At 38.4% G+C, this 210,508-nt stretch overlaps 1 protein-coding gene and 1 long non-coding RNA gene across 13 annotated transcripts; one reads left to right on the forward strand and one right to left on the reverse strand.

Moving 5' to 3' along the window:
- Nucleotides 1-14,202: 14,202 nt before the first annotated feature.
- Nucleotides 14,203-46,879, reverse strand: LOC134416699 (uncharacterized). Of its 2 annotated transcripts, none has more exons than XR_010027333.1 (3): nucleotides 46,777-46,879; nucleotides 45,781-46,309; nucleotides 14,203-14,665 (listed from the first exon to the last, which is right to left on the reverse strand). It is a non-coding gene; the product is annotated as an uncharacterized LOC134416699 (long non-coding RNA). The 2 variants fall into 2 exon arrangements; XR_010027334.1 differs by lacking the exon at nucleotides 14,203-14,665 and adding an exon at nucleotides 43,860-45,248.
- A 131-nt stretch (nucleotides 46,880-47,010) lies between these two features.
- Nucleotides 47,011-187,688, forward strand: EYA4 (EYA transcriptional coactivator and phosphatase 4). Of its 11 annotated transcripts, XM_063151218.1 has the most exons (21): nucleotides 48,925-49,105; nucleotides 64,842-64,943; nucleotides 77,278-77,340; nucleotides 121,792-121,841; nucleotides 142,173-142,297; nucleotides 143,428-143,496; nucleotides 148,495-148,587; nucleotides 154,284-154,350; nucleotides 156,265-156,407; nucleotides 156,550-156,693; nucleotides 157,586-157,665; nucleotides 158,051-158,231; nucleotides 163,700-163,836; nucleotides 165,155-165,238; nucleotides 173,215-173,304; nucleotides 179,362-179,420; nucleotides 179,527-179,687; nucleotides 181,744-181,858; nucleotides 183,615-183,736; nucleotides 184,989-185,089; nucleotides 186,725-187,688. In XM_063151218.1, the coding sequence occupies exons 5-21, from the start codon at nucleotides 142,177-142,179 to the stop codon at nucleotides 186,803-186,805; spliced, it is 1,848 nt and encodes a 615-aa protein (XP_063007288.1). In that variant the 5' UTR covers nucleotides 48,925-49,105; nucleotides 64,842-64,943; nucleotides 77,278-77,340; nucleotides 121,792-121,841; nucleotides 142,173-142,176; the 3' UTR covers nucleotides 186,806-187,688. The 11 variants fall into 11 exon arrangements, with proteins under 11 accessions (XP_063007281.1, XP_063007285.1, XP_063007284.1 ...); XM_063151211.1 differs by lacking the exons at nucleotides 48,925-49,105; nucleotides 77,278-77,340 and adding an exon at nucleotides 47,011-47,137; XM_063151215.1 differs by lacking the exons at nucleotides 48,925-49,105; nucleotides 77,278-77,340 and adding an exon at nucleotides 47,275-47,496.
- The last annotated feature ends 22,820 nt before the right edge of the window (nucleotides 187,689-210,508 follow it).

Below are 210,508 nucleotides of genomic sequence, written 5' to 3' on the forward strand. Positions count from 1 at the left end.
ATGCAGCATGTTTTAAAGCTCTGTGGGGGTTACAGCTGCATGCCTGTTAACATATCCTCCAGTTGCTTTCATTTAGTAGCTACAAAATATGGCACTAAAGAAGAGAGGAGAATGGTGAGATGGGTCATTCCTCTTCTCTTCTCTTCTCTTCTCTTCTCTTCTCTTCTCTTCTCTTCTCTTCTCTTCTCTTCTCTTCTCTTCTCTTCTCTTCTCTTCTCTTCTCTTCTCTTCTCTTCTCTTCTCTTCTCTTCTCTTCTCTTCTCTTCTCTTCTCTTCTCTTCTCTTCTCTTCTCTTCTCTTCTCTTCTCTTCTCTTCTCTTCTCTTCTCTTCTCTTCTCTTCTCTTCTCTTCTCTTCTCTTCTCTTCTCTTCTCTTCTCTTCTCTTCTCTTCTCTTCTCTTCTCTTCTCTTCTCTTCTCTTCTCTTCTCTTCTCTTCTCTTCTCTTCTCTTCTCTTCTCTTCTCTTCTCTTCTCTTCTCTTCTCTTCTCTTCTTCTCTTTCCCCTGATTTTCTGGGTTTGCTGTGTACTCACATGGTACTTTCCTGCACACATCTATGGAGTATTGTCAGCGTCTGCTTCTCGCATGAAGCAGTATGGGACTGCAGCTGCAGCATGGAGAGGGAAACATAATTTCTATCCATGACTTTGTTTTTTCTTAACAACTGTTCCAAGATTAATATTTTAAGGTAAGAAAAGTGCTGTTTTTCCATAAAAAGACCCCATCATCATTTTTTATAATGCCTAAATGTATATTTGATCAACAAATCTCTGTCTCTACAACATCTTTCTTAGGAGCTAGACTAAAGAAGCCTAAATATATGCCTTCAACATGTCCAGGGTGAAAGGAATTCAGTGAAACAATCTCAGTGGATTTGTACTGTCATGTACTCAATGTAAAGAAGAAAAGATCAATTTCAAAAACCTAAATTGCTGCTTAAGGTTAGGCACATCCTACATATCCTGCCAGTCAGATACAGTCTGCAATATTAAGCAGGCCTTCATTTAAAAAAATGTCAGTACAGATCATGTCAATCAAGACAAAATTTCAAATATTATTACTATTACTATTATTTATTATTATTACAATTACTATTATTGATTATTGTTATGACAAAATAGCATGAAATCTATGATGTTTGGTGTTCTGAATTAAGTACATCTTTATATAGAAGTCATCTCAGGTAGACAAGAAGACATAGGGGATTTTCTTTAGAAGATCATTGTCAGATCTGATTCTGCTGTTGCCTTGCTACAAGATGAACTGGGTGTGGGCAGAAGCAACTTGTTTCTGAGTTCACCAAGGATGTTTCAGTTTGGAAGAAGCTGTGATGGCTCCTCCTGACCCTGTCTCAAATCCCCTTCCTGTGTTTAGAGAACACACATTTTTAAAATTCACATGTATTAAATGTGATTATAATTCTGCAAAGTTAATTTCAATGAGGCAGTGAAGTTCATAGTATACTCATAGATATACTGTGAACGTGCTCATTGTTTGCTTAATAAAAGCCAGGAAAAAATTACATTAGTTCCAAGTAGTTTTGGTCAGGCCACATGACCATAAATATGATAATGACTGTTTTTTATTTATAAACTATTCACCAGGTTGACTACATGACACACACTGAAGGTGAATTTCAAAAATTAAATCTTCACTTAGGAAATCATTTAAAGGAATGAGAGCTGCCTAACAACTGGCAAAGGCTGCATTATTGTTCACATATGCTATTCACTGTGCTTTAACAAGGATTTATAAGAGTTTGGAGGTTGTCGAAACACCTGCTTATGGGTCAGGAATAGACTGTCCAGTCTGAAGACATGGGAGCCTTTACCAAACAATGCTTGCAGGACAAAGGACAGCATGGAGAAATAAGTCTGTTCTAAAACTTACTTAGATATTAAACTTTAGGGGGGAAAAAAACATTGAAATTATACTCATCTGAATGCTCTTAAAATGGCCCTGTAATGAGCACAGCTTAACCAAGGATGCATACTGGATCATATTGCATTTATTTTGGAACAATTTAGTTGTGATTAAAGGCAATAACAATGATGATGATCACCACCAGATCATCACATGCTATTGTTCTTGTGTCTGTACTATACAAGAGATACATATTGAACTAAACCCTGCTGCAGAGAGAATCAATGCTCTAATTTAGATCTGCATGGCCACCAGGAAAACAGGCTGCACTGCTGTGGGTACAGCCTGTGTTCCTGGAGGAGCTGAAATATATTCCATGCATCCCTGTGCAAACTGAGATTGGAAATGATTTCAAGGTTACATATCAAGCTGATGTCCATGCTATAGTCATTCTATCAGGTTAAACTGCATGGCCTCCAGGACTTCAAAAATGGAGCCCATGGTTTTACTCTCAGCTCTGTGACCACGCTACTGAAATCCAAGAACCAGTAGGAATGACAGTAATTGCAACAGGACAAACAGCTCCCCAGTGATTTTACTGAATGGAGAGTCTATGTAAGTGCAAATGAATTAACATTTCCTGAAGATAAGACTCAAGAAGTCAGAAAAAGATACTCTTCCAAGGGTAAAGATTTGAATAGATAAAAAGAAAGCTAGTGATATGTGATCTGGGTTTTTTTTGACTGAGATCAAGAATGATTTTTAGGGCTGTTGTCTCTCTCTATTGCTCCAAGTATTATTAACCATTTGATACAAAAAAAGCCCAAACAACTAATAAAATATGGTTTCTAGTGTATCTAAATATCCAGTTCTATCCAGCTTTTTTATTACCTTGTGAAGAATCATTAGCTGAAATGGCATCATTGTTTGTAGGAACATTATGAGAAGAGCACCTCAGATTCCCTTTGCATATGAAAGTAGCTTAGCAATTTTTAGATCTGTCAGACAAGATCAGATGGCTGCATTTTACTAATGAAGGGTCTCTGGATGTATAGCTTCACACTCCCAGGTCTGAACAAATAAAAACAAACAAACAAATGTGGGGGTTTTTTTCTCTAAAATTGAGGTAGACTTTTGCATGTGTCATACATGTCAATGAATTCCAAAGGAAGTTTTACCACTTTGTTTTGTGGGAGTAGGGCTGGTGCTCAATTTCCCTATTACTCTGATGGATACCTTGTAAAATATTCCTGTGCTTATGGTAAAAAACATATGATGAAACATATTGCCTTTGCCCCTAACACTTCTTCCACTGAGAAAAGTCAAGTGAAAAATGGACAAAGCACCAATATTCAGATTTTTACTTTAGTAATTTGTTTCTTAGAAAAAATTATGTTAATGTATTCTGAAAGATTGTGTTTTCCACAATAAGACAAAAGAAACATTAAAATGAAATCATGAAAATAGTATTTCTTCCCCAGAATTGTCACAAAAGAGTTCTGTAGGAAAAAAAGTGTTAAGAGAAAGTGTGTTATCTTTATTTCAAAGATTTTAATGAAACAAAAATTTAATCAAAGTGGGTTTTAATAGAGCAAGTAAAAATTGAAATAGGTTTCAAAAGGAAGATATATAATTGAGTAAGAAGTACATTAGATGGGATCGAATGAGATTATGCGTTCTGAAAATGTGCAAATCATTGTAAATTCTTCCCACAAACAGATAAAAGAAAGTAAGTGAATATCAAAGGCTACATAAACACTTAGAAGAACAAGGTACCTATTATCCTGTTTATAAAACATCTAAAGGGTTGTTGTGTTAAGGTTAATCTTTTTTCTCTCCCAGTTTTTCAGCACCTTGAGCTTCAACCAGGAAGTGGAGCTTCTGCTCACAGAGATGTTGTTTTAATGATGTCCAGCTCTCACTGCTGTCTTGCTGCCTCTTGGCACTCCGAGAGCCATGCAGCCACTTTACCACTCCTTCACCTGGATCACTCCTGGACTGGGGAGAGAATCAGAAGAGTAAAAGCTGGATAACCTATTAGATCAGATAAAGACAAATTAATGAAAAAAGCAAAAGCCATGCAAACAAGCAGAGCAAAACAAGGCATTAATTCCCTGCTTCCCGTGGGCAGGCAGGTGTTCAGCCATCTCCAGGAGGAGAGGGCTGCATCACACGTAACAGTGATTTGGGAAGACAAACACCATCATTCCAAATGTCCCTCCTTTCTCCTTCTTGTCCCCGCTTTCTATACTGAGCATTCCATATGGTCTGGAATATCCCTTTGGTCAGTTTAGGTCACCTGTTCCAGCTGTGTCTCCTCCTGGCCTCCTGTGCACCCCCCACCCCCTCGCCAGCATGGCAGTACAAAAAGCAGAAAAGGCCTTGGCTCTGTGTAAGCCCTGCTCAGCAATAAAAAAAATATCTCTTCAACCCTCTTCAATCCAGCACAAATCCAAAACACAGCCTCTTACTCACCACTGGGAAGAAAGTTAATGCTACCCCAGCCAAAACCAGCACAATCCCAAACTAACTTTCGATGCAAAGGTGCCTAAGGATTTGCATAAGTGACTGATTTTCTTCTCCCTATTTCTTCTCTTCTATTTGGCTCACCCATTTGGTGGATCAAACAGGAAAATGTGAGCTGTCACTAGAGCTGGAGGTGTCCAGAGGAACTGACATGGGCGTGTGATCTAGCACTATGAGGTTAAGTAGTCAGATCAAGGTCCTGACCAACCATAAAGTCATCCATTAATGAAACATCCCTTCTACCCAATGGACAGGCTGATCCAAAACCTGTGCAAACCCACCTGGCTTCAACAGGCTTGAGAGCAAATCTTCATGAGCTTCCTGAAACCTTGCATTATAAAGCCTCTCTTGCAGGTGAAACTCTTAAGGGAAATATACTGGGAGATTTGATCAGCAAGAGCTTTAACCAGATTTCCTAGATGCCAAAATGTAGTGAATTGGAATATCAAGGATTACAGGTCTGAAGAGCTTCAACTGACATCCTTGTCTACTCACTTTACACTGTATATTTCCCATAACATGAGCTCTCATTGGAACAAATCACTGCTCTTGTCAACAGCATCCTACAAAGAGCCTCTTATAAAGTGTGAATTGAACAAAACCCATGAATACTCTCAGAAGTAAGATGGCACATGGCAAATATTTCTGATTTCCTTGCTCTAAATGTAAGTTAAAATAATTTACTCTGGTTTGCTTTTAATATGTATTTTTTATTCAAGTCAGAAAAAAAATCTATTTTTAACACTGCATTTCTAGTGCTTTTTTAGCAAGTGGATCTAAAACTTCTTTATTGTTGTTTTTAAATGGAACGGTTTATGTTTAAGAGCACTACATTTGAAAGAGATATTTTTAGACATCTGAAGTGACATGCAATGCAAAAAAATAGCTGTCTGTTTTCAAATGAGCTCCAGGCTGGAGAAAATACTCCATTGCCTGCCTATGAATCAAGCAGTGAAAGAATAAAAAATAAAGTACTTTCTGGCTCAGCTTTGGAAGCCAAATCTTGGATGCATCTCTGTTGAACACAGTACCACAGCAGAAGAAGGAATAGAGTGTCTCTGTGTATTAGGGAGCATTTTTCATCTCATATATCACTGTCATTTTGGTGTTGTAATTCCAGAGAGTCAGCTAATCTTCTTCTACATTCACATCAACACAGATAATTTAAAATAATAATTTGAGGTGTTGGGTTTTTTTATGATTTGCCTTCCCAACTTCTCCTGCCTGTTCTTCCCTTCACAATAGATGGATAAAGCAGATGTGTCAGCAGTGAGCTTTTTTAGCCAAATTCCTTGTTGAGTTCAACCCACGTGTCTGCCTAACCATGAGTAGAGCATTCCTTGCAGTGGCCTTGCATTACAAAAGGATTTAGTGTCACCACTTTCCAAGCTGCATAACAATTTCTTATAAAATATTACAGCAAATAACAAAAGCACTTTCCTGTACACACCTCAGCTCAAAAGCAGCCATTCAGAAGTAAGCAGAATGACTGAAAGAGTTACTTCAATGAAGCATTTTCTGAGATTTTTTTTTAAAACACCAACCAAAGTCCACTTGTCACTGGCCATGCACAAATTACTTCTTGTGAAGATTGCTGGAAGAGGAAAATTAATGTGAGAGTTGCTGGCAAGAATAGTAGAGAAACAACTGCTGGTTACAGAAATCTGCTTAGGACTCTGAAAACAAGAGGTAATCAAATAGAGAGCAAAGAGAAAGGGTCAGTTCTCTGTGGCTGGACAAAGCTGGATTGAAGAGCAGGGAAAAGGGAAGAGTATTCCTGAGTAGTTTAGATCTAAGAGGGAAGATGTATTCTTAGAGGCATGAGAAGTACCAGGTTTGTCAGGCAGACAAAGATGAACCTGGATACTTATAAGCAAAAAGCAAACAGAAGATTATTGTAGCTGGTGAATCAATTATCTCAGTGGGGAAGATTTAGGCAGTGAAGAGCTGGAAGAGATGATGGAGGAATTCAGCAGTTTTGACACTGGGAAATTTTTAACTGCAAAGACTGGAAAGGTAAAACAAAGGAGTCTCAGAGCAGAGGCTCAGTGGAATTATAGCAAGATGGGAAAATATGCACTCTTGTGTTCCCTCTATGTAGAGGTCTCTGGGCTATTTGATGCCTAAACACTTTGCATCTGATTTCCAGAACCCTGGTGAGTTTTACTTTGAAAACTTAACACTTTTCTAAACAGCACAAGTTAAAAACGACAGCAAAAACTTCTAAATGGAGCAGCCAATGTGAATCTTTCAGGTAAGGGGGACAAAATAAATAGGGGTAAAGGGTGTCATCCTTGGAGTTGTGGAGGTTCCCTCAGAGCTGCCCTAAAATGCACAGAGACTTTCAGGGTCAGCTTTCTGCCTGCACTGAGCAGAGCAGATCTGTGGGACTTCAGGGCGTGCAGGGGCTCTGCTGTGCACCCGGGCTCAGCCTGCAGCAGTGTGACCTGAAGTGACACCCTGATGATTAGTGAGCTTCAGATTATTGGACATGCTGTGGGCTGCAGGGGGTAGGCAGAGCTTGGGCAGCACACATCTGTCTATGTGATCACAACGACCAACCTACCTTTATGAGATTCTTTTAAAACAAAGAATGATCTTTGTCAGGCCCTGGGGGGCCCTTACCACCAGCATGAAGAGTACTTATTAACCATAAAAGCATGTTTAAACTGATAATATTCAATATTCCTGCAGGGGAATGAATATCACCAGGCCTGCTTGGGCAAAGGTAACTCTGTGACACAGAACCAAGAGACAGAACCAAACTCCGGCCTGTGGCCCCAGGGACTCCAGACATGACTGCTGACTCCTGGGTTTGCTAGACTGGCTGCATCAGAGGTGGCCTCCCCATGCATTTTAGGGTAAAACTGGGTTCTGAATATTGTCAGTTAATTCTCTGATTTCATGCCCGCACAACTTCTCTAGGGGTACACCTGATTTTGAAATCACTCCTGCACTTTTATTTAGCCTCTACCCAGATAATTACAGCAATGTGGTATCACTATGGCTCCCCTATGTCAAAGGGAAGGAGGTTTGGTCCTCTTAGACTATTTCTTTTTCCTTTTTTTTTTAAATTTTGTTTTGGTTTGGTTTTTTTATTTTTTAATCCCGAGCTTTCAGCAGCATTGAAACAAAGGACTGAAATTCTTTCAAAAGTTACAGGGAAAATTCAGGCCTTCCTTTATCAATTTCTCTTTGTTTTGGGATCTCTCAGAGTAGGGTGGGGTCATTGTGGAAAATATGGAGATGAAATATTGCATTAGGAGAAAAATACAAACATGATAAAATGAATCTAGAAAGAAAATAAGAAGCAGGGAGTCATCAAAATGAATGATTTCCAAAACATTTCTAAGTGTGAACCTCTTTATGCCATACCATTCCAATGTGTGTTGACACAGCCATCAGAGCAGTCTCTTGGGAATTCAATATTTTACAAGGTTAGAAATTCTGTAGAGAAGAGACTTGTGTCTGTCTCACTCTACATTTCCTTTGAAGAGGAATATGAACATACAAGCTTAGATAGACTTGGATTCTCTTTAGAGGGAAGGAAGGTAAAGCAAGACGCAAAAAATTATTTCACCCATCCCACTTAAATTTCTGATTATCAAACCTCCTATACCTTAAGTTCTTGCACACTTAGTGCTACTCAATACAAGAAATCTCTAGAAGGAATTAAGGATAAGAGTCCCAGAAAAGCACATGATTTATCTGTATAAATAGGAATTAGGGAGAAGCCCCAGTAGCCATCCTCCACAAATCTGTGCGCAAAATGGTGAAACTCTTCTCCTAAGCTCAGAATTGGAAGCATTGTGACACCATTTTACAGCACCTGGGAACATTTTCCAATAGCCAGATCTGTATAATACTATTTCATTTAATCTGAACCAAACTCCATTGGTGGGCTGGCAGTTCTGTAGTAGATTTCTTTATGAGTTTGTGTTGACTCTGACATTTTGAATTTTCTTTCTTCACCGAGGTCCTATAAAGGTAGACAGGAGACAACACCTACAAATTCCCAGCATGGAAAGGGAAATTATAGCAAAACTTCCCTAATTGTGTAACACTAGCAGTGAAGGAGTATAAATACACAGATATCTGTGAGTCCTCCTTGAAAAATAAAGAATGTAATATATAACTAGCAGTTTGCTTTCCTCTAAGAGCACAGTACAAGTCAGAATCAGAGCTGGAGGTGACACACAGACATTTCATGCTTATCTGCATAGGTTAAGGGGCTTTTGAAAATACTTGAAGTGTACTCTAGTACACTTTAAAATATTACAGAAAGCTGAGCAGAGGTGGGAAATAAAATACAATTATTAACGATTTAGGCATATATCTGTATACATGCAAGAATGTCTACACAGCTATTAGAAGAAAATGCTGTAACTATCAAATATAAAAGCACCAGTCATAATAAAATCCAAGGTCAGATATTGAAAGGAAACCACAACAAAGGTCAGGGTTAACTGCCGAAATCCTAAACAGATAAGTCACTGACAGCTACAAAAAATTACTTAACTCTAGGACAGCTCATTTAGTTGTCTTTGTGCATGTAGGAGATATCCATTTCAGTCGCTGAAATACTGGCTACTCTTAAAGCCAATTTTTGCATTAGACCTCCTTCAAAATGTGGACAGTGCCTGCTATTGTGTGGTGGTGACACAAAGCGCACAGGAGGATGAAGATGTACTTTTTATTTGTACAATTGCCAAACAAAGTCAATGGCAGTGAAACTGCATAAATTAAATACCAGGAATGGCAAATAGTGAGTGAAATAATCTATTCAAAATTAAAAATTGATTGGACACATACATTCCTGGTGGTTAAAATAAAATAAATCACTTCATGCCTAGCTGTGAATGGAGTTCAGTTTGGCAGTGTCTGAAGGCTGTCATGTCATTAGCCCTTTATAATCCTAACCACACACTTCCTCTCCTAGCTCCATCACAAAAAAACCCAACCTGGTTAAGCATTAATTACCTCCTTCCTTCATTCATAGGTGCTACAAAGAATTCAGTCTCAAAGTAGCACCCACATTGCATTTTCATTGAACTGATGGAGCTGGAAACTGAAATACATAAGTAGGAGATGCCATACTATTGGCACTGCACTGCAATGGCTCAGGAAAAACTAGAAGGCCCCCTAAAGATTTGTGGGATTTATGTAGGAGATTTTATGGCAACACCATATCCCCCAGCACATGGTGCTGCTGGCAGAAGCTCCTTCACTCACCAAGTGCTGGGCTGAGCTTTGCTATGCTGGAGATCTGGTTTTGGCCAGGGTTGTGCAGCTGCAGGGTCCCCCATGAGGGCATGCACAGCAGGATGGGGCAGGGTGGCCCTGGAGGTGCTGGGTTAATGCCTGGCACCATGGGGAGCTCCAGCTGTGGGCCAGAGTGTGGGTCACCTGGACACACCACAGCTCCTCATGGCCGCCACTCAGGAGAGAGATGGGAAACCAGGGAAACTTGCTCCCCAGAAATAATGGAGAAGACAAATGCACTTGCACTTCTGGGTTTCTTTTGCATTTCCTTTCAATGAGACAGGGTTTGAATGAGTCCTCATCATCCCTGCTTGCTCCTAAAATCCTTTCCACATGCCTCCCTTTTCCCTCCAGGGTTAGTCTCACCACTGTGTTCATATGATATAAAAACCTACCTTCACTAGTGCATAATTTTCAGATGTCCAAAAGGCTCTTTCTTTGCACAAATGCCTGCAATTAGGGTTAAAAATAATGAGGATTAATAATTTTATTCCTAAAGCACTCCCCCTGCTGATGGACTCTGAGAGAACCGTACTATATATTGAAGTTTATGATAAAATGAAGGAAAACATAAGAATGGTCACTGAACAAGCCTTGATAACCTGTAAGAGGGATAAAATAAGACAGTGAAAAGGGACTGAATCCCAAGAAAAAAGAGCAAAGACTGTGGTAGGAAGATATGAACATGAAATAATCATATAAAAAAATGCAAATTTTTTTATTATAATAATTTTGCTAATTTTTTTTAAGAGGTAAGACACTATTCTCACATTTGGAGAAAAAGGGATCTTTGAATTCAGTGCAGAGTAACTTCAGCAGCTCAGGACCACTCCAGCACACTCCTCACTGCTGGAGTGTGACATTCCCTGAGGTGGCAGTGTCTGGTGGAGGTTGCTGCAGTGAAGGGCTTAGTGTGTGCTGAGGGAATTCACTGGGAATGAGCTCAGGGAAGATGTCATGGATGCTGCCAGAGCTCAGACTGCTCCCACCTCCTCAAAGCCCTTCCCTCCCTACTCAAATCAAGCAGTTTCTTCTTAGGCAGTCCATGTAAAACAATCCTGTAACACACTAATGGAGGCCTGAGCAAGCCTGCATGTTGACAGCTCTGAAATGCAGAGAAAGGAGCAGAGAGCATGGGAGAGGTGTAGAAGGGGCCCTTACTGACAATCATGATAAATGTTTGTGGCTTTTCTTTCACACTTGGAAGTGTAACAAACACCAGATTAAGCATTTGCAGGTAGGAATTTGGGCAATCCTTATTTAATGATGTTCAATTCTATGTGTAATGCTATTGTGTGGCTTTATTATTACAATCTGTTTCTACCTCTCCCTCTCCTTGCCTACTCCCCCCAGCTTCCAGTGCAGTCAGACATGGAAACTATGGATGACCTGTTCCTACTGACAACCTTCTCTCACATCTTTAGAAACAATTAGGCACTTTTAAAGGGCTGTAAATATAGTTCTTGTAGTATTGCTTAAAAATCTATCCAGCTTTTATTTTCATTGGAACTGTTTTTTAACAATATCTAACAGTCCTTCCTGTTGGTAGCCTTTCCAAAAGAAGGAAGTATCACAATGGTAAGTCACCAGAAGGGGGAAAGAAAAAAAAAATAATCAGAAAGCTTTTCCATGGCATTACCTAGATAATCCAGTCCACATGTAGCTCTGCACATGAGCAAGTGACCCCATGGACTGGAGCAAGTCTCCACACACATGTGTAAATCAAGGCCACATAGTTCTGTTTGCAGGATCTGAGTTCTGCTTCAATTCTGAAACAGAGTAAGATTCACATGGTTGTGATTCACATTGAATTTGAGCCTCAAATTTGAACATGCCAGCTTGTCATCAAGCTAGCTGCCTTTATTTTATTTTTTGGCATTTTCTTTGTCAGTGCGAGCTTCTTGTATTTCAGACATATATATATTTTGTGAGGCAGCTCAGTCTGTTGAGCCAGGATCTTTCATCAAGGGAAGAAAAGTGCATTGCTTGATTCTTAGAGAAAGAAAAAACATAGCTTGCTTTTTGGAATACATCCAAACTGTCTGTGACACCTTAAAATACCATACAAACAGTGCAATTTGTCATAAATTAAACTATAAATGGGCTTAAAACACCCATAGTCTGATTAGCATGTGACCAAGTATAGCAGTCAATAACATATCCTGATACAGTAACATGTCCTGAGTCAATAACATATCCTGATAGAATTTTACAGCTCTAGTGGTCTCTAGGCATTTTTACTGAATCTTCTGTGTTTAAGAAGAATAATGGATTCACTGTTTTGCAGCATAATTCTCATTTTTCTTGCAACGTCCCTCCTAATTTTGCCCTCAAATCTTCTGGAAGCTGTGGTTTGATGCTTTTTCAGCTTTTTTCCTTAGATCCCCTCTCCAGGCAAAAACCCCACCACCACAAAAATAATCCCCAATCCCAAATTTTGACTCTGTCACTAAGACATTAAATGAGCAACCAATCAATTAATATATTCTTCTAAGGAAGTCAAAATAGTTCAGATATTTCCATAATGATGGATGAACAAATAGAAAGATGGTTACCACTTCCAGTTCTGCATCATGTCCGCAGTTTATCCTCTCATTACAGGCTGAAGGCTGCGGCAGAGATTCCCATTTCAGGCACCATGCACCACTGTCATGACTGTGTGGCTTGGGGACAAGAGTAGGATCACATCTGGACAGTCAGATTAAGATTAGAAACTGAGAAACTTGCTACCATCTCATGTCTCTGAAGGCATGACCAGTAAAAGAAGGTGTATTTCTGCTTTTTTTCTCTATCATAGCCCTGTGGAATTAAGTGTCAGTTAAGGGATGTGAACATAATGTGTGGCCTTGCTATATTCCAGAGTTCCAGTCTGTGCTAGGAAAGCTTGCCCAGTTTCCTCCAGGTGGGGTTCCCTCCCCTAGATCCATATTGAACATCCAAGATTAGCCCCGGGGAAAACTTAATTGAATAGAAGTCATATTTTAGTACTAAACAGACATTTTTCTTTTTACAAGAACTTTAAACTAGAGTGAAGAAAACTGAAAATGTCATCATGAAGCTGCAAACTGCTTTTCTGCAGAACTGCTTTTATTAAATTTGTCCGTTTCTCACAATTACAGTAGAAATAAAGAAAAGACCACAACTATTTTATTTTACTTGAAATCTCATGAGCAGTTTTCATTATCACTAGAACACAGAAAACTAAGACCTTCTTCTTAAGCTACACTAATGGGAACATGGAAAAATTGAAGAGTCAAAAGCAGAATCTCATCTTTGCATCTCCTAGTCAACAAAAAAAATATTTTAATGTGCAGTAAGTGCACATTAAAACAATATGACTTTGCTAACTTAATAGTATCTATGTGAAATGTCCTATGCGGTCAGAATGCTTTGAACTATAAAATATCTTTATGTGTTTAAAGGATAGAACCGTACAAGGTATTTCATGTAGCATTTTATAGCATACCAATATATCTTTTAATTCATGTGCCAGAGAATCAAAGAGATCTTTTGACTGCATACTATGTGATGTTTTCATTAGATACTTATAATGTGGTGGGTATTTAAGAATTTATCTCTCTATAGTATAGTCCATTGCCTAGCTCTTTTTCTCAACAGCTTCCTTATAGCTAGGAGATGGTTTGAAAACTTAGGATTACTTCCAAAAAGCATAAGCAGAAGAGAGTTGTTCTAACTGAAAACAATTTTGCTAAATAAAGAAGAATGCTTCTATAAATATATATTAACTGTAGACTTCCTTAATTTATTTGTTTTCAAATTAGTTCTGCTTTTGTGTACTGGATACTGTAGAATACTGTACAAAATTCAGCCCTTTCATATGACTGTATTGAAATCAACACAATAGGATAATTGTGAAGAGTTTTCAGCAAATTATATGAGCTTAAATTAAATAAAAATAACACTAGGATAAATTAAGCCCCTAATTAGATAATTGAAACTGCTCCTTCCCTTCCCTTCCCTTCCCTTCCCTTCCCTTCCCTTCCCTTCCCTTCCCTTCCCTTCCCTTCCCTTCCCTTCCCTTCCCTTCCCTTCCCTTCCCTTCCCTTCCCTTCCCTTCCCTTCCCTGCCTAGAGGATGATGATGGTGAAATCAAAACTGAGCCAAATACAGACAGAAGCCTGTCAGTTATGGCTGAGTGATTTCACTACTTCCAATTGAAAAATAAAGAATGCAAACTAGAGCAGGATTTGCACAGAGGAAGAGTCAGCAAAATCGGAAACAACTCACAACTTCTAACCACAGCCACCAGGGAGAATACAAACAACAACTTTGTATTCCTTGGTTTGCTCTGTGTTTTGCTTTGGGAGCTTTACAGACACCAGACTTTGATTTTTCCCAACCAGGAGTAGGTATACATGGAGTTTTTTAAGCATATACTTAGGATATTTATGGATACTGCTTCCATTTCAAGTTGAAACAGCACAGATCCTTCTCTGGTATGAAAAGCTTGTTTCAGAGAAGAAATGCCAAGTAACACTGGTGATTTTCAAGTCACATTTGGCATCTCTGCCACAGGTCAAACAGCTGTCAAATTTATTGGTGCTCCAAATCAACAGACAAGGCACACATTTTCACATCTGTTCAAACCACCAAACCAATGGCTTTGTCTTTTGTTTGCTTTCAGACTAAGGCTCAAAATGCAGTTAAGGCTCTGTGCCCCAACTATGTCAGAACCATAAGAGTTAAAAACATATCTGATGGTAAACAGAGGAAAGGCTTACAAAGATGAAAACATGGGGCACCATTTTGGTCAAGCTCTGCTTCAGGAAGAAGAAATCCATGATCTACGGCCTGGCATCTGGCCTAAATTTTTTAATCTGTTACCAGGTTGACAGTTTTGGCATCTCTGTCTTTCATTGTTCCTTGCAAGTTTGCAGTGCCTGGGCTGCAGCCATTCCTGGTAGGCTCTGGAAGCCCTTCCCTACGAGGAGGCCGTTCATCATCATCGTATCTCCGGGCAGTCTGAGGTCTCCAGCTTCATACACAGAGCTGCCCCTGGAGCAAAACAGAGAGTGTGCTGTTAACTATTTAACTGTTACCCAAATGAAACTCATATATTACAGTCCTAGAGTAAAAATAAAACAGAACAACACAGTTTTAATTGCTATTTCTACAATAAAATTGTGGCTTATTTATAAGTTGGGATTTTATTACTTACTGCAATTTATACACACTTTATCTGGAAGTTCATGGTGGGCAACAAAAGACTGCTCACATTTTTTTTTGTGACTTTTCCATGAAAGCATAACTGCATCTTAAAATATGGTAAAGTAGTTTATAAGTAAAATGAAAAAAGCTTACATGGAAGATTACATAAAATACATCTGTCTTTTCAAACCATTGAGATACACAAACAACTTGTTAAAAACTGAAAAAGCCGAAAAAAAGGACAAAAGACCTTTTATTAAGAAGCCGTTTTGAACAGATTTTTTTTCTGCTTTTCAAAAGACAGGATGTTACATTGTTCCTAGGAAGATGATCTCAAATGATCAAGAAAAATACCAAAAATTTCAGTAAGCACTGTCCCTGAGAGAGATTATGCTAAAGCTTACAAAAAAAAAAAAAATTGCAAGTGGAGATGTCATTTTAAATAGAATCCAGGCTCTTATTTTTCCATTGCAAAGAGCTTTCTTTTATGTCAAATGAAATTTTAAGATCACCTATGAATTTGCAACTGAACCCTTTACTGCCAAATCTGATTCCAATTCCTAAAAAATCTGTTTCTGTAATATGGCCAGCAAAGCAGTAACTTCTAAAAGGTAGCCAGACATATTGGCAAAAAAATATATGTGGTTAATCAACTAAAACTATGTAGTAGTTTGGGAACAATCAATCAATTTCCAGAACCTTTAAGGCATGCAGTTGCTGTGAGGATATCCAAGAACAATAGTAATACTAATGGCTAATGTACACAGATGTTTTTGAGATGGTCTTGTCTTTATTTTTTATTTTCAAGATGCTTCTGCACAATTTTAGGCTCTACTGTTAGACAAAACAACAAACCCATCACAAATAAATTCCAGATAATAATACACATGTAGAGGGACAGTAGGTGTCACTTTGCACCAAGGTAAAATAAGCACTACTAAAAAGAGGTTTATGTTCAACCAGTGGTGTTTTCTCAATCTGTGCTACCCACATAATGGATTGGAGACTTAAACAGAGACTTAGGCAAAAATGCAGAGAGCTGCATACAATGATGGGATACTGAAAACTCCCTGAGTTACTCCTTGAGGCATCATAGCTGGCAACTCAAAAGATGCCTCAGCAACTTGAAAACTGTTCTGTCTAAAAGCAGAAAATGTCTCATTTTTAGTAAACAAAGCTAAGCTGCTCACTTCCACCTTCACACTTCAGCCTGCCTGGCATCCAGGAACTCTCTGGTAAATTCCTTGAGGGGCTCATTAAAATACATTGCACAAAGTCACCCCTGAAACACGGCAGTAAGGAACAGTAACCATAAAACATAGTAGCACTTTCTGAAGTTCTTTAGAATAGCTGGGGGAGGGTTCCAACCTCTCTTATGCTCCCTTAATACTGTAATACTGTGGTCTGAGCTCTGACCAAAGAGATGCGTGACCAAGGTTCACTTCCTGGCTATATCTCAGAGGATTTTAACTCCTGTTTACCACTTCCTGACTCTTTATACATCAGGTTGCTGGCTTCCATCCTGAGAGAAGTTTGTGAATGTATATTACATTAAACTCATCTTGGATAAGTTAGCAGACTCAGCAGAGGAACCAAGAGATAGGCAAAAGCAGCATCCATGTGAGGACAGTACCCAACTCACTGTGTGTTCTACTGTAAATTATGGAATTGCCTTTAATCTCCTTAAAAACACTTTTAGAAATCTGTGATCAAAGTAGACATAATAGCCCTGTCACATGAAATGAAAGCCCAGATTTTTGCACTTAAACCACCATAATCCTATTTAGGTCATCTGAGAAGGAATAGTGTTTGGGGCCTACAGTTTTGCTTTCCCTGATGAAACCAGCTGCTTTTCCATTCTAGAATCCTGATGGGCTACTCGCTCCTTTGGCAACAAGTGCTGCAGAGATGGTCTGCCCTTGAACTGGCATCATCTAGTTGTTTTGGGCTTTTTATTGGGATCAGTACTGGATTGTGCCTAGCACGCAGATGAACTCAAAATGACTGAAGTATTTTTGTTAATAAATCCATTAAAAACTATGCAAACACATAGCTTTACTTTTCTGCACAAATTTGACAAGTTGCATCATTGTTAATATGATGCATTTTAAAATTAGTATAAGATATTTCCAAAGCTACTGTGGTAACACAGATCAAGTGGGAGATTGGGTTAAACTTTACCTGAGCATTTTGGAAACATAACTTTTTTGGCATAGAACCCAATTAGACTTTTTTCATGCTTTTTCTCTTGCCATAACTCCATTTGTTTCAGAGGTCACAGTTAAAATTTTAAAGATTTTCAGGTGATTTTGATTCATATTTCCCTGATAAAGTTTAATAAAGCAGATCAGATTACTCTGCCCTATGAGTCAGTTAACTATGCTCCTATTTATTTGAGAAGCAGTTCTTGTTTTCAGGTATGTAAAAACATTTTATAACCTCAAATATTTTTTCTTTTCTCTTAAAGGTTAGCAGCAATTCTCCTGTACATGGAACATTTGTGATCCCAAATCATTAACAGAATCTGTGTCTAGACTAAATACTACATTTTAAAGCAAAGTATTTCAAAAACCAGCTACTCCTCCATTTACATACCCAGGCTTAAATTTTAGGTGTTTGTTTCCACTGTAGCAAATGATGATGTCATTAACACCTAAATCAGGACAGAAAAATGCCTGGTTTTAGGTGTTAGTGACATCATAACTAATTCAGGGAGCACATTGCACCCAGAACTTCTAGGCCTGGCAATAAAAAGAACTGATGTCAAAACACACTTACTTGTCTAAAAGATACTCATGTCTAAGAGAAAAACTAACCAAGATCTTGCTGTGGAGATCTTAAAAACTTTGGAAAAAAAAAGTTAAAAAAAATATTTTGCTGTTCACAAAGAAAATGGTTGAAAATATGTGTAAAACATATGTTTTGGTGTTTTGAAGTGGTTTGCTTCTAACAATAGAACTGCACACTCATCACTGGTCATGGGATAAATGTGGTTTGGGGGATCTGTGTTATGCCAAGACTCAAAGCATTTAATATGAGCTTTGTTTTGGAGCAGTGGCAACAGCAAAAGTGAGCTGACATGCAGACAGTGGTGACTTCAAGCTTCTGAAAGCTACATGATCACTTAAGATCCAGTGCTTCAAAAAGTCCCGTGTGACATGAAAACATTTGACCCATTAGCCAGTTGCAAGGCTTTCCCAGACTCTCATCAGCACATGTACCTTTGCAAGCTCTGCTAGAGCCCAGAGGAGATAAACTCTCTTCCTGCACAAGACTTTTGCAACTCTTGGGGCTGTGCTTCATCTCTTTGCATAAATTGACTGGTTTATGTCTCATACTGGCGTTGCACCACATCTCCTCAGAGGAAAATCTCAAGGGCTGCTGGTGCCCACAAGAGTTAGCTAGCAGAGTGTGCCAGAAAGCCCAAGTACACAATTATTTTCCCAAAGCAATGTACATTTTACGCAGACTTAAATATTGTGTGGCTGTGGATGTAAATCCAAACACTTAAGGATATCTATTCTATCAGTTACTTATTCTATATATTCTCCATTTTGTGCGCCCCTGCATACCTTCACACACTTGCAGAGCCACCCTTGCTATTTGCACATTTTCCCTGTTCAATTTTAATCTGTTGGGCGTCAATTTCTATGTCTAATGGGAGATGATCAACACAGACACAGAGCCCTCAAGAGTGTTTAACATCTCTTAATCCAGACCAATCTTTTCCTCTCTAAGGCTCCCTGCCCCTCAGCCATACACCTTACAACTCTGCAAAATATGGCCACAGCTACAAAAAATGGAATAGACTAAGAAGAAATTTAGAGTCGTCTGAGGAAATGAAACAAAGATATCTAAGAGCCTTTGAGTGGCTCTGCTGCTGTCCTGTGTCACTACTTGAAAGTAATAAAAGGAGCCAATGTAATCTTGTTTTTCGTGAGACTCACACTTTGCTTTTGATTAAATTCAGGTAGAAATGCTAGAATAGACAAGACCAGCAAAAGCAGGTCATCAGCACAGCCTGAACTTGCTTGCCTTATTCAGGGAAGTAGATACCATAATGTTAACACATAGTAAAACCCCATTATTCCCCATACATCAAGTGCTTGCAGGCTTAGGTCTCCCACTGGAGACTCAAGTACTTCAAAACAAGTAAATAGTGAGGAGAGACAGAAAAGGAGAGAAAAAAGTTCTGATGAAGCATGAATGGAAAAAAGAGTGGCAATAACATCAATTGCTGAAGTACCATTTATGTTCATGACATAAGGTCTCACCCATCTGTCATTTCATTTAACAGCAGAAGGTGGGGGCAGCCCCTCCATGTCCAGTCCTGTAGTCTGCATATTTCTTTAACCTTTAAAATCACTTCCGCAATTTCTTTTAAACAGGGATTACCAAACTGGCAACAAACTATAAAAGTAAATGCATTTACAATATGCCCTCTAGATAGCTTTACTGTCACGGAAATAGTTTTGCTGTGACCATGGGCTGTAGGAGCAAAGGCTGGCAAAATTACATGGTTTGCAGTGATAAAATTCAGGTTTCACCAAACATTTTGCTTCTAACCTGCAGCCATCTCAGCTGTGAAGTGCTTATTAAGTTCCTTTCATGACCAAAGGACCTGCAGTTTGTAAATGCTGCAGGTGTGAAGGCATTGTGTGGCACTTTTAGGTTAGTGAAAGAAGATTGTTATTCATGGGTGAAATATTCTATTTATTCAGTGGAAGAGAAGTAATGTGTGTGGGGGTGGAGAGTGCAAAGCTGATGATAGAAAGACATAAATAGAAACAGACTTCCACAGAGCACCTCAGCCATTCCATCTATTGCTGCTTCAAGCTTTTAAGTCTCCCCACAATGGCCAAGCACTGGGATTTTTCCTTTAATGACACTAACTTTGCTGTATCTCCTGCCACTAAACTATTTTTAAAAGTTTACCTAATTTTACTTAATTGTCATGGAGTAACAGTAATAGTGCCAGACCATACTAAACCAGTGGCTTTTATATCTTTTTCTGTATCTTCTATAGAGTTGAGTGTGATTAGACTGTCAGCTGCTCTCATTCACACAGGAATACATCCCCAGAAAGTTGTGACTGAGAGTGGGCTTCATAAATACAGTATAATTTCAGAGTTACCTACTTAGACATTGGTGGAGGACTTCCAATGGAGGGTTTTTTTGCTTTGTTTTTTTTTTTTTTTTTTTTTTTGCTATGTTTTTTTGCCATTTTCTGCTTTCAATGACATCCTGACAGTGTCTCTGATGCATCACCATGAAATTGTTAAGATAGAATATAGGAATGTTAACTGTCAGGCCAGCAATATAAAATTACATTACATGTAAATATACTACCTGTACACTAAAAAGTCGTTTTCGAGAGCTGCACTTAATCCCTCATTTTTAAAATTTTCTTTTCTAATTTGACTACAGACATGTGGGAGTCTGAATTTTTCAGCTCCAAGTGTGCTGCATTTTTAAATCAACTGGGGAGGCAGGAAGCAAATACACATGGGTTGTAATGCTGGCTGACATACTGCATTATTGACAAACCCTACCAAAAAAAAAAAAAAAAAAGCTAGCATATCATGTAGATGATGTAGACAAACATCTAACATAAATTCTAAGACAATTTTTTATTTAAAGAGAAGTTCAGAAAACTGAACTGAAGTGGGTTAACACTGAAACTGCTCCAAACTGAGTAACACACCAGATTCCCTTGCTTACACCTCTTGTACGTTACTGGCAGCTGCGGAGTAGACAGTAATATTTCTCATTACTAATATTAAATGGAGAATATTCTATCCCTGCGAAGCCAGGAGAAACATATGCAACATCTGAATTCACCTACCATTCAAATTAAGGGGGGTGTTGTCTTGGCCGGGGCACCAGCTTATTTTCTGCTAAATCATGAAATCTTTACAATTGTCAGAGCCTCAACACCTCGTTCACAAGACATGGACATGATTAAGCACCGACTCGAGGAGACTAATACCTCCTCTCCAGTTACCAGCACACATCCCCCTGCACTATTCGCAAGACTCCAAGCGTTGAAGGGAGCAAATACTGATCAGCAATATTCCAGCAAATCACCCACAATAGCACTAAAGTTGGAAGACAATAGTTATAGCAACAGGAACAACAATGGCAAATTCATCTGGTTTTTAGCAAAGGGGTTTTTTTTTTAGCATTTAAATATATAACAGTACATTACAAGCCTGAATCAAAAGACAAGTGGAAGAGAATTTTGAACCCGCATTTCTTTCAGGCACACATTACTTCAGGCATTTGAAGAAAGTGTCGAACAGCTTCCCCACCCACTTTCTCAAAGTGGAGGAGAAATTGCTCTCAAATGTTGGTTATAAACTTGTAATCTGAACTCCAGCCACTCGGCAGGGTTGCAGAAGAATTTACGATGTGCTAAATATTTCCTTTGTTCTTCCCAGTGGTAGCCTGCTGTAGCAATTAGAAAGCAACTGACTGCACATGTAAACTGTGGTTCTTTTCTAAAGAATTGTTCGTAATTGTTAGAAGCCTTCCTAAGCAAGACTTGCTCTGCTAATACTGCAATACTTGTATTAATTGTCTGTATGATTTTTTCTCATCTTCTAATCTTAGTCATGTGCTCTAGGTACATTACTACTGGTACAGAGGGCAGACACACTGTTGACCATTGCTATAATTTAGCCATTACCAACTGGGTACCTGAATCCCTCTGTCTTTATTGGGCATCTAGGTAGCTTCCATAGGAACGATGTGTTTTTCATGTAAATGATATAAACCACTACCACAACATTTGTTTCCATTGCTGCATGAGTATAATACAAAATAAAATGTAATTCTTCTTGATTCCAACAAAGAAAGCAGTCTCCTAAGACATTCTGTTGCATGCTGAGAGCACAGAATATCGAAACCCCTGACAGCAAATTTGATGTAAGCTTGCTATGAAAGAAATTGCAAAGAAAAGTGCCTTGGAAAGATTGCAGGTCTTGTAAATAGGAAAGATGGCTTTGGGAGCTATCCCACCCACCAGCATCCATTGCCTTAGACATAACTACAGACAAGGTAATGAGCAAGGCAAAGTAGATCAACTGGTGCAGCTGCCATAGCAGGAGCACAGGACATGCTGAATGTGGAGGCTGCTAGTGAGAAGATGATGAACAAATGCACTAAGCAGTGACACCACTGCTCTCCTGGGAGTGAGAGCTCACGGTGAGGAATATGTTAGCTCTCCTGGGAGCAGCTTTAGCCAGCCTTTTGCAGTTGGTCACCTCCTGCCCAGGGCTCAGTATGCAGGTGCTGGCCAGGAGCCAAGGGCAGCCCCACAACCTTGCTGCCCGTGCTGCTTCTGCAAAAGAGGTTGAGAGCAGCGAGGAAGCCAGAGGGAAAGCTTCCTCTGCGTGCCAGCAGCAGGATCCATGGGATTTGGCCTTGGAATTCCTGTGGAGCCTTAACCACGACATCAAAGTCAACTCCTTGGCATTTGTATGCTATTGCTTAGCCCTCTGGCTTTCCTAATCCTGGGGATGGTGTACCATATTTTCCCTCTGAAGCCTAAGGGAAACACAGTTCCGTAGTCAAAAAACAGCCAACATCCATTGAAAAGACAGCAAAATACCACCTCTGGCAGGTGACCTCCAACATAACCCACGAGACATACAAATTGAAAGCAAACTTTCACATACAGGCCTTGATTCAAGCACACACTCCTCTGTGGTGGTCTTCGCTCTGTTGCACCACCTGGCAATGTCTGGAATCAAGTTACTTATAGTCTATACAATGAGAAGTCAAATGAGTTGGATGGTTCAGAGTTTTGGTAATGAGATACAGAGGTTTCTGTTTTGGGCTTGCTGTGTCAGACTCAGGCTGGACTGGTGTGAAGGAGTGGAAGTCATTGCCATCCAGTTGTTTCTCACCAATACATGTGAAATGGACTTTTGTTTGTGCACCCTTCTTTTGAAGGCTCTGCAGACAAGCCAAGAAGGAAGGCAGACTAAATACTCTCTTTCATCCCTAGATTTGACCCTTACCAGAAAGAGTGAAGATGCTCCACAGCCAGTGCTTTAACACCTCCCCAAGAATTTTGAGACATGTTTTCCAGAACAGATCCAAACTCCTGGCGATGAAGTTGGCAGAACGGATCCCAGCTTGTGCTACTGCCTGCTATACTTCAAATGTAAGCATGAATGAAGAGACTCTCCAGACAGCACTCACAGCCATAGCTGCCACAAGAAGAAGTCATGCTTTTACTCTATGATATTGCACTGGCTGTGGTATTTCAAACACAGCCCTGCCATCAATTCTTTCATTCAAGACAACAACCAGTTTACTCTTTCAACTTCTTATCACTGTTATGAACTCGTATTTCCTTGGATTTTTAGGGCAAATTAATAACCTCTGAGATCAAGTCATCCTCTGTGCCAATGTGAGTGCTGAATATTGTTGTGTTTAGTTGTCACAGGACTAAAGGGTTCATCATCCTGGCACTCCAGTCTCATAAGATGCCTTGAAGTATAATCCATCCCCAGCTGCCAAGTTATAGGGAGAATCCTGATGATCCCATCTTTTTGCAGTTTTAGTAGTGATATGAACAAAAACTCAGTGTTTCCCTCCTTTTGTGTCATCAGCAAAATATTGATGTATGTGTCCTGGATTGCTTTTATTACTCAGCTTTCTCATATATAAAAAATAAAGGTACACCAGGTGAGAGAAAGAAATCAGAACAAGGAACAAAATTCAGTGGGAGTTGAAGAAAAAGGTAACACTTAGAGGCTGTGTTCAAATGACTGCTATCAACACATGGAACAAAGGGGATCTATTTGATATTCTTAGTGCTCATTTATTACGTGTTTCGTGGAGATGTATGCTTCTGTCTCAGCTTTGTATTGCAGGAGCACTGCCACCACACACATTCCCTCACTATTTTTTTCCTTGCTTTGACCTACTGAGAGGAACACTTTTCTGCAGGCTCTGCCAGTGCAAGAGGATATCAGTTGTCTCCTGGACTCTAACTTTCCATCAAACTGCAGTTGTAAATCTAAGCACTAAATTGATTAATTTTTAGCACTATGTGTTAAGGCAGAGCCAACAAGGCCAAAATATGATTAACTCATTAGGTACCACAGGCACATTGCAATAGTCCTTGCTGCAAAAAGCTTTTAACTCAAACAGATAAGACCTGCCACAGATGTAAGGGAAAACGAACAAATTAACTCATCTAAATTCTAGAAAGAACTCCAAATAACACAATAACATTTGATGATAAATCACCAAAAAATGTAAATGAGATCCTACATTTTGGCTCTTTTTTAGCAGAACTGCATAAAGATTTTTGACAGACATTGCGTTACGTATTTCCTCTTATAAATGGATTCTCAATATCATAGCATTTATAGAATTAGTCTCTTACCTAAGGATTTTAAACAACTACCATTTAGTGCAAGCTCCTCATTCTCCAATGCTTGGATAAATACTGATCTCAATTTACATATTGAAGCCTAGAAAGTCAGGAGACTGGATTAGCATTCTTCTAGAGAATTCAAGCCAAGGCAAGATTCCAGGAGCAACATGTGTGGTTTTGCCTACTCAGTAGGTGACATTTGCTCTGCATTCTACTGACCTATTTTGTAGTTATTCAGTGTTAGGGTCATCACTCTCAAGACTTAAAGTGTGTTGTTTTAGGCTCAGAGGTGCAGGAAAACTGGATGGAGACAGAGGAGTACTAAGTCACTGTCTTCCATATGACAGAGCTGTGGACAGTGACAGAGAAAGCACAGGTTAATAGGACAGCAGGGATTAACAGCTTTTACAATGAAAGAAGAATCAGTCCCATTAGTTTTTATGGTGGCTCTGATAAAACATGGTCATAACGTTTATTTTTACCTCACTGATCACTGCATTTAGAACATTAGCAAGAAGCACTGCAAGAATGAAATTAAAGTTATCAAAGTGCTGTTAAATTTCATCCACTTGAACATCAGCTAGAGTCACAGTAACTTGTGCCAACAGCCTCTGATTATTTTTATACTTTGTTTGACAGACACTTCTGGAAATGTCTTCTTGTTTTACGTCGTCAGCAGGGCTCTCAGGCTAAGTTCCTTACGTATCTCTCAATGCTGCTAAGCTGATTGGCATTTACTTGTACCCCCTCACTGTAAGAATCATGGAGTCTGACTTGGCAAGAACCATCTCCCTTTTTTTCTTTATTTTGTTTTGAACAGAACAGCTGCCCTCCAAACTTAAGCCCATCTGGTCTTATTTGAAAAATGAAGGGGCAAAAATTAAAATCAGTTCTCACTAATTAGAGGAAAGTTGTACATAAACAATTGAAAGGTCTTTTCATACTTATGGCCTGACATTTCCACAAAAAGCTTAATTGCTTGCATGGGCCTAAAGGGTTATGTTCTTTTTTTAAGTTGCATATGCTCTCTGCCAAATACTAGCTTGGACATGCTGTGAGTGATTTTTGGATCGCCAGCAGCTCTTGCTATTTTAGGCTCTGTCACAGCTTGAAATTGTAATTAATTTTGAGGATCCTGACAATCATAATTATGACCATCCTGGTGTCTGATAAGGCTCACTTTGCTTTTTTTTTTTTTTTTTTTTGATAGGAAATATTTGGATTTAATATTGGAAAAAAATCCATACTGTAGACTATCAAGCTGCAATAAATTTTTAATTCAAAAATTAAACACCTGCCACATAAAGTAGGGCAGGAAACATGGTTCTTGTACCATGAAACTTGTAAAGTTTTCATTAATGTTCTTGTCATGAATTCAAGATTCTCTGAAACTCTATTCATAACATTATGTAAAGGAAAAGACAATCAAAAGTGACTTGTCATTCCAGTTTTGGATGCTTAAGATGCATAAAAGAGGCAATTACAGGAGGAATAATTTTTATTTTTGTCAAAGTAAACACTAACTTTTGCTGACTCTTTAGGCAACTACTTTCTCTGTCTCTGATTCGGTTGCTTTTTGCTATTCTGGGGTTTCTATTCATCATATCCTCTCTCTTTTCACCATATCCTTCACTTGCTCTCTAATTTTGACTAGGAAATCAAATTTTGGACCCAAGAGATCCCCAAAATATTGTACTTAACTGCTGTTCAAATTGAGAGTTTCCATTCCCCTGAATATCTCCCTGTGGGATAAAAAAACATAAAGTTTTTAAAATTTCTCATCTGTTCCCTGAAACTTAAAAAGCACTGTGTTCTTTTATGACAGGTGAGAATTCATGATGCTTGTGACTCCCAGTATGGCTTACACTTCAACTTCACATCACTGGCAATTTGTAATAGCAAGAATAGCAGGAGTACTTTTCCTTTCTGTATTTTAGAGACATTGAACTAAAAATTCACTGGAATGAAACAAGTAAAGAGTGAAAAGAAAATATTTGTTGGACCTTTGGATTCACTTCTGATTGCCCTGGGAAATAATAATGTCCCTCAGCTGTCCTGTGGCCCTTGAAGAGAGAAAAAGCAGAGTGCATTTGCCTAACTGCTTAAGTAAGGACATGCGTCACGCTGTGGTCACTGTTTTCTGAGATTTATCCTCCCTCTTTAGCAGCTCCCATTAATAGCAGAAGGAATGACACAGAGTTAGAGAAGGGAGGATGTCCCTTCTGAAAGAACTGTTGTGTGCTATTTGGAGTACAACACTCAAGGCCAGCCTGTACCTTGCAGGTTTTGGCTGATTTGGGATACTGCAAAGCCCCAGTATAAGCAGGGAAGCACTCAAGGAACTTTCTATGGTATGGATTCCTAGCCTGAGATGACACTTGGTTAAGGAAGTCAAGACAGGCAGTTCTGTGCAATCCCCTGCCTGTGAAAACAGAGAATTTGGCTGCCTCAGAGTACAGGAAAGAGAGAAAAGCTATGCCTACCTTCTTGTCTGATCCAGGGGCATTTCTTCCATCACTGGCATCAGCACAGCAATACCAATTCCATTCCCCCAGCACAGCAATACCAGCCCTACCTGCTTTCATAGCATCCTTTTGTTTTCCCTTGAAAAAGAGTTAACCTTTAGGACACAAAAAATAGTTCTGCTTTCCTATTTGTATTGTATTCAAACAGTTCTTCCAGGAACCTAAGCCTTAATATCGTGCACATTTGAAAGGATTATTTTAATTTTTTTTTTAATAAACACTGTGAGTTTTCAGCTTCTCTTTCTTCACCATGAATTTTCTGGTGTAAACTAAATAGATACTAATTGCTGGGGAAAAAAAACCCTCAAAAACAAACAGGTAATGGATCTCATTACTTGTTAGGGTTTCTAAAGGAACTTTGTGATTTTGTTTGAACCCTGATTTTTTCAATGCCCAGAACTAGAAAGCCTGGTTAAATATTTACTAAACAGAATTAATGCATTCAAAAAATCTCCCAATTTTATTTGGAATGGGTACGGAAGCTTCAAACTTACCATTTTTATTCAGTGAAAAACTCAGATCTAAACATGCCCAGCTTTCAGGTCTATGCATAGATGTGAGAAATTCATAGGTGATGTCATGGGTCCACTTCAGAGCTACAGTCATGAAGAACCTGTCAGAGAGATTTTTAAATCTTCTCAGTTTTTTGCCCAATCCTATTTGGATGTTTTATTTAAAAATTTCTAAACAGCCAAAAATCTGCTGTTGGATATGCCCAGGAACCTTTTTTACAGGACTGAGCAGGTTGCTATTTTTCTTATTCATGACACTCGATGGGATTTGCAAATTAGTCACAGCCTCACTGAGTTCTCAAATGAGATTTGCTCTGGTAGGCTGTTCTTTAATAGCGTTAAATATTCAAGCCCAGCAAAACTATGACCACCAAAGAGATTAGTAGTGGTTACAATATTTATGCAACTTTAGTTCTATCCTTTATCTGCCTATTGCACACACAAGGCTACTGTTTGCCCTGGAATATGAATTCCCTCCTCTTAACACAACTCCAGGCTTTCAAATGAAGCCATCACTAGTAGTAATACTGGAAACCAAGGTTTCCTTTCTTATCTCAGATGGTCTGCCAACATGTCTGATTGTACTCAAACTTTTCCTTTATTTAGGTGAGTATATTAAAATATTTATTTTTCTCTCCTGGCCTCTAGATGGGCTGTTGTAACATCTTCTTGAGGACGAAAAAGAAAATACTCAACCCAGAGTGGGAAGCACTGAAGCCATTAGGTGACTTCAGACAAGATAAAGAAGGAATGACATGCATGATAGTTATCAGCTCTAAGACTGTACTTATTGAAATGCCTCTTTAGATATTCCACTTTATTCCACATATAATTTTTACAGCATGTACTAGATTATGGAGCAAGATAGGGAAGTTTCACAGAGATACTTTGGCATCAACTTCTAGGTACTTGTCCTCTTCTCTTCCTCTTCACAGCTGTCCACTCAGCGTAAATGTTCCATCAGGACTGTCACTTCACTCTGTTGCACTTTGATTTCAGCCTCAAACTATCGCACTGCACAAAGATTAATGCACATTCTGAAATATCTGAGAAGCTTCTGGCATGCTAAACGTCAGACATTGTGGATCTCTGCATGTGCGTTTTGTCAAGCCTGCAGCAGATTCTGCTGCATGCAGCCTCTGAACGTGACTGTGCAAAGCCTTTGGGGGCACCTGAGCAGTGATAGATGTAAAAAAGAGGCACAGCTACACAAGCACAGCTCTGAGGGCAAATATCCTGTTTCTTGCACTTTCCCATATATTTCCAGATTGGGGAATTCCTGAAATATAAGGAGTACCATCAACTCCTCCTATGAAATCTTCAGAAAGGATTAAACAACTAATCCTTGGTTGTCAGAAAAAGAAAGAAGATACCTTTTCCAGGTACCTCACTCCAGGAGGGGACACCACCAATCCTGCTGCCCTGCAGCCAGGGTATAGCATCTGAGCCCTGGAAAGCCCTGACACCTACCACACATCATGGTCCCTGCTCATTGTGCCACCTGCTGCGCATTCCTCCAGGCCCTCAGGCAGGCGGGCACTGCCGTGGAAAGAATTACAAGGCCAAAGTTGCTTTTTATGCTTTGGCCTGAGGATGCTTGAGATTAGACAGAGCACCACCCTGTGCTGCCAAGGAGCCCTTTGCAGGCTTGCTTTTAGAGTACAATTTCCCTCCAGATGTAAATGTGTAACAGGCAACTTAGCAGGTAACCACTTAATTGTCCTTTAGCTAGTAACTCCCTGTCCTGGTCATTAAAATATTTTATATACTGCTCAGAGTATGTACATTGTAGTAGCAATTATACTGAAATAGATAAAATAAAACAGACTGATAAACTTGATTGTTTGTTTTCCCTTACTTTTCTTTCCAGACCTGCTGTAATTGTTCACTATAACAGAAAGAGCAGCAATAATGCTGGTTAACAGGGTTGTTGTTAAGGCATGGAGTGGATCCTGATCAAAGCTTACAACTAAATTCTCACATACCCTGAAACAAGGCTCCCAGTATTCTTGTAAAAGGAGAAGAACACTCCATTTCATACCTATTTTATGTGTGCTTTATCCCCTGAGAAGCATTGTGTTGGTGACTGATCTTCAGATCTGACATGGAAATCTTCTTTAGAATAGTCTTTGATTGTTCAGAGCTCTGGGGGCCCAGAACTTCACTTTACATTGCAACTCCCACCAATACTTCACTGTGCTTGCACTGCATGTCCAAAATCCTTGTGGTACAAATCCATATGTAAAACCTTCCCTCCTCTATAGAAAGAGTCTGCTTGGTATATTCTACACCAAGTAATTCATTATCATTTCAACCTAAATTATGCCCAGCCTACTCAGAAAGTTGTGGAGAAATGCTAGTTGAGTAACTAACATAAAAGCATTAAAAAGGCACCCTTTTTCTTTTACTAAACAAGTTTAATGAGATAAAAGGGTGCCTTAAATAAAATGAAACAAAACCAAACCCCTCAGTAGTATTAAATATTTTGTTCTCACAGGAATCTAACCATTCACTAAAACATCAAATTATTTTTGTTATTATCATCCACGTTATCACAAATGTGCAAGATTTATAGATTTTAAATCTAGAAGGGAAAATGACGGATGATGACCCCAAAAGAATATACATATCCTAATTATGTAATTACATATAGATGTAATTCATGAGCAAAATAATGCTTTTCACTACAGCATTGAGACTTGTTTAGAAAGACGCAAAGACATGGTGCAGGTTTTATTTCCTCAGGGAATTTGTTCCAAGGACAAATATCCTTTACATATAAAAATACATGGGTTTCAACTTCAGTGCATTTAAATTTTACACATTTGCTCTTCCTAATTCTTTTTCCTACTACATGCAGTAGGTATCTAGTACTTCTCTTTACTCTGAACATCACTAAATATCACTGGACATCAACAACATGAAGCGTACCACCAGTGATCTCCACTTAAACCAACTGGATTTTCTCTTGTGTTCCTGGAAGGAGATCTGTTTCCAACTACTTTAGACTGTGCCAAAGTCCAAGGCTCTTGAAGAAAATGCCTTGCATGAAGTTAAGCACAACAAAAAAGTACTAAGATTTGAAAAGCCACAATTGAATAGGAATTAACATCTTGAATTCATGAATAAGCAAAGATAAAGATTAGAAATGTATTGTAAAAGAGCCTGTGAAATCATGATTTAGCTCCATTATTCATTTATTATTTCCCTAGTAAGGAAATAAATGGCATTTCCCTTACTAACTGAATTTGGTCAAGTACTCTTGAGTATTTGCAAAGAAAATGAGAAACTAATTCCTAACTTCAAGCTGACACCAGAAGGCATCTAGTTTGTTCTGTGAAGAAGGATCAGTTACATGTTTATTTATAGCCTGTGAAACAGGATGACAAAATGTGGGCCCATAACTCGAATGGGCTCCCAACGCTTGCTGTCAGAGTATTGCACAACCTCTCACAGAGAGCATGTGGCTGCCCTGCTTTTCAGGGTAAGAATGCAGCTGCTCCTCTGTGGCTCTCCCAAACAGCAAAGGTGTCCAAGCAAGCCTGGCATAATGTAGCACTTCAACTTCTCTCTTCTGAGAGCTAAAGTTGAAGGTCTAACTGCAGTTATTCTATTCTATAAATACAATATTTGTATTTGTTCAGTTAGCCTTTTAAACTGATCCTCTTTTTCTTTCATTTCCTTTAGTTTCCTTCCAATCCAGACTTTTTTTTTGTTGGGCTGTATAACCGCTTCTACTTTTTAAATCATCTGTATATCATGTAATCAGAGAGCAACATGAGAGAATCCCTCCAGCTTCAAGACCCATGTTCCTTACATCCCTGTCTGGCTTTCAGCTATGATTTGCTTCCTATCTACACTTGGGAAATAGGGTCATGGTGAGGATAAAAGGCTTCTTGAAGATAAAAGGTGCCATAGTAGAGACACACTGCCTAGATGAGACCCGGTACTTAAAGAGGTCTTGATAAAGGTAAATTCCAAACCAGCATCATGAATCTTCCCTTTCACTTGATGTGACAAGGAGTACCTGAAGAATCCACATGTGATTCTTGTTTCTAACATCACCTGTTGCTACCTTGCTCCTGCCTAAGCTTTTGTCATCTCTTTGATCTTGGAACAAGAATCAGGGCTCAAACATTATAAAATTAAGCAGTGGCCTTACTAATGTTACTGTTTTCCAAAGAAAAAAGTTGAGGTGTCACTGCACCTTTATAGGAACACTGTTTTACTAAGCCATGGTTTTTCCAGTTGAATGAAATTAACTACTCATTTTGCAATCCTCACATCAGCAAAAGCCACATATTTTGAATGACCAAAATCATAGAATCATCAAGGTCGAAAGAAACCTTTAAGACCATCCAGTCCAACTGTCAACCCAGCACTGCCACTGTAACCCCTAAACCACTAAGCCACATCAACCAGAGACAGATCCAGACACCTCTAAAGCATCTCCAGCTGGGCAACCTATTCTAGTGCCTTACACTCTAACAGTGAAAATTTCTTTTCTAATATCTAATATGAACCTCCCCTGTCTAAGGCCATTTCCTCTGGTGCTCTAGCAGGAAAAACCAACCCTCACCTCACTGTAAACTCCTTTCAGGGAGTTGTAGAGAGCAATAAGGCCCCCCCGAGCTTCCTCTTCTTGAGAAGAACTAAACAAATCCAGCTCCCTCAGCCCTCCTCTTACACATTTTCTAGATCCTTCATGGGCTATGTTAACCTCTGCTGGATCTATGTTAGCTCATGCTTGGATTGTGCCAGGGGCATGCTTGAGGAGCAAATCATGGTATCCCTAGGACAGCTGCTTTTCCTGCAGCTTCATGAAAACCAGTAATTTCAAAACCACTTGTTCATACTGAAAATTCATGGGGCAGATTAACCTGGATGCAGATTAACCTGGGGAAGGGATGTCAAAGGGTCCTGCTAGTATAAGCTGGCTCTGCTTTGTGATGAATGTGCTGTTATAGGCCTGTACAGTCCACCAGTCAGACTGGACCAGTGTGGCTGCAGTTCATTATTTTACTAAATATTTCTGAGCCTATAAAAGTTGAAGAAGTTTCCTGGCTGGCTCTGGTTTTGGTAGTTGGAGGAAAGTATTCAGAAGTGATGACGGTACTTAATTTTTAAGGGAAGAGGCAAGAAAAAAGCACAGAGATATTTCTTCTTAAATAAGAAGTGGGCAGTATGTGTGATGGGTCCCAGCCAGGTCCTTAATAAAAAGGATGATGTCTGTGTTCCCCAGAGGGCTCATGACGCCACTTTGGAGTTTGCACTCAGCAAGAAGCAGCTCATGTTGCACACCACATGACACTGGGACAGGACTGACAAACATCAGGAAGTCCCCAATGGCTGCGAGTTTGGCAGTGCTGTCTGAACCAGCCCATTGCAGTGCTCATGGCCCTTGTGAGCATACTTGGGCCCAGTTTCAAACAGATAGCACAACCCTGGCTTTTTGATTTGAGGTACTCCACATTTCAAAGAACGTGGAAACTGAAATAATACAGGTTGCTTCTGAAGCCCAAGGTGCACCGGCTAAATCATAGGGAGCTGAAACTTGTACAATGACTGTCTGGTTTAAATAAGACCATTAACATTCCTCACTAGTAATCATATGCATGCATTCATATTAAAATTCTAATAAAAATATTCAAACCACATCTGGGAGCTAGTATTCTAGGTCGGCACCACTATTGTAAATTTTCAGCTAAGCCACTGACTTCTCAAAAAGAGTTTCTACTGGAAACGTTGACAGGCCATTAGCTAAGTACAGTGGTGAGAATGGCACTGACCATGAGACAGTTTAACAAATTTAACAAATAATAAAATACTAGTAAACAGATGAGGCTTTAAGCCTATTCATTAGGCTCACTTTCTGATGAGTTAAAACAGACTGCTTATTTCTTGTCCATAAACACTCCCAGGCAGTGAAAATCTGTCACGGATAGGGCTGGTGTGACAAAGTTTGTTTAGTTCTAGAATACAGTAGTCAGAAATATGCAAGAAACCACATATGGTGACACAGCGCCCTTAAGTCTGTAAAGTTGGAGGGAAATTTTCTGGTTAAAAATTCTGATATGTTATAATAGTGTGTGTTATCCCACTAAAAATTAGATATCTGTGGGACTAGTTTAGAACAATGGGACTGCTAAGAATATAATTGCTAAAAAGTGAAACCATTGCCTGAAACAGTCTCCGGCTGGAGGGTTGTGTGGTGGGAAAATATTTTAACAGGGCTTCCTATTAGTGTGATTGTTTTCAAGATATAACACTCGTACTGGAACACAGTGGAATGTTCACCATGTGTGTCTCTCTAATAGATGGTAAGTACTTCATGGTGATTTTGTTTTTAAAACCCCCTCTTTCTGATTTCTGCTCCATAAAGTCACAGGCTAACACTGCATGTGCTCACATGATGTATTTACGCTAGAGAAGCAAATGTTAGAGAGCAGGATAGGCAGATCTGTTGTAAAAAAGAGGAAGCCTCAGAGCTTAAGATATATACTAAGACAAAAGACTGCATGGTATAGCTCATGGGATCCAAAGCCAAGCCTACCCCTGCCAACAGCTCTTAGCCAAAACTTCTTAGCCTGCAAATCCTGACAATTTGCAATTACTCACGCAGAAAATATTTGCAGTACAGCTCTGCAAGTAGATAAAATGCAGGTAAAATCTGGCAAAAATAGGAGAGGAAAAGAAGTAAACTGGCACAATTTTATTAGTTCCATTCTTGTGTCACTTGTCTATTGGTCATGGTATATAAACTTGTAGCAAACATATTCCATTATTAGGTTTCTTTATACAGCAGTGTGTTCAAACCCCATTTTATATATGGGGTAGATTTTTATATTGATGGTGGATTTCTGTGCAACAAAGCAATATATGCTATGATTTTGTAGTTTTGGTGTTAATGAATGCTAAGATATTTCCACGTTACAATACCATATTTATGCCTAAGGCTTCTTATACCCTTATATTTTTTCCAACCCTGTGAAAACAGTTTTTCCTTGAATAGGAATGGCAGAACTGACAGTTGCCCCAGTGGAGATTTTAGGTTAAGCTGTTACTCACTTTTAGCACTTGTTCTTACAAAATCAGTAGCTTCTGTGGGCTATCTTAATTACCATTCTAAGACTGGTGAAGTGGAGATCCTTTTTGTTAAGGTGGTCTTCCTCAAAGAAATCTCATTTGGGAAGACAAAACTGAGTGGTTTCATCCTCTTTTCTGAGCACTGGTCTTCTAAGTGGTCTGCCTACAATTCTCCAGCCATGGAGGTATATTTAAGATAGACCACTATAATAATGGACTTTGATGTGTCTCTTACTATTGAGATTATAAAAACCTAGACTGCAGAAAGGATTCATGGAGATGTTTTGCTACAGTTCTATCTTTAGTTTCACTTGCCTTCAATTTCACTGTTCATGTAATTTGTGCAGGGATCTATGTTAACTAAAATACAAATGGTATTTGCGCTGTACATATGCCGAAGTATCAATGGCCTGGCACTTTCTCCAGTGTAAATTACAGTGTCTTGGCCTACCTAGCATGTACATCATTCAGTTTTGCTTACTCTAAGTTCATGCTGAGTGAAATTCTGATCCAGCAGCAGTCAATGGTAATTCTGCCTTCAATTTTTGTCAAATGGCCCAGGACTTCCTATCCTGTGTTTCCGGTGGGGTTTTGATTTCTTTTTTCATAGCTCTATGTTACTCTAATTCCTTTTCTTGGATGATTGCTTGGATGATTGGATAAATGATTCCTGCTTTGGTTGTTTAATTTCTAAGTATTATGGATCATATGGCATGGGGAAAAACCCACTCTTTAAAGTATTAAGTTTCTCCCATTAATTCAGGTTTCATCAGTATTAGGAAAAGTTAAAAAATAAGCATTTTGTGAAATGTTCCTCAGTCTCCCTTCTGTGCTAGGACATCCTATTCTCCTTCTGCAAGTATATGCTATAGAAATTGCCAAACATCTTCTCTAGCACTTGTCTTCATAATTTCAGTGCTTTTTACAATGTGAAATCTATCTCCTTTCAAAGCAGTTTTAGACTTGTTTATTAGAAAGAGAGAAAAGCAGTCCATCTGTGGTGAATATTTTCAACTTTAAGGATACATGTTTGAAGTTTGTTTTCAGAGTTCCATCATGGCATAAAGTTTCCTTTAATATAAATGTAGTCCTATGGTGTTAACACATTTCAAGAAGATAAGGATTTTACAATAAAGTGGAGATTTAAAATAAATTCTCTCCTGCACCAGATTCTGCTTTGCTTCTGTAAGACAGTCTGAGGAGATTCACTTAAACCTAGGGGACTGTTTACTGAACAAGAGCTAATATAATTCAAGCTATTGAATTGTCTGGCCTGAGTTTTGGTAGAATATCAGACTGTCTTACTGATCACTGTTTGCTCACCTCATACTCCTCTGTTGCTTTTTAAGTCCCGAGTGCCCTCTTCTCCAAATAGCTGGCAAAAGATGACTGGCCATCTCATCATCGTTGTCAGGGCAGTAGCTCTGCACCTCACTGCAAAAAAGGTATCAAACCTTTTCAGATCTCCTGTTTTTGCCAAAACTTCTACTAAAAATAACCCTCCTGAATCTTGGGGCCTGGTGGTAGTGGCTGCCACCAGGGACAGAATCTCAGGTTCTTATGCAAGGACCTCTGCCATATGAGATGAAAGTGCTCTAATTTCAGGACAACTGAACACTGAGGGCACTGTTTATGCAGAATTTTTACCCAATTGCTTCACAGGTGAAGAAAAACATAGAAAAGTTCTTAGGATAATTCCATTGTTTAATCCCATGCATTTTTTGTTTATACTCATACTCAATCCAATCCAAGGACCACTCTCTTTACACTGTGGAAGTGATTGAGATGTAGTTTAATATCAAAGCCCTTTCAGAGCCACAGTATAATTTCTTCTATACTATTACTTTAGAGAGCCTGCCTCCCTCATTTTTCCTTATTAAACGAATCCTTTGTCTTTAGCATAATGAATCCTAGAATGGTATATGCTGGAAGGGACCGTGAAGACCATTTAGTTCCAACACCAGCCCCTGTGGGTAGGCATGACTCATCCATAAGTGAGGCTGTGCTGGTTGTCTTGGATCACCTCCTTGCCTTGCATTAGCCTTCATGTTTCATCTGTTTTTCTGAGAAATAATGGCAATACATGAAGTGAACAGTGAGTTTATATATGTGAAAACATTACCAGAGGCTGTTAAATAGAAGACTTTGGCTAGTGTATGCTCTTTAGGCTTCCACAGGAAAGTTCTTTGCAGACTTCAAGCTTGTTTACATTTACAAATCTTTACACCCTCAACAGTGACAAGCAACACTTCTGAACTCTCACTTGTTTAAAGATGGCACTACTTTTCTACATTTAAGTGAAAAGTAAGTGAGAAAAATGGGGTTTATTAATATTTTAAAAATTCATCGTGACTTTATTAGTTGTACTTTTTAATATCTCTGATAGAAGGGAAAAAAAGAAGGTTAAGCACAAGAATTTATAAAACTCTTTTCCAGTTAGACTTTTCAGAGCATGGATGGAAATTAAAGTGCTTTTTGTGCTGAAGGGCAAAATAGAGGTGTTGTGATGATAGAAAAAGAAAGAAAGCAAGAAGCTGAACAGCCTTAGTAGTAAAACAACTTTTTTTAAAACAATTTGTTTCATAAAAACAAATTCAAGAATTTTACAGAGACTGAAAAACACCTTGGACATTTGGTGTTCATAAAATTACAAATTTTTATTTTACCAGACAAAAAATTAGTTCAAATGAAGACTTAGAATTGTATGTTTTCAAGAATTTTTTTCCACACCAAGAATTAGTAGTTCCTGGTTTAAAAATGGTTTTTAATCAGTCTGTTGAGGGCAACTCTAATGGGGAAAATGCTCAGCTTCAATAAGAATATTTGAGGATGTACTGAATATATTTATCCTACACATAGAAATCAAATATAGCCTTTCTCAGTGCAGTATAGACTTTAAGAACTAGAATCACTGCTTTACAAGGAATAGCCACTAAACCTGTTGATATCTGAAAGATTTATTTTTTACACATCCGTGGCTTTCTTTTTTCTCTTTTCTTGACTTTTGACACACTTACTACATACACTTAACATTTACCACTAGCCCAAGAAGTAGGGCAATTACTAACTTAAAATTCCCGTGGAGGTGTAAGAAGTCTTGTTGACAGCATTCACCACCTGCCTCTTCTGTAAACAGAGGATTTGTTTACAACCTCATGACATGCAGTACCTGGGTAACCAAAGCTCTGGACCTCTGCAAGGTTTGCAATTTCAGGTTTTATAGTTTCCTGAAAATAATCATTCTTGCCTTATTTCCCTGTTTTCCATAAAATAATGATAGAAATATTTATGCATATTACAAGGGTTACACTTTACATCACTGATGTATAATTGTCAGGGAAATATCTAAGAACTGCTAAATATTCCTTTAATTAAATGCAGCTTCTACATTATGGAAGTACTAATGGAATTATGTTACAATGTGAGTGGAAGATGTCAAAAACTAAAATAAAAAAAAGTCAGAGAAAAAAGACAGAAAATGAAGTGGCTGTACTCAAGAGACTAAATTAGGGTATAAGGAATGGTGCCTTAATCTCAAAGGAAATCCTACTAAATGTGAAGTATTACTAAGCTATTGAATAATCTTGCTAAACTGACATAAAGTTCTAATTAAACTGAAATACAAATATAATTTAGAGAATTAAATGTAATAAGGTCTATAAATCTCTCAAGCATTTGTGTACAAACTGCAGGTGTGATATTTGCAATACAAACATGATACATACTGAGTCACTTCAAAGAGAAGGCGATTACAAGGGGAATAAGCATGGGCCAATGTCAACACCTTGTTATGTCAGCATTATAAATTTCACCAAACTCAGCTGCTACAAGACTGCAATTTCTTCTTCCATGGGCATTTCTTGCAGATAATAATACAGGCTGCAAATACTACAGAACCTCAGCAGAATTCAGAGCAAGTCCCACCAAAGATATCTTTTAGTTTTCTCCTTTAGGCCTGTTTCTCCATCATTAAAATCTGCAAGAATGTAAATTGCCAAGTACTTCCCAGAATTAAAATTATGAAGATCACTTTTTCTTACTCTAATTTTCATCCAAATACTAGTGACAATAGGGGAGAAACCCTCACCACATTTCTACTTAATGAGACTGAGAAAATTATTTTTTCTGATGGGGGAAATCTACCCCTTCTATATGTATGTCTATGTAACTAGTATGTAACTAGCAGGTATGTCAGGGCAATACTGCTTTTCTTCTCCAGATTGTTCTACTTGACAATAATTGCTGAAATAAACCCCTTTTTGTAATAAATCCCTCCTTTAAGAAAGTATTAATTACTTCAGCAGTACTGCTCACTTTTAGAAATCCTGTTTCTCATTATATTTCATTTAGAGCTGTATGCATGATACCAAACAGGACAAATAAAAAGGGTTCTAGATACCTGAGCAAGCTTACTACCTCACTTGCCCTCTCTTAATCCATTCCTCCTGAAAGTCTATTTCTCCTCCTCTTTCATCACAGCAAGACTTTTTGGAACTTTTGAACAGGTGAAAGCAAATCTGATACAAGAACATTCCTGATTTTCTCCCAGCACTCTGACATAGATGCTCTTAGCATTCGTCTTCAGAAGCGAAGGTTCCAGGAAGGAATGAGAGAAAACATCTCTGTCCCATCATCTGGAACCAGGTGGATGAAGTAAGGGCTCCAGCATTGGTTGCCCTCCTTCTTACCAATTCATCAAAGTAAATTCATCTCTGACTTTGCATAACTAACTGCATGTTTACACAACTGAAATAGCATCTCCTCTTGCTGCCAACCATGGTACTGCCATATCTTAACTCTTACACTCTAAGAGCAAAGCCATGATACCATACATCTGAGCATCTTTAACTGTGGTTTATATTACCTAAGATATGAAAGTATTTATTAATTAATTCCCACCCCCAAGTCAGTAATACTAAATTCCATTCATAATACAGTGCAATTAATTTAAAAGGTGTTGCCTGTTTTCAAAAACAAAACTTCAGGAAAATTGATAAATTAAAAAAAAGGATAATATTATTAATAGGATACATGATGAGGAGTACTGCTACAAGGATTTACTATTTGTCTGCTAAGGTTGAGTAAATTGCCTATAAATTATTCAGTCTTCACAAGCTCTGAGCAGTAAAACTGTTATTACACTTTGCACACTATGTACCTCTAATCTGAAGCTCATTTATCAACAACTACTCTTGTGTAAACAATCCATGAAGAAACCTGACTTGTTTTCACTTGTTATTGATGATCTTTCAAAACACAGAAATTGCCTCCTCTTCAATTTCCTACTGAATTCTTAGGTAATCACCTCATCAATAGTTCTCAACAAAAATAATTGTTTCCAGAACAAAACTTTCCCCAGAACTTAGGTCCTTTAAGCAGGTCCCTCTCAAAGCTTCAAAAGTGTGAATAACGAAAATGTGTATTTAAAAAAAAAATCTTAGGATATATATGCTTTTATAAAGTCAGAAGTGAAGAAAAGTTCTCCCAGAACAGGATATGGGGCAGTGAAAATGAAACATAGGTCTTTTAGGGTATGTGTTCCTGTTTTTCTTGTTTCCTTTTTTACCATGAAGTTCGATCTTCAGTCGCATTTACACAGGAGTACAGGTCATTCAAATGCTAATAAAGCACTCACATTCACAGTCAGTCCCAAGTGTAGTCAGCTAATGGAAAAGGTGAGGAAGAGAACTTTGCATGCCTTTTAATGAAGTGGTGTGCTATAGGGCAAGGAGTGCAGATTTACACTAACTGCTTTGTTCTCATCTGAGGTCCACTTCCCTAGTGTCCATTTCCTCCACTCTCTCTTTTTCACTGTAGTAGCAAAGATGTTCTGAAACCAGAGCTGAAGGAGCCACTTGTAGGTCTCAGAACAACTTAAGAGCTGCGGCAAAACCTATCCCATTTGGTTTTAATTGCTTAAAAAATGCTAAGTATTTGTTACTAGGAAAAGAAAAATATAATGGGAAGGGTGAGGAAGGATAAAGGTTTGAGAGAACACATTTACCTCGATGACCCTCTGCCTCCTGTTTTAAGCTACTCAGGACTGCTTTGGAGACTGTTGTTAAAAACATCCTTTTCCTGTCCCAGAACAGCTGTTGCCCAAAAGCAAACTAAAGGTGGGAAAGATGTGCATGTACCATTGCATCAATACTCAATCACCCACAGCCGTCTGTCTGACAAGCTCTTTTACCCCAAAGACTGAGAAGGCAAATAATCTATGCTCGTCCAATTTGGGAAAAAGTGCTGCTCAGGTAACTCTCACAGCTCTGGATTTATCAACATTGTTATGTTAGCTGAAACAAAGTTATTATGGCCTTACCTAGTTTCATATAAGCATCTTCTTATCTTGTTTAGAATTAGGAGCTGGTGGTTTCAGAAAGTGCATTGAACAATCAGCCACTTCTCTGCTGAAAGACTGTCCCCTCATCTGTGCAGTCCAGTACAGTAAAAATGCTCCCACAAAACCTACAGATATACATCAAGGCATGTTCCAGTTAATTCTAGAAGTGAAGTGCTTCTTTACATCAACTTCAACCAGTGGATTACCATGACAGAGGAAATTATATTAGTAACTTCTTTTGTGTGGGTTACATGGGGCTAGCTGGTAGGATCCCCAGGGCAGAGACCGTGCCTACCTCTGCATTTACCAAGTGCAGTAAGGACCTCCCAGCAGAATATATAAATGATGAGTAAATGTTAATAGGTAACCAAATGTAAATATGATAACCACATTAATAACTACTAATATTTTACATAAACAGACTAGACCCATTGGAAGAATGCAGAAACCGTGAACATTACTGATCCATTCAGAGTACACTTATTACTTCACTCCAGGACAAAACAAACTTTCCTCTTGCTGGGTATGTTAGGATTTCACTGCATAAAGAATGATTTAATAAGAAGTGTAACCTCAGGATTAACTAACAGACATGTACAAAACAGACCTACAACTTCTGTTTAAATGCCCTTAAAATAACCGCTTTATTTTTAATTTATATATCTGAGATTCAGGATGAGGCGCTCACAGAAACCGACACCTAAAGAGTCTGGTCAAGAGTATCCCAATGCAAGAAAACATTGCAGTACTTGCTATAAAGGAAGGGTAATTACCCCTAAATGCTATGCCTGGCTTTCTGCCTACTACCATTCTGACAGTGCTGCAAATAAGCTAGCAGTTTAAATCCATAAATGCTTATAGATTATTCTGGAGCTGTAACTTACACGTTCAGAAATGTCTGAAGTCTTTGAACAAAACATTTTAACTGGAGAAAGGAACTTGTACTTTGAAATAAAACAGGTTTTCTGAAAATACTCTTTGACATAATTTTTTTTTTAATCTCTGCTTTTCATTTTATAGTTTTTCCCTGTTTCCTTTCTCTGTTGCCACCACCTGCAAATAAATGAGTGAAATTGCCTGAGCTTCATTTAATCTTACGCTACTAGGAGAGTTGCAATCATGCTTCTGGAAGTAACAGAATTATTTTTAGTGTAATGGCAATATGTGCTGTCATTTGTAGCGTCATTTGGCAACAACATTTTTACTTCTATAAAACATGTTAAAAAATTTTGGCAAATCATTCCTTGCCGACTATACGTTATTATATTATCATGCAATACAGCAACAACACGATGTTACAGTGTAGTAAAAAGATCTTGGTATGAATCTGTATTTGAGTTTATTGCATAACAAGCTCTATCCTGCTGACAAGGACACTGATGAATGTTTCGCTATTGGTTTCACTGGAAACCTCAACATGCCTGAAAGTTGACTAACACACACAAATACTGACTTACCCAGACCATTTCTGATCAGTGACAGTAAAATGAAGTCTCTGGTTTCTGCTACCTATATATGTAAGCAAAAACCATTTTCAATATGCCAAGTTTTACATCCCACAGATTTTGAAACTGCTTTAAATAGATTTTTAGTAATATTATGGTGGCTATCTCAGAATTATTCCATTGAAGAATCTTGTAAATGGATGAAAATAACTACAGAGAAGTTTTAAAAGATGGTGGAAATTCCTAGAAGTAATCAGAAGTGAAGAAAGTACATGTAAAATAAAACTGATTAAGAAAACAAATTCAAGGAATTACACTAAGCAGCAGCATAAACATTTAATGGTACAGCTTAAAATGTTCACATTTTTACAAATCATCCAAGGATTGCTCTTCATTTTATTTGTAATGAAATGAAATCTGAAACAAGTTTCTACAGCCAGAATAAACACGGATGGATGTGGGGCACACCCTCCCACCGTGCCAGAGGCTCTGGAGGTGAGGTAATGCCAGCCCTGACATTTCTTCTGCCTCCCCAACAACCTGACACGATGTTGTCTCTGGAACACGTTTAAGAGTGACTTTGAGGCTACATCTGCACAAGGAAATTTTCTCAAGATTGCTCTTCTGACCTAAGGCCATCTGTCAGAGCAGCGTTTCTGTAAGGCAAAAACCCTCATTATCGGCTCTTTATTCTCCAGCACAGGATGGATGCCTGGCCTAGACAAAGAACCAGAATGGTCCTTGACCCACACCACAATCTGAACTGGACCAGGGCATTTTTAAAGAGAATATTGACTGGTGAGAACAAAACTGTGACAAGAAGTAGGCTAACAGATCCGTGTGCTAGCCCTGATCAGTGCAGACACAGTTTTTCTATCCCACAGTGGTCAGGGAACACATGGATCATCAAACAAAAACGTATGGCCCAACGTTTTCCCTGGGTCAGCTCCGTAGATCACTTAAATGAACCTTCATGAAACTTCCATGAAACATGATGGAAAGGTATATTGCAGGAAGCAGAGTGGTTGTCTCCCAGGAAAGAAAAAAAGATCCTGGTGAAATGGCACAAATTAAGATTATCGAGCACACCTCATTCCACCTGCACAGGCAGCTGAAACAATGCAGATTTTTCTTTGCACTTAGCCAGCTTCCTTTGAAGCAAGCTTTAGAGACAAAACTTGCACTAATTTCAGGGGGGCCTTTGGCTGTGCACGGTGTGCAGAACAGAGCCCTCTCCTGGTAAGCCCTGAAGATAATTGAGGACATCCCTGGCACCGTATTTGGCACTGTCTGCAGCACATATCTCTGTGATGAAGTATTGAACGTAGGCACTCAAAATAAAATATTAGAAAAGCTCAGCTATTTGGAGCCACGGAACCTTATGATTGAGGTCAGATTTGTTTGTATTTAAAAATATATGAAAATCTAAGTAACACTGAAATGATGGCATACCTGAAAACTGAAACCAAAAAATAGGTTATATAACATACTTAAAGGCACAGTTGGCATTTCAAGATCACAATGACTAGCCAGTTATAACCTGTTTTTGAACCCACAGCTGAACCCTGCATGTCGAATTACTGAAAAGGGTGGGTCACCTTCTTTTTAAACCTGAAATCTGATAACCAGGTCAAAAGAACCCCCATTCATTCTTTCTTTTTATGACTATAAAGCCATGAAGAACCAATAAAAACCTTAAGTATATAGATCAACACTCTTTGCCTAATTAACATGCTTTTGGATTTCATACTTGAACCTGAAAATAAGAAACCATATTTCAAAGCCCTGCTTTTGCAAAAGAAAATTTGCAACAGGTACCTCATCTGGATGCAGGACATCGTAGGCACTTAAATCATAATAATGATCCATTGCCAAAATAGTGACTCTCTGTCATTAGCTTTTCTCAGAATAACTTTACCATAATTCCTTTGCTTAAACAGCAACACAACCTTGTTGTCGCTGAGATGCAATACAAAAGAATATTGGTTTAATTTTAAAATTATTTATTAATATTCCAAACCCCATATTGTTTTTAGGAACATATGCAAACATGATTCTCTGGGGCCACACTGCTTATGGCTGTAACCTCACTAGATTTCACAAGGTAAGTAGGGTTGGGTCTGTAGTATTTGCATGGAAGACTTCCAAGGAAATTCCATGTTACTCTGTGAAATGGTATTTGTGCAGTGTGGCATTCTTCTGCTGACGCAGTATTGAACCAGCAGAAAGAATATGATCACAAGTGCTGTCTTTAATTAAGAGGTAAAACCAAGGATACTGAGCACCTGTGGGCATTAAACACCCCATGGCAGTTTTTGCCAGTGTAGGAGTGCCTGGCCAAACACCAGTCTAGATAATTACATCCTGCCTACTTACATTCCCATGTTGCTTTAAATGGATAAGGCATTATTCTTCTATTCTGGTGTAAAAGTGGATCCTGCAGCCCTTCCTTGGGCTCTGTTAGGACTATTTCTAGCATGACCTTCTCTATGGTCATACAGAGTCATTTATGTGAATCAATGTATTTTACTACATTTCAGATTTGCCACCTTCTGAAATCACTTCCACAGAGCTCATGGGAATTTACTTCGGCCTAAACACATTGATTTAACCAAAAATCACCCTTTAATTACTGCCTGTGAGTCATACTTACAATAAAACTTTGCAAAAAATTGTCTGATTATGAGATCAGTTTCTGTAGGACTTCCTTCAGTACAAGCGATGCTCAGTTTTGCTGTGACCCTGCCCACCCTCACCAAAACCAACAGCAAAACAGCGCTTGATGGCATCAAGACCAGGCTCCTTACTGGGAGATTTGCCTTGGGACCATACCATGTCCCAGCACTGCAGGCCTCCCACACCTCCTCAATTTGAAGAAAGTTAAACTGAACAAAGATACAGACAATCTTTTCAAGTCAGCTGTACATTTTAAGAGGGAGTGCAACAAATGGTTAAGAGCTTGCTTTAAAGTGATATGTCCATTAAAACGACCAATGTTACTGCAGGGCTGTTCCCCACAACAGGAATTCACTTCATTGAAGTGGAAGGAAACCAGACTTCACAAAACCTTCATTACCATGTTCGAGTACCTCACAACAGACCACCGAGCTGCCACTCACTAAAGTCCCCTGGAAAGGAAGGAGTTGTTAGAATGTTTTCCCTGCAGAAGGAGCCTTTTAGCAAGATGGGTGCTGGCATTAGTCACAACTCAGTTTATGGCAAGGCTGTCAATCATAATTATTCCTACAAATCTGAGTTTTCTCCCCTTCCAGTTACTCTTTAAACTCTTATTTTCAAAATTAATTTCCTATTTCTGGCTTGTCCTACACTATGTCAATTTGAAGGTTGGCTTTTGGACGCTTTTTTAGTTTAAAAGTTTTTCTAGCTGTATTTGTGTAGGTCAAAAGAGTTTTCCAAGTCTGCTCTCTTTCTGAGTGGTGCGTCTTCCAAGACAGCAAATACAGGGTTTTTATAGACTTGTTTTCCTGAAGATTCAGTCATCTGAAATCCAAAATTCTTTAGGAGAAAGATGACCATGTTGATAGAATTCATTGAATGCAAATTAAGAAATTCATAGGCTTGAGTAAGTTAAATAATTTTAAATAGTATCACCAAATGCAAAGAAAAGGCAGGTAGGAAAGAATTTTCACAAATCCATACCTTTTTCCCTCTCCTTTTTGGTGACTTGCTGACCTCAAAAGCTTCTAACATTCATGACTTCTGAAGCCCAAGACTTTTCTCTCACATCTCTCTCCAAATACAGGGCCTAACTTTTGCCTCCTCTTTTAAAACTTTTACTTAGACCCTTTGGAGAGTGAAGTTAACTTGACAGAAGGAGGGTGATGCATCTGGTTGAACAACAGCCACTCAATCCACTCAGTGAAACTATAGTCAGAAGATAATACAAGGTGAAGGGTAAGAGTATGTAATGTGACTAAGCAATTAGGGATTTTCTTCCGCTTCCCCACACAATGGAGCAAAGAGGACCAAATGCAGCTGCTGAATTTCTTGCAGAGAAGAGTGTTCAGTTTCAGAGCAGGAAAGGACTTTGCCTTCATCCACACTGACCAGCTTGAGAGAAAGGAGACAAATGTATCCTATAAAAGGGTATGCCAACCAGTCCTGTCGTGTGGCATTTGATCATACTTGATCATTGAAACTCAGGATTACTTTATAGTGTTGGCTTCTTCTAGAAAAAACAAAGGGAGAAAATGAAGTGTGGACTTCACTACCTGTACTCCAGCAGATTAACATTCATCAATCCTACCCTTCAGGGCCCCCTCCTTTGCTCCCATCACTACTAACTGCAGATGTCAGGGAGTAGCAAAGGCAAAAGGTCCAGGCCCCGGGCGGGCTGTGAGGCCGGGGACCGCGGGAGGGACACTTTGGAATTGCCTGGTGGCCGGCTCGGCCGGCGGTCCGTGCCCGCCGAGGTGTTCGGAGCCGGGGCAGGGCAGTGCCGGCAGCCGAGCGGGGCAGAGCGGGCGGGCAGCGGGGCGGCCGTGCCGAGAGGGGCCGGCCCGGGGAGCAGCCCCTGCGGCGCTCCCGGCACAAGTGCGGAGCGGCGCCCCGGGGCTGCGCTGGCTGCCGGCCCCTCGCCCCTCACCTCCGCGCTCCGGGACGGCCTTTTGGGGCGGGAGGGCGGGAGGGGGTTACCTTTTCTTAGGGAAGTCCCGTCCCTTGCCAGGGAAACTTTTTACGTTCCTGTGCGTGAGAGGCAACTAGTTGCACTCACTGAAGTGCGAGGAGTGTTTGGCTTCTCCCGTACCAGCCTCTTCCTCCACCCACATCACCCCCCCCCCCCCCCCCGCCCCGAATTTCCCCTCCCGTTTTGCTCCGAGTTGCTCTTTATTTGTGTGTGGAGAAAGGGGTGGGGGGGACGACTTGCAGGGGGGATGTTCTGTTTTGGCCAGAGGAACAGTGCAAAAGGGGAGCCTTGGCTCGGAGAGGGTACGAGAATAAATAAATAAGGAGCGGCCCTAAAATAAAGGTAGCGGCATATCCCGGCAGCGAGAAGGTGAGTGTCTCTGACTTCCCCGTCCTTGCATCTCCCTCCCACCCCGTCTGCTCGGAGGTGGAGGAAACGGGTTCCCTGTCGCATGTGCATGTGTCCGTGGAGGGGGTGTGTGCGTCTCCTTGTATTTAGCGTTTATTCAGCACTGTTTTCATGTCGGTTCGATGACAGCAGCAGCAACAACAACAAAGTTGCTGTAAAACAAATGTGATGGGAGGGAGCAGCGGAGCCGTCCATCGCGGGTTAGAGACGAGCTTTTACCCCGGCCCCACGCGAGTTTAACGGCAAAAAAACCAAACTGGTTTTCCGTGCGGACGGGGCGACTTTTTCCACGCCCGGCCGGCCTTACTGCCTCAGTCCAGGTGATGTTCCCTGCTGTTTAGCCCTCATCGCTCTTCTCTGGGAGGCTGCTGGGGTAAGCCCCAAGACAGGAGCAAGCCGCGACGGCTGCCGTCGCATTGTTCCCCGCTTGCGCCTCCCGCCCACTCCCGGTGCGGCGGAAACGGGGGGCCGTGGCTGCGCCCCGCGATCGGCCGGGGGCTGCGGGCCCGCCCAGACTGGGCACCGGGGTCTGCCACCCCCCGGGCTGGGCACCGGGGTCTGCCACCCCCGGGCTGGGCACCGGGGCTCTGCCGGCCGCCAACTCGCCCTGCCGACAGCCTGCCCTTGCGAGGGCCGGCGGCGGGGCCAGCGGCGGCTTGGCCGGAGGCTGTGAGGAAACAACATCTCTGATGGCGGCGTACCCTCCGGACAGAGCGGCATGAAAACACGTAGGGATGGCAGTCCCTTCCCGAAACCCGCGCTCCTCCAGCGAGAGTCCGGGCAGCGCGGGGGCAAGGCATCCCGGCCGGGACGCCGACGGGGGCACGGGCGGCAGCGGCAGAGGAGCCGCCCGGTTCCTCTCGGTTCCGCCGCCTTCCGCCGCCCGCCCTCCACCCCGCGCTGCCCCGGCCGCGCCCGGGGGTCTCCGCTGCCCCCTGCCCCGGGGCGGAGCGCTGCGAGCGTGCCGCGCTCGGGGTGCCGGCGGACGGGGCAGGCTGCTTCCCACTGCTTCCCTCTGCCTCCGGGCCGGCAGCCGTCGCGGGGGCTCCGGCGGCCACTTTTTCGAGTGTCCGAAGGGAGCGGGGACAGGGCTGCCCGTTGTTTTTGTTCCTCTCCGTTTCCTCTCCCTGGGGGATGTCTCTTGCCCTTCCCCTCCCCCGCCCCGGCTTGTTTTTCTTGTGGTTTAAAGACAAAACGTTGCGTTTTCGGGTCGTCCCACCGCGCCCCCGCCCCCGCCGCGGTCTCCGCTCCGCCGGCGGACGGGGCACGGGGAAGCCCCGGCGTGGGGGTCCCGCCGCCTTTTCCCCCGGCGATGCGGGGACTTGTGTTTTGGTTAGAAAGCGTTTCCACGTGGGTAAGCCTTATGTGTTCATGTGTGTGTGTGTGTGTGTGTGTGTGCGCGCGGGTGTGTGCGCGTACTTGATCCGCGAGGAGGTAACAGGATTCTCCGTGTTCAAAACCAGCGGGCTCTTAGCCATTAATCTCCTTCTCCTGTTGTCATTACAGACACTTCCAAAGTCAGATACCCGCGGAGAGCCGCCGGCTGCGTTTCACACGGCGGTTCTCGCCGAGCCGCGGGGGCTCCGCTCCGTGCCCGGCCGGACACAGGGCTGCCCGGGGAGCAGCCCCGCGGCGCCTTCCGCCGGCAAGGGAGAGCGGGATCCCACGGCATCGCCGCTGCCAATCGGTAGTTGGCATCTAAAGTTTCATTTACATTTATGAAAGTGGCGCTCCGAGCCAAGCAGGCGCGGTGCCGCCGGCTCCGTAGCCGCGGGCAGGGCTGGCAGCCGAGCGCACGGAGGGACGCGCTCGCTTCGCCCGTGGCGGTGGGAAATAGCTGGTGGTCACCAAAACCCTGGGACGCACGCTGAACCAGACAAGGGAACGACCTGGCCGGTTCCAGTTTAAGTATGAAGTCATGCTAGAACAGTAAGGAACGAGCATTTGCAGTTTTCTGAGTTTTGTTTTGCGCGTTTCATTTGCGGAGACTAGAAAGCGTATCTAAGGTAAACTAATCAGCAGTTTAGATTTAGAGGGAGTTATGCGAAGAAGGTCTCTTTTCTGTTTGGCAGATAGATTTTCTGGTCTGACCTCGGAGTTTGATGTTAGAAGCCTGTACTTTGCAATAAAGCTCAGGCCGTATCTTTGTTTCATTTCCCTAACACTCAAAAGAAGTTTCGTAAAATTGCTGCGGGTTTGACTCTTCCCCTAGCATTTCTGAAAATGCTGCCGAATAACAAACGCTTGCATACTTGCAATATATATCATACTTTGAGTAAAGTGGAAATATAGACTGACATTTATCTCTCTTCCTGGTGATTCTTTCTCTGTTTGACAGCTAACATTAGCTGGGCTATGTCTTGTACAGGTCTTTTTGCCTTTTTTTTTTTTTATAAGTGCAGTATTTATGTTACCAAATGTTCTTCAACCAGATTTAATAGAAATGAAAGTGGAGTATGTTGACGAAACTTTTATGTATCTTTGTTCAGATAATTTGTATGCACTTATTAATTGTTACATGTATGTGGTGGTACTGATAATAAATTTAGTTGAAGGTTACTCTTTCTGGATTTGTATTTATTAATGGCTTCACAATACTTTGCAGTATAAATTTATTCTGTGTGGATAATGCCAATGGAAGAAATAAACCCTAAACAAGCAGTGTATTGAGTAGGGCATTGGGGGGTTCTTAGTTGCAGTTCCCAGTTAAAATATTTCAAACAAGGCAACTGTAGAAATACAGCTATAGATAGTATCATGTGGCATATTTTTAGCATCTGATGCAAGTGTTAAAGTTTAACTCTTTAAACTTTATGCAACTCTTTAAACTTTATGCAAATCCTAAAATTAATGTTAAACATTGGCATTTGGTGAGGGGAAGGTACCTGTCTGTTTCCTTGATGAACTGGTGGTATTGGATGATGTTTTGTGCAATTCTCCAGTGTTAAAATTTAAAAAGCATTTTACTCTCTTAAATACGCAACTTACCACAGAAAGAAAAAAGAAATTCCTGGAATTTCTGTTGAACGTTCTAGGACACAACTATTCAATTTTTTCTGTGTTATCTTTTTCCTTCTTGAAAGTAGGGATTTTATGAACTCAGAATAAAGCAGGTCTCCCTTTTTATAAGGAGCGTTTATTCAGCATACTTCTATATTGCAGCTGCTGATCATATTTCATAGAGCTGTTAAAGCACTTAAAACCTAAAATTAGGTACTGTCTGGTAGTAAATATTTCAAATCACTCCTTGAAGAAACGGGCTTAAAAAAGAGACATTTTGAAATATATCGTTGAGAAAAAGTAATCTTGCATTGCTTTTACTCAGTGCAATATCAATCTAAATCACTGATTTCAACACAGTGTACTTTTTCGCTAGGTTTTCTTAATCTCCTGGATTTTTATTGTGATTTTATGCTGGCTTTACTTGATATCATAACCAGCTACTTTGCTCAAGCTATGTTTATGATGGCAACGCTTGAATTAACAGGTGTCGAATTAACTTCTAACATACCTGTGCTTCCAGTGAGTATTCTTGTGATACTAAGAACTGAAATGAGAGTTTCCTCGCTTCCTGGTGTGCATGTTTCTGGCTGTTAGTTGCAGAAGGTGCACACTTGCTTTTTTCCAAATTTTTGGATGAGTTAATTTACAGATTATTTACAGTATTTTCCAGTTGGGGGGTGGGGTTAGGTTTGTTTTTTAGTTGAGCATAGGAATACTTGCTCACTAGCTTTCATTTTTGGTACTGTCAGTGTTTGCAGGAAAAATGCAAGCACAGGGACATCAGACTGACAGACATATGTCAAGTTGATCAAGTATTTTTAAAGCTTTTTGGAAGTTCACCACTAAACCAAGTCTGGTAGCAGCAACACTCAGATGTCTTTGCTTTTTTCTTTGTACATGAGAATCCAGTAGTACTTCTGCTATCTGATATATCTTTAATCTTCCTGACATTTGTATTAAAAAATCCCAGCATTTATGGCATGCAACTGGAAGAAAAGTGTTGATATTCAGTCATTGATTGAGAGGTTTATAAGTACACCTAATAAGTGCTATTTTTCTTTATTGGATTTAAATATTGTGTGAATGTGTGTCCAACTTAACCTTTTTCTGTCATTGAAAAGCGCTAATTGATCTTGCTGACCCTGACATAATAGTATAGTTTGATATTCGAAACCTTTCAGCTTTGGCATGGCCTTTTTATCACCCCTGAGATTTCAGGGCATGGTTCTACTGAAGGTATAAACTGCTTCTCTTTGAAAAATTAAATAAAAATGGTTATTAAAAATAAATTATCATCTTTTAAAGTCAGTAGATGTTTTACCTATCAAAGCCTCAGGCTTTACAATATGTATTAAAAACTTTCTGAGGTACTTGTATGTATTAGGTGACATTTTAGACGTTGCTGTACAGAAATCAGATTTTTATGAAATAATTTTTGGCCAATTCCACATTTCTGTGTTGCAGTGTTATTAAATCTGTCATTAAATCACAAGTGGTTAAAGGAACTTGGACGCATTTTGCAATGCAAAAGCTCAGATAAGAAGAGCGTTCATATGTCAAATAAATAATAAAATCTATTTGAAAAGGCAGTAAAACTCACATTTTTAGTCTACATTGTAGTTTGCAATGCTGCCAGAAGGATTGCTTTTGGGATGCCTGTAATATAGGACCTTAAAGGCAAAAGCTATTTTAAAGAATTTTCTTCTTTTTATCTCCAAGCCTGAAAAATGTGTTGAATAACTGGCTGCCTTTTCGTTTTAACGTTAAACAGTGAAAATTACTTTGATGATTGATTATCCTATATTGAAATGTATCACTGGGCAGTCTCAGTCACAGGATTGTATAGGCTAGTCATTAGGCTTTTGAGCAAATTGTCAAATGCTAATGGCTGTCTGAGGAATACTAAAGTTTAAGCATTTTATTTTCAATTTGTTAAAATTTAACTTATTTCTCCAAGGGAAGATTATAATGAATGGTGATTATCTTAAGAGCTTCTCACTCCATAAGCCAGTCAGACTTTTTTGGTTTTAGGCTGTTAGGCTTGGGTAGTAGACACTAAAGTTTGAGTTAGGCTGCAGTTACCATGGATTTGAAAATAATTAGTTTGGAGGATTTCTATGCGTAAATTAATTTGGAGATCTGTGTCTTTTTCCTAGAACTAACTAAATAAATACTATTACAGTGACTTTTCACTGAGCAGCTGTCTGTAGAACTACAGCAGAAGGCAGTTCTGTTGGATGTAATTTAAATGCTGTCTCTAAAGAACTCAGTCTGCCTGGGCTGACTGAATACTCTCTTTGCACTAGGGTTGTGCCAGGCTATACAAAATTTGACTAATTTGGAGCAGAAAATTACAGAAAAGACCTCCCAAGGCAACCTGCAAAATATTCACACAAAGACTAATTTTTTTTGCATAGATGTTAACTTATTAGTTACGTGATTTAGTTAATATGCACTAGATTTTTTGGCAGCATTAAAATGAAATACTATTGTGATGTGACCCAGTATAAGCTCACATTCTCAGCAGTGAAAAATTACTGCTGCCTTTTTTTTTTTTTTTAATTGGGTAGATCAACAAGTAACTAGTCTACTCTTGACATATATATAATTAAACCACAAAAACCTACATTAAAATACCATGGAAGGTCTGATTTAGACCATAAAAGTAAAAGAAACACAGAGCTGAGTTTGCAATTTTTCAAATAATTCTCCTCTATGACTGTGTGTATATAACTATTGAAATCAATGCTGGTGCATGAGGTAATTGGAAACTTAACTTGATGTTTTGTGCCAGATCCTTAGCTGTTGCAAATTGGAATAGGAATGCTGAAATTACTGGAGTGGTCTCACATTATGCCAGATGAGTATCTAGTCCTCTATTCTTAGTTCAGTCTGCTCTTTTGGTGGGGTATTGCAATATACATTATATGTGTGAGATTACATACACAGAGAAGTGATCCTGAAATACTTAGGAAAATAAAAAAGAGAGTTAAGTGCAAATGCCCAAATTGTATTTTTTTTCTTCCTTTCAAGGCATTTTCATACTCCTATGTTCGAACTTTTTTTTTTGTTTCATTTTATACATGACCACAGAAATGCCTTTTACAGTAACTGTACTTTTGAAAATGATGCGGTTAGAAATATTGCTAATTGTCTGTATTTTTTTTTTTTTTAATTCTATTAAGGCAATATTGTTGCTCAAAGAAATGAGTAATTACGTTTTGCTTGTTCAGGGACATTTCATGAAATCCAAGCCTATTCAATGAAAGGCATGAAGTCCATATTAAATCCCATCTGGATGTTTCTTTTTATTCACTGTAGTATATTCCCAGAACATCACAGAAAATGAAGTTTACCTTATTCCCAAGAGAGAGCAGCTAAACCAGCTTCTGTACACTTCAGTTTGTGCATCCTGACATCATGCTGCATACGAGGTCTTTCTTCCAGCTCTCCTGAGTGTCCCAGCATAGATGTGGTCTCACAAAACCAGGCACAGCTCAGGGAGGTTATGCACATTTCCTTGCCAAGTTCTAGCAATGCAACTCAGACTCAACCTAGCATTTCTGTTCTGGTCCTCTTAGCACAGAGAACTGGTAAGTTGAGAACTAATAGGGCTGAATGATGTAGAAGTTTTTGCAAATGCAGTGATTATATTCTGGGATAGGGTCTTGAAAATAATGTTTGTTACCCCAAGGCAAGATTTAAACTATGTTAGGTTTTCCAAATAGGAAGATGAAAGTAATTTTCCACTCAGCCAACCCATTTTTATGCTTATTCTAATCAGGCATGGTAGATGGATGCAATATAATGATCAAAATAATTTTTTTTCGGTTAACTGCACCTTCAGAGAAGCAATTTTTGTGTTCAATGTATAATTTGAATCGTGTGCTCACTGTGCAGCAGTATGTCTGGGGGTTACCTGCAATATGAGGTGTTTCAGCTGAAATGGCTAGGTGATGTGTTCCCTAGTCATTTCTGGTATCTAGTTAGCTATGTTTCAGCTTGTTTTCCAATTTTCTGACTAAATGATAGTCTGATTTCTCCAAGAGCTAGATGAGCAGTCAAATTTTTGGCATGAAACAAATGAAATAGAAGAGTTTGCTCCCTGGTAGTTGTGAAACTGCCCAGTTTTTTGAAGGAAGTCCAGGATTGGAACAACAGCTTGCCTGATGCTGTCAAATCAGAACTAAGTCTGAAATAGTTTGATTTTAAGGTCTGTAGGAACAGATCCAGCATTTTGCTCTGTTTTTGCATCATTACACAGGGGTATTTGTTCATATAAGCATCAATAGCAGTAACCTCATCTGAAGTCCTACCTCCATCTGCGGAAGTTTCCTGCGGCAGAGGACAGAAAAGCGTGAAGCCCTGGTTTCACATTTGGTGGCAGCACTTCTAAAGCAGCCCCTCAGCCCGCCTCTGCTGGCCACTCGTTTAAGTTGGATCCACTCTCGCTGTGGTTCACAAACAGCTGTGCTGGCAGTGAGGCAAAGGTCGGAATGAGTGGCAGCACCCGAGCTGCTGAGCCTGGCAGCGGTGCTGCAGAAATAGCTGCAGAACCACAGTCTCCGTTACCTAATCTGCCACTTCTATTAACCGAAGTGCAGGGTCAAGTCTGTGGGATAGGTGGAATTTTTCAGAATGAAAACATTGTCTACAAAAATCATCCCTTGATCTTTAATCAAAAGGTTGTGTTGATGCAGGGATTATTGACTAAAATCAAAGTAGCTGCAAATAATTGGCAGATACACGTGCAAGTTAAAACAATAGGGAATGTACTGGGGCCTTTGGAGGGGACAGCTGTGATTTTCTTGAAGGAAGTTCAGACGTGATACCAGACGACAGAACTTTTCCAGATCTTTGCACTGCGTCCAAAAGCTGGGCTTGCAGGGAACGGGCGGAGCATAACTCCTCTAGAAGTGGGACGTCACTGCCAAGGGCTGCAGCGCTCGTGACAGGCTGCATTCTTTTATCACTATTCCTGGGGAAAGAAGTGCAATAATTTCTCAGAAGTGGCCATTACATAGCTGTCACTGTAGACAAGTGCTTAATTTATGGCAACTATTTTTTATTAGTCTCCACTGTCACAAAGTATTAACTTACAGGCTATCACGTTCCAAATGCCTTTTTTTATGTTGTTCGCATATAACACTGAAATATGCATACTGTACCGCATCATGGGTTTATGAACACTCAGGCAAGCCAAACCAGTGATATTATTTTTGATGTGAGTACAAGTTTGATTTCCAAAGATAAGTGTAGTGATGTAATAAAGTTCTGTAAGTCTGTCTTGAGTTGACATGACTTTTTGATTAATAAAGTTGAGGGATACAAAATCAACTTGGCACAAATGAAATGGATTAAACGGCAAACTAAAGCATAGATTTCACAAATAGTTACTTGTTAATGAGTCTTTAAAAAGCGTGTTATTACAAAGGGTTTTTCAGGGGGCAATCATCAAATCAAAACCTATTTATTATTTTACCAGTGACACCAAGATTAGTAAGCTCTACAAGAAGTAATACCCTTGATTAGAACAATTGCTGACATAATAAAAGATATTTTTCTTCTTACAAACTTCCTTATACTTCTGTTGTTAGACTGTAATGCCTAAAGTACTGCTACTACAAAGACTGAGGAATGGGTAAATAGTGACGAGAGCAGATTGATGAGAATAGCTGGCTCATTGAGCAAACTGAAAGCAAGCAAACAGTATGCACTTCACTACATGCCAGCAGTTTATTAAAAAAAAAAAACAAATGGAAGCAATAGAATAGACAATGTAGAAAATTATAATGATAGTATTGCAGCCAAAAAAAGGAGCAGAAACTTAAACTAAGTACTCAGCAGAGTAAGAGGGGTTACATTAGCTGTATAGGTAATATGGGTGCATCTACTAATGTAAAGCTATATGCTTTCTTAGCTTTAGAAAGCTTTATAAAATTGGAGGTTTCAGATTTAAGAACAGAGGAGTAATTAAACATTGGAAGATGTTTCTTCTAGGGAATTAACAAATTTTAGTTGATCAAAGGAGAATGTAACATAGTTTGATCACAGCTAATAAATATGTAAATGAGGAAATGTGGTAAAGGATGCATTGTCAAAGTAGTTGTTTTCATTAAAATTTGAGAATACCTGTTTTTTACAATTACTTTGTGTGTGGTATACTTACTGCTGGCTCATAGTAAGAGAGATTTGCCTGTAGGATTGCAAGCTGTTCTGTGGATGCCACAACATTTCAGTTGCCTGTGGGGACTGCTGATGGGCCAGGAGCCGAAATGAATGGAGGCAGCTCATGTGAGGATCAGCAGCATAAAAATGTAGATTACACAGGACATCTGGTATGGGGTTTTGCATTTTCTTTGTGCTGGACAAAGGTGGTACATAGAAAATGTTATACTTTGTCATTGTGTTCTGATGGTTTCAGTTTGACTTGATGGCTGGGGTGCAGCAGTGTTAGTTTTGGTGAGTAATAATTTTTCTGTTCTGTCAGAAAGCACCCAAGCAGGATGCTGGCACCAGAAAGAGTTCTGTATTCTGGGACAGTTCTGTATTCACACTGTTTTCCACTGTTCATGGAATGAAGAAATAGCAGTTTCTAAAATGCAATATTTAGGAGTTACTGTCAACTTTAGTTAAGAAAAACATTTCATTTCTTCTACCAAACCGGAACCAAAATACCCAAGTTTCTTTTCAGTGAGTTTACTTTGTATTTCTTTCTGACATTTCAAAATGTTCCATTCAAGAAGTTCATGTGAGACACTTGGCAGTAACAGGGATAGCAGCTGCTGAGCAATGACTCTCACACCTAAAAAGGATGGGCATGCTGTAAACTTCCTTCTTCATCAGGATGTTTCTAGTATGCCTAGCAAGTAATTTGAACTTCTACAGTAACTCTGATTGCATCCTCATGCTGCTGAATACACTCTTCAAAGTGTGGTATGATTTTCAAAGCAGGTAGGATGAATAGGTATGATGCTGTCACAGCTTTCATGATACCATGTGGCTGGATTCTTTGCATTAAGTTTTTCAGCCTTGTAAAACGGCAGTTTGGTTTTACCTTGTGGATATGCTAATTTTTAGGTTCTCCTAAATTCTAAAATATTTCTGTTCTAGAAATAACCTTTATTGTTATTTTATGCTTATTTTGTGTCACAGGGTTTTTGAGGGTTTTTTACATGCAAAATGTAGATTAGACATGTGGTTTAGGGAGAGGGAATAAGAAATAATTAATATTTTCAAGTTGACAGTGTGTCTTTAAATATTCTAGCTAACCAAGTATAGACTTTCTCTCTCTGTTTCAACGGCTTGTTTATAAATAATTAAAATGTTTTCTTTGGTTTGTTCACAGCTATTTTCTACAAAAAAAAAGGAGAAGAAAATTATCTGAGAAGTTAAGCAAAATGCTCTGTCTAGTAAAAACCAAAATCCTTCTCCCTAAAAAATTCTAGTTGTTTAAAACATTGAAATGGCCCACTAGCAGGAAAATAAAACAAAAATTTTAATTAGAAAATTTAAAAGGGTATGCTTCTATCTGTGGCATCTTTGCATTACTTGTTTGGGTTTTGTTTCTTTTCCCTGGGAACCATCTTTCTTTTCTCTTTATTTTTAGGGGAACACTGTGGGATTCTAGATTAGATTTGTTTACAAATTGAGGCCAGAAACTGTATCAGCATTTGTTTTATTCATTTCTCTGTGGAAAATTCTGTAATTGATTAATTTGGAATGAGAGAGATGAAGTCTGTGTAGCTGCATGCCTTATCTAAGCAAGAGTGAAGAGGTCTCACAGCTGGGAAGCCCCCAAGCATCAGTGGAGTTGTAGCTCTCATCTCAATTTTAGTAATTTCAGTGTGTTGTATGTTGCAAGGATAAGGGAAGTATTGTTGGGGTTAAAATTCTGTATTCTGAAATTCTCAAAGTTATTCATTACACAGGTATGGGATGGGAGGGGTAGGAAGAGTAGGGGAATCAGTTTTAGTCATATTTGGGTACCTGTAAATTTGGAACCCAGAGCAGCGAAAGACAAATGCTGCACCAACATGTTCTTTTACAAAACTAAAGTAAATGAGATCCAGTGCTTGCAGTTGTTTGCCATTTGCCAGGAAGTCTTTTTGTTTCCCCTTTTTTATTTGTTGTTGTATGATGGTAGAACCAGCAGGCAGATCTGTCACAGACCCTTTCTGTTTCTTACCTGGTTCACATACCTAACTGATGCGGGGATATCATCGTCTGTGTTGCTCTGCTTTTTTTGTTTTGGTGCCAGCTTTTGGTATCAGATGGTTTTTTGTGCTATGCCTTGTTTCTACGTCAGAAGTACCTGATGTAGAGTGGCAATTCCATCTTAATTTTTTAAATAAAATGCCCACAAATGCTACACATGCAATGCCACTCTTCAGCAAAATCAGGTCAAGGAAGCAAATTACACTAAACTGACAATTATACAAATATTCATTGAAGACCATGCAGAGTTTGCAAGACTGTGTTTAACAAATGTATAGTGTCTTGCATGAAAGTCAAAAATTTGGTTTGAATTTTGAGGAGTTTTCAGTGTTGCAGTTTGGTGGCATGAATTGTGTCCGCTTTGATTACTGAATTTAATGTCTGGCATGAATTCACGTGCTCAGAAAGGAAGATGGAAATAACAAGCTATGTTACAGTTAAAATTTATTTTTTTTCAGGAGAAGGAGAAGGTAAAAGGAAACTAGACAAGCTCAGAACTGTAAATGTGTGGTGGATGTTGAAGATCCCACGCCTGTTCTTAACATGCATCCTAACCCAAGATCTGAAAATAAATGTTGTGTTAGCAGGAACAAATACTATTTCATCTCCAGCAGGGATTGTAGCAAGACTCTAAATCTAGTAATGTCTGACATCGCACCTTGAGGCTTATTAATTTCAGAAGCACACTTTCTATATACATTAGAATATATACCATATACCCAGCTTAAACATATGCATGTTCTAATGCACATCCATGCTGGATATGTGCTGGGATGAGGACACTGAATGGATCCTAAAGGGTGTCCTGTGCAGCCCCCTCCAAGTAATCCATACACTGTCACCCAGGTATTTACTGTGAAAATGAGGGCTATTTGTAGAGAAAGCAGCTGGGTGGATACATTTGCTTTTCAGCTCATCCTGGAAATTCCTCCTGTATTCCTTCCCTGTTCACAACAGTGTGGCAAAAATAGGGTATTCATCTGTGTTACATTGCATTAATTGTTCTGTGAAATCCCAGCATCATTAAAATTATCCCAAATAAGGAGAAATCTACCTTCTCTGTTTAAGCAATGCATCTTCAAATGCAAATCAATGTAGGCAGGTGCTCAGCAGAACACAAAACCCAGGGAAGACTATTCCATTCCATCAGGGCTTGCTGAAAATGCCTGGAGCTAAAATTGGTGGTACATGATGTTATAGCTTGCTGTCCTCTCCACCGCATACCAAAGTCTCCAGGTGAGGAAGGTGCTCAATTTTTTGGAAGTCACTAACATAGAAGTGGGAACTGGATGTGCTACAAATGCTTCCACAACACTCTAAAACTTCTCTGAGTGTAAAATTCTCATTCTCAGAAAGCTAAAAGTGGACTGAAATCAAACTGATCCAAAGACAGCCATATTTAACCCTCTACAGAGGAGGCCCAAGGAAGGGAAAAAAGTATTAGAAGAAGAGGAAGGAAAAGACAATATTCTCATTAATTCTCTAGACTATGGAGCAAGATTTGTTTCTGTAATAAAATAGGTGTTTTTCACGAGGCTCATATTGCTATCAGATAGTAGATGTCAGCTAATGGAAGGGCCTCAGCTAAACCTAAAGACACATGCAAAATTCCTGAGCCATTTCTGCTTTCATCAAGAATACTTCTGGAATAAGAAAAGTAAAATTTGAGAATTAAAATAATTTTAAAATTCTGAATATATTTCTGTTGACCTGCCTCTTTTCCTCAGGGAAGAATACGTGTCCCTGAAAAGGTCATACTGTCAGGATGGCTTTGTTTGGCTGACAAAGTTGAAGTTCTAATAAATCAGCATTTGGTTTCCTTTTAATTTGGGAAATTAAAAGTATATATTATCTTTTTCAAGATACTTTATTTTATCAAGTATATTTTATCTTTTTCACATTTATATTTTATCTGTTTCACATGAGACTTTCTGAGATAGACATACAGACAACCAGAGGATGTTTTCTTAGGTAGGAAATTACTGAATATTAGATAGGGCCTGTTTGTTACTGCCCATTCCCTTTCCCTTAAAAGAAACAGGTTTCCTTAAAAGAAACAGGTTCCATGGGAAACAATTAGCATGAAATAATCTAATTTAATGAGATTGCAGTGCATATACACTAGTTTCTTGTACTGATTCTAAAGCAATTTTCCCATTACCTGCCTTGCCTAATCTTTCACAGTCTTTTGAATGTGCTTTATTCTACTCAGATGTTCTGTAGGAGTGGTGCAAACCCAAAGTGAAACTTGTCCGAGGGACTGTGAGAGTTTGGGCTCTGGAGCCCGTCCTCACTTACTGGTTCACATCCTGCATTGATTCAGTGGTAGCTGTCAGCACTAAGTACTATCACAGATTGCTGAAGTTGAGCACTAGAAAATAAGAAATTGCTCCATTTGTAACTGCTGCTCTCTTAACATTTTGACTCCCAACCTGTGGCTGTGACAGAAATTGGTTCTTTTTTGTAGCTGAATGCATTGTGTAAACCACAGCAGCATTCTTCTGCTAGACTCATTACCAACACGTTTTAAAATGTGTAAAACAGTATAGTATATTTGCCTGGGAACATGAAATTTCTGAACTATATTGCCAGAGCATCACATGATACAGCCTCGGAAGAACTAGGGAGCATGACGTGATATAACCTCAGTAGAAGTAGGTATTCTTTAGACAAAACAGAATAAAAAGAATGTGACAATGTGCCCAAGACTATTGTAATGTGAAAAAATGTGGTAGAAATTGAGGACAACGCTCTCCCTGCCCCTGAATTTCATTTCAGAAGACCAATTCCTAGTGGCTGAAGAGAGGACTTTTCTTCCCAAGTTTTTGTGTTGAAGGGAAATGGGGGAGGTTTTTTGTCTGATGGCCAAACTCCTCTTCCATGTGATGGATTTTTCTTGGAGATCCATATCCCCATCTGGCCAACTGGGGGGCCAGAGGCAGCCTCTGAGATACTCTTGGGAAACTTCAAGTGTTTTAAGGCTGGTTTTTACCTGTGGCTCCCCAAGCTTCACATTCTATCTTGAGCTTGTGGAAGTTGCAACCCAGGATCATAGCAGACATCCCATAGAAAATGAAATTGCATTACATTTTCAGTCATTTATAAAGCAGTGTGCAGCAGATCCTCAAGCAGTTTACTTTCTTTAACTTATGTGTGTATCTCTGGAAGGAAACACATGTTTCTCCTCATGGTCAAGTCCTGGAAGTCGCAGTTTAAATTTGATGAAGTGTTTTATTCCCCCAGATAAAAACAAATAAATAAAAAATTAAATTTAAATGCATTTGTTGATGAGGAAAGTCAGGAATCCTCCTAATTAAGACATTTCTTAGAAAGGTAAAATTTTTATCTGGGAGCATAAAACACTTCATCAGTTTTAAAGCCACATCTGCACATCTGCAAGGAGTGGGTAAAGAGGAGAAACAGGCATTTTTCTTCATTCTGGCTTGTCTGTGAGTTTAAGACTTTTAACAACAGTTTTAAAAATATTTAAACCCAGTTAGAAACACTTGTAATATAGTAGGGATAAAAGTGCCCTCCCTCCCTCTGTTTTTAATCTGGTTCTCTTGATGGAATAAACTACAAGGTTGAATTGGTAACTGGATTATTGCCTCATAAAACAGCACGAGGTTACTATTATCCTTTAATTTTATATCTTTATTAGGGAGTAATGTTGGTCTTATTTAAATCACTGACTTCTCTAATGGTTTTTCTCCCCTTTTACAAATTTATAAAACTAAACCCTAAAGGATTTGGTCTAAGTGCAATTGGCATAACTACCATTATAAAAATTTTTCTGTTAGCAGTTGGTTATAATCAGCTGCTTTAACTGGGCTCAGAATGAAGCAGAATTTAGCTGTTGATAGGTAGAATAATACTGATAAAATATTATTTCTGAATTTTATTTCAAAAAGCCCCATTTCCAGTAAGGACTTCTGAATTTTGAGGCAGTGTAAAGATGAACAGCAGTGCCCTGGAAACTTATAATTTAGCACGTTTGTGCAAATGATATATGAAACATATTTTGTATTTCTACAAAGACTTAAAGAAGCTTGTCTTTGTCTTGAAATTCAGTAAAGTAACTTTAAAATTCATGAAAGTTGGTCTTTTTTAGAAGGCGACTAATACAAGTGGCTTATTTAATGATGCATTCCAGTGAATACACCCACCTGAATTTTGGAACACAACACATACTGTGGGTGAATCATTGGCAGTTCTTAGTAGTAAAACTCCTATTGGATTTGTGTCATCATGGTGTATTTAAAATTTTGATACACTGGATTCATTTTTGGAAAAATGTGACATCCATTGGTTGATCTCAGGGTACTTTGATTAAGCAACCATTAATAGGGAAAGAAACATGGGTCTGTCTGTTCTGGTGTAGCTCTGGAGCTGAGTTATAGTTGGGTTTTATACAGAAAGTGAAGAATCTGCCACCTTCAGTGCCTGACTGACAGAATTAGAGCATTTGCTGTTTGAATGCAAGCCAGGTACTGACTTTTCAGTCAGTATACTTAGAAACTGGTCAAATAATTTGCTGCAAATTTTGTATTTTGACCATTTTTTTCTGAGAGCAATCTTACCAGTGCAATAACATGAACACACTACAACCTTTTAATTAAATCAAAGCAGTTTTTAAGATACTAATGGAATATTTTAGTATCAGTCAGAATCATCACTGTGTTTGCAGTTGCCTCCTTTGATTGGGACTGCTGCAGGCAATGCCATGTAGAGCTGCTTTCTCTTAAAATATCCATTGTTCATGGCAGGCTCCTTTCTGAAAATTGCCTATAGTGGGTGTTTTAAAGAAGCCCTTCAATTCCTCTTTTAGCTTCATTGAACAAAGACTGGAGAAGATATTTACAAATACAGGAGTGTTGGCTCCACATTGACCAAAAAGTAATGGGAAGTGATTATAGTTTTGCTGAAGGCATTGTGAGGGAGGACATTGATGTCTTGGATCCCTCTGAAATTGAGAGGATACTAAAACCATTTTGAAAAGCATGAATTATTTTCAACTGTATGATATGGTGAAATACATGCAACATGATTTTCTTGAAATTTGTCTTTTCCTTATGTAACATCATGGCAAAAATTAGTGAAGTGTGAATGAAAATAATTTTGAAACCTAGGCAAGAGGGAAGAAAGAGCGTGTCATTTGGTGTCAGGAAAAATCCAGGTGAAACTTGAAAGCAAGGTAGACTGAGGCTGTGCATTTGTGTGTGTTCTAGAAAATATCTATGCGAAACAAAATTACTTTTGGGGATTAAGTGGAGGTATGGCAAGTAAGTGGCACTTGGGATTAAGAGAGGAGATATTCACAGGGCAGTGCAGGGCAGTGGGTGAGAATATGTGGCTTGTTCCACATAGGTTCCATGGGTCAGGTTCCTTTCAAATACTCTGCAAATGCCAATACAGCTGTCCATGTTTTACCCTTGGTTGTGTTTATTAGTGCTTGCAGGTCGGAATTTAAAACAGAGATCAATAATATGTTTATATTATTGAGCACAGTCCATGGCAATTCCTTGTGGTGCCTTCTTGATAAACAAATCTAGGTGATATTGATAAGCAAATCCAGGATGTTTGGGTTCCTTAATATGTGTGTTTACATATTGTTTTTTTTTTTAATGTAACATGAGTTTTGGTTAATGATGTGATTATTGCATATATTAAATATCTCTGTCACATTTTTTTTTGTTCTAAATGATGCAAATTTGCTTAACTCCAAAATGGATCTTTTCTGAGAATGGAGGTTGTAAAATAATGGTGTGGCTTTATAGTTAGGGCTACCATGATCATTCACAGGCAGAACTGGAAAATAGAATTTTCCTATTGAAGACCTCCATATTTGATGAGAATGATTCACCCTATTAGAGAAGGTATAGACATAGCAGATAATTAGTATAATGTCTCTCATTTAGCACTTTGTAGGGAGCCACTTGTTACAAACCACTTTGTGTATTTAATTTAATCCTAAAGAAATTTAATGAACCTTAGAGAGGGGACTTCATGCTGATAATTGCATAATAACCTGTTTTTATGTCAGACACTTAATGGCTAAGAGGTTATCATTAAATGTGTATTAAGCAGTTCTGTTCTATAACTGTCTTTCTAAGATGTTCTCTCAAGGGTTATCATTTGTTGACTACTTAAACAGCTGCCTGTATTCAACATTTTAGCTTCTTTATTGATTTGTTTTCGGAGCTATTTTTTCTCTTGAAGGAGTCAAAGAAAAATCCCTGTTTCTGTTGGTATATTTTAGATAGTTCCAAGAGTAATACTGAAAGTGTTGAAACACTTTACATGAAAATAATCTTCATGTGGGAACTTTGCTTTAGGTTTTAGTGAAACCATAACCTCAGTTACGGTGTTTGTTAATTGCAGATTTGTTTTAGAAGTGAGGACCATAGATTAACATGTTGTTTTTTAATCTTCTCTTTTAATTTAGACTACTGAGCTGTAAATTGAAAGGAAAATAATTTCTGCTTGTGGAGGAAAAGAAAGGTGAATGACCTCAATGGAAGACTCCCAGGATCTAAGTGAACAGTCAGTAAGTATAAATGTTGCTAAATTGAATGGAATAAATTGAACTCTGTTCAACCAAGTTGTGTGAAAGGATTTTACTTTGGATTTGAAAATTGTAGTAAGATCTGGGGAAATCTTCTGAGTTCCTAGTTTTAAACCTTTTAGTTTGTACATTAAATGGTAAAAGTGGTTTTAATCTTTTTTTCCCTGTTGAAAGAAACAAGATCTTTGTTATGTAAAATTTTGCTGAACTACAATTGTTAGAGGGATATAATTAAGCTGCATTGGAAGAATAAAATGTTAGAAACGTTCACAGTGGTATGCCTTGTTCAAATAATTGCATTAAAATGTATGTCCATAGTGGTCTGTCAGTTTTTCCAAATCAAGGGTTACCAAAAACAGAAGCAAAATATTTCAAATGGTCAGACTGGCAGATGACATACACTAATTTTTTTCAGGATTCTCTTGGATTTCAAGGAGATTGTGAGAATTGGTAGTCTATCTCCCATCCCAAGTCAGAGACAGATTCTTCTTTTCACTGATAACATTTCTGGGAAAAATGGGGTGGACATTTTTTCTCCTTATCTTTCTTATTTTTCCTTGCCTTTAAGGATATCATCTTCAGATCTCCTCACCACCAGACTACAGTTCTGAAGGGACAGCAGGCTCTGAGCAAATTCAAAACTGTCTGGGCTTGCCATCCAATGTATTGGGCTTTACAGCATCTTAATTTTCTGCTGTTTCTTACTACTTAAATAGGGACACATTTTGCCAGTACCATGATCCCTACGATTCTCAGCTTGGACTTAGTGTACTAAAGATGAACAAAGGGATTTAGTATTTCTATTTCTGACATGCTGAAGGAGGCTATCCATGCAATAAACTTGAAAAGTCTGAATATATATATATATATATTTTTAGAGACTTTTATGGGTAACATAAGTGCAAACAAGTGGGAAGAATTGCAGTGTTTCTAAAATGTCAGTAATTTTCTTTAATAAGGAGTACTTTGCTCCTGGCTGGGTAGCTCCTATCTGAGACTTTATCTTGGACTAGAGTTTTATTACTGATTTTAAATGGTACAGGACTGGAAAGTCTTAACAGTGTCTTAAATCCCCATGGTGGCACTACCTGGGACAGCTGCACATATTTATGTATTTAAAGTGTTCCCAAGCAAAACTTTCGAGCCTGTAAAAGCTACATGGCTTCATAATTTAATAAAGTTTTATAAAGTTCATAAAAGATTAGGCAGAAGTTCATCTCTTGTAGTCTGTGAAACACTTTTTCTGTGGAGTATTCATGGTGTGGTTATTAGCAGGAGGTAGATGAGCCAGTTTAGCTTACTGAACAAACATCTTTCCATAGTAGTTAAAATGTTTTTGCAACACTGGATGCCTGATAAATACATATTTTAGAAGCAATTTTATGACCCCATCATAGTATAATCTCTGTAGTATTTCTCATAATTCCTACATGGTTTTATGCTACATGTGAAAATGATCTGCAGATTGCAAATTGAGGTGAAATCTATGCTGTGTTGCCTATGAAGGTGGTGTTTGCTGTCTTTATGCTAGTATCACAGAAAGTAAAGATTCCAGACAAGTTTATTCTTCTTACTCTTCACTAACAGTGTCAGAACTTGAAGGTAATGGGTGGGAGAGCCATTTCATCACTGCCTGTATCCAGGTGGGCGCTGAGACTAAAATGTCACCTAGAGCTTGGGCACTGTCTTGGGAATTGTGTGAGGCCTGTCTGCCTAGAGCAGGCACTAAGCCTTCATTTCCCAACTTCAAAAGCCATTTCACTGTTACATCATGGTTAAACTCCTCTCTTAGCCAATTTTCAAAAAAGAAAATAGCATTTCTGGCTTAGTTCCTTAAAAGCCACAGGGCATGTCTGTGGGCTAGAGATCTCAGGAAGCAGGAGGCTTTGGTGGTTTAAACTCTAAGGTATCAGATGGATCTGCTTGAAGTGCAGCTGTGCTGTTTTGTACTGGTTAATGCATTTTATACTGGTTAGCTCTGGGCAGTTTCTGCCCATCAGGCAGGATTTCTAATTCTTGATGTGTTCAGGGAGCACAAGTACTTCATGCCAGCCTCAAAATTTCTTTTGGGAGTTAAATGCATAATATTTAGATCATGAAAATTCATGGAGCATAAGGACCTAGCCTCTGTTGCATGTGTACTAGATTGTGTGAATAAGCATGAATGTGAGACCTGTGCTCAAACTTGTGCTGATGCCTTGGCTTCAAATAGTTTAGTGCTTGGTTACTTTAAAGACTGCCTTTCTCTGCAGCTGGGATGGGTTAGAAGGTATTTGCTTTTGCATGGTGTGTTTGATGGACAGTTGAGTTTTCTGTAGAGAAAGATTCCTTTATTGGATTAATTTCCCAGGGAATTCTGTTAAAGAATCTTTCATCCTTGGGTAAAGAAGCCAGGCACAGTTCCTTGGTATAGTGAACAAGAATAATTTTCAGGTTTTTATTTAAAGAAAGGAAATTATTCTAACTTTTGAGAGTAGATCATCATCCTGAAGCATGATATACTGTAGTGTAGCTTTTATTCTGACAGTCTTCAGTCTAAGTTTTAGATTACTATTATTATTTTAACTCAAAAAAATACACCAATAAGAAATGATTGGTTGTGTGATTCCTGTCCTGAAATTATATCAGTTAGGTGAAATTTATATGATCATACCTAAGAGCAATTTCACAGCATCCCTGTTGCCACATGAGAAATAAATTAATTCCCTTTTGTCTCAGTACAATGACTGCATGACCACATACTGCTTCAGGAATCTGTGCTACCCTGTTCTCAGAGCCTCTGAAGAGTTGTTTTTGACTGAATTGAGCAGCTGCTGTTTTCTGAGATGCCAGTTTGAGTAGATGTAATATATATATATACACACATATATATATATACATACACATTATGTCAGTAATTTATTTGTTTTTCCTATTTTTGACCAGAAGTCAGTCTACTTGTCTAATTGTTGTGCTGTAGAGCCTCTGTATTGGGAAACCTCTTGTGCCCCCTTTCCTCTGCCTTCCCCTTGTTGGCAGAGGTGGGGGAATCAAGTCTTAATCATGATCATTTAGCAAGAAGAAGAGTCAGAATCAGAATACAATTTATTATACTTTGGCTTTCCTGTCTCTACTCACAAGTGAATAGGTGAATGGCTCTATTTTGAAGACCAGCAGGAAAATGATGCAATCTACTATCTGATGCAGAGGTGAGCTGGGATCCATCAGGTGCAGTGGAGATCCAGTGGATCCTTGCGGCTGGCATGGAGCAGTCTGGGATGGGGCATATCATGCTACTGTACTTTCTAGGGTGGGTATGTGTCCAAAAAAGCTCATAACTCTCTTTTCCTTTCCAGTTCAGATGCAGAATATATTTGTACATCCGTGTGTGGAATTTTCTTTTAATTTATGGGAAGGCTCAATTCTGAGTGAAAAAGAGGAAAATAGTAAGACATGTATAGCATAGATAGAAGAAAATAACCAAATGATCCTTTTCATTTTCTGGTGTGAGGTTTGTCATCAGGTGCAGACTACAACGTACCAAGTGAAAGAATACTTTAAACAACGCCAATAGGTCTTACATGGACAGGTGGAGCTATGTTTAAGTTCTGTTTGTTTTGAAATGGAAGAGAAGGAAATTTTACAGATCTTGTATTCATGAAGAGTCTAGCAATAGAGAGACAAAAGTTTTTCCAGACTGGTCTTGGAGATGATAAATAAAACTATAATTTTTTAGCACCTAAATAGATCTCTGCCGTGCTTTGGTATAGCAGACAGACTTGGGATTTTGAGAACTACCAGTTTACATTCTTTATTTTGTCTCTTTTAGTCATCACTTTCTGTTCAGTTTGTATTAGTAGAAGAAGAACAATTTGGCTGCTAACTTGCTAGTTTAGGGTTTCAAAGGGCCTTATTAGAAACTGGTGTAATTTCATCCCCTGGTCCTTTTATATAACAGCCTGCTTATTTAGATTACTTCGTTTTAACCTAGAATTAAACAATAGATTGCAGTGCTGTAGGACAGGACACTAGCAGATGTGAAGCTAAACCCGAGTGAACAGGTTTTTATTTTTGTGACATTTGGACAATCATCCCCCTTGTGCCCTGGGTAAGTTATTTGTTTTTTATCAGATTGTACAGACTGTTATATCTGTTACTTGCATGTATGGCCCACTTGCAGATGGAGGATCCTTGGCAACCTTTTTTGGACAGGGTTTTTTCCCGTTTTTGTTTTGTTTTAATGTGTGAAGCTGTCAGATGTGATCCCTTTGCAGATCAGTTTTCAGCTGCAGCTACTTCTCTCTTGCATGAGCCCTGTACCTGCACCATTTAATCTTCCCCACATCTGGGGTGGGCAGCCTGCTAGCACTTTGGCTGGAGCTCATTGCAAAGAAATAAAAATTAGTTTTAACTCTTTACTTGAATTTTAAAATGCTTTGTTTCACTGTACTGCATTGCAGCAAAGCATGTTGTGGTTGCTATCTCTGTTATATCAGTATTAGTAGGACTTGGAATATTACAGGCAATTCATCTTCTCAGGTTAGTGATGTAGCTTGAAAGACTTATCTGGAAGTTACCTGGTCTAGCTGCTGGTCATGAAATGATGGCAGTATGCACAAATACTTCAGTTATGAAAGCAAGGAACATTTAAGATAGGGAAGTAAAAAAATTATGAATGTAGTAAGAAAAAAATAGTTTTCTTCATATGTGATTATTTGCTTTTAATTAAAATCAGTCATTGAAGAAAAATGCCATAACTTCAACTCAGCTGTAATAGAAAGTAGTAGAAAACCAGGCTGCTTTTTTGAAGGTTTATTTCAGAGTATTATTGAGAATTGCTTCGGTATTTTACTACCTCCATTCTACAGACACAGTAACTGGCACAGAGAGGCGGTGTGCCATAGAGGATCCAAAATTGTCACCCAGTTTGAATTACAGTAAATAAAGAATAAAATGTAATACCATAATTCCTTGTCTCTCATCTAATAGGTATTTGAGGTAGAAACATAAATGTTGTTCTGTCTCAGCTGTAAGACTTTTTACATATGACATAACAACTTCTATGAACACACACTTTTTTTTTGCTCTTTCCTTTGTGCTGCATCACCTCAGCATTCTGTTATTTCTGTACAAAAATCCACCACTGTTAAATTTGAAGGCACTTTTTTTCAAACTATGTAGTAGTTTTATATATATTTTATTTCTGTCATTTCCCAAATGGGACAGACCAAATGAGACAGCACTCAGAAGCAATTAATGCATTTTGACATGCAGAATAAACTGAGTAGACTTTTGTGTGGTGTGAATTGTGTATCATTGGAGAAATAGTTTGGCATGAAAGATACAAATGTTCACTGTGGACATGCATGTAATAGAAATATTCATTTTTTCTGAGTTGATTAATATTCTAATTTGACAGCACATTGCTTTAACAGCTAAGTAAGCAATCTCTTAAAAATGTATCCAAGAGAATTCTACAGAATAATATCCATGGCTTGTAAACTTGCAAGATGGGATGAGAAGAGGGGTTGGCACAGAAATGCTCCTATCATTGTCACTGTCATGTTTCCTCTGGTTCAGCTCTCTTCCTGTCTCCTGAAAGATGTTACTGTGCCAGTATCAGAGGTTTAAATGGAAAGACACTGTATGGGCTTTATTTAATAACAAGGAAAACCAATAAAAGAAAGTGTTCTGCTGTCACACACTGTCCTTGGACTGCTGACAAGGACTGACACATAGCTACTATATAGTTTGTTATGGATGGTATTTCTGGCTCCAGAGAGGCCCCAGACTAGAATTTTAGGGATAGAACTACTTGGGAAAATGGCCATTGCCATAAGCTACATGAACTTTGCTCAAGGTAGATGCCATCTTCTGCACAGGGTCTCCAGGGTTCCTGGAGCATGAAATTCTCTATTACTGGTGATGTAACAGCCCTGATGTGATATGGATAACAGAGGTGACTTCTATTGTATTGTAACAGATAACTCCACTAGAAAAAATAACAACAAAAATTTGCAGGTGGAAAAAAATTGTCAAGGCCTGAAAACAGGGCCAGCTAGACCTTCTTTGACTCTTCTACAAGGAGCTGTTCACCTAAAAAAAGGTTTGTATCTGTGCAGGCATACATGCATAATTTGGAACATGTGAGTCAGTCTAATAAAAGTATTATCTCTCTCTATAAATGATGCTTTTTTAGAATAAATCAGAATCTGACAGATACATTCCAAGTTCGGCAGACAAATTTTGCTTGTAGGATATGATACTTGTTCAAGCATTTAAAATACCACATTTATAAATACTATACTTCTAATTGATTTTAGTATTTAATTTTAACTTAAAATTACTCACAAAATTTCCAAAAGTGTCCACATTTGACATATTTGTGAATGCAAAATGGAAATACAAGTTTCATTAGCACAGAGATTGTACATCATCTTAGGCTTCTGATTTTGACAGTGTCCAGGTGAAGTTAACATGTTCAGAAATACTTTCTTCTTCAGTAAAAAGGGGTCAGGGTTTTGTAATGAAAGCAAAATATTCAACAAAATGACAGTAAATCAATCTTCTCTAGCTTTTTCATTTTGCAAGGCTAAATGCCCAGTGCCTTCATGCCTATTAAATAACTAAGTCTACATTTTCACATGAGAAGTATAGTTTACACTGAACATACATTAGGTTTCTACTCATTTGATTATTATAAAAAGTCCAGATGCAGCAGTGCGCTGAAGAATGTGTGGGACTATGGGGATGTGATTAAGCCCACTTAAATCAATGGGATTTTTCATGTGCTTTAAGTTAGGCATGTGCTTAAATACTTTTCTGGAAAAGACTTGGAAATACAGTACAAAATAAAGGCAATAATTTCAGAAATATTTTACTAGCAAATACATCTGAATGATTTGTGGCTGCAGCTAATATTTATTCAGCATCATGTAACAGTCATGGTTTCTTTCTTCTCCTTATAGTAGCTTTTATCGGAGCTCTACCTACATATCCAAGTGGTTGACTTGCAAATCAACTTGTATTAAAAAAGAGAAGAATGACAGGGAGAAATATGAAATAATTTTTAAATAATAAAATTATGCTAGGCAAAGAATCTAATTTCCTATTTTATAAAGTATGTCTTAAACATACTGGGCACATGCAGACCATTAAACCACACTCACATCCTTGTCCTCTCTTATATTTGGTTAAATCTTTAGCAATGTGAAGAAGATGTTAAAATCAAAGAAATGTTTTGGCTACAGTGAATGGAAATAGTTTTGCCATAATATAACTTAAGGCAGAATTTTTCCCAGAGGGTCCCATTGGAATAGCAATTTGAAACTCATGTTGTTTATTTATTTATTTATTTATTAGTTAAATAATTTATTTTAAGAATTGTTCATGCTCCTCCATGCTCTTGAAAGCAGCACCTAATGCTCTATGAGAATATTGTCATGGCAGCATCCTTTGCCTTGTGTCAGCCCTTGGACGTGAGCAGGGGTTGTGCTTTAGTCAAAGAGGTCACCAACCCAGCTATGAAGCAGCTTGCATCTGGGAGACCCAGAGGTTTGTGTTGGAGTGCTGCTCTTACAAAGGCAAGCTCTAGGGGAGAAACTAAGAAACCAGGTGTGTTTAAGGGAAGGCTTAGAACAAACCTCTTCTTAAATGTGGCAGCAAATCTGGTTTATCGTATCTCTCCCTTTCTTTTTCGTGTGTGTTAACAGCAGAGGAATGAATGTTAGCTGACCATGATTTTTTGATTATTTTTGGGTTTTTTTGTTTGGTTGTGGTACTGGAAGCAGTGACTAATAGGATTTCTGTCATGAAAAAGAGCATCTTTTGTAGCACAGGTCTTTATTGTTCCTGTTTTTGTGAAGCCTTACTTGGCTTTAAATTTTTAGTCTTTGGTCCTGGGCCACATGAAATTTTTCTTTATTTGATTCAGTCAAAGTCTACAAGAGAAGGAGCTAAAGAAAACATCACTTATTTCTGAAATGAAAAAGAATGTTTATCCTTTTTCAGTTAGCAATGCTGTTAAAAAAATTGTAACGGTTTTCAAGTTTCAGTTTGGCATGAAGTCACCTTCCCTGTGGAACTTCTTATGGCTTGCAGAGAAATGTGCTGGGCCACCACCTGACCTTTTGGGGATTCACACAGTAACAGCCCACAGCCTGGGAGCCTGGTGGTGCTGGACAGGGCAGTGTAGTTACTAAATTCCATCCAATAAAATGTCAAACCATGCTTGTAGTCCAAAGTCCAGTAATCTGTGCTTTAACTGTTTTCAGGGATCCTTTTTACTGACTCTGTGCAAATAGGATTTGTGCATTTACCTGCCCATATAGGATCAAGGGTGAGAAAGAACTTCTCACTAAATGGTGATCTTCACAGTTAGGAAAACCTCTTCTTATTCTTTTTTCCATTCATTCAAAGATTCTTATTCTGTAAAAATTCTTCCAGCAGCCTGTGCCTTGAATGCAGCATGTTGCTTTCCCAGCAGTTCAGGCCTTTGCTTGAGTGGAATGGGCTGTCACTTCCTCTCCTCCTTTTGGATTTGTTTTCTTTCAGTTGTGAAATTAACTTGATAGTATGACAATTTTTGAAACAGTGAAATTAAAATAATTCCATAATGAAATGTGTGAAGTATTTCTATCATCCAGTGGGTTTTACCATCAGAGGGAGCAGTGTTTTCTGTAGTTAATGGTTAGTTATATTGGTATTCTCTGTTTTGCACCAACCACTATTAACTGCATTTATGTAAACAGCCTGACCCTGACAGGCCCTGATGCTTTAGGGGCACCTGAGCTTCCCTTGCTTTCCCTTGCTTGCCCTGGTTGCCATGGACCATTCCAGGAGGCTTTTAATTTTGTGAACCAGATTCACTCAGCCTTCACTGCACTGGACACAGGAGCCTCTGTTCTCAGGGAAATGCAGCACACAGGAAGAGTGAATGCTGTGCACAGTCAGTCAGATGCTGCATACAGGGGTACAAGTGTTCAGGACCTTGAATCCAGCTGCAGTTTCCCTTCACATGCATTTAATCAGTTTCTAATACACACCCTGGGCTACTGGTTATCAGCTTTCATTATCTATCTACTTACTATCTATCTATCTATCTATCTATCTATCTATCTATCTATCTATCTATCTATCTATCTATCTATCTATCTATCTATCCATCCATTCATCCATCCATCCATCCATCCATCCCTCCATCTTTCTGTATGTACTTTTTCTTGCATGTAGCAATAGTGGTTGAGATAGTGCTGGAGCTTTGGTGGGCTATGGACATGCAGATATCCTGCTGTTTATCCTGTGGTCTAAGTGCTTTTCTACCATGTTCTCAAATTCATTGCCCAGGTTAACAGCTTTGATAATGAGTTTTAGTGGGTTTTTACTGCATCAGTGTAAAACTGATGATTAACTTGTAGCCTCTGTAGTGTAGCACCTGCATCTAGAAGTTTCATAAAAATAAAACTAATTTTATCCCCTTATCCCATAGCTTTGAGGGTGCAAGAGTGAGTTTGTAATTTCAAATTGAATGCTTATTAGTAACTGTAGTAAATGATAATTTAAACCATTCTCCTTGGGACATCACAAGTGAAAATTATAGGCTTTCAAGAAGCTGATTCCATATTGCATTTCATGCATAACTTGCTTTTAAGTCAAGGAATCCAGAGTTTAATTAATTGAAGGAAAAGTATACATTTTCCTTGCAAGATAATAGATTTAATCTGAAGATAACTGCAAATTGAAAGTAGAAGTAGAGGAAATAGTCCTTGTAGGATCAAGGGCAGTTATGTGATGCACCATTGGCTGATTGTTCATAAACCCTTCAGTTCTTTCTTCTTAGTACTAGGGTTCAACGATACTCAATTTTGATAAAAGCAAACACATGAAGACTTAACATTGACCTGAACTTCCCAGATTGAAATAATACCTAATTTTAAATTTAGCAGGGTAGAATTAGCTAGCATTTTGAGAACTTTATACTGAACTATTTACTGAAAATCTCTCAGTTCATGTAATTAAACTCTATTTTAAAACATGTCTATGGAAGCAGATGTATTGCAAAAACACTTCATCTGCTTTTCTGATGCTGCTGGATATCTTCTGTTTTAGACATTAACCATATAAAGAGTTCTGTTGAAAGTCCTGGTGTTGAGCTGTGATAAATAAAACTGAATAATTGCTTAACAAGACATCCTATCAAATATAATAAATTTGAAGAAGTGACTTGTTTCCAGTTGATAGTCTATAGATCTGCTTTATATTTTTGTCTAAATACCTTTGTATTGATGAAAGAAGACTTAGAATATAGGCATTTGGAAAATTTTGTAGCAATGCAGCTGTACTCAACCAGTTACATCTACAAAAATTGAATGCAAATCTAGAGCCTGATTCCAACGTAGTTATGCAGCTGTAAAATTTGCCTATTGTTGAAAGCCCATCAGTAGGGTGTCAAGCAGAGCTGCCATCCAAAAAGCTTATGTCAGCAATTCAAAAGAGTAGGAGAAAAAAAGTATGTTTAGATTGTGCTAATTACTGCTTTCATGTTCTGTGGTGTATGGGAAATTATGTATTTTTTCAGACAAGGAAATCTTGATGTGGTCAACATGCTCAAATATATAATAATAAAGCCCAGACTATAATGGTCAGGAAACTTGTACTACATGCTCCTTAATGGATGAATGAATTTCTCATGCCTACCATGCAGGTCAAAAAGCCCCCAGTAAAATTTTATGTCTACATTGAGTTCCATTTGTAACTGGTCTTGCAATAATATTCAGTCATTACTGCAGATATGACCTGATTGTGGATCTGCAAATCAAGCTGCAAAATTCAGCATGCTTACCTGTAAGAGTGTGGAGCTGAGAAATAAATGTAATTATCCCAAGGGCAGTGCTGTATTCCTTGCTGTCTGGTTTCACCTAACATGATGTGCACTGAAGAGAAAAGATGCCAGATGGCTGGGAAAGAGCTGCAGCCCAGCTTCTTTAAAATCACCAGTTACAGAAATCCATCTGGCATATGCCAAGAGCAGGAGCTGACCAACTTGCTGTCCTGTGATTTCCAGCAGTCTCAAGGGATGTTCTTGAGGTATTGAGTCAATATGTGATGCAGTGCCCAACCAGGAGCACTGGAGCATTTCAAAACATCTGAAATTTTCAGCTGAATGCTTCACAGTCCTCAGAAATTATACTTGCTCAAAACATGGTTTCAGAAAAAGATAAGAAAAAATATCAACATCTGTAATACTTACCTCAGTTCTCTTGGAAAATTTACATTTTCACAGAGGAAATCATCAGTGGAGAGTATACATAGGAATGCATGGGTTATGGGTGATTATCCTGCAAATTTTCAGCGCTGAAAGAAAGCAAAAGATGGAAAATAGCATCCATGGGGAAAAAGATAACCAACTGTGTAAATGATGAGTGTGAGGATACTTTGACCAAATATATACAGTAATGTAGAAAAGTAAAATGCAGCCATGCTGCCTGCTGGGGTGAATAATACAGACAGGGCTCCTTGGATATTGGTTTCACTAAGCCACTGTGTTTGCTCTTCATTTTTTATACTCTTCAGTGCTTCTGCTGTAGCAAAACATCAAAGTGCCATGACTGAGGAATACTTGAAAAATGGAATATATGTCATCTAGGAGAGGCCATTGGAACACTGTCTCATGTTTGGAGCTAACTTTGTTCCTAGTATTCCCTTATCCTTTACTAGTAGTTGCTGGGAGACAATGGGAGAATAAGTCCCTGCTATTCTGCTGCTGCTCAGTGGTAGCTTTTGAGCTTAATCTTAACAAAAAATGTATCGCAGACAATCAGACCATTATAAAAATCTTGAAGCTCATTAGAGGCACAAATCTATTAATATATGCTGAGAAAATATCCAGCTGCTTAATCTTTATTTTAGGGTTTTTTGTTTGTTTGTTTGTTTGTTTGTTTGTTTTCATATCTTTCCTTGTGTCTTTCTCAGGGGAGCATAAACAGTTACCCTTGTAATTTGGGGTCAGAAAATGATCTTCAACAGATGCCACAGTGCAAAGCAGGAAGGGAAAGTTTCTTTGTACATTTGTGTAAAGAAAGGTGTTTTATGTGGTGATAAAGACCTCTGCAGTAATCTTTTCTTTTACAAATACTACTACAGACATGAGGCCTTGTATTTGGCTACATAGAGAGTTTACTGTCATGTGAAGACCAAAAAAGTTCCTGCCATTTTCTTCCACTTCTTGGTCTACAGTAAGCTTTGTCCATCTGGGGAAAGGACTGCTCTGTCTTTTCATTTATAAGTGTTAGTAATGTCACCTGGTAAGTTTGCATGTATGATTTTTCTGCTTTTCCAGAAGAAAATGCTTCCATTCAAATTAGAGGAGCCCAATGAGTGATTTACCCAATTCCAGACTAAGGTATGCTTGTGAATTTGAATACATGAACTCCAGTGGAACTTGGCTTTATTCCCAGGGCTTCCCATTTAACATCATATGGTACATGCTGTGAAGGTATAATGCCCTGTAAGTCAGAGACTTAATGATGTCAGATTAAAGGGGAAAAGGGAGAAAAGATCCATCTTAGAAATTAACAGAGGCTGTAGCTGCCTTCCACATGAAAAGCAAATGATGGGATAAATAATTCTTGCATTCCTGGAACAGACTGGGCTATTCTGCATTAATAAAAAGTGAATACAAAAAGTGCAGTAATGGTGTAGATGGTGTAGATGTCATGTGGGCTTGCAACCATCCTTCAACTTTTTTCTGCTTTTTGTACTTCTCTTAGCTGCCTGAAGAAAGCTACTAATGCACACTATTCTATTGACAGTATTTACTAGAGCACAGGAGATTACTGCTGTGCTTTCTCCGCTCAGTAACCCACACAAGGGATAGCGTGTAGCAAAGAAGACGAGCCTTTTTGGTGCTGACAAGTGGAAATCATTGTGGCACAATTAGCATTAAAGGGTTCTGGTTTACGTGGTATAATAAGAAAGCATGGAAAATATGTGTATGCTCTACCCAACCATCTTTCTATCCCTATCTACCTCCGTACCATATAAAGAAACACACTTTTCACACTTGCTGTCAATGTAAATATTTTGATGTATAAAATTTAGCAGAGATGGTTTGAAGATAGTTTTTTATTAATTGGTTTTAACATCTGTTACATCTCCAACAAAAAAGTTACTGTTTAAATACTGAAGTATGTTAATATTTTAAATACTGAATTTTGATAAGCCAGTAAGCATCTGCTAACTCAGTAGAAAATTCTTGACTATCAAAATAACAGTAAAGAAAGAAACAGAATACATGGTAACCAAAGCAAGCCCTACAGATCCCTCACTGTATTATGCAGTGGAACTAGCAAGTATGTGCACTTTTTGTGCCAGTGTTTTGTAGATCATAATGGAAATATTTGTCATTTGAGCAAACTCAACCTAAGGATGAGAGAAAAAATGGCGAATATTTTGAAATGTAATCAAGCTTTTTTTCACTGCAATAGCATGTGTGCCTAGCATGTTTCTGTAAATTCTAGCTAGTAAGAGAAATAATTGGTGCAAAGAATGAGTTGAAGAGAATCATGAAGAAAAGCAAAAATCCAACCCAGAGTATTTGTAATTAGTATGGCTGTAGGATGTGATGGGCTTTGAGCACCACAGAAGGAAACAACCTCAGAGAAGCTGCTATACTATAGTCTTCATATTCAGAGAAGAGGAACTTCTGCATCCTTATTTGCCATACTAAAAGCACACAGTAAAGAAGATGCTGCATGATTGCATGGGTTTGTGGCTGGATATGTGATCCTTTAGAGATCCTTCAGTGATTGTGACATGATGATAAGTAATGCCTTTGGAAACTCTAAGTCAGACTGGGGTAGCAATGCATTAATTGGTACACAGACTTTTCAGCCCTCTGCTGTTTCTGTCCTACCTGCTTGTCATGTTGCTGTGACTTGAAGAGAACCTTGCTTCTCTCTCTGAAGTACATCTGCAGCCCTGCTATTCTGCTCAGGTTATGCACACCTTTCCATTATGCAGGGCTGGGCTGGCCATCAGGATCTCAGTTCATGAAGGCTGCCCATTCAAAAAATGTTCTGTTGGTTTAGTTGCATTATGTTATGATTTGGTGAGTGTAACTAAGAAATAATATCTCATTACCATGGCTTTCAATCTTTCAAGATTGATTTGAATAAGTATGCTTAATAACACTGCAACTGAATTGTACAAAGCTCTCTGCGTTTTAATAGATGGACTGATTGCAAAAACACGTTAGTAATATTGTGAGAGTTTGTGTAGCTTCTGGTTTGTGAAATACAAAGTTTAGAGTATCCAATACTTAATAAAATTTCTGCTGCTTTTCAATGTTACTAAAAATTTCCAAGGCATGAAACTACAGCATCTATTAAAATTATATTTCTCTTGCTTTGAAGGAGATTCTTTATCTCTTTGATCAAAGCTCTTGTAGGCAGCAGCATATTTTTGAACTTTGTGGCTCTTAGTGTAAAGTTTTGAATGGATCTGCTGTTACATACTTTTATTCAGCTTTAAATTATTTTTTAGTCATAGAAAGTCAGTGTGAACTAGGTGAAAAAGTTATTCTTTTTTAGCAAAAGAGTTATTTGAAACTAAATGAGGGGTCTGGTATTCCCATATATAGGCATAATTACCATTCTAAGACTTGGGTTTCCCCAGTACAGACCACAGGGTTTTCCTGCTGGTTTATAATCACATTCAGATATGACAGCATATCTAAACTTGGAATTTTCCAGACCTTGCCAGTGGCTCTTAATCCATCTAGCCCCTTGTGTGTCCCTGGTCAGCTTCCCACTTTGCCTGGAGCAACTGCTGAGCCACTTCACTTGCTGGTGGCCACCTTGTTTTGCAGCTTTGGGTTTCTCAGACAGCAGGATTGAAAGGAAGGGAAAATGCAAAGTTTTTGCTCTGTACTGCTGCTAGTGAAAAAGGAAAGTGGTTCTTGACATCTTCCCTGTTGCTTGATCAACACATCCGGACTTGTCTCCTTCCTTGCCTCCCTGTTTGTGCTGGCTCTAACCAGTAGGTTCACTCCGTGTGACAAACAGCTCTTTGGCCACCAGCTGTTTATCCCCTTTTTATCAATATGCCCAAAGATGTCCATCTGCTGGAAAATTAAACAATATGAACAAAAGGGGCTCTGCATCTTTCCCAGCACTTTTCTGCAGTGGATTAGGTATGTGAAGATACCAAATGGGTGCTGGGATCTGATTATACTCAGGTCTCCTTTTGTCCATGCTGCATTTTACAGAGCATTAAAGTATGCTGAGCAGTATGCCCAGCTGTTCTGCTTTAAGCAGCGCATCATATCTTAAAAAATGTAAAGGTACATAAATGAAAGCTTATGCTCTGGAGCTAAGTTCCCAGTTACTTTTGCTCATGCATTTTATGTCTGTTATACCCATTTCCTATGGTACTATGGATCTGATTCAGAAAAGCATATAAGCATGTGCTTAATTAAGTGCTTTCCTGAATAGGTATGCTTTCCTGAATTGGAGCCCATGAGTAACTGGCATGTGGGCTGTAATCTCCCACCTGGGACATTCTGGGGGTGGATATTAGAAGACAAACCAGGTTTTTTTCTACTTTTCCTGCTTTCTGGAAGTCTCCTCCTCCTCTAGATGATTTCAGATCCTGATAAAGTGCATTCATCTGTGAGCTGAATCAGGCTTTATATTTATGGTATTCATCATTTAAATCCCTTTGTTTTGCATAAATACAGGTTGTAATTGATAGAAAGTATATTTGCATTTCATGCTAGAAAGCTAGATGCCATGGATATTCTTAAAAGAAATTAAAGAAAGCTTTATTCTCAATTTGGAAATCACTTTCATAGCCTTAGTTTTGGTATTTAGTACAGCTTAGGGTTTTTTTTACAGCAAAATTAATTTAGTTATTTTGAAGATCATGTGATTGACTGCCCAAAGTGTGTTCTTTGGCACGGGTCCAGATTCTTGTTCTCTTTTGGAAGTGTTACAGCTGCAATAAATTTGATTTCACCCTTGATAATTTCTATAATGTGCAGTAATAATGTATTGCTGATTTAGTGTTGTTGCCTTTCTACTCAGGAAAAAAAAAGGTCACAAATCACAAAATTGCAAATGTTATTATATTTACCACTCTTAAGTAATTATATATACATGAAATTCAAATATGCTTCAAGATTTGTTTGGTGTCTAGTTTTGGGAGGTTATTCAAATAACATAAACTCGGCAGTTTGTATGTTACTTGTCACTTCTGAGAATTCTGGTGGGTTCCACTGTTTCCTTTGAGGTCTCTGTTGAGTATTTAATGGGAAAAATGCAAAATAATCAAGAAGATTTGCCTCTATATTCACGGAACACATAATATTCTTTATACTTGGCAATGTAATAGAATATTACAAAGTACATATATCCAAAAGGATCTTTAGATGAGTGGAAAAAAAGTTGACTTTTTATTTTGGTAAGTTGTTTACATTTTTGTTTTTGGTAAAGCTGTTCTGTAGTCTTGGTGAGGTTATGCTCATTTCATAGTTGCAAAATTTCTTCCAAACTGCCTTTCTGTTGCATAGTTTACAATCTATTGCATTGCTTACTCAGACACATCTTAACATTGTAAGGTTTGTTGTTTTTTTTTTTTTTTGTCATGGAAAAATGTTTAATACTCTATAAACTTTGTTAAAGAGGTTGTCTTAGAAGGGAAACGTAGCGTGGGAGCAGAGGGGAAGACTACAAAAACTCTGAGTGACCAAACCACCCCTCTCAGGTCCCCGTGTTCTCTGTGGTAATGTGGGACTTTCTCCATGAAGGCTGGTAGCACCTCTGTGTTAATCTCATTAAACACATTTTTTGTCAGGTAAGATGGATTATGTGCTTCCCCTGGTCAGCAGTTGTTAATGAGTGTGTTTGGACACTGCTGTGCAGCCCTCTGGAGCACAGGCTGTTCAAGGGCTTGGCGCTGTCACTGGTCCTCCTGCCATGCCCATCTGCCACCCCTGTGTGGTCATGGAACCTTTTTTGGCATATTTAAACCTGTCCTCTGCTAGAGACCCCTGTTTGTAGCTCATGTACCTGGTAGCAAAGAAAGGCCTTTGGACTTCTCCCTTTTCATGGTATTTATACCTGCTGCCTGTTTTACAGCTTTTTAAGAGGAGGTATCAGTAGAGAAGATGGTTTCCTTATTCAACCTTTAGGGCATGAGGTGCTGTGGTCACACTGCAGCAGTAGCCTCATTTTTGTAACCCTTGAGGGGCAAGAGCTATTTAGTATGAAGAGGATCATGAGACATTATAAGTCAACATAACCAGGAAAAATAATGATTTCCTCTCAGGAAGAAATTTATTACAAGACAACACCTCTGTGGCTTCTGTTTCACCTTTTTTTTTTTTTATTTTTTTTATTTCCCTCTTCTGTAAGTAGAAAAATAAGGCAAAAGGCACTAAACAACCTTTCAAGGGCATCTTTCCTCAGCTGCCCATTCAACCCGACAGGTTTTGCGAAACCAGAACTTTCCTTTGCTTCATTAGCTGCAAAGGAAGGTCCTTCTTTCCTTTGTTGTTCAGAGCACATTTTAAATAATTTAATAAGCACAAGTGATTAAGGCATTAAGAATTAAAGTAGCTTCAGAATGAGACTGTGGTAATGGAGAAGCATTGCCTAACTTCCCAGCTGAGCAGAAAATGGGAAAAAGCCTTACCTATTCATCTAACTCCTGTAAGAGGGGCAAGGGATTAATGGAAAGAACCTGACTCAAAACCACATTTTTAGAAAAGATAATTCATAACAATGCTTCTTGAGTTAAATTTTCATGCTCACTCCTCTGTGAGTTCATCCTTAGAAAGCAGGGCATATTTTTGGCAGCATATATTTTACTAGAAAATGCTAAAATAAAAATATCAGTCCTTTTTCAAGATTTGGGTCATCAGTGTCACCCTAACATATTTTCAACTCTTCATTAATAATTAAGTTTTCTGAGTCTTCACAGAACATTTCTAAATAAGTAATAGAAAGACTGTTAATGAAAATGCTGGTTTTTCTATTAGATAGATGCAAGAAAAAACTACTCTGAGGGGAAAATATTTACACCAAAATGTAAATTAATAATTGTTTCACTTTGTATCCAGTGGATACAGAGCAGTGTTCTCTCTGTAACACTGAATGTCAAAACCAACATCTACTAATTTCTTGGTCTGCTGCTGAATTGAGGTAATATGAACAATTCTGTGAAGATATAATTTGTATTAAAATAATTTCATTTATTTGCAGAATTGCTAAACTTCAGGAAAGTAATTCAAAGAAGAATTGGTATGAAGGCAATTCTATTCATCTATTTTTAGTCGTGGTCCCATAACTATAAATAGTATGAAATATAATTATTCCCAGGGAGACAAAATCAAAAGGAATCATTATCAATACCATAGGAGATGGAAAACTCCAGAGAGGTGAAATAAGCTTTCCTTTTTTAAATGGGGCTTTGAGAGACTGAGCAGAATTACAGAAGCAAGTGCATCCCCGTCCTTTCCAGTCTTTTTGCTCTTCCTCTTCCACCTCTGTTCCTTCTAATTTGTGACTCTGGCAGTGGAAAAGAGTTAAATATCTCATTTCAGTGACAGCATTGTCTCAGTGGTGAGCACTGCTCTCTTGCCTCAAACGGCCGGGGGGAGGTCCTGTGGAGGTGGGGTTGGAACCAGGTGTTCTCTAAGGTCCCTTCCAACCCAAACCATTCTAATAATTCTGTGATTATAAAGGGAATAAGGGCAGGGACGCCTAACAAACCCAAATCTTTCCCAGTAAATCAGCCTGAAGTACCAAGCATCAACTGCTGTTGTCCTTGTCTGACTGGTCCAAGAAATCACTCAGGTGTGTTGTCTAAAATGTGGCATCTCTCTTCCTTTGAATTTTTCTGTTATCAGTAGGGAGGAGTATAAAATGGTTTCTGTGCAAGAGACAGTAATAATTGCAATTACTGATTTGAAGGCAGGTGGCTGTGGGGTCTGTAGTTCTTCTCCCTGGGTCTTTGCATGCTTTTTGCTTGTGTTCAGTTGCAGTCATTCCTTGCTGGAGAAATGGCTTTTCCATCAGAAAAATACAAGTAGACATAGAATCAAGAGTGAATGAGGTATGTAAGGGAGAAAACAAATTCAGCTCTGCTCCACCTTAGTTTAGTGACCAGAGTGTAACTTCTGAGACACCATTATACTAGTGATGTCCACCCATTTTGATCTACAATAACATAGATTAGTAGTTACTGCTTTCTTAAAAAACTAGTACAGAGTTCTAGAGATGGTGGGCAAAAGAGATCATTAATTCATGCAGGCTTGAATAAATGGGATAAATGCACTTTCCCCTAACTTAACAGCAGTTAGGTTGGTGTTTAGGTATCATCATCTTTAAAACTCCATGATAAGACCTCAAAATATTTTCTTAGTTTAGTGTAAGGTTACCAGAGGGAGCACTTGATAATTCTTCAAGAAAATAGGATGACATAGCCCTGAGCATGCAACTATACATCACATTTTCATTTATTTTTCCTACTGTGCCAGAGGAAAACCAGGTGTGTAATCTGGTGAGTACAAAAGCACGTTGCCAAAGGCTTCTTCAAGAAAGAGAAGAATGAATATAATTTTGTCTGCTCACTACTACATTATCTTAACAGCACAATAAGATATAGAAAATCACTTCTCTGTGTGTTACCTGTATTCAACTGCTCTGTAACAGGTTAATTTTTTTTTTTTTTTTGTCTAGGTTTGGTGTCAATCCAGAATATCAGTTTTGTTTTGCCTTTATTTTTTCTCCTTTGCAATGACACTTTTTTAGAGAAGTTACCTCTCGAAAGAACTGGGCATGCCTGCACCAAGCAGTGGTACAAAGCAGGAGTACACAGCGGTGCCTGGGATAGTTAAAAGGCTGGCAGCAACGTGCTGAGCCCTGCCTGTTGAGATGTGTGGAAAGGTAGATAGAGTGTGAAACTGGACACATGAAGAAGCAGCTTTAACTGCTTTAACAACTCTAATTGTGGTGAAAATCCCAGAAATGGAATGTTATGTTTTTTCCATAAAACTACTAATAACTACTAGTAAAAGTTTCAATAAAATTATTGAAACCAGAAGAACAACTAAGTGGGATTTTTTCCCCTCTCATTTTTCAGAGGAATAAAGCCATGGAATTTCAGAAACAAGGACATATCTGCCTCCCCCCCCCCCCCCCTTTTTTTTTTTTTTTGTGGTTAGTGTTTTCAGCAGAGAAGTTGTAAATTTGATAAAGAGATACATATTATCATATTATATGTATTATAATGCTTAACATTTGACAATTTTTGATGGTGAGATGTTAAATGAAAATGTAAGTGAAACCAGTCCTTCAGAATAACTAAAATGTAGCTATAGGAAAAGAAGATGCTACAACATGGAGCGGAAACATGGAACTGACAAAATTAAACAGCGATTTTCTGTATTTCCCATTTTAGGTAGTAGTTTGTTGCTGAGAATCTAGTCTAAAGGTGTTAAAGGACTGATACATTAATTTTGCAAATGCTAAGAAAAGGTTAGAACAGATTTGTAGAACACAGGTTTGTTTCTGCAATATTTGAAAAAAAACATTCTGTATGAATGCTTTAAAAATTCATACAGATATTTTATGATTTAGAACATCATATATATATATATATATATATGCATAAAAGCAGTTTCCAAAGCTGCTTTGTAGTACTGTAATTTCCCTTTTACTTTTTTTTTATAAGGAGGAACAGTTGTATGTTTTCCATAATTTTGATAAGGAACAAAATAGAATCTATGATATTTGCAAGAATACTGAAGATGTACCGTTCCATGATGCTTCATGGAGCTAAACCAAGAGAGTTTTATCAGTTTTTCAATTTAAGACATTTCTGGCTTTATGCAGAATAAGAGATTCAACATCAAGAAGAATAACACCTATTAAGTAGATGTTAACACTTTAGATGTTGACACGTACTACTCCACTCACTACCTGTCTCACTTTTGCATAAAAGCCGTAAGAAAGCTCCAAAGGAGGGCAATGAGGATGGTGAAGGGCCTTGAGGGGAAGCTGTATGAGGAGTGGCTGAGGTCACTTGGTCTGTTCAGCCTGGAGGAGACTGAGGGGAGACCTCAGTGCAGTTACAGCTTCCTTGTGAGGGGAAGAGGAGGGCTGGAACTGATCTCTCCTCTGGTGCCCAGTGACAGGGCCCAAGGGAACGGCCTGAAGTTGTGTCAGGGAAGATTTAGGTTGGAAATTAGCAGGAGGTTCTTCTCCCAGAAGGTGCTTGGGCACTGGAACAGGCTCCCCAGGGAAGTGGTCACAGCACCAGCCTGACAGAGTTCGAGAAGCACTTGGGCAATGTTCTGAGGCACATGGTGTCACACTTGGTGTGGTTCTGTGCATGGCCAGGAGTTTAACTCAATAATCCTTGGTGCTGTTCCCCAACTCTACCTATGACCTCATGGGGCATAGGATATTAAGGCCCTTGGGAGATATATCTGCATATGTGTCCATCTGTGAGGTTTTCTCATTCCTCTGGGACATGAGAATTGAATATCCTTCATGATAAATTTTTTGCTGCATATCAGTCAGACTGAAAGCTTAAATATGTTCATATCTATTGTAAACTGTCTCTTTACTTTTCTATTGGAATACACTATCCCAGCATTAAAAAAAAAAAAAAAAAGCCAATCTTCCCTAGGCACCTTACTGGGCCAGGTGGGTTATAGATAAGAAGTCAAGCCACAAAGTAGTGGATCAGTGATTTAACTGGTAATTATGAGGTTAACAATCAGGCCCATTTCACCTGACCAGGTAGATGATTACAGTATGCTGACTGCCTTGGTCTTTCTACCTCTGTGGATAGCAGATGGAGCCCAAAATTAATTAGGACTCAAGATTCTACTTAATTATGAAAATCTGGAATGGATATTCTAGATTTAACTCTTGGTTACAGTTCTGGTAACAACAAGCAGACTGTTCAGTAAGATTGTCTGGAGATCAAAACAGCTGCCAGATCTCTCACCAGTGAGTGAGTACTACCTTATTCCTTATTCCCAATAAGAAACAGGAGCAGTGATGGTGTATCTGCTGAGGGCTTTGTTAACAGCAGTCCTGTGGCAGAGTTCAGATGGTTTGAATGGTTCAGGGGCACCCAAGGGAAGTACAGCTTCTGCATTCAAAGTGTTTTGGTTGGTTTCATATCAGAACCAAAATATTTCAGTTCTGTGGGATTAGTTGCACCTTTATTTTGGAGCACTCTGGTGTGAACAGAATACTACTTCAAGTGGGGACTGTGACTGCGCCTTCTCTGTGCCCTATTCTCTTTGTCTGATATATTCAAAAATTGTTTGGTGATCATGAACTTAAACATATGTGGTGCTTTTCGTGTACTAAATTGTGTTTTGGTGGAGTAGCAATATGTAGCAGATCAAGAGCAGGCTGCTGGTCGTATCTTAGGAAAGTGCAGTTGCCTAAAAGTAGCACTGCTGGCCCAAAAATGCACATATTGGAGTGGTGCATCCCAGTAATTCAGCTTCATGCTTCTTCATTTTTCCTTACACTAAGACTTTCTAAAAAGTTCTGTGAGGTTTTCTGGAATGTAAACTGTCACTTTGACATATGGGACACCAGAGAAATAATAAAGAGAACACTTTTCCACTGTTTTGAAGCTGCATTTGGTGTCACTACTTGCTCTTTGTTTTGTTTGCTCTGTGGTTTATGAAACACCTTCATTATCAGGCCTGTTCTGATTGTGCTGATTCACTAGCAGCTGCTATTCCATCAGATTATTTTAAATTTTTTTAGTTAATTATCAAGATAAAAACTGCAAGCATTAAGAAAAAGGTAGTGGGAAGTTGGATACAGCCAGGTTCATATTCCTCTGCTATCAGTAACAACTCTTGTTTTTGATCGTCTGTTTGCTGCAGTTCTTGAGACACTGAATTTGCAAATCTAGAGTAATTTTCTACTAAACTATCTGAAATAGATTTATTTACTGCTCAGCTGCTTTGTGATACAAGGGAGCACAAGGGCTTACAATACTGATATATAGGATCCTCACAAATACTGAGGTTAGAGTTCCTTTGAACAAACTTGGAGCTGACCTTCTTATACTTCCTCCTGCCACACAGAGACATCCACAGACCTTTTATTATACTTGGAAGTGCCTGTCTCACCTCATGTGAATTACATTTCATGCTGTGCGCTTTGCTTATGAAAATTGCTATAAATCTGTCACATAATGTAGCTTTTCAGGTTAGGACTAAACCCTTATAAATCTGTGTCATCAGCAGCATCCTTTAAAAGATGGCAGAAATGGTGACATCTGGGAGCCAATTCATCATTTAATTAAATTATCCTGTAATGAAATCTGCCTTAATGAGATTAATTTTAATTATTAATCGGGAGCTGACATGGACACAAGGCACCATAAATAATAAATGGGAGCTGTGTCTGGTCTGTTTCTAAGAAAAGACCTACTTTAGAAGAGCAGTGCTTTTAATGAAGCTGTTATGGGGGGTTTTTGTGCTATCATAATGTTTATTTTGTTGAGTTTGATTTCTGTTTCAAATTTTAAGGCAGAATATTAGTCCTCTTTCTGTTGAGTTACTGTTCTTTTAATATTTCATTTGATTCAATCCTTATATAACCAGCCACCTTCATTCTTCAAGAAATAAACTCTTATTTCTGTACCTAATTTTCATAAGTATATTTTAGAGGTAGGCAGGGTGGGTTTATTTTATTGAGGCTTTGTGTGAGGCTTTGGACTAGTCTGTTCTGTCACACCTATGTTTATTCATGTGCTCATGTATGCAACTTCTCCCACCTTCTTGTCCATCTTCTTGTGGACTACATTTGTGTTTGTATTATGAATGCTGTTTATAAGGACTTCTGTGCTTGGCCATACCAGAATTTTATCAAGGAAGTATGGATGGAGTAGGAGAAATGGTCTTTAAGGGTACCAGCCAGAAATACTCCACAAGTCCTGCATGAGGAGTGACCCTTTTACTTTTACTTTTATCTCCATTACAGAACACCCCTGTGCACTCACTTGCCAATTGCAAACTGGTTCCACAAGTCCCGAGCTGATTATTTGCTGCTCATGGAGTGTTTTCTTCTTTGGTCTCCTGGGCTAGGCTCACCTGCCATCTGTATTTGTTTTGAAGGAACTGCCATTTGTTTTAGTTCCAGCATTTCATGAGTATTTGGTTTCCCTTCATTGTCTCTTGTTGAAAAATCATTTTGCTTCAGAAAGAATCAAAAGACCAAAGTTAGAACAAGAGCTGTTGACGCTGAGGAGTGTAAGTAACAGCTTGCTATATGGAGCAGCTCTTGACTGCAATTTTTGTATGCTACCATTAGCCTGATGGCACAACCCACATTTGGGCCTCATTGGATGAGAAAAGGAGCAAATACAGAATCACAGAATGTTCCCAGTTGGAAGGGACCTGCAAGGATCATCGAGTTGTAGGCTGAGGTAACTGTCATATTCTTCAGTGGCACCCAACAGTTGTCCCCAAAGAATTTCCCAGCTTTGTTGGCAGTGGTGACTGGAGAAGGCAGCAAATTCTAGTACCACCTTTATGTAACCTTGCCTTCCTAGAAGACTGCACGGTCACATGATAACTATGTGGCTTTTTAGAAAGGATAAAGGGATTTGTAATCAAATTCTTTACACTGCTAGGTACATGGTAGAAGGTGGCTTTGTTTCTTCCTCCCTCCCAAACTCACATAAATGTACCATAACAGCAGCTGGACCTCAAGATAACTTATCAATTGCAAGGAGCAGTGGAAAGAGCAGAAATAGATAGAAATAACAGACTGAAATTACTTCCTTTTATTTTGGAACTGTTGAAAATTATTTGTAACAGGAATCATTTGCATTCCAGAGATTTTCTTGTCTGCATCCCATAGTATTCTCAAGTGCCAAGGATTTTGGGAAGGACAATTCTCACTTTTTTGTCAGCTTTCCATAGAATCTAAGGGGACATAATTGTTGACAAAATACAGTTATGTTTGGCCTGTTTGTTCTGTAGAATCTATAATATATGGAGTAATTAAAAGTATTATACAGGATAATTATATTATGCTTTTAATAAGTAGAGTACACAATGCAATTCAGAAAATTTTGTAAGATGCAAATTCAAGAAAGAAACATATCTAAGCCTAAAAGAATTTTTTGTCTCATTTAAAAGTAAAGCGTAAAAATTTGACAAAAAACATCAAAACTTGAAGCATGCCAAACTCTTGATGAAATTATTTTTATTTTTTTTAACTACAAGAAGATTGATTTTGTGATTTTTTTAATTAAAATTTTCTATATTTCTCAGTATATATGACATATAGTGTATATTTTGGTATAATTCAAAATGAGATTTTCATCTAGTGAGAATTTTACTTCTCCTCTTGCCCCCACCCCCCCAATTCCTCTTCTATGGAATTGTACAGAAGAGAATTAAAAGGTTTGCATGCCTCACTGATGTTTTAGATCCCTCTCAGGTGAAGGAGATCTGGCTGATCTGTTTTTCATGTAGTTTCAAAAGGCAAACAGAAGTGTTCTGCATGGAACGGTTTGCTGAGGACATTTGGCAGGTTTGGGAGGAGAGGGTAGGTTCTCAAATGGATAAAGTTTTAATTTGAAGATTAGGAAACTAGTGAAATGGTCAAAAAAGATTGGGTGACAATGGAAAGAATTACTCTTTTTAAGTGTCAGTTTAAATAGTTAACTTTTGAAGGTGAGAGGACTGGAGAATATTTTGGGCAAACATCACTATGTGATTTCCTTGTTCTTACACATTTTATGAAGGCAGGATGTTCAGCTCAATGCATATTTTTTGGTATCTTGAACAAATCTACTTGGATTCTTAAACAGAGTTGACTGCAGAAAAGTTTGCATTAATTTGGATGATGGCTGAGAAGCTCGTGGAACACAATGCAATAGCAGTCTCCCAAGCAGACTGCAGGGAGATCACACGTTCTAGGAATGCAGTGTGACTCACCCTGCTAGCACAGTGTGTATCCATTTGGGATCTGCATGTGCCTTCAAACAGAATACCTTGTGCTTCATTAGAGGGGCTCATTTCACTTGGTTCTGAGCCACTGAACTCAGTGGCCAGTTGGCCCTTGTGTCGCTGTGTTCTGTTGAAATGCAGGATGTACCACTGTGTGTCAGCAGACAGGTTTATTTTCTGCATCTGGTGGATTCCTGCATACATGTGTGCATTACAGTCAAACTTTAAGTTGGCTTTGTTTTCCAGAAGCTGATCCAAAGCTCACTGATGCTTAGAGGAGTCTTCCAAGTAACTGCTGTAGGGTTTGGAGCAAGTTGAGTATTATTATAATATAGAGCTGGGAACATTCAAAGAAGTCACAGTTTCACACATGCACACACACACACACACAAACTTAGATTTATTTAAAGGATTCATTATCCAAAGGCTGTGGAGACTATTTTGTTCAGCAAACTGCACATAGAAATAATACTGTCCAGTCAGAAGAGAGAGAACGCACTTCTGGCACGGTGGCTTGGCAAAATCTAGTTTGGAGGGTGGGTGTGCACCCACACCCAGTGTGTCTGTGTTTGCAAAGCTGTCTGCTGATCCAATTCATCCGCAGCGTCCAGGGAGAACTACTATTGCAAGATTTCAGTGATCTGTGGATTTATTTTAAAGGTTGTAGTTTTCTGTCCAGCTTCTCCCAGATGCATTCACTAGATGACAGATTTGAGAGTAATACTGGCTAGTCTTTATATATTTAACACTCTATCCTATTCTTTCGTCAGGCACATACTGAGATCCGGACAAATGTTTAATATCATTGTTAAGTTGCAAAATTAAAACTTGGCCAGTGGGACACCTTCTACTTGGAAGAGTGCAGCTCTGTAGAACATTCTGGTGTTCTTGGGCAGGACAGCCATAACGCTGTGCAGTCCCCTAAAATTGCCTTGGCTCAAAGTCAGAACAGTCCCCATAGTGTTAACTTAGCCTTCCTTTAACTGCTGAGAAGTGCCTGCTCCCCACAGGATGTGGACCTAAACTCTCTGCGTTTGGACTCGTACCCGTTTACTTTTTTTCCATGTTCTGTAGTCCCAGTTTGCTCCTACTGAGTATAAAATATGCTATTTGAAACCATGTTTTCATTAGGCTTATCACACTTGCATACTGATCTGCTTTTGATCTCACGGGGTCTGTGTCTGTTCCATAATTGGTTTGTCCACATTTCCTAATGTATAAATGGATAAGGAGATTTTAGGTGAGATATCTAACTTGCCAAGAAATTGGAATTTGTAAGTTCAGCCAATCTAGATTTCCACCCAGTTTCTGCTGTATACATGTGAATGTAAATTGGTTTCAGTCACTTTAATTTACATACCAAAGAGCCAGAAGGAGGTGTAAGTTACCATAGGAATGGATAACTAACCTATTAATATGTGCTCCTTTTAGTTGCATTACCTGCTTATCCTTTCTCCTCACCCTACCTTGTATCAGCAACATTTTTATAAGCTAAAACATATTCAGTAACTTGAATTCAGAAATTATACATATAAAGATGTAATCTACAATCCATTAATGAGTATGGATATAAATTTTGCCTATTTGATGGTTGTAGAGTCACTCATAGCAGTCTTAAGGCCTGTTCTGCCATCTCAAGAGTTAAGACAGGATCTGGCCTATGACATCCATGGTAGATCTGCTCTTGACTTCAGTGGTGGAAGATCAGATGTTAAAAATTTTAATCTTCTTGTTCTTGTGTAAGACTTTGTAGAATTAACTCAAGTCATTCACCTTCCCAGCATTGCCTGGTTTTAGTCAAAGTGCAATTCTAACTGCAGTTTGAATCATCCATTAGAAAAAGAAAAACCCTAGACTTTATCTTGCTTTTTATGAGTATTTTAAAATTTGATTTTTCTTAGAAACCTTCTCCTTGACAATATATTCAAGAAATATGTACCTGTCTCACATGACTCCTGAAAATGAACTAATTTTGCAGTCCTACACAACCTCTGATTCTCAGTTTAAATATTGTTAAAAACAAGGATACTACATTTGTTATTTTGTAGAAATCTAAATTTGAACTAATTATTTGGATCAAATTTGCAGTTTGGATGCAAATCAGGGTCCCAAATGCAGGAAAACAATATTTAATTTCTTTTATTAAAATAAGCCAGTTGTAAATAGTTTGAATATATAACAAAAATATTTTCATGCAAATCTAAAGGATTTATTAGAGAAGAGAATTATTAATGACAGATACTAAGTGAACTAATTATCATGTTTAGACAGATTTTCAAAGCCATTTGGATACATAAAGGTGTTGAAAGAGATACAGGAAGATTTTCATATGTTACAAATTAAATTAATTGCTGATCTCTGAAAAAATGAGTTTGAATTGACAATTAGGGTTTTTTTTCCTGCTTAAATGCCTTTGAAGATCCATGTATCAGAAAGCTTCAAAACATTATTTTGACTAGTAAAGCTCAGCTTCTAATTTTTTGTCCATTATAGGGATTGGAAAAGGAATAAAATTCCTGCTTTTGCATATCTTAATTGAATTCCTTTACATTAGAAGTAGAAGGAATTAATTTCCTTTGCTTTCCTGTCAGTCTTCTCAAACTGAAATTGGAAGTCTCTAGGAAGGCTCATTTCTGTGCAGATGACAACAAAATATTTTCTGAAAAAAACCCAATTATATGGTGTTATCCATTATGAATTACAAAGTAATTACAATTATTGTGTGTAGTTAGATTTGTAATTTACTTCTTAGTCTGAGGTATAATTTTTCTTCCTATGTGTGTCTGAGATTAAAAATGGAAGTTTTTGTTTATATGTTTAATAATGTCTCATTAACGCAATTTTTAAAAATTCTATTCACTCACTCTATTCACTATTGTAGTAAGTTTTGTTGTTGCTATGGAACCATGTAATTACAAATATAATTCAACATACTCGAAAGTGAATACAAAACATTTAAATGGTAGAAAATGCCTGTACTTTGAAATGTGGCTTCTCTGACAGTTTTTGCATATGTTAGACACAAGTCTTTTAGAATGTTTTGATACCTTTCACTATTTCTGCTACCTTTCCAAGTACTCTAATAGCCCTTTGAAGAAACTGGCCACCACTTTAGCAAGAGAGAGTTGCCATATCCAGATAGCCATATCCACCCTTCCTTTGGGCAGTTTGTATGAGTGATATTGGTGCCTCAGTCTTATCCTGGTAGATTTTCAGACCAACTTAAAGTTGGAGTGGCACGTGAATGAGCTCATGAAGCAGCTCTTCACAACCTTCCAACCTTGCAAAATTTGAACATGAGGACAAAATCTGAAAGATGCTTCTCTGTAACCTGTTGTATATCGTAATATACCAACCACCAATGGCAGCGTGTTAGGGGCTAGGTGCTTGCTGGGGTCCTTACAACTCAAGCCATTCTTTGATAATGGTTATCCTGATTTATGCTCAAAGTTAGTGAATTTTAGTTGTCTTTTGTCAAAATATGACATCCTTGGGGTTTTTAAGTCACTCTTCAGCTCTAATTCTTTCATGTCAATTAAATTAGTTTATGTCCTTTTATTTAGCCAAGAAGCAACTATGAAAACTGTTTTAATGACTGAAATGTCAAAACCCTGTGATTTAATGCCCAAAATTCCTAGATAAGTTTAAAAAATCTTCCAGACTGTAACATTTTTGTAGTACCCATTTTCAGCTCTTGTTCATATTCACTCATTTTTATTCCCTTTGAGTTGACTTAACCATCTGAATTTGCTTTCTGGCCTTCAGAAAATGGCTTCTGTTTACCTTAATTTTGATTAAGAACTCCTCAGCTGATTTGTTTATTAAATTCTGTAATCTAAAAATCTGTAATATTTTATTAGAAAAACAGAGATGTAATAAGTAATTCAATTTTCCATCTTCAACTTTTAAGGACCCCCAATTTCATCCTTATCTGTGCTGAGGTACATACGATAAAGATTCAGAGAAAGCAAGACACAGAGTTTTTTTCATGCAGTAGGAAGTTGTATGATCTTTTCATGTAGTATCAAATGGAAGGCATGAGTTAATGTTTTCCAAATGCTCAAGGTTGATTGTTCATTCACACATTTGTTCTTTGAAACAGTCCTTCAGCTTTTATTTCTATTTGATTCTGTTGGGGTGGTAGCTGTTTCAAGCTACTTGTCTCCCTCCTCCTCAGAATTTCTCTTCAAGCTGGTGCTTAGGTTATTCTTAAACTCAGTGCACCTCTAGGTCCTGTTTGTGCTCCTCTCTCAATGCATCCCTCTGAGCTCAAAAAACTAACATAGTAATCTGTGGCTGTCACTCCCTCTTTTTCTGTATAGTAAATCTTATTATAGAAACCAGAACTTTAGATTTTGTTTGACTAAAAACTAAAGTATCAGCTGCTAGGTTCACAGTGTTTGGTTTCTTTTCCAGTAAAGAAAAAAATAAAATCCATGCCTTGTGTTCAATTCTATTTGCTCAGCATGCTAAGGATTTGGAAGGATTACAAAATTCAGATATGGGAAATGGAAATTAATAAAGATATTCAAACTCCCAACTCTCCTTTATGGACTGTGACAGATATAGTTGACAGATGAGAGCAGTAATGTGTATGCAATAATAACTACAATAGAGACAGTGGGTCAAGTGATACAATATAGGGAGTATGAAGAGAAACTGAAATACATTTCTGCCTAATAAAAAGGAATATTTTTCTACTGACACATAATAAAGATTTGGAATTCACTGCCACTAGAGAACATGGATGTCTCTATGCCTGAAATTATTTCATGAAAAATAAAACATTCACAAATACTAAATAGTTTTGGTTTGGTCATATAGAAATATCTGTATTTCACAACAACAAATCCATATATTATAGAAGTAAGTTTGATCTTCTTGTCCTGCCAGATTGTTCTATAACTTCACCAGACCAGGGGCTGACCCTTGGATCTACTTTAAAAATCATCACTAACATCCACTTTCATAAGTATTTCATTGTATCCTGTATTATACAAAGATCTAATCTGGTAATCTAATTCATAGTAGAGACTGAAGGCAGAGATATCACAGCTTGTATCTTCTAAACTGAGCTCCCAGCCATCTCTGGAGTGCAGCACTCACTGAGGAAAAAAAAATAGGTCTATTCCTTTTCTGTTGGCCGTGGTTCCTGCTCCTGAAACTCTCACACAGGAATTCTGGGCAGGAGGACTGCACTTGGGACTGTCTGTTTTCCTACCCTGCCCTTATGTGCAGGCATAGCCAGGCATTCATATAATTTTTTTAAATGCACTTGGGAGGTTGTTTCAATTTTCCTTTTATCTCTCATTTGCTTTAATACAGCATTTGTGCATTCACAGCAGAGACAGAAAGCAGAGCTGCAGTTACACCCAGTCACAGGGAACTGGTTAGGGTTATGCCCTGCTCTGTCCAGAGTTTTGGGCCAAATCACCATAAACCTTGCATACATGCTTTTCCCAGTCAGCCACTCTAAATAGGTGATACCATTTTTCTTGTAGTGAAGTGGTTCTGCTTTATTTTAGCTACATATTTTCATTGCCAAGTTGCATATTTTTCTCTCTCTGCTGTGCACCTTAAGTTATTTAAAATACTCTTTGGTATTTTCTAATATTCCCTTGAACTCTTGCTAAAACTGAAGATATTTATAGCTGATTCATTTTGAATTAATATATGTGTTCTTGAAATGTTTCAAATCTCTGAAGTAATATGTTCATCCACTATGTACTTTTTTAGTAATATCTCAAGGTGTTTGTACATATCTAGAAATAAATGTGAGCAGTTAATTCTCTTTGCTAATTTTACTTGCACGGTGCCATGTCTTTTTTGTTGAAAACAAGTATTACAAATCTGGATAGGAGAATAGATTGAAATTCCTGGTAGAAACTTAACACTTTTTCAATTCAGATTCCATTCTTGTGGTGATTTATAAATATGTCTAACTGCACTGTGTGAATAAAACACTTACTAAAGCCAGTGAAACAACTCACATGTGAAGAGATAATCACAAATGTATATGCTTTTTAATAGATTATGTTGAATACTTGTATTGACATACAAAGCAATATTTTTAAAAAATAATTTGCTTAAATGTGTACCTCCAAACCACTTCCTTGTATCCTAAAAATTGTCAAAATACAGTAGTGGATGTCTGAGGGAGAAGAAAAAGGTTTATTTGTACTCTCCTTCTAGGGCCAATGACCAGAATCACCACATTACTTTCAAAGTTAGGAGAAATTGCTTTCAGGTACTACGAGGAAATACTATCAGTGTTTTTTACTTGTATAAACCACTTGGGTTTAGTGCTTGCCTCCCAGTTTGGACAGTTTTCTTTGCATGGAAAATTTGCTAGGTTTTATTCTTTCATTTTGTGTGTTCATTCTTTTGTTTCAGTTCACTTCTTCCTCTGCAGAATAAAAAAAAATGAAGTCTCTAAATTTTATTCTCAGTTTTTAAGTTTTAGGACAATATAAATTTTAAACTATACAATAAAAAACCCTCATTGTGGGATTTTTTTTTTTTATTTGAAGCACTGTGTAAGTAAGTTCTCATGGAACTGACAGAAACCTGATTTCATTAAAGCTGCTGAATCATGTTACAAAATACTATGATTTGTGATATTTTATTCTTCATTTATATGTGCAGATCTAGCTAGTAGATAAAAGCAACTTATCTACATTTCTGCACTTGTGTCCAGAAATAGAGATGATGATGTAAAACAAGTAGTTCTTCCAAATGCTGATGCTGAGAGATTTGTTATGATGATGGAGGATGTTTGCTCTCCAGCTCTAGTCACTTGTAAGATGATCCACCTTTGAAGTTGTGGTTGGGAAAAAACTCTGAAACACTATATTTTTGAGGAGGGTGGTGTTGAAATCTGTATCCTGATCCAGATTTTGTTCTCACCACAGTGCAACCCCACTGACTGTAGCTGAATTGCAAGTGTGTGAGAAGAAAACTGGATGCAATGAAATAAAACTTTATACACAGAAAGTTAATTCTTTATACACAGAAATACTAGGTAAAAACAAACAAACAAACAAACACAGCAAAAGCCAAATTTTGCTGCTGTATCATGTATAATTTTAGATGGATGCATTATTCACGGAGAGTGTTGTCATAAGGGGTCATTAATACCATTGTATTTCCAATTGCAAATCTGTATGTTTGAAAAATACTGAAGGACTGTAGAATTCTTAGGTGTTTTACAAATTTAAAAAGCTTGTAATGTTTAGTAACACTAAGTTAGTTACTTGCTACACTGTAGTGATCTGTTTAATGCCATGATATTTTGGCAAAACTATCCACATTCTGCTCCTGATTACTGGGGTGCATTCCACCAAAAAAATGATGAATGCCTCTAAAGAACAGATTATGACCCTGTGTTTTCCTTTGTTTCCTAGGGATAAAAAAATTAACTCAGGCTTCAGCATGGAACAGCTTAACGCAAAGGGTGACGTTAATAAAATTTGAGGGAGGATTGTATTTTGCTTGAGCAGTATGCTGCCACTAGAAGAGAAGGGAATAAAAGGCTATAGTTCAGCACAGCAGAAAAAGGAGCAAGCCGCTGAAAGCTTGGATAATTTGGGGATATAGAGATGTCACTTCCTCCCTTTGCCAGGCTGTGAAGTTTTTTGTAATTCCCATTGGTAAAGTTGCCAACACAAACAAAGGCAAAAATGGAAACTTCCATCCAAATCCTCCTTTGATGAGTAAAAAGACATAGACACTCAAGGGAACAAATTTGTCAGCACCATCTTACCCTGATAAAGAAAGGATATAGAAAATTTATCAATTATTTATGGTGAAAGATTGTTAGAATTACACTTTTAAGAAATTATTTAATATCAGATGTATATCTAAAAGTTACATTGTCATCTGTAGCTATGGGAGAAAGATGGCTGTGTGGTATCAGAGGATTTTTTTTTTTTTAAACCAGCTGTTGGCCTCTTTATATGAAAAGACTGAGACCTCAATAGTTATTAGGCTCAACACGATTTTCAGAGTATGGATTCTTTATTAAAACATTTGTAATATATCGCATAAAAGCTATAAAAACGTGGTATCAAAAGTGTTACATTTATTTGTGTTATTTTTGATATAGCTTTTGTTCAAAATGCTAAAGGACATTGGTAGGACAGTGTTTGGTAATTGCCTGAGAAAAGCTGTTTCCAGTAAAGGCTGAGTTAACCAACTTGTAAGCTACATATCCCCCTGGAATGTCCAGACATAGGGATGGAGAAACCCAAGAATTGTCACCATGTAACTCAGGTTTGCTGCTACTTTTTATTTAAGGCTCCCCTTCAAGTTTTGCATACAGCAAAAATCATATCTTTATAGACGGTAACTGGCTTCCCCAAATTTATGAAACATAAGCTTCATTCACTCAAAACCAGAACTTTTCTCTGGTTGTGTTTAATAGAGTTAGTCTACTGGCAATCTTTTTCTTCTTCTTTTTTTTTAATATTTATTATTTTTACCAATTTAGTTTTAGTGCATGCATAAATTTTACCTTGTTTCATTGAAAGTTTGTATTTTTTAAAAAAGGAAAATTGAATTCTTCATACATACTTACATATCAAGGGAAGTGCCCTCAGTAAAAACTGCTGACTTAATAATCCTTTAAACTGAAGAAGGCCTAAAAGAGTTTATTTGCTAGGAAAGAGCCATATAGCGGATCTTTTTCAAAGTCAGCCATTCCTTAATTCCCATGTCTCCCAAGTCAGAACCTAAACACCATCTTTTCCATCATGCAAAAAGCACTTCCCCTACTGCACTGGATTTTGCTCCAGGCACAAATAAACAGTGTGAGTCCTAGCACTGTGCCCACAAAGGTCGGGATCTATTGCTGCTGCTCCCACGTTTCCCTGCCCCGGCACACAAGTACCACCTTGAAGTGGTTTGCATACCACAGCATAGGAATCCCTGCGTTGGGTGTCTCCAACCTGATACTGCTCCAGCTTTCTGTTGGGAAGGTGCGTGGTAATCATGGAGGTGCCAGCCAGCTTTCAAAATAAACAGTAAGTTAAAGCAGGGATACAGCTCTTGTTTTATATGGAAAACCCATCACGCCATCGCTCAGACATTCATCCTTTTGGTTCATTCTGTGTTCACTGTAGTAATCCCTTGTGCATGGAGAGAGGGGGGTTGAGAGAGGAGAGCTGGTCCTGTCACAGAAGCAGAAGAAAAGCTGAAAGAGGTGCTCAGTGCAGGCGGTGAAGACTATGTACACATGTGGAAACAAGAGAGATACAGATGGACTGTGTTTTGTGTACTCAAACTGGATGTTGCCCACAGCGGGAGGCTTGACTGAGAGCAGTCAGACACACAGACACTCTCACTCAGTGTCTTTGAACACTTTATGGTTAAAAAGAGAGAAAATGGAGCCTGATGACAAGGAGTTCAAGTCAAAATCTCTAAAGGTTCAACTTCTTCCTTCTCTTGCAGCTTTTGAGATCCACTTCAAAAATTGAAACTCCTGAACTTTCACATACAGTCTCTCCTTAAATTACTTAAATAAACTCTCCTTACTTAAATAAACTTTTTATTTGGTCATAAAATAAACTTGGAAGATTATACTAGAGTTGACTCTAGAGCCATAAATAAAACTAACTTTAAGATTCCAGGGTTGAGATCATATTTGTACCTAGCACTGATCACTGAACATGCTACTCATCTTGATTGTAATCCTAAAAAAATGTATAAAAACACATAATAATTAGCAGGGGTTTGAATGAATACTCTTACCATTTTTTTTCCTTTGGATGCCTTTGAGAGGTAGGGTGTCATATATCAACTTTCCCTAATGAGAATTTACATGAAAAATCTTTTCAGAAAGTCTGCACCTTGAACTTCACATGCATTTTGTAAAGCTCAGATATTTTTTATTTGTTTATTTCAGATGAGAATTAATATCACAGACACTTAAAATGGTAGATGTAAATGACACGTAGATGAGCAATTTTTAGAAAAAGATTCAATGAGACCAGTGGAAGTGGAAGATGGAGGCAAAATAGTTTGTTGGCAGTTGCAACAATTTTATTTTGTTGGTCATTAATGTTTAAAGTCAAAGGCTTGATATTTTGGCTTAAAGGCTGAATTGCAAGACTGCAGAAATAAATCAGAAATTGCAGATGCTGAGAAAACAGAAGACAAAATAGAAAGATCTCTAAACTGTTATTTTAAAAGTGGTGTTTAAAAGCTCTTTCAGGAATGTTATTTGTAAATATGTACAGTTTGTTGCTCTTATAAATTTCTGTTTATTTATGTTTATAAACTTTTTCAGTTACCACTGAAAATCTGATATGATCAGATGTCTGTTTTTCCTTTGAACTTAAAATTTAGCTGGCTTTCATCAGTTTTTCAATTATTTTACTGAGATTTAGGATCACAGAATCACAGATCTTTCCATCTGTTTTCAATCCCTTTTCTGAGATTTACTCAGTTTTTAGTTTTTGATAGCAGTTTCAGTTATGAAAAAAGTGCATGTTCTTAAATCCATCTAGTATCCACTGTTTTGTTATTATTCTCTATATCCAAGAAGAGTCTCTGCAAGGCTGAGGTGAACAAGGAGAGGGAAACTGTGATGGAACCACAGACTTTGTTCTTAGAAGCCTCAGGCTGGTCAGTGCCCAGGCAGAATGTAACACAGCTTTAGTGTGGCTGGAGAGTCTAGTAAATACAGCATCATGTATACATAGAAGTATTAGAATATGAATTATTCTGTTTCGATCCCTTGATTTTACAGACAAGTCCTGGAACAGGTGGGAGGCACTCATGAAATGAAATTCAAATGGTAGTTTTTCTTTCCATAAAGTCTGAGGAATTGCCAAAAATACAGCTCAGATAAAACAAACAAAACAAAAGTTACAAGTCAATAAAGCCATCTTGGAGAGGGTTGTAAATTAAAATCTATTTTAAATTTCTTGAAAAAGCACAGTAGTTTTGATCTGGGAATGTATAATTTATCTTTGAACTAAAAATATGAACTAACAAGGAAAGCAGTTGAGTTAGTTTTTTTGAAAAATCTGGGCATTTTGGAGGTGCTATTATACCATTATCCATTCTGTGGCTAAAATTTCCCCCCACCAGGGCCTGTGGTGGCTTGCCAAAGCCAGCCAGCCAGGGAAATGTGGAGAGACCCCGGAGAGGGGAGAATCAGAGGGGGGTGCAGCTCACCTGATCAAAGCATCTTCAAACCCTCTGAATGCAAGATCCACTAAAGAATTCAGGAACATACCTACATGTCAGTGAATCTGATCTTCAGTTGCAAAACTGTTGACCAACCCAAAATCTCAGAGGCATCCCTTTCTTCAAAAGTATCTCTACTTACATTCTTTCTTTTTGTGATTTTTGTCATTCTATTGCTTGAAAAATAGAATCACTCAAAACCTGAAGTGGTTGTGGTGATTCTCAGGATGTATTAGAGAAGGTTGCTCAATAGCCACAAAATGCACTGCTGCTGTGTGTTTTTCCCTGCAACGTACATTAGGAAGTATTTCACATCCTATGATGAAATCTGAAGGAATAGTAAAAAAGCAACTTACTTGCAACTTGGCAATGTCAGTCCATGACGTTTCTTAAAATGTAAAGGCTTGCTGATGTGGTTTACTTTTTGGTTTGGTATTCTCTGTTTTGCAGGCAAACAGTAAACAACAGCATCTAATACAAAGTTTAGAACAGGAAAAAAAATATCAGAAGTAATTTTCACTACTGTGGCTCTGAACCAAACAGTTTTGGTTGCAGAACTAATTGAGAAATTCAAAATACTTAACATTTCATGCTTTCATATTTTCTGAAATGACTGCAATTTTTCTTTGCTAATGTGTGCTCTTTTCCCTTCTTACATTTGTTTTGTAAGAAATGCCACATTTGTGTCCTTAGAATGATCTTGTAAATAAAGAGCATGAAGAGGCTTCTGATTTACGTGTCAATAAAAAACATCTCCCTCTTAGTAATCTCAGTTTGCTGAGAAGTTAATCCATCACAGGGATGTTGGGACAGTGGTTTCCCTGTCAGTCAGTCTGACAAAGGAGCACATGCTGTAGATTTTCTCTGGTCATCTCTTGACACTACTAGTTTGTGCACCAAATTCTGGCATAGAAATTTTTTATTGCTGCTATGTGATAAACACCTTTACAAGTGTGTGGGACTGTCCCTTGCCTCCAGGCATCCAGACCTGACAAACAATAAAATTGTCTTGTGTACCAAGGAAAAAGGAGGAAGGCTGGTAGTTGTTTCTTTGTGTTTGTGTGTGACAGAGGACAGGAACACAGAGGTGAAATGGTGGCAGGGAGTGGCAATCTGCTTTGGTTTGAAGCTGCTGAGTGAGGACTTCCTGCACACAGAGGTGGGCAGAGGGAGATGTGGTATGCTCCTTAACTGTTAGGGGAGTCCAAGCCCAGGCTGGTTTTTGCCTGCCTGATGCCTGGGAGGGGAAGAGACAAATTTTGTTCCTTTTCTGTAACTGTGATGACTCTCCACTGCTCTGAGGACTCTCTGCAATTCATTGAGTAGGACTGGAGCCTTGGAGCCCCCTGTTCATGTACATCCTGGTGCTTTCAGTCTTCTTTGGCAGCATTTTCTGCAATAGCTTTTTCCTTTGTTTCCTTTCTTTTGATGACAAAAACACCAACCAATCTTGATTAGCCACCTTCCACATCTGATATGTTGTTTGAGCAGTTAAGAACAAGTTTATGTCCAAAGCTAATGTCAAAAACAACATCTGAAAGCTGATTATGTTCTCCCCAGTACTTTAAATATGCTTCAGTGGGTTTTCATTGTCAAAGAGGTGGGCCTTCATTATACCACACAATGCAGTAAAATGAGGATTACTTGGATTTCAGTGCATGAGATTATAGCAGCTGACAGGCACCTGTTTAAGGAAGTATATTGTATTTCTGAGCACTAGTATTTTATAAAAATTGAGCGAGATCCCACATGAAAAAAACTTTCATATTTAAACTTCATTAGTAACTTTCAGTACAAAAAAAGGCATCAGGGAATCTGGGTGGATGTATTTATTAGTGGCCCTTATAGTCCTGACAGTCCATTCGAATAATAAAGCATGTAACCTGTCAAATGATGGCACAAATATCCTAATCTGAACTGACGTGGCTTTCTAGCCCAGTTCATAAATCATGGTTTATTAGCTTTAGCAGAGCCAAGCTGCTATCTGTCATTTTGATGCTGCCGTGGTGACAAAAAATGGTGCCGAAAATGTGCTACAGGTGTAACTTTCACTCAAGAGCATTTCTGTGCAGCAGTCAGGATTGTGTTTGCATGGGGAGAGAGTGCCATCTTCAGTTTCACATCCTCACTGAAACAAGGCTGAAATTCCTAATGCTGCCCGATGTCTAGAGAGTGAGGAAAAATACTGGTAGAAGTTTGGAATTCTTATTTTTGTAAGACTCCTGAAGGAAAATACTAAACATCATTTCCTTGTCCTCATTTTAAGATACAGTTAATTTAATGATAAGCAATTTTCAGGTGGTTTATTCTTTTGGTTTGCAGTGCTCTATAAAGAAAGCAATTGCCAGTTGGATCACAAACCTGTTGTAACCAGTAGCACTTGTATGCCTAAAAAAATGAGAGCTAGGAGGCTCTACACTGCTGCAGATGTACTGTGTTTTGTAAGAACCATCAGTTCCATGTATTCTTTCAGCCCAGAACTGACTTGGTGTTTTCACTGGGGTCCTGGCACTTGACCCTTGTTTTTCTTGGCTCTGTATCATTTTACAGCAGAGCTCGAGGACACTCCTCATCTCTCGTTTCCAGCATGTTAACATATTCAAGTAAATATTATCTGGCACAGGCACATGCATTATCCTTCTGGGGAGTATTTGTAAAAGTTTTAAATCCAGATCAAACAATGACATCCATCTTCCTTCTTCTTGAATTTCTTTTATTCGCAAGACGAATGTTGCTGGCAAAATTCTTTGATCTTTAAAAAGACTTTCTGTTGCTAATATTCACAGACAAGGTAAGCACTTATAAATACCTGAATTACTTGCAGAATATATGCCCAGGTATGACTTTTCTGTATATTTTAACACTTAATAGGGCTTTGCACAATAAGGAGCAGATGTGTCATAGCGACAGCAGGCGAGCAGGGACCAGGAAGGTGGTTTCATTAAAAGGGCCTTGGGATAAATGCAGCGCATTAGATACCCACTGAAAGACAGGAGCTGTTGATGGGGTGACCTCTGAATGCAAGTCATCTTACTATAAACAGGAGGGTGTGGAAAGCCATTGGACAGAGCCAAGCTTGTTTACTATCTAGATCTCCTCCTAGTTAACTTAAGTAACTGGACTGTGCTAGGCTCGGCATGACAGTTCAAGGAAGAACAAAGTGCCTTCAGTTTTCCCAAGTTTAAAAAATCCTAGCTGACTGATGCAAAAGCTTTTTGGTCCTGAAAACCTGCCTGCACACCTTAGTTGCTCTACAGCGGAAGTTAATTCGTGTGAAACAAAACAGATATTCTCTCGTTTTTTTTTTGTCCTGGAAACTGACTTTGCGTATCTGGTTCTGTTTGGTTTCTTTTCTTCAGAGACTACTAAGGTAAGGTTATGATGGATTTTAATTTGCAATATTGATGTAAATGTTGTTTAATGATAAAATGGGAAATATAAAATTAATATTAATTCCCATTCAGATTTTGTTCTGAAAAGGAGATTTGATTTTAATTTCTGTAGTAAAAGTTTCAAACTTGGTTTTGGAACAAGGTATTTATTCATGGCTCTAGAGTGCACGAGTTTAGATAGGTCATAGGACTGGATTCATCAGGTTCTTTCAGGAGCAGCTATTGTTTACTACAGTTTACCACTTGATAAGTAGTGTAAGAAATAAATAGTGTCATTCTATAATGTGCTGCAAATATCAGGATTTGTAAATCTGTGAGCATTTCCTTGGTGTGTTATTCGATAACATATTTATAAGAGACACCTAAAGGCCAGTAGGCTGAGACAGGTGTCTAGATATAAGCTGAATTCAAATTAATTATCTCTAAACTACAAGAACTGTGGATACAACAAAATAAATTGATTTTCCTAATACTTAATTAAAATCCATTTGTTTAATCTATAAGTTGATTAGACATGCATTTGGAACAAATAATGCTGAAGTGTAAAGATGTTAAAGCATCCGTCCTATCTCCTCCAAAGTTTGCTGTCTCTGTAATGTCATCTATTATTTTTAATGCACTTTTTGATTGAACAGACCGGGTTTTTTGTGAATAAATTTTGATTGAAGCGTTTTTCAGGGAACCCATGTGCATGTGCTGCTGTTGTACTCAGATGCTGGTCCCTGCCGTGGGGTCCGCGCAGCAGCAAGAGCAGCGGTGCGGAGGCCACGGTGGGAGCTGGCATGGGGATTGCTGCTCCTTAAATGTCTCCTTCATTCAGGGAAACTCAGCCAGGGCTCACTCTGGGAGTGCTGCTTTATTATCCTGGAGCAGCAAGCAAAGTCCCAGGAAAGAAAGAGCAAGGCAGTTTGGTTCAGCTGTAAACAGGCATTTACAGCCTTAGGGATCTGTAGTAGGTAGGGAACCTCTCTGGAAGAAAAATATAAATTCTTACAGCCAGTAAGTTCTTCGATTTTTGTGCCTGTGGTCTGGTAAGCAGCAAGCAGCAGGATCCAGTTACATCTTTCTTTTCTTGGTCTGTTCACTGTTTTCTGAAATACATTCCAGCTAAGCAGCTTTCGACTGTCTCAGTAACTTTTGTGCCGTTACAATTTCTTCTAAAGTAAATCAAATGTAAATTTGAAAAGGGTATATAAACCAAGTAATGTTTTAAATTCTTGAATTAAAAAATAGTTCTTGCCAAAGCATTTTTCCAATATAATTTGAGATTTAAAAAGGTATATATCTTGCTAAATGGTATAGCAAATCAAATAGCAGCAACCTTGTGTGAATGTGGATAATATCAAGCAAAAGAACTTGAATTTGGCTTTGGAAAACATCTGTATGTTTGTATGTTCCTACGATCACGCACGCACATATATATGCGTGTCAGAGTGCACACATGAGGAAGCTAATTCATCTGTTACAGAAATGAGAAGTCAAGGTTATTTTCTTTAACAGAATGTGGTTAATGAAATGTCTGAACATACTGTTAAATAGAAGAAGCAGATGAAAACCCACACTGCATACTGTCTCGTTCACATGCTTACCTATCATTTTTATATTTTTTCTCTGTTGTTTTCTTTTTTTGTAAATTTTATTGAATTTGCATTTGCTTTGGGAGAATAGAGGAAATAATTAGCACTTTGTTCACTTTTAAGCTTTGAATTGTAAAACTTACTTAGTAAATGTTATTAGCAAGGGATTAAAAACCTAACATGTTGTTTCAGTATTTTTAAATAAAGGGAGACATGGCTGTATTGAATTTATATACAAAAAGTGTGTAAGCAATTTGCAGAATTTAATGCTGTAGCTAATATGCTACTTGCTTCCTTTTATGTTTTACTTTATTAAAGATATTATCAATCATATTGCTGGAAAAAAGAAATAATATACATTTCAGTAATAGCTTAACAGGAAAGATAATATCTGTGTGGTTTATTTCTCTTTGCAATATTCATTCATTGCTCTGAATTAATACATAATTAAACAGTATTCAATTATAAGTAAATATCTGCAGAAAAGGTGAAGATTTTTTAAAAGCTGATTTTAAGATGGATCCCTTTTTAGCCCCAGAAGGATACAGTTAAAAATACACATTGAAGAAGAACCTGGATTGATTTAAAAAATATAATTATTGTATTGTTTGCATTAGGTTGAACAGAAATCCCAGGCAGAATCCCAGGATAGTAAAATTCACATATTATTTTACCTAGGCTGATTTAATTGGTGATTTGCTTCCTAGATATTGAAGAAAAGTCCTTTCTTGTTCTCATAGTAAATCTGTAATTGTTCTTCACAGTAATTTCAGGGATAAGTCATGACTCATAAGTCATTAAATTACCCTTATAATCACATAAGTTTGGCTGCTCTTCTGGCATAACTCAGTAAAACCTTTGGAAGGCAAAATAATCTGAAGTGATTTAACATAAACAGAGATTCTGTGTGTATTATTAGTATTTATTTGCACACAAAAGTTATTATATGCACCAGAAGTTGCTTTTGTGTGTTTACATGAATGACTGAACAATTCTTTTCAACAAGGGTGTTCTTGTGGATAAAATGAATTTGTCCCATTATGAGATTTTTGCTGTTCTTGACGTATTTATACTGCTATCCCAGGTGAGCTCTGCATTCAATTAGAGTCACAGCTAAGAACCAAATGTCCATGTTGCTCTGAACATTCAAACTGTTAGCTCCACTGAAGCACAGTTTAACTTGATTGATACTTGGATTTTAAAGCAAATAAGGACTAAATTTTGCCCGTGGCAAAATATCTTTGAAGTTTCGTGCCTGTGCCGCGGCTGGATTAGCAAAGTGATAGCACTGGGGCTGGGACTGTGACCCTGTTGTGCTTGGCAGGTTGTGATAAATGGGGGAATCTTTCTTAACCTCGTGGCCAAAACATTCCAGGATCAGGCTGGGGAGACAGGAGAGAAGGGAGGACAGTCGAAAGATGCAGGAGATTTGGCATGTTGAGCCAAAGGAGACAAAGGACGCTTGCTCACTTGTCTGCAACAGGGGTGAATGCAGAGAGTCTTGTGGGAAGAATGGCTGCAGATGCATTAAAAATGTACTTTATTGTATCTTATTGTAACTCCTGGGCATTGCCCTGGGTACGTGAAATTCATCCATCACTATGAACTGTCTCTCTATTTTTGTTTTGAAAGCTTTGAGGGTTTAGGGAATCTTGGTTGTTATATTTTCCTAAAATAAAGAGGTTTTTTTCTTTAATACTTGAGATGGGTATATAAAACCATCCAAAATAAATTGGAAGAATTCCTTATTCCAAGTAATTGCCTGCGGGCTAAAGAATTTACTGGAGGACAGCAAATATAAACAAAATGGTATGAATTTGGAAAAACAAACCCCGACAAGTTAATTGATTGCTTCTGGAAAACTAGTTCAACTATTTTGTATATAAAACACCTTTAAAATTAAAACATTCTTTCAAATATTTTCTAATTATGAATTTTAATATAGCAGTATTAAAAATAATAATAATAAAAGAAAATCTCTTTAGATACACTAAAGATCTATAGTGAGATATTACCAGTGAAATTTTCAAACCTGAAAAAAGAGACAAAATTGGCCTACATGTGAGCTGAAATGTGATCTGTCAAGTGGTTCCTTCTTGTGGCAGTATTTTAAGAGCTGTATTGCCTCTGACGTTGTCCCCCTTGGCTAATAAGGAAAAAATATATTATTAGCTGATAGTTTGAAATTTATTTACATACTTTATGCTGTAAATAAGCTATTCTGACTAGTGCTAAGAACTACAGCATAATGCAAGTGGCAAAACCAAAATTAAATATTCTTACTGTGATTTCTAATTGTGGTTGTTGTCGTTACTAGTATACAACCAAATGCATGTTGTATTCCTGGGTATAGATGCTGTTAATCATTTATCCTTTTATGATTAATTTCTCTGAATGACATTTTAACCCTTCAATATTAACAGGGTTTTGAATTGTAATGTAAAAATTGAATTGTAAATGTTCATTAATATTTGAATAATCAAATGTAAATCATATGTGTAAAAAGTGGTCTCACTACATAGGAGTTTGCTTCTGTGATGCTTAATAGCAAATAGTAACTATAGTGCACAGTATGTGCAGTATATTTTCCTGTGTTTAGTAGAAAGGATTTTGTCTGTAGTTTGCCTTTGCTAAATTATTATTCTTTTCCTTATATCCCTTAAAAAAAAAAAGGGCAAAAACTAAGAAGAGCAGCATTTTCTTCAGTTTTACTGACATGTTCCAGAAGCACTGAAAATTAAAGTAACCAAAAACAAAGTAAATTTGGTTCCCTAATGATAAAAATGCATGTGAATAGGTCTTTAGTTTATATCCAGTGCTTGTGAGATTTTACACGGCAGCAGTGTGTCCTTTTATCTGACCTCTAAAAAATTATTTTTTCACCAGTTGGATAATATCTGGACCACAAAAACCTGATTATTTAATTTTCACCATCAATTAGTTTGGAATACAAATAATCCTTTGCATCCTTACTATGAGAGGAATAGGCAACTGAAATTCTTAGTTATCTGATGTAGTTTATAATTGTAAGAACAGCTGCTAGAAGTTGTTGCTAAAATTCTAAAAAAATTAGCTTCAGAAATGTATGAAGCTAGGAAAAAGCACAGCTGTTCACTGTTAGGGTACAGGAGATTTACTTGGTAATTCTCTAATTAGGCTATGGTGTGCACTTATTACCTTCTTCTTCCACTTTTTTCAAAAGCTTTGAACACATTTTTAAAAATTATTTGTAGCATAGTCATTTGCATGCATTTAAAGCAGGTGGTTTTAATTGGAATAGCCTCAGTGCATTGTGCAAAAATACTAGTGTTGTATAATTAGATGATGACTTCAGCTTGGGCTGTTTTTGTAGACCAAATTATTTGATCATGATCAGATTTATAGATATTATCTGTGGAAAAGTCAGATCTTTATAGCTGAATACCTTTGATCTACTACCAGGAGAAAAGCTACTGCAGAAGAGCAGAACCCTTTTTATTGTTGACGCTTTGTGGTAGGCTTTTTTCCAGTTTTATTTTATTTTAGTACTGTTTTAACATAATTCCCATCTTCCACAATGCCTACAGGACTCTGCCAGCTGTTAATAGGTAGACAGGTGCTGGGCTAAAATCATGTTCATGTTACCTGCTCATATTACCTTGTTCATCTCCTTCCAACCTGTCTTATTGCTCTGTCCACCTGTTGCTTCTTGGCATTAATTGAGCCTCCTGTGCTACTAAGGTGTATTCAGACCCACCTTCGTTATTCTGAATTGTTGCACTGACAGTAACAGGCCAAACCGCCCCCATCTGATTTAGGCCTAAGCTTAAATCTTTGTGGGCTTGTCCTAAGCTTGACAACCCCTCTGCTCAGGGAATGCCTTTTGCTGGAGGAGTGAATACAGCAGCACCTCAGGCAGCTGTTGCTGAAGCTGTGCAGAATTTGGCAGGACTGGATCTCACTCTGCAGTCACTGCACTTGGTCACAAAGAGCCTCTTTGCATCTTCGGGTCTCTGCGTACGCACCCAGCACAAACGTGCTCTTGCCTTTCAGAGTTGTGAAGGAGCACAGTGAATAACAGGTATTTTTACTGATAAAAATTATCAATGTTTAGATAATGAAGAAGTCAGATCTTCTTAACTGTCTGTGAATAATTCTCAGTTTCATTTTCTCATCATTTTGGTACTTTGTGTCACTTAAACACTCAATTGAATTTGGTTGTCTCTCCTGAGAGATGAAGAAGGATCCAAAAAATACAGAAGTGACATGAATCCTTCTTACTAGCTGCACACTGAGAAGTGTACTGAAAATCTGCAGTAGTTTCTCTCCTTTTCTGAAGGAGCTGTGCAATGTTACCTCTGATTTTGTATGGCATATGTGTGATGGACAGGTCACACAGGGTGGGTTATGCTGGCAGACACTGCAGGTAATAACTGGTCTTCTACTGCTACATCTGGCTCATACAGCTTGGGTAAGACCAAAAGTGAAGAAAAGTTGGCTGAAAAGTATCTGAGCAAAATTGGCACGACTGAACAAGTGGCTAAATTTGGAAGAGCTCATAGGAAGAGCTTACCATGTTGTCTGGAATAATTCAAACCTCAACCTAGGAACTCTGGATTGCCAATAAATCAAGTTGTCATGTACCTGAATCCATATACAATGCTTTCAGTGTGCCCAAACTATTCCATCCCATTCTGTCAGACCAGGATCTGAGTCAGGTATTCATTCATTCTTAAACAGGTTGTACTTCTATGAAGACTTCAGTGCTTGAAAACTAATTAGTACAAAGGTCGCATCAAGTAAGGTTATGGTGAACACATTAGAGCTGTTTTTCTCTTCCTGAGCTTTTTGAATATAGTTCAAAACCACAATCCTTGTCCTTAAATCCTTTAAAGTCCTTTTAACTCTGGGATGAAGAATGCAGCTGATGAGTATGCTTCTCCAAGACAGAGAGGATAGTGAAACTGAAGGTTTTTTAGACCTTGCTTACTTAACACTGACCCAGCGTTGGTGGGTTAGCTCTCAATGCAGCTAAGAAACACAACATAGTTGAGCAAGAATAAGACACCATTTCTGGGGGCTGATCTCCTTTAACCTTAGCACATTGCAATATGTATATTAAAACACAGAAGACAAACAAAAGAGTGCAAGGATAGTAAAATAAATTCTTTGCTAAATCAGAATATTTTACATGTATGTATTTAGTCATCTGTAGTGGGGATAAGTATTTGAGAGATGTGAGATCATGTTGTTTACTGCACTGGGGTATCAATATGCTCCTTGGTAAAAACCAGGATAGTGAAGTACAGAAAGGAGATGATCGACAAGGCCATTTGTTTAAATTTCATCTAAGTGAGGGATGGAAAAATTGTGACAAGTGTTCTTTGATCTCAAGGGGAAAGACAGATTATTTTCTGGTGAGGCAAACGAGTCAGGAGAGAAGTTGTCCTTTGTTCCTGCGCGAGTCAGTACGTAAGCTCTTGGGTGAGCTAAGGGGAAGCTGGATTCCAATGAGACACCAGCATTGTCAGAACAGAAATGTGCCTTGAGGCAGAGATACTTGACTGGTGGTGGAGAAGCCAGCATTAGCAGTAGAAATACACTGTACTGTTCCTCATACAAGTTAGTTTCCACTTGAAAAGAAAACAGCATGTTTTATTATGCTTTATGGCACAGTACTATAGGCCTTTAACAAAATAGCTGGAAGTATTTGCATGATCTATTTGCAACCTGGCCAAGTTAACACAGCCATTAACTTTTGAACTTCCTGACTTTCATTGCTTTAAATTTCAACTTCAAAGTTTACTCTTTTTTTCTTTGCATTTGTTGGCCCTGGTTGGTTTTGAAAAACAGGAGGAAAGAAAATAAGTTCAGGTTTTCTGAGAAGATTCTGAATTTTATGCATATAACAGGAGATGACTTGGTATTCCTTTGAATATTAAATGGTACCTCCAAAGCAGCTTCGATGCACCTAGTTTGCTTACAATATTTCTGTGGAGCTGAGGAATCACAAGGTGAAATCTAGGAAACACTGCACAGCATAACTTTTCCTGCATTTCAGTATGTTGGGGGTTTTTTGCCTGAAAAGAGATCAATGGTATTTGGGAAGCTGATATTTAAAAAGCAAACACTTAAATAAAAATTATGCAATTGCAACAAAACTGGAGGACATCATGGGAACATAATTGAAGTAAAAGCAGTAAGGATTTTCCATGTCTAGATTAAGAGTGTTATCTTCTAGCTATTGCCAGTTTGGAGATACCAGGAAGACACCAAGGGTATACTTGCAGATTCAGCCTCACTGAGATATAGTGCTGACTTGAAAAGGCAAAAAAAAAAAAAAAAAAGCCAAAGGTTTGTATTTAGGTTGGTGTGGGCATTTTTTAAGAGATGGTGGGGGTGGGGCAGATGGAGAGAGCTAGGAAAATAATGTGAGAGAAAGAAAAGAGAATGAGGGAAACCAGTGTTAGTGCATTAGTATTTTTTCATTAATCTGAATTTGTTGATAAATGAGCTCCAGGCTGGTGGAGTTTCCAAACTTTTGGCCTTTTGAAGACCTGAATGGGGAACTAATTCCTTCCCTTCTTCCCTCTCCTCTCCTCTCCTCTCCTCTCCTCTCCTCTCCTCTCCTCTCCTCTCCTCTCCTCTCCTCTCCTCTCCTCTCCTCTCCTCTCCTCTCCTCTCCTCTCCTCTCCTCTCCTCTCCTCTCCTCTCCTCTCCTCTCCTCTCCTCTCCTCTCCTCTCCTCTCCTCTCCTCTCCTCTCCCTCTTTTCATTCTTTTTTTTCTTTCCTTTTTCAAAGGGAGCCAGGCCCACCCTCCCAGCTGCAGGGAAAAGCATTTTGTGAGCTCTGAGCTATTAGGTAACTCAGGCTGAAACAAAAAGTGCCATTGTAGTATGGCATTTGCCCTGCCTGACCCACCATTTAAGGGAAGGCTTATTTCCTTCTTTTATTGTACACAAACAAACAAAAAGAAAAAGAGAATGCCAGTTTTTCCCACAGTGCATGCATAAATGCTTTTCAAAATGTACAAGTTAGTACTTTACAGGTTCCAATCGCTTAAATTATGACTTGACTGTTACGCTGTTACACCCTCTGATATTTTTAGTGCACTTGTGCCAAGGGCAGCTTAAAATGTGTTTTAAAAATGTTTGCAGGTATAAAGGATTTTAAAAACGCTTAGAGCTCTGGACTGTTTGAACCCATTAGTCATGTTGCAAAAACAAACACATAGGAAACCTTTCCACAAGCAAGAAATTACCAAGGAAGGAATGTTTGGTCCCCAACGATAGCATATGAATAAGAAAATTGAGGAGTTAAAGTTGTCTCAGATTTTATCAATCATGTCACCTTAATATACCTTCATTCTCTAAAACTTCTCAATAGAAACAGAGTTTTATGTATTATTTATATAAAGCTTTCTGATTTATGCTTTACAAAGGCTTGTGTCAATGGTAAGACTGTAGAGTGTGCCCAAAAAAAAGAGCATTATAGTCTCATTGGAAATATGAAAAATGCATTTACCTGGATTGATTAAATTACAATTAACTTCAATGTGTATGTAGAGCAAGAGCTCTAGTGTGTCACTGCTCATCATTCCAGCCTGGTAAAATAAGACGTAAATGAAATGCAGTGCCTCTTTGCAGCTCTTTGGGCTGTCCATGGACTGGTTCCTGGTTTGTCCACACTGTTCTCATCAGCAATTTGTACAGAAAACCCAAAACATTGTGAGAGTCATGAAGGTTGTCATCTCAAGAAGTGGAAACATTTAAGATTACTGAACGCTTTTTAAGACATATCTCCTTCTTAAAATTATTAAGTTCAGTGACTGGTTCAAAGGAGCTGAGGCTCTAAAGCATGTAACTTCCATGGGAGACATCCCTCTCCATTGTTATAATCAGTGTTGCCAACAAAGAAGACTTCATGGAGGACGTCATGAGGCACACAGGCTTTGTTCCTCTCTCTTTTGCAGCTCTATTTATTTTCCTCAGTGTTTCCCAAGTACCTGCGTTTCAGCAGGTAAGTGGAGAGTAGAAGCCATTAGTCACAGTTAATTTGGTGTAATTCCCCTCTGCCTGAAATGGATGACTAAGTGAAATAAATCTGTATCTTTCTGTTTGATGTAAAGGAAGCCCTTATGTGACAAGCCTATGTGACAAGCCTGATTTAGATGCCTGAATTGCAGGTATTTAATACTAAATATATCCCTTCTGGATTAGTATTCCTTGGAAGTTAGGTGTACATCTCCAAGTGGTTCTGGCCAGAGTGACTACTGCAATTTCATGATGCATTTCATCAAGAACAAATCTATCTCAGCAAAGTTTTGCATGGAAAACAGAAGTGATGGTGGAACAGCACTGACTTTTCTTGTTCCCATACCTTGCTCTCACCCCTTAGAGGCATGGAAACATATCTGATGTCTTTGAATATGAAGTCTCCTCTACTGTGTTACATAAAATGCAAAGGTCAGCATCGCAGTCTGCTTTCATACTCAAAACTTTTAAATAATTTGCACTATACTTTCTTTTAAAAAACTCAAACCTTAATCTTGTTTTGATTAGAGTTGTCAATTGTAGTTGATAGCATAACGAATGATTTCATTACTAAGAAAAGAGAAGAGACCACTGAATAGCTAAACATAGTTTAGGTGGTGAGCAGACATGTTGTTTCCACTAGAGAGCTAGCTCATATAGACTTTTATTAAGAAAAACCAAACCAACAACCGAAAAACTCCTTGAACAGTGAATTTTAAATCAATTTATGTAGCATATTTTTACTCATTCTTCCATTGTCAGAACTCATGTTTTCAGATCTGCTGAAATATGACAAATCTACTTCAGGGTGTGATTCAAGTAAAATACAGCTATGTACAGTCTTTGCACTGTGAAAGAGAGGGGGAAAAAATAAATTTTCTATTGCTTCAAGTTCTTTCATTCAACAGTAGCATCAGTGTTTGGGTTTTTAACTACACCAGAAATGCAATTAAAATTTGCTTGTGCACAACTGTGTAGTCTTACATTTTCATTTACATTTTCATATGGATTTTAATTCCATTTAATATGTATTTTAATATAAAGTTTATATAATTTTAATATTGTCACTAGGTTTATGGAAGTGCGGCAGAATAGTGAATTCCTGTGAAAAAATCAGTTCAGAATTTGGGATTATTTAGAATTCTTTTCATATGTTTCTCTAGGTCTACTCAGCATATGTTTGATTTTGCAGAAGCTTCACTGAGATTTTGTCTTCACAGGACGTACATGGTTGGAGTATTGTTTGAATTCAGCCATCAAAAACTGCTTCACTTTCAAGAATATTTGTTGTTCTGTTGTGGGTTTTTTTAAATTAAATTGAAAACACATAGATTTTCTGCATGGCTACAATTTGTGACTCAGTCCCAGAGCTGTATCTGTAAGCAAAACCTTGCCCTGTTTTTTGTTGGTCAAGCAAATGACATTATTTATTTTGTGGTATCAATGACATCATGGCAGCAAAAGAAATCTTTGGCAAATGATGTGTACAAAGGCATTGTAAAGACAGTCTCCATTAAGGTTTTTTTGTTGTCAAGACGGTTATACAACTCCATGTAAACACTATCAAAGTCAGCATCTAAAAAACATCAGAGGAGAAGTACTTTTCTTTACTATTCATACTCATGACAGTGTCAATATCCTGAGTCATATTCTTCTACCTGGTATTTCCATCAAGTTGTTTCCTGCCTGTGCCATCCTCTCCTGGAGTTGTTCTACAGACATAGTCCCTTCCCTGGAGAGCGAGCAGAGATGGGTCAACTCCCTCCAGAGTAATTTGCTGTAGGGAACCATCCAGGCAGTCGAAGTGCACTTGCTCTGCCCATACTCCAGAGCAATCACACAGGCTGAGGAAGCACAAAGATGTGATTTGAGGTTGTCCTTGGGTCTGCAAAAAGTACTTTTCTTCATTCTTGTCTCCTTGATGTTAGACTCTCCACGGCTCCACCATGCATAGCTGCTTCCTCCCAAGTATTGCAGGCTCTACTCAGCCCTGTTACAGCTCTACTGATTTAGGAGGGATCCACAAGGCCATAACTGGTGCAGTAGATGAGGGAACTCAGCAAATTCATTGCCAGAATAATTTAGTGCTGATGTGGCAAGATTTTTCAGCTGTAAGTGTTAGAAGGGATTTCTCACCTGTGTTACATTACGAGTTTAATACCACCAGTGTGTGTATGTGTGTGAGAACACCTCATAGAGCAGGACCATTTCATGGTTTAACATTTAGTGTAATGGGGTCCAATAAAACCATGTTAAAAGATGTTAATGTTGCAAAGAAAAACATCAGAAGCAAGGAAATGCCAGAATTAATATGGCCTGTGGAAATTCAGCTTCTTGCACATTATAGTGCAGATCTTGTTACCTGACATCCTAGGCTTTCCAGGGGTTGTCTTTTTTTCCAGTGAATGCATAGTTAGATTTTTCTTTTAATGTTCCCCACTTTATCTTTGTTAAACATGAAGCATCCAGAGCCCAATTAATAGAAAATCCTTCATCATGTAAATATTTATCATGTACCTTTATTGCAGTTTTTTGCTGCCTAATAAATGCATATCTTTTTCACAGTGACCTCAGATTATCAGACACTTTTAACAGTGCTCATATTTGAATTCTGATGAACCAAATCAGTGAAGGTAGAAATTGTATACAACTTTGATTTTTAATAAAACTTTGATTTTTAATAAAAGTTTAAGCCAAGTGAGACTTTCATTTTTCTACATAAAAGTAACATTTATACACAATCATCTAAGTTCAAAGTGTATTTTCCCAGCTTGGATCATTAATTAGGTCTTCTGTACAGTTGGAGTAGCAGAACTAGTCCATTGCTCTGGGCAGACTGGTCACTCATGACTTTTGTAATGAGTTTCACAGGTATCTGATGAGTGCTTAGGCTTGTATTTGTAGTGTTAGGCCCAAATCTAGAAGAGAGGAGAGCAAACTGTGGTGTTCCATCTCAGCCAATCCCAGTGTTCTTCTGCTGTCCACACCACACCCCTACATCTGTCACATTTTTTTTTTCACTTGGCTTCTGCTCTCCTCTAGTTTTGCCACCATGGAGAGCCCATTCTTCTTTTGTGCCCTGATTTCTGTTCCCTCTCCCTGTTTGGTTTTCTGTTTTGTTTTTTTTTTCCCTGTTTTTCTTCTCCTCATTTGAGTCTACAGGGGTTTTTTCTTTCAGGGTACTGCCTGGGCACCCTGAACCCAGGGCACTGCACAGTGGGGGTAGAGCTAAGCAAAGAGGGAGAGTTTTGATAATGTCGAATTTCCCGACAGCATGGGGTTCCCCTGGCACTCTGAAGTAATCCTAAGGCTTGTTCAGCACCAGCATCTTTGAGATGGAGAGTATTCAATGCAGATAGAGTCTTCAGAAATTGAGGAGCCAGACTGCAGCAGGAGTTCACCAACAGGCCTTTTAGAATCTTACAAACTGAAATAAATGTGGACACCATTTCACAGAAATTATCATTTCTGGGTATTGGTAACTCTCTCCCTGCCCTTTCAGTTTTGGGATTTTGCCTCCAACTTTCAGGTGCTGAAGCCAATCAGCAGCATAATGATGTGACATTCAAAACATGAACACAGCAGTCTGTTTTCACAAATACTTGTATTTGAAGGTTTTTAGCTGAAACTTTACAAACATTTTGTAGCAGGCAACCAGAGTAGGAAAGTTCAGTGCAGTTCAGCAGAATTCAAACTGAAACTGGAATCTTATTCTTGTGAATGATTCTCAACATGCATTTAACTAAAATGGTGAGAAAACCTGTGTAAACAGAGAGGGGGGAAAGGAAAACAGAGCAAGAGTAAAGAAAAAGGTTCTTTTTATAGCATTTAACACATGAGAATGTAAATAAATGTGGTGTTAGTGAAAGTTAATTATTTTGAAAACAGTCAGCAAGGCAGATTAAGAGGTAAAACAGTGCAGCTGAAGACAAAGGGAACAATATTTAGTCTTTGATCAGACATTTTCACAGTGATTTTCTGTTCACCTTCAAGGGTGGCATAATTTTATGAATAACAGAATTTGTTTTGCTACTTGAGTAGCCTTGAACAGAAATAGTGTTGATTCCATATGGCCACTTTAAAGAAAATCCCATGCCTGTTCGTCCTTTAAGAAATAACGTTTTTATTTATTAAATCTTTTTTCTCATGGAGGGACCTAAAGATACACAATGAAGTTTACATTTAGTCTCACAGGACAAGCCAAATCTCTGTGCTTCTGCACATTTCTTAAGATAGCGTTCATGGATGAACTGCATCATCTATATGTCAAGTGACAAATCTGAAATACTCTCACTTTTTAAGCATTTTGCTTTCATTGCAATATTCTTAAATAAAAAATACTCACTTTTTTTTCCTCCCCAAGTTTGTTGCATCACACAGGAAGTGAGTCTTTTTGATACAATTGATCAGTGGCTTTTCTGCTGTGACCTTTCAACTTTTATCAAAATTTATCAGTTGGGGCTTTTGTTGGTAATTTTTTGGTTTTTTTTTTAATATTTAATGGTAATTTATATGGATAAAACATAATCTTTCAGATATTTAGATTGCTTTGCAATGTTGTTCAAAACAAAATGTAGAAGTCATGTAAACTATGGTAGGAAAACTCATCTGTGTGTACTGAATTACTGCAACTTCCCTGCCCAGGAAAACCAGGGGTCTTAATATATTCCGTATATTAAAAGTGCTTGGATTATGTTAATGTCTGCTGGAGCTATCTTTGGGCTGCTGTGGTAACTCCCCACCACAGGGTGTTGGGATGCCTGGGTGACAGACTCTCCAGCAGCTGGTTAAAGTCAGTGGTTGAACTGTCCTGGGGAGTGAGATCTGAGCCCCAGTGCAAATGTGAGAGACAGTGCTACTGGTGGCAATCACAGAACAGAAAAGAAATTGGAAAGGAATGTATAAAATCCAGTAAATTTAAGAGCAAGGAGATAATAAAAATATGCTGACAGTGAGTATGCTAAAGGGACATGGAAAAAGAAAATCTACTAGGGTTTATGCTATATAGCTACTAGGCATATACTTCTTTTTCTAATAATTTTAATTATATTATTGTGTTTTATAGCTCTAAATACATTATGTTTTCAATAATTTTAAGTTATATTTTATATGTTAAATGAAAATATTATTTTTCTGGTCAAATCCTTTTTAACTCAGTTGAGACAAACTGCTCCTGAAATTAAACACGTCCTGTCAAGGAGAGGCTGTTGTAATTTCAGTGTCTTTAAATGATTTTGAATATATTTTTTGAACAGTTCCCTCTGACACTGACACACTCAGGAGACACAATAATCTGAATAACTATTTCTCATGTTTGTATATAATGCACTCTGAAGGCATTTTTCATGGCAGATGGTCATACACTTATATATCTGAAGTATTTTAATGTACTTCAGATGTTATGCTACTTTAATAACAATGTGGTTAACATAAAACTATAGCAATGATGTTTGCATCTGAATGTTTATGAAATACTGCCTGTCAGGTTTGGGTTTGTGTGAGCCCTGACTGTGTCTCATGCTCTATTAGTGGCTCATCTCTGTGAGTGATGTTCCATGGCATTCAGCTGACGTAACTTATATATACATATAATATTTAGCATTCGTCAAATCCTTTTTTCTGTTGGGCCTGGTGAGTGTTCTGTCATTTGTCAATAACTTCAATAGAAGTGAGTCAAAGTCATTTTTTTTTCCCCTGAAATATTTTTAAAGTAGCAAAAAAGTATAGAAGAGTTTCTTGATGCAAGGTATCCTGAAACTTGTCATTGAACTTGCTGGTTGTAAAGGGAGTGGGTATTTTTATTGTGTCTCTCACACCAAGTGAGCCTCAGTGAATGATATTTCTAGGTGACTTTAAAACTGGAACTTCGAAACCTCCCACAGAGCCCTGGATTTTACATTAGCGAGCTAGTGAGCAAAATGTTTTTTCCTCTGCTGAAAATGCAAGTAATTTAGATTACCAGAAGGTACAATTAAATTTTTGCTGGAAATCATGAAGATCCCAAGGAGATACCTAGTCTGCAGGAGAACAGTATTCTAGGTTTTTTTGACAGTGATGGATTTTATCACCTCCAATCAGCCTACAGCAGTGTAGTGCGGAGATCAAATTGGAAGCTAAAATTCCTTTTATGTACTTATGTATTGCAAATATGAGTGAAAACAGTGCATGTATTCATTGATACAAAAGGAAAATATAGTTAACACACAGTTAGCAGATTCACAAAATTAAAAATACCATATGAATTATTTAACAAATGGTGCGCTTTGCCCCAGAACCTGGTGTTTATTATTTTGAGCTTTAGCAGGAAACAGAAGCAGTATCAATTGGGGAAACATTTCTTGCCAAGCTGAGAACAGTATGGCTTTCTCATTTCAAAGTGGGGAACCTGGTTCTTTGGTTTCTTTGTTCCTAGTTAAGACTACTCCCCAAGCTATTTTAGCTGAACATTTAACCCACTAATGGAGCCCGGGGAAGTGCAGTTGGCAGCTGTTCATGGGATAATAATGAAACACACTGTTTAGTACAGCAAACCGCTGCTGTAAAGTGCGGGAAATATTTTATAGAGATCCCGGTGAGCAGAGCAGGATCCGCTTTAAGTTCTGCTGGAATGGGGGGGGGGAGCAAGAGGAAGTTGTGTTTCACGTGAGAGTAACCAGCGCTGCTTTGCTCCTGCAGGTGAAGAAGCCGTGTCCAGAGTCCGATGGTTCAGAGCCGCAGAATCCCAGGTATGGTGCTGGAGGGCCGACACCGACTGACTGCGGTGCGGTGGCGGAGAGCGAGGCTGAGCGGTGCCGTGGATTTGTGGCACCAGAGCCATGGAGTTATATTTTGCAAAGAACGAGTGGTTGGATCAGTTGTAATGGTTTTCACTCTAGAAAAGGGATTTTTCCCTTCTCCCGGTCAAAGATGCAGCCTAGAGTCTGGGTTGTTGACTTTAGATGATGGCATAGCACTGAATGGTCACATTCAACTAAAAAAAAAATTCCAACTATTAAACAGTGTAGGGAAATCTGTGTGCACAGATCTCACTTTCTTCAGTTATCCCATTTCTACATATCTGAGTCTTGAAGTTTATTGAAAATATATTTTATTTCCAATGTGGAAAACTAATTATTTATTTGGGAAGATTTGCCCTTACCAAAACTTCATTTTGTTTTCACATATGAAAAACATGCTGTGCTCATAAGCTGGAAAAAAGCCATACATTCCTTTCCAGCACAGTCGTTTCCAATATCATGTACATGGGAAAAAGGAAACAGATTTTACTTCCATGCTTCACACATGCATGTACCTGTATGGATATTTTTGAGCAAGTGAAGTAGTAGCTAGCTGTTTTAGATTTGTGTCTTCCTGTGGTTAGTAAACTGGTGGATAGTTTTCTTCAATATTAAGTGAGTACTCCGTGTCTTTGCCTTGCTTCTGTATAGAAGACTATTTCAGTGTCATGAAAGCTCAGAAGCTTTTGTTGTGAGGGGAGAGCAACAAAATAAACCTGTTATTTCACTAACATTGCAGAAAAGTTAAATAATTCAAGGTTTGTACCCCAAACCCATCCTTACCTATATCTTAACTATGTTCCTTAATTATTGCAGGAGGATCCTCTGGGGGTCACCTGCAGCATCCAAGGCCATTATAGTATGTGTCTTGAGCTGCACTGTGCACCATCTGAATTTCTTTGATTAGCTCATGTCTGTTATTAATATGTATTTTCATTTAGTTTGATTAGAGCTGAAAAGGTAAGAGATACTTCAATGTCCAAATATGCTTTCAGCATAGTCACTAGCAGTTTTGACCAGGACTTCAGTGGAAACCTGCTTTGCCCTTCAGTACTCGCAACTTTTAAGTGAAAAACTTATCTGCTGTGCTTTGGATTAAAATTTATTATAGAAGTCAAGTTCTTTCTGACTATTTTGACACCATGGAGAATCCCAGCATAGCATAACACTCATATACAAGTGTGTAGTTTTAAGCGTTGTGATTGCCAAATGAGACTATTGTATCTCAAGCCTTTAAAATCTATGAATTCCAGTCTGATGTTATTTCTTCAAAGCGTGATGAAAACAAACTGCTACAAACCTGAGGACCCTGAATGCAATGTACTGTTACTATCTCTGCATATCAGGAAATTTCTTACAAGCTATAATTAAATTCTTCATGCTGTGTCTGAGGAACAAGATACTTTTTTTTTCCTCCTGAATGTGCAAGAGAACCCATGTTACAAATAGTTAATCTGGTAGTTTCATTTTTTGACGTCTGTTTTCAAACAGAAACACTTTTCATTTTGAGCTCTGCAGCCTCAGTTGGAGATTATATCAGACAGAGTTGAAATTAATGTTCCAAGCCTGAGCATATCCAGTGCTGTGTATACAGCCTGAAGTGGGATTTTTTGGTTGCAATGTGACTTTTGGTCTTAGAGGGGAATCTCTGGCAGACCTTGGGCTGGAGCAGCACTAGAGGGCTCTGTGTGGCACATCACACTTCAGAGCCTGGAGCAAGGTAATTCTTCTCTAAACAAGGCTTAAGTGAAAACACTGCACATAAAATGAAACATCAGCATAAAAATGAATGCTGGAGACACACAGCCTTACAGAATAGCTCCTGGCTTGGGACCTAAGGCCAATATCACTCATTTATTTAGCTAGCTTTATAGTCTGTTAGTTTTGGATTTGAAACTATTACAATAAATGCAGATGGAAAGTGTTTTTACAGTAGGGAAGTAATTAAATTGGGTGTGGGAACTTTGTCAGGAGAATTCTTGGAGTGACATGTGTGTATCAGCAGATTCTTTGTCTTGCTTGGCCTGGGTTTGTCTTTTAGAAAGAAGCAGTCAAACTGCAGATGTGACTACTAAGTTTTTAAGGGATATACTAACCTATGCAGCATGTTAAAAAATGCTTTCCACAAGTGACCAGCTATACATGCAATAGAAATCAACCTTCCCAGCATTTATTTAGAGAAAGTGCTTCTTGTCTCAACAGACAGGTAAATTGCACAGAGGGAGAGGGATCTTTAGTTAAGAATTGAAGTTATGGTGAATAGGTGAACTGTAAACACAAAAGGAAACATATGACTCATCACTGACAGATATTTTAATTCACAAACAACTTTGTCTTAAAAATTCTGTCATAGTTTTTTGTGAGTTTTTCAATCAAGCCCCTATGAAGGGGTTCTGAATACTTCCTTTTATACCTAGGTGGTGGTAAATATATATATATATACCTTTTATACCTTACAGTAGTGGTGTTGTGACTGTATCAATATTATGGCATTCTTTCTTTATAATTCTGTAGTAAAAGTCAAATTCACCCTGCAACCCTGGATAGTTATCTAGTAATGCAAAATGCAATGCTTTCTAGGGATTTTGGTGTGTGATACAGAGGCTGTGAATAATTGGGACTTGCCAACTGTTCCACCACAAGTCTGGATCAGGCAAGAGCAGCATGTTGGACAATTCTGACATGCTGGCCCTGTATCAAATTCACTAGCAAGGTTAGGGAGAGAAGTTCCTGTCTTCAGAGCCTACAGACATACGTTGCTCTTAATTTTCTTTTTTGACAGGTGACTTTAAAATGGTATCAATCCTGAGTGTGCTGAACAGCTCCTTTGTGAAATTCAATGTCATACAAGAATTGCTGAAGTCTAGTGCAGTGCTTGAAAGTTAACTTCTTTGCAATTGTCAACAACCTTCCTTTTTACTTAAGCAATAAAAAAGCCATTTTAATTCTAATAAGGAAAAATTTTGTTGCCCTGAAACCTGTAAGCTACATTTAAAACCTCATACTATATGACCTGTGGAAATACTAGCGTATGTGTTATTCTGAAGTCTGGTAAAATGCTAAATAGGAAGTCTGAGACTCCTGCTCACACTCAGCAACAGCATATTCTATTTGGCCACACATCCCACAGCAGTATCTTTCTTTGACGTAGCAGTCTGCTTGATGAATGCATCTCTCCTATCCCCAAATCCTCCTTCTCATACCACCAGGCCTGCCGGAGATTCCACTGTAAGATGAAAGTCACATCAGGAATTGAGGCATGAGAGTAAGTATTGTTTTTTCTGGGTCATAAAATTAAATAGGGAGGAGAGAAATGAAATGAGGGAGTGGATGTCATTGCAAATGGAAATTCAGCAGGGTCTTCTATTGCTTCCTCAAAGTTCACTGATTGTAGGAAAAAAATAATGTTTTTTTTACCATCTGGAGGATGGAAGACTGCAGCAGAATGAAGATATTTTTCTGACAATTTAAACACAGTTTCTTTTTTTCCTGGAAGGGTAAAGGAAAATGGCTGAATATTTCACATACTTTCCTTCTTTAAGCTATGATATTTATGTTGTGATGAAGCTGTCTGTAGGAAGAAAGGGAAAACTTGAAGGTTTTGATGAGTAGTTTCGTAAGTTAGGGATAAAAGTTAGCTGACAAATCAACTTAGGAATACTTAGGATACAGAGTGTCAAAAATACATTACTTGTGTATGTACAGAAGGGCAATGGATTTTTGTATTAGTAAGTTAAAATTAAGCCCCATAGAGCAGGAAACCCTCCACTTTATTGCTTGATTTTTACTACAAATCTTTGTATCCAGTATTTCCAGTAATATCCATTCTTCCTGGCTTTTCCTTTACACATTTAAAAAAATTATCTAAAAGCAAAGTAAAAGGAAATTAAGCCAGTCTTTAGTAAATCCTCCCATTTAAAACTTTATCAGATGCTGTAAGAAGAGTGTAAATCAGGGGCACTACAGTTACTGCATTGATGCCAGTTAGATGGGGTTTTGATGATCACTGGTGAATTCTGAATCATATGCACAGATCAAGTTGCCAGATAAAGCAGTTATCCAAAAAAGTGCACGGGGATTTTTTATGTGTTTAAAAAGGCCTCCAATATTTCAGTTCAGTATGGGCTTCAGTGAGGTTGCTAGCATGGATTGCAGCTGTTCATCAGATGATTGCTGTTCTGTTTTTCAACACCCACACTTCTATGTGCACCACAAAGTAAGATTTAAAAATATGAATTCCTGTTTCTGTTTCATCTTAAAAGTCTTTTTTAAAACTTTTGAATGAGAAGTAGGCTTTCACATTTTCTCACTAGTCTCATTTTGATACCTACTCATGGTTTTTAATTGCTCAGGATACAGAGTGCACATACACATCCAGAGACAATTATTGTCATTAAGGCATTCACCAGTAAATAGATGATATTGAATGTCAGTGAGAACTACCACAGTTTTCCCATTCACTTCTCTTGACCAAAGTTTATTTCCTGTGCAGTTTGGGCTCACTGTTGTGGATTCAATGTTCACTATGATCACTGGATCTGAGCTATGCTAATGCTGCATGTGTGCATTACCAAACAGTGTTTCTGTGACCATTCATACACTTAGATACCCATAAAAATAAAAGTAACACGTATCTTCTGTATCTTATTCCAAACAACCAGATCATCATGTTTCATTCTCGTTGGTTTCAACTAAAATACACCTGAAATTTCTTCCACCAACTAATTCCCTCAACAAGACCTTAACAGTCTTATTTCAGAATGATCACAGTGATAGTTCATTCTTTCAGTAAGGCATTGGCTGGCCCATATTTACCAGATCTAACCCTATAACTCCTGAGCCCAAATCCAAGCTTTACAGGCACCTTCTGTGATGAAGATTCCATGCCTTTTCCATGACTTTGAAAGCAGCTGACCAGCTGCATACACATTACTAGTAGAGTGGGATTAGCAGTATCTTCTCATTCATTTGCAGTTTAAGAGATTAATATCATTATTGTTACATAGTAAAGAGGAGTTGCAATTGAGCTGCTGAGCAAGAAAAGCCAGCAATAGCTATGGAAATTGTGATTGAAGTTTCAGCAATTATAATTTTAAAAAATTACATAGTATTTGTTGCACTGTAAAAATGAGCAGTCTACCTAGATTTCATATGTGTTGTTTAAATACATTAGGGTCCCTAATTTTCTTCTCATCCATGTCTTAGAAGATTTTTTAGAAGGTGTTTGTTGTCTTGTGAACCATATGTAGCTTGTCTTGACCAGAGGATAATGCTTTTGTGAGTCAGAAGTGTAGCTCCACTGTATCCCATATTGAATAATCTGTAGATCATTATGACATGATAAATGGGCTTAATTTGAGAAAATTAGTTATTGAGAGGACTCTGATTTAGACTTTGAAGGTGAGATTCCTCTCATCCTGAAGTAGACATGTAAGGTAGGCACTTATGAAATGTCATTTATTTGAACTTCTTTCTTTTGACACCTTACTGCATCCCTCTTCCCCTGGGAAACCATGCAGACTCCACAAGCAATCACCTGTTGCTCTGCTGATTTATTGCAAGACCAGCTAGATACACAATTTGACCAAAGGCAATGAAAGCCTTCTTTCAATTTTACAGATTAAGCATTTTGCATAACTGGTCAGTTCCAGAAGGGAATACCTGCAAAAATAAGATTCATCTTCAGCCAGGAAAAAAGACTTTTTGACTGGCTTCTGGTATTTCTTGGACTTGGAGCAGGCTATAAGGAGAAACAGCAAAACAAATTTTCTATGAAAAGACAGAATAATTAAATTGAAAGATTGTCACAAGTAATTTTGGAGACCAGAAGAAAATCTAGTCAACAAGAGGCATGGTATATGCCAGAGTATAACATTCATGTCAGTGAGGCCACTACAGTTACAAGCACTTCACCTAAGAGAAATGTTTGGCAGGATCAAGTCCAAACTACTCAGTCAAGACAGTGACTGACAAAAAACATACAACAATTTTCCAATTTTAAAATAACTTCATTGTGGAATAAGATTTCTCATAAAGACTACATTCTGGGACACACAGACTTAGCTTAAGGAGAATGTTTTATACAAATCTGGTACTTATTAGAGTTTTGTGCACTCATTTAGTCTGCATGCCACTTAGGCAGTTGGAATCAATCAAAGTGTTTGGGAGATGGTCTTCACATACGTGTAACTGAGCGATACACAGCAACCATGACAATTGCACCACAGTTTCTGCAAGGAGTAGTGCCTTGCTACATGAGTTTTATTTTCAGGCATGTAGTTTTCAGGCAATGCAAGTCTCTCCCTTTTTTTTAGATCAGTCTGTGTGGTGTCTCTCTGCCTTCTGAGCACTGATGTTCTCATTCTTTAAATTTAAAAATATCAGTCTTCTGATTACCCAAGGCCTGTTGAAGCTGGTCACTGTCTGCCCATCAGGTTTTGTTGGCTCTGGATCAAACCCCCAAGGAGTTCTAAAAATGTATATGATATGTTTACAGAAATTACAACAATCTATTTAGAGTGCAAATACATGGTAACTGATGACATCACAGGCAAGTATTTTAATGGTTTATATTAACAGATCCCTGTGGCTTATAACAATAAAAGTAATGTATTTTTTTATATTTCATGTGTGTTAAAAATTCCTGGGGTTTTTTGTTAATATTGGGCATAACATGTTTTCTGTGATATTAATAATAATTTATCCCTGTGATCCCAAGCCAGATCATGTCACTGTTAAGATCTCCATTAACCTGAATCAGTGATGGGTCAGACTTTGGAAGGAAACAAAACCTAAGGGATTTTTTTGTCTGTTTGTGTTTAGTTTTGGGGTATTGTTTGGTTTTGGGGATTTTGTTTGTTTGTTTTTATCACTACATTGAAAAAATGGATAAACAAGATTCTAACAGAAATGTTAGTGGAAGTAATGTAGAGATTTTGAAGATCAAAGTGCCTTGTGATTTTTGAGTTTGCTAAAGAGAGCAGGATTTCTGGATTAATTAATGTATCCATCAAACTTTTATAATTGTTGAATCTGCAGGAATATCTTAGGGTAAATACTGGTTTTGAGTGAAAGAAGATAACCTAGGATTACACCTACAAATGTTTTTGCTTGATCCAGTAGTCTCTTAGAGCCTTATCCTAAAATTTTAACTGGATTTCGAGCCGTAAAATAAGCGTGTTTGTTCTTCTTACGTGTGTAGCACATGTAATAACAATGAGAAGGAGCTCTGTTTCTTTCTCCTGTGGTCTATTTTTTGCTCTGTCGTATCACATTACAGCAGTACACAGAAGAGCTAATTCAGACTCTGTTCCAACTTCTTTGACCTCTTGTATACTCTAAATATATTTTACCATTGTTGAGCCTGAATAGTAAAAGTATTTGATTCCACCTACTTTGCACTTCAAATATAGCTGAAAAAATTCTGAGAAGAATGTAGACAATAAAAAGAAAATTCCCACTGAGATCTAAATCTCCTGTTCTGAGATTGGTTTGCTTTTTACATGAATCACATTTTTTCTCAGATATTTATAAGTGTAATTTCTTGGCTAGATGTTTCCCATTTTAAATGTTGTCAGCCATCCCATGTACTCAGTAAGCAGTTAACTAACACCACTGAGTTATTATGCCATGCTCACATTTACCATACCAGAATTTACCTCTTTACCATCCTACGAGGCCCTGATCAGTCATTAGAGAAAAAATAAGTAGGAAATAAAAGTAGAATTGTCATGGTTTATGCCCAGCAAGCAACCAAGCTCCACGCAACTTCACCCTCCATGCACCCACCCCAGTGGAATGGGGAGAAGAATCAAATGTAAAACTTGTAGCTTGAGATAAAACTGTGTACTAATTGAAAGAAAGTAAAATATCTAATCATAGTAAATAATAATAATAATAATAATAATAATAATAATAATAATAATAATAATAATAATAATAATAATAATAATAACAAACAAATTATGCACAATAGAGTTCCTCACTGTTTGCTGATTAATGCCAGATCCTGTCCCAATACCCAGATAATCCCCACTTCTGGATAACTCCTTCATGGTATTCCGTGTGTGGAATATCCCTTTGGCCCATTCAGGTCACCTGTCCCAGCTATGCTCCCTCCCAGCCTTTTTTGCATACCTGCTCACTGGCAGAGCATGAGACACAAAAGAAAAAGGTCCCTGACTTAGGATAAATGCGACTTACCCAAACCAAAACATTCTCATGCTGAATCCAAAACAGCGCTGAAACAGCTACTGAGAAGAAATTAACTCTACCACAGATAAGGACAAGAATGAACAAAAAAAAATCCAGATAAAAAGAGACCGCATGCAAATAAGTTGATTGAGACCACATGTAAATAAGGTAACTGCAAGTTTGCTTTCTTTTTTCCTACCATCTGCATCTTCCACACATTACACAAATGCATGTTAAGCCTGCTGTAATATTTTAGGCTTTGCTTCCCCTCCTTATGTTAAAACAGCCTTATCAGAGAGCAGTTCTGTACCTCAGCTCCCTCCACACTCAGCTTAGTCTGAGCCCCAGTCGTGTTGTTCTCCTCTGGGAACAGAAGTCAGAGGACCCAGATGACAAGGAGGGAAAGAGGCTCCTCCATAAGCAGCATCTGGCTCTTTGGCAGATTTGTCAAGCACTTCTGCTAATGGGTTTGGATTTGCCCAGGGGTCTTTTATGTGGTTACATTGCAGATGGTCTGTCTGTTCTATCTTCTCCTTTTGAACACTTTTATTAAAAAAAACCCCAAACTGATAAGGTTCTTTATAGGTCTCACAAGATGCCTGTCCAGGCTCCTTTCTGTTAGTCATTGCAAAGCTTTCCATATATCCAAATGTGTGTCTTGAGTTTTGTTGGCAATTCTGGACTTAGCTCTCCAGTTTAGCTGCCAAGTGATATAATTTACTGTGTTCTGAGTTCGTATTATTGTCAAATTTCTTTGGGAATTTCTTAATGTCATTTGTAGTGCAGAAGTAACTTTACCTCCTCTTAAAAGCATGAAATATACTTGCCTTCCACTAGCCATCCACTTTGAAAACATAAGTTTAAATCTGGTTTTGGTTAAATGTGAAAATTAGCATGATGGTCTCAATCTAATTCACTGGGGATTTGTGTCTGCCATTTAAGAGAGGCCCAGGACTGAAGCAACAAGTCTGTGGGAAGGTATGTTTGGCAGAGCTATGGAGAAACGCACATGCAGTGCCCAAATAAATAAAGCAATTCCACGGATCAACTTTTTAACAGAATTATTTATTGTGTGGCGCGAGTGCAGAAGAGGGCAGAGAGGGAGGACATCCTGTTTGGTGAATTCCGTTTAAGTTCTGTTTCAATTTACAACTAAATCTCTGTCACTTTAATTTTTAAGGGTTTTGGGATTTTATTTGCTTTTCAGTGTAGAAGTAATTGGCAGGTGACTAGACATAAGATCATGTTTTATTCCTATGTTATTTCAGGCTTATGTCTTATTTTCCTTCTAATTATGTAGATTAAATTAAATAGAAAATAAACCCCTGTGCTCTCAAAGATGTAGTGCTTTTCATGACTTTCTCAAAATAGTACCAGAGAAGCACTTTCATCCCTCTTAGCATTTCATTATTATACCGTGTTTCCCAACAGCAATATTTTAATATTTGCTGAGAAACAAGAATAAATGTATTCTAAAAAGCAGTCCTGTTATTATGAACATCTCACACTCTGCCCTGTCTCGCAAACCAGGTTCTTGGGGAACCAGTGCTAAACGCAGTAAAGTTACAATCTTGCATCCAAGGTATGGACATGGGTGGACATAACCAACAGCGCTGCAGGGCTTGTTTCCTTTACCTTGTTTTTCCCTCAGTACCTGGACAGAGGTGGACATCCAATGATTTTAAAAGGCTAAGCATTATGCCAGAAGCCTTGGTGAGGTCCAGCCATTTGGTGTAAGCCATGTTTTGAACAGAGGAAGCTCTAAGGGAAGGTAGCCAGCAGAGAGGCTGGTTCGCAGGGCTGCTGCTGTGTGTGTGCTGGGGCAGCGAGGGCTGCAGTGGTGCCTCTGCCAGTGCCCCACTCCTGTGGCTCTGTGCCACTCCAGGTATGCCCTGGCCTGGGGGCTGGCTTATCAGCATGCAGGCTGAGCTGGAAATGGAGGTGTTACAGATTTGCAGCTGCTACCTGCCCCTTCTTGTGGCCCAAGGGGATAATTCAGGGGAAGGGAACTGTGCCCCAGAGTTCTCAGCGACACGTATTTATTGACTCTTAGAAAAATCACCTACTTCACCCCAAATGAAAAAGGTGTGTATGCTTTAAGTTTCAAATTATAAGATAACTTGGGGAAATCAAACAGCAAAGCAAAATGAAATGTAGTCATTTTATATCAGTTGCAAAGAACAGCCAGCATTGGTGCATTTAACAGAGCATCATTTTCTGTCTCTTGCTCAGGATAATGGAATTTGTTTTGAGTGCAATTAGTTATGTAAAATTCTTTTAGGTTCTTCCAGGCAATAGGGTCATCCTGGGAAAAATGACAGGGATGTGTGTGCAGCACACCTAGTGTACCTTGCCATCCAGAATGGCTGTGCCCAGCTACTCCTTACAGTGGTCAGATGCTGAAGCAGTTAAGGCATCAGGCAGTCAGCAAGTTGCATATATTTGTTTTATATTCTAAACCAAACTCATTGTTGGGACTGCGATTAGAGAACAGAAATAATTGCTTTTGACACAAATTGTTTTGGAGCCAAACATAATGTGCTCCACATGAGGTAAACTACAGAATATTTGTCTTGGGAGCCAAGATTCAGATCAGGTTTAACTTATAAGGGGAACTTCACTGTTAAAAGTGAGATGTGTTAATGTTTCCCACGTTAAGACTGCTTGCCAGTAATTCTCTGTATATTGCATTTACCAAGAGAAGTTTCAGAATGTTTGTATTAAAATATGAATAGAGCATGAAAACTACAAGTTTTTGGCAACCCCTGTATTCTGCCTAATCTGTCATCATAACTCATCCTTTCTGGAAGCTGATGAAGTTCTTGCCAGGCCCCTGTACTGGTGGCTAAAGAAATTACATTCAAGTGCGGTATGGTCACTCTTCATACAGCACACCTGAAAGACATTTTTTTTCTTTGGGCATTCCCTGGTGAAGAAGAACCATGTTACAATAACTAGTTTGAAATATAACAGACATCTCAATTTAGGGTGAGTCAGACACAACCCACCCGTTGCTCTTTTTTTTAATGAAAATATGAGTTCACACTTACATCATGCTGTCCAGGCTCCACTGAAGCCAACAGCAAAATTCCCAGCCCTTCATCTCTGATTTCCCAATTATATATTTGCTTAAATATTGTCTGACGTGAATACAGTTGACATTATTATATTTAAATTCATAATATTATGACTGCAATAAGCAGTGTCATTTTGAAGGCTGTGTTTTACAAAGGACAGATTAGCAACAGACTAGTAATTGGCAGAGCTGATCATCTCCACATTCCTCTGTATATATGAGAAACAGACTCAAATCAGACTCAAAACCACCAAAGAAGGACTTGGTGAGATCTTCAGTCACTGGCTTTGTTACCTGTTCCTTATGTCCACCTGTCAGAGATGTGGAAGGGAGTCTGAAATTTCCAGCAGATTTTTCAGATGTGACTCTGAGCACTTGTACAGAAGTAGTGGCACAGGGGGGAAGGCCACAGGCTTGCTGTTTGCATTCCAGCCATCTCCACAGAAGTGTTTGTTACTTGTTTATGACATAGCACATCATGTTGTCAGAACCACAGCATTTCCAAGTGCCTGTCACATCTGGAAGTGATCAGAAGCTGTTGGGTGAATTAATCTTTGAAAATGTGGCCCTGGATCCAAAGACTTGCATTTAGATCTTATGTATCTGTAAACTGGTAGTTTATATTTCATGTAAGTTGGATACTTGACAGCTCCCCATGGAACTGTGCTGTCATTATCACTTTTGATTTACTTAAATACTCATATAAGGACTTCAAAACCTACTTTAATGTTTTGTTTTGTTTGTTTGGGGTGGTTTTTTGTTGGTTTGTTTTTGTTAAGTAGCAGCTGCCTGTGTATCTTTATGTGTTTTCTGTTCACATGCTCAGGCTTGGGATGGTCTCTACATGGAATCAAAGAGTTGACCACCCAGCCCTCATTCTGCTATTCCTTCAGGCCCCTGACACTCACTGGTTTAGATGTTCTCTCTCTGGCTCCTGGAGTGATTTTCTCTAACCAGCTGCCTTTTTCCTTGAGAAGATGGGAATTATCTATTCAGACACCACATTGCCTCTTTCCAGATACTTCCTCCAGTGACTGGAGTGTAAACCCTGAGCTAAAATTGTATCCCATCAAAACTGTGGCTGTCACATTAGGATAGCCCAGAAAAGATATCTGAAAGGCTGGGATCCAGCTGGCCAGAAGGTATTGTTCAGCATAGCTTTGCCTTTTGTGTGTACATTAGTCTATTATATCAGAATGGAACAGTTTCCCATATAAAACTATAATTTGCTTTCATCAACTCAAACCTATTTTAAACTTGAGGGTGGAGACATGATGTGGAATAGGAGCGTATGGAAAAAAAGCACTTCCTGTTACTTACGTTTTTGGTGTCAGCCTGCCTATTTCCCTACTCTGAATCTGTGTTTTGTAATTGAACAATCTCCTGAGCATAGAGCATGTGAGCTGGAAGTTTATGCTGTGGTAAATAACTTAATAAGTTCCACTCCCCCGGATATGTCTTGATTTTTATTTATTTATTTTAATCGTTGTTGGCTTTGGAGAAGTCAGTTACATGTCCAACAGGAGAGTCCAGAAATGACTCCTAGGTATTTTGTGTTTTATCCAAAAATGTGGAAATCCAAATTAATTTTGCGTTGTCTTTTAATTGTGACAGGGAAATGACATTGTGACAGGGAAATGACATTCATTCCCAATAAAAGTCAGAAAGCAGTGAAAAATTATTGTAATGTGGATTTGTGGCCGACTGAACTGCACTAGAATAGACAGTTTTCTGTGGTTTTCTAGAAACCACATTAAATGACATTAAACTGAAATAAAATGTCTCAGTCAATCAGAAACAAGGGGAGCCATGCAGTTACTGGCTTTTAAGCAAATAATAGTTTCTGCAATTATGTAGCACAACAATCCAAGCTGTCTAAATTAATTGGTGTGTTTAATCATCATAAGAGAAAAAGCTAAACTTCTCACTTTCAGGCACAAGAAGAAAATATCAGTTTTTCTTTCTGACTAAAATAAGCTTGAATTTTTAAGCAATTATCTTTCACAGTATTTAGTCATATCTTCTCACTAGAGTCAGAAAGAAAAAATACATATATCCTTTTCAGTAAAAAAATTATTATCAGCTTATTACTAAAGCAATAGCCATAACTAGATTAACAAAATCTTCAACCTTTGGCAATTGTTCCTACGGTGAGAAAAGAGGGAAGCATAGATTTAATAAAGACAAAAACTATCTGACACCTAATCGTTAGGAAGCACGGAGAAGCTCAAGGTGGCACAGGGTCACAAAAGGGAGGGTGATAGCAAAAGCTTAACTGGGGAAATGGGAATGGGGGGTGGGGAAGATGCTGCAGTGCTGTTAAAAGAAATGTCTTTTTCTTTAGCTGTGAATGGTGCAAGGGGGCGAGCGACAATGCCGGCCTTTGTCAGGAAACCTGCTCACCCACTTTCTCAGCTGAGCCCTCTGCATCAAGGGCATCCCAGGCACTGACACTGCCTGCCTGTCAGACAGCTCCTGTAAAGTAATACTGTCTGCAGGAGGGTTTTTTCTCCTCGTATGAGGTTTGAATAGCCAGGTGAAGAACAACAGGCAGGAAAGCAGAACCGAGATACAATCACAACTTGTGCCCTTTTATAGCCCAAAGAATTACCTAAGGAGTCCCATCCTCTGTAAGACAGGCAGTTTATTCGAGATCGAAAAAGCTCTTAAACAAAATCAGGCACTTTGAATTCTCCTCAAATTATTGTTCCTCTCCACAGTGCAGTTATTGCAATATCTGGATATGGGTTCTTTTCCTGTGAGCCTGAACTCGTGTGCTGGGAAGCTGCATGGTGATATTGAAACTTGTAATGAGTAGTCCACAGAGAGTCTAGTACAGCTCTTACTTCATACTTACAGTTTTGCAAAGCTCAACCTTGTGATATTTTTATTTTTTTATTACCTATGTGGTATTCCTTAACATGGTAGAAAGACTTGGATGTTTTAATTCTTTGTTTTGCTAAGGTTCCCTCTATTTGATACCCTCTGTCTGACATTGGTTGTAGATTGATGGAAGTATTTTTATTCTTGGAATATGAATGTGACTTTACTTTTGCCTCTTTCCATTATTTTTTAATAATAATGTTGGCACTGTACTTCCAAACACATAAGAAACAGAAATTATACAGCTGTAATCCATCTCCTGTCCCCAAATGATTGCAGAAAGGTAAGCACTTGTTTTCTGTATTGCTAAAAAAAAAAAAAAGTAATAAAATAAAACTCTGAGGAGCATTTGCTGGCTTTATCAATATAACATGACATTATTTTACTGCTTCTTAGCACTGTATTGCTTTACAAGTTAAGAAAGGAGGCCTCAAGGAGAGCAAGAAGGAGGTCTTGCTAGTGTCCAGTACTATTATTTGTTTTTAAATCTGGCAGGTTTTCAGAACCTGTGTGTTGGAGGAGCAGCTTTTGGGATATTGTGCCTAAAATAGCAAAAGTTCTGCTATTTTGACCATCTACTAAGCTTAAGATCTATAGATGGGTTTGATGAACCAGGGAAAACAAGAGGGGTAGTTGTCTCAATGGAATAGATTTATTTCATTGGTTGTGCTCTTCCTTCCTTACCTTTTACACTGACAAAAAAATTGAAAAATACTGCCATAAACAGTGCAAAAGCATCTGGAAAAGTAAATATTGACTTTTATTTTGGGGTTAATGAAATGATTGGAAATATTATTCACTTGAGGAGACCTTTTTGGCTGTGTGTTTTGCTGCATTATTGGTGGAGATCTTCTGTGGAAAGGTGTTGGGAAGTTTTTTGTTGTGTATACACCTAAACACATGTTTTTGTGTATATTGAGCACCAAAGAATTATTATAAGATTGACTGTGTCTGTGTGTCAGTGTACGTGAATTTGTATACAACTTTATATTCTCTGGAAACCTGTCCATCATCCAGAATCTCTCTCTCTTCACCTTCCTTCTTATTGCCCTCTGTAGCCTTTGAAGGGTTGATGTAACTTCTTTTTAATTGCATTATTTACAGTTCTTGTAGGTGCAAGTAAACATGAAAAATATCTAGTCTAATTATGAATGTAATTTAAAAGAAAACAAAACAAAAACCAAAAAACCACACCAAACAAACAAAACCAAAACCCCAAAACAGTGGAGAAAAAAAGCCTTTATAATTGTGGTGTTACATAAATTATTGATTGTTTTAAACTTTGTTGAGGATTTTATGTAGATTGGACAAATGACATTTGTGAATGTGCATCCATTTTGAATGTTTTTGTCAGAATAAAGGCTTTTATTATCTAGTTCAGACTGCATATTAAAGAGAGATGAGCTCACTTGTCCTGTTCAGAACATGGCTGAAAGCTCTGCCTAAAAGAATCTATGTAGGAAATGGAAAAAAAATAATCTACTTGTCTTCAAAACAGTGTAGTTGCTCTGAGAGCTGAGCCGATACCAGTAGGAAACAGATTTAGCCAAGTTTGAACAGTTCTGTTATCCAACTTTCCTATTGCACTAAAATTTAGTTTGAAATAAAGGGAAGGTTTGCTTAATTTCAGAACCTCCAGGGTAACTGATAACTTAAATGGACAAGATTCCACGTTTCTGTGAGAAACTATGGAGTATTTAAGAATTTGTGTTACAACAGGAGGCATACTAGAAAAACAGGGGTGAAGCTAATCTAAAAATAATAGTAATAATAATAGTAGTAGTAGTAGTAATAAAAACAATAATATGCATTTTTGCCTCTGTGAAGTTTCATGAGATTCTACTAAAGAGATGTATATGGTGAATTTCCTAGAAAAGAATTTTAAATATTTTAAAAATTTTTGCTATGATTATTTACAAACTAAATTAAATTATTCAATTTTAAATAGGCTCCATCTAGTCCTTCTTTTGGTTCTCCTCTAATTTGGATTTGCTTCAAATTCTACACAAAGGAAATGGTATTTGTAAAATGTTCTGGTTGGGCTGGGATTTGAAGTACTTTGTTTTCATGTTAGAATATTTGTTCTTTTATAAATCTTTGATAAATTATTTCATACTTTTGATCTTTTTGGTAAAAAAGGTTTGAACTTGATTATGAAGCAAAAAGTTTACATTTTAAAACATCACCTCTTTCAAGAAAATTATATAAATATGTTCTACTTGTAGGATTAAAAAATAATTAATGGAGTTACAAGCTGTGGAGGGACCCAGCTCTAAGTCCACCTTAATAATAGTTAAACTGGAAATGCAGATGGATAACACGGTAATAGCAACCCACATTTTCTGAAAATAAATTTTATGTCTGCAGTGCACAAATGAATATGTGATTGTAATGAAGGGAGGGAAAAAAGAGGAATTTTTAAAACAACTATAGAAGCAAGGCTTGGGCTTTTTGCCTTTAAAACAACACAAGAGAAAGCTTTACAGAAATAGAGAGATGTCACATGGCCCAATCGTAATTAGTCCTGCTTACACCTTCTGGGCAAGGTTGGGTGGTCTGGGGTGGGCACAAGTTCTGTTCATCCACACTTGTGAAAACGGGACAGAAGAGGGTGGAATTTGTCTCTTTGGATGCTGTTCCTTTATCCACTTCTGAGCATAGGCTTGAAACCCTTGAAAAGATGTAACGTCAAGCTGGGGAACAGAATATGCTCTGACGGGGAAGGCTCAGAATCCCCACACAGATTCTTAAACCTTCTTCAGTTGGGTAGAATTGTCTACAGATTGGAGTTAAAGCCCACTGAGATCTGGGAGACTGATCTGTGAAATGGAATGTTTTAGAGACTTTTCCAGTAAGCCTCTGAAATGATCCACTAAGCATGTGCAAATACCAACTTTCAAAGACTTTAAGCACGGCCAAAGCAGAATAAAAGACAAATCTGTCTTGCCAGGTTTCAGGTTTTTGCTCAGAAGCTGGGAATAATGCAAATCTTCTTCAAACAGTCAAGAGATAATTAAAACTTATTCTTATCCAATCCATTTCCTGACAAAATGCATCTTTTTATAAAATGTAGAATTTTACTTAATTATTCTAAAGTATCAGTTTGAGATATTGCAGGAGGGATAAAATGGAAGCTCAGTTATATGCGTGGCAGTGAAACAAAATATATAAAATAACATTGTACAGTGTAGTTTTTTAAGCACCTTTAACAATAAACTTTATTCCACCTAAACTGGAACACAGTGCATTTACTAGAAAGCAGTCTTTAATAAATAGCTGCATAAACTCAGAAGTATTAATTACTTCTTCAGAGATTTCTTTTAAACTTTTTTTTTAGTGCAGGAAAGCACATACTGAACCTGAACCTGCTTCTGATTAAGTCAGTGAAAGCAGGACTCTGATAAACATTTAGTTTGACAAAATGAATTCAAGATGTTGGAATTATTTTGTCCATTTTACTAAGCATTTTTCCTGAATCCTCCATTCACTGGAAGATAAGAATTTACTAAGTCTGTTACATCTTCCTGAGAAGTCTTTAGGCTAAAGGCAAACTAAATATATCCAGAAAAGAGAATTGAATTATATGTGTTACACAGAAGGCAACATGTGCACTTCTGTAAATAAATCACATAGGGATATATTAAAGTAATCCCTGTACTTGTTCACACAGGATGGAGCACCCAGGATAATACAATGTATACACATGGTTTTGTGAAAATTTTATTGGTTTGGATATCCTTTTTATTCTGAATAGAGTACCAATAAGTACAAAATGTCTTTTACTCCAGCAGAAAAAAATGTCTATTTGTGAAGGCACTATTTAAAAATACTTTTAGTTAATTAACTTGCCATGTCTGTGGATGGGATGTCATTTTGTTACAGAAAATAAGTTAGGGTGATAAAAATACTTCTCTGCACAGAAGCTTTCGTGCTTGTTTGGAACAAAAAGTATTCATTTTACAAAATTTGATTGTTTATATTCTTTGCCAAGAAAATGAGAGTTAGTGGACCTAGTTTTCTGATGAAAAAAAGATCTGATTTGATTAAGAAAACCTGATTCATTTGACTGTGAAAAGTGCTGAAAATGGATACTTCTTAAAAAGCCTAGGTAGGTGAACCAGTGATTTTGCTTCTAAAATGCTGCTGAAGTGTTTGCATCTGTGGCAATGATGTATGCCCGTCAGAAAAGGAATTGTTGTAACTTTCATGCAAACCAAGGGGAAAAACACACGTGTGAACTTTCTAAGCTAGAATTGCCCACTAGGTATCTGTGTGCTGATCATACTTCAACAGGAAATCATGATATTTAAAACTGCCGAGTGAACACGTGGGGAGCATTACGCTGTGTATGCGATGAAACACGCATTGTTTATTTTGTGTAGCATTCTTCTGCTCCCTTAAATACATACAAGATGGAAACTCATAGACTTTTTTTAACCTTTAGCTGTACAGAAACCGCCAAACAAAATCTGGTAAACAACCTGAGTTCATTTTATTTCATCTAACTGATCACATTTCCAGTAGACAACAAATAAAATGCATTGCTGACAGAGGTGTAGAAATGTATATACAATTAGATGAAGAAATTGTGTTCAGTGCAGTTCAAATCTCAGCTTGTGCCTTTTCATTTCCTTGAATATGGCTGTAAAATCCTTACCTGCTGATGCATGGCCAGCAGCAATACCAGTTTTTCCCTGCTCATCCAGAGTGCTGCTGGGCAGGCTATCCTACCAATGACTTAGCCAGAGCATCTCATTGTTGACTTTTAGTCCTTTACTTGAGTAAATGGAATTCTTCATTTACTTGAGTAAATGGGATTCTTTGCTTCATGTGGCTTTGGGTAAAGCTTCCATTTATTTTCCCAGTTGAGATATAGTATTTCCTACATTTTCTCAAATATATTCAAGACATGAAAGCTCTGTCGTGGGTTAAATTAATGTAATGTGAGGGATTAAATCATCCAGGAGATCAGCAGAATTTGGAGTATAAAAGCCAGATAATTTCATTTTCTGGAGGGGAAAAATTCCAGTTTCAGCCAGCAGACCCGTATTTGCTGGAAAGGTAGTAGGGTTTTGTTTGTTTTTCCATAGAGCAGGATCTGTGGAGCACAGAAGATAGGCAGTTTCAAAGTGAAACTTGAAATAAATTCTTAAGATATTGAGTATTGCCCTTAATGATTTGCCATTGATTGTCCTGGTCAGAATATGAATGCCTGGGAGCTGTTGTTACTGAACCATTCCAAGTGTTCATCTCTTTCCTCTGCATCTCAGCCTTCTACCATGTAATAGGGCTTTCACATCCTCTGTAAGTCAATCTTTCTGTTGGCCTTTGGAGTACACATATGGTAGATCATTCTCTTGTTACACATGGGCTGGCAACTTTGCACATATATAGGAAAATTGTTTCTCTGGGGGAAAAAAAATCTGTGTAATTAATATATAAATGAAGAAAGAGTGGGCGAGCACAGACTGCAAATTGGATTGCAATTACCGGTCTAACAAGAAGTGTTCCTTGTCTGCTCTGTCTTTGTCTGAGAAAGGCAGATCTGTTGTCACTGCATGAAAGCCATCTACAGGCCCCCAGTGTAACTGTGAGGCTTCAATTCATGGCAGCCTAAATCCACCTGAAATTTTGCAAGCTTCCCAGAAATTACGCACAAGAAAACAAGTATCAAGAGATCCAAGAAGAATATGTATATTTGTAGGAGTGAAGAATTTTCCAGATGTGCACAAAAGTTCTGTTCATTCACTTATATGGGCTGTTCCTGTAATTCAGTGTGGATGCAGTAACTGCTGGTGGTTGGAATAAAGATAATGAGAGGCAGAAGTTCCTGTTTTGGCTTTCTTATGCACAAACTCTGTGCTGTGTTTCAGGGGAAGTTTCATAAGCCCATGTCACTTCATAATATCTAAAGGAAAAGTGGAAAATAGTGGCAATGTTGCTGTTAACTACATTCCTAGGTTTGGTAAAAAGCAAAGGTGTCAAAGGAACCTGCACTGATTTGTTAGCCTGGATGCTTTGCAAACCCTCCATATTAAAAAAAAAAAAAAAAAAAAAAGGTTTTATAGAAAAAGCAGTATATTTTAGATACTGTCACAATGCATTAATACTGTCATCTTTTTTAACAGGTCTATGGAAATGCAGGATCTAGCCAGTCCTCATAATCTTGTTGGAAGTAGTGATGCAGCAGGTAGTTCCAAATTGGATAAATCTAATCTCAGTAGCACATCAGTCACAACAAATGGAACAGGAGGTAAGTATAAGACACAGCTGGCACACAGAAAGTTTTGCCTAGTTTATAGTCATATGCATTTTTTTTGCAGTTTCAAAAATTACTGTATACCCATTTATAAATCCAGCAAGAATTATGAAAAATTGGCAGTCATACAAGTGTAAATTTCTAATTCCATCATTACTTCTTTGCTTTGCACCAGCTAAAGTAAGAGGCAGAACTGAAACAAGGTGCAAAGATGAAATAAGGAAAATTTTGAATGATTGATTTGAGTACAGTGTTTCATGTTTGCTTATACCTGTTAGTAACTTAAAAATGAATTATATTTTCTGTGTCATATTTCCTCGATGAGTAATAATTTACTCTTATACCCTGAGTCACTGCATTTATGTTAAATTAAAATCATTATCAAGAGAAGTGCATCACAATTAGACTTAGGAAATATGGAGGGTTTTTTTGCTGATGAATTTCACTTCTTGGGAGGTAATGAAAGTTTGTAATAAAGGGATTGTTTGTTTTCCTCAGCAGCAACTGGTCATTAATGCTGTAGGTGATGCTGTAACACGGCCATACAGCTACAATACAGATATTCCAATGGTTTCAGATAACCAATTCTACCATAGCAGTGGGAGGCTGGGTGCCACACTCTGAGGTGCAGTCCATGAAAATGACACCATGGAGATGAGTCAAACTAGAGTTCCTTCTTTACAGTTTATACATTACTGTCTGTTTTAGCATTTAGTACTAAGAAATTTTTTTTTGGCTTGTTCTTTCTGGCCACAAGGTACAGCATTTTATTCACTTACTCTATTTAAATAAAAATCTGTCAATGTCAATAACAAGTGGATGTGCCTGGGAGGGCAACTGAGCTCTGCAAAGAAGAGCTGAACCGTATTTTTAAACAGAATCCTTATTCCAGCATAAAGAGAGGAGAAAACTTCCAGCATGCTATTAAAGAACACTAGTAACTGGATGCCTCTGTATTATACAATGTGCATAAATAAACCAGTTAAAATAATACCCATAAAACCAATACAGTTCTGTTAAAAGGCTTGACTTAAAGTGCCAAAACACTGCTTTGCCTTGAAGACTATTCATTTACACTAAACAGGCATTGGGAGAATGAACTGTTGTACCATTGCTGTTCTCAGGAGACAACATGACTGTGTTAAATACTGCAGACTGGTTGCTGAGTTGCAGTACTCCCTCCTCTGCAACAAGTATGAGAGAGCCTGGTACAGTGCATGCGTGTGTGGTGTGTCCCCATGGCTGCTGTGTGACATCTCTCTCCATTTTCTCTGGTCTTCTCTTATGCAGTTTGAACTCAGTTCTCATGGGGTTCCCCCTCACCCTGAGCATTTTTTCCTACCCTTTCTCAAAGGCTTTTCCCACAGCCAGAAAACTGTTAGGAAGTTGCTATGAGCAGTTATCTTACAATGCTCTGAAAGTCATTTGATGAGCAAGGAGAATTTAACCCGCTTATAATTAGCTTAGCTGTCTACATGCTCTGAGTGACTGGGATTGTCTTGTGGTGTTCAGCATTGCTGGGAAGTGCCAGTAGTCAGCATTGGTGGAAATCAGACCGATGGAATTTTCACAGAATGCCCATTTGCTTTTCTTTTGTTTTTAAGTAAAACATTGCATGATTACCTGAGCACAAGTCAAGGTTGACAGTATTGCTCTTACTCCTACTAAGGCTTTCATTATTAATCAAAGCTTATGTCTAATGTGCTGCCACATGTAACTTGCCACTTTGCAAAATTTTGGCCAAATTTTCCAAGCTGTTGTTTTCACTTATGAGTTTCCTGACATGTATTATTAATTGTCAGAAGTTGTAAGGATTAATAATAACTCTATATGTGACATCATTACAGTACATATGGGATTAATCATAGATGTAAACATGCATCACTATGTTTCTCTACAAGTCATTACAAAAGTGCTTAAATTGTACAGGTTTGGACTAAAGTTAGGAAGATTTCAAAAAACTTGTTGTTTTAAAAAATCCCTCAGAATCATCTTGCCATTTGTAAAACATATATGCAAAGAAAATTTGCCAAAAAAAAGTTTTCTTGAGCACAAAATTCATTTGCACTAGAATAAGTTGTTCCATGTGAATGCTGCTGCTGAATGACAAGATTTTAAGTTTAAGGAAGACTGAGATAACTTGGGCTGTCTCCTCTTTTAGCTGTTCAGCATGTTCAGGTAAATGTGGAAGGTAACAATTTAAGTGCTAATTATTAGTAGCGAGGACATACAGTGTGTTACTTGTATTAAATCTGATTTTCCATAGGCAGTAGAATATTCAGAATTGTACTTGTTCTTGAGTATATTCCCAGGAAACTCTTAAGGCCTGCTGAAAGAAAGAGGAAAATCATTCCTGTGATAAGCTATGGGGTTTATTGTTTTACATGAGCTTTTAAAATCAGATTTGTTTGCTGCAACTTCTCATTACACTGCAACATTCTTGCTTGTCCTCCTTCATGCATAGTATTATCACCTCTTGCCCCTAAAACTCTGCATTCTTTTTCAGTTCTTAACATAGAGGAATGCTTTAGAGAAAATAAAAAAAGTGGTCAGCAGAATAGCAGTCATTTTGATCTGCTAAGTCCTTTCATCAAGGTCTGTTGTAGAAGCTTTTGCTTGTTGGGAGCTGTATTCTGAGTTAGCCTTAAAATAATGAAGTTTGGATGAGATCCCTGGAGGCCATTTGGGCCAAGAACTGCTCAGAGCAGAGCCAACATCGCTGTTAGATCGTGTCGCTCAAGGCAGCATTGAATTTTCCTCCTACATCTAATTGGATTTTTCCCTTAGTGCAGCTTGTATCTGTTCCCACCTGTTTTTTCCCAGGGCACCTTTTGAGGTGAGCGTGCCTTTGTTCTTTGTCATCTTTGCACCTTCCCATCAGATAGCTGCAGGCAGCAATTAGCTCTCCCCTCAGCCTCCTCTTCCTAGGACAGAACAAGCCCAGCTTCTTGGGGCTCCTTGTACACCACGTGCCCCAGCACCTGATGATGTTTGTAGCTCTGCTCTGTCCCTGTGTTGTCATGGTCTAAGCCCAGCTGGTAACTAAGCAGCACACAGCTGCTTGCTCTATCCCATCTGAAAGCAGAACATGGACAGTCTTCACTGCTAGCAGCACTCAAATGTATTTCCAGTTAGAGGTTGCTTTTCATTTTATTTTCACCCTTTCAATACATAAAACAAACAAAAAAAATTAGTACTCTTAAAGGGATGTTAGAATATTTTCTTTTTCCTTAGTTAGCTTTGTGCTTTTTCCCTTCTTTATTTAATGACGTAAAGCATAAAGAAAAATAGGTAATAGTAAAAATTTCCAGCTACACTGAGAAAGGACCTTGATGAATTCCTTGCTGTCATGAAACCTGAATGCAAAAAAGTAGAACTGTTTAAAGACAAGCACATATAAAAACAATTTCTATAGGTATTTTCCAGCAAAATTCAGTGCCAATATAATGTTTTTCCTCAAGTTAAGTACAGGAGAGAGTTTCTTTTGTATTAGATTATTTTCTTGACAGGGAAAGAAAAAAGATTGTGTCTATTCATGCTGATGGCAGTGCAGCGCAGCTGGCATTAACCAGAACTAGACACAATTCTAAAGTAAACATTTCAATTCATGACTGACATTTTTGTTAAATATAACAGTTAAACGCATACTGTCTTCTTGGATGCAGTACTGAACATTTGTAGCTGACTACGTATAATAGTGAAATACCTTCTTATTAAGCAGAAAGAGATAAAGGTACTATAGAGTACTTTTTTTTTTTCATGTAGGAAGATGTCCAGACTTTGCAGAAGTACATAGAGGTATCTGTATGTAGTAATCAGCAAATAAATTAATTTACATACTTTTGATACTTCAGGCAACCATTCATGTTCCACATGACTGAGAGGTTTAATGGAGACCATAATTTTGTGACAAATGGCCCTTGAACCTTTTCTTTATATGTGTTTTATTGATATGATGAAAATAAAATCACATCCTTCTCAAATAATTATAGAAATGGGAATGACTCATTATTCTGTTGCTCTTAAGAATTACTTTTTTTCTTTTTGGGTTGTTTTTGTCACAGCTTTTTTTTTTTTAATTGAAAAGATAATAGCTAGCAAAATGAGGAGTGCATGACAGCTTGCAAAAATGTGGCTGAAATTCTTCACTAATGATTCCATATTGAATTAATATCCCGCTGCTTGCAGGGAGACTATTTAGTAGTTTTAACTACTATTTATGGTAGTTTTATGAAAGAGAAATGATAATGAAAAGAAATTTACATTCAAAAGACACACATGCAAAAAGTTTTTAATCTGAGACAGTAGATGGAAAGATGCAACTGTATGGCTGAAACCAGAAGGGGCTACTTGGTTTGTTTGGCACTGGTGCACCAGTAATGCTGCAGGGCACTCCAGCAGTCACAGAGAAAAATGCATCCCAATTTGTCCTGCTTGATCCAAACTGGTGTCCCTCTGACTTCAGCCCAGGTCACTTGTACAGTTGTAGGCATCAGCAGCATCCCATGTGACTTCCTGAATAAGATCCATTAGGCAGTGTGACTGGACATGGAATCTCAATTTGTAGGAGAGGTAGCTCACACAGGGCTTGTCACAGGCAGCTTTACTGGTAGCTGTGCAATTTCTAATGAACAATTCACAGTGCTCACAGACCCCTGGCAGAATAGCAGAGTGGGTCTGTAGGTGTTGTTCTGGACATTTTTCCTGTGAGGAAACAAAGTCCTTTATTTATCTCCTGCACAGCCTTTTGCTCTGCAGACTGTATGAGGGACGGCGAGCTTGAGGGCAGCTCAGGCCATACTTGGAATCAACCCCTGGAAATACCTCTCTGTCTCATCTAAACATAAAGGGAGATTAGTGGGCACTTTTTATACGCTTGATTTAGGTGACTTGAATCTGTGCCACAGTTTTTAAATACATTGCCAGCTCAGGACATGAAATTCCCCCCTTTCCCTTGCTGTTGCCAGTGCAGTCAAACGTGGCTGCAGTGATGTTGACAGATGAGAGCTTTGGTCAGCTTAGCTGAGGCCTCTCAGAGGCGTCAGGTAACGAGCTGGCAGAGAACGCCTCTCCCTGGCCTGTGTTAGACCTGCTGGGGGGCTCTGCCAGGCTGCCTGTCACAGCAAAGGCTTCTTCACAAATCCCAGGCTGTGCCCTCGCAGTTTGGGTACCTGGCAGGCAGCTGTGGTGGTTGCTTGTGCAGGTCTTCATTGCCTCTTCGCTCTGTGGCCCTGGGCACCAACCTGTGATATCCAGAAACACGTGATGAGTGTTCATTCACAGCCCTTCATGAAGAAATTGCATTAAAATTTTGAGGCTTCCACATTTGCCAGTCAGACAGGCTAATAGGAGCTGCAGCACATTCTCTATTGCTGTTTCTTACAACACCAGCTGGATGGATGATTCCCAAATTCCATTACAAAAATCCATGCCAAATGTTCTGTCCAGGTAACATACTTAATTACAGAAATCTGTGTTGCTTTGGTGGTGCTTTTTGTGCTTTCAGTTACAGCTTGGATGGTAAGACTGCACGATGATCCCCAAGAAATAAATTTGGGTTCAGAGTAGACTAAACTGTTTGATAACCTCTGATTAAGAAGCTGACTTGTCATGACTGTCATTTGTGTCCTACTCTCATTCTTTGGCTTTTTTTCCTTTAAAACTTCTCTCTTCAGTTATGAAAAATTGCTTGTTGGTGGCCTAGCTCAAAAAGACCCCCACAGACTCTGTAAAAGGGGGAGGAAAAAGGCAACATGCTGGCACTGTGAAAGTAATTTCCTTTTGTATTATCATGAAACCATATTATAATTGTTTTACTTGCAAAACTATTTCTATTATGTGCTACATCCCTTGACAGTTAATGTTTCTACATCCCTTGACAGTTAATGTTTCCTTCCTCTATGCTACTCTTAGGATATTGTTAGAATCAATCAAATTTATGGTGAAATCTCCCCCAGAGATATTCCAGTTGCCAAAACCAATAGCTGGATGAATGCACAGGTACAGAGCTGTGCAGATAAATGGGCATTCCTGTCAGATTCCTGTCAATTGTCTCAGTATGGTGCCAGAGCAAAGGTTGAAGCTGTTGCACGTGGGCTTGTTTGAGCTGGACTACCACTAGTGAGACTGGCATGAGGACTCCAGTATGAATCTAGAAGTAAAATCTCATGTCTACTTATTCTCCTATGTAGTGTCTCTTCTTGCAGTCAAAACAGAACCCATGAACAACAGTGAAACAGCAACAACAACTGGAGATGCATCGCTTGACACTTTTACTGGGTCAGGTAAAGCCATAATAAAATGACTTTTTATTAGATGCACATTAATGCAGCATTTAATTGCCATCACTAGTGAACATTTGCATGGAAGCAATCTTCACAAAGCTACTGTAAAATATTATATTATATCATTATTATTATTATTATTATTATTATTATCATTATTATTAATAATAATAATAATAATAATAATAATAATAATAATAATAATAATAATAATAGATTTTTCATTTTTGTAAATGCAACTCAGCAATTTATGTGAGGTGTGATCTTAAAGAATGCCTAATGATGATGCCTTAGACCACTGCTGTTTGCAAAAGTCTCAAAATAATACTGTTATTATGGTACTGTAGATCCTTTTTCTCAGTGTTAGTGTCGTATGATATTAGGAAAAAAAATGGGATTGTATTTGTAACAGCCATGCTAATTTGAGCAGTTTCAAATCTTAAGGTTTATGCCTCAGTGCTAATCCTTTTACTGCTATTAGCAGTGTGTTACTTTAAACACTGATCAGATTGCCATGTTAGTCTCTTTCCACTGGGATGAGCTACTTTCTTTCCAAGAAAATTGTTTAACTCTAAATAATCATAGGCTTCAATTACTTCTCAAAAAATTCAAACCAACAGTGATTTAAGTCGATCCCTATAAATTATTAAAATGTGATGAACTGTGGAAAGGTACAGATGATCAGCCTTCTAATAATTCAGTTGCATCCTGCTAATAATAATATTAAAGAGGAGAGGAAGGAGGGTAAGTTTTGCATCTGGAAATACGAGTTCACTAATAGCCTGACTGAAATGAAACACTAAAGCCACGAATCACACGCCACACTGATGCTATTGTTACTTGGGTAGACTTAGGTAGTCAAGCCCTATATAAAATATTTTGGAAATCACTATGTTTCTGTGTAATTAATTTTTTTTAATCAGGTTTTGGAATTGTCTTTTAGCCATCAGTTGAAACCAAAAGTTAATTATTCAGAAAAGTATTTATAACTAATTTAATGTCTGAAGAAAAGGTATTTTGTGGGATTTAAAGTATTTACTATTTCTGATTAGAAAAATGTCCTCATTTTTATTTTCATTATAATTATACTGACAGGAACCTCAGCCTAAAGACTAAAAAGTTCCATAAAAATTAAATAGTCTGGGCAAAAATTTAGCTTTTCTTTTTTGCTCTGTTTTCACTCAATGCTAAAATTTTATTAGTAATGATTACAAATCATAAAATATCCAACTCTATATATGATTTTTTCGTTGTTGGTGGAGTTTTATCAGCTTCTGCCATGTATTTAAGGCAGTTGAGTTTTATTCTATGGCTAAGGCAACATCGGAGTGCCAAGAATTGCAGCCTTCAGCTCAGGTTTAGATAACTGAGTAACAGCTTGATTTCCCCAGGTGCCACTCACCCATCAGCTTCCACTGACTTCAAAAGAAGTCTTGAGATCTCTACACTTTGCATGTTTAGAAAGTTGGTGCCTCAAAAAAAAAAAGATTAAAAAAAAAGGCAGGAATTTGAGCCTTGCATAATCCTTTTTTGCCTGTTAGCCACCTGCGTACTCAAAAGAAATACGAACCTGATTCTCAGTTTAGTGCACAAACTCAAGCAGTAAATGAGTACAGTCATTCTCAGTGGGAAATCAATAGTCTGCCTGTCTGGGTGACGTGCAGTCTTCATCATCAGAGTGAGATGCAGAGCTGTCCTGATAATGCACTCAGCCTTTCCTAAAGATTGAATGTGTTACTTCTGTGCTTGCCTTTTACTTGTACTACAAAATCAGACAATTTTTTTCCTCTAATTTTATGGGAGAAGTGCTAAAGAGTGGTAAAAACTCAGCAACACCAGGATTTCTCTGAGTTTTCAGCCTAACTGATTATTTGGGAAGTTTAGTGGGTTGCCAAAACCAGTAAATGCTGACTAGTAGACAGATGATATTTCAAATGAGCCACCTGTGACTGAAAGAATGCATAGCAAAGCCCAACACTGAACAGTTTGTCTTTTTCCTGAAAATGAGGGACATATATGTGTTACTCCCAACCATGGCAAAGTCATGATGCCAGCACTTCTCTGTATTTTATGAAATGAGGCATCGGTGAAAAGAGAACTCCTGGTGCTGAGATGCATTTGAGAGTCTGCCATGCAGAAATCCTCTCCTTCAAACACTCTACCCATTTAGATTGATTTCCCTGCTCCAAGAGCAGTCAAAACATGTGACCTGTCCTGGAGCTGAGCAGAAGGCTCAATAAGCCATGTGGGGTGTGAAGCAGTCATCTCTGTCCCTAATGACCACTGTAAGTGATGGTCAAGCAGATTGTGTCAGGTCCAGGACAGGAGAGACAGATTAGACTCCACAGAAAACTGATTCTGTGAACTGTTGATTGAAAAGATAAAGCACATAGATCTCTTGAATTTAGAGTGGCAGCTCTCCTGGGATTGGGAAGCCCCTGTTCAGGGCTCCAGCCCATGTGTTGCAGCTCATGCTCAGGGCCCCGTTCCCCTGTGCTGGAGAGCTGCCCCGGGGAGATGCTGTGCCTCTGGGCATGGGTTAGCCAGGTGAGCAGTCCCATTGTGCACCCCCTTCCTCCTCCTCCTCCTTGTTCTTCAAAGAGCAGCTGTTGGTAATTAGTGTCCTCAGTTTGCAGCTCTGTGATTGTGCAGCACGTTCCCAGTGGGGTGGGCATTCACGGGACTGGGAGAGGTGCACAGCCCTTAACTGAGAGTTTCATGCACTGAGAATTTGTTGCAGCTGCTGTACTGTAATACTGTGTATATATTGCTTACAACTGTGGATTAATTTGAGAACTGTTTTATCATTTTAGTGGAGTGGAGAGAGAGGTATTTGATGCTCTCATTGTTTTTACTTAGTATTTATTACACACAGGGTATAGAATACAGTTTATAGGTATAGAAAACAATTTCTGAAGGCTATGAAGGTGAACTTAGGGAATGTCACTGCTGTTTGACCTACATTTGGTTCCCTTGTGCATAGAGATTGTGATGTTACTTAAATGAGGTCCTTTTAACTTAACCTTTTTGCACAGAATTTTCCAAATATGTAATGAAAATGTACAAAACTCCAGCCCATATTTATATACTGAACCCAACACATGCTATTAAAACAGCTAATGGTCATTTAAGTCCTCCACAACCACCTTGGCCATTTGAACTAAGAGAGTGACTGGTAAGAGCTGGCTGTCAGCTTGCCCCCTCTGTGAAACAACATTAATGGGAAAAGGAGAGATCAAGGGTCTTACACCTGCCCTGAAGGGCATTCCTCTGGTAATTTCAAGTACTGAAGTCCTAAGAATATTTGAGTTTTTCAGAGAAGAAACAATTTCGTTTCCTTTTGTTTTGGTTTGGTTTTTAATATAAGCACCACAAAAGAGCATTTAGCCCCGTTCATATAATGCCTGTATAAAGCACCACAAAACCCAGGGGAACCTGACTCCATCATCTCCTCCACTGCCAGCAGTCCTCAGACAAGGGATGTCAGGAGGGTATCCAGCAGCCAAAGCTGTTGAAGTTTGATAACCCTTAGAATTAGCAGTTTCATCTGTGAGATACAGGTGTGGTCTGCAGGCTCCACTCGGTCACAATGTTCTCTTCTGATAGGCCTCACACCCTGAAATGTTTCTCAAACATCTCAGTTTGTAGTGGACAAATTGCAGGGACAAGCTACACATAAACAGTGAAAAGAATGGATTTTTTTAGTCTTGCCTCTTTCTCTTCCTTACAACTGTATCATCAGGGAAAACTGGGGATAAAAACAAGGAAATTTAAAACCAGAGACAGTCCAAAAGTATTTTATTTTCTTGTCTGAATTTTAAAAATAAGGTATATGCAGAAAGAATGAAAATGCAGGCAGGACAGTTTTTGCTGAAAATTATTTTGATAGCTGAAATGATTTAAATTAATAGTAATTAATTTTTTTTGTAGTTTATGTAAGGTGGAGTGGCATGGTAAATGTGCTTTAAGCAAAGTGATTAATTGATTGAGCTCTCATCCAGCAAATGATGAGACAAAAAGTGAAGCAGTATGGCTAAAATGATCCGATAAGCCGATAATGGATCACAAAAGTTCCTTGCCCTGAGAACCACCAAGGTCACTCTGCTGCTATTGCTTGTCTTTAGAAAGGTCACAGAGCTACAACAGGGAAGATTAATTACTCATCAACCCTGAAATAACCAAGAGCATTCTTTGGAGTTCTATGAACCAGTTACATTGATAGAAACAGCTATAGGTTTGTCTGACTCTCGGAATAGCTGCCTGCACATGTAGCAGATTGCTCTAAACCAGGGAAAAGCATTCTCAAAAAAACCCTCAAAAACAATATCCGCACAAAATGAAATTTAGCAGATCTCCATTACAGGCAAACCCTCAATATCTTTTCAAACAGCAACTCTTTTATGAAATCTAATGGCACATATTTTAAAAGTCATTATCCAATTCTTTACTTTCAAGCCATATTTAACTGCACATTTTAAAAAGAAGTTAATTGTTTTTCTTCTACTGTATTTTCCTTTTAAGTTCTATACATTCTAAATGCATTTAAACTATCTTTAAAAATATGAAGTTCTCTGTGTGTTCAAAGCAGTAGATCTGAGACACATTAATTAGGGCTGGATGTAGAAATGTATCATGTTTCATAAAATAGTTAGGAACCTAAACCTATTTGTCACTTATAAAATTCAGAATGTTCATTTCTACTACCATTATGAATAACTCAGGAAGAGGGTACACTTTGAAGTACAACTATGATTGATTAGACTAAAGAAATTCCAGTGCTTCATTGTGTACTACTTTAATCTTTTGAAAAGTGAATGAACAGCAGATGGCCTAATAAAGACACTCTGTATGTTTGCCCAGTATGGATTTGCTCTGAAGGGATTGGTTCAACACTTTAGAGTACATATATTTGGAATACATCTGTCTTAGTCAAGACAGATGGCTAAAGGAAAGGGAAACTTCCAAACACTTGGAATTAATCCAGTGTGAGCGCTGCTTCTGGATGATATTTTAATGGGTTATGACTATTGTTCTGTTAGCTTTCTTGGAGAATGCAGCTGTGAATAGTATAGATACACACAATTTGGATGGCTACTGAACAGGACTGTTTATACATACTTTAAAATAAAAATGCTGGTTTTAGGGGTTATATTCTACTTGTGCTCTTTTTAAAGAATGATAGTTGCTTTCCAGTGCTCAATCCAGTATCTTCCATCACCTAAGCTAACTAACATTAGTCACAACCATATAAAACATGATTTTCCAAAATTGAACTTCTTGTTAATGTGAGACTATAAAGGTATGTGTATGTTACTTCAATCCCATGAAATATGTTAGATCCCAAGATTGTTTTTAACTACCCCTTTTAATACAACTTGCAAATTTGAAAGATCTACAGTGTGTGGTGATGTATGAAATACATGCCTCTGCAATACACTCAGAAATGTTAGTCAAGCTGAGAAAGCGTGACACACCCATGCTAACTAAAGAGTTCTGCACAACAGCAAAAGATTTGGAAGTTTTTAATTTTTACTTTTTTTTTAATGTTGTGGTACTTACTGGTGACATCTGCTTCCTTGAAAAGCTGTCCATTTCAATAGGCTTCTCTGTTAATGTTCCTGCTTTAGTTCACACTGTGTGGCTGTGTGGGTCTCATGGTGTTTCTAACTGCTGTACTCTTGTTTTCTGTTTTGCAGTAATAACAAGTAGTGGCTACAGTCCCAGATCAGCGCACCAGTACTCTCCACAGATATATCCCTCCAAGTTAGTGTCTGCACCTCTTCTAGTCTTTCATAGACCTTGGCTGTGGGCAGTTTTGTGGTTTGTTGCAAACAAGTGTTCAGCAGGAGAAACAGAGAAAAAGGAAAATTCTTAAGCCACGGTACTGGCTCCGGTACTGGCTCCCTCTCCAACTTTTTTTTCCTCATGTGTCTACAGAGTAAGATTCTGCTTTGTGCAGTGTTGCTGCGCAAGAAACACCCTTAAATATCAGTGCTCAACAGAAGTAAAATAATCAGACTGTTGCATTCTCAGACATCAGCATATTAACAGCATGTGCAGGGAATATATACAGATATATTTTGGAGAAGTCAGTTTATATAGGGAAATCACAATTGCATCCACAAGTTGCATACTGGGGGTTAACCCTGTCCCTGACCCGTCCAAGGCCAGCATTGCTAAACGCTTCCAAACATTCCACAATCATGAACCACCCTTTCCTTGTCCCTCTCCGATATCATAAGATTTAAAAATCAAATAAATTGGATTAGCTTTTAATCTTATTATTTTTAAGCCAACGGATGTTGTTAGAAATAAAAAATTTCTTCGTGCCTTTTTTTTTTTGATGGGGGAAACTGACTCTTGGGCAATCACACAAATGTAGGAGTGAGAACTTTAGGAAGAAGCACGAAAGATGTATGAAACTGCTGCAGTTGGCAGTATATTAGTTTGCTTGTCCTGTGCACAAGGGTTCTTGATTCCAGTATGCCATCTGTTTGTTTCCGTTTATTTGATACAGCTATCAGTGTGACTTTGGTACAGAGAAAACATTGAATCTAAAGATTCAAGAGCTAATTAAGCTCTTTCAAGTTTTTTTAAAATAAATTTGCAATCTTATGATAGTAGCCAAAATTTATTAATACAGAAAGTAGGTGCCTGAAGTAAGAACCATCATTCCAATTTGAACAGGTTTTGGCAAACTGTATTAGGTTCTTTTGGCCAAATATATTACAAGGTTTAATAGAATTTTCAATCTACTGTTACAATTTTTTGGCATCTAAATTAATGAGTAATCCTTTTCTGATAGTAAATGCTGCCAACTCTACTGAATTAATTAGAAGGAAAAAAAAATTAAAAATTGGAATCTGAAATTTAGTCATGGCTTTTAATGGCCAGGTTTCAGTTAGCGTAATTCTGCAGAGTGTGTTTATTCAACTCTTGGTCCATAAAGTCTTACTTGACTTACAAAACAATCCAAGAAAAATGTTTCTCTGTATATTTTTGCAACTCCGGAGGGCAAAAAATTTAAACTTGATTTTATTCAATCTCTCTATAAAACCTCAGTGTTCACAAATAAAAGACCATTTTTATTTCCATTCTATTTTCCTAGCCCATATTTTCCAAACATTTAAAGCCCATCTGGTTACCAAAGTACTGGTGTCAGTATTTTTTATGCTGCTCTCCATGGGTAGGATCCATCGCCCATTGAAGCTAGAGGCTACATGTCTGTTGAAGCAGAACCTACACAGATGATATAATGTACTAGCTTCAACATTCACCTCTGTTTTTCCTCTATTCTTCTAGTCCAAGTTTCCCTCCACTGAATTAAAAACCTGGGGAGGCTTTTCTAATTGAAGCGTTCTGATTTTGACTGAAAGATGTTAAATCCATATAAAGACACGTAGCAGCGGCACAGCCCACCTAAAAGTGGACACAGTATCTTAAGAATTAAATTGTAGTGATGGGACAGCATAAAATATTCACTGTTCCTTGGGCAAGGTGGGACAGAGTGTCTTTCAGCTTATTCCAGTGGGGGATGGAATAAATCCCAGAAGAGGAGCAGTTGGCAGAATAATGAACTGCCTTTGGACATCTTTAAACCTTTTTCTTTACTTTATTGCTTGAATCAACATACAAAGTATTTGTTGCCACAGTAATGCTATTTTTCCTGATATTTAGGCCCTATCCGCACATTCTTTCTACACCAGCAGCTCAAACAATGTCTGCCTATGCCGGCCAAGCGCAGTATTCGGGAATGCAGCAGCCCGCGGTGTACACGGCCTACTCACAGACAGGACAGCCCTACAGCCTGCCCACCTACGGTATTCGACCACTTCTTATTCACCTTGCCTACTAATAAAAGCAGTGCCGACTGCAATGCCAGTTTTGCTTTCTCTTTTTTTGTTTTCCCAACCGTAACAAAAATATTTTAAAGAATCAGTTGAAAATTAATTTCTTACACAGATTTGGGTGTAATGTTGCCAGGCATCAAGACGGAAAGTGGGCTCTCGCAGACCCAATCTCCTCTGCAGAGCGGGTGCCTCAGTTACAGCCCAGGGTTTTCCACCCCACAGCCAGGCCAAACACCCTACTCCTACCAGATGCCAGGTGAGTAGCCACCTCTAAAATTTAAAGCTAACTATTCCTTCCCAGTGCTAATCGGCATCTGTGTTGTCATTTTGATCATCTGTTACTTCAGATCGGGGCATGGAATGCAGTCCCTACTCGAGCCTTCTTTTGGATTTTTCAATGGAGTGAAATGCACTAATTTTTTTAGTGGCAGGACTGGAAGCACTTTTTATATTTACTAATCTATAAAAATCTCTTCTCCTTGTTTTTTTATGTTCCTGAGTATAATTTGATGCATGATGTTCCTGACATAATTTGATACTTGTTTCTCCTTGGATTAACATAATTTTTTAGAATTTCTCCTTAATTGATATTTATTCTTTCATTTGCTATTCAGTTAATAATTCATTGATTACCCTCTGGTCACTGATAACCTATTTTATTTGAATCATTTTTAAACTTCTTATACAATGGGTAATCTTCTTCATATTACAAACTGCAATATGAATCATCTGATTTATGTTAAAAACAAGGACATGCCTCATTACAGATTGATTAAAAACGCCCGGATATAGTCTTTTGAAAAGGTTCTGGTTTTGCAAACATAGCACTAAAGTATTAGAAATGAAGGCAAAAGAGAAAAACGGTATTTGAGGAGAGGTGAGAATGCAATAAACTGAAAATTGGTGAGGTGACTTACTGCTGATACCTTTCTTGCATGGTGTGGAGAGGAACATACATATGCCTGTGTGTGTGAAAGTAGTATTTAATTTCTTTTGAACTTTCATTACAATGCTTTATACTTCTAGTGGAAAATACAAGTGGCTTTTTTGTTCTGTTTAATCTATATCTTAACATGGAATATTCTAATTAGAGTTTTATTGTGATTCACAAACAAGTCCTCAGAGTTAATTATATTTCTTAATTTTAGGTTCTAGTTTCACACCATCGTCCACTATTTATTCAAACAATTCTGTTTCAAATTCTACAAACTTCAGTAGTTCACAACAGGTATGAATATAACCATTTTTATTTTGCCAGTTACAAAATTACTTCTATAACTCCAGAGATAGCATGTTACTTTAATTTAGATCTGTTATGTTCAATGAGACTCACTGTGATTTAATGCTATTTTCTGTGGAAAATGATCAAACTCTTACTGGAAGCCTAGTTACATATTTTAGCACTTAAATATTTCAGCAGCTTCCCTGTAGTCTTTTAGTAAATATCTTTAAATTAAAAGACACTAAATATTTTTGAATTAAAAAAAAATGCTAAATGAAGCCTTCAAAACACTAGCAAAAGTCACATGACTGTACGCTTAGAAATATTTAATGGGAAAGAATTCACTCATTACTGTACTTAATGGAGTGCTCTGCTGCATCTGCTGTTTCAGGATTATTCTTCATACACAGCTTTTGGCCAAAATCAGTATGCACAGTATTACTCAGCATCAACATATGGTGCATATATGACCTCAAACAACACGGCTGATGGCACTTCATCATCATCAACTTACCAATTACAGGACTCTCTCCCTGGCTTGACTAGTCAACCAGGTACAGATCTACATTCAGGTGAAAACAGTTTTTTTTGTGTTTTATTTGCTGTTTGTATAAAGATTTCCATATTCAGCTTGCATGGATATTGATATTTATGTTCACGCCTTTCAGAAAACTTTGTCATGTAAACCACCCAAAATAAGCTATTTTACTGGTTAGTTAGGAAACCTGTCCAGTTTGTTTGCTAATTAAAGAAAGCTTTTTGCAGACTGAGATGGTTGTCTGTATCACTGGTAGTAGAACAGTGCTGTTTCCACCTACACATTCTGAATTATTGCTGGGAAGAATTTAAAGCAAGATACCATTTTTCACTTAAAAGCGCATGTGTTCAAATTTGTACAAGGCATGCTTGCTAATTCACTAATTTAAATAACCAAGAATAAAGAAATTAGTTATTAGCACTACAAAGAAAAATTGCATTGGAATAGTTGAATTTGCAAGGAGAGCATTATCTGGAGACATGAGGCGGCTCCCTTTGCCTGCCCAGCCCTGCCCTCTTGTGCACAGCCACCACAGCACAGTAGCCTGCTGCTTGCATTCCTAGGGCATCCCTGGAGGGTAGTGGCAGTTTTTAGTTTTTCTTCAGCACTCTCAGTGCAGTCTCTTTCAAGGGCACCAGCTTCACTCATGCAGTGTGGGCAGTGTCTGCCATTTCTAAAAAGTCTAAGAAACTGGCTTTTGGATTAGGCTCTGAATAGGGGAGGAATTTGTGCTTTAGACACAAAATCACCTTATTGCATAGATCTTCCTAACAACTTATTGAAAAATACAGTAGAAAGACTAATGTATTATTGTAATGAATTTTTACAAAGGAAAGGTAACACTGCATAGAAAAGTATAAGCAAGGGCTCACACATAATATGAATTGCTTAAATTTGCTAAAAATACTGGAATTTTAACTAAATTAGTTGAAAGTTTTCCTATCAGATGTTTTCCTCAGGCTGATTTTTAAGATGTAACAGTGCATATGTTTGTCGGTGTATGTTTGGGGTGGGATATGGATATGGATATGGATATGGATATGGATATGGATATGGTATGGAAGTCTTGGAGATACATATTCCCATGAGTTTTGATGAAAAGTGCAATGTTATTCAATAGTTTCAGAATGCAAATCTAGGAAGAACCTAAAGGTAATGTGAAATCAAGTGAAATTTCAACAGGTGGAGGATATCTATAATAGACACAAATCATATGCAAAGAAATTTTAGAAGAATATGGAGTGTACTCACAAGTTACATGTATGATGACTGTGTATGTCCTATGCACTTTCACTTGCTGCTTTGTTATTCCTTCATATTCTTTTTTGAGAAAAATCAGATAGTTTCCCATGTTGTTTCTCCCCTAGGTATCTGTTTCCTAGAAATGCTGTGTAAATGTATCATGTATTTTTATGAGTACCATTAGTATTAAATAGAATTGGCAAAAAAAAAGGAATCTTAAATAGTTTGTACGTGTTGGAAAAGTATTGAAGGCTTCACATCTGTGAAACAGTAAGGGTTTTCTTGGTTGTGGATTGTTTAAGCATATGAACTTGTTCTCTTGTTAAGTAGGTTGAGCATCTGAGTTTAACAAATCCACCCCCATCTGCTCCTTATTTCTGTGAAGGGTTGCAACAATCATGTGTCCCTCTGCTGAGAGTGAAACACCCACTTTGTGAATGCATGACATGCCTGTGCCCTTCTGTGTCACAGTAAAAATAAATTTCCATCGGTGAGGGGCAGTGTCTGGGAGATAATTTCAGATATCATAGATCATACTGCAGTTCTTTAGCACTCACCGTGTCCACTTGCTGTCAAACAAGTCCTTAAGACTTACTCCAACAAAAACCTGAGACTAAACACAGCAAGGCACTTAAGTCTTCTGGCATCTCTACTCGTTGTTAATTCAAATATCTAATCAAAACCTCTAGTACTATCTGCACATACAGGATTTCTCATTTGCATAATAAATCCCCATCGGATCAAGAGTTAATACCAGCTACGATTTTATTTATTGACTGTGTAAAGAAAATGAGATGAAAATTGAAATAAACTTTACTCTTTCTGCTATTCATGACAAGCAATAACACACTGCAGAAAAAATGAAAAAGCAGGCCTGTAATGTTGGACCTGTCTTCTGGCTGCTCCGTCTAGTAAGGATATGTAACAAAAGTCAATCCATAAGGAAAGTATGAAGGGGCTCAGAAATTCATCCATTCCACATTTGTGTAATGCTCAGCTCCTTAAACCAGGGACTTCTCTTCTGAGCTTGCATTGAGCCTGCCTTATATTAAGATTTTTCAAAATGCACTCATTACCACAGAGTATTTGTGAGATAAATAGGTGTCCCCCAGGGCACTTCATCTCAAACAAGGATAGGGATAGCTCAGATGGGCTGGGAGGTGAGGTCTCAGGACATAAGTACACTTGAGTGTATTTGATGAATACATGAGTACATTTAATCTTGGGCAAATAAAACTCTAGCAGATAATATAGACCTGGATAAAAGCTTCCTGTGAAGGGACCTTGCTATCCTATATCCAGGGTCAGGGGAGGCAAATCTCCACAGGATATTAGCTTCCATTCCATTACTGGGATGCAGCAAATCTTAATTTGGTACCCACATGGAAGTCACCCTTCACAGCTTCTCTGGGAGACAGCATTAGGTTTTTATTCAGACTGCACACACTCTTTTTTTCCTTCTTAAGTCATAGAACCATGTTTTAACAAGGAGGAGGGGATGTTCACATCATTGAACTGGAGGTGGGAAACAATGTCTAGATATGAAAGACCACCTCCATTTGTAATGTGTAATTCCCTTTGTAACTTGGTGCTGTAATTCCCTGTCCTCTAATGGGAGCTGTTGCAAGGTCTCCACAGCATGAAAAGCTTCATATTGGACAAGTGTATTGGATGTGTAAGAACATCTGTGATAAAGAGGTCATTCAATATTCTGGTTTTAACATTTTCCTCCTGTTCTCTTGGATCACTGGCACTGCTCACAGTCCCAGTGGGAAGAGGCTATGAGGTATATTTATTAGGCATGTGTTGAATATTGAGAAAGCTAAAAAATTTCAAGCATTGTAATGAAAATTTCTGTCTATCATAAGCTGCAGTAGGAGCTCTTCATGATGCTAATGTTTTCAATACTCTTTGGTACCAGAATTCTCACATTCTTTTATGTTACAGAGCTGAAGTTTTAATAAGTTTTCATTTTGTCAGCATTGACCTCATTTCTAAAGCAAAGGGAGGATAAGAAAAGTGCAGTTTCTCCTTTAGACTGCTGTAGGTAAAAAGCAAATCAAGCAATTAAGCCTACAGTTGTTTAAAAAAACAAGCACCACTGACTTCTGCAGTTCTAAAATAGATGCATACCTTGCATTCAAGTAAGAGACAGCTGCTCATTCTGATTTAGAGATTAGTGTAATGAAATAAAGTTGGCTTTAAATATCTAGATTTTACAAGGAACAGCGATTAGTTACAGTACTGATTAATAGATAATTATGCAATCCTGTACAGCATTGTCCCAAGCAGAAGCCTAGAGCAACTGGTAATGGCTAATGCTAAATGAAAATTTGATTTATTTACTTCAGTTGTTGGGTAATTTCAGAGAAGATTTAGAAGAGGAGGGTTTTTTTATATTTTATTTTTGGTAGATTAGAATAAACACAGTCATTGAGAACAGATGTTTGAATACATTACTGTGGAAATGAGTCTTGATTTTTTTGTAATGTGTTGAAGTGTTATAAATAAGAAGATTTTTGTGGTAAGAATGTAAACATTCATCTTCACTTTCTTAGCTTTTGCTTTTTCTTCCTGGGGGTTTGGTTTTGTACATTTTTTCCAAGCGATCAGAAAAACCTAGGAAACTATTTTTGCACAGAGCTCTTGCACACTCAGAACTTATTTTGGAGCCATTGTAGGTTTTTGCTGCACAGGGATTCTGATTTGGATGCTTCTTGTACATTTGTAATTACCCAAGTACATTTTGCTGTTCTTATGGGGAAGAGCCAAGATAATGTGATCCTTATTGATTGCTTCACTGCCTGCTGTGACCTTGCTGACATCAACACCATGCCAGGAATAGAAATGAGTAGTCAACAAGAACTGTCTACTCTCCCCATTCTTTAGGGATTTCTGCCTGTGTGTCTTGTCCTTTCTCTGCATATCTCTATGAAAAGTCATTTAACCTCTTTTACTAATGCTCAGCCCCCTTCACTGTCATGGTGACCCTCACCTGGACTAACTCCAGTTTTACAATATCACTCTTCTACTTGGGGACCCAAAATTGCACATTTTTCCAGATGTAGTCTTGCAAGTTCAGAAGAGAGATGAAAAATCAGTCTCCTTCACCTGCTGGACACTCGGTGATGCTCTTTAGTAAAAATGAAAAAAAAAAAATTAGATTAACTCAAAAACAGATGCATCATAGATGAATTTTGGGAAATATTTGTACCAAGTGTTAATTTATTCTGCAGAGTTGCCATCATGAGCACTTTTAACAAATATTACCTGTGGCCCAGGAATGCTCAATTACAGGCAGCTCAAGGATGCTCTTGAATCAAAATCTGTACTAAATGTCAGATCAAAGCTGTACTCTTTCCTCCTCTTCTGGAGAAAAATCAAATCATTATTAATAGGATAAATTAAGAAGGAGGTTTTTTTGTCATTTAGCACTTGGGAACCTAGCCAAACTGCATTTACTGCTAGAAGTTTTGAAAGCTGAAGATGCTAAGCTTCATTAAATGAGTTATTCAGGGATGGACTTGATTGTGGTTAAGATGAGCTATGCCATACCAGGCCAAAGGCCCTCCCAGCACATCTCTGTGACAGCCCACAGTGCCTCATGCTTAGAGCAAGACAATCAGAACACAGCAAGTCATACTTCATGCTCTTTCAGGTACTAACTGGAATATTGCATTTAATATTATGACTTTCCTCTGACAATTTATGGGCTGAGGTACGGTGAAGGAAAAAAGTGAACTTTACTAACAAGCAAGTGACATGGAAGGAGGACGTGAAACTGGAGGCTGCCTGGCTGTTCTGGATCATGGATTAGTGCCAAAGTGTGTTCTGGTAAAAGTAAAGCAGGACTTGGAAATAAGTCTAGCTGAACTGAAAACATGGGAAATTAACTGCTTTAATTAAAAAGCATTTCATGTTTTGAGAAACCATTAGTATGACTTCTAAAATACTGCTGTCTTGGATATATTGATATTTTGCCTAGGCTCATGTATTTGTGTATATGCACATGTGTATGTGTCATTTTAATTTTTGTCTTGTTCTGCTGAGGTTTTATAGTGTTTTGTTGGTAATTCCAAAAGTGTGTGTGTGGCATCTACTGATCCCATCTACATAAGACAAGCCCCATTATCATTCTTTTTATACAATGTTTTTACATGTCTCTTGTCATTGGCATACAGACATGTTGAACTTTGAGTGAAAAAAGTTGATTATTTAAAAATCCAGCACTAATTTTGGCATGAATGGTTACCTCTACAGGAGAGTTTGACACAGTGCAGAGCCCCTCCACGCCAATCAAAGATCTTGATGAGAGAACATGTAGGAGTTCTGGGTCAAAGTCTCGGGGTAGAGGGCGGAAGAATAATCCATCACCCCCTCCGGACAGTGACTTGGAGGTATGTCTGTGGTAACTGATGAATGTTAATGTGGAAGTTTCTTCTGATGAAGTGTAAATTCTGAATGCTGCAGCTGTGAAAATAGCTTAAAGCATTTTAAAGACATTATGGACTCAGTCTTGCTAACTGAATGTAACAGAGAGTAGTAGCTGCTTTAATCTGCATGCACAGTGAGACTTTACTGTTCTGCATTACATATCTGTCACTTTCTTGTGCAACAGAACCACAAGCCGGTACTCAAAAGTGTCACATTTTCTTTTAGTTTTTGAAACGGGAAATCTCAACTGTATCTCTCCGCTTAATTACATGTATTTATGGACACAATGGAATATCCAGCATCACCTGGCCATAGCCATTGAAATACTTAGGCACCAGTTTGTGCTTGTGTTTGTAAGTTCTGTCAGCAGATCTCAGTGAGGCAGCTTACCTCAGTGAAGTTATGGCTGTGCCTTGCAGTGGCAGGAGCAGCAGGAGGAAGCAGAGTGCCTGTGTGTGTGTGTGACACTGCAGCTGTGGCACCAGGGGCCCCAGGCTGTGCTGCCTGCCAGGGCTCTGTGTCCCCTGCTGCCACCAGAGCAGCCCTGGCCTGCCCCACTGCCCTGCCCTCGCTGACCAGCCCTGCACACAGCACAAGACAAAATTGTTGCTGGGACTTGGCTGACCAAGGGCCTCTCCCAGGGTAGCAGGGTGGGCTGCAGGGTTGGGAACTGAGTGTAAATGCTGTTGCTTTTCTGCAGAAACTTACTTTTTTTTTTTTTTTTTTTTTTTTTTTTTTTTTTTTTTTTTTTTTGCTCTTCAGAGGATTTGATTTTTCCAGTGAAAACACTAACTTCTTACATTTCAGGGTAAAATTGTATGAGTGAAACTGAGTTAAAATAATCTGGTTTATCCTTCAATATTATTTAAATTCTATATGGCAGTGGCAAATAGCACTTTTACCCAAGATTTTAGTTACACAGTAGAAATAAGAAGAATCTTGAATCAGTAAGACTTGCAGAGAAATATCTGAAAGTTCTGTTTATCCATAGCAATTATGTTTGACCCCCAATCACATTTCTCAAATCTGTATTACAGAGCTTTTGTGAAAAGCTTTTTAGAGAACAAATAAGACATAGTTGAAGAGTTAAAAAATTACTGCCTTTTGACTTCTTACAATGCATGATACACTGTTATTGCTGATTTTCAGAGACAACCTGCTCAGTTAATAAGTACTTAGTTCAACTTCTAGACTCAGTTGACTTTTAGTCTCCCTGGGTGGTGTGGTGGTGGGACTGTGATGTTATTTGTTCAATAATATTTTCCTCTATTCTGCTTTCAGCGTGTATTTGTTTGGGATTTGGATGAAACAATCATAGTTTTTCATTCGCTGCTTACAGGATCCTATGCACAGAAGTATGGCAAGGTATGTGAGCTGTGAATTTTGTGGCAATTCACTGCAGCTATCTGGCCTGACTATGTACATGTTTTTCACCTCTGTGTTCTTTATGGGTGAAGTTAGAGGTAAAGTGTACAGTAAACCCCATTTTCAGAGGGTTAATGTGAAGAAGTCTAGGAAAGGAATGAGACACAGCCCCTAAGTGCAATACATGAGGCAGGGCTGAAGCAGATGCTGCAAATAAGAGGAGAATTTATAGAGGAACAAGGATGAGATTCCTGACATGTGCTGGAAGAGACATTTCAGGGAGATAATAGATGAAGTGCACAAATGGAAAAAACTGACAATATCTGGAACAGTAGAGGAAGAAAGAATAAACTGGGCTGGTGGGTGAATTTACCAGGAAATTTATGAATAGGATGAGTAAGAGTCTGACTTACTTCAATGCCAGCTGCAGATGTTTTTCTTTGACTCCCCACCTTTTTCACTGAATTTTTGGTTCCCTTGGCTGCTTCTGGGGTGAGTAATGCTGGGGAGTGAAACCCTCTCCCAGGTAGTTTTAAGCATCCTCTCCCCTCCAATGAGTCCAAAAGGAGTTCATGTCACAGAGCAGTGAGTGGGAGAGCAGGAAGAAGAGTGAGGGAGGCGAGGAGAGGCAGTGGCAGACTGCAGGAGCTCTGGAGCTGGTGCTGGGAGTCCAGGGAATGGCTGCTTGGACAAGGTGAGAAGGGTCTGGTGTGTAGCAACAGGAGCAGACTAATGGGAGAGGTAGAGCTAAGGGCCTGGATAAAACAAAAAAAATTAAAAAAAAATGTGGAAGGAGGAATGGACAGAGGGGATGTCAGTATGTACATATATTGTTTTTTCTGTGCTGTGCTGTTCAAGTGAAATTAATGCAAAGGTATTTCTTTTTAAGAACAAAATCATGTTGTCTCAGATGTGGGGCTTGTTTAGCATGTTTTCAGCATCTTTATTCCATCCAGAATCAGATGTTTGAGAAAAGAATGTGAGAAACAGTACATTACAGAAAGGCTTTTCACAACCCCCTCCCCGACTAGTGGGTTAGAAACGTCCAAAGCCAGAACCTGTTCATTATAACCAGAAAGGGGCCAGTCTTCCATGCAATCAACCTTTTTTGGTTATTAAAAAAGAAAGTTAACAGGAAAAGCCACAGGCCAAGTGCAAAATCTGAATTTCTGGAATGCTAAGATAATGATAGGTACTCATGTCTTATAAAAGTCAGCCTTCCTTGCTTTGCAGCTTCCCAGTGCCAGATCTGTGCACTTTTCAGTACTCTGTCAAAAAATCCTCTTCTGCTCTTTTTCAGACATTGTAACAACAGTGACTTTGTCAGAACCATTTCCAATTAGTAGTTATCAAAACAAGAGAGAAACCTAGCTGAACATGAACTTTTGTATCACTTTGAGAGTAGCCCATAGACTATCACAGGACTAGCTAAATTGTCACAGTGATGAAGTTTTTTTTCAGATAAAGTTATTCCTTTCAGTCTTTTTTGATTGTGCCCTTTGGATGTTTCTGTAATCAACTGTAACACATAGTTTTAAAAATCAGAGCACATTTTGTAGTTCACAAAACATCTGTGGATAACTTTGGAAACTGTCTTGGAAACAGCAACAGAAATGTAATTTCTCTGGGTAAATTAGCAATGGCATACTAACAGATAGTAGTACTGACAGCAGATAAAGTCTTATATAAACCAAAAGCGTCTCAAGGCTTAGTGAAATTAATGTAGTTATACTGCTGAGATCAACATCAGTAAACAAATGTCAAATGCCATGGATGGCAATGAAGCAAAGGGTGCAGAATTACAGAATTCTTAAGTAAAATCCTCTTTTTCTTTTTCTCTCTTTCTCTTTTTTTTTTCTGATACTGATAGGTGACATCCACTCAAGTAGGTTATTTCCAGACCCTATAAAATGAAAATAGTAGACTTTTTCCTTCCTCCAGTGACTGCCATTGCCATATTTACATAGAACTTTTGTGATGAGTTATTACCAGTGCAAGTCAAATATAAATATTGTTGACTGCAAGGGAGCTAGAGCAGTAGGAAAGGGAATACAGGAAGAGTTTATAATGGATAGGCTTTAGCTTTTGCATGTCCTTGTAGAGTTGCCTAAATTTAAGGTGGGATGTGTCTCAGCCTAAGTGCCTAAGAGGTTAGAAATGGGAGAAGTGAAAGATCTCACAGAAAGACTTCACTAAGCTCTGGTACATGACATTTTTAGCACACATAGTCCTTATCTTTTCTGCATATGATTTCCATCTGTATACAAGGTCTTAATCCAGACTGAAGATGGGATTGTTTTGAGAATTGGGTTGCTATGAGAGTAAATGCCCCAAGAATTGTGAGGTTTCAGCAGAAGTCTTGTTATCACATAAGTATTTCGAAATTTTTTAGGGAACAGTTTGTCTTGGAAAGGTGGTATAAAATTGTTGCCCAGCAATGAAAAAAGAAACAGGGTAGTGTAAAATGGTGAAGATAGTAAATTATTTAACTGTGATGATTTGTTGTCTGATTTTAAAAAGTAAAGGAATCTAAAGTCACGCAGATGCTCAGCTGTGAATAGCATTTTCTTCCACATATATTTCATGAGCCCATTTTGTATAAAATAGTCAAGGTACTCACAAAAAAAGAGAAACTACACCAAAAAAAACCTGGCAGGACAAGCCAAATTTTCCCCTTCTCCCATTTTTATTTTTTTACATGAGAATAATGTGTCGTTAAAGCAGACATTGCTTTAAGGAAAGGCAACTTCTTATATCAAGTGTTCCACCTCATCCTTGGAAGGAGTGAGATGCTGAGTTTAGAGCTAGTGGGCATACACAAACAGGCAAGGATCTTCGCCTTCAGTTCTTTCTCATGTACTCATTGACATAAAAACTTTCATTCCTTGTTTTCACCAGCTTATTCCTGGTTTTTTGAGTACTGGGTGAAAAAAAAAATCAGGAATTAGTCTTTTAATCTCTCTGTTTTGCTGCAGTTCAGGCTGCACAAGGATGCAGTGAGAGGAGGTGCAGCATATTATGGCCCGGCATAGGGATCCACATGTAAGTGCAGAAGCACTTGAGAACTGCAGTTGTACCTGGAAATAAACACTTTCAAAAGATTTCTACAGTTTAACTAGTGGTTGGAGTAGAAGAGAAAAAGGCAAGTCATACCAGCATCTCCTTAGGCAAGGAGGGCTTTCATTGGCAGAGATTATTTGGAAGGCCTGGATCCAGTAGGCAAGTTTCAGGTTGTGTATTTGTCAAGAGAATAGCAGATTTCTGACTTATGCCTAAGGATTTATGAAGCTGAGAATGGACACTCTACTTAGTATATACTTGTTCAGCACTTTGCATGGAATGGTGTCAAAAATTTCTAGGATAATTATTTTATGTCAAAATTTTATAATAACCATGTTAAAACAGAATTAGTGATTTGCTGAAGGATGCTACTGTAAGCATCTCTTTAAAAATGGGACAAATTGCTGCTGCTTATCTGAGTGCCTGTAGAGTATTGCTTTAAACTCAACTGAAATGGGAGAGATTTGTCCAGAATTTGGCCAAAGTATCACTTCTGCATTTAAAATATAGAGCTTTTCCAGGAGAAATTCCACGCCTTGCTGTTGTCTACCTGTGGCTGTTTCTCTCTGGCTTTTGGTATATTGGTTATTCTACTGGGCTAACATAGAAAGAGAATAAAAACTACACTACACCTGTGTTAGGTTTCAGGAAAGCTGTGCTGCCTTCCAGCAGTAAGAGATCACCTCTCACTTTTCCATTCATTTGCTCATCTGCATTGTACTTCATTAAATCAGTATACTTCTATTTTTAATTACTTACTGCAGTAGCAAATTGTGAACATTGGCATTGGAGCTGTTACATTATGACTTGTGTGGATGATGATGGTTTTTGCAGCTGAGCACCAGTTGACAGATAAGGTTTTCTACAATGCTGAGCTCTTAAGTGAGCATTTATGGATGTGACAGGACATCTGTTAGGAGATGTCATCATCTCTTAAAAGTTTATGAGGTACATTCTTATTCCCTGTGAACAGTATGTATTCTTTGCTCCATCACATTCCAGTTATTCTTGCTGATTGAAGGATGATTAAGCTGGACTTTTTCTAGCTCCAAGCATTTATATTTTATTCATTTCTCCCAGGTCAGTCCAGAGGGCAAGGATTCCCAGATTAATGCTGTGACTCAAAGTGCAACTGTTTAGAAGAAGAATAAAATTACTTTGTGAGCTTAGAAGATGGAGAATGTGATTTCCAAGTGCAAAAATCAAAACAAATCCACACTTCATGATCATATTTGGCCATTTTTTTGTAACATTGCAAATGACAGAAAGTTGTCAGGGAAGCCTCATTAACCTTGTGCACTTCTCTGGAAAGGGCTCAGAAGCTTTTTACTGCTACTGTCTGCTTGTCTGCTCATTAAACACAAAAGCTTTGTCACCATTAACATCCATAATGGCATTCCCAAATTCACTCCTAAATATTATCTTGTCCACTTGTATTAATAGTGTATCTCTCATCACCTCCAGTTATCCTCTCCATTCACTCCCTCCTTGTCTGAGACCTCTGAGTTGATTTTCCTACTGCCTTCTAGAGAGCATGGAACAGAAACTCCCTATGGAGTACGTGAGTTTTCCTTCATCAGCCGCCAGCTACGCTTACCAAGAAGAGATGTGTTCTCTTCCTCCATCCCCACCCACATGAATTTCTCCTGGGACAAGTGTCCCATATGAGAGAGTGAGGGCTGAACTTAGATCTAAGAACCTACATAACATAGAGAAGTCTCTTTAAGCTAAAATATTGGTACTTAATGCTAGCGTTTCCACTTTTTCCCAAGGTCAATTTTGTTTTAAGTCTGTGCAGGACAGCATCCATTGAAAATAACTTCTTAAAATTTTGCTTGTTTTCTTGCTTATTTTTAAGGCTTCATGCATGCAAATTCCTGTCACAGTGAATCTGCCTAGCAGTCTGTTTATGTCTTCATTTTCCAAGGTTTTATTAAAGTCACTTTGGTGTTTGCAGATTTTTTCCTAAGAAATGAAATTATTTTAAACATGTGCTGAAACCTGACATTCCAAAACAGTATTAAATACATCTCTTCCACTAATGGACACTGAGCTTTTGGGGCTTTATTCCAGTTACTCTCCACTTGATCAAAACATTTAAGTATTGGTCCTCCCAGGACCAATTTTTATCTAGTCTCCCAGGAGGCATTCCAATGGATGGACCAGTCTGGTACAGAAGTCCACAGACAGACAGTCTGGCTCCAGTTTAGTGCCTTCCTCTTAACATAACTAAAGTAATTTGTATTTAGGTGTATAAAAGTTTTGTAGCTGGTCTTGATTCTTCTGCACACTAATGATATCTGGCTAACATCATACCTCTGTGGGCCAAAGAGTTGTTCTTTGTTCTGTGAATTATCTGGCGAAAACTTCCAGATTTTTTATTAATCTTTTTTTCCTCTATTGTGTGTGCTTGTGCAGAATAGCACAAAATACAATTTTGATGGAAATTCAGTCTGCCTCTTACTAAGTTTTTTAGTTTGCTGTGCTAAGTTCTGTACCAACTGCAAGTTTCTTGTTTTCTTTTCAACACACGGTCCTTTGTGCCACTTGAATCAGTCTGTAACTTCTGTTTCGGGCTGAAAGACAGTAAAATGGTGATTGTCATGTTCCTCCATATTGTGCAAACGGTATAAAGCCACACGACCCTTAAAAATCTGCTTTCTTGTCTGTTTTTTTTATGTGAAGGAAAGAACCTGGCAAGAGCTGGATGGAACATAATTTTTAATTCTTGTTAAACAGTTGCAGTGCAAAATTTTGGCCAATTTATTAAGGGAAGAATTTTTCATATCTTGAGAATTCAATTCCAGCAATTCTCCCTAGAAGAAGTTGTACAGGGACATCCCAGACTGATTTTATGCTAAGCTGAAATGAATTCCCTTTGCTTTGCTTTATTTTATTTTACATACCATACCTAGCAAATAGCCTTCTCATGCCTTTGTCAAAACAGGAATGTCGGAAATATAATTTTAATAGTAATAGTCAGGCATAACTGGTTACAAAAGTTCTATTAATAAGAAAATCATAAGAGCTTTGTCATATTTACATTTTTCAACTATACCAGGCAAGGCAGGAAATTGTCATACATAGTTGGTAGTTTCTGTAAAAAGAAATTGAATTATAACAGAAAACGTTATAGGAAATTTCTGCATTCAAGTCTGCTTCTGCCCAGGAAGGGGTAAAAAAGAGGCTGAAAATTAAATGTCTGAGATTCCAGCTTTGGAAGCACTCCAGTGAATAACTTATATAAATAATAATGAGTTTCCACCTGTGCATAAAATTCTGCACATGCTTTAGTGTTCGTGGGATTGAAGTAAAAAAGTGTATTGCAAATACTCTCTGCTATGTTGTATCTAGAGAGAAAAGATTTCTATTTACAATGCACAGAAAATGCAAATGAAAGAGACAAACACGTGTTTATATGTGATGACATTTTGATAAAAGTGTTATGGCTTGATGAGGAATCTCGTGAGTCCTGGGTATTTTAGTGATTTGTGTTGTCAGTGCCTAACATGAGTTTTGCTAATCTGTTAATGGTGTTCCTTAATCATCCTCTTGGAAATCTGACCTTTGCACTTGGTGCTGCCTTCAGCCAATGTGACTTTCAAATCCATTTATCATTACTACAGAAGACAGAATGGATAAAATTCTGTTCTTGCATTTGTTTTTGGCTTCTGAAAAGTACTCTAGATACGTTCAAGGATCTACATAAAAATATTTCCTTTCACTGCCAGAGAATTGGGTATAGCATTGGATCGTTACAACTTTTTGAACATTATTCTCCCCTTCAAGTATGCCTTTTCCATGAGAAAGAGTCAAAGTATGTCAGTGTTTCAGATTTTACCATTAGTTATTAAGTGCTTGAATGCAGAATCAATCTTTTATTCCGTCATTGCAAAGCCCTGGAGTAGTGAGTGTCTGATCCTGGTTGGGAAGCCTTTCATCCTTATGCTAACAAATGATCATTTGAGGTTTTGTGAGATTTTGTTGCGACATGCTGGTAAATATTTAGACTTTAAATCTCAAAGTATTTAAGAAGAGATTCTGAAAATTTGTTTATGTCAGTCAGAGATTAAATCATGAAATATTTTTTTCATATTTTGATGAGAAGAGGACCGCATGTGTTTTAAAAGTCCACTGCAGTTGTGTTAAGCATTAAGAAGTTAATGGCACCCCACAAGCTCAGGCAGATGATTAGGGCAACAATCAAACTAATTACTAGGTGTCAGCAAAGCACCAGGACCATTGCTCTAAACCAACTGTAAGGTAACACAAATCTGCTTTACCTCTCTCCTAGCAAACCTAGAAAATTTGAATTCATTACCTTGCCTTAGCTGTATGCTTAACGCTCTCAGACAGTGTTATTGCAGATCAGGAGATTTGTGGTGTCTTGCTGAGGCAGAGCAATTTGAGAGTGTGAAAGACGACCTACAAACAAATGCAACAATTTGAATTAATCTTATCCAGGGACAGTGTTTCTGTGTTTCACCAGCAATGAAGGGATCTGTAGCAAACAACAAACTTATATATGCTTTTCCCAGAAAAATATGTTCCTGCATACATGTTTTATGAAAAGTGCCATCCCTATTTCCAGTATTCTTTATACTCGTTTATGTTTATATTTATGTGTAAGTTTATGGCCACCAGATGTCTTCCTGTCAGTTCAGCCAGTTTGCAAATTGCTCAGCTTTAAAAAATTTGATTTTTCAACATCCACAGCTCTCTGAATTTTCTCAAAAACAGAGGTTTAGCAGTGTCTTATTGCAGCATTATATTAAAATAGCTTATTACTGAAAGGATTTCAGGGAAATTTCTAACAGTGTTAATTTTTCAAAACACTTTATATACATAATTTTTTAAAGTAATTCTTATATAAGTTAGAAGTATGTTATAGCTGATCTTGTTTTTTGTTTTTTAAGGATCCACCCATGGCAGTGACCCTTGGACTACGAATGGAAGAAATGATTTTTAATCTTGCTGACACACATTTATTTTTTAATGATTTAGAGGTAAGAATCAAAGGAATGCTAGCACCGGTATTCCTGATTTTTAACTTAGTGGCTTTGTTGTGCATTAGTGTTTATTATGTGTGATATTTCTGCCTGTGTAGTTTTTGGGTTTGTCATACTCTGATCAGAGAGAGGTTATCCAGTGGCACTGACTTCTGGTGCCACCAGAGTCCTTCTGTGAAACTCAGTGAGAGAGAATCTGCAAAGTACCCATTCCTTTCTTTGTCTGTCTTTTTTGGTTTCCATGTGTGTAAAGCTGTCTGCTGTCATCTCCAGGATGGCAACATGTATGCCTCACGTTCTTCTCTTGAAGTTCTCCATGTTCATTTGCTTTCCATGGGTGCCCTCATCTGACCAGAAGAGATGTTCTTCTCTTAGGCAGCCTTTTGGCTACAGGCCTGTGTTACTTGTTGAAATGTAGAATATTCTTCATTTACCTCAAAGAAAGCAGCATCAGAGAGCTGGGACTGTGATAGATGTTCTGATCAGTGATTTCTCTTCCCAAGGTAACAAGGCAATCAATGTATTGTCACAATCTACCCAGGGAATATAATTTGGCAATTGGTCAGAAGGAGACCTAGGAAGTGCCCTCTGGCAGGTGGGCAGCTCACCTGTCAAAGGACATGGATGGACTCTCACAGGGACAGTGGTCAGGGAGCAGGCTTGTAGCTGAGCTTCACAGGCTTCTTATTTCACTCTTAAGAGCCCAGATCTATTAACATAGACAGTGAGAGCCTACAACCATGTGTGTCAAGGCATGGGGTGAAAAACAGTTTTCAAATTAACCCAGGGGATTTTCAGACCTTCTGCTGGTCTAAAATGGTTGTTTTCAAACTGAGAGTAGATCCCAGACTTCCTTCCATGGACAGATACTTGCCATGAGGGGGAGCTGGAAGACTTCAAGGTTTTATTTTGAATCCCAGAAGTCTCTGGTGACTGAATAGACAAAATAAAGATAAGTGAAATTTTTCCATCCACTGGGATGTAAATTTTGTCTTTTGTCCCTTCATCAAGTAGGTAGTAAGAAAACCAGAAGGTACCAGTTTGTGGTTGTCTTCATCATCCCCTGCAGATCTCATTTATTCTTAGCTCTTTTTAAGTCAAGAAACTGGAATCTACTTCACTCCACACCTGACCTGCACTTCATCCTTGCAGCAGCAGAAACCAAAGCAAGTAAAGCCCTGGACATGCCTTTCTCAGTGTGTGCTTTATTGCAGTTATCGAGGCATCTCTTGACAATGCAAGTACGTTCAGTGAATGTCTCCTCCTGGTGCCCTGTACCAGGGAGAGATTCCAAATAAATTTTTCAAAACATTTCTTAAATTTCTTTTTAGCAGACCTTTGCCCCTGCATGTTCAGAGTTTATGTGGCATGAACGAAGTTTAAGCCATTCTGTAGAATCTGTTCTTCAATGTTGTGCTGAGTTCAAGCAGAAGAGTTCAGCAAAATGGAGCTTTGCCCTCCTTCCAGACTTCTTTATTCTTACTTATGGCCACTGAAACTTCATTCCTTTCTCTCATTATTTATTTTGTCTGTAGATTCATAAGTTCAGCTTTCATAGGCGGATCATTACCCTTTGGCTAATCTTCATAGGATGGTTTTAATACCCCTGTCCAAAAACTCATATGCCAGCTCATTCCAGAGCTTGAACAGTTCCCAGCTTTAGATGAATTAAAAAAATAGTACTTGGGAACTGTCTCAGAGAGTCTCATAAATCAATCCGTTTGATTTGATTAAAAGCAATTTATATATATATTTAATAATCTCAATTTCTACAAGAAATTTTGTACTTTATGGCTCAGAATTCATCTTGGCCTCAAAACCAACTCTCTTACAAATTACCAAAATTCCAAAGTTCATGTGCTGAAATGAGTTGTACGCATACATTTCTCTGTGTGTGAGAAGACCAGGAATTTTCTATCTTCTTAGCAAAAAGGATAAAGTGCCCAAGCATGTAGAGGCAGCCTTTATTATGCTGATGGATAAACATGTCTCTTTAAATCTGTTTGCCGAGCACATGGCCATTACTGAATATTAAAGTGCATCTGCATGAAAGTGTAATGAATTCTGAGAATTCCCAGAGTCTGACTTGGTTCTCTCCCTCATCTCCCCTCCTCTCCCCATCTCTCTTTCTCTGTCTTCCTCTCTCTGTCCTCCCCCAGGGGAGCAGAATTGAGTGCTGGGCTGCTGATGATCATGGCCATCAAGCCACGAGACCTTCAGTTCTCACTGGAGGAAATGAGACAGGCCTTTATTTCCTAGGCAGACAGATTGCACGTCCGTTCATCTTGTCACTTTTTCAGTGGTGAGCCCTCAGGTCCCACGCCTTCTGTCTTGCTTTCACCTTCAGCCCACAGTTAACCTCGTGGCTCTGGACGTGACAACTGTGAAGTACTACTGAACCTGTGTACCTGTAATATTTACTCCAGTCCCTACATCTCTAAACTTTCTTTTTTTCCTGTCTTTCTTGCTTACAAACACTGCATGGCAGGTTCTAGGAATAATAACCAAGTTATTGAAGTTATCACATACGAAAAGAAAGTTTTCCTTCCTCTATGCAAATCCGTGTCGCTGCAGCGACTGCTGATGCAGGAATTCCGATCTGCTGAGACACTCCCTGCTGACCCAGTAACCCATGTTCTAATCAGCCAAGCTGCACTTTTATTTCAGGCTAGGCTCTTCTCCAGCTACTGCATTCTCAGGGTATAAATTTTAGTTAGCTTGAGAAGTTTCACTCGGGATGGCAGTTGGTGTTTTGCCATGAAAATAGGAGTTTGGTGTTCCAGAAAGTTCACGTGCTTAAACAACGCTTGGGGATGGGACTCAGATTTATAATAATGGCCAAACTAAGACATTCTCTTTTCAGCCAGGTAAGGAATAAAATTGAGGTTTTCTTCATATCTCAGTATTAATTCTAAGACAGCATTTAGAAATGTATAATAGGTAAATATATACTAGGTAAGGCGTATTATGCACACCAAAAAAACAATTTCTCCAAATTGCAAGTAGTAATTCAGACATGAATCTTCCAATTATTCCTCTCCACTCTCAGGTCAATGAATAGAAAGAGTATTCATTTCAAACAAACTGAATTATATTTCAATTTTTATCATTATCCTATCATACTTTAAAGGAGATTTTGTCCTTTTTTTTTTCTCGCTAGAAATAGAAATTAGAAATTAAAAATAAGATTTAGGTAACTCTCAGAATTTGGGAGGCAGGTAAGACTAGTTTTAAGAGAGACTGAAGCATATATATTAAAAGGGCTTTTCGGTATAGCCTAAGAAAGCATAGTGCAGTTTTGTGTTCAGCCTGGTAAGTCAGTGCTTTTACTGGATAATGAAGTAACTGTCTGGTCCAAGATGATAAGTTTTATGGATGATGTATTTATTCTTTACTCTTAAATTTTCAGGCTCTAAAAATTGCTGCAAAGAATTGGCCGCATTCAGATATAATTTTAATTAGTATTGCTTCAAACAAAAGCTAGATACTATACTTAGATTTCTTTCCTGCATTTGCTCTAACAGGAAATGTATTTTTCTGTTTCTTAGTTCTGACATTGCACTGACAGCCACTGTGACTTGAGCTTAACCAGTACTGTAGCTGATGTGAAAATTATTTTACCTTAATATTTAAGTTGACAAAGAGCTTGCTTTCTTTCCCATAACTCTTTAGTGTCATTTAAAGGCAAACTCAGATGTAGTGCTGTGCCACCAGTTTCCTGTTTCTTTTGAGAAAAGTAGAAAACTATCTCAAATCTGCTCAAACGATCTGCTTTTTTTTTGTTTTAATAGCAAGGTTTTTCCACACAATGTAAGTGAATTTGTAAAAGGTAAACATTTTAGTTGAAGTAGATAAGTAAACAAGAAAACAAAGTAAAAAAAAAAAAAAGAGTGATGGGCACATGAGCTTGTTTGATGGTCAGAAAATGTATATTGTCAGCGTGTACAGAGGAGATGACCCATAGATCCAGAGGAGAAAAGGAAGGGGGATAAAGAGGAAGTTGGAGAATGCTGTTGGGTTTGATCTCCTATATAACTTTATGTTAACTCCTATATTAACAACCTTCTTGCAGAGACAAGGGGATGAGTAATCAGAAAACTGCATGGTCCCCTCATCCTCTTTCCAGAGTCAGTCACAGAACCACAATGAACCAACTGTGAGACAAAAAAAAATTAAACAGCTGAGCCTTTGCCGCCCACTCATATTTAACTTAATAATGAAATTATCAGCAGAACATTTACCTAGAATTTTCAAGGCTGGAACAATGTAGCTGAAAGGCTTAACAAAACCTAAACATCAGCAGACACTCCTGATCCATCAAGGCTTTTGTATGCCTTTCATTTAATTAGTATACCTTCATATCCACAAGATTTTAAACTTTTAATACTTTTACAAGTTCCAAGGAAATCTGTGAATGTGATTAGGAAGCCAGATATTGCCCAGATGTTGCAAAATACAGAGTCAGAATTTTTCCCATAGGCTTTTTTTCTGATTTTTGAGTTCCTATCCTACACTGGGTGAAGCATAGTTCCATTTTTTTCCTGGAGTATAAATGATGAATAAAGATAAAGAAATTATTCTTTTATTTCAGCTGCCACATTCCCTTTATTTTCTCTCTTCATCTGCTATTTACATCCAAAAATAGCTTCTTAAAAATATTCTACAGCTCAAGATAATCTCCTCAGACTGACTTAAAACAATTTATTTCTCCAGTGAGGGAAAGAATGCTTCATTCCTGTTCCTTGAGCTCAGCTCTATTATCCTATCTTAATGGAATAAGCCACATAAGGAGAGCTTGGTAACTCTTTCTTTTAGCTTTGGCCCAATATTTTAGATTATGATTGCTTGTATGATGCAATGAAATTATGTATTTGAAAATTGTATTATAGGTATTTGTTTCATACATAATTGCCTCTTGAAACAGCCTAGTTCATGCGAGTGGAAGTCTCTTAAGCTTTTGCTCATTGCAAAGCAAACAAAGTAGAAAGATGAAATGATAATTCCCTAAATTCACACTCCAGGAACTTGTGTCTTATACATTTGGAAATCATTCCTCTGTTCAGATTTATCCTTTATCTGTACAATTTACCACTGTAACGAGGCAAAGACTGGAAACCTAGAAGGACATACCCATGCATGTCACAGAGAGCCTGAATTAAGGGCTGACTTAAATGGGCACTGAATTTCAGGTGTGTCTTTGGGTTAAGATGTTAGTTCCAGCAACTATTGAAAGCAATTATATAATGCATGATAGCTTACCTTATATATGTACTTTTTATCACCACAGTTTCTTATCTTTATGCTCTAACCACTGTGCAGATAAGGAGATTTGATAGCTGCCCAATTATGAGGCTGTCTTGGAGGGGAATTCATATTTCCAATGTCCCTCAGTTCCCTCAAATTCTTTCCATCCCTTCCAAAGCCAGGAAATAATCAAGTTCTGTAGGATTGCTGATTATATGTGATTTTCCAGCCAAAGGCACTCACATAAATTAAAATAAGAACCTGATAAGTGTCCAAACTACTTAACATAAGTTTTACTCCTGTTGAGGTTCACCATCAATTGCTTTGAGGAAGTGGGAAAATAAGGTTTATGTGATTTTCAAGTATTGGTATACTAGGAAGGCTGTAAATGAGACTTATAATTTTGGTGGCTTTACAATTCAGACAATTTTACTCCTAAAAATCACCCCAAAATTGCATATTGTTTTTTTTAAAGGTCTGTTTAGTGATTCATACTGTGTAGAAGTTGAAGAAGTTTAAAAGTGAAGGCAGTAGGAAACTGTGGGTGTGCACAGGCTGCCACCTCCTGGTGCAGCCAGTGCCTGCGCTGCTCGTTTCTTCTGTACTGAGCCTGCGGTGAGCACAGAGTGGTTCGGGTTGGAAAATACCTCTAATATCCCCTCGTCCAACCATTAGCCCAGCCCACCGTGCTCGCCACTAAACCGTGTCCCCAAGTGCCACATCCACACAACTTTTAGACACTTCCAGGAAGGGTGATTGCACTCTCTCATAAGATGGATTTGTCATTTGGGTTTGCTTTCTTTCTAACAGGAATGCGATCAAGTTCATATAGATGATGTTTCTTCAGATGATAATGGACAAGATCTAAGGTAAGATACAGAAATATTTTTTTATTATCTTTTTTAAAGATGAAATAATTTGAGCATTTACAGGAATACATTGTATTTATTTTTACTGTATTTTGGGTGTTTGCAGTACCTACAGTTTTGCAACTGATGGCTTCCATGCAGCTGCAAGTAGTGCAAACCTTTGTCTGCCAACAGGTGTAAGAGGAGGGGTTGACTGGATGAGGAAGCTGGCTTTCCGTTACAGAAGAGTAAAAGAGTTGTATAATACTTACAAGAACAACATAGGAGGTGAGTTCAATTAGCAAAACCAGCTTTGAATGCTGATCAGTCTAAGCTGCATGGTGATGAGCTGCACCCAGGGAAGGAGCCTGGGAAGCCACAAAGGGAATGGAGAGTGATATGACTGAACCAATGGCTGTTGAAAGCTACTGACTGTAAAGGCAAATCCACATGCTCTTCTGCAGGCCAAATGCAGTTGGGGAAACAAAGCAAGCTCCCAATTAGCTTCCACAGAGCCCATTTCCCTCCCTCAGAGCCAGCTGATTTGTTGAACCACTTAGACTACTTCAGATTTGCTGTTGTTCTAAGAAAGATATTGTATAGTTTCACAGCACAAATTGGTTGTGGATGGCCATTTCCATCCTACATTTTCATGATCTGGTTGGTAACAACACTGTTGCCTAAACTTTCTGCTGGGTACCTGCTAGTCTGTTTTCACCAGTGGATGCAAGAGAATTCTATCACTGCCATGCCAATAGCCCCTTTTGTTGACTCTGGAGCTTATGCAATTTTGTCTCCAATCAGTCCAAATCTCATTTGGGACAAGAACTTTGCTGTTACTGTTTTAATTCATGGACTCACATATGTCTGCACCAGTAAATTGTAGGCAATCAGGCAGCAGAGCCAAAAGAATCTGTCCTGGATAGTCCTGTGTGCCTTGCAGAGACAGCCAACCTTCTTCTGGGGAGGGAAATGTGCCAGCTGACCCCCTCAACAATAGACTGTGGGAACAGAGAATACTTGAAAGTCTTCAATAATTGAAACAGTCACGTATTTTCACTCTCAGAAGTTTGGTCTTTCCTCACCACAGGGTGAAGCAATAGGACCAAAGTGTGGTAGTAGAGGGCTGATTTTCACTTGCCCTACTTTGCCTTTCATTGGTGTTGTGAATAGAGTTGTTACATATTAATAATTCTTGAAACAGTGTTAACCAAAAGTTTACTGGGTTTTCTTTTATCTCCTGATGCATCTAAGATTCTGAAGCTGCTGCATTTCATAAAACCTTTAACAGTGATTAGAGAACAAGTCCAAGAGCATAGCACAGGGAAACACACTGAGAGGAACAAAACATTGCAAATAGAGTGCAGAAATGTAGTGCACTGGATTAAGGTTTTTATTGTCTCCCACATATCCTGCATCTGAAATATAAGCCATCCTTAATGGGCAGGTTTCTTCAGTCATCCTCCACATCTTAGCCTTTTTAATGATTTTTCTAGCTTATCTGTATTTGTTTATTTCAAAAGAGCTGCTAGAAATTATCAGAAGGCAAGATCAATCCATATATTTTTAGATTATTTCACTTCTGATTTTTGAAGACAGTCATCATCACTTGCAGGGTGTGAAAGAGAAGAAGGATACTAAAGTTCAGGAAGCCTATTTCCCTGCTCTTCCAAATCTACATTTAAAATACATTGGTTCCAGCAAATTCATGTTTCAACATTCAATAGGCTGGGTATTTTTCAATGTCTGACAATTTATACCCAAAAAGAGATTTTTGAGGACCATCTTTTAAGAACCAACTGAGATATGAGAACATAAGATGTGCAGCCATTTCAGGCTCTAAATGCTGTAAAAGGAGCCAATTACAACAGGATAGAAAGAGCATGCCATCAGCAAACAAATGTATTTTTGTATGTGTACTATCTGCAGAGTCATAAGTAGGGCAGTTTTAAGCAGTTTATTCTAAAGTATCTTCTTTTGTGACCATCTTCACCTATGATCCCAATGACATGGATCTCCTTTTCACTGCCTCTGATAATTTCAGAATAAGGTATGTGGGAAGAGCTGGTTTAAAAATATGTCTTTCTGAAAGGAATACTTTGATATGCAGCCTGATACATAAAGAAATGCAACTAATTATTACTATTATCTAAAATACTATCTGACATTCCTTGCTATAGTGAAGTACAAATAAAATCTACAATTTCCTGGTCGTTGAAGACAATAGATTTTCTCTGTGATATTTTTTTCAAGTTGTAGTGGAATTTCAAATAGAAACAATGACCATAAACCCCATCTGATACAGAATTTAATTCTATTTTTTCTCATTTTTCTTACATTAAAGGACTCCTGGGTCCCGCTAAAAGAGATGCATGGTTGCAATTAAGAGCAGAGATTGAAGCTCTGACAGACTCCTGGCTTACAAATGCACTTAAATCATTATCAATTATCAGCACAAGGTATGTATCTGAGTCTGCTGTAAAAAAAGTTTCTAGACATGTAATGGATATTTTTTTACATTTTAGATTACGATAAATTAGTGCCTTTAAAGAACAGAACAGGTCTACTATGACCTTTGAGTAGGACACAGGAAAAGTGGAAAGTGGTTTAATTTATCCTGATTCCAGCATTTACTGAAGATAGTATGAAATGTCGTCTCAAATGTGTGTACATTTAAAGTGTATTGTAGAATTCTGAAGCAGCTTTTAATTTATTGCCTTGTGGACAACATTCTCTGAACTCCACAGCTCTCTGTTCTGTCCTTCAGTGTTTGTGCCTATTTGCAGTGCTACCTAAATACTGTACAGATACCAGAACATAAGGACATTTTTCTTCTGTCCTTCCAAGCAAACCAGTTTATCTTAGTATAAATCTTAAGTTTTCACAAGAGCAAAAATCGCTTTTAACTAAAAGTCTGAGTTCCCAATATTGAAACATAAAATGTATTGTTCCTCTGAAACAATAAAACTGTGAACCCTGCTGCTGCTTAGTAAGCAATGCAATGTGTATCTTACCATAAATCCTAAAAAAACCTAGTTTCAAACCACAAAAAAGTGCAACATTAAGTCATCTTGCTTTCTGATCATGTCTGGAAAAAGACTCAGTGTCAAGTGGAAAGAACAAACTTGGAAAGACACAAAAACAATTTCAACATAACAACTTTTACAATATGCTTATCTCTTAATTGTTTATTTAACAATGTGTGAAGCACTTCAGGAGGAAAAAAGTAACAAATTTGTGTGAGCTGTTGCGTTTAGCTCTGCATTTCTTTCTGAGTTGTTACTCTTCAGAGAGACTTTTGCAGTTGAGCATTGGTGGACGAGTCTGGAAGACTGTTATCCTTCACTCAGGATTGTTAAACAATAGTCTTTTGTCATGTCTTCAAGTAACTGTACAACTGTAAACCTTCAGAAGCTACCTGTGAGTCAGATAAACATTACTGATATGTTATAACAGGAAATTGAGATACATAAAGGTGAAAATAGCAGCCTGGGGTCTTGCTTGGAATTTGTGGAAATGCCAGGAGGAAAGCTCACAAGCATTTACTTTCAGCTCCATGTCCACATCATGGTCATGTTCCAGCCTGTGAGGGCCTGAAGTAGCTCAGCTCTGAGTTCTCTGGCCTGCACAACTTCTCCATTCAAGTTTCCATCCTCAGCACTCAGTGCTAGCTTATTAACATGATCATTCTTATCTCTCCCTCTCTTCAGAGATATTCTTACTCTTGAAACTTGAAGAAAGCAATGCCATTGTGGAGAAAAATCTAGATAAAAGATAGATAAAAGAGTAACAAATTATGTTTCTGTATTATCTAAACTCTTTTATTTTGCTGGTAGCTACTGACAATTAATTGCCAGCATGAAAATTATGCTTTCAAAGCATTCAAATAACTTGTTTTGGAGGTTGTTGATGGTCTTAAATATCTGTATTTATCTATATTAAATATCTGTATTTTACTAGACCCCTCTTCAAAGACCTGATTCTTTATAAGCCAGTGTGGAATATTTCCTACAAATCGGGCCTACATAATTTTAAAGGCTTTCACTAGGGGTTTTATGTACATTTTCTGTAAGTGATGGTGCTGAGCAGCTCTACTGTGTAAATGGAAGTAAATATTGAGGGATCCTTAATATGCTCTCCACAGCTGGTTCACCACATCAACATTTGGGTCCTGTTTTAAAACTATTTAAACTTAAACTGTTTCTCTCATTTTAGGAGTAATTGTGTAAACGTGTTGGTAACAACAACCCAGCTTATCCCAGCACTTGCAAAAGTTCTACTATACAGCTTAGGTGGAGCTTTTCCTATTGAAAATATATACAGTGCAACCAAAATAGGTAAGAAAGATATTCTTTCATCCATTCTGACTACAATGCATTACCTTTTTTTTTTTCCCCCAGTAATGGATGTATTCCAAAACACTTCACTGACACTTAGCAGTTTTAGTTACAAGATTTAGGCGTTGCTTGTGTTCAGATGTGTTTATGTCAAAGAATTCCAAATTCACCTTATTTTCAGTGATGCCTAAAGGAGTAGAGATGCTGATTAAAAGCCTCAGAAGCTCCTCAGTATGGTCCAGAAAACAAAAAACTTGCAGAAAAGAATGAAGATAAGTTTTTTGTGAATTCAAATCTGAGCAGAAATTCTGTTAAATTAGCCTCTGCTCTGACCTTCAGCTCTATGCAAGCCAGGCCACAGCTTCACAAACCTTTTCCTGAGCCATGGTATGTCAGTGGTGGGAATGGCAGCTGTTTCTGACAGAACCTGTGCTGCTGGATAACAAAAGGGCTCTTCCCCATTCTGTTCACAGCTGTGTCCCTTTTGTGCATTATGACTTGGAAATGTATGGCTTACGGAAATTGCATGCAAAACTGTAAACCAAGAAAAGCAGGCATCCCTGTGAAATCATCAGTTCAGAAATGCTTCATATCTATATCCATGACAACCTTTATAGCATGGAATGTGTCACTTAATTGACAAAAGCATTGCAATATGTTTCATAAATTATTTTCACAAGGGGAAAAGCAGTGCATATTCTAGCAGTGGCAGGCAGAACTATTACCTCAGTCATCATTTAATTAAGTTTTTTCATTACTACATCATTCATTGTTGCAGATACATTAGAATTAAAATTTCTACTTTCCTTGTAAGAATATTATTACAATCATAAGGAAATATTTAAATTCAATTATTCATTTGCTAACCTATTCATTTTTGCAGTGCTGCTAATTCCTTCATCTTAGTGGCTTTTCTGTAATGATTAAGAGACCTAGTTTTACCTGAAACGTGTTATTAAGGGAATCCATTGCTTCTTACCAAATTTGGCTCTAAATCCCAAGGTTGGGAACTTAAAAGTAGTAGTAGCAATGTCTTACCACTGCAAAAATCCTCTGTAAGGCTTCACCATAACTCACTTGATAGTTTGAATAAACAGTGCATTGTTTTTCAGGCAAAGAGAGCTGTTTTGAGCGTATAGTGTCCAGATTTGGCACTAACATAACTTATGTTGTGATTGGAGATGGCCGAGATGAGGAACATGCAGCTAATCAGGTAACTTCACTCTGAACTCTTATCTCATTTATCTTCCAGGAAAAGAAAGTTGCTTTGAACGAATAATGCAAAGGTTTGGCAGAAAAGTAGTGTATGTTGTAATTGGGGATGGTGTAGAAGAAGAACAGGCAGCAAAAAAGGTAACCTGTCTTCTGAAATGTTGGTGTGATACATAGCTACTAATGCAAGCCTTTCTGTTTGCATTTCTGTCAGTGTTGCACAAAATGACAAATAATTTCAGTCCACAGATGCAAACCAACAAGAGCATGATGAGATCAGCATTTAGAGTAAAATGAACCATTTGGATTCTAGCATTTGCTTTGCTTCACTTTGGAAAGAAAAAAAACCCCAAAACAAATAAATTATTTTTTAAACAGATGGAAAAATAATGCAGAAAAAAATGTCTGACAAACTTCAAGCAAATTAAAAGACAAACAGAACAGATAGAAAGGGTTATGATATGATATTATGGTTGGGGGTGTGTTTTTCTTAAAATGCTGAAATTGGGAATGTTTCAAGAGAAGTGTTACAGAGAATGTGGAAAACATCTAAAGGACTGTGCAATTTTTTTTTTTGCTAAGATAGATAAAGATCCATAGTTTACTGGGGCAAATATAATAAAAATGTAATTTGCTTCAAGAAAGACATATCTGCTAAAGGAAAAAGAACACAATGCAGAGATTGTGCACCAAATCTGTGTTTCCAAAAAAGAACTGTTTCCTAGTTTCCTCATGATGATTCAAGTCTAATTTCAGCAAAGAAGTTTTTAATGTTCAGAAACATCAAATTATTAATTTGTGCTGTACTTCCCAATATAACCCATGGAAGTGTGCAGAAATTGAATTTTTTCCTCACAATGTCTGTACAGGACCAGTTATGTAAATTTTATTGTGCTAGATGTAGCAAAATTAAGCACTATCTTAGCATTGTAGTTGGAGTGGAAACAAAATGGAAATAATCAAAATGCTCATTCCAAATGGTTCCTTAATATAGGTACAGTACTGGTGATGGGTCCTTTATAATTTTTGCTAAACAGTGGTGGTTGGATTGTGGGCTTTCTGATTGGGCATGCTTTTTCCTTAACATTGGCTATATTGCATGGATAGATGTAGAATTCAGAGAGATGGATGAATATAGCACATTTCAAATAGATCTAAACACACCATGGAGGTATGTTGTTTTTCTCTGTTCTGATGAATTACTGAAAGAGAATACTGTGTGTACCTGCATCTCTCACAGACAATGATGCTTTCTGCAATACAAATTATCTTTTCTTAAACTAGAAATGTGTTATTTTCTTATCCAAAGACATTTCTTTTTCTGCCTGGATGGAGAAAAAAATCTAATTCAGCTCTATTTTGAAGTGTTGAGTGAGAAACATCTTTTCATGGAAGTGGTATAGTCCTTTAAATGATTAGTCAGTATTTTGCAGTCAAATAAGTGGAGCATCAAATGACTTCCCGTTGATGCTCCTTTGTACGGGCTTGCGTGCTAACAACAAGCAAGTAGCTCTTGCTAAGTAACAGGCATTTTCCAAAGAAACTATTAAGAAAGGCTATCATCTAATTATTTTAACTTCACTTGATCTGCTAAGCTCAGATCTATTTTGGTCTGACTTTCGTCAGTACTTGAACAGCAAAAATCAATCCAGAAACACAGTGGTGTAAGATAGGAGCTGGTAATATCTAACTGTCCTTGTGTGTCATATCCTTGTGTGCCTCCCTGTGTCACAGTGTTCATCTTTTCTGACCTTTTCCCTCCTCTAACAAACACAGCACAACATGCCTTTCTGGAGGATATCCAGTCATTCGGACCTCTTGGCTCTCCATCAAGCACTGGAACTAGAGTATTTGTAACTGTGTTCTAAAGCTGGTGATCCTGTATATATACATATATATATATACATACATATATATATATATGTATTCATATTTCAAGTACACTGAATTTTTATGTGTGATTCAATGCCTCTGGCTTTACACATATGAATTGTCTTAAGAAGGGAAGAAATATTTGGAATTCAAAATTCCAAACTGAAGAATTCAGATTGCTGAATGGAGTTAAAGCATTAGTGCTACGTAAGAAAGCTCTATGGTCTTATATATGCAACGTTTTTAAATGAATTGAAACTGTGGAGGTTGCTGGTACACACCAAGTGAGCCCTGGCAGGAGTGAACAAAGGACTCGAACTGGCAAAGCACCAAAACGCATTTTCCAGCCAACAAGGTGGTGTTCAACAACATTCCTCAAAATGGGATATATTCTCAGCACTGAGGTTTGAACCAGACTTTAGCCTACCTAACCCAAAAAATCTGAATTGGAATGCACTCAGACTGTATAATGACAATCCTGTCTAGACGTGTAATTTGTGTAAATTATTGATGAAAATAATTTACTGTGACTTTATTAGCAGCTGATTTTGGAAGTGGATGCAATTTTTCTTTCTTTTTTTTTTTGGGGTGGGGGTAGGGGAGGGAAAGGGTTATATAATATTGTCTCTTTTATAAGTTTGGCAAACAGAATGTGCATATGATGTGTTGTGCCTTAAAGAGAAGACTGTGTTTGTGTGTTATAATGTAATTTTGGTTAAAAACTCTGTAGATAAACAAAAAAACCTTTGTGATAATTTTTGACATGACCAAATTTGAAATTCAAAGAAATCAAAGAGCAGGGCTGCACCAAAGAATTTAAGTATTTGTTGCAGTAAGAAAAAATAATAAAGGAAAGTTTGTGTTTTTATTTGGATTCTGAATAATTCCACTGATTTTTTGAGAAAAGTTAAGAAAATATTGGGAGGTTGATACTGGGGACCGCTACTTGGAAAGGTAAAAGAAGAAATAGTGTTTAACACCTTCAGCATCATTTCTTGATTCTCCAGCAAGAGAACTAAGAGCCATATTCATTAATTACCGAGTCCACTGAAAGCCATACAGTGAGTGCATCTGCTGTGTATAGCAGAGCAAAGTTCCACCCAGCAGACAAAATATTCAGGTGGCATTACTGGAAGGTGAAAATGTGGAGTTAATCCCAGATGGGGAATAAAACACAAGTTCATTAGGAATTAAAAATTACTAAAGAAGCTCTTATTTGTCAGATGTGGAAATGATGCTACAGTTAGCATATTCAGGATCAACACAAGCTGCTGAAATTGCTGGCTTGATGGCATCGGCCACTTCAGGAGAATAATCCACTTTGGTAAAGAAAACAGCACTTTGGTAGCTTTTCCATTCTGTTCCACATTTTTGTGTATTTTGTTTTGAGTCAGCATGATTTTTCTCATACATTTTTGATTGCTCGACACAATTACACAGGGACAACCCTAAATGTTTTTGTATCAGAAAATTCAATAGCATGTCAGGCATCTGAGGAGAGGATAAGGAGGTGATTTTCATGAAGAAACATTGAGAAATATATCACCTTAACTTCCATAATTTCTATTGAAAGTTATGGTCTGTACAGCAGCAATTACCTTGCAAGTTTTGAACGTGCTGCCATATGGAAAATGAGCAAGATCCATATTGCACATAGGGCCCTTAATGTTCCATGTGAAGCTTGAGCACTCTGCAATAGCAGCAAGTGGCTCATCTCTCATGGCAGAAGGTGGAAACTACTTTTTCAATTTTTAACGCTGTATGTGGAGACGCCTGAGGCTGAATGTGCACTGACGGTGTGAAGAGGTATTTGCCAGAGAATATGTTAAAGGCAAACTCCAGGATGCCTGCACAAGCACATTAGTCAGCACTGAGGTGAAAATCCTCTGTCTTTGTGCTCTGAAGCCATCATATGCCATAGCTACCAGGCAGTAACTTTGCTCATTTAAACTTTGTTGAGGTTTTTAACAAAGTTACTTGGTAGGTGAAAGCCCAGAGCCGCTACGAGTCCGAGGTGAAACTCCTCTATAAATTCATAAAAACGGATTTCATTGCTGTGTTGGAATTGGATATACAAGTCACCACACAACAAACTAACAATAATTTTTTATCACTGGGCTGTTTAAAGCCATCACATGAGACTCGCCACATATCACTGTAGACTAGGTAGATATTTGGGTGATAGATTCGTGTGTCCAAAACAAAAATAATTATGCATACCTTCTTTGTATTTTCAGTACCTGGAAATACATGTCATAAAAATGTGTAGTACAGCTTTTTCAGTTTTTCAGGTGGGAAAAAAAGTGTTTCTACTGGAATGCAAAAGAATTTTAACCCATTCTCAAGTTCCAGCGTTACATAAAAATCTCAATGTAAAACTAGCTTTTTTCTCTTCTTCTTTTTTTTTTTTTTTTGACATGTCATATTGTTATTTAAATGCATGAAGTAATATTATTTCTCAAGTTATTTGTTCAGCTTTTCAATGTTCTTTTCCTAATCAAATGAAAGAACAAAAAGTAGACCAGCAACAGCCGTTGGTTCTTATTAAAGGTTTGCAGTGCCTTCTTTGGAGTTGTGCTTAGCTTTCTGTGGCAGATATGGCTCAATAAATATATGGACTTCTAGAGAGGAGATGGAGGCAAAAGGAGGGAACTTTTACAGAGCATGACAAGGTTCTGTGTGCCACCATAGCAGGAGTTAATTGTTAAAACAAGTAATCCACACAAACACGTATCCAAAAAAAATTCAAGGATGTAGCTCAAAAGGCTTTGCAATACCAAAACCCTAAAACAAACTTTCAGAGAATGAATACCCTCTTGCTAAGCAAAATTTGCTATTTATCTTTAAATAAAATTGTGTAGTACATGCCTGTCTTGTAGAGAGAAATTAGTCTGATATATTTTCCTGCATGAACAATACAGAGGAGAAAATAACCAAGGCAGAAACAGTCACATCAGACTGTTCCAGATGGGCCTAAGAAGATTAAACTGAAGGTTGGTCACTTTGACATTGAGTGCATTTTAATTCAGAAGCATATTAATCAGAAACTACCTTCCCTTCAGCCTCTCCTCAACAACAAGATTGAGCATAAGGCCCCATTTGCAAGTATTTTGGGCAAATGAAACAGAATAAATGCCTCTAGCAGTTCTCAATACAGAACCTGAATGTTCATTAGGCATTTGAGTGGTCAGCTTGCAAAATACAAATATTGTGTGATTACAATCATGGGATAGTATCTTAGACATAACTCTGTGCAGTTCAGTAAAAGAGGGCAGAAAAACCTAAAAATTACACGTATTTTTAGATGCCTGTGGATATGGTGCACAAAGATATAGGTAGCAGCTAGCTCCCAGATCTGTTCCCATCCAAATCCAGTGTGAGCAGCAGTGTTTGCCTCTGAAGCAGATGCAGAGTGTGTTCCTGTGTAAGCATTGACAAGGGAGATGAGGCCAAATCCAAGTCCTCTATACAAGCACTCTTCATCTTGGGGCAGATGAAATCTTGCATCCCATCAGAACTGCACAGTTTGTGGAGAATATAGGCTTGACCCAGGTTTTAGCAGTGAAGTTGTATCCAGATCCAGGGTTTCAGTTCAAAAGTCATCTCTGCTTTATAGGATTGACACCTGGCATATGCTGTAAATGAATATGGTATTTAGTATCTCTGAAGAGGAGCTGAAGCGACATTAGCCAAAATCCCAGCAATAGCAGCATTTTGGAGATTTGAAGCCAAGGGTCTCTGTCATGTATTAGCAGATTATAGTTTATTAGGGCCTACCTAATTTAAGAAAAAATGTAAATTAAAATTAAAAGCTTGTAAAATTATGTACATCTTTACTATTTCTCAATAAATACACATGGAAGTGTCATTTTCTGCACTGTACAATGTTGTAAGTTGTTTGGTTTGTGGTTGAAAGATGCAGTGTCTCTTACAGGAGCCCAGTGTGAGCTGGGACTCTGACATCCGCGCTGCCCTTGTCGCTCATGCCTGGAGAAGCCCTGAGCCCATGTATGGGTCTGGTAGACACTGGCTCACCTGTGGGGTGTGCCTTGCTGCTCCACATGCAGCCTGAGAGACAATCAGCAGCTCTTGCAGTCTCCTTGAGACAAAACACAGGAAAAAACAATTTGATGATATAGACATGCAGTGTATGCATCTAAATCCCCATGTCATTCACTCACTAATGTTATGCTAATACCTTTATGGTCATGGGTTGCTCAGGAGACAGACTGGGCTACTGAGGAGCAAGTAGCCTGCCCAGTTGAAGATCACCCTCGTGAAACTCTAAATGTTTTTGAGAGCAGTACTTTATTATTTTAGTGAGTTGCTGAATTTCATTTTGAGGCAGTCCCTCCACAGTCTGCTAGCAGAGGCCAAAGTGGGATCACAGAATTGCCAGCACACTTATTTGTGACATTGCAATCTTGGGAACCATGTGGCAAGTGGCAGAACCTTGGTAGCCGCAGTGATTCAGCCACAAGAAGCAGCTTGTAAGTAGTGGACTTCTTTGCATGGGGTTAGATTAAAGCATGTCTCTTGCAAACACAGCTGTTCTGTCTGTCCATCTGCTGCCTTTTCTGTTTTAAGAACAAAAAGGAAGATCTGTCAAAAATCAAGTGGACAAAATACAAAGAAATGTCATCTACTGAGCAGACAAACCCATAGTAAACAGTTTTACAGTGTCTCCCAAATGGGTTTGCATGTGACTCCAGAGAAGAACCATTCATTCAGTAACATTTGAGAAGAGTGAGATAAAAGGTAGTCAGAAATTGGGTGATAGCACAACATTGCCTTCATTTCTCGTTGCTGAGAAACTCAGTGCTCCAAATGGCTATCATTGTGCCCTGCACATGATGTTCACAGTGATGAACTAAAGCAAAAATATCATACTGAGAACATTTATGGGTGGACTCTTCCTCATTTGGGTGCAAAAATGATTCTTCATCATTATCCATTATCTATGAAACTCCTCCAGAAAAATGCACTTTAGGGTTGACTTGCTTGATAAATTTTCTCAAATAATGGATTCTGAAACATTTTGGAAATGTTTATAAGTTGAACTTTTTTGATTTTCCAAAAGCCCAGGGAGTAGAAGTAATTCTGAGAAAATCAAAACATGACGAGTTTGTTTTTCCATGTTAGTTTCTCTACAAATTTCAAGATCTAATTTTCAAAGGACTGAATATCTAACTTGAAATAACTAATAAAAAAATGAAGAATTTGTTTTTCAAGTTGGGAAGTAATGATAGAAAAGAAGAAAACACCAGAAAGTTTCAGAAATCAATTTTTTAAGTGGACAAGCAAAGAAACTCCTTTGGTACACAAAAAAAATGTTTCTCAAATTTTGTGGATAATTTAGAGATCAGACGTCTATCTAAACATTTTAGAAATTTACATATTAGAAATTAGGCTATTAGAAATTCACATAATTCAGTGAACATGAAGCATGAGAGCAGAAGGGTATGAAGGACAGGATTGATAGGAATTATATGAAGGAGTCGGGCTAGAATGGAGCTTTATTAGATTCTATTTTTCTGCCTTTCTCATAGTGTCTATGAGAAGTGCAGTGGAGAGGCAAATGGAAAGTGATTCATGTTTCCTACTACTACACTACTGTGCTCTTCACCAGGAAGCACACACTTTTTCTACATAAAAAAAACAGAAACAACTGGAGCTATTTGGAAAATATTAGAAATTGTTGACTCATTGAAACCAAAATGTGTTTTGGGAGTGCACACACCAATGTCAATGAATGGAACATTTCTAGTCCTATTTAGAGAAAGAGTGAATCGAGGCCCACCACATCAGCCAGAAAAACAGTCTGAGCCATTGCAGGAGTCTGGTGCCTGTGACTCTCAGCTGACATATCAAGCTCCTATTCTGTGCTTTCAACTTGGTCTTGGTTTTTAGCTTTTTTTGACTCAAAACAGTTCTAATTTGGTCCAATCGTGAAGAGTAATGTTTCTAAAATCGGGGGGGGGGGGGGGGGAAGAGGAAAGATAAGAGAAAAAAAGAAAAAAATTAAAAAGCATAAGGAGATCATGTGTAGTATTGTGAGCCTCCTGGATAATGGAGCAAGCTCAATATCTTTCTCACGTGCAAAGTTTTTTGTTTGGTTTGGTTTTATGGTACAAGCCATGACTGGAGCATGTGTTATACCTCTGCAGCTCATGCAAACCAGAAACCCTTAATGAGAGCTGTGCCTCATGATCACTCATGTTTAAAAGCAAAACAAAACAGGGAGGAAAAAAAATGGGAGAGGGAGAAAAATGGAGCCAAGTGTGGAGGGCTGTTCCAGTCAAATGGCATATACACACTGATTTATGAAATGCAGTCCAAGTCTCAATAATCACCACAGACCACTGATGCATGGCAGCTGATGGAGGGAGGGTAATTAGCAAAGCCCAACCTCTCCAGTTACTCACTGCGAGCTAAAATGAATTTATTGCAAGCTCTGGATAGTCTTGGTGAGGAGCACAGTAATTAATGTTCAACATGGAACTGCCTGGTGGCCAAAAGAGATGCACTGTAGCCACCTGACCCCCGTAACCAGCTGAAAGAGGAAGCAGCCAGTTCTGCACAGGTCCCTTCTCAGGGAGACACTCACTTCACTCACCTGGTCCCTCACCTTGCCCACCACAACCTTGCCTGCCACCATCCCACTGGGGAGAGGCAATGGCCCCAGAGGCAGCCCCACATCTGGGTGTAGCCCCCAGGGAGCAAAGAGTTCAGCTCCCAGGGCTTTGCTGATTCTGAGTTGCTTCTATATCCTCCCTAAACCAAGATGGTTCTTAGTGGAGCAGGTATCCTAGCTGGGAGGCATCTATTCACAGAGGAAAAGAAACAGCTAATTTGAGGCCTCAAGAGGTCAAGAACTGCTCACCCCAAAAGGTATCCAAGCACTTGCCAGTGTTTTTGTTTTTCCTCTTACCTAAATGCTTACAAGTGAGTTTTCTTCTATGGTTCAACTGCAGTTCCTCAAAGGAAGTTTACTTATAATTGAAAGGCTGACTCAACCTTCACTCTAATAACCAGGAAAACACAACAGTAAAATGAAACAATAAATCATTGCTCTGACAGTAATGAGGCACTTGCTTAGACATTTATCTGTTTTACAGGGCAGTAATTTTATGGTTGAAAAGCCTTGGGTTAAACTTTGTGTCTGCAAAGAAATTGCCAAGCCCTGGCCAAAGTTGCCTCATTTAGCAGATGGTAACATTGTACATAATTAATGTATTCATTTTCATTCTTGAAAACTAGTAAATGCAGCATATTTTAACTTCCTCCTGAAAGCTAAATTTATTATCTACAAAACACTGAGACTGTCCCAACTGTTTAAAGGAGATTATGTCCTGTCTTTCTCCTTTTTTCTAACAATTTTCCACTAATACCACCTGGGTGGCTCTTGTCTATAATAAACTTCAGTGCAGACAACAGATTTCTCCTGTCCTTTTTGTTGCTTCATAATGTTTTCATTATAAACATTTCTTTCCTTTACCTCTATCTAAAAAGTAGAGAGGCTGCCACTTTTTTGCTGAAAATTACTTTAAATTCATCAGCTCTCCTAGACCTAATAAAGTGATATGTTTACAATGCTAAAGGAAATCAGGTGTTTTAGTGTTAAAGGAAAAAAACCCATATTTATGTGGTGTTACAATAATACTGTTTGCCTGGCCTTTCTCAGCCTATTCATCACCCAGCAATCTCCTCACAAAACGCTGTGGAGTCTGTGTGCTTCAGTGCCATGCAAGAGTAAGTGCAAATTCACCATAAATCACATATTGCACAGCCTCCCCCTTGGCTGCTGGCAACTGCTGCAGTGGGGCGCGTGAAGGGAAAGAGTCATTCCCTGGGCATGTGGCAGTGGGGATGGAGCATAGGAAACCCAGTGGCAGGTGGGTAATCCTGCTGCATCCCCCTTCTGCTTCTCAGGCAAATCCCATTCATGCCACTTGTCCCACCACACCCCACCGGGAGCTGCGATGTTCTAGCACTGAGCAAGCCCAGCTGAGAGCTCTGGGGGAGACAGGAGCAGTTCCCATCTTGCCTATTGAGTGGAAAGATGCTGTTACTTTGTTCTAACATACAGGTAACTGGGGCACTAAGCGATTTTTTTGACACATCATGGCAGGATATGAATCATACACCTGAAATGAATCTCAACTCTTTGTCCTTAGCTGTTGATAAATCCTTTATCTATTATTCTCTGGCCGGTGCCCCGTGAGACTTCATTAATTCTTGTTGAAATTTTCCATTCTGCTCCATGCGCAGAGATTGGTGTAAGTCTATAATGGCAGGGTTCTGGATTTTAAGAGGAAATAACACTCCTTACATATAAGCAGAAGGAGATACTGAATTTTTAACTATTTCAAGCACTTCCATAGAGGAGGGTAGAGCATATAAATCTTTAAATTGTAGCTTTCTTTTGTCCCCACCCCTGTTGAACAACAATCAGACACTACTGTATGGTTTTATGCTGGAAAATATCTGGAGAACATGTGGTTCCTTACTTTCTTCAGCTGGCTATCTTCACTAATTTTCAATCTTCCCTGTAATTCCAGTGGTAGTTGTGAGTTTAAATATATTTTCTTGCACCTGTAGATATCAGAGCCAGCAGGTCCTTCATTCAAGTATGCAAATCTACAGACACTCAGCACTCAAATTGACCGCTGGGATTAGTAAAGGAATCTTGTCTCTGCTATGTAGACTCTGTGGTAGTGCTCTCTGCAGTGATGCAATAGCAGTGACCTCTGTGGTGATACAATAACACCACAGAACAAAACATCTGGCTATAGAAAGCAGCCACTGGGCTCTGGGACAACAGTTCCTTTTAAATGGTTTTAATAAGATGAGGTGCATAAAGAAGTGGATGACATTGTTTTGGCGTATTTCTGAATTAAAAGAGGGTGAACCTCGTTATCTCTGGTAACCATGGATTTCAATATTGCGATGCATTACAAGAAAAATATTGTCCTGATAAATCATCACATTATACTCCCAGCCTTGTAACTGGAAGTCTTTCTTAACTCTCACAGCAGTAAACTGACAATCTGTCTCCATGATGTTCTGTCATCCAGAGGGGTGGGTGGTGTGTTCAGAGTTTTTATCATTGTGGATTTCAGGGTAGCATAATGAATAGAAGTCAGAACTCTTGTCACAATGTTGGATTTATTAGAACAATAAAATACAAAACAAACGTGTTGATATTTGCTTTGTTGGGAAAATCAAACTGAATAATACAGCAGACTCTCTAATGTAATCCTGGCTGATATGTTTCTTTCCTGTTTCTCCGCCTTTGTACTTAATCCAGAGTTCCTCGGTGGTTTTCAGCACATAGATTACTCCCCAATGCAGAGCTTTTCTCATGGTCCAGCTCACAATTCCATGGCTGATCAGCTACTTCCCCTTTCACAGCAGCTTAGTGCTCTGTAACACTAATGCCTGGTTTGGAAAAGCCACATACCATCATTTGTGTTTGGCTTCTTTCTTCAGTGTAATAAGGCTGACCAAAGGAAAGACAACTGCCTTATTTTCTACAGATGTAAGCAGATACCTGGAGCACAAATAGTGGTTCCAAAGCTGTGGGAAAGGTTACTCTCCACTTGCCTGCTTGCAATCATTTCTTCAGATAAACCTCTCTCCCCTGCAATTGTCCATATCAGATCTGATTAGACCAACCATCCTGGAGATCTAGACTGTCTACTTCTGTCAAACAGCATATCAGAAAAGGGTAATCGTACTTGGCAATGGCAGTGCATTTTTCCTGGTCCCTTCTTCCTACTCCCACCTTTCATGTGATTAATTTTCTTGAATATTCTGTAGTGTATAGCTGTGCATTCAGCAAAGATGCCTAGGATAGAGGAAATAAACATTTAGATATTTCACCCTTTCTCAACATTTCCTGATGGAGTATCTCTGTTTATACAGCATTTTTAGAATTGATTTTCAGACTAGTTCCTAATGCACTTGCTAGTCTGCTTTGTAACTATTGTGCATTAAAAATTATCTTAATTATAATCAAATATTTGCATTATTTCGGGATTATTGTTTTAAAACCAATGTTAAACATTTCATTCTATTGATGAGTGTGCTAGCTGCTTCCAGTCAGCACAGAACATTGAGTCCAGGTATTTAGACAGATTTTCAGCTTTCTTATGATGGCACTTGCAGTCTGAGATTGAGGGATGCCAAAGAATAATCTTTTCAAAAAGATTCAGCAAGTTTACTGGTCAAGAGATGTGCTGGTTTTGGTTGGGGTAATTTTTTTTTTCTCAGTAGCAGATATGGGGCTGGGTTTGGATTTGTGCTGAAGACCGGGTTGATAATACAGAGATGTTTTTGCTGTTGCTGAGCAGGGCTCACACAGAGCCAGGGCCTTTTCTTTCTCCTTTTTTACTGCCAAACTGGCAAGGGGGCTGGAGATATATGGGAAATTGGAAGTAGACAAAGCCAGGACAGGGGACCCAAACTGACCACAGGGATATTCCAGACCATATCACATCATGCTCAGTATATAATGTTAGGAGAAGAAGGAGGAAGGAGGGACATTTGGGGTGATGGAGTTTGTCTTCCCAAGTAACCATTGCAGGTGATGGGGCCCTGCTCTCCTGGAGATGGCTGAGCACCTGCCTGCCCATGGGAAGCAGGGAATTGATGCTTTGTTTTGCTTTGCTTGTGTAAATAGCTTTTGCTTATCCTATTATCCAGTCTTTATCTGACCCCATGAGTTCTCCAGCTTTAACCCTTCTGATTCTCTCCCCAGTCCAGCTGGAGGGGAGTGAGTGTGTGGCTGCATGGGGCTTGGCAAGCAAGTAAAGATCAATTTAGTCTCAGGATTAGTACACCTTTAGGACTACTCAGACATCACCCTAGAATGTGGCAGTAATGTTTTGGAGGCCATTTGGGAAGAAGATTGTGCTGCTTGACCCATTAACTGAGAGGTAGCAAGTGTCTGAGAGTTACTTGAGAAAACCTCCTGGAATTGCTATCTCTAAAGCTGCTGGTCATCCAATAAACTGAGATTACACATGTGTAACATTACCCAAGTGTCAACTCTACAGCATGCTGTCTGCAGTGAACGTTTCTCAGAGTTGTGTAAGCAGTCTTGTGATTTGTTTGAGAGATGAGGAAGACGTGCACTGTAACATTTGGCCTCGGCTGCAAGACGATGACTTCAGGGATGGCAGACAATCCAGTAAGTGCATTTGTTGATACAGTATGCCTCTCGGCCAGGCAAATGCTTCCACTGTAAGCCAAATTTGTGTCTCAGACAAATTGCATAATTTATCAGCAAACCAGACCAGACCTGTTGCTGCCTACAGAAGAGAGCCTTCAGAGATGGCAGGAGTGTGCTCCAAAGAGTTTGCAGTGCAGTGTGTGTGGCTTTTCCAGCTCTCAGCGCTAGAACAGGCAGAGATAGATGGACAGACTGGGATCTCTGCAACTTTAGCACCCTGTGCTTAACAAGGCAATGAGTTGGCCACAGACACAATGCCAGGAGACATTCCATAATCTCTCTGGAGCCAGGACCGGATTTTCAAGAAGCCAAGATTAAAACACAGTATTTTCCATGAATGAGTTTCCTTTCTACTGAGGTCATAGCATACTGAGAGCGGGTAATTCAGCTATCTGCAAAATGTTCCTGCACTCTCCCTGGCTTAAGAAAAACAGCAAGCATTCCCATGCTCCTCCTGCGGAGAGACTTTGTGCAAAACAGATTGTCAGCAACCTTAAGAAGCTGTGGCCCTGCCTGTTTTTATGCACCTGTTTGGGGTCACACATTTTCTCTGTATTGGTTCATTCTAGAAGAAACACATGAAATAGAGCTGGCAGGACAATCTCATAGGTATCTGGTATTCTCAAATTCCTTGGACCTCAGCCATTTAAATATGCTTATTCATAGCATTATTCACAACAGCTGATGGTCTCCAAAGGACTTTGCCAGTGCTAGTGCATCTTTCAGCAATCTTCAGTTCAATTGATCAAGAGCATCTGTTGGGCTGAAGAGAGATGGGAGGACAGATATACTGAGGTGTTTCCTGAAAAATAGGATAGTACTGAATGCCTCCTTCTCCAAAGGTTTCTAGCTATAATGACTTCTTGAAGTCTTTACTACTCATCATTTTGGTAAAATTGGTGGAAAGAATAGCAAACCAATGTCAGCTGCAGTGTTTCAATAGCAACACTTCTGGGGTTACTTTACAAAATTCACAGTTGTTCCTATATTTTTCCACTTTCCATTTTATTCTGGAAGTTGACTGAAAATTATTGGTAGTAGCAGATACCTAGGTGTTCTGAAACAGTGAATAAAATTTGTACTTGTAGGATAAAGCGAATTTCTTGACAAATAATATAAAATGATAAAACAAATGTCTTGACAGAAGACATTCATAGAAGTTTTGGATAAATGTTTTATAAGTCCCTAGATCCTCTGGCCTCACCACTGTGCAGTCTCTGACACAAACACATTGACACAAATGGAAAACAGATTATAACTTTTTTGTTTTGGAAGGAGAATTGATCTTATTATCATGTTGCTCCAGCACAGAATTTTGTGAAATGCTTTGCCTGCTCAGACATCAAACAAATAATAGTGAAAGCACAGACTAATGCACGCGCTCACTTTCTGGGCGGACTAGTAGCTTCAGATAGGAACTTTACTGTTACCAGTCAGAAAAATGCCAGTTCTGTTTCTCAGAGGTGACTTGGACTATCTGTGGAATCACAGAATATTCTGAGTGGGGAGGGACCCAGAAGGATCACTGAGTCAAGATCTTCAGTTCATGGCCCATACAAGGATCAAACCTACAACCTTGGCATTATCAGCACCATGCTCTGACCAACTAAGAGTCTAGAGATGTTTCAGAGGAGTAAAGGACATGATAAAAGAAGAAAAATCCAGAGATTAGTTTCTTGCCTTTGAAACATATTTCAGGAAGGAAGGAAAAATCTTTTCAAAAACCTGTTGTTGTTACCATTCTTCAAGAAAATATAAACCAGGGACCCACTTACTTGCACCCTGTGAGTCCCCACTTTTCACCCTTGGGTGTGTGCAGGGGAGGAGAAGTGACATGGACCAGTTAATGGAGGAGAGGATTTTGGGAAATGTGACCCCCTTTTATTGCCAAATTGAATTCAGGTGCACAAAACGCTATGGAGATGAAACGGGGATGGGAAAAGCAAAGAGTGGAGTTGGGACGGGGCTAGGGGTTGGTACAGATCAGAGCTTGACATCCCTACAGTCATTTTTTTGTAGCAGCCCTTGGGGTATGAGCTGAGTACTAGGGGTATTAGTATCTGAATTTCTGTGACGTTGAAAGCAGTTGTCTTCTCCAGCCATGGGCTAGTGCTGAGATGGACAATGTCAGCCTCCCTTATCCATCCGCTTCACACCGAACCCCCCCAGAAAAACATGAGTTATTTCTCCTGTCACCCCGCCCCTGGTAGCAGAGATGAACCATCATGGGTGGCAGGCGAACAGTGATGTGATTTTCTTGTCTAGGATAGTGAAGCCTATTAATGTTTGCAGTCTCTTTTTATTTTTTTCTACATGGGTTGATCCCAAGCAGATGCTGCTGCTTTGAGGCAGCTTTTCATTCCTCTGTGTCACCAGCACAGAGTCATTTCAGCCTACTTTGTGGCCTGTGTAGGTCCCGTTCCCGAAGTGTGAGGAGCCGGGAGCGGCACGGGGTGTGCAGGCAGTCTGGCGCTGGAGAAGCGGGAGAGATGCTCCATTGCCCGGCAAAGCGCAGGCGGATCGCCGCGACTCAGGATGCCCCAGGCTGGTCCCACTGCTGCTCCCCAGCCTCCAGCCATCGAGTTTCCCCTTCATCTTACCTGGAAGGGGTTGTGCAAACGCGGAGCTGAGGGTGTTGCGGGGCAGAACCAGACGATCGCTCGCCGCGGCCGGGTTCGTGCTGCCGCAGCCGTGTCGGCTCCGGCTGCAGCCGGCGGGGAGACACTGCCATCTCCCGGGGCCCGCTGATGGAGCGCCCCGACCCCGCCTCCCCGGGGATGCTGCGGGGAAAGCAGCGCGGGATGAGCTGCCCGGGGACCCGGGGCTGGCTCATGCTCTGCTCCAGGGCGGGTTCGCAGAGCCGTCCGCAGGCGGCAGCAGGAGCCCCGCTCCGGGCCCCGGGATGGGAGCGGAGCTGGAGCGAGGGAAGCGAGACGGAGGCGGCACAGCGGGATAAGCCCGAATGCAGCGGGAGCCGGGGAGGCGCGGAGAAGTGCCTGGAGCTGGGAACTGAGCGGTTGTCACAGGCATTCCTGGCACCGTCATTAACAGCATGGTAGGCAGGCATCAGTAAATCGCGTGTGCCCTGCCCATCCCCCCACTGCATCTGTTCCACCTTCCCGAAGGAGAATGCGCTTGAAGGAAGCAACAGCGTGATTTTCCACTCCAAGAAGATACTAAAATGTGCTGGAAATCAGCAGAAATTCATGCACCTTTAGGTTCAGCTATTACGAATAGCATTCCCACTGAAGCAAGCCGAGCCTGGGAGACAGAGCATGGGAAGGAAACGCGTTCAGCCGCTGTGCCCTGAGCCGCTGCTCCAGCGCACGGGACCGTCTGCGGGACGCCGCTGGAAATGCAGCTCCGTGCTAACCTAAGGGCAGCAATTCCCAGCAAAAGCACCAGGGGTCATTCCACTCTTTAGCTCCACTTAGAGCCGCTTCCCAGCATACAAACCCTAGCAAACACCTCTCTCTTTTTCCTCTCCCTCCCGACTGCCTACGATAAACCTGAACTGCAAATAAGGTTGTGTTTAGACAGGAAAGTGGTGGGAATATTGTCTGAGTAAAGACAGGAGGATCTATCCCGGTGGAAAGGCTTTGCAATGGTTTACACTATTTGCCTGTAATTGTACACATTCCTTGAACAAATCACATCCACTCATTTATTATCGTGCTAAACAACGCAGTAGGTCCAGTACACAGGTGTGTCACTCACCCTGCTTCGGGCTAGAGACATCTGCAGTGGAATGTGATTTTTCCACACAGAGTTATGTTAATGCAACATCAGAGGTGACCAGTTTGGGGAGATGAGGAGAGAAGGAAATACAGGAGGAAAAATAATCTGAACAAAATGTTCACCCAAACATGGAATAAAATTACCAAGAACAGGTGTTTGCTTTCTTCCCTGACATAAAAAAAAAGAAAGCTTTTTAAAATTAATAATTATTTTTAAAATTTTAAATATTTCTCTAACTGGTTATAGTTTGATTTGAAAGATCTGATAATCAATTGGAACTTTCCCTGGGCTTTAAATTGTGTTAGCTGGATTTATTTGTCATGGGAGTAGTAATGAGGACTAAATTGTTTAAGGCTAGAATGCCTAGGGCTTTGCTTCTAGTTAAAGCAGGTTACACATGTGAAAAGTGTGTACCTCCTGTCAACTACTGAGAGTGTTTTCCATGTTAAATGCAAGGTGTTTGAGGCCCACAGTCCCACAGGATCAGAGGTGCAGGTTTAGGGGAAGGTAAAAGCTATGCACACACACAAACACATTTTGTGCCACTTTTTTATGGCTCAGTATTTCATCTCACACATGAGCAATGCAGTACACAGGATTGATGTGCTTGGGCAAAGAACTCAGTGCTAACCCAGCCATACCCACCAGAAAGTTAACCCCTTCCTTCCTGGCCTTCCTCTGCACTCCACCTACCCACTTCAAGAAAAGGTAGGTCACCCTTCTCATAGATATTATTTTCCCCAGGAATAATGGCTAGAAAAAGAAGCATCCTCAGTTCATACCAGTGTATATCAACATATGAGTTTTGCTGTTCTCACAGTCTTAACACTCATTTGCTGTAACAGGCTCTGGTACCTCACTCCATGTCTGTCCAGCACTTACCCAGATAATATAGCCTAAAGTCCTTAATGGATGCCTAAGATTACACCATGTCGGCACTCACTCCCTTGCTTGTCTGAAAGTTTTTCATCATCTTGGCCAAGAGTTTCCATTTTTTTTAGTCTCCAGAAACATCAGGCAACCCCTATGCAATTTATTGCAGTTTATAGTTTCTCTATATGAACGTCACTTCCAAAATATTCATTAGAAGAAGTAGTCATTTACAATAAATGTTACATTTTTACAAGAAAATGCAGTAATTCTTTATTAAGCATCTGGATTTTTTCAGCACCACTTCATAATGAGGATGAGCCTGAACTGGAACACCTGATCTAAACCCTCTTTTGACTTTTGGAGAATGTCAGATCCAAGTTTTTAAGGCTGGGATTGTCTTCATTTTGAGTCTTCCACAGCTCTGAGCACATAGTTGGCACTTAACAAATAAACAATAGTAATCCAGAGCTGGACCAGAAATTAATGGCTAGACTGTATCTGTACTTTATATAAAAATGTATATGTCTTCCACATTACCCATGCTATGTCAAATGCAATGCCTTCTTTCTTTTGTAACCATACATGATTGCCATTAGAAAATATAAATTCCAACCCACAGCTCATGGGGCAACTAGGAGAAAACAACATGTGGCATGAAGGATAGTCCAGAGATATGATTTGGAGTGATGAAATGGCTTTTAGACAATGACATTGTCACAGAGAAACAATAACTTGAACTATGGCAGCACCAGCTACAAAGCTCACCTGGGCAGAGGCTCAGTCTCTGACCTGCAGCCACATCTGGCTGGGAGGGAACAAACTGTAAATGACAGCACAAGGGAAATATGAATTGGTGACTGTGTCTTACCATGGAAATTGATCCATGTCTGATTCATTCCAGCTCTCCAGGAGGACAGAGAAGATGGCTTACCCAGGCTGGAGTTACATGGATACAGCTTCATATCAGCACTCTCAAGAGAATGAGCACCTTGTATAAGTAACAGTCTCCCAGAGCTTCCCCTTGCAAAGTATTGCCTGCCAAAACCTTCCTGCTAACATCACTGCTGTTTTACATGACCTGGGGTTTAGGCCACTGGAAGTGTCCAGAATTGTAAACTAAAAAAAAAAAGAATGATTGAAAAGCATCTCATGTTGTCCTCCCTCAGGGAAGAGAAGTGTAGGGAACTTCTTGAACAGGGAAATACCATAGGACAGCAGCATTAGTTGCAATCTGTATTGCTTTGGTCAGAAGCCTATGCTACATTTTCCTTAGCATCTGCTTTTGGGTGTTTGGTCTTCGCTGTGCTTCACAGTGGAAATGAAGAAACTGTGAAAACTTCTGGCAGTTTGCATAGAACAGAAGGAGAGAACATACATGGAAAAGTGCTCCAGCAGGGATGGAGTAATGGCAACTGATATGCAAGGGGAAGTCATAGGAAACAATGCAATCTAACTTGTTCCAGCTGCCTGAGCAATCACAGGGACAGTGCCAGATGTAATATAGCTCTGGTTAGCATGAGCTGAGATCTGGGATAGCCTCCAAAAGGAAGGACAGGGAGAAGAGAAGCAGCAGCTTGTTTGTGAACAAAAGACTAAACTATTTGGTTGCTAAAATATATGCAAAGGAGGTATCCCTTCCCTTAGCTCCATGTGCAAATCACATTTAATCTGGGAAAAAGACAAAGGAAAAAAAACCACAGTTTGTTGTTGTGCTAAATTCATTTGATAAACATTGGAGACCATGCTAAATGGGGAGGAGAGCTTGGAGAGTGTTATTTTTGTTGGGCAGTAATTGAGTCTGATGTTTTTAACAAACTACTTCTACTCTGTTTGAGAAACTGCATTTTTAAAATGTGAATCAACTGGGACAATTCACAACAAGAGAATGATTGTGAGACCCCCTCCATTACGTGTATGGTCCATGGATGGTCAGTCCCTTCCATGGTTCTGCTGTGGGATGGTGGCTTGAATTACCTTGGGACTACTTGCCTAAGGTGCAAATTACCCAGGAGTGTGGTAACCGAGCCTATGTGCCAAGAAAGAGAACAAATAATCTTATTCTGAACTTCCCTCTACTGGTATTTATTCTAAATCTATCTGAAATCACTTTATACCATGTGCAGTCATACCTATGACTGTTGAGTTTACCTTTCTCCAAGAGCCATTCAGATGATGAAGGAAACCTAGGGGTCCTATGTAGATCAGATTGCCTTGTCTGCAGCTGTTCCCCAGTCTGCAAGAGCATGGGCAGAACAGTGTCAGTCCTCTCAAAGACAGCACCAAGCCTGCAGGATTTCTACCCTGTGCAAATGCAATCACAGTTTGTGATTCACTGCTTTGCTCCAAGAGCTATGCAAGAAAATGGGCAAGACAGGCAGCAATTTGAATGTCTCTGCAGAAATGTTTTGCAAAAGAGCCCTGCTGTAAGTAGGGATCCTTCTGACTTGGTTTCCAGAACGCATTAAGAAATACCTTCCATTCTTTTTCCATTTTTTCCGTTTTTAACTTGCTTGTGTTTTCCCCATGAAGGTCCAGCTGTTCAATTTACTCAAAGTATCAAGTCTATCTGCATGAAGTGGTTTGAAGGAAAGAATTCTGGTTTGACTAGACTAAATTTCAAAACATCTAGAAAATAATTATCGTTATTTGTTTATGTTAAATTGAAAAAGATGCAGGAGATAAACAGCTTTATAATCCCCTTTTACAGAAAGAATGGAAGACCTGGGGAACTCAGATGATTTTCCTTCTTCAGGATCTTCATCCATCTCCATTCTTCCTCTGACACAGAAGTCACAGTTCTGAGGAGGACAGCAGACATTGCACTAGCATAGGCCTGCCACTCATCACCATTCTCAGCATCAGATCACTCAGTTGTGCAACAAGTGAAAAAAAAAAAATTGAAAAGCAGAGTTAATTATTCAATGTAGCAGCAGTGTGGGCTTCCACAGAAAAATCTCTACTCTATTTGCAATTTCTGAGCACTGCTTCAGTCATCCTTCTTGCAAACATGATCAATTAACATATACTTGTTAACATTTGTAGATGTTGCCACATAATGTAGATATGGCTGCTCCTTGCCCTGCAGACACAGACACAGTCTATTTGAGGGATAAAAGCTGCTGCTTTCCTACAATCAAAATTCCATCAGTCTTACCAGTATCAGATCTGTGTAGAGTTCTAGCCACAGAAACACTTTACATTTATCACCTGGCATGTGCCACCTCTGTGCCCTTTTCCCCAGGGATATCACTTCTGTGGAAATATTAATAAATGACAAATTGCATTTGTGTAATCCTGTGAAATGTTTTGACTACTAAAGTTGTTCTATAGCAGTTCATTAAAGGACACAAAGTATTTAAGTTTACATTTTATAAAAAGATCAGGAATGCTCTGGCTGATAGCTTTCTTTCTATTGTGCATCTGTTTCCTATTTTTTTAACAGTTTACAGCAGCGGTTGGCTAATTCTGTACTAATAGTTGATCTTAACTGGATCAAAACATTGTAATTTCTTAACAAAGGTTAGAGAGTGTCCTTCTAACACGGCTTCCTATGGCTGCAACCAGCAATGCCTGTGCATCAACATCTGGCTACAAAACATTAAAAATGATAAACACTTCCAGATATAATCCATCTGGTCTCACAAAATTCTACATCTGCATAATTTTGCTTTCTTTTTAAAAACCAAACACAGATTTAGTTTGTCCCTATTACATTACTGAAGAATCCTCCTCCTTCTGAGTGCGGGGCAAAGCCCATGGTCTAGTTTTGTTGGGAGCACACATCTGTATCTGGCTGACTGTTGTGTCCAACATGGGCTGTGTTAGTAAGCAACAAGCAGAGATTCTTTGTTTGATTGGCATATGGTATCTGAGTGAATCAGAAGGAAGGCTGCAATGAAGAAGTCCCCGTGAGCTAAAGGAGCAGTGAAATTTGCAGTGCTGGCTGAGATCAGGCTTTTGGAAGCTGTTTACTTGCTGCCCATCTGCATCATGTCAGTCCCCTCCAAGACAGCACCAAGCCTGCCGGATTTCGCTGCCCCGTGCAAATGCAGTCGCAGTTTGCGATTCACTGCTCAGCTCCAATGTCTCAGGCTTTCCTGAGCAGCAGATTCCTTGGCTCCAACACCTTGCAGACAGGTCTGCAGCACTGCAAGGGTCAGAGCATTGGAAGGGGGACCACCCCTCTCCCATTTGGCTAGAGATGCTTCCTGTGGGATGGCTGCTGCTGCTGTGACTAAACAATACCGGACTACTTCCTCTGGCTTCTCTCCCCTTCCTTTTCGTTTTACATGCCAACTCAAGGATCTCTTGTCCCTGACTGTTTTACCCAGATGGAAAGGTTATTTGTATTTCATATGCACAGAGAAATAAGTCTTTCTTGCAGAAATAACTGTGTGCAAAGTAAAAAACGTAATTGGTTTACTTCGTTTTTAAATAATGATTCTACTTAGTGTTCAACATTATGTATATAAAGAAACGGTGAAATGAAAAATAACATATGGAAATTAATTGATGTGTGGGAGATCAGTCTTCCAAGTCAGAGGTTCATCTTATCATTTTTGTGTCCCTCAGTGGTCTACTTTGCAATGCAACAGTATTTTTCCCTGAGCTTTTAAGAAGCTAAACAGGTTCCAGTAAGCTCTGAAGCCATGACATTGAACAGGTCTTTCACCCCAGATAGAGTGCTCTATCTTAAAGCTGAAGATGTATCAAGTTGGGAGTTAACACTTCTTTCACTCTTTCAAGATTTTACTAGCTCTGATGAGAGCATCTTTATGCTAATAGCAAGGACAGCATTTTTCATACCTGGATAATGTCCAAAAGAAGTCACTGCCTACTTTGACTTGGTTCAGAGATAGCTGTGACCCCACAGTCTGTTGCACAATGCCAATCAAAAATACAATAAGTCACATCGTCATAGTCTGAATGGAATGGGTGAAAATGGCAACAAAACCCAAAATATTAATTTCATTAAGGAAATAATCCAGTCAGGCCAGCCAGTCTAAATGCTTCACTGTGTTGTCATGCTCATTAATTGCATGTATTTCTAAGCTCAGTTTGAGGCCAACCTTCCTGAAAAACAAGACACAATGAACACCATCCTAACACTGTGCCTAATCTGTCATGACTGATGTGGGTGTTGCTAATGTTTCCTGGAGTGATGATGGCTTGCCAGGTGCTGAGAAACAAAGCTCAGTCAGACCATGGAGTAAGCTGAGTAAAACAGAACTCTCCTGCTGCAGTACTTACATATATATCTAAATAACTGAAAAGCTTGGGTACAACAAATCAATGAGAAAGCCCTAGAGCAAACTACAAGAAGTTAATGTCAGAAAAAAACCCCAATTACCCACAGCAGCCACCAGAAAGACAGACCGAGAGGGCAATTCTTCTTTCTTGGCTGAGATCTGTCTGAGGCAGCTTTTTTTATACTGTTCACACCTAGAGCTTCCTTCCCTTCCCATTCATAGTTTGAAAGACATTGGAGCATGGCTAAGCCTTATTTTGAAAGATGCAACAGTTCAGTCTTGACAACACTTCTTTTATTTTCAACTTAAGCAGCCATAATAGAGTTTGCCCATTAGTGAAAGAAATTCTCAGGAAAATATAGGTGTTGCCTTGGGGTTCTTAATGACCCTGACCTGCCATAATCACAGAATACAACCATCCCAAAAGTATCATTGTATTACACGAGGGTCTAATTAATTTGATCATTTGATAACAAAACCATTTCATAACCTTATTTATAGGATGACAAGTACCGTCATCATATGCATCGTCCCTTGTTTTCACCTCCTACACTGAACATTTTTAAAATGTTAACCATTGAAGTCTTTTCATTCTTTCCTCCTCATTCCTACTTTCATCTCCTTTAACTTTGTCTTCTCTTGTATCACAAGGTGCATTTTCCTCCATTGCAAAGCCGATATTTTATTGTGATAGGGGCATGTGGCTAGACAGAAATGATCATGAAACTTTTGTTTCCCATCATCAGCTGAAGAAAAAGATATCTTAAGATGTCTGGTTAAATTGACTTAAAATTGTCTATAAAAGAAATCAGAACCAAATCATGTTCTCTATTTTTTTAAGAGGAGGTAGTAGATATTCAGTATAAGTTGTGACCTTTGCTTCTGAACACCTGCTATCCTGCCTCATTCCTAGGAGGTGCAGAGGGCTCTGCCCTCTCTGCCTTGTCTGGGCACCCATTTCAATGTAAGGGAAATTTCTATTCTTGAGCAGAGTTCCTGTTGATATGAGAAGCAAGTGAGGGGTGTGATGGCTGTTGTCAGCTCTGCCAGGAAAGGATGCTTACAGTCCCTAAAAGGAAGATACAGAAGGCTGAAATTAGGAATGAGGCGGCAACATGAGTCAAGATTCCAAGTTCAGGATTCTGAAGAAACCAGAATTTTAAGCAGTTATTTCAGTATTGGTGTGAGGGTGAAGATCCTGTCTTCCCAGGTGGAAAGTAAAGGTTTCATCCTCTGATTCCTGAGAAATAACACTGCAGTGGTGAAAGCAGTTCTTGCCCTTATTTTAAGACAGTCACTCACCACAGAGAAAAACACTTTGAAGAAGGCACTTGGGGAATCCTAATACTTATATCTGTCTTAAAATATTGATAAAGTTATTAAAATAAAATAAAATAAAAAGAAAGATTACATTGAATAAAGTTGTCTTACCCCCTAAGTCTGCCTCACAGATACCTTTATCTATTTGGCATGATTTCAACAAACTATGGTTGACCTGCATAGAGGCAAGTACCCTGTATTGAGACAGAAGCTCAGTAAGTCTGAAACTACAGACCTACTACCAATTAGTTTGCTTTACTACACACACAAAAAAAAAAAAAAAAAAAAAAAAAAAAAAAACTGAATAAATTTCAGATTGGCCAGTTTTACAGTCATGATTTTTCTTCTGCTGAATAAATTTGCCACCATCCATGTTCACTGAGAAAAGGATGTAAAAGCAATATTAAATGTTTTATTTGATATCACAGAATATTCAAGTACAGCATATTGAATTGTGTTGACCTTGGAAATAGAAGTCTCAGAATTATTCATTGAATAAAGACAGCCAAACTTTGGCACGATCTCCATTAGAATAAATGTTGTTGCACAGTTAAATATGCCAAAGTATCTCTCGAAAAGGCATAAATAATTGCATAATTCAATGTAGCAAACAAGCTAAGAAAATAAAATAGTCTCAGCAAATAATCTGTTTTCCCAGGTAGCTCACAAAGAGAAAAAGAACCAAATCAGATATTTGCATTTCCTTATTCTCTAGCTCTTAAAAGGCATTTTTTTTCCCTTTATGAAACAGAAACAGTTGAGTCAGAATCTGGTTTTGTTTCTGTTGAGACTAATAGCAATAGCATGACTTCCGCAGTAAGGAAGCAAATCCATTTTGCCAAAGAAATGCTGTAAGAACTTATCCATATTCTCTGACATGTAGATAACATTAGCATTTGGCTTTTCTGTCTGATAGAATTGTTTTAGTATGAACTTCATATTGCTTTGGAAGTTTCCTTGGTCTGACCTCAAGATCCCTAAAGAGTGAAGAGCTAAAATGATCTCATATGAGGATTAATGAAAAGAAAAGCAAACAATAAGAAAATTATACTGGCTTCAGATTTATCTGCTCAAGTGTCTGGGCTGCTGCAAATCAATTTTAAATTGTGCAGAAGCATATAAAAAATACATGGCCTCTTTAACCGTAATTTTCCCCACAAGCCTTCACTCAAACTTTAGCCCAGTAAATGCTGGAAGGCAGAATAATATTAATATAGAAACAAACAGATATCTGTGCAAACATACAATCCAACTGCTAGAAGAATTTATGGA

Source organism: Melospiza melodia, chromosome 3, assembly GCF_035770615.1.
Source record: "Melospiza melodia melodia isolate bMelMel2 chromosome 3, bMelMel2.pri, whole genome shotgun sequence".
NCBI classification, from domain to species: Eukaryota; Metazoa; Chordata; class Aves; order Passeriformes; family Passerellidae; genus Melospiza; species Melospiza melodia.

Excerpts from the sequence above, each read along its gene's own strand:
- EYA4 (XM_063151211.1), top strand. The coding sequence starts at position 64,902 with ATGACCTCAATGGAAGACTCCCAGGATCTAAGTGAACAGTCA. Across the intron at positions 64,944-121,791 it reads AGGATCTAAGTGAACAGTCA|GTGAAGAAGCCGTGTCCAGA; the intron begins GTAAGTATAAAT and ends TTGCTCCTGCAG. Across the intron at positions 181,859-183,614 it reads TTATCAATTATCAGCACAAG|GAGTAATTGTGTAAACGTGT; the intron begins GTATGTATCTGA and ends CTCTCATTTTAG.